The sequence below is a fragment of the Furipterus horrens genome, unplaced genomic scaffold (assembly GCF_987537825.1).
Source record: "Furipterus horrens unplaced genomic scaffold, mFurHor1.1.pri manual_scaffold_2, whole genome shotgun sequence".
Classification (NCBI taxonomy): domain Eukaryota; kingdom Metazoa; phylum Chordata; class Mammalia; order Chiroptera; family Furipteridae; genus Furipterus; species Furipterus horrens.
Window position 1 is genome coordinate 56,852,639 of NW_028327172.1, and position 251,406 is coordinate 57,104,044.

Here is a 251,406-nt window from a genome sequence, read left to right on the forward strand (position 1 = left end):
CCCAGACTTAATTACCAAAGGGCCCAGACTCAGGAAAGCATGGTAGAATGGGGAGAGTAGGAATCTTGAGAGAAGAACTGTCAAGATATTAAAGTTAACTCTCCATTTACTAAGTGACCTTCAGCATTTGCCTTAATCTCTTTGTAGTTTTGTTTATTATCTCATAAAGTGGGTAATACAAATCTCATGGGATGGCAGAGCCACTGCTACCTTTCAAGGAAGTTTTGTGTGAATTAGCAAAGGGCACCTACTCTGAGCTGATGTAGCTCCTCTAGCTAATAGGTTGGTAAAGAGGTGTAAAGAAAGGGGTATCTCTTCTTCCAAGTGGTCATAGTCAGGGTACAAATGCAGGAACCAAACTGCACAACCATTCATTATGGTCCTGGGGTTGAGGTAAAGATGAAATAAGACCATATATTAAAACATCAAGCTCTGCCTGAAACAGAGAAATAGAAATCTGTCACAAATGTTAATTCCCATTCCTAAAAGTCCCTTTTTCTTTTTGTCCACCCCCATGTCATTGTCAAGTAGGACTTCCTTGCCCTTAGAGGCAGAATTAGCTCAGCCCTTTGGCCCTGGATAATTGAGAGTTGTATGCCCTTCTCTCTCATGTAGGACCCCTTAAACCCATGTAATTATTCTTAAAGTGTATTTTCCTTTTACAGGGTATCCTAGGTAGATACTGAGGGGAACTGAGTTCAAGGAGCATAAAATGTCACTACCTTTCTGCATGTGCCGATGAAGCTGGTTAGTCTCAGCTCTAAAAAACAAAGAGGTAAAACCTGTTTTTTCCTTTCCCTTAAATTATGTCACTACCTGGCAGTTGTTTATGTTTAGAGTCAACAGAAGGCAGGCAAGGGTCCAGGGAACATGATGTGTTTAAAGGATGTGATTTACTACTCAGCAATGCGCCAGTGATGTGGCATGAATCAAAAACAAGAAGTCTTCCAGGAGAAAAGATTTCTTTAGAGATGTAATTAATTGGCCTGGCTTGGGTCTCTCCTTTTCCAAAGAAGTAGTTGTCAGTGAAGTGCTTCCAACACTGCCCTGGCAGTCATTGTTATTGAAGTTCATGCTGCACAGTCATCTTTACTTAAGAATTCCAGCATTCATCACCCCAAAATTCATAAGCTAGGCTTTTGTATTACCACATGCCTTGGGAGTTATCCTTGGAATTAGGAAGCAAATGTAGCCAGTAATTATTTTAAACATTTATTTTCAGGAATGAATTTTTCTCATATCTGTCAGACTTAGCTCAAGGTTCTTTTTTAATTTATCTTTGTTAGCAGCATGGAAAACTGTTAAGTTAAATGTTTAGGCATAAGCAAGTCATTACTCTATATCTGAACTCTACAGAGCCACTGGTTGTCATGGCAATGTGACTTTATGTGTGAGGTTAGCATTGGCAACCTCATATTTTCATTAAAATATCATGCACATTTGCATAAACTTCTGCCCAGAGGATTATTACCGGGTTTGATTCTCTCCCTCCCCACTCCCACTGTCCCATAATAGTGCCAAGGGATTTCATATTTCAGGGCCAAGCTTGTTAGAGTTCACTGCATTTATTATTGTTCTACCTCACATGGAATTTAGCTATATTCAAAACTCAACATATATGAATAGAAAGCTGACTATATGTTTATACTGTTAATGCTGCCAGTTACTCTTTCCCTGAACTCCATTTTTTTCCTAGTGAATAGATTTCATTTGTTTCTTTATCTTGCCTCCTCCTGTATTAGGATGTCCTCCTTCAAGTGTCTTCCCTTTGATTGGTAATGTTGCTATTACTCTTGAATATGTAGGTTTATTTTCTTTTCTGTTTCCCACCCCTCACACACATACCCCCCCACACACTTCCCATCTCCCCATGCCTTCTTCCCAGACATCATTTGGCTTAGGGCTATGCTTATACTAATTTATGCATTTGATCAATTTATTTATTTAATTGATAAATGTTTAGTATATGTTTACTATATAGTGGGCTACGTGTTGGGTCCCAGGTACACAAGGGCAACAATTAGTTGATAAGAGATAAAAGCTTTGGCTGCCTATCCTACTCTTGATCAAGTAGTTGTGTATTTCAAGGATGGCAGCTGTCTTCACAAAGGTTAGTAGCACAAAAATTTTTTACTGACTCCCACAGATTACCAAATAATACAAATTTACTTTTTGTTCCCATGTCATTGTTTAAACGTTCTTTTGTTACTCTACAGGCTTGTATAAAAACCAACCACTAGAAGTGCCAGAACAGGATCAATATATTAATATGCAGATCAACATGGCTACTAAGTGATAAATACATATCAATTCTCTCTCTCTCTACTTACACATCTGCATATAGACTAAGAAACAAGTCTTCTGACCAATAATTAGACTTTGATTTTGAAGAACCTTACACAAGTTCCATACGGTGCCTCATTGTACTTCTGTACATGCCTCTGTTCATCCTGATTCTTTTTTTAACTATTTTTATTGTTGACACTATTGCAGATAGCCCTGTTTTCCCACCCTTTGCCGACCTCCACCCAGGCCCTAACATCTCTTCTCTCTGACTATCACCACACTGTTGTCTGTGTCCATGGGTTATGCATGTATGTTCTTTGGCTGATCCCTTCATCAGTCCCACCCTCCCCACTCCCCTGTGACAGCTATCAGTCTGTTTCATGTATACATTCCTCTGTTTTTATTTTGTTTGTCAGTGTATTCTGTTCATTAGATTCCACATATAAGTGAGAGCATTTGGTATTTGTCATTTGGTATTTGTACTTAGCATAATAATTTCCAAGTCCATCTATGTTGTTGCAAAATGTAAGAGTTCCTTCTTTTTTATGGCCAAATAGCATTCCATTGTGTAAATGTACCACAGCTTTTTTTTATCCACTCATTTACTGATGGGCACTTGGGCTGTTTCCAGATCTTGGCTATTGTAAATAGCAATGCTGCAATGAACATAGTCGTGTTTATATTCTTTCAAATTTGTGTTTGAGGATTCTTAGGCTATATTCCCAAAAGTGAGATCACTGGGTAAAATACTTGGCATGTTTTTCCCACCTCAAGTGTCCACTGAAAACCTAGAGAGCACTTCATCTTTTAAAATTCCAATAAAGTATCACTTCCTCTTTGAAGTATTTCATAACAATAACAGAAAATAAAAGAATAACTGATAATATACACTAAAATTATTCTTTTAGAGTTCTAGAGGTAAATTCCAGCAGAAATAGCAAAAGAGGATGGAATTAATTACCTCTGGTGAAAGAGCCTCAGAGTAAGGAGGACTGAGACAGGAAATCATTGTTTCTCATTATAGACCTTAAGGTCTAGCCCATTTTAAAGTTTTAAAAATTATATATGTAATTTTGAATTTAAAAATATATAAATTTAAAATGTTCTACATGCTTACATAAAAAGCATATTAGTTATTATATAGTATTTCACATTAAATTATTTTATTTTATTTGGATTTTTTTTTTTTTACTAAATTTAAATGGACAGCAGAATCAGATAACAATAAACCATATAATTTGATTGTAGTGTCTTGAACAGTCACTTGAAAAATTCTGTCTTTTCTGCGTATGCACTTTCTAATTAAAATCTGAAGACATCAGATCCATTTTAAAAAATATAATTTTGTAAAACCCTTTCTACCTAATGCTAACTAAATGTTAAGGTCTACCATGTACTCTCAGTTTTCTGAAGAATATGAGTCATGGATTTAAAGAAGCATTTAATCCACTCTAATAATGGGATATTAAATTAAGTAATATATAGAAATTTCTTGCAGCTTTCTTCCAAGAATCTATATTCCTGTCTATATCTACATCTCTCCCCTTCTACATAAAAAAATATAGATATAGATATAAATGTCTAAAGACATGCTTTAAAAAATCTGGACAATCTTCTTTTAAAGAAACTTTTTAATTAATAGATTTTTACATTAAAAATATAAGAACATAAAGGAATCACCAGTAAAGAAGAACAATGAGAGGGAATAGAGCTATCAGATATTAAAGCATATTATGCAAAATAGTAATTTTTTAAATGCAATTAAATTATTAATAAACTAGACAACTTGCAAGGATAGAAAACTCACAAATACATATATGATGGTAGTTTATAAATGTAGAATTTCAAATCATGTTAAAAAATGTTAGTAGTATTTCTTATTTGGAAAATAAATTGAACATTTTTAAAGAAAACCTGGATTCATATTCATGACTTATAGTAAAATTAATTGTTCTTTATCTTTCTTTCTGCTGTTTCTCTTCAACTATCTCAATAAAGGTAGTTCTTTCATATTTTTTAAAGTACTAGTTGCTATAAGGACATATAAAAATTTAAAATGTGAGGCTTAAATATACCTGTTGAAAATAGGCAAGAGAACCCCAATCCCTTTATTTCCTTAGAGTCTTTATGTTAGAAAATGTCTCTTTGAAACATATATAAATCTTTTTGAAAACTAGATAAGGCCTTTTGTTAGCTTGATGAATAAGGAAAGTCTTACTCAAGGGGCTGAGGTCTTCTCATTTGAAGGTAAACATCCAAGGAGAGAACACCCTATCTCCAAGTTTCTGTGAAAAGGTAATAGTCAAATTTGCTTTTATTACAATTCCTTATATAGAACATATGTAAGGATGTTTATATGCATTGTGTAATACCAATTCAAGGGACGGATTTTTTCTCTGCAAATATGAGGGTTTTTTTTTAAATCCTCACCCAAGGATATGTTTATTAATTTTAGAGAGAGAGGAAGTGGGGGAGGAGAGAGAGAGAGAAGAGAGAAACATCTATCAGTTGCCTCCTGTTTATGCCCTAACCAGGAATTGAACCTGCAACCTAGATATGTGCCCTGACCTGTGATCAAACCTACAACCTCTTGGTTTACTGGATGATGTTCCAACCAACTGCCAACCAGTCACGGCTGACTATGCTTTTTAAATTAAAACTTGTTATATATTTTAATGATTAATATAAAAATTTAATAATATATTCAGTAGGTCATAATGTTTGCATAACATCATTTTAGAACATTACAAAAATAAAGCAGTTCCCAGTTTTGACTAAGGGTGTTGGCTGACATTTCACTTCCATCGTGTTACTTTCTGTCTTTATATTTTTAAACAGTGGCAAAAATTCAGAATATGAAGAGCCAAGCTGCTCTTGTTGGCTCTAGATGTGCCTTGCTTTTTTGGGTTCCAGTCAAATATTTGACACCAGTTCAGTTTACTTGCATATTGTTAATTTCGAAAGTGGGCATAATCCCCTTTATGTAGTTCAGATGTACATCTCTAAATTCTCCAAAACTATGTCATTGTTTTCAAAATGAAGATTCATCAACTACCCCTTTTTATTGGAAATAATTATGTTAAAAAATAAAAAACAAGGTTTTAAGTAAGATAGTTGGATTTGAGTTCTGGCTTCATAACTTTTAAATCGTAGGAAATTGAATGGAGCTGTCAATTGAATGAAGGCAACTGAGTGAAAAATGGATAGTAACACCATGCTATACTAGTCATAGGATGTAGTTAATCATAATCATAACCATAATCACAATCTTAACTAATGATGAAGAGGTAAAAAGTAGTAGCTGTTGTAAAAGGAGGAGTATTAATAGTAACAGTGCTGGTAAAACAAAAAGTAATTTTAATAGTATTTACAACATTTACTGAATTGCTTTTGATGTAGCATGTATTATTTGAAGTACTAGAATGTCTAAATAGATATAATTCTTGAAGCAACCCTACCATTCTAGGTCTTTAGGTACTGACGTGAGAGTGGGAAAAGGAGGAAAGGAAGAGATATATCACATATTAGTAGGAAACTGCAGAGATAGAAAAGGGTCAGATTAAAAATAGATTGCTGAGGTCATTGGACTTTATTGAGTGAGTAACAGGGTTCTGCAAAGGTGATTAAAAAGGAGAAAAACTGATTAGAAAGATAACTCCAGGTGCAGCTTGAAGGAAGGGTTTAGTAAAGTTTCCCAGATAAGAGAAAGTTTAGTTATGAACCAAGAGACTGTGAAGTATTCCTTCTCACTCAGTACTTCCATCTTTGGAAATTTGTCTTCCTTGATTGAATAAGTATGATCTTCTTTTGTCTATTTTTCAATGGTGTTTTTAGAAAAAAATCTGTAATGTATTATGACATAGTGTGGCTATAATTAATTTTTTATATCACTGCTATGTAGTTTATCAAATAATTTTGTTAAATTTGTTCATTTAGATTCATTTAAATACTGTACTCTTTAGTTGAGCATTTGTTTAAATTCTGTCTTAGTCATCCTATATCCTCACATGTTATTAGCACAATGCCTACTCCTAGAAGATGGCGGTGGGACGAGAGAGAGAGAGAGAGAGAGAGAGAGAGAGAGAGAGAGAGAGAGAGAAACAAGAAAGTGAAAAGTAGAAAGAAAAGGAAGAAAAATGCTGATTATGATAATAAATCACAATAAGGATCTGATGAAGCTTTGTGCCATAGCATCTGATGGGTCATTGTTATTCAAGTCCCATCAGGGAGGTAGAAAAGATTACCTTTCACTCCTTTAGTTGATAAACTAATGCTGTTTTTTAGACAATTAGGTATTACTGAAAAATCAGTAAGCTCTGTTTCGGATAACTCACTTATGTGTCTCTTGATTCAGCATTTAGGTGAGGGGCAGTTGAAAAGCAAATAGTCATCATTAAAATCCCAAGTGGGATAGGATAATTAGTTACAGTAACATTTAAGAAGAATATTATAATCATAAGTCTGTTTGTAACATCTTAATTCACAAAAAAATGGCTGGGTACAAATTGGTAGTTAGAGAATAGTCATGGGGATGTAAAGCATAGCATAGGGAATATAGTCAATATATTGTAATAACTGTGTGGTGCCAGATAGGTACTAGATTTATTGGGATGATCACTTTGTAAGTTATATAAATGTCTAACCACTGGGTGGTAGGCTCAAAACTAATGTAATATTGAACATCAAATGTAACTGAAAAATAAAAAATATTTAAAAAATTAGAGAATGGCTGGAAGACAATAGAAAAATGCTAACATTTCGTGTAACCTGCCAAGATTGAGTAATTCTTTTATTTGCTTCTTTTTTCCCCTGCAATGTGTTTACTAGTACTTTGATTTAGAATATGTAACAAGAAATGAAAATTCAAAAAAATTTTTATGGTGATGTCAGAAGAATAGTGGCATGAGAGGTTCCCCTGGTCTGTCCCCTTTAAGTTACAACAATTTGAAAAGCTATAATTGAACAAAGGATTCCCTACCCAACACACACACACAGGTCTGAGAAATTCAGGCATTGAAACATCTGAAGGTGGGTGAGTCAATGTGAGCTGGGGAGGAGGGAAGGGAAAAGAGTACAGATGGGTACCACAGATCCAGCCTGGAGTCACTGGGGGTCACGGAAAGGGTAGGACTCAGGTTGCCACCTGCATGCCCTGCAGCCTGGAAAAGCAGAGAGACATGGTAAATGTTCCTGCCAAGGTGGCTGGAATGTGCTGCAGCTGAACACAGTGACCTGGGCAGAAATGGAGCACAGAGGTGCTGCTCTAGATGTCAGGCAGCCACCACTGCCAGGCAGAAAAACCATGCCAGGAAGCAGGGCTCTTTCTCTCGCCCTCCCAGAGCTAGCAGCAGGGATCAGAAGAAGCTGTAGCAGTGAGTGTTAGGCTGCAGAGCACATTACCCACAGCCCTGAGAACTGGAGAGGCAGAAGAATTTTTCCCTGAGTGGGAGGTGCACTCTGTGGCTAATCACAGTGATAAGGGTAGAGATACAGAAGAGAGGCAGCTGAAGTCTAGCAGTGAGGAGAGCAAAGCCACAAACGCACCACCCAGCCTCTCTCAGTTCATCCCACCACCACCCATCATGGCTGCACCAGTTGCAGAGGAGAGCACTGGGATTTCATGAGCCTGAAATTCCATTGCCCATCATAGTCCCTGACAGGAGTGGTGCCCTGAGGCTGAAGTAACCTGGTCACAGAGGAGACGCCCCCCTCCCCAGGGAATAACGGGGCATTTTCTACCACACAGCAGAGATCTGAGAAGACATAGCAGTGCAAGAGTAACTGAAAATTTTGCACTTCGGTGCCATCTACTGCAAAACAAAAGAAAGAATGCACATCAACCTACTAGAGAAGTGCCACTCAAAAAAACCAGATTTTATTTTCATAGATGCCTAGGCAGAGAAAGAATCCACCACATACGATGAATAAACAAGGTAATGAGGCAGCTCAGAAAGAAACCTAAAGATCTTCAGAAGATAAACTTAAAGACAGGAAATACATGATTTAAATTACAGAAAATTTAATATTACAGTTCTGAAAGACCTCAGTGAGATACACAAAAACACTGATAGGCAGCTTAATAAACTCAGAAATGAAATTAATGAATGAAAGGCATACTTTACCAAAGAGATTGAAACTTAAAAGAAATTCTGGAGCTGAAGAACTCAATAAAAGAGATAAAGAATGAACTAGTGAGCTTAGGAAATAGAGCTGACAAGATGGAGGAAAGAATTAGTGATACTGAAGATAGAAATTTAAAAATAACAAAGATGGAAGAAAAGAGACTTGAGTAAAAATAATAAAAGAACTTTATGAGAAATTTCTGACTCCATTAGAAAGAGCAATATAAGAATAAGGGTAAACCAGAAAGAGAAGAGAAGGAAAAGGAAATAGAGAGCTTATTCAAACAAATAGTTGTCCATAACTTCCAAAACCTATGAAAAGAGCTAGTTTCTCAAATCCAAGAAACAAACAGAACACTTAATTATCTCAATTCAGAAAAGTCTTCTCCAAGGCACATTATATTAAAACTGTCAAAAATTAATGGCAAAGAAAGAACTCTCAAGGCAGCCAGAGAAAAGAAGATTAAACCGCATTAAATTATCATCGAATTTTTAAGCACAAATCTTGCAGGCAAGGAGATATTGGAATCAAATATTCAAACTATTGAAACAGAAAAATTACCAGCCAAGAATAATATGTCTTTAAAAAGTTATCTATTAAACATGAAAAATGAAAAAAGACTTCTTCAGACATACAAAAGCTGAGGGAATCTACCACCATGAGATCTCCATTCCAGGAAATACCCAAGGGGTTATTTTACATGAAACAAAAGACAAAAGGATACAAAACTATAAGTAACATGACTAACAGACAAACAGAAGCAAGGTATTGTAAACTTTTTTCAAAATAGAGTATTATTCACTTAAATAAAACATAAAGGTTAAAAAGGAGGTAAAAACGTTAAAGAGAGAGAAGAGCTACCACAATTCAGAAATAAACTCATACCAGAGATAGGAATACTTTATGACAAGAAAAACATAAAAGGGGAGGAAATAAGGCCTGAATTTGCAAAGAAAAATGGAGGTAAGATGCATTCAGAAGAGAAAGGACTACTGTATATACGAAACTTTCTTTTGCATAAACCTAAAGGTAACTACACAAAAGTCCATAACTGACACATATAACATACAAAAAGAAAAACATAGGAAAACCATAGAACACCACCAAACTAAACAGACAAAAACATGGCAGAAAAGAAACAGTAGAGACACAGAGCTACCAGAAAACAAAAATTTAAATGGCTGCAGGAAATCCTCATACATCAATAATCACCCTAAATATAAATGGACTGAACTCGAAAATGAAAAGACATAGAGTATCAAATTAGATCAAAAGAAAAACCCTAACCATATGCTGCCTTCACGAAACACATCTCAGCTGCAAGGAAAAATATAGACTTAAAGTGAAAGGGTGCAAAAATAATTCTCTGAGAAAATGCCATCCAGGGAAAAGCCACTGTAGTTGTACTTATATCAGACAAAATAGACTTTAAGATAAAAAGGATAATGAGACAAAAATGGTTACTTTATAATAATAAAGGAGACAATACATAAAAAAGACATAATATGTTGCCCTGACTGGTATAGTTCACTGGGTTGGGTGTCATTCCATAAACCAAAGTGTCACCAGTTTGATTCCCAGTAAGAGCACATGTCTGAGTTGTGGGCCAGGTCCCCAGTGGGGGAATGTGAGAGGCAACTGATTGATGTTTCTCTTGCACACCCATGTTTCTCTCCCTCTCTTTCTCCCTCCCCTCTTCTCTCTCTAAAGATAAATAAGTAAAATATGTAAAGCAAGAATATATATATATATATATATATATATATATATATATATATATGTATATGTATATGTGTGTGTGTGTGTATGTACACACACACACACACACATTCAATCAGGGAGCAGCTACTAACAGAGCTAAAGGGACAAACTGAAAAAACACAATTATAGTAGGGGGCCAAAATAGATCATCAAAATAGAAAATCAGTAAGAAAACATCTGTCTTGATGCATAAGAACAAATAGATGTAATTGACATACACAAAGACTTTTATCCCAGAACACCAGATTATATATTCTTCCTTAATGCAAATGGAACATTCTCAAGGATAGATCATACAATTGGACACAAAACTAGCTCCAAAAAAGCTAAGAAGATTGAAATAATACCAAGCATACTCTCAAACTATGATACTTTGAAATTGGAAATCAACTGGAAAAAGAAGGCAAAAAAGACCATATGGAGATTAAACAACATGAAACTAAAGAATGAATGGGTCAAAGTAGAAATAAAAGGAGAGATCAAAAGATACATAGAGACAAAATTAGAATGACAATGTGACATAACAAAACATTAGTAGTTCAAGAAAATGAGGTCTTAAGATGGTGGCCTAGGTAAACATGCATTGCCTCCTCATAAAACCACATCAAAATTACAGCTAAACTATAGGAAAATCATATTCAGAACTATCAGTAATCAAGCTGAATGGAAATCCAAAACTAATGAACTAAAGAAGAAACCACAACCATCTAGACTGGCGGGAGTGGCAGAGACACAGAGACACAGAGACTCGAAATGGGCTGGTCCCACACCCCCGTGTGGTGGATAAAAATTGGGAGAAATATCTTGGGAGCAAGAGGTCTCAGCCCCACACCAGGTCCCCTAGCCCAGGGTTCCAGTGCCAGGAGGATTAGCCTCCATAACTTCTGGCTGTAAAAACCAGCAGAGATTGAATCAGTGGAAGAAACTGCTGGATTCCAAAGTAGTTCCTCTTAAAGAGCTCATGCACACAATTACTCAGACTTACTACCTCTGAGCTCCAGCACTGGGGCATCAGCTCGAAAGGTATCAGTGGCATATAGGGAGGAACTGAAGTGTCTGGCTTTGGGTGAATGCTGTGGGACAGCTTTCTCCCAGACAGAAGTGCTGACAGAAGCCATTGTTTCTTTTCTGAGTCCTTACCTAAAGAGCCACAGAGCAGCAGGGACCATATCTAAGATGCCATTAACTTGGCTTGCACTATTTGCCCTGCCTTGGTATTCCCTGAAACTCCACCCCAACAAGATTACAGGAACAACCAAGTTGGTAACAGTGGCTTTTCCATATGAATGGCTTGTCTTGTCTCATGCTTTAGATCTTCCTAAATCCTCTCAAACAAGCAGCAGCTGTCCTCAGCAGGCCCCTGTACCTTTTTCTAAGTGGCTCCTAGCCTGGCACTAGCAGCAGCTGAGCTTGGTTCACAGACTGGCCACACTTTGGCACCCCCAGACACAGCACAAGTAGCAGCCATATGTAGTTTTATAGCTTAAGCCAAATGGCCCAAGATAAAACACAGACAGTGGCTTCCCTTGGCCTGCACCTGCCAGGAAACCTCAGGACCTGCACACCGAATGGATAGCTACAGACCATGTCAGAGCACCACCACCCAATCATCTTCACAAGTGACATGTCCAAGGGGCAGACATGGTGGGCACCATAGCCCTACTGAAGTAAGTCCTGCTCTGTGGAGTGGGCCCTGGCACAGCTGATCCTCCACAAAGGGTGGAGGCTGGTGGTAAGTGGTCACAGCCAGTCCTTGAAGCTGAATGACCCAGGTAAATCCCTCCCATTGATCTGCCAACAACAATCAAGTCTCAACTACAAGAGAAGGGTTAATTCAGCGCACAAGGGAGGCATACCTTTAGTCCCAGCTTGGATGATAGGGCAGGTTGTGCCACTGGACCCTACAGGACACCTACTACATTAGGCCACACTACCAAGACATGGAGTCAAAGCAGCTCTATCTAATACATAGAAACAAACACAGAGAGGCTGCCAAAACCAGGAGACAAAGAAACATGGTCCAAACGAAAGAACAGGCCAAAACTCCAGGAAAAGAGCTAAACAAAATAGAGATAAGCAATCTATCAGACACAGAGTTCAAAATACTGTTGATTCAGATACTCAAGGAACTTAGTAAAGACCTCAACAGTCAGAAATGAAGGATACACTATTGAAATAAAGAACAATTTACAGGGAAACAACAGCAGAGCGGATGAAACCGAGAATCAAATCAATGATTTGGAACATAGGAAGCAAACAACAACAACAACAACAAAAACAACCATTCAGAACAGCAAGAAGAAAAAATAATCCAAAAGAATGAAGATAGTGTAAGAAGCTTCTGGGACAACTTCTAGCAGGGGTGCACAAAGAAGAGAAAGAGCAAGAAATTGGAAACCTATTTGAAAAAATAATGAAGGAAAACTTTCCTAATTTGATGAAAGAAATAGACATGCAAGTCCAGGAAGCACAGAGAGAGCCAAACAAGATGGCCCAAAGAGGACCACACCAACACACATCATAATTAAAATGCCAAAAGTGAAGGATAAAGAGTGAATCCTAAAAGCAGCAAGAGAAAAGAGTTGCCTACAAAGGAGTTCTCATAAGACTGTCAGCTGATCTTTCAAAAAAAAAACTTTGCAGACAAGAAGGGACTGGCAAGAAGTATTCAGGGCGATGAAAAGCAAGAACCTACAACCAAGATTACTCTAGCCAGCAAAGCTATTATTTAGAATGGAAGGGCAGATAAAGTGCTTCCCAGACAAGGTAAAGCTGAAGGAGTTCATCACCACCAAACCCTTATTTTATTTTTTTTAAATAATTTATTTATTTGTTTGTCTGTTTATTTATTTATTTATTTTTAGAGAGAAAGGAAAGAAGAGAGAGAGAGAGAAACATCACTGTGTGTTTGCCTCTCACTCGCGCCCCCAACTGGGGACCTGACGTGCAACCTAGTTATGTGCCCTGACTGGGAATCGAACCAGTGACACTTGGTTCGCAGGCTGATGATCAGTCCACTGAGTCACACCAGCCAGGGTTTACCAAGCCCTTATTTTATGAAATGTTAAAGGGACCTAAGAGAAGGAAGAAGATCAAAACTATGAACAATTAAAATGACAAACTCACAACTATCAACAACTGAATCTAAAAAACAAAAACAAAACAAACTAAGCAAACAACCAGAAGAGGAACAGAATCATAGATATGGAGATTATCTACAAAAAGGCAACTAAAATTAATAAGTTTAGTAAGGTCGGAATATAAGGTCCATGTAGAAAAATCTATATCACTTCTATAAAATAACAACAACTGGAAAGCAAAAGAAAAAATAAAATTTACTTCGGTAGCATAAAAAACCTGAAATAGGAATAAATTTAATATAATATATGCAATATATATACAATAAAAACTACAAAACATTGCTGAAAGAAATTTAAGAAGACCTAAGTAAATGGAGAGATACACCATGTTTGGTTATTGGAAACTAGAGCCTTGTTAAAATATTTTTTCCCAAATTTATCTGAAGATTCAACTCAATCACAATCAAAATTTTAGCAAGCTTTTTTTGTAAGGACATTGACAAGCAGATTTTAAAATGTCCATTTTTGTAAGGACATTGACAAACAGATTTTAAATGATCCATATTATATTAGTTATTAAAGAATCTAAAAAAGGAAGATCAAAGATGAAGATTTATGCAACTTGATTTAGGTCTTATTGTTTAAAAAAAGACTTATTGTAAAACTAAATTAGGCAAGTCAATGCAATCCTAGCCTAAAGATCAGTGGAAGAGAATAAAGAGTATCTAAAATAGACTTATAAGTGGAAAATTTTGAACAAAGATGCCAATATAATTCAATGGGGAATATAACAGTCTCTTAAACAACTGGGGCTAAAATAACTGAATATTTAAGTGGGAAGAAATGAACATCAATCTTTACTACGTACCATACAGAAAAATTAAACTGAAATGGATTATACGCACGAATGTAAACTCCGAAATATAAGATGTGGCTTTTTTGCATTTCATCTTTCCTTCACTCTAGTCTCAGACAACTACTGATTTCTTAACACTGGACAAGCTTGTGTTTTCTAAATTTCTATGTCAATGAAATTACACTATATATATACACAGATGCCTAGTTTCTTTTGTCCAGTACAATGATTTTGAGATTCATCTATGGTTTTAGATGTAGTGGTAATTTTTTCCTTTTTTAGTCAATGAATAGGGTTTTCTTATATCAATATGTCATATTTTTTAAAAATATGCTTTATTGATTATTCTTACAGTTGTCCCAATTTCTTTTCCCTTTGTTTCCCTCCACCCAGTAACACCCCTCCCTGCAGTTGTCCCCCACCTTAGTCCATGCCCATTGGTTGTGCATATAGTTCTTCTCAACATCTTCCTGTCTACTCCATTCCCTCCTACTATACTTCTTAATTCCTGTACCATCTCCCTCCCTTTCCCCATTTCTCCCTCCTCATTGATCTCCCCCCATAATGTTCCCCATACCTATAATTCTTTTCCCACTCTTGTTGCCTACTTAGTTTGCCTTTGTTTCTACTGTTGTTGTAGCTTCTGTTGTTGGTTGTTGTGATACAGTTTTCATTTTAATGTTCATAGTTTTGATCCTCTTTCTCCCAAACAAGTACCTTTTACATCTCATATAACAGTGGTTTGGATCTGATGAACTCCTTTGGTTTTACTTTGTCCTGGAAGCACTTTCTCTGTCCTTCTATTCTGAATGACAGCTTCACTGGATAGAGTAATTGTGGTTGTAGGTTTTTGCTTTCCATTACTTTGAGTATTTCTTGCCAGTCCCTTCTTGCCTGCAGAGTTTCTTTTGAGAAATCAGCTGAGAGTCTTATTGGAACCCCTTTGTACATATTCTTGTCTTCTCTCTTGCTGCTTTTATTCTCTCTTTATCCTTAATTTTAGACATTTTGGTTCTAATGTGTCTTGGTGTGGTTCTCCCTGGGTCATTTTTTTTTAAACGCATGTGCTTCCTGGACCTGTAAGTCTATTTTCTTCCCCAAGTTAGGGAAGTTCTGCTTCATTATTTTTTCACATATTTTTTCCATTTCTAGTTCTTCTTCACCTTCTGGCAACCCTGTGATTTGGATGTTGGTCTGCTTATAGCTGTCCCATAGGTTTCTGAACCTCTCCTCATTTTCCTCACTTCTCATTTCCTCTTTCTGCACTGATTGACTGTTTGTTCCTTCCCTATGTTCCTATTTGTTGATTTGATCCTGGGTTTTCTTTTCCTCACCACTAGTTTCATATGTGTTTTCATTTATTTCAGCAGGACTAGCCTTCATTCATTCCCCATTTTGTTTAAGACCTGCTGTTAGGTCTGTAAGCATTTTTATAAGCAAAGCTCTGAACTGTGGCTCAGAAAGATTTCCTATCTGCTGCATTGTTAGATTAGATATTTGCTCTCTGGTCAGCTGCGTCACTGAGATCTCTATCATGATCCGTGCCATCCTGACAGTTTTGTGCTTACCCTTGCTTCCTGGGCGGGGCTGTCATACCTCCTACGCTATAGGGGGCGGAGTTCTGTACATTCCTCACAACAACCAGGTGACCCTTCTCACCACGCTGTGGCATTTTCTGTGGGGGTGGGGGTCCAAGATGGATTCCTGCCATTTACTCTCTGCTGAGAGACTGGGAGCCTCCTACTCCATCCCCACCCATTCCGGGCCTCACAGTCCAAGGCAATGGGGATCTGCCTTCCCTGGCATTGGAATCACAAGTTGATGGGTCTGGTCTGTAGCCGGGGATGCTCCCCAGGCACTTCTTGCCTCCCCTTAAATATGGGTGTCTGTGGTTACCACCATCCAGCTGCTGTCACCACTGCTGCAGCCTCCAGCACAGCTTGACCACTCTGCCCTGGCTTTGCCCCTCCTACCTGTCTGAATGAGCACCACTTCTTTATAACTTCATACGTTGGACTTCCATTCATTTTCTGGAACTTCTGGTTATTTCTGGCTTCGTGGTAGCTGTATTCCTTCTTAGTTGTGGATGGAGCTGGAGTGTGTCAGTCTAGGCCTTCATCTTGGCCCTCGATATGCCATATTTTGCTTACCCATTCACTCATTGATGCACACTGAGGTTGTTTCTAATTTGAAGTTATTGTGAATAAAGATGCTATAAACATTCATGTGCAAGTCTTTAGTGTGAACAGATGTTTTTATTTCTCTCAGCTAAGTATATAGAAGTGGATTATCTGATGAAAAGCCCTTTAATTTTAACTGCTATAGAGGGAAAAACAACAGAAAAAATTGCTCTAACAATGAACAGTTAAATAACGGAGCCTTCTTATGTATCCTTTATACAAATGAAATATTGTCACTCTGAGGGTATCTTTTAACTCATATGTTTGGGTGTCATTCTTTCACCTTCAGATTACCTTATCTTTTTATATTCTTATCTAGATCTCTCATTGTTTTGCCCTTCCTTATACTTATCATTAAACCTGACACTTGAGAGTTCACTTTCTCATCTATTGCATTTAATCTATTATTCCAGGAATTCATATAACTTAGTTAATCTTGTTGTCAGTGACATTAATGCAAAGACCTGAAGCCTCTCAAGATGAGGAGACAGAGAAGTATGGCCCAGAAGAAGGAACAGATCAAGGTTCCAGTAGGAGAACTAAGTGACGAGGAGATAGCCAACCTAACAGATGAGGAGATAGCCAACCTAACAGATGTAGAGTCAAAACACTGGTGAGAAAGATGCTTACAGGCTTGACAGATATGCTTGGGTACGGCAAATGCATAAGAGAAGAAATGAAGGCTATGCTAAGTGAAACAAAGGAAAATCCACATAAAACCAATGGTGAAGGGAGGGAAACTGGGGTTCAAATCAATGATTTGGAACATATTGAAGAAATAAACAGTCAACCAGTACAGAATTAGGAAACAAGCATTGATAAAAATGAGGAGAGGCTTAGGAACATCTGGGAAAACTTTAAACATGCAAACATCTGAATCATAGGGATGCCAGAAGGAAAAGAGGAAGAGCAAGAAATTGAAAACTTATGTGAAAAAATAATGAAAGAAAACTCCCCAAATTTGGCAAAGGAAATAGACATACAAGTCCAGGAAGCACAGAGAGTCCCAAACAAGCTAGACTCAAAAAGGACCACACCAAGACACATCATAATTAAAATACCAAAGGTTAAAGATAAAGAGAGAATCTTAAAATCAGCAAGAGAAAAGCAGAGAGTTACCTACAAAGGGGTGCCTATAAGACTCTCAGCTAATTTCTCAAGAGAAACTGCAGGCAGGAAGGAACTGGCAAGAAGTAGTCAATGTGATGAAAAGCAAGGTCCTACAACCAAGATTACTCTATCCAGCAAAGCTATCATTTAGAATGGAAGGGCAGATAAAGTGCTTCCCAGACAAAGTAAAGCTGAAGGAGTTCATCATCACCAAGCCATTACTATATGAAATGTCAAATGGACTTATTTAAGAAAAAGAAGATTAAAGCTATGAACATTAAAATGACAACAAACTCACAACTATCAACAACTGAATCTAAAAAAGAAAAAGAAAAACTAAGCAAATCAGAATAGGGACAGAATTATAGGTATGGGGACCATTTGGAGGGTTATCAGCTGGGAAAGGGAAGAGGGAGAAATGGAGAAATAGTGCAAGGATTAATTGTTTGGTACAAAACAGACGGGGGGAAGTTAAAAATAATATACAGAAGGGTGAAGCCAAAGAACTTATATGCACGACCCATGGACATGAACTAAGGGGGATGGGATTGCTGGGAGAAGGCGGGGTACTGTGCAGAGGGGAACAAATGGAAAAAAAATTGGGACTACTGTAACAACATAATTGATAAAATATACTTAAAAAAAGAAAAAGACCTGAAAGTATGATAAGGACTTCCTGTTACCAAATAGCACAAATTCTAGGATTATCTTGCTTAATATCTTGAAGGACTTTGTTTTCTTTCTTCATTCTGTATATTGTGGCTGCTGAGAAGTATCCTGTGGTAAATTGTGAATAAACTTCTACAAATTTATTCTATTCTCCTTATTAGATATCATTGTTATATTCTAGAAATTTTTAGTTTACTTTTAATTTGTTGAAACTCTTTTGCAAATCTTGAGTCAATGTCTTATGTATTTTAATAGACTATATTCAAAAGCTCTCATAACTGTCATCATTTTTTAGTATTTGTCAACATTTTCATCTCACATTGACTTCAAACTGACCTTTTACTTCCAAAGTGTGTGTTTGTGTTTGCTGATGGACTGAGGGATACATGTTTGGAAATACAGTTCCTAAATATTTTGTTTTGGTGGAGCTAAGTAATGAACTGTTATTGAAGGCTTGACATTTGCAGAATCATTAGGAATTTTCTTTTAAAGTCAATATATATTTATCAAGCTCTTACATGACATATGTACTTTCACATGTAACAAGGGGAAAAACACTTTAAGGTTGTTCATTTGTTTTGTTTTTTTACCATTTATTTCCTCAACTTCTCAGGACAACAATTGTAGTGTATAAGTCTTTTTGTCTATCCAGAATCTGCCTCCTATGAGGGAGCTACGTCTTCTCCAATTCTTCCCAGGTCTAAAGGGAGTGTTAGTCACAGGGCACTGTTCACTCTCTGACCACAATAGTACAGACTCAGGCCTGGCCAAGCGTCATTACCCATTTTGCACTTAACAATAACTGTTGTAAGTAATGTGCAAAGGAATGATGGAGTCCTTCATTATATCTGATATATAAATGTTAAGGGACAGAGAGATAAAGAAAGAGGACAATGATCTTGTATCTGCATTGCTAAGATTCAAAGATGTTGGCTTAGAGATGCCTGTAGCAGGAAAGAATTAAGTTACCACTCATAGAGGAGCAGAGATAATGAGAGTCAAGGAATAGGGAGAGCCTCAATGATATCATTTGTCTCTGAATATACAAGGGGGGAATAAAAAACCCCAGAATTTATTTATCAAAAATTGTGTATTTATTCGTACACGTTTAAACTTCAGTACCTTCAAAGTACTCTCCATTTGATGCAATACACTTATTGAGACATTTTTTCCACAGCTCAAAACAGTTTTTACACTTGTTAATGTTGATGTCTTTTAGTGCTTTAGTGCTTTTTTTCACATCTTCCACATTGACAAAATGTTTCCTTTTGAGAATTTTTTTCATCCAGGGAAACAAAAATAAAAGTTGCTTGGGGTGAGATAGGGTGAATAGGAAGGGTGAGGCAGGGGGGTCATGCCATTTTTGGTCAAAAACTGCTGAACACTCAGCACAGTGAGGGCAGGTGTGCTTGTAAATGACCCATCATGAAATGGGCAAATGTGTTGAAAGAGTCTTCAGAAATATTCACTGAAGCCAAATGCAGCCTCTCACAACAGTGCCAGCTGGTGTCCTGATACAGATGGGTTCCTAGAACACTCACCTAGCCACCTGGTGGGGAAGATTGTACTAAAAGGGGTCCGCCATCCAGAAGACAAGTCCAGTATTGGACTTCCCCCTCATAGATGTATCTGATACTTGAAAGGCACACCCTTGAACTCCCCATATATGTAAACCATGGTAGTCCTGTTCCCTAATGCAGAATTTGGTAAGTGACATTGTTGGCCACTTGGTAGCTCTAGAACGTTTGGCTTAACTAAATCTCTTCTTTCTGAAATGCATTCCCTTGTGCTTTGAATACCAGCTGATGTGCCACAGCTTCCTTAATGATGTCCTTGATTTCTTTAGTTGGAGAAAATTTCCACACTTTTAAAATGATAATAGATTATAAAGGTTAGTTTGTATGTCACTTTTCAGTTATTATTCAATACATCAGTTATCTGCATTTTCGTCGTCGGCAGCCGTCCGTCTCGAGAGACGATGGTGTAGCTTCTTAAGAGTCTATCTGCACTGCCGAGAATGGCTGTGCAGTCCGACTCGGGAGTGACATGGTATCTGTCTCCTCCCGTGTTGAATCGACATCTTGTGATGACGCTGAAGCTACAGAGCCTGGGCAGGGTAATATGGAGGGTCTGCTGTTGCCCATGCAGCAGACCCCCCCCTCTCTTCGCAGCTGAAGGGTCCAAGGGAAAGACGGAGTCGATACAGCTTGGGTTCAGGTGCGCCGCAGGAGTTGCCGGTGTTGACTACAACGTCAAACCGCCTTAGGGACTCCGGCTCCGGATTTTCTGTCGGGGTTTACTCCCTTAGCCTTTCCCCTGAAGAGGTATGCCGCAAGGCAGCGGAGGTTTTTTGGAGTCAGAGTTTTCCTTCTCTGATGTACCCTGACTGGAAGATCGAACCAGCGACACTTAGCTCGCAGGCCGACGCTCAATCCACTGAGCTAAACCAGCCAGGGCAATATCTGCATTTTATCTTCTGTTTAAAACCATTATTATGAATTACTAAGATAGAATCTCAAAATAAGTATATCATTTTAGTTTGAGTAGTTACTAGTTACAATTATGATTATGTTTTCCTGTGATTTTACCCTTTTCATCATAAGCAAGTAGCATTTTGTTTCCTCCCCTCTTCCATCCCACTGATTTTCTATAACTGGCCAGAAAATGAATGTGTAAGTTATATCATTTTAATGCTAATTTGCATTTCCCTGATTTTGAGTACTTTTTATCTGTTCATTGGCCATTTTCAATCCTCTTTTTAAGGTATCACTTCAACTATTTCGCCCATTTTTGTAGTAGGTTGTTTGTCTTACTCTTTTATAAGAGTTCTTCAGTATTATGGATAAAAATCTTCTCAGGGAGATGTTTTGTATTTTTCATTATGTGTATGTTACAGATTTGTGATTGTCCCACATGTCTTGATTATTATGTGCTATCTTTTTCATCTTTTTTCTCCTTGTGCTTCAGTTTTGGAAGTCTCCATTGACATTTCTTCAAGCTCACTGATTCTCTCTCTGACCATACCCAGTGTATTGATGAGCTCTTCAAAGGCATACTTTATTTTTCTATAGTGTTTTTGATTTCTAGCATTTCTTTTGATTCTTTCTATTTCTCTGCTTACACTGCCCATTTGTCCTTATACGCTGTGTACTTTATCCATTAAAGGCCTTATAATTTAATTATTATTATTTTAAAGACTTTATTTTTTTAGAGAGAAGGAAAGGGAGAAAGAGAAGGAGAGAAACATTGATGTGCAAGAGATAAGTTGATTGGTTGCCTCTTACAACCCCCAAATGAGGACCTGGCCCACAACGCAGGCATGTATCCTGACTAGGAATCAAACTGGCAACCCTTGGGTCTGCAGACTGGCACTCAATCCACTGGGCCACACCAGCCAGGGCTTAATTATAATTTTTTAAAATTTGTGATCTGATAATTCCAATTTTTCTGTCTTATCTGAGTGTGGTTTTGATAATTTCTCTGTCTCTTCAAGCTGTGTTTTTTGACTGTTAATATTCTTTGTAATTATTTTTTTTTAAGCCAGACATTATGCACTGGCTAAGAAAATGAATAACCTTTAACATGTGGTTTTATGCTCGTATGACAAAATATTCAACTGTATTTACTGTTTGATGCAACTGTAAGTGTCAGAGGCTAAAATTGTCTCAGGTGTCCTTATTACTGTCTCCCCATTGTCTTTGGTATTCCTGAGAAATAAAATCTGAGACAAACAACTCTTTCAATTTTATTTACCTGTTATTATAGAGGCTCTATTGATATCCTGGTACAGTACAGGAGAGAAGGTAAGCATTCTATAGCCTCTAGTTTGGTGTCATTCCTTTAGTGAGATTGTGTTCCTAAATTGTGACTTTCACAAGTGATTTTCAGTGCCCCTCTCCTTTGGTTGGCACAAGAAAGCTATAGAATATTATAGTTGTATATTCACCTTCCTCATGTGAAAGGGTAGAGTGGGTTGCTACTGGTGTTTCTCTTGCCCCAGTTTGGTTAAGCTCTAGTAAAATCTCAGTTTGTTAGGCTCTGATAAAATAGTGGGGTTTTTTTTTGTTTGTTTGTTTGTTTGTTTGTTTATTTTTTGAGGGCAGGCCTTAACAACAGAATCCTCTGGAAGTATTTTTAAAAGGCTGTATTTCCCATCCTCTGCTGGAAGCATGAGGGATTTCCCCTAGTTTTTACTGTGAGAACCTGGCAGGACTTCTGAAGGTAAAATTTATTAAAATGTAGTGGCTGATAATATGAATAGGCCTTCCTGGAATTTTTCACTCTCAAACTTGCCCACACTGAGTCTCTAGCAATTCATCAACTTCTACCCTGGTACTGCTTCCCAGAGAATTCAGTTCATTGGTTTTTGCTCCACTAAGTTGTAATTTCTCTGCATTTCCCTGTCTGTCTGTTCAGTTTTACAGGCAGTGGTTTACCCTGTGACCTCAATTCTCCAATGATTTCAAAGGAAGAGTTGTTGATTTTCAGTTTGTTCAAATTTTTCTTGTTATGTGAGAAGAAGTGATGACTTACAAACTCTTTACATGCCCGACTGGAATCTGGAAGTCCCACTCTAGGTGTATACCCCAAGAATCAAAAATTCCTGCAATATTTGATAAACAATCATTATTGTGTACATATTTCCCCACCTTCCTAGGAGAAGCATGCCCTGGCAAGAGGCTGCTTTTCCCAAAACTCACACCTCAAGAATTCCTCAAATTATTAGCATATCTATAGCAGGAGCTATTAGCCTGTAGGCCCTAGGAAGAATGCAGGGGAGGGTAGAGTCAATGACCAAGCATTTTATTTTGTTACAATACATGTATGTCCATAGCAGCATTACTGATAACAGTCAAATTATTTGATAGACTCGATGTTCATCAAATAATGAATGGGTAAATAAAGTGTGGTATATCTATAGAGTGGAATATTTGGCAGTGAAAAGGAATGAAGTGCTGATACAAAATGGATGAATTTGTATTTATGCTAAGTGAAAGAAACCGGTCCCAAAAGACTATATATTGTATAATTCTATTTGGATGAAAAATAAGAATAGGCAAAAAAAAAAACAAAAAAAAAAACAAAACAATAACTAGTTTTTGTTGAAACCTGGGGTTAGGGAAGCTAAGGGAAAAGAGTGGAGATGCTAATGGTTAAGGGGTTTTTTTTTGAAGTGACAAAAATGTCCTAGAATTAGAATATGGTGATTGTGGAACAACTCTGTGAGCATACTAAAGATTTGAATTGTATAGTTGAAATAGTTGAATCTTATTATGTGAATTATATTTAATAAAGATATAAAATTTTAAAATTAAAGAAAATAAAAACACCTTAATGATTTCCTGGAGTCAGGAGTAGAGGGAAGATTTACTGCAAATAGACATGAGGAAACTTATGAGGTGGCTGTAAGTGTCCTAAACTATTATCCTAGAAATACCTTAATTGTTGTGATGGTTCCATAAATGTATACATTTATCAAAACTCACTTAATTGTTCTATTAAAATGGATGGTTAATAGATTATATCCCAATAAGTTTAATTTTTAAAAAGTCATATGAGTAGTAGGAAAAAAAATTGAGTATGTTGAGTATGTTGACCGAGACATGGGTTTATATCACGGCATATATATTCAGTGGTTTGGGAAAGAATACGTTCTTCAAAATGAGGATAATAATATACACATCACATTTTTTCTGAAGAGTAAAGAAATAAAATTTTTAAAGTGACTTATTTATTTTATGTCAAATAGGCAGGACTTATAACATATTTTTGGTTTTTTCTAAGAAGATCAATTTTTATTTCAGAACAATTTGTCTTTAACCAGTGTCCAAATAATTATAAAAACTGAAATCTTTATTCAGAAGTTCTAAGTGAAAACGAACTGCTTTAATGACTGAAAACTCATGGAATTCCTGGCCTAATATCATAAACCTTGTATTCATATTTATTGAGGCCTTAAACATGACTTTATAGGGATAGCCTTACCAAGAAGTTTTTCTCTTTCCCATATGCAGTAATTAATTTCTCTTTATTTTTTTTTAAAGATTTTTTAAAATTCATTTTTAGAGAGAGGGAAAGGAAGAGAAAAAGAGAAGGAGAGAAATACCAATGTGTGAGAGAACCATAGATTGTTGCCTCTCCCAGGCTCCCACTGGGGACCTGGTCCACAAGTCAGGCATGTGCCCTGGCTGGGAATTGAACCAGTGATCCTTCAGTTCACAGGCCAGTGCTTGATCCACTGAGTCACACCAGCCAGGGCTGAATTTCTTAATGAAAACAATCATATTAAAACTTCACAGCCAAGTCTGAATAGCTCTAATATAAATTGTTATGTTAAGGGAATTACAAAGGTTCAGCTTCTTGGATAAGGAAAGCAATGAGAAGTGCCTATCTGGTGTCTTTACAGGTGATTAAATATATGGTACCACCTACACCTTATGTCTCACCAAGATACCAGCCTATACTTTATGAGGAGTAATGCAAAGTCCTAGGGTCTCTTGAATTAATGTTATGAAAACTGATCTATGAATAATCAACATTACCTAAGGGCAGTTAACATTACCTGCTACTATGATTCTTAGATTTTATTCTATAGAAGCAGTTCTTAACTTTTTTGAGTTAGAAACTGAGATAAGGAAGCTATGGGCTCAGAAACACTTGAAATGTTTTGCTTACAATTTCAGGAGGTTTATGGACTTCATGAAGCTAAACCATGCCCCACCAGGTTAAGAACTCCTGTTACAAAGAAATTTGAACACCATTTCTCCAAAGATAGCTCCTTTTTGGACAGTATTTCTACTCTGCATTTTTTAATATACTGGCACATTAATATGTGATCACCCTGAACCTAAACAGGGTTTTTGAATGTATAAAAAATATATATCTTTCTTCTGTAAACTATTTTTTTTATTCAGCTACTGCAGTGCAAAAATTGTTTTGCTTATGTTTGAAAAATTATATCGTAAACAGATTCTTTAGTTTCTGTGGCATGCCATTATAAAGCCTCACTAGCTAGAAAGTTCTTCATTCTTTTGAAATTTGTTCTGTGTGTTTCCAATGCAACTTAAAAGCAAGGTTTTCCACTAATTCAAAAGAATATATGCAACCCCTATATTCATTGTAGCATTATTTACAATAGACAATATTTGGAAGCAGACCAACTGTTCATCAGTAGGTGAGTGGATAAAAATCTGTGGGACATTTACACAATGAAATCCTACTCAGTCATAAAAAAGAAGGAAATCTTACCCTTTGTGACCATGTGGATGGACCTGGAGAACATTATGCTAAGTGAAATAGCCAGTCAGAGAAAGACCAGTACCATATGATTTCACTCATATGTGGAATCTAATGAACAAAATAAACTAACAAACAAAATAGAAACAGACTCTTAGATAGAGAACAGACCTACAGCTGTCAGAGGGGAGGGGTTTATGGGGCTGCATGAAAAAGGTAAAGGGATTAAGCTAAAAAACAAAACAAAACCCCATAGACACAGACAACAGTACAGTGATTACCAGAAGGAAAGGAGATGGGGGTGGGGGTAGATGGTGCTGGAAGTTACAAAATGAGAATGTCCTGCGGGTTGGGGGATGGGGAAAGGAAACAGCTTTTAAGATGCCTTCACATGCCTGTGGTTAGTGGCTAGTGTCTTTGTTACACAAATGGCTTTGATACTTCCAAGGCAGCAAGAAGATGGGAGGGGTTTTTGGACCATGGAATGGTACAGAAAGAGCACACAGAGCCTGCGCAAGGTTCTGTGAATGGTCAGAACTGGTTACTATGCCCACTGCATCACAAGACACAGTCAGGGATTTAAAAATAAGTGGCAGACATTTTAGGGGAAGTTCTCCATGCGGTTTTGAGAAGGGAGAATAACATGCGGCTTTGAAAGGGCAAAGGGAGAACCATGAGTGATCCAGTGCTACATGGCACATGTTTTCTCGGACTGTTATACGGAGGCTGATGACATTGTACTCCAGATCCTGAAGGAGACAGCTGACCGATAAGGGATGGGGAACTTCTAGGCATATTTTTGTCTTCTAGCCTTTTGGGGAGCAAGGGAAGTGCTGGGTCCCGTGGGAGAACAGGGCTCTGAGCTGAAGTGCTCACTCTCCTCCCCAGGTTGGAATACTGTAAATAAAGACCTGTTTTCCTCAACACTAGTTATTGGGTTTCACACCCAGGTGCCACGTGAAAGAACCCCCTTTCACTCTGTAACAGAAGGAGACGTGACTTGGAGTGGTGAACGTACAATACAATATATACACTACGATCCCTTTTATTTGAGTGAGAGAGATTTGAAAGTGAATTATGTAAATACTTCAATGCATCTGCTATTATTTTGTGGGGTTTATTAAACTACTTTAAAAAATTAAGAAACAAAAACAAACAAAAAACAATATATATGTTATGTATTATAGAATTGTACATCTGAGACCTATATAATTTTAATAATCTATGTTACTCCAATAAGTTCAATAAAAAAGTTAAAATAAATAAGTAAATAAAACAAGGTTTCCATGGGACCCAGTGAGTTAAGACAAAGCTCCACAGAAATTCTGTTCATGAGCATGTTAATATTATAAAAGACTGTCACAAAGATTTCTCCAAAGATTAAAAATTTAAAAATTTTTTCAACATATTTTTAATTCTTTGTGGGTGCTCTGCTAGACGCTGGTCATGCAGTGGTGCACAAGTCTGGACAGAACTCTGTTCTAATGGTACTGGCATGCTTTTCATGCTTATTTACATACCTACCATTAACTGCAAGTGTGATGAGTGGGAAGGAATCACAGGATGATTTAGAAGCACATGACAGGTGAGGAAAGTATTCACCAGTTAGGGGGTGTTTAACCTGAGATTAAGATAAATTTGGTTTAATCAAAAGGAAACAATACAATATATAAGCTAATCCTATAACATCAATTAAAACATTTTTTAAAGTGCTCTTTTGAGCTCAGGGTAAGCTCAGCAAGTAAAAACAACTACTAATTACAGTTATAATTTCTAAACAGAAAAGATTGGTATTCCTGGTAAGAAGGTGTTCTCTTCTTTCTTTCTTTATTTAATCTGTACTTGAATATTCATACCAATTTTATTTATGATTTTCTAAACTGAAAACAAAGTTGAATGTCCACCAAGTGAATGAATAACCAAATTATGAAAGATCTATACAATGAAACACTGCTCATCAACAAAAGAGAACAAGTTATTGATAAGCATAGTATGAGTACATTTCAGAATTATTTGCTGAGTAAGAGAAGCCAGACACAAAATTGTACATGCTGTATGATTTCATTTATATGAAATTCTAGGAAAGGCAAACTAACCCATAGAGGCAGAAAGGAGATCATTGTTGTGGGAGCAGGGGTGGTGGGAGAGACTGCATGGGGCCTTAGGACACTGGAAATATTCTGCAAATTTATTGTGGAAGTGCCTTATGCTGAAGCCCCACCCCCAATAGGGTGGCTTTTGGAGATGGCACTTTTGGGAGGTCTTTAGAATCAGATGAGGTCATGAGAGTAGAGCCCCCATGACAAGACTATGTCCTAATAAAAAGATATACCCGAGTTTGCTTGGACTCTCACTCTCCTCCATGTGAGATGACAAGGCAGCCATCTGCAAGTCCTCGCCAGAACTGACCATGCTGGCACTCCCATCTCAGACCTCCAGCCTCCAAAACCATGAGAAATAAATGTCTGTCATTCAAGCCACAGAGTCTATTGTATGTTGTTATGGTAGCCCAAGCTGACTAATATATCATTCATACTCAGTGAGATGCAAATCAAAATGACACTGAAGTAAAATATCATATCCATCAGATTAATAAATATTTAACATTTTCAAATAAAGACAGTAACAACACAAATTCCTAAACAGCAGTTTCACATATCTTCCAATGTTGAAGATTTTCATCCCCTGTGACTCAGAATTTTACTCTGTGATAAACTGTCTAAGAGAAACTTGTGCACACAGGCACAAGACTTATATATATATATTTGCTGCCACAATGTTTGGTATGACAAAATATTTGAAAGAACACAATAATTAATTATTCAAAAATAATGATTAAACAGTGGTATGTATATCCCATGAGATTTTATATAGCAATAAAATGAATAAACTCTTCAAATCCTTCCCCTCAGTGGTGAACTGTCTCCAGAGGCCAGTGATGACCACTTTCACTTATTGCTCATTTTTTCAAATTTATTCTCAGTGCTATATGTTTTTATAAAAGTGTGTGGGATTTTCACACTCAAAATCAAAGGAATTTCATCTTAATTATTGCTTGGTCTACCTATGAATTTCTTGGCTACCATCAATTTATTAAATTATTCTGTGTCCATGGCCTTCTAGTGACCATAACACTTTCTGTTATGTATAAATGAGGGAAAAAAAAATTGTGATACCTGCTCAGGTTTCATCATGGACAAGAGGAAGAATTATTTTCATTTAGTTTAGTGGGATAAAGAAAGAGAAAAATAAATTTGCTTTATTATTATAATGTTTCCCATTTGACCAAAGTCCTAATTACCCATATATTTTCTTTTCTTTTTTATATTTCACATTCATTTCTTTAAAAGAAATTTTCATTGTATTTTTTTCCCATTACCATTTAGTCCCCTTATAACCTCCACCCCCATACAATCACCGCACTGCTGCCCATGCCCATGAGTCTTTTTTCCTTTTTGTTCAATCCCTCCACCCCCTAACCACCTTCCCTTAGCTGTTGTCCTGCTCTCCAGCTATGAGTCCATCTATTTTGCTTGTTAGTTCAGTTTATTCATTAGATTCCACATATGACTGAAATCATATGGTATTTGTCTTTCTCTGACTGGCTTATTTCACTCAGCATAATGCTCTCCAGGTCCACCCATACTGTTGCAAAGAGTAAATTTATCTTCTTTTTTTGTGGCCAATTAGTATTCCATTATGTAAATGTCCTATAGTTGTTTTATCCACTCATCTACTGATGGATGCTTGGGCTGCTTCCATTCTTCGTGAATGTAAATAATGCTGCAATGAGCTTAGGGGTGCTTATGTTTTTTCAAATTAGTGTTTTGCATTCCTTTGGATATATTCCCAGAAGTGGTATCACTGGGTCAAGAGACATATCCACTTTTAATTTTTTGAGGTATCTCCATACTGCTTTCCACAGTGGCTGCACCAGTCTGCATTCCTACCAATAATGCAAAAAATGTTCCCCTTTCTCCACATCCTCACCAGAACTTGATATCTGTTGATTTATTGATGATGGCCATTCTGACAGGTGTGAGAAGGTATCTCACTGTGGTTTTAATTTGCTTTTCTCTGATGATTAGTGACATTGAGCATCTTTTCATATGTGTGTTGTCCATCAGTATGTCCTCTTTGGGGAAGTGTCCATTCAGATCCTTTGCCCATTTTTCCTTCTATTCACTTTGGGCTTTGTTTTTTGTTCTTTTTAAAGTTAGATTATTTACTGGTGCTTTTTCTTATTTTTTAAGATAGGCCTATAATGTTATGAATCTCCCTCTTAGGATTGCTTTCCCTGTGTCCCACAAATTTTGGATTGTTGTGTTCTCATTTTCATTTGTTTCAAGGTATCTTTTGATTTCTTCTTTGATGTTGTTGTTGATCCATTCATTGTTTAATAATATGTTTTTGGCTTCCATTTCCTTGTGTGCAGTGATAGTCGGGGATTTCACCACCCCCTGGACTTCAATGGGTAATATCTTTCAGACAAAAGAATCAACAAAGAGTCAGCAGCTTTAAATAACACATTAGATCAAATGGATTTAATGAATATCTTTAGAGCATTTCACCCCAAGGTAGCAGAATATACATACTTTTCCAATGCACATGAAACATTTTCCAGGACAGACCACATGTTAGGCCACAAAACAAGTCTCAATAAATTTAAGAGGATTGAAATCATATCAAGCATCTTCTCTGACCACAATGCTATGAAACTAGAAATCAATCACAAGAAGAACTGATAAATTTTCAATTCAAGTGTTATGAAAAGCACAAAGGTTTATATGTTATATGATATTATGTTTCTTTTACAAAAGATTTTACTTATTTATTTTTAGAGAGAGGGGAATGGAAAGAGAGAGAGAGAGAGACATCTATGTGAGATAGAAACATCAATTGGTTACCTCTTACACAACTCTAACTGGGGATCTGGCCCACAATCCAGGCATGTGCCATGACCAGGAATTGAACCGGTGATGTTGGACAACACCTTGCCCACTGAGCCACACCAGTCAGGGTTATATTATATTTCTTGTTAAAGTCCTATGAAGAAAGCTGAGCAAGTTCATTCCTTGTCCATTATGAAACTTGTGCATTAAAAGGCATGGGAACTCCAACAAAAGATCAATGGTAACATCACTGACGTAACACAAATATATTTCTAGAAAAAAATGATGCAATGTCAAATAATTTTAAAATGTTTATCTGGGACCTTTGAAGCAGTACCAACATAATTGTGTTAAAATTAAGAGACTTAATTTGCCCTTAGTACTGAAGAGAGTGGACTGCAAACCACAAAGGAGTCCATTGCTTTTTAATTTGCTTTAGGAATGAACAAAATTTAAATCCTGGAGTAGAATTTTCACAAATTAAGCATTTTCTGGATCTAAGCCAGTGTTTCTCAAGTAATAGGCATAAAAAGTCTATAAGGTAGATGTATCTTACTGCTAAAGTGAAAAAAATGATCCTTTAAAAAACTTTTATTGATATTTTAAGGTTACAGAAAATTTTTTCATTTTCTGTGACATTTTACTTAAACCATTGGTGTCTTCTATTATGTATCAACACTATACTCAAATATAAAATGGCATCTGATTCAGTACAAATTACATGGTTTACTAGTAGTTAAAATATAATCTTTTGTGTTGTTTTGCAAGAAGTACTGTGAGTTTGGGACACTCTCCCATGTGCCTTATTTTGAGAACTATTGATCTGGAGCTATAGTAGTCTCAGCCTGTGACACTCATTGTCAGGCAGAACAGGATCCCAGGGACATGCAACAACATGTGTGGACTGTATATTATAGCCTAGGGTGAGTTTGCCTACCTTCAACTTAGGCAGATAGAAGCTGTATCCTGGCACATTTTTATATCTCTAAACAGCAAACATAGGCCTCTTTGCTCTGCATGACTTATGAGGAATTTTATTTTCCTTCTTTCTAATAAGTATCTCAAGTTGTCAGTCTGTGTAAAATGTGGATGAGAAGGGTATCTCCTAGGGTGAGTCTGAGGGTGTGGTTACTTTGGCAAACCTGGCCATCTCTTTCCTGGCTGAAAGCCCAAGAGGCACATTGCACCGTAGCCTCTTCACGCTTTCTGATTATACCAACATCTGCTTTCCTGTGGCTCCTAGGAAGAAGGCAGGAAGAGTCTCTTTATTTACCACTTTGTGGGGTCTAATTTTCTCGGTTACAAGAGATTGTGCATATTTCTACTACCAACCACCCCCAGGTCATCTCTTTGACTTCTGAGGACTAGCAGTGTCTGGCATGAACGAGGAGGGCTGTTTGGGTCGACATTGTACATCTTCACACAGAGTGATGTCAGAGAATTGTAGCTGGTTATACTGACACACTCGTGGTTTAACTCTCCCTCCAACCCCTGAATAACTGTGGGCAGGTTACTAAATTTTGTCGGGTCTAAAATGATTCACTTCCTGTCAGAAGTGGTTCCTTTTTCTATGCTTTGAAAGTTGACTCCTACTGATATATTATTTAGATAAGTTGTAAAATTCAGTTTAAATTAAGTAACGAAGTTTTTGAGGCCATGGTGATTCCTTCCGGTAGTTTCGCACACTTCTTTCCCGAATCACTATGTATTTGTCTTACAACTGCTATATGTTTTCCTAGTTTGTAACTTCTCTGTGGTGCCCCACTTTTATCTTCATCTAGTGCAAATTGGGTCTCCTAGACAGGCAGACCCAGCAGTAGACAGAAGGATTTGTCTGCTTTGTAATTCCAGACAATCACTGCCCCTAGAAATACCATTAAAAATGGCAGTTGGGCCTGGGCAAGGCAGACAGCCCAGACAGGCCCTTGACAGTTTACAACATTGCCCTTTTGTCTCTATAAAGTCAGTTTTCATTCCAGCATGACACTATTTTCACTTAATTGTGCTCGTTAATGTTTAAAAGACACTATCAGTTATATTAGTAATCAAGATATATTGTGTCTTTTGTACTTCCATTATCTTCTGGGCTTGTAATTCTGTTGGAAGGAAAAAAATTATTAGTTTTGCTCAGAATGATTTATTCTTTATAAATATATTCTGCTATTGTTTCTGATTCTATTATTCCTTTGTTTGAGGAAAAGTATTATGACATTCATCATTTAAAAAATAAAAGCACTATAGAGATGTATTTTCATAAAGTCCTGAATGACATCATGATCTGAATTTGTATCTGAATTATGCTTCCTGAATAATAGGAAAACACTAATTTGTCCTCTGTGCTGGATCTGTCTGTCTGGAAACCCTATGCAGTCATACAACCGTGAGTTTAAAAAACAACTCTATTTCTTTGTTGCTTTGACAAGTGGCTTAACCTTTTATAGCCTCAGTTTTTCAGTCTGTAAAATGGGGTCAATGATAGCTACCTTTAAGAATGCTGTGAGCATTATATAATACAGGATCCATAATAGGTCTTCCAAGGTGCCTAACACATTGTTGTTATTAGTTTTCTTCTCTCTGGTCCTCTCTCTGAGACTTTACCTCCTAAATCTTCCCAAAGAAATGTCCCTATTTGTGCAATCTCTGATCAAGTCTGAGTGAAGGGGAATCTATGACATATTATTTCTTACATAATTATCTTATTTCAGCTGTTAGAATCTTGCCCAGTCCTGGGCACATTACAAACATCATACATATAGCTTTTAAATATATATATATATATAAAACTCTATTTTCTGAACATAAATAATTTTAGAAAATATAAAGAAAAAATGGTGCTCCTGATGAAAGTAACTATCAAGTGAATTGACAAGCTCTGAACAAAGAGTACACGTGTGACCTCTGCCCACATGCTAGCCTGAGAGCAGCACTTTCCAGACAGCTAGCATCACAGGACACATCACATCCACAGTTCAGCACACTAACTGTGGCATGTTGGGCAAGACCCTTTTGATTCTCAGTTTGTTCTTCTGCATAATGAAAGTTTGGATAAGGATTGCTCCTATAACTGCATACTATTAAGATTCTTAAATCTAACAGTATCCTGGGAGTTAGGAAAAGGTTAATTTGTATGCCAAGAGTCACTGCATTATACTATTTTTAAAAGCATGTTTATTTGATCTTCCTGGTTATATGTATTCTAAATGAATGTGTGCTTAGCATAAAAATAAATCTTCCTCTATGTAAACTATGAAGACAGATACAAGGTTTAAATTGGTTTAGCTGAGAAAGAATGCTTAACTATTTGAATTTGACTTCCAATTTGTTTAGGTTCTTTGACCTTTGAAGTAAGCTGTAATTTTTCTAAAACATCCTTTTTGTTTTAAAAGTCCTATGACTGTTATGCTTGGAGGGAAAATAATTTCCTCTGGAAGCTTACTTCTACTGAACTCAGCTATAAATTAGCTAATATTTACTGTGTCCAAAGTACTTAGTGGGACACTGCAAAAAATAAGAGAAGAGTAATATCGAATTGCAACATGGGATGAATTTGAGGATGACTTTTAATGGAAGGTCACTTATATACCTTCACATACACATCTTTAATCCTCTTAAGATATGTATATGTGTATGTATTATTATTATTATTATTGTATTATATATATTATATGTATACATATATACACAGATACATATATTTATTGAGGTATAGTTGATATAAAATGAACTCCACAAACTGCAGTTGTTTAAAGGGTACAATTTGATAAAATTTGACACATGGGGGCATCTGTGAAAATACCACCACAATGAGGATAATGACTATATCTATCACTGCCGAAGTGTCCCTCGATGACCTTTGTGATTCCTCCTTGGCACCCCCTCTTATCCCATTCTATCCCATCCAATGGAAATCACTAATCTACTTTCTAACAATATAGAAAATAGTTTGTATTTTTTGAGACATATGTAAAACTTAAATCATACAGTACATATTCTTTTATGTCCGCCTTCTTTCACTCAGAATATTTATTTGAGATTCATACATGTTATCATATATATCAAGAGTTCATTCCATTTTATTGGTGAATAATATTCTATTGGATGGGTATGCCACCAAATGTTTTCCAAAGTGGCTATACCATTTTGCATTCCCACCAGCAATGAATGAGAACTTTTGTTGCTCCACATTCTCACCGGTATTTAGTGTAGTCAGGGTTCCAGATTTTGGCTGTTTCAATAGATGTGTAGTGAGTGATATTTCATTGTTCTTTTAATTTGCACTTCCCTAATGACACATTGTGTGGAGCATCTTTTGATGTACTTATTTGGCATTTGCATATCTTCTGATGTCTTTGGCCTATATTTTAATGAAATCATTTGTTTCCTAACTGTTGAGTTTTAAGAGTTCTTCATGTATTTTGGATATTAATTCTTTAACAGATGTTTTTTGCAACTATTTTCTCCTTGTTTGTGGTTTCTATTTTTAATATTTTGATATTGTTTTTTGCAGAGAAATAGTTTGGAATTTTAATAATATTCAGTTTATCAATTATTACTTTCATGGATTATGGCTTTGGTGTTATATTTAAAAAGCCATTATCGTACCCAAGATCATCTAAGTTTTCTTGTGTGTTATCTTCTAAAATATTTATAGGTGTTTTACTTTGAAGTCTTGTGATCCAGTTTGAGTTAATTTTTGTGAAGGCTGTAAGATCTGTGTCTAGATTCATTTCTTTGCATGTAGCTGTCAAGTTAATCCAGTAACACTGAGATTAGTTTTGCTACATTGTATTGTCTTTGCTCCTTTGTCAAAGAGCAGTTGACTATAATATATGTTCTATTTCTAGGCTCTCCATTTTGTTCCATTAATCTATTTGTTTATTCTTTTACCAACACTGAATTGTCTTTATAGTAGCCTTATAGTAAGTCTTGAAGTCAGGTAGCATTGGTCCGCCAACTTTGTTCTTCTCCTTCAATATTGTTGGCCATTTTGAGTCTTTGGCCTTTCCATATAAACTTTAAAATCAGTTTGTAAATACCCACAAAATAATTTTCATGATCCATGTGTTTCCCTAACATTATACGTCCATAAGAAGTATTGTACAATATGCTCACTCTCTCTGCTTCCTCATTAGGTGTACTCCTGCCATATTAACACGCTAAACATCAGAGACCTCTTCCACACTGCCTCTCTTTCTGGAACATCCTTAACCTAAGTTTTTACCTAATTAACTTCACTCCTCTTGTTACAGAGCAAAAGGGGGTTCTTTCATGTGGTGCCTTAGTGTAAAATCCAACAACTAGTGTTGAGGAAAACAGGCCTTTATTTTCAATATTCCAACCTGGGGAGGACAGTGAGCACTTCAGCTCAGCACTTCAGTTCTCCCTTGGGACCCAGCACTTCCCTTGCTCCCCAAAAGGCTAGAAGCCAAAAACATGCCCAGAAGTTCCCCATCCCTTATCTGTCAGCTGTCTCCTTCAGGATCTGGGGTATGATGTCATCAGCCTCTGTATAACAGTCCAGGAAAACACATGCTGTGTTGCACTGGATCACGCATGGTTCTCCCTTTGCCTTTTTAAAGCCAAATGATGTTCTTCCTTCTCAAAACTGCATGGAGAACTTCCTTCTCAAAACCACATGGAGAACCCCCTTCTCAAAACCACACAGAGAACTTCCTTCTCAAAACCGCATGGAGAATCCCCTTCTCAAAACCGCAGGGAGAACCCAGCTAAAATGTCTGCCACTTATTTTTAAACCCCTAGAGTGGGTGTGGTAACCAGTCCTGACCATTCACAGAACCTTGCGCAGGCTCTGTGTGCTGCTCTTTCTGTACCATTCTATGGTCCAAAACCCTTCCCATCTTCTTGGGGCCTTGGAAGTATCAAAGCCATTTGCATAACAAAGACACTAGCCACTAGCCACAGGCATGTGAAGGCATCTTAAAAGCTGTTTCCTTTTCCCTATCTCTCAACCTGCAGGCTCTGGGGATTTTTGGAGACCCCCATTGTGTAACACTCTGAGTATCAGCTTATTTATCAGGTTCTCAAAAAGGCCTTTCCTGATCCTTGCTTTCCCATTATTTCCATGTTAAGTACTTTCTTTTTTACTATGATTTATGTCATTTTTAATTTTATATTTACTTGCTTGCTTTACTAATTTAACAATTATCTAGGTTACTCTAGTTTACTCTTTCTATAGCCAGTATTTAATTTGTCTGCCCCCCACCTTGTGGGCTTATTTATTATAATTTCTCTATGTCTAGTAGAGAAGGCAGACTTTAATAATGTCTAATTTTAAAAGTGCCTGAAGGAACAAAAAGAAGGTTATACAGGAGTGTATAAAGAGGGATTCTGATTTTTCTGTTTTAGGCTTTTCTGTGATTAAGGCAGCAGTTAATCTAACACCTAAAGAATGAATAACAGCTAGCAACCAGTGGTTGAGGAAAGAAAGAAGGAATTCCTATGCTTAGCTTGAGGAAAAGAGATTTGATGTGAAAACAAGGTGGAGCTAGAAAGGAAGGTAATAAGAGATACAGCCACTTTGATGTGCTTGAACTGTTCCCATGTCAAAAAAAAAAAAAAATCAATCATAATCTCTATTGCTTTTGAGTTTAGAAGTAAGAAGAGGAATTAAGGAGTTCATTAAAATCTGGGGATTTTGACACAGTATCAAGATCTTTCTAACACCTGAAACTGTCCAAAACCCAATTTTTATTAAATGGAGTAAATTTTCTGAAATTGGAGGCGCTCAAATAAAGATTGTCTGACCATTTATTCACTGACTATGTAATGAATATCCATCTTACACCAAATTATTGTTCCAAATACTAAATAAACAGGGGCATTTAATAGCCCTGGGCCCTATCCTTAAGCTTAAAATCTAGGAATTATCAGTCTAAATGTAGCAGCAAGGCTTCACATTAAATATTTCTCATTTGAGGACTGTTCTGGAACCTCTTTGTGTTCCTCAAGGTGGCTTGCAGTACTAAGTTTTCCTTGAACGATAGGAAGAGTTTATGAATGAATACTAGATATAAATATTTCTCACATGTTTGCTCTTTTGTCTGACTTTTTTTTATACCTCTTCCTTTAACCTTGCTAACTAGTACTTATCCCGTAAGACCCAGCTCTGGTGTCACCTCCCTTAGAAGGTATTCCCTGGGCAACTGTTGATACAGCTAGTATTTAGCGTTTCTTCCTTGGCCAGTGCTGGCCCAAGACAAACCGTCATTCTCGGAATCATGATCTGGCATCGTTTAAAAATAAACTCTTTACATTTTTGTTAACCTTTTATTTGAGAGTAGGAGAGACTGAGGCAAGAATAAAGACATATGACCCTTCTCGTGTCCAGTGACATTCTTCTTGCTTTCATTGCCAACAACCCCTATTTTGGCCACAAATTGGGCATTTGTACTACACAAAATTGCTCCAATATAAAAAGCTCTGATTTTGTAGTCACCTGACCACAACTTCCATTGGTTGGTAAATCAACTTTTGCGTCATTTACCTCTTGTTTGAATTAAACCTCTTCTGCCATCCAGAATTCTACAGCATCCAGTTATTGTGCTGTTTTCTCTTTATCCATTAGGATCCTGTTCTTCCCTTCTTGTATAGCTAGCATACATTCTATAGTCCACTGTTTCAAGCACTTTTCTAATCTCTACTCCCTTGCCCCTTTACCCAGCAAAACATCACTCTTGAGTAAATACAACTCTCTAACCGGGCTTCTGTCTCCATTCTGCTAAAATTCACTTAAGTAAAACTGCACAAGGCAGAGAACTTATTCTATGATTCATGGCTACCTGTTGTAAGTGTTTCTACAGAGCTTGGCAGTATTCCTGGGTTTCTCCAATTAGCTGTCTCCTACTTTCTAAAACTACTATTTTAAACCTTCCCCATTCTCTTTAAACTTCTGATCTCTTGACTCATTTCCAGTGATTTCATTACGTGAAAACTTTTCAGTTTGCAGAAAAAAGTAAAAGCCATCGTAATGGGATCATTTCAACTTTCTGTTTTTAAATTTATAAAATTTCCTGCATCTGCACCACCATTTTCTCCTTCCCTTCTGTTAAAGGGTATGTCCCTCCTCCAAATAAACACTCCCTATGTTATGAATCTCATTCGCGTCTATGCTTGTAGGCAAATTTCTTATCAGTTAGTTCATTTATATCTTCTTTTCTTCTTTTTGTTTTGTATTATTTAACTTTCTATTGGATCCTTTATATCAACATTTAAACACATTCTCCCATCATTAAAAAAAAAAAAAAAGAGTCCCTGGATTTTCTCAGTCCTGTCAAATGCTTTTCAAACTTTCTTCAACCCTTTATAGTGAAACATCTAAAAAATACCCAGTTTCATTTTTTTTATCCTCTGTTGATTTCTCAATTTACTCACTTCTGATTTCTACCACTCAGTGAAAACTACTTCTGCTAAGCTTTAGAGTGACCCTTGGGTCAATTATACCAGTAGATGTTTTCAATCTTCACTTTATTTGACTTTTCAGTTGCTCTCAATATAGTTGATGATATTTTATTTCTAGAGTACCACCTTACCTTGGCTTCTTGACACTAAGTGCTTCTGTGCCACTTCTAGTCCCACCAACACCTGCCACTTCTCTGATTACTCCTCAGTTTCCTTGTTTTTTCTTTCTCTTATATGATATAAGTTGAATATCTTTAGTGCTTTGTCCTGGGCTTTTTTCTGTTCCCTTCTCTCCCTTTTCTCTTTTCTTACTATAGTTTCTACCTTGACAACTTAAACCACTCTAGTCATTTTAATTTAATATGCATGTTAACAACTCCTAAATTTATAGTATCTGTAAGGTAATATATATTATATATCCAAAATATCTCTATTAAAGTTCAGACCTCTGTATCCAAATTTCATTCAACATTTTCCTAGGGTGCTGCATAGGAAACACAAACTCATTATTCTAAATTGAAATAATTATCCCCCATTCTCCAAAGTGATTACTCTTCTGGTATGATCCAGCTTAGTATATGTTATCTACATCTCCTAGTTACCAAAGCCTGAGAATATGGAGGGACCTTCTAAATCTCTTACTTCTTCAACACCAGTATCCAAATGAATCACAATTATGGTTGATCCTAGCTTCCAAATGTATAAAAAATATATCAATTTGTTTCCATTTTAACTGTTAACACCCTGTTAAAATCACTGTCATCTTTTATCTATTTGCTACAATCTTCTGATCCAGGTTCCCGATAGCTATCATTGCCACCAACAATATTCATTAATTTTAGGGTAAGGTTTTAAAAGCAAAACAGATCACTTACTTAAAACCCTATATCTCTTCTAATATACCTCTGAATAGAGTCCAAAGTTTATAATATATTTGTCTTTAAGGCTTTAAATGAACTGAACTTGCCTGCCTAGTCTCATTTTGCACCACTTTCTCACTCACTCTGTGTGCTCCAGAATCATTGGCTTGGTTTCAAGAACTTAATCTGGCCAAGAACTCTGTTCCATCAGAGGGAATTTGCTCATGCTTTTCCCTCTGTCTGGGCTTCCCCTCTGCTCCCACTCCTCTTTGCCTGGCTATGGTTCTTCAGGTCTCATACTAGAATAGGTTTGTTTATTTTATATCTTATATCATTGCCCACCTTTCTTGGGAGTGCTCCCCACAAATGTGATTAATTATTTAGTGTTATAATTATTAATGTAGTCTCTGTCTTTTCACTTAGCTGTAAGCTCCAGGAGGATAGGGATTTTGTCTGTCTTGGTCATTTGTCTTTAAATTTGATCTAACATGGTGCCTAACAGAAAATATATCACTCAGTTAATACATGTTGGATGATTTTTTTATGTTATAGGATGGGTTGGAGAATTTATAGAATCACAAGACTCTATAACCAGAAAATGCCTTTGTAATCATCTAGCCCATCCTGCTAATGCTATAAATTATGAATTTGATGCTTAGAATGGTTCAATTACTTGTCTAAAGTAAAAAATAAAATTTAGTTGCAGGGTCAGGATGCAGTGCAATCCAAGTCTTCTAACTCCATATTCATGCTCTGTCCAATAGATCAAACAGATTCCTGACACAGCATTTTCAGTTTTACAATCTGATTTTTCACTTACTGAGTAAAACAATACCATATCCAGTTCTAATGAGCTCAAAGGAAGAACTGCATTGGGATAATCAACAGGAAAATGCGTGACAGCCTTTCCTTCCATTGTGTTGAGTATTGTGGCCCAGTTATATTATTCCCATGTTCTCTACACATATTCTTTATTTACATTATGTTAATAACCATATCAATAAATATTGGCACTCAGATAATTATCAATAATAAAATTGGACATTTTTCTTGTTTAGATTAAGTTTCTGTGAAAAACATTTTTTGAGGATTTATTTCTGTGTGACCTCATAATATTTTAGAACACTGTACTGCAGTATGAAATTTGCCACTGAAAATTTGGCTATGGGTTGATAAAAATATAAAAAGGAAGTTTTAAGTCTTTTCCAAATAAACACATCCCCACCATCTCCACATTTGCCAAACAATCTATTTTGTTCTAGATTTGTTGTTAAAATAAATGATTAGAATTTTCTAAGACAAATAAATAGAGATCAAGGGCATTTTTTCATTCGGATAGGACAAATATGAGTAGTAATTCAACTCAAATCTTGATAAGAAAGCACAGGCCTAGATACTAAAGAAACAAATATAATTACTAGGTAATATAGGCTGAATTAACATTAATTTTAAAAGATATTCGAAGCATATATGCATTCTTACTTTGCTATTGTCATTATGTGAATTATTTGACAAATTTATAAAAGAAATAAACATTGATTATCATGTCAGGCAATAGGATAAATGTTAAAAATATAAAGATTAAGATACAGTCACTGATTTATTAATAACTTAAGATATAATAAGAACTTTTAGGATGTTAATGTGGCTGTGTTTCTTAATATCAAAAATATCCCTCCATTATCAATTCAAATTTTTATAATCCAATTATAATACTTAGGGTATAGATTAAGATACTGTAACATAAAAACTCCAAAAATTCATTAAGGTGATAGATTTTTTGCTCTTATACAGAAATTAATCCAATCTTGGCTAGCAGGGATTTCGTTACAGATCATTTAGGGACACAGTTACTCATATTATAATGCTCAACTATCCCCTAGAGTATGGTTCTAATTCTCCTGCTAAAAGACAGTTGATTGGTTCATCTTTGTCTCAGTTCAGTGAAGAGGAGAGAGAGAGAAAATGAAATATAAGCATTTTTCTTTTCAATGCATCTAACTATAGATGTCTGCTAACATCTATTGGTCTAGAACTCAGCCACTTCTCTCTTGCCTTAAAGGTAGGCCAGGAAATGTAGTGTTTTTCTGAGTAATTCTGTGCTTAGTTAAAACGCTGGGGCTTCTGTTAAGAAGTGGACTAGAAGTATCAATATACATGGACAATTAGCTGTCTTTATCACAGTTTTGCTTTCTAGCCATCTAGGTATCTATGCATCCTCATCTTTCTTAACAAATACACTCAAAACTTTTAAAAGGGAGCCCACCTAAAATCCTATCCAGTAATCCTATTCTATGTAGCTGAACATCTAGGACCAGAATGTAATACAGTAGTTTATATCAGGTCTAGAAATAGCTCCTATGATCTGGCAACCCATCAACTAAACACAAGTTATATGTCTTCCTCAGTGCTAATTTACAATGGTAGAGTACGAAAAGGATAACTGAATTTAAAACATCCCAGTTGTGATATCTTGAGAAAGATACAAAATTACCCGTGGAAGATTTCAGCCAAGAAAGATATGATGGAATATTATTAAGCCACAAAAGGAAGAAGATGTTGACATTATACTACAACATGGATGAATCTGAAAGACATTATGTAAGTGAAATAAGCCAGACTCAAAAGGATATATATTATATAATTTTACTTATATGAAGTACCTGGAATACTCAAACTCATAGAAAAAGGAGGTAGAATGATGGTTACCAGGGGCTAGGGAGAGGGGGAAATAGGGAATTATTGTTTAATAGGTTCAGAATTTCAGTTTGGGAAAATGAAAAAGTTCTGGGTAGATGGTGGGAAGGTTGTACAACAATGTGAATGTACTCAATGCTGCTGAATATATAGACTTAAAATGGTTAAAATGATAAATTTTAAGTTATGTATATTTTACCACAATATTTTTTAATTAAAAAAGAAGAAGAAAACACCCTTTTATGAATGTAAAGAATGGAAAGGTCAAAGTACATTTTAGTCCATAATAAATGTTAAATTCTTCTGGGCAGGAACTGAGAAAACTTCCTGCTGGTGGAGTAAGTTCCTTGGTAAATTCATCTGTTTAGCTCTGGCTTATCTTCCTTGTTCATGGTTTCCTATGGCTTTGGTTGTGTGTGTTTGGAAAGATTTTCCCCATAACAGAAGGGTCAAGAAAGAATGAATTCTTCTTGGGCTAACTTTAAGCGACTGAGTATTATGTTAAGAGATTTAAAAATCATAGCTTCTTGTATACCAGACTTGTGATTTCTTTGGTAATAAAATTCCTTCATTTAAAATGTTAGAAGCCTTTTGGTCTATTTGTTTCTAGTCTGTTGAATGTAGAATAGCCACACTCAAAGATCGCTTTTTGTCAAATTTCCTTAGAGCCTATGGACTCTCATCTTTAATTTATTGTCTTCTCTACTCTGTAAACCCCGACAGAAAATCCGGAGCCGGAGTCCCTAAGGCGGTTTGATGTTGTAGTCAACACTGGCAACTCCTGCGGCGCACCTGAACCCAAGCTGTATCGACTCCGTCTTTCCCTTGGACCCTTCAGCTGCGAAGAGAGGGGGGGTCTGCTGCATGGGCAACAGCAGACCCTCCATATTACCCTGCCCAGGCTCTGTAGCTTCAGCGTCATCGCAAGATGTCGATTCAACACGGGAGGAGACAGATACCATGTCACTCCCGAGTGGGACTGCACAGCCATTCTCGGCGGTGCAGATAGACTCTTAGGAAGCTACACCATCGTCTCTCGAGACGGACGGCTGCCGACGACGACTCTGTTCATCTCTCTTTCCCTTACCTTAATATCAGCTAACTTAATACCATGTAAAACTAAAGTACTGGGAACTCAGTTGGGAAGCCAATAATCTTAAATTGATCTTTGCCCCTGGGCTGGCTCTGATGACAATTTTATGTCATGGTCTTCAGGAAATATAAGGAGTTGACTTTCCAATCCTCAAAGGGCCCAAAATAATAGCATAGTCATCCATTGAACTGAATTTCACAGGCAGAGATTCTCCATTAGTAGAGCTATATTTCTGTTCATTTTTTTTGCAAAAGGGCCACTTCTTGTCTGACTTTATCTCATGTCTATAAAGCACTTTGGTAAAAATTTCAAGTAGCAGCCAACATACACCAAATTTGACTTTATTTACTTTCTTGTTTATTCATTTTGCCTATTCCCCTAGAGCTACAAGCTTGATAGTAGACTGGTCTACTTCCAAGTTAACATGTATTTTCAAGATCCATAACAAGGGTAAATATCTCTTTCTAGCCTGAGTATGATCCTGTCTACCTCCTTCACAACTTGCTAAACCAATGTTACATATTTTGATTTTTATGATGACTGTATTCTACTTGCAGGAGCCAATTTCTATGATAATACAGTACAAGCTAAGAACATGTCACCTAAATTATAATGCCTCAAATAAAGCTGAATTTTTATTTCTTTCTCTCACAACAGTCAACAAGTGAACTATATGGGGGGCGGGGTTAGCTATGATTTACTCACAAAATTATCCAGATTTCTTGGATCTTCTCTTTTTGTTATCATTCAAAGTATTGTCCTTCCTTTCATGTTTTAAGCATTTTTCCAGACTGTGGAAAGGGGTGAAAGCGAATATGGAGTGTAAGTAACTTCCTTTGTAATAAGGATGTACATGTCCCTTCTGTTTACCTGACATTTGTAGAAACATGGTCAATGCCTACTCCTGGCTACAGGAGAGGTTGGGACTTGTAATCACTAACTGGGCACCTATGATTCAGCAAAAATTTAGGATGGTTTATTACTAAAATGAAGAAGAGGAGAATAGTAAAAATTTTCAGACTCTCTCACTCCAAAGAAATTCTATTGATATGGAAACAATTATGTAGCAAATAATTGCATCACAGTGTAATATTTTGTCATATGTATAATAAAGTTGAACTAAGACCTACAAAAGATCATAGTGCTGGCTTCTGATTCAAAAGTGGCTTCAAAAATTAAAAATAATTGAATTTTTTTGAGAAAAAGCAGAGTAATTAAGATGCAAATTTTTCCTCTTAATCAAAAATTTTGTTTGTAAAACATATATATGGAACTGTAAGGTACAAGATCATTCTGTTTGTTAACATTTGATAACTCACAATATTTTTTTAAGTGTCTATTTTAAGTATATCTTATTGATTATGCTATTACAGTAGTCCCAATTTTTTTCCCTTTTGCCCCCTTATGCCCCGTACCCCCCTTCCCTTGAGCAATCTCCCACTCTTCAGTTCATGTCTGTGGGTCATGCATATAAGTTGTTTGGCTTCTCCATTTCCTTTACCGTTCTTAACACCCCCCTGTCGATTTTGTACCTATCAGTTATGTTTCTTGATCCCTGCACCATTTCCCCATTTCTCTCTTTCCCCTATCCCCACTGATAACCCTCATATGATCTCCATATCTATGATTCTGTTCCTGTTCTAGTTGTTTGCTTAGTTTATTTTAGTTTTTTTTGTAGATTCATTTGTTGATAGTTGTGAGTTGTCATTTTATGTTCATAGTTTTGATCTTATTCTTTTTCTTAAGTCCCTTTAACATTTCATATAAGATATTGCTTACTTCTAATCAGCTAGGCTGTACATAACTGTGAACGTACATGCAGACATTTAAGTTTCTATGTCACTATAAATGAGTCAATATGTGAGAATGAAAAGAAAAACAAAAAATACTTTGAAATGTCCAGTCTCAAATTCTTGGAAAGTAAGGAAGCAGTTTGTATGAATGTTAAATTGCATGGAAAATTGTTGAGGAGGAGGTAGACATACAAAAGTCAATTTCTTCTTCTTTTTTATATTCCTGAACTTGTTTTCTATTAAATCTAACCTAAAACCTTTGCTACACTCTGAGCAATTAGTGTAAGATTGGATGAGTGTTGATTTTTTATTTTGAAAATAATCTGAACTGTTATTGCATGCTAGACTTTCATTCATTCATTCATTCATTCATTCACTAAGTATATTTTGAGCACTAACTATGTGCCAGGATTTAGGTAATGAAGAAAAGTTTCCTGTCTTCAGAGTGCTCACAGTATGGCTGGAGAAACAATCTAGAAAATATATCACAACTGCAGCCTAATAACTGCTCTGAGAGAGGGCTGCACCATGGACATAGACTCTCAAGTAAGAGGCCCCTGATCAAACTGGGAAGACTTCATGTCAGTCTCTGAAAGAAAAGAATACTTGTCTTGAGTTTGGAAAGACTGAGTATCCTTAGGTAGAATGTGCCAGGAAGCAAGACTAGGATGCACACATGGATGAAGATGTGAAAAAACAGACTGGTACAGGATCTGATGCCACCAGGGGCAGATCCAGGAAGTGCAGATCATTCTAAGAAGCACCAACAAACAATAGGAGTCACAAAAATGGGGAGACAGAGAAACAACCCCCCATCAAAAGGAAAGGTAGAATCCCCAGAAAGAGTGCTAAATAAAACAGAGGGGAGCAAACTGTCAGATATGGAATTGAAAGCGTGGATTATGGGGAAGCTCAATGAGCTCAGAGAAAACTACAAGGAACTCCAGAAAAACTACAAGGAACTTACTGAGAATTACACCAGCATGAAAAAGGACATAGAAGCTATCAGTGAGAGCCAGGAGGAAATGAAGAATACGATTTCTGAATTGAAGAACACAGTAGAAGGAATTAAAAGCAGGCTAGAGGAAGCAGAAGATCGGATCAGCGAGCTGGAGAACAACTTAGACAAAAACTCCCAGACAGTGCAACAAAATGAAAAAAGACTGAACGAGACTAAAGAGGCTCTAAGACAGCTGCAGGACAACATGATACGTAATAATATCCATATCATAGGAATTCCAGAAGGAGAAGAAGAAGAGCAAGGGATAGAAAACCTCTTTGAAACACTAATGACAGAAAACTTCCCTAACATGAAGAGAGAAAGAGTCACGCAAGTCCAGGAAGCACAGAGGGTTCCAATGAAGATGAACCCCAACAGGCCCACTTCAAGACACATCATAATTAAAATGGCAACATTCAAAGACAAAGAGAGAATCCTAAAAGCAGCAAGAGAGAAACAACTAATAACATACAAGGGAGCTCCAATAAGGCTATCGTCAGATTTCTCAGCAGAAACACTACAAGCCAGAAGGGAATGGCAAAAAATATTCCAAGCAATGAAAAACAAAGGCCTACGACCAAGAATACTCTACCCAGCAAGGCTCTCATTCAAAATGGAAGGTGAAATAAGGAGTTTCCAAGACAAAAGAAGGCTAAAAGAATACATCTCCACCAAACCAGCATTGCAAGAGATACTAAAGGGTCTGCTTTAAGAAGATGAAGAAACAGAGAGAGACAGAGAGGAACACGAGTACAAAGGGGGAAAATGACAATGAATAAGTACTGAAAGAAAGAAGGAACTTCTACCATTTGCAACAACATGGTTGGAACTAGAGAGAATTATGCTTAACAAAATAAGCCAGGCAACGAAAGAAAAATGCCTTATGCTATCACCTATTACAGGAAACTAATGAACAACACAAACAAATGAGCAAAATTGAACCAGAGGTATGTAAACAAGGAATAAACTAACAGTAACAAAGGGGGAGATGGGAGGGAGAGAAGGGGGTAAGAAGGGGAAGGGTCTAGTCAAAGAACATGTATAAATGTCCCACGAACATGCACAACTGAGTGGGGACTAAATGTTGGAGAAGGAGGGGACAGGGTGCAGGGAAGCAAGAGGGGGAAAAAAGTGGGACAACTGTAATGGAAAAACAAACAAAAAACATTTTTAGTGGGGGGAAAAATAAAAATATAAAGAATGGAAATACAAGTTCAGTGAATATTGGAAGGACAAGTATTTTCCTTCACACTGTATATATTTTCTCCCTATCTGATCCCTCCAGAATTTGGCATTCTAAAGAAGTAAGTAATGACATAAGGTTCTTTGCATAAAACTAATAAGACCAGTTGTTAATAGAGGTTTTATTTTTTTAACTAAGACTTTGAATGGAATGTCATGCCTAAAGGAGACATGCTTGGGCTTTGGTTGTTACCAAAAAGCCCCGAGGAACTGGGATTGACTTTCAAAGGTAATAAAAGTCCACGAGATAAAAGGCCTGGTACCTTGGATGGATGCGTGGTCCATGGCAATGTTTCCAGGGAAGGAACGAAGGTTGGGTGGGGACTGAATGTGGGAGAAGGGAGGGACAGGGTGCAGAGAAGCAAGAGGGGGAAAAAAGTGAGACAACTGTAATGGAAAAACAAACAAACAGAAAAATTTTTAGTGGGGGGAAAAAATAAAAATATAAAGAATAGAAATGCAAGTTCAGTGAATATTAGAAGGACAAGGATTTTCCTTCACACTGTATATATTTTCTCCCTATCTGATCCCTCCAGAATTTGGCATTCTAAAGAAGTAAGTAATGACCTAATTTCTTTGCATAAAACTAATAAGACCAGTTGTTAATAACGATTTTTTGACTAAGACTTTGACTGGAATGTCATGATTGGGCTTTGGTTGTTACCAAAAAGCCCTGAGCAACTGGGACTGACTTTCAAAGGTAATAAAAGTCCATGAGATAAAAGGCCTGGTACCTTGAATGGATGAGCGGTCCATAGCAATCTTTCCAGGGAAGGAACGAAGGTTGTTTTCCTGAAAGATGGCTAGAAGGGACCTTAAGGCACAATGGAAAACCAGGAGGACCTGGAAAAGACAGGTGTTTACAGGCAAGGCTGAATGCCAGGTATGTGGCTCAACTTCTGTGCCCTGAAGGGCAGACTGAAGGTCACCCTAAATGTTCCTTGCATAAGTTCCAGCAAAACAGAACTAAAGATCATAAGTGATCATTTGCTGCTCTTGTTGTGTTTATGCAAATGAACAGGATAAATTAAAAATGAACTTAATGCAGTCCCTTTAATGACAAGGAGGGTAATCTTAGGGAGAAAAATCACGATTCAAGGAAGATCGCAATGCCCAGTGGTAGACTATAAAGTAGTGCAGCTAACCGTCTTTAAAGTTTCTTTTCATTTAAAATTTGTTTTCATTTGAAAGTTAAACTATGTCTGTGGCATTATCAAAGATGTTTAATTTACAGGCAAGAAGAATGTCAAATGCCTTGCAACTGGATGTCTTTCCGATAAGACAGTCCTACAGATTTAGAGACTTGTATGTGGATTATGTTACATAAATTAACATGTGTTTTCTGTTTTCAAAGGGCATAAGCCTACGATCTCATTACCTGAGTGATTGTCTGTATGTATAGGCCTCACTTAATCCTATCTGCATTGCTGTTTCCTGAGACTCAATGATTTGGCTGAACTAAGTGGCTGGGTTGGTGAAGAATGGGGTGGTCTGTGGGCTTCACTTTAAAACTGGTTTCTCTTTCCTCTCCTAAAGGCTTGGACAGAAAGAGCCCAGAGGCCTGAGAAAGGGGAAACCTAAAATATTTCCCTCAGCCCAAACTAAGTATAATGGGCAAAAGGGTTTTGGACAGGTGAGATGTACCTGGTACACTTTCCTCCAAAGAAGCCCTTCTTTTCCCTAATGTGGGAAATTGAAAAATTAATACCTGTCTTTTGTCATCTAGTGGTTATGGATTGAATGATGTCCTTTAACCCTGTTGCCAAATCTGTTGTCTCCAGAATACAACAAGGATGCCAGCCTGTTAAATCAAGCATGCCGTTGTCCGGGGACAGCCAACCAACCTAGAGTCTGCACGATCCTTCCCCATGTGGGAAGGCCACCCTCCCCTCCACATCCCCACTCTTATTAGGGATTTCTGGACCCAAGGGTAGGTAGGACAATGACCAAGTCCAGCTTGAAGCAGCTAGAGGAGCTCGAGACCTTCGCCCATTGTCCTTTATAAGATTATAAAGGTTCTTAAGTCTGAGAGGGAGGGATTGTTATTTTTTATTGTTAAAATAATTAATTAATTAATTAATTAATTAGAAAAAAGAAGAAGAAGAATATATGAAATGGTGAGGCAGGAGAGCTTGTATGTATGACCCATGGGCATGGACTTGGGGGGTATTGTTGGGTGAGGGGAGTGCTGGGTGGAGGGGAGCAAAGGGGAAAAAATTGGAACTATTGTAACAATATAATCAATAAAATATATTTAAAACATTTTTTTTGGAAATCTCAGCCATGGAAAACTGTAAAAAGAATCAAGGAAGTCAGAAAAGAGGATTTCTACACTGCTATCCAGATCAGCAGAACAAGTTTTCACAATCATTCATATAATTTGGTTCTCGTTGACATGCAAAGAAATTGACTTCTATACAAAAAAAAAAAAAGAAAAAAAAAAAAAAGATGTGAAAAAACAGGATATACTTGGAGAAGAAAAATAATTAGAGTAAAGAATACCATGTCAGTGTAGAGGAGGAAATAGCAGTGTGTAAATATTATTGGAATAGAAGTTGGGAAATCTTTTCTCTTCCTGGCTTTCATTACTTTAATTCAAAATAATTACTGAGCTCCTACTCATTTTCTAAGCCCTATACTTGTCTCTGGGGAAACAAAACTAAACAACTTCAGATATGTACTTTATGTTTGGGGAGTTCACATTTTATGACAATCAAATAAGCTCATGAATGAATATATAAATACAAGCTATTAGGCTGTGCAAAGGCCTAGTGGTATGCCATAGCGGGGAGCTTGGTAAAAAGAGGCTGAGAAAAGGATTCTAGCTTCCCCTCTCTCTAATAAATTTTCAAGCGAAAATTATAATGATCTCCAAAGCCTGTTTCTATTCTGATGTCTTAATGATTCTAAACATTATTATCATTTAACATAAATTTTAATAATCATGGCTTAAGACTTTTTTATGCTCAGAAAGTAAAGTGAAACTAAGGTAAAAGTCCAACCTTATTTCCTCAATATTTCAAAGCTGTTTGAGGATACAACCAGAAATATGGAAGCAGGTGTTATGCACACATGGGGGGGAGGGGTAAAGTAGGTTTACAGTTCTTTATATGAAAACTAATACAATAATTAATAATAATAAGACAGGAATAAAATCTGTGCTTTTTGTGTACTGACAACTGTAAAGATACTTTTGCCCTACCTTGTACTTCGGTCTTTCAGGATATTTCTATTTAAAATTTAATAACAATAAAATAAAACAAACATCCTGTAATTATTCTGTTAATGGAAATGCCATACAGTGAAAACAACAATAGTATTATCAACAATAGACCAGATAGTCTTTTGAGAATGTGCACTGTCTTGGCAGTACAAAAGTCCATTGGCAGATCCCTACACACTTTGGATGATTGGGGAAAGTAAAAAACCACAGCTCCATTTGAGGTCTAAAGAATTATAGCTCTGAACACATGAAAATCCTTGTTCAGAAATGGCTACATGGGCAGAGGAAGGAGCAGGAGTATTGGCTTCTGGGTATTTACTGCTCAATGCCTTGGTGACTAGGCAAGTTTGTTACTATCTTTGTGCCTCAGTTTCTTCATATATAAAATTAAGATAAATATAAAAATGACCCTTATATAAGAGATTTAAGAATTGAAAAGTAAAAAATAATCTGAGGAAAAATAGAGATGAGTTCCTATGGAAACTGAACGTAGCATTTCTTACATTTTTTGTATTTAATTTTTATAGTATTTTTTCATTACCACTTAGTTCCCTTATACCAGCAATCACCACACTGTTTTCCATGTCCATGAGTACTTTTCCCTTTTTGCTCAATCCCTCCACTCCCTAACTGACTCCCCAAGTTGTTGTCCTGTTATCTGTGAGTCTGTACATTTTATTTTTGTAGAAATGAATTTTCTATAATAAACATGCAATGCATGGTATTTGTGTTTTTTATTTTAAAAATTGTCTTTATTGCAGTAAAAATTTGGATAAGATAGTCTATGTTGGTATCTTTTTTTTTTTTTTAATTTTATTGGTCTATTAAATCCAGAAGTTTGGAAAAGTGTTCTATGCAAGAAAATTCTAAACAAAAGTTCATTATTATTTAGTTTTATTTAAGAAATTTTTTATCCAAAGTCCTTAGTCTGGCATTCTTAAATTGTCTTCACATTTTAAATGTTATTTCCAACAAAGTGTCTGATACTTGGGGGCATAGAACCTCTTCCACTTCTTCAGTGTTTCTCAAGGAGCTGATCTAACTGTGAGTACACAGTAGACATTTCTGAATGATTGAATCGGATGATAGTCTACACTCATTTTTGTATAGAAATGACAATGAGTCACTATATAAAACTTGCAGTTGGGGGACCAGCCTCTCTTCCATTCAAGGATCTCTGGGGATCTTGGTGTAGTCTCCTTTGCTCTTCAAGGTAGGTGTTACTCGACCTTTAGGATTCTCTGCCTCCTATTCCAGTTTGCTGCATATTGAGACAGAATCTTCCTACTTTTTTCTTTTCTGTTTGGAAGAAAAACATACAGATTATTTTCATTTTTTAAAATATATTTTACAGATTATGTTGTTACAGTGTCGCAATTTTTTCTCCTTTGCTCCCCTCTGCCCAGTACCCTACTTCCCTCCAGCAATCCCACCCCTCTTAGTTCATGTCCATTGGTCATGCATATAAGTTCTTTGGCTTCACCCTTTCCTATATTATTCTTAACATCCCCCTGTCTATTTTGTACCAACCAATTATACTTCTTAATCCCTGCATCATTTCCCCATTTCTCCCCTCTCCCCCCTCCCAGCTGATAACCCTCCAAATGATCCCCATACCTATGATTCTGTTCCTATTCTAGTTTGCTTAGTTGGATTCTGTTTTTAATTTTTAGATTCAGTTGTTGATAGTTAAGAGTTTGTTGTCATTTTAATAATCATAATTTTGATCCTCTTTTTCTTAAGTAAGTCCCTTTGACATTTCATATAATAATAGTTTGGTGATGATGAATTCCTTAAGCTTTATCTTGTCTGGGAAGCACTTTATCTGCCCTTCCACTCCAAATGATAGCTTTGCTGGATAGAGTAATCTTGGTTCTAAGTCCTTGTTTTTCATCACCTTGAATACTGTTGCCAGTCCCTTCTTGCCTGCAAAGTTTCTTTTGGGAAATCAGCTGAAAGTCTTATAGGCACCCCTTTGTTGGTAGCTCTCTGCTTTTCTCTTGCTGCTTTTAAGATTCTCTCTTTATCTTGAACCTTTGGCATTTTAATTATGATGTGTCTTGGTGTGGTCCTTTTGGGGTCTAGCTTGTTTGGAACTCTCTGTGCTTCCTGGACTTGTACGTCTATTTCCTTCACCAAATTTGGGGAGTTTTCCTTCATTACTTTCTCATATAAGTTTTCAATTTCTTGCTCTTCCTCTTTTCCTTCTGGCACCCCTATGGTTCGGGTATTGGCATGTTAAAAGTTGTCCCAGAGATTTCTAAGCTTCTCCTAATTTTCTTAAATTCTTGTTTCTTCATTCTGTACTGGTCGACTGGTTTTTTTCTTCCTTATGTTTCAAATCATTGGTTTGAACCCCTGTTTCCTTCCCTTCATCACTGGTTTTGTGTGGATGTTTCTTTGTTTCATTTAGCATAGCTTTCACTTCTTCTCTTATGCATTTGCCATACTTAAAAATATCTGTAAAGTCCATGAGCATCTTTATAACCAGTGTTTTGAACTCTTCATCTATTAGGTTGGCTATCTCCTCTTAGCTTAGTTCTCCCAACAGAATCTTGACCCATTCCCCCTTTTGAACCATACTATTCTCTCTTCTCAACTTGATAGGTTCCTGTGTTTGTTTGCCTCTGTGTATTAGGTTGAGCTGTCACTCCTGTTACATTGTAAGGGGCGGAACCTTAGGTATTCATCAGTACAGGGCAACCCATTTCATCACATTGTGGTGCTGTATGTGGGGTAGGAGTCTGAGAGGGAACAATGTCAGTTGCTCATCACTCACCCCTTTCCCAGGCACTTCTCCCACTTTCATATGGGACTGGCGACTGTCTAGCTGTTTCCCTGGTTGTTGTTCCCAGACTGGGTGGGTCTGCAGATGTTCTAGGACTGTGGGGGCCCTTTAAAAAAGCAGACTCTGCTGAGAGACTGGCAGTTTCTTCCTCCGCCCCAACTCCCACTGGTTTGCACAGTCAGAAGCAATGAGGTTTGATTTTCCCTGGTGCTGGGACCGTGAGCTGTGCAGTCTGGTCAGGAGCTGGAAACACTTTCCAGGTGTCCCTCCCAACTTTTAAAAATGTGTGACTGCACTTTACGCCGGCCTGCTGCTGCTGACACTGCTGCTGCCACCACACCACGTCCTTTGCACCTGGCTCTGCCCCTCCTACCTGTCTGGATGAGTATTTCTTCTTTATATCTTTGCTTGTTGGACTTCCATGTAGTTCAGTTTTCTGAAACTTCTGGTTGTCTCTAGTTTTGAGGTAGTTTTATTCCTTCTTAGTTGTGGAGGGAGACATAGCATGTCTGTCTACACCTCCATCTTGGCTGGAAGTCTCCTATTTTCATTTTGATTTAATACTAATCACTTCTGAGAATTAGATATGAGGTAACAAAGATAATAAACTCAATCAAGTCACAAAGGTTAAGAAATCTTAATGAGTTGTAGTAGGTATGGTTCCTGGTCTATACTTTTTGACTTCTTAATGGAAATGCTAACTAGAAGTTCTTTTATTTCTTTACTTCTTATTAAAGTACAGTCGAGGTACAATATTTTAACAGTTTCGGGTGTACAGCATAATGAGTCTACATGTTTACTATATTCCCTTTGCTGCATATTCCATTCTCATGATTTGTTTACTTTATAATTGAAAGTTATAAAATCTGTGTTGTTCCAAAAGGCAAGATTTCATTATTTTTTTATTTCCTCAAAAATTCTACTCTAAGCCTGGCATGTTTAATCAGGGAAAGAAAATTAACGCCAATTAAGTCAATTTAGATGCTGTCACAGGCTGGAAAAATCATCACCCAAATATATCAGTTCCTAATCCCAGGAACCTGTAAATGTTACTTGGAAGGGAAATGGGGCTTTGCAGATGTGATTAAGTTAAGGATCTTAACCTTGGGACATCATCTTGGATTATCTGGGTGGACCCTAAATATAATCACATGTGTCCTCATAAGAAAGGGGCAGATTGTGATTTGACATACATACAGATAGTAGAGAAGACATTATGACCATGAGGCAGATAATGGAATGATGCAGCCAGATGTCATGGTATACCAGTAACCACCATGATCGGGAAGAATCAAGACACAGATTCTCTCTTAAATCTTGGGGGAAATTGTAGCCCTGTCAAGACTTTGATTTTGACCTAGTCTTTCAGGCTTCTGACCTCTGAACTGTGGGAGAATACATTTCAGCTGTTTTAAGCCACTCTGTTTGTGATAACTAGGTGCCAGAGCCTCAGGAAACTAATAAAAGTGCCCACTTGTCTCACATGCATATCCTATGACCTGTGCTGTAGGTGACCTCATAGCAAGGGGTCCTTGCCCTATTTGTTCTTTTCTGCTATTTAATTATCAAGCTGAGCATAAACTTTTCTTTCATTACTGGAAAGTTACACTTGAAAAACTAGAGTTTGAGAGACACAGAAAGAAGGACAATATACTTAACTACTATTCATTTATTTAATAAGCTTCTGTAAGTTCTTGCTATGTATCAATCTTTGCTCTAAGTCTTGGATTAAAACTGAATAAGAAGGGATTCTTGTCTTTGAGGAGGTCAGCTGATGAGGGAAAGTAGATGCACATATACATACAATTAAATAATTATGTAGAAAATGAAATAATGATCATAACATTGAGGGAGGGTCCTTATGACTTTGATTAAATTTAGCTTTAAATCTTAGGTCTAGAAATCATCTCTCTATATATAAATATACATCTCAGAGACCTAGCCTTTCCCTGGATAATCAGCAACTCCCTCTCCCACTGCCCCCATCCCCAGCAGAAGACAATAGCCTGTACCTGACTAATGATCATGAGGTCCATTGACAGGCTAAAGATAACATCTTGACCTAAGTTATGTTTCAACTCCTGAGCTTTAATGGGGACTTGTTACTGGACAGGGGCCTGGCCCTGAGTGGATCTGCCTAGGGCCAGCTGTAATGTGTAGGTTCTTGACTTCATGTAGGAAAGATTTCACAACACAAGTTCAGGCAACTATGAGGATACATTTACTAAAGCTGGAGACAGTGAAACAAGGAAGGGCTTAGCATAGAAGAAACAACAGGAGAGCCTAGACTGGGCTGCCTTTGCTCACTGGGAAGTCAGAGAAAAGGGGGCCTTGGGGACAGGTTCAGGGTATTAGCCTGGGAGAAGACTGCCAGCTGCCCATTGCCTCAGATGTGCCTGTGGGGAAGGAAATGGGGGAAGGGATGGGAAATGGCACAGACTTTTCTCCAGAGGGAGGACATAGGCTGGGTCCTTTGTCTTTAGGCTTTCATCTCTCTCTTGCAGGCAGATATCTTAGGGGAGGTCTCAGGGGGAAGTTTCACTAGAATATTCATCAGTTTTCCAGGTGTGTCCTTTCAGGGTCATGGTCTCCATTGATTGGTCAGTGATAGTACACGGGGTCTTTAGTCATCGTAGTTGGTTCTGGCATGCCTACCTGGTTTTGCTGCTTTTCTGTAACTGGAGCTGAAGCACAACTGAGACCTAGATATTATCTCCAGGGAGGAAAGGCCAGTGGAATAAAAGTTACCCTGGGGGTGAGGCCCTTGTTTTCCCAGTTTTTCTCTCTGCCAGGCACTGGGGCCTTCTGCCCTGGTGACAATCTGAACCTGGCTATAAATTATTAGGTCATTGTGTTCAGCTGTCTCAGTTTCCCTCCTCCACTTGTCAAGGAATTTTCCTAGCTTCTTACTATCCTGTCTCAGAACAATCCCCTGGCTATTTTCTCGTGAGATGGGACAAAGGGCCTGGGGGAAAAAAACCTCAGAAATTTACTCAAGGCCTGAAGACGTGATTTTACCCTTACCTTATATCCTACTAATCAGCTCCCAGCATGACATCGAACCCCCTAACCCATGATATTTTGTGATTTTGCCCTATATAATCTGTAACTTACATGCCATTAACCCAGGAGTTTAGGCTGTGGAACATCTAGTTCTCCTGGATGGTACCATTTATAATAGGACAGCTAATATTTCACTACTGCAATTCTCTGTTTTCAGTTGTCAACATAAGAAACATTAAAGCTGCAGAAAATTTTGGTGCATTTATTTGAGTCAAACTGACAATTGTCGGGTAGCAAAATCTCAACAGATTGAAAAATGCTCCAGAGAATGGCAGTTTAACACCTTATTTTATACATTAAAATTTTTAAAAAGGAGGCATAAGGGGGTTATAAGAAGTTTATTGGTGATAGATTAGGCAGGCAGGAGAAAGCAAAGTGGTGAAAGGAAGACCTCTGGGGTCAGGTAAAAAGTAAAATGATAGACACTTTTACACCAGTGGGTATAGACAGTTAATAGTCAACAATTAACATGATAACAATACAATGAGGGGATTAGTAGTCTTCCCATGGGGTGGTGCCTGTGCTTTCAGGGGTCCAGAAAAAGGGAATTTGACATTTCAAAGGTATGTTATTGTAGATTAAAAAAAAAAAAAAACCTGACAGACTCCATTAAGGTAAGATTGACCTTTGCTAGAGAAAAATTCTGGCCTAGGACGTAACTACCCACCACGACCTGCTTTCAGTTAGAAAAATTTCAGTTTAGACCATCCTATGTTTTTACCTTAGGTCTCTGAGTTTGTAAGGCTGCCATGCAGGCCGCCTCTGAGAGTGTCAGGTTTTTCATGTGGCCCCTTTTCCCCCAGTATTTGGCTCTGCTACCTCCAGTAGGATGAGCTCTTTCTGGTCTATAACAATAATTGTATACTGTATTACAAGCACACTGAAGAACGCAGAGATGACAGAAAGAGTCTTTGTGAGAATGGAGGAGAGTGGGGTTAGGAAAAGCTTCATGAGATAGTCCTCTGAGTTGACAAATAAAGAAGCAGAGTAATAAAAGCAGGCAGAAGGGGCAAACATTTACCAATTTTTTCCCCATGGATTTCATATATGGAAGGACATTGTCTAACAAAAAGAGAAAACTTATTTGTTTATTAAGCAATAAACATTGGATCAAGAACATCTCTAACTGCCAAACAGCATAGGGTGATTACTACTCTCTTACACTTATTTCAACCAATAGCAAAGGTATGTTGTTTGATTTTTTTCTTTTGAAGTCTTCTCTTGACAAAAGTGTGATTCTTTTTCATTATGACTTTTGGAATACTGATAGAGCTACAGAACTCTCTATTCATTGCTTTCGAAGACAGCCCCTTCCCATCTTGGGAAAGACAGTTCTAACTACTTACACTAAATTATCTGGCCTAGAGAAAATTATATTGAAAAGAAACTCAATAATGAGAGTTTCTGCATAACAAGGCGATAGCTCTCTCTCCTGGGGATAACTTGTGGTATTGTTTCCTTGTAAGGTGACAGAAACAGTCAGATCCTGGTCCCCTTTTACAGAGCTCCTATAAGATAATAGTGATGACAAAATCAACATTTGTTTAGCATTCTGTCACTTTATAAGAGGTTTTCACAAAGGTATCTGATCATGGGTTGTTTGAGTCATAAACAAATACTGTTCTAACATTTCAGGCAAGTGTCTTTTCTCTTTTTATTTATTTTTGATCTTTACTGTGATATTCTTATTTTAGTTAATATAGTACTTTTCCAGCTTTATTGAGATATAATTGTCTTCATTCAATGCACATATATTGTGAAATGATTGCTATCCCTAGCTTTAGCTAACACCTCCATCACCTCACAAAGCTATCATTTCTTTTTTGTGGTGAGAATATTTAAGATCTACTCTCTTCCCAATTTTCAGGTATATAATACAGTATTATTAACTACAATCAACATGCTATACATTAGATTGCCTGAACTTACTCATTTTATAACTGGACATTTGTACCTTTTGACCAGCATCTCCCCATTTCCCCTACCCCCTCAAGAAGTTTTCTTAATCTCTTTTAGCTTCCATTTCCTTATTTTTAAAGTGGTGGTGTTACCGAGCAAACTGGGGCTCGTGAAAGTGGTGCCTTGGTGTATGACCAAACGATTAGTGTTGAGAGAAACAGGTTTTTATTTAGAGGGGTGAAACCTTGGTGGGGGGCGGGGCATTGGGAGCACTTCAGCTCAGAGCCCTGTTCCCCTACAAGACCCAGCACTACCCTTGGTCCCCACCAGGCTATGAGCCCCAAACAAGCCCAATAGTTCCCCATCCCCTTATCTGTACTTAAGCCAGCTGCACAAACAGTCCTCCAATCCCTCTGGAAGATACACTCGTGGATTTCTTTCTTTCTTTCTTCTTTTCTTTCTTTTCTTTTCTTTCTTTCTTTCTTTCTTTCTTTCTTTCTTTCTTTCTTTCTTTCTTTCTTTCTTTCTTTCTTTCTTTCTTCTTTCTTTCTTTCTTTCTTTCTTTCTTTCTTTCTTTCTTTCTTTCTTTCTTTCTTTCTTTCTTTCTTTCTTCTTTTTCCTTCCTTCCTTCCTTCCTTCCTTCCTTCCTTCCTTCCTTCCTTTCTTCCTTCCTTCCTTTCTTTCTTTTTCTCTCTTTCTTTTTCTTTTTTCCTTTTTCCTTTCAAGATTTTGTTTATTTTATTTTTAGACAGGGGGGAAGGGAGGGAGAAAGAGAGGGAGAGAAACATTAATGTGTGGTTGCCTCTCATGTGTCCCAACTGGAGATCTGGCCTGCAACCCAGGCGTGTGCCTTGACTGGGAATTGAACAGCAACACTTTGGTTCTCAGGCTGGCTCTCAATTCACTGAGTCATACCAGCCAGGGCAGAAGGTACACTTGTGGGTTTCAAAGTTGCTATCCTCTTGCAGCAGCACGCCCCTTCAGGATCTGGGGAACATTGTCCCTAGCCTCTGAATAACAGTCCAGAGACCCATGTGCCATATTACTCTGGATCATGGTGAAGTCCAGGAAAGGCATAAGTCCTAGAAGAGTGTCCTCTCCATATGTCCTGAGTTCCAAGAGTCCAGATGGAGTCCAGGTCTGCAAGGCAGAGTCCTTGGTGGCTTTGGAGTCAGGGAGTGGGCACGACTAAAGCAGCAGCATGCCCACTTTCTTAATAGCCCAGGCTGCATGGCTGAATCATCCCTATGAACTACATAACTGCTTGCTGCTTCCCACATGGATGCTACATCATGGCCCTATCTTCTAAATCCTGACTTGGAATTTCATTTGTGACCTCATCTCCAACTTCTTCCACAATGAGCTACATTTGCCAGTGTTTCTGCATTGTTTAAATTCTTTCGACTGTCATTTTTAGTCAGGGCAAGTGTGACTCAGTGATGGGGGGGTGAAGGGCGTGGGGTGGTGTCTGCTTTCCCAGGCTCTGCTGGAGTCTGGATAAATTCTGAAAGTCCTGTACACATCTTTTGCCCTGGGGCCCTAGCACAGCTATTATCTAGCTAGAGCTTGCCCTTTTGTTATGCAAAGTATTTTAACTGAAATATTATCTGCTGTCCCTTTCCCCATTCCCCAACCATGGGCTGCAGGGAATATTTCTGTTTTGGGGACCTTTTGCTCTGCACCCGTTTCAGTGGCACTGAGAGCCACATGGCTATTATGAAAATTAAATGAGATTTTGTATATGAAGTAACAAGGACAGTGCCTGACACTTATGTTCACAGTCAGAGCCCCTTTGTTCTGGAGGCGAGTCTGTTGTTGTGGCTGCTGTTCAGGATGTCCTGGGCTGGGAATTGAGAGGTGTCCGGTAGTAGACCAGCCTGCCCTGGGAATAGCTGAACTTTTAAAACATTGTGTTTTATTCTTCTATTCTTCAGTTGCTCTGCTCCTTTCAACTCATGACAGGAACCAAACCATTTTTCAGGCCCTCCCCACCTCCTACCTATTGAAATTATGGCTCTGGGATGGTTACTTAGGGATGTAATTTGAGGGGCACAAGTGTGTCCCAGAATTTGAACTTCCTCCAGTGGTGATAACTCTTTGGATTCTCTGCTCTTTTTCTGACCTTTTAGGTATCACATGGTTAATGAGAACAGGGTGTTTTTTTATACATAATATGTTCCCTTACTCCAGGAAGATTTAAAAAAAAAATTTGTTTATTTATTTATTTTTAGAGAGAGGGGAAAGGAGAAAGAGAGGGAGGGAGAGAAACATCACTATGTGGTTGCCTCTCACTCGGGCCCCCAACTAGGGACCTGATGTGCAACCTAGTCATGTGCCCTGACTGGGAATCGAACCAGCGACACTTGGCTCGCAGGCCGATGCTCAATCCACTGAGCCACAGCAGCCAGGGCTCAGGAAGATTTTTAGGTAGTTTTCGGGATTTGATTATGCATGAAACAGAAAAGTCATATATCAAAAAGAGATGACAGACTACTAGATAACTTGATGAAATATAACTGGGATTTGATATGGATCATTCAAGCTTTAAATTAAATCAGTCATTAATCAGTTCATGAAATTAATTGACATAACCTCATTGCATTTGGGAAGTATGATTTCATGAAATTTAAGTTTCAATTATATATTATGGGATGTGTTGTAAAATGTATTTTGTTAAAAAAAGAAAGCTTGAAAGCCATGAGATTAGGCTACTAATTGTTTCTTTTTCACACCACTTGTTAGTTGTCAATGTTGGAACGTTCCCGATTTAATAAACATTTACTGAACACTTAGTTTCCATCAGATATTCTTCTATCCCTAACACTGTGTAAGACAGGTACCTTGTCTCAATCCCATACTCTTCTCACCCTTCACCTGGCTCTGATACAAGTTTGAGAGGATTCCTGTTACTAAACAGACTCTGATACTAGGTAGTAAAATGCAAATTCCTAGAGTGAATCTGAGCTTTCCTAAAGCCCCTGAGAATTACTAAACTTTAACCCTTAATCCTCTGGGCTCATTTTATTCAGAATTTTCTGAAAATTTTTGCATCAATGTGGGTTGGAATAAGGATGTGGGGGACGGGGTTGGGGGGGACAGAGAAGAGGGAAGTGGAGGGAGGCTATAGGAATGAGTTGTGAAGGGGGCATTTGAGGGTGCGATGAGTTGAACCCCGGCGGGAGAAGGGGACGGTAGTATCCAAAAGGCTATTTCTGGCTTTAATTTCGTTACCAAGTCTCTGAGTTTAACTTTTTTTTTTTTTTGAGGCGGGAAGACCCGTCCAAAAGAACTAGGGGTGGTGTGTGTGTGTGTGTAAGAGAAGGGAGGCCAAGGTCCCCACTTTAAGTATGAATATGAGGATCGTTTTCCATATCTTTGTCTTTCGGAGCTGGGCACGCTGGGTTCCGGGGCGCCTCTCAATTCCCAGCCCAGGACATCCTGAACAGCGGCCGCCACAACAACAGCCTTACCTCCAGACAAAGGGGCCGGCGCTGCGCGGCAGCCTCGCGCAGCCTCACGCAGCCCTGGGTCGGGTGAGCTCGCCCTTCGCTGCTGAGTGGGCAGCGCAGTCCCGGCGCTGCCCGGAGCCGCTGCGCCCGGAAGACCCGGCTCCGGGGCGCAGACCCCGCCCGGCTGGCTCTGCGCCTGCCTCTGGGCTTCCCTTCAGTCTTTGACCGCCGCCCCCTCCCCCGTCCGGACCCGCCCCGCCCCCCAGGGCGCTGCTGTAACAGCTGCCTGGCTGCTGCCGCACCTTCTCGGCAGGGCAGGCGGACGGTGAGCGCAGCGCAGCGGGCCTGGCGGCATGGCTGTGTCCTGGAGGAGCTGGCTGGCCAACGAAGGGGTTAAACACCTCTGCCTGGTAGGACGGCGGGGAAAACTGTCTGGCGTTGGGTCTCTTGTGCAGGGATTTTGATTCATTCTCTGAGCGTGCGAGGGTGGGAAGCTGAAGTGGAAGTTTTGCCTCGAATTCGAACATTTTCAACTAATAAAACTTTCCCGCTGTTAATACCTGCAGACAGACAATAATGATCCCACCCTCCGTCCAAATGCTTGAGAACTTTCCTACACAGTGATGGGAGAGCGGATGTGGAGGAAGGGAGAAGGGATGACTTTAATGAACACTGCTTTTTCTTAACCCTTTAAACATCTTCCCTTTTTGCTCTTTTCCTAGATTACTTCTGCTTGAGGTTGTGTTTTAACAATAGACAACGCTTGGGACACGGTGATATCACTAATTTCTTAGTCTTGTTTTGCACTGCAGGGGATGTCTGCAGATCATTCAGGAGACCTGTTGACAACCCACTAGGTGCAGGGACTGAGTGAGGTCAGATTTGTTTTCCTTTGAGTGGTTTTCAGCTTGCTGGTTATTTGAGATTGCTTCCTTCAATTACTAATTGAGATTGAAAGTATTGTGTCCAAGGAATGTACTTAAGGTTTCCACTCATCAGGTAATGTTTATGTTTAATTTTTGTTTTCTCCTTTTGTATCATTTAGCTTATCTGGCTCTCCCTGAACGTTTTGCTTTTCTGGAAATCCTTCCTGCTGTATAGTCAAGGGCCAGAGTATCACTACCTCCACCAGATGTTGGGGGTAAGTGGGAGTTGGGTGACTTGGTGGAATGCATTTAATGTGGGCAGACATTGCTACAGTCCTTGGTCAGTTCTTCCATTCATTAAAGAAACGTAGGGGTGTGCACTATGAAATATTTGTTATTCTCTGAAGCGGTCAAGTTTTCCTGATTTGTCATTTATACTTGTCCTGGTTAAAATGATTGAGTGTTTAAGAACCAAAGATAATGTCTGCTAGAGTGAAGTGGATGAGACTGTCGGACCAGGCTAGTCCTGCTTGAGAAAATTTGCTACTTCTTGTCAGCTGCAAAGTGCCTGGAAGATCTGCTTTGCCAGGAGGACCAACTAATGACAAGCTTTTAGTTTTCACCAGTCAAGACTTCAGCTTGACCATAAGCATATCCAGAGGATTTCTGCAGTGTTTCCTCTTACTGCCAGTACTCACAATATATGTGTCTGATGCAGTATTTATTTATTGACATTGAGAAGCAGTTAATTCTTAGTAGTTGTCTGAAATATCTATTTTATGTTGTAAAACATCTATTTATTCAATGATTTATTTGAACTGATGACACACTGGGCACTTTACAAATATTTTGTTGAGGCCAGGAAACTCTTCTTCCAATTTTACCCTTGGGGAAATACAGACTAAGGAAGCTGAATGACATGCTCAAGTAGCATTTGGATGGTCAGTGTCAGAGCTGGATTTGAATGCAATGCTGTCTGGTCTTTTGTTTTTTCCTCATACTACACAGATTTTCTAAACCTTCTCTAGCCCATCTCAGGTACTTATGCCACTAGTTAATATTATTATTCTTTATTATTGGTGTCCAATAGAAATATAATGTGAGTCATAAGTAATTTAAAATTTCCCAGTAGTACATTTAAAAAGTAAGAAAAGGCTAGTGGCATTAACTTTAATAATACGTTTTATTGAAAATAATATATCCAAAGTATTATAATAGATTGAAGTATTCAACATATGGTTAATATTTTAAAATATTATTAATGAAATATTTTACATTGTTCTTTGCCTATTCTTTGAAATATAGCTTGTATTTTACACTTATGCACATCAAAATTCAGTCACTAAATTTTCATCAGAAATACTGGCCTATGTTTAGATTTTATAATTTTTTTAAAAAATATTTTTAAAATTTATTTTTAGATAGAAGAGAAAGGAGGGAAGAAAGAGGGAGAGAAACATCAATATGTGGTTGCCTCTTGAGCGCCCCCAACTGGGGACCTGGCTCGCAATGCACTAAAATTAAGGATTAAAAAAATTGTATAAGAATTGACAAGGAAAATAATATCTTAAACAATGAAAGATGAAATAATGTTGGGATTAATATGCCTTAGTGGAAGTTTTCATTATGATTGTTTATTCTAGACTGGTCTGATCCAGACTTGGAGGCAACATGGTCACGGCTGGTTTATGCCTGAGTTAATGTGCTAATCAGACTGTGTAGTTCCTAGAAGATGTTTAATTATGCCATGCTGTGAATATTGGAATCTTAAAATTATCCATGAGGAAAAAGAAGTCTTTGAGGAAAGCCAAAACAACATCCAAACAAACCAACCAAACTATAACTTCCTCCATCTTCCCATAACAACTATTTTAAAAATTAAGTTTATTGGGGTAACATTACTTTTTAGACAAAGGACTCCATTGATTACTTAAGATAAAATCTGTTTTTTTAATTTATGTATTTTCAAGGAATGGAAAATGTAGTTGCTTGTACCTTAATGGAAAGTACTAATGTATTGTGACCAACTCTGAGAAATTTAGTTTCTTAAATTTTTTGAAATGTCAGAGCAATTTAACTGAGAATATGATCTATAAAAACCTCCGTATTCATGTTTACTTATTTGAATTGTATTTCTGACATTTTAACAAAGAATATAATTTAATTGATTAAAATATTTTAATTTAAGAGGAGAATGAGTTTTATGGTACCAGATTCAATGTCTTGATTTTATATCTTTCCCCCAAAACTAACATATGTGTATGGGCTGTTCAGTTTTAACCTAGTTATTGTTATGATGAGATTTTTTATTTTGCTTTGTATTATAATTATTATTTTAGACCTGCTAAATGGTCATGAAGTTCTTAAAAAAAAATTCTTTTTGGGATACCTGTGGTAATTAGAAGACGTTGAGGTTTTTTTTTTTTTTTTTCTGATTTCACAGTGATGATCTTTCTTTGGTCAATCATTATCCTTTAAGTGATTTAGAAACATTAACTAATTTACCGTCTCAAGAGTCATGGGAGTTATACCATAATTAACATATTTCAGAGACAGAAATCTGATGTTATGTGAGTTTCTTAAGGTCAGAGATTGGCGTCTCTGGACAAATGGACCTAGAATTTTAAGTCAGTATTTTCACTGCTGGCCTAGGCAGCTTTAATTTTGCTGAGAAGGAATATATGCCTACTGTCAATTTCAGAAAAGGCTTGATCATTAACTTTTCCCTTTTATTGCACTGTGGTTTCAATTGGAGATATTTTTAACTAAGTGTATTCTTTTCCTTTTATTTTTAACATTCTGCTATTTGAAAACAATTTACTTCTTATTTATTAACAGGCAAAATGGGTTATATTACTTGGATGCAATCATTATATACTGAATCTGTTTATGATAGATAGAGGCTGTAGGATTTTAGATTTAGAAGAGAGCTTTGATATCTTTACTTAGACTTCATCTTCATTTTCCCAAATAGAAAAAAAGAGGTTGAAGTATATTTGGTCACTATCACCCAGTGAATTAGTGGGTTTGTTACCGTTTTGTTCTGTTGATCCTGTCAGTCCAGTATTTAGCCTGTTATAATGAACAACTCTATGAACTTATGCAAGAACATATTAAACTGTGTACTTGATAGACCTCTAGCTTTTCATCTTTTTTTTATTGGGGGGGGGACCCCCACTCTGTAACAATTCCCCCCTCTCAGACTTAAGACCCTTTATAATCTTGTAAAGGATAATGAGTGAAGGTCTCGTGCTCCTCTATCTGCTTCAAGCTGGACATGGTCATCGTCCTACCTACGCTTGGGTCCAGAAATCCCTAATAAGAGTGGGGTTATGGAGGGGACAGTGGCCTTCCCACATGGGGAAGGATCGTGCAGACTCCAGGTCAGTTGGCTGTCCCCAGGCAACAGCATGCTTGGTTTAACAAGCTGGCATTTTTGTTGTATTCTGGGGGTAACAGATTTGACAACAGGGTTAAAAGGCATCATTAAAACCATAACCATTAGATGAAAAAAGGCAGGGATTAATTTTTCAATGTCCCACATTAGGAAAAAAAAAGCTTCTTTGGAGGAAGGTGTGTAAGGTACATCACACCTGTCCAAAGCCCTTTTACCCATTATACTTAGTTTGGACTGAGGGGAATATTTTAGGTTTCCCCCTTCTCAGACCTCTGGGCTCTTTCTGTCCAAGCCATTAGGATAGAAAAGAGAAACCAGTTTTAAAGTGAAGCCCAGAGACCAGCCCATGCTTCACCAACCCAGCCACAGCCACTTAGTTCAGCCAAACCGTTGAGTCTCAGGAGGTCTACTTAATAGACCTCTAGCTTTTCATTTTATGTGAAATGATATTTAAAGATGTTCAGCAATTTAAGAAGTTAAGAAACATTATTGATTTATTCCTAAGTAACATATTTCCAGTTGTTGTAGACTTGTCTCAAATTGTTATGGAACCATGAGACACTTTTTATTTAAATAATTCCTGATTCCACAGTATTCTAGCACTTAATGTTTAACCTCTTTGTTTTATACATCTAAATGACACTGTTTAATTCTCTTTTATCAAAACAGCATAGGATTAGGTATTGGAATTTCAGAGATTTTTAAATGTATTTTCTTCATTTCATTAGTAATATCAATAGCAGATGACATTCATTGAGGACTAAGTATCAGGTGTTAAACTAAGAGTTTTGCATGGATTAATATATTTAATCTTCTCATTCACCCTACGGAGTAGGTATTTTAATTTTGCTGCCATGAAACTGAATTAGAGAAGTTCTGTAACTTGCTAGTGAGTGAGAGAGGTAGGACTCTAGCCTAAACATCCTGGTTCTAGAACTTATATTCTTAACCATTGTGCTTGCTGCTTTATGCAACATTAACATTGGACAAAGTCATGTGTAATTGCCATTTGAAAGAACAAGAATAATCAAGTATCAGCCATTTCATGTAGTTCAAACTAATAACAACTATTACAATTTATTAATCATATGCTCTGTCCTTTTATAATCTCACTTAATTTTTAGTTTTTTGAGTAACCTCTGTACTGTTTTCCATAGTGACCACACCAATTTGCAGTCCCACCAACAGTGCACAAGTGTTCTCTTTTCTTATTCTTAAGCTTGAGGCAGACTTGCACAGTTGGTAGGTATTCTGATACTTATTGCATTAATTTGCTCAGGCTTCCATAACAAAGTACTACAGACTGGGTGACTCAAATAACAGAAATTTATTTCTTCACAGATGTGGAGGCTCTATGTTGTATGCTTTCTCCTGGAAAACACCCATTGTAAGGGAGAGGAGCCTACTGAACTGTGGAGTGTTAGCAGGACCCTGGGGATTGTTCTAGTTTGTTATTCGAATTTGACAGATCATCTTGGTATAGTTAAACACCTTCTTTATAGACTCACTGGAAAGCTCAATGTGGATGGTAGGTCTTCTAACTTTAGTCAATATTTCTAGTTTATCATATAAAGCATCGCATTATCATAATTTTGATTTTTAAAGTGCCTAGGTAATTGTGGGGAGGAAAATCAAACAGCTCTAATCCCTTTTTTGACAAGATCATGGGTTTTGGAACTACATGGGAGTTTGAATCTTGGTTCAGGCGTTTATCTCCCTTATGATTGTGACAAGTTAACTTCTCTGAGCCTAAGTTTATATCATCTAACAATCAGGCTGAAACCTTTACCTTATGTTAGTTGTGAAGATTACATGAAAACATTCATGTGAAATGCTTAGCACCTGGTGCATGTGCACTTAGCAAAAGATAACTATTATTGTAAATTTTAAGTAGTATTATTTAGTTTTAATGGTGGTAATACTATTAATAGTACTAAACAGTAATATTATAAATGATTTATGTTCATAAGTAAAAATACTTAAAAACTTTAGAGAAATATAAAGGTGGAAGGAACTTACTTAGCATAGAGCAGATGGCATTAGGACAGGGAAGCATTCTTTCCTTTGGTTGATGTCTGGCCACCTCCTTTATCCTTCTGGACAAAGGAAGGCTAGCTGCTGATATTTGTAATCATCACAAAATTTATGGCAACTTGGTTACAATTGCTGAATGGAATTTCAGCATGAGGTAGAATGCATTTCATTCAAAAGAGCATTTATTAATCTTCACAAACCTTGAAGTGTTCAACAGATAAACAAGGGAAATAAAGCCTATCACACAAGATTATTTGCGAAACTTAAATAAAATTAAAAGAAATAATAATAATAGTTAGAGCCAACATTCATTGAAGTGTTCTCTGGAGCCAGACATTATGTCAAGATTTTTATACATTCAGTGTCAGTGTCTTATCTAATCTACAAGGTAGATTCTGTTACACAAGAGGAAACTAAAGTACAGAAATTATAACTTTCTAATGGATTAAAGTTCCTAACATTGAGCCCTTATATAATAGGAGTTCCAAAAATGCCAGCTTTTCTTTTTCCTTCCCTCTTCTCTCATCCTTTGTAGCCATATACAACAATTCACTTAAATGTTCTGTACCTCATAAAACATGATGAAACTATCCTTCTTATCTCAGAGTTCTGTGCTGAGGATTAGAGGATTCAAAGGATACAGAATTACTTTGAAGAACTGAAAGCATCTCAGATGTTTAAAAAAAAAAAACTGGTTGTAATCACATACCGTTTGTGTCTCCTGTTCATTCCTACCAGATTTTAGGGCCCCAGGCGTGGTACTGTATCAGAGATCTAGGAGTCATAAAGGACAGTTTGGACAAAGGAATGAGGAAATTTCGTCTTCATTACAGAAACATTTCATATAGCCACTAACATCCAATATGCTTTAAATTTACAGTGTTCTCTACTTAAGTGGGATCTTGAAGGCCTGTGACATGTAGTAATTAATAATTTTGCTAAAGCATGAACTAAGTGAGATCTTAGTATAAAGGTAAATTACCTGGTGGGAAGTGAGCTTACTTCTCCTCTTAGTTTCCCTGTCTTAATGCTGCTTTGTAATGTGATAAAAGTAAAAAAACGTGATAAAAACTTACGCTTGTGAAAAGCAGTTTTTGTTGAATTCTATTGTAGAAATGGGACTAAAGAAAACACAGATAGATTAAGAAGATGAACTTTTCGTGATCAATAGAATTTGTTTACATTTTTAGACAATGACTTATCTATGTATAATAAATCCAAAACATGTTCTACAGAGTAAAGAAATGAATACTTGAATGGTTTTCATGGATTTAGAAATTGTTAAAGGTCTCCAGACACATGAAGAATTTTAGAGGTCTGAAACAGTTGGAGGCAAGAAGAGATGAATGATGTATAAAATGTGGAAGCATTTTATATATGTGAGCTTTTTTTTTTTTAAGTGGGTGCTCTAACATTAAGATAAATTAATGAGGGGACTTCCGGCCAAGATGGAGGCTTAGACGGACACGCTAGGTCTCCCTCTACAACTATAGTGGAATACAACTACTTTAAAACAAAGGATAACTAGAAATTCCAGAAAATAAAGCTACACGGAAGCCCAACATATGAAGTTATAAACCAGCGGTGCCATTTGGGCAGGTAAGAGTTAAAGAAGGCAAAGCTGTTTGCGGAGCGGCGGGGTGGGGCGGCGAAAAATCCTGGAGGCAATCAAGCCCCTGGCGTGCGTGACTCCAATCAAGCCCCTGGCTTGCGCGACTCCGGGCGCTGGGGAGCAGCCGCAGCATCGCCTTGAACAGTGAGGCCCAGGGGGGCGGGAGGACGGATCCCGGTCTCCTAGCTGAATAACTGTGTGAATCCATCTTGGACCCCCGCCCCCACAGAAAGCACCACAGGGCGGCGAAATAGGTCGCGGACAGGCAGGCGCCGGCGGTCGCTGATTTGTGATGCGTACGCAGGCACTGCCCCCTGCCCCCGACAGCCGGCCCAGGAAAACAAAACGCATCTGTCAAAATGAGGCAGGCAACTATAGAGATCCCGGTAACACAACTCACCAGGCAGCAGATAGAGAACCTGACAGATGAACAGATAAGAAACCTGTCAGAGGCTCAGTTCTGGGCCATTGTTATCAGGTGGCTTACAGAATTCACAAAAGAGCAGGAAAAAGATATGAAAGAAGCGAAAAACTTTCATAACGAAAGGAACAAAACCACATACGAGACAGATGGTGAGGAATCCAGAGTCCATTTCAACAAACTGGAATATGGAGAAGGAACAAGCAGTCAACCAATGCAGCGAGAGGAAATGGCAAGCAACAATGAGAGGATCAGAAACCTCTGGGACAGCTATAAAAGGCCCAACATAAGAATCATTGGTTTGCCAGAGAATGAGGAAGATGAACTAGAACTTGAAAAATTGAGTGAAAATATAATAAAGGAGAACTTCCCAGACTTGGGGAAGGGAATAGACTTGCAGATCCAGGAAGCAAGGAGAGTTCCCAAGAGACTGGACCCAGGGAGAACCACTCCAAGACACATTATAATCAAAATGTCAAAAATTAAAGATAAAGAGAGAATCTTAAAAGCAGCAAGAGAGAAGAAAAGAATTATGTACAAAGGGGTCCCAATTAGACTATCAGCTGACTTCTCAAGGGAAACCCTACAGACAAGAAGGGACTGGCAAGAAATATTCAAAGTAATGAAAATCCAAAACCTACAACCACGAATACTCTATCCAGCGAAATTGTCATTCAGAATAGAAGGACAGAGAAAGTGTTTCCAGGACAAAATAAAACTGAAAGAGTTCATTAGATCCAAACCACTGTTATATGAGAAGTTAAAGGGACTGGTTTAAAAAACAGAAGCTAGGGAGATGAAACAAAGGCAAACGAAACAGGCAACGAGAGTGGAAAAGGAACTGTGGGTAAGGGAAACATAGTGGGGGGAGGCCAACAGGGAGGGGGAGTGGGGAGAGGGAGGGAGATGATATAGGAATTGGGGATCATGGTAGGAGGGAATGGAATAGACGGAGAGAGGTTGGGAGGAACTGTAAGCACAACTAATGGACATAATCTAAAAGGGGGGGACAACTGGAGGGAGGGGGCCACCGGGTGGAGGGGAGCAGAGGGAAGGGAAAGGGGCACAAATGTAATATTTTAATCAATAAAACACATTAAATCTGAAAAAAAAAAAAAAAAAAAGAAGGTACCAAATAAGGAAAAAAAAAAAAAAAAAAAAAAAAGATAAATTAATGAAATTTTGGTGAAAGCCTTTCTGACTATATTCCTTTTATCTATGATAAGATTTTCTAACAGATGATTCCAAATTGCAAGTAATTTTGTTTAATAAAATCTGGAAAACTCAGGTCCATTGGAAGGATCTGAAGTGGTAGTGATCCAAACAAGTTTTTTTTTCCCCTCATGCTATACTTTTGGTTTTCTTGGTTAACTTTCTTTTTCCCTAATGTACTCTCTTATTTATTTATTTATTTATTTATCTATTTATTACCCTTTTAAATAGTTTAGTTTTTTATTGTATTTTTTTCAATTACCATTTATCCTACTTATACCCTCTTCCACCTTCACCTACTCCCTCCCTGCCCCTTGCCCCCACAATCATCACACTATTGTTCTTGTTCATGGGTCCTTTTCCTTTTTGTTTGGTCCCCCGACCCCCACCCCACCTCCTACTCAGAGATGTCAGCCTGCTCTCTTTCTATGACTCTGTCTCTATTTTGCTTGTTAGTTCAGTTCATTAGATTTCACATATGAGTGAAATTGTATAGTATTTGTCTTTCTCTGACCAGCTTATTTCAGTTAGCCTTATGTTCTCCAGGTTCATCCATGCTGTTGCAAAGGATACAATTTTCTTTTTTTTTTTATGGCCAAGCAGTATTCCATTGTGTAAATGTCCCATAGATTTTTTATCCATTCATCTACTGATGGACACTTGGACTGCTTCCATATTGTGGCTATTGTAAATAATGCTGCAGTGAACATAGGGGTGTTTATGTTCTTTCAAATTAGTGTTTCAGGTTTTTTGAATAAATTCCAAAAAGTGGAATCTCTGGGTCCTAAGGCACTTCCATTTTAATTTGCATTTCTCTGATGGTTAGTGACAATGAATGTCTTTTCATATGTTTATTGGCCGTCTCTATGTCCTCTTTGGAAAAGTGTCTATTCAGGTCCTTTGCCCATTTTTTAATTGAATTGTTTGTTTTATTGGTGTTGAGTTTTATAAGTTCTTTATAAATTTTGGATAGTAACACATTATCAGATGTATTGGTGAATATGTTCTCCCATTTCATGGATTGTCTTTTCATTTTGTTGATGGTTTCCTTTGCTGTACAAAAAATTTTTAGTTTGTGTATTCCCATTTGTTTTTTGTTTTGTTTCCCTTGTCTGAGGGGATATATCAGAAAAAATATTGCTACAAGTAATGTTTGAGATTATACTGCTTATTTTTTTTTTCTATTTTTTATGGTTTTGAGTCAACATTTAACTCTTTAACACATTTTGAATTTATTCTTGAGTGTGACATAAGAAGGTGGTCTAGTTTAATTTTTCTGCACATATCTGTCCAATTTTGCCAGCACCATTTATTGAATAAACTATCTTTAACCCATTGTTTGTGCTTGCTTCCTCTATCAAATATTAATTGACTATAAAGGCATGGGTTTATTTCTGGGCAGTATGTTCTGTTTGTTGATTTATGTGTCTGTTTTTATGCTGGTACCCCGCTCTTTTGCTTACTGTGACCTTATAGTATAGTTTGATATAAGGTAGCATGATTCTTCCAATTTTGTTTTCCTTTCTCAAGATCACTGTTGCTATTTGGGCTCTGTTTGGTTTCATATAAATTTTTGTAATATTTGTCCTTGTTCTGTGAAATCTGTCATTTGTATCTTGATAGGAATTGCGTTGAATCTATAGATTGCTTTGGGTAGTATGGACATTTTACTGCTGTTAATTCTTTCCATCCATGAACATGGTATGTGCTTCTATTTATTTGTATCTTCTTCAATTTCTTTCTTCAGTGTCTTACAATTTTCCAAGTACAGGTCTTTTATATCTTTGCTTAAATTTATTGCTAGGTATTTTTTTTTTCTTTTTAAAGTAATTGTGAATGGGATTGTTTTCTTAATTTGCATTTTTGATAGTTCATTATTAGAATATAAAATGCAACTGATTTCTAGATATTAATTTTGTATGCCGCTAATTTACTGAATTCATTTATCAGTTTAGTAATTGCTTGGTAAAATTTTACGCATTCTCTATTTAGAGTGTCATGTCATCTGCAAATAAAGACAGTTTTACTTCTTCCTTTCCAATTCGGATGCCTTTTATTTCCTCTTTTTGTTTGATTGCTGTGGCTAAGACTTTCAATACAATGTTGAATAAGAAAAGTGAAAACGGACATTTCTATCTTGTTTCCACTTAAGGGGAATGCTTGTAGTTTTTTGCCCATTGAATGTGATATTGGCAGAAGGTTTGTTATATGTGGCCTTTATTATATTTAGGTTTTATTCCCTCTATTCCCACTTTGCTGAGAGTTTTTATCATAAATGGTTGCTGGATTTTATCAAATGCTTTTTTTTTTCATTTATTGATATGAACATGTTGTTTTTATCTTTCATATTATTTATGTGGTGTATCACATTGATTGGTTTGTAAATGTTGTACCAACCTTGCATCTCTAGAATAAATCCCACTTGATCATGGTGTATAATCTTTTTGATGTATTGCTGCATTCAGTTTGATAATATTTTGTTGAGGATTTTAGCATCTATGTTTATAAGGGATATTGGGCAATAATTTTGTTTTTTTGTAGTGTCTTTATCTGGTTTTGGAATTAAGATAATACTGGTCTTGTAAAATGATCTTGGGAGTCTTTTCGCCTCTTGAATTTTTTGGAATCTTTTGGGAAGGAGAGGTTTTACTTCTCAGAATGTTTGGTAGAATTCATCTCTGACGCCATCCAGTTCAGGGCTTTTCTTTGTTGGAATTTTGATTACTGCTTGTTTTAGTAGGTGTAATCTGTTTATTCAGATTCTCTGACTCTTCCTGGTTAAGATTTGGAAGATTGTATATTCTAGGAGTTTATCCATTTTGTTCAATTTATTGGCATATGGTCGCTTGTAATATTTTTTTACAATCTTTGTATTTCTTTGGTGTCAGTTGTTATTTCTCCTCTTTTGTTTCTGAATTTATTAATTTGGGTTCTCTCTATTTTGTCTGATGAGTCTGGTTAAAAGTTTGTCAATCTTGTTTATCTTTTTGAAGAACTAGCTCTTGGATTCATTGATTTTTTTGTATTAGTTTTTTAGACTTATTTATTTCTGCTCTGATCTTTTTTATTTTCTTCCTTCTCACTTTGGCCTTTGTTGTTCTTTTTCAAGTTCCTTTAAATGTAAATTTAGATTGTTTATTTTAGCTTTTTCTAGTTTCCTGATATAGTCCTGTATGGTATGAGTTTCGCTCTTAAGACTGCTTTTGCTTTGTCCTACCAATTTTTGGTAGTTATGTTCTCATTTTCATTTGTTTCAAGGTATCTTTTTATTTATTCCTTGTTCTCATGTTGACCGTTCAGTGTTTAATAACATTTTATTTAGCTTTCTTGTTTTTGTGTACTTTCCAGTTTTTTTTTCTTGTGTTTAATTTCTAGTTTCATATCATTGTGGTCAGATAAGATGCTTGATATGATTTCAATCTTCTTAAATTTATTGAGACTTATTTTGTGTCCTAAAATATTGTCTGTACTAGAAAATGTTTCATGTGCACTTGAAAAGAATTTATGTTCTGCTGCTTTGGGATGAAATGTTCTGAAAATATCAATTAAATCCATTTGATCGAGTATGTCATGTAAGGTTTCAATCTCCTTGTTGATTTTCTGTCTGGAACATCTATCCATTAGAGTCAATGGGGTGTTAAAATTTCCTACTATGACTTTGTTTCAGTCTCTCTCTTTATGTCCATCAAGATTTGCTTTGCATATTTATTGCTCCTATGTTGGGTACATTAATGTTTACTAGGGTTATATCATCTTGTTGGATTGTTCCCTTTATCATTATGTAGTTTCCTTCTTTGTCTCTTACTGTAGTGTTGGTTTTAAAGTCTATTTTGTCAGATATAAGTATTGCTATCCCAGCCTTTTTTATTTTTTCTGTTTGCATGAAATATATATTTTCCATCCTTCTAGTTTTAGTCTATGTATATCTTTCGTTCTGAGGTGGGCCTTTTGGAGACAGCATATATATGGGTCTTGTTTTCTTATTCATTCAGCTACCCTTTGTCTTTTGATTGGAACATTTAAGCCATTTACATTTAAGGCAATTATTGATAGATATGTATTTATTGCTATTTTATATTATAACTATTTTCCTCCATTTTTTTCTTCCTCCTCTCTGTTTCTTTTCCTTCTACTTTTCCTCCTTCTCCTTCTTCTTTCTTTCTTCTTTTCTTTAAGCAAACCCTTTAACATTTGTTGCAGTACTGGTTTTGTGTTAACAAACTCCTTTAGCTTTCTTGTATGGGGAACTTTGTATTTCTCCTTCAATTTTAAATGATAGCCTTGCTGGGTAAAGTATCCTTGGTTATAAGTCCTTGCTTTTCATCACCTTGAATATATCATGCTAATCCCTTCTCATATGAAATGTTTCTGTTGAGAAATCAGATGGCAGTTTTGTGGGAGTTCTGTTGTTGGTAACTAACTGCTTTTCTCTTGCACGTTTTAAGATTCTCTCATTGTCATTAAGCTTTGTTATTTTAATTATGTGTCTCGGTGTGGACCCCTTTGGGTCCATCTTTTTTGGGACTCTCTGCATTTCCTGGACTCGTGTGTCTTTTTCCTTCACCAGATTATGGAAATTTTTGGTCATTATTTCTTTTTCTTTTGCAGATTTTATTTATCTATTCTTTTACAGAGAGGGGAAGGGAGGGAGAAAGAGAGGGAGAGAAACATCACTGTGTGGTTGCCTCTCCTGCGCCCTCAACTGGGGACATGGTCTGCAACCCAGGCATGTACCCTGACTGGGAATCGAACCAGTAACCCCTTGGTTCACAGATTAGTGCTCAATCTATTGAGCCACACCAGCCAGGGCCAGTCATTATTTCTTTAAATAGGTTCTTGATCGCTTGCTCACTCTCTTCTCCTTTTGGTATAGTCATGATTCAGATTTGTTATAGTTCATGTCCCAATGGTCCCTTAAACTCTCTTCATGTTTTTAAATTCTTTTTTCTTGTTGCTGCTCTGCTTTGGTTTTTTCTACTTTGTCTTCCAAATCGCTCATTTGATTCTCTGTGTTATCTAACCTATTGTTTATTCCTTCCAGTGTCTTATTTATTCCAGATTTGCATTCTTTGTTTTTGACTGGTCTGTTTCCATGGTTTCTATGTCTTTTTTCATGCTGTTGAGTATCCTTATAATTGTTACTTTAAACTCTATATCTGATAAATTGCTTCTCTCATTTCATTTAGCTCTTCTGTATCTTTCTCGTGTTCTTTTGTTCAGAGTCTGTTTGTATTCTATTCTCATTTTGTCTGCCTCTTTATATTTGTTTCTTTATATTAAGTAGATCTTCAAATACTCTGGTAAAGGTAGACCTATGTCAGACACTGCCTCTGACTGACCCTGGGCAACCTGTTTGGTGGTATCAGTGATCCACAGCTTGTGGCTCCCTCTGCTGGGCCTGGGTGTATGATGAAAGGGTCAAGCTGGGCACCAGGGCTGGCTTTTACCAGCACTGGCCCTGGTTGGAGGGTCAGCTAAAGTCTCAGAGCTCCCAGTGATCTACCATCACCTGCAGGCTTTCTTTTAGGCTTAATCACAGAAAGTAACTCCAGGTGCACACCTCAGCAGTTGGATTTTAGCTCCACAGGGCCAGGCAAGAGGGATTCCTGTGGGTGGAGCTATTGCTCCACCTCAGGCTGATGCCACTTGGAGGGGACTGATCTGCCTGAGAAATATGGCTTCTGCAGTATGGGGAATGAGTGAGCACAGGGATCCTGGAAGGTGGCCAATCAACTCTTTCCCCAGAGCTACCAACCCCAGGCTCTCATGTGGCTCTAGCCTGCTCTGACCTCCCTCTTCCGGAGTCCATGGTAAGTGGCTGCAAGTGAAATTTTGTGTGTTATTCTTTCAAGGGTCTCTCTGTGTCTCTAGCTGTCTCTTCCTGGTGAATACAAACCCTGCTGCTTTTCACAGTTGGCTGTTATTTGAGTTCCTATGCTGGTTCTGATGCTGTGCTGGGGAGCCCAACTTGGGGTTTAAACCTCACATTTCTCCAGGAGAAGCCCCTTGATTGCTGAAATATCCCTCTAGACTAGAATTTCAACGTCCACCTGTGGGAGATCAGCCAGCCCTCTCATGCCTCCGCATTTCCTATCAGTCACGTTGTGATGATGTAGTTTCCTCTGTAAGTCCTTGGTTATAAGGCTTATCTCCAGTTGGTTATTCAGGATGTTTTTTGTATAATTTAGTTGTAATTCCAGATTGGTCTTGGGAAGAGGTTACTGTAGCTTTCACCTATTCTGTTGCCATCTTAGATCTTCTCCATCAATATACTTTCTTTTACATGCCTTCCAATTAGCATATTATCCTTAGTGAACTTCATGTCACCCCATCTCCAATGAGAACATGGATTTCAAGGGGAATGAGGTACCCTAGGAAGAGATAGTTCTGGAACAAGAAAATAAGAACCACCTATTGAGAACACAGATGAGATATGGTGTTTTTTCTTGGCTAAGTTACTTTTTATAGTTTACCTTGGGCCTTTAAGCATTGTTAATTTTCTTGAATTGAAAGTCTTGGGCTTTGTAAAGCACATTTATAAAGTGATTTTAGTTATGCAAACAAAGGTAAAAATACATTTTTTGTTTTTATTTTCATAGCTCAGAATATTGAAAGGGAATACCAAGCAAATATCAGCAGTGGTCTATACTAATGGATTCCAATTGGAAAACAATGACTCATGTTAAACCACAAGAATGTAGAACTTCAGTATAAAAGTTCTTCTGCTTGAGTAATTGCATTTGCAGTTTGGCATTGTCTGTATTACATTTGTTACCTACCGTGGAATTTTGGGGGTTTGGGCTTTGGCTTGTCCTATATAGAACCCATCATTGAACTTTTCAGCTATTTTGATCATGTACAGTTTTTAGAACATAAGACAGTGAAAGAATTAATTCAAATGGTATTCTTGGAAGAGTTTAGTTTTCTGCATCATGATGGATCTACAAGGCTTCCTTAGTTTTGGTTTGCCTAAAGAAAATATGTCTTGGATTTGTACTGGTTTTTAAAACTTGAGCATGTCATGCTTAAAGGAGAAAATGCATTTTGTTTAACACACAGATTAGATATATGAAATTTAATTTGATAAATTCTTGAATGACATTCATTCTTATTCTAGTTAAATTCAAGTGTCTGCTATTGCCTTTTCCTAACCATGGAACAACTATTACCTTAAATTTCAGATATAGTAACATCTGTAAAAACTCCAGCTTATCAATGGCATTTTTGACTTACAACAATGGCAATTATGCATAATTTCACCTAATTTCTATCTTATAGGATTTTTTTAAAGGAGAAGATTAAGTAAGACGAGGAAAAAAATAAATGTGAGAACCTCAAAAAGTGTTTTTAATTTTATTTTTTAATTATAGTTTACATTCAATATTATTTTGTATTAGTTTCAGAAGTACAGCATAATGCTTAGATTATAATGTACAAAGTATTCCCCCAATATTTCTAGTACCTACCTGACACCATGCATGGTTATTACAACATTATTTTATGTTGTACTTAACATCCCCATGACTATTTTGCAACTACCAATTTGTACGTCTAAACCTCTTCACCTTTTTCACCCAGTTCCCCAGCTCCACTCCCTTTAGCAATCATCAGTCTGTTCTCTGTGAGTCTGTTTCAGTTTTGTTTGTTCATTGATTTTGTTCTTCAGGTTGCACATTAAAAGTGAACTCTGTCTGATTTACTTCACTTAGCTTAATACCCTCTAGGTCCATCCACGTGGTCACAAATGGTAAATAAAATCTTTTTTATGACAGAGTAATACTCCATTTTATATATGCAGCACAACTTTTTATCCACTCGTCTATTGATGAGCACTTGGGTTACTTCCATAACTTGGCTATTGTGAATAACACTGCCATGACCAAAGGGGTGCATTTATTCTTTCAAATTCATGTTTTGGGTCCTTTTGGATATATACCCAGAAGTGGAATCACTGGTCATAAAGCAGTTCTATATTTAACTTTTTGAGGAACCTCCATCCTGTTTTCCATAGTGGCTCCATCAATCTGCGCCACAAAAACAGTTCACTAGGGTTCTCCACATCCTTGTCAAAACTTGTTTGTGGCTTTATAGATAACAGCCATTCTGACATGTCAAAGTGTTAATATCCAATTGATAACTCACACAGCTCAACACCAAACAAACAATTCAATTAAAAAACGAGCAGAGGACCTGAATAGATTCTTCTTCAAAGAGGACACACAGATGGCCAATGGACATATAGAGAGATGCTCAACATCAGTAATATCAGAGAAATGAAAATTAAAGAATGAGATAGCACTTCATACCTGTCAGAATGGATATCATTAATACTTTCCTTCTTTCTAATACTAAGTTGTAGTAAACAAATTTATGACAATGCTAGACATTTCTTTTAGGAAGCATTGTTGAAGTTAAGACTTTTTATGTTGAAATTTATTTGTTAATGTTTGCTAATGAAGTTTATTCCTAATTTTGAAGACTTGAAAATGATATTTTGCAAATGATACTATGTTTTTTTCTAATTATAATTTCAAAAATATTTAGGCTCACAATTAATTGTTTTTCACTTTACATTGGTTTTCAAATTTTAGCTCCAAATTTCTTAGCCTTTAAAAATACAACTGAGCTACATATAAGACTAATTTAATAGGACATTAGCAGTGAATCCTCTCTGTAAAAAAAAAAAAAGATTTAAAAAACTATATTTTTGATGTCACGTACAGAGTATTTAAACATATAACTTGAGTTCATAGCACATTATTTTCATGGGTCTGTGCCAAATCCTTCTTAGCTGTCTTCTCATTCATTCATTTGTTATTTCATTATTTATCACACCCCTTTCTCCAATCCCTTTTTTCTTTTGCCCTACATTAGCAACCTTTCTAATAATGTGCTGGTATGTATCCTTCTACTGGTGTTTTATTTACATGTTTCTTTTAATTCACAAAAATAGTATTGTGCATAGAACCCATACTGTTTCTTGTTTTTTTTTTTTTTTTTTTTTTTTTTTCCCACTTGGTATTGTTTTCAGTGTCTATCCATGTGACTGTGTGTTTCTTTGGTCCTTTGCTTCTTATGGATGTATCACATTCCATATTTTCTATCTGCCACATTTTATCCATTCTTTCAAAAATGGGCATTTGGATGATCTCAGATTTCCTGCTACTTTAAATGGCATCATGATGAACATAAAGTATACTGTTATAGTGTTAAGTATCATAAGCTAGTTTACTGGTTTTATAATGTAAAGACTTTGCCTATTGAATTTCCTTTTTAAATTAAAAAAATATTTTATTGTTTATGCTGTTACAGTTGTCTCAATTTTTCCCCCTTTGCCTCACTTCCTCCAGACCACCCCCCATTTCCTTAGTCATTCCCCACACCATTGTCCATATCCATAGATACTTCATATATGTTCTTTGACTAATCCCTTTATATATTTTCACCCAGTTCTCACCACCTACCTTCCCTCTTAAAGCTATCAGTCTATTCCATGATTCTATGCCTCTGTTTCTATTTTGCTCATTAGTTTATTTGGTTCATTAGATTCTACTTATAAGTGAGATCATACAGTATTTGTCTTTCACCAACTGGCTTATTTCACTTCTTTAAAAAAATTTTAAAGTTAATTTGTTGGGTGTGACAATGATTAATACAGTTGTATAGCTTTCAAGTGTACAGTTCTATGATGCACCATCTGTATATTGCATTGTGTCTTTGCCTCCCAAAGTGAAGTCTCCTTCTGACACCATATATTTGACTGCCTTTACCCTTGAACCTCTCCCTCCCTCCCTCCCTTTTTCCTCTGGTAACTACCATACTGTTGTATATCATGAGTTTTTGTTTGTATTGTTTGTTTATTTGTTCCTTTCAGTTTTATATCTCACATGAGTGTAATTATATGACTCTTGACTTTTTATGTCTGCCTTATTTCACTTACCATGATATTCCCAAGATCTATCCATGTTGTCGCAAATGGCAGTGTTTTATCTTACAGCTGAGGAGTGGTCCATTGAACATATGTATCACATCATCTTTAAGCCAGTCATCTATCGAAGGACACTGGTTGTTTCCATATTTTGGTGACCATGAATATTGCTGCAATGAATGTAGGGATATATACAAGGTCTGTCCAGAAAGTATTCATTCATGTAATATGAAAAATAGACATTTATTGAAGAAGACACAAGATATAAGAAACATTGTACATAGGACAATGACACCTCAGTCCTCTTCAAAGTAGGCACTTTGGGACCTCACAATAGTTCTTCCAGTTGTCATCAGCTGCCCCATCGTATTTTCCTGAATCTCATTGACAGTCTGAAATCTCTTCCTTTTCAAAGGTGATTTTAGTTTTGGGAAAAGCCAGAAGTTGCAGGGCACCGAGTCTGGGCTGTAGGGCAGCTGAGTCACCTGGGTGATTTGATGTTTCACCAAAAACCTCTGCATGGGGTGTGATGCATGAGCAGGTGTGTTGTTGTGATGAAACTGCCAGTCACCTGTTGCCCATAGCTGTGGCTTTCTGAATCATCTGAATAGTTTCTGTGAAGGGATGTTCAAGCTTCAATAAAATTTGATGCAGATTCGTTGCTCTATTTGCTCAGTGATTTTCAGTGTGACAGCCACACAGTACACGTGTTCATTGAACAGTGTCTACTGCCCCACTGACTAGTACAATGAAATTGTCATTCTTTATGCACACATATTTCAGTCCACTTTTCTTGGCTGCCAGGCTACATCAATGTTGTGCAAACCCTTCTCATATTAACATTGGCTGGACTTTTTCCAGATAGACCTTGTATATCATTATGAATAAATGTTTTCAAATTTTTTGGACAGATACACAGAAGAGGGGTCGCTGCATCATATGGTAAGCTTATACTTAAATTTTTGAGGAACCTTCATCCTATCTTCCATAGTGGCTATACCAGTTTACATCCCCACCAGCAGTGAATGAAGATCCCTTTTTTTCCTACATCCTCTCCAACACTTAACACTTGTCTTGTTAATAATAGCTGTTCTAATAAGTGTGAGGTATCGCATTGTAGTTTTGATTTGCCTTTCCCTAATAGCTAGTGAAGTTGACCATCTTCTCGTGTATCAGTTAGGCATTTGTATGTCTTCTTGGGAGAAGTAACTGTTCTGGTACTTTGCCAATTTTTAAAACTGGATTGTTAATTTGGTGTTGAGTTGTATGAGTTCTTTATATATTATGGACATTAACACTTTATCGGAGGTATTATTTGGAAATATCTTCTCCCATTTTGTTAGCTTCCTTTTTGTTTTGTTGGTGGCTTCTTTTGTTGTGCAGAAGCTTTTTAGATTGATGTATTAGTTCCATTCATTTATTTTCGCTTTTACTGCCTTTGCCTCTGAGGTCAAATTTATAAAGTGCTCTCTAAGACCAAGGTTCATGAGTTTAGTACCAATGTTTTCTTCTATGTAATTTAGTTTCAAGTCTGTATTTAGGCCTTTGATCCATATTGAATTAGTTTTTGTGTATAGTGAAAAATAGTCTAGTTTCACTCATTTGCATGTGGCTTTCCAGTTTTCTCAGCACCCTTTTTTGAAGAGGCTTTCTTTTCGCTCTCGTATGTTATTGGCTCCTTTGTTGAAAACTATTTGCCTATGTACGAGGGTGGATCCAAAAAACCTGGAATTATCTTTCGGTGGGTGTACCGCTTGTAGAATAGGCTTACCCCACTAGGTGAGTGGTCATTGTACGAGCTGGTGTTGTTGTGAGAGGCTGAGTTAGGCTTCATCAAAAAAATTTTTAAGACTCTTTCCATGAGTTTTCCATTTTATGACGGGTGATTTGTGAGCACACCTGCCAACACTGCACTGAGTGTTCAGCAGTTTTTGACCAAAAGTGGCATGACTACAATGCCCCACCCTCCCTATTCACCTGATCTCACCCTGAGAGATCTTTTTTTGTTGTTTCCCAGAATGAAAAAAGTTCTCAAAGGTAAACGTTTTGCCAGTTTGGAAGAGGTGAAACAAAAATGGCAGAAGCACTAAAAGGCATAAAAATTGGTGAATACAAGAACTGTTTTGAGCTGTGGAAAAAATGCCTCGATAGATGTATTGCATCAAATAGAAAGTATTTTGAAGGTGGCTGAAGTTTTTAAACATAAGAATAAACACACAATATTTTATAAATTCCAGTTTTTTTGCCCTCCCCCACATGTTTGTTTATTTCTGGGCTCTTAGTTCTGTTTAATTTGTCTCTGTGTCTGTTTTTCTGTCAATATCATGCTGTTTGAATTACTGTCTTTTTCGTTTAATTTGAAGTCAGGAAGTGAATTACCTTTGGCTTTGTTTCATTTCCTTCTCCTCCCCACCCCTCAGGACTGCTTTGGCTATTAAGAGTCTTTTATGGTTCCATACAAATCTTTTAAAAATGCCATGGGGATTTTTATGGGGATTGTATTAAATCTATATATTGCTTTGGGTAATATGACCACTTTAACTATGTTGATTTTTCCAATCCATGAACATGGAATATTTTTCCATTTCTTTTTGTTTTTTTCAATTTCTTTTAATAACATCTTGTAGTTTTCAGTGTGTAGGTCCTTCACAACCTTTGTTAAATGTATCTATAGCTATTCTTCTTGTTGCAGTTGCAAAAGGAATTTTTTATTTCCTCTTTAAAAATTTCGTTGTTAGTGTATAGGAACACAATGGATTTTTGTGCATTAGTTTTGTAACCTACAACTTTACTGTGTTTATTGTTTCTAAGTGTGTGTGCGTGTGTGTGTGAGGTCTTTAGGGTTTTCTATGTAAAGATTCATGTCATCTGCAAAAAGCGACAACTTCTTTATTCCCAGTTAGGATGCCCTTTCTTTCTTTCACTTGCCTGATTGCTCTTGCTAGGAATTCCAGTACTGTGTTCAATAAAGTGGTTGAATGGGCACCTTGGTGTTGTTGCTGATCTTAGAGAAGAACTTTTCAGTTTTTCACCCTTGAGTATAGTATTAGCTTAGTGTTTGTCATATATGGACTTTATTATGTTGAGGTACTTTACTTGTATACACATTTTATTGAGTGTTTAGTCATAAATGGAAGTTCTATCTTGTCAAATGATCTGCATTTATTGATATGGTCATATAATTTTTATCTTTTATTTTTTAATGTGGTGTACCATGTTGACTGATTTGCATATATTGAACCATCCTTGTGCCTCTGGAAGGAACCCTGTGTGGCCATGATGTAGTAATGTAGCATCTCTTTAATGTATTGTATTCAATTTGATAGTATTTAAATTTTTTTCATTTGTATTTATCAGAGATATTGGTCTATAATTTGTTGTTGTGTGTGTGTGTGTGTGTGTGATCTTTGTCAGGTTTTGGTATCAGTGTAATGTTGGCTTCATAAATCATGTTAGAAAGCTGCCTCTTCTTCAGTTTTTTGAAAGACTTTGCGAAAAATAGGTATTACAACTTCAAATGTTTGTTAGAAATTATTAGTGAAGCCATCTGGCCCTGGATTTCTACTTTTCTGGATATTTTTGATGGTTGTTTCAATTTCCTCACTGTAGATTTGGTCTATTTACATTTTCCGACTCTTCATGATTCAGTGTAGGAAGGTTATATATTTCAAAGAGCTTGTCCATTTTTTCTGGGTTATTGAATTTGCTGGCAAATAGTCTTATATGATCCTTTGTATTTCTGTGGTATCCATTATAACTTCTCTTTTATTTCTGGTTTATATATTGGAGTAATTTTTTTTCTTAATGAGTCTACAACATAGTGATTAGGCATTTATATAATTTGCAAAGTGATCACACTAATAAGTCTAATACTCACCTGGCATCATACATAGTTATTATAATCTTATTGACTATATTCTGTATGCTGTAATTTACATTCCCATGACTAGTTTGTAAATGCTAATTTGTACTTTTTAACCCCTTCATCTCCCCGCCCCCCCATCTGTCACTCAACTTTTCTGTACCTATTAGTTTATTTCTGTTTTGTTTGTTTGCTTTTTAGATTACACATATATATAAAATCTTATGGTATTTGTCTTTCTCTGACTTACTTAACTTAGCATAATTCCTTCCACTTGGAAAACTATAAGATGTTGATGAAAGTAGTTGAAGAAGATACAAATATATGGAAGGATATACTGTATTCATGGATAGTAAGAATTAACATCATTAAAATGCTCATACTACCTAAAGCAATCTATAAATTTAATGTAATCCCTATCAAAATACCAATGCATCAGGTATTTTATGTAGTAATTTCTATATTTATATGGCTCTTTTTTATGTATTGCCCATAATATTAATCATTTAAACAAAAACAGTCAACAAACAGTTAAATAAAAGCAACAGATAACAAGTATAGTACCAAACTTGGAGATACTATGAAATGGAATGAATATAGGTGAGAATATTAAAAATCTAGGTGGATACAACAGAATGTATTATAAAAAATGAGAGATTGTGACAGCCATGATTCATCCAATCTTTCTGAACCGTAAAGTATAATAGATAGCCTGGACCAAGCCAAAATACTAAGCAAGGTTAGGACAGTTGTGCGATAGCATGTGAATGCAGGGTTTATTCTTAGCTTGTTTTAGTTATTTTTTAATTTTTCACATGGCAGAATATTGTTTTCCTTTATTAATTAATATTTTAATATATGTTGAAATGTTCCTCCCCTATTTTTTTCCGAATATGTTTGTCAAGTTCTTAACAGCACATAAGCTAACCTTGATGTAAGAAATATGGTATGATACCTATCACAAAGGACCCATAGATAGTTTGAATGATATTTAATGTTTGGGCCCCATTTAAGTTGCAATAGTGTTAAAGAATTAGTAACTTGTCTCTGTGCCTTCCTGTGACTCCAATAGTTCTTCTGCACATCGCTTGGAATCCCTTTTTTTCTTTATAGCTATGGTACCACTCATTATAACTTCCACTCTTTTATGTTTGTTTCCATACTTATTTCATCTTATCCTATCTTACTGATCCTGTGCCTTAAGTGGATATCTTTTCAATTATCAAAAGGCTTGAGGAGTCCAGCAGTTTATGTTCTTCTTATGAAAGCTTTCTCCTTAAGCTATGAATATATTTTCAAGATAATTTCATAAAGTTTTTCATGTATTTTCCAGCATGAAATAATGCATACAATGAAGGGGATAAAATGGAAAAAGCACAAAAGTGGAAATAAAAGCAAATTTGCCACTCATGTTTTCATTATTTAAAGATAATATTACCCTTTAAATTGTACTTTTAAGACTTTTCCCACTTTTTTTTAGAAAATAATTTTTCTTATGGCTTATATTTGTTCAATTTTTTTCCATGTTTGTTAGAGAGAATGAGGGGAAAATGCCAAAAAAATCATTTATGTCTCAGCACCAACACATAACCACTGTTGACATTTTGGTTTTACCCCTAATACAAGTTGTTCTTTTTTAAAAAATATGATCATTTGGAATAGTTTTGTAATTTTTTTAAAATATAGAGTTAAATATTAAATTATATTTATTGCTATTATTACACACTCATTTCTAAACACATTATTTATTTTTAATATTTTGTTGAATAAATAAAAACATACCTAACTTAAACATCCTTACATTTTTTGGCCATTCAGTTGGCTTCTGTTACTTCATTTACCTAAAAATATTGTGAATCACATCATTGTGCTGAATATCCCTTGTTTTTACAATTATGTCTTCTGAGAATATTATTTGAATTTCAAAGTATTTAACCCATTGATTGCATTTATTTTGTGTTTTTATTGTTATTAGTCCAGTTCTTTATGCTTAATTGTTAAAATATATTACATTTAAAAAAACATGCCTTCGTATGTGCTGAATACTGATGATACTGTAGAAAAAATTAGAAAATCCCCTTTATTCTAAGAAGTAACCATCTGTAGCTATAAAATTTATGTCAATGTCTACATCTATATCTATGCCTGTACATATAGATACACATGTATACATACATATTATTAACTCAGTAATATTTCACACATATTGTTATTTAACTTTTCTTATACAAATTTAACTTATTTTTAAAGGCTACATAGCACCCCATAATGTGTAGCATTATTTGTTTTACATTTCTCTACTGTTGGCCATTTTAGTCCTATTCTTTTTTGTTTTTATATTACAGTTCACTGTAGTGATTATCCTTGTAGAAATTTACGTGTACACTTGAATAAGTATTTATGTATGTTATTTTATTTTAAAATGAGAGACCAAAGTGTGATATTTTGGTCTTATTCAATGTTAGTTTTTTAGGAAAAAAAATTTGATTTACATTTCCTCTATTATACCAATATGTCACCTTACATTTGATTTACTGTATTGTTTTATTAGGAGATGAACTAATGTGACCCACTGTATGCTGACCAATTAAACTCTGTTAAAGAGTTTGTCAGAAGAGTCTAATGCTTAAATACAGTAACTTCTCTCTCCTTACTCACAATTTTGCTTTCCATGGTTTCAGTTAACTGTGGTCAACTGAGGTCTGAAAATATTAAATGGAATATTCCAGAAATAATTTATAAGGTTTAAATTGTATGTCCTTCTGAGTAGCACGATAAAATCTCCGTTCTACTTTCTCTTGCTTAGAGTGCGAATCATCCCTTTGGCCATTCTATCCACATTATTTATGCTCCCTGTCTGTTAGGCCCTCTAGGTTATCAGATCAGTTGTGTCATCACAGTGCTTGTGGTCAAGTAACCCTTATCTTACTTAATAATGCCACATTCACATAATTTTTATTGCTGTATATTGTTATAATTTATATTATTATTAGTTATTTTTGTTAATCTCTTACTATACCTAATTTATAAATTAAACTTTATCATAAGTGTGTACATACAGTTGTCCCATAGTATCTGTGGGGGTTTAGATACAGGACCACCAAATATACCAATATCTGTGGATTCTCAAGTCCCTTGGTTATCCCTGTGGATGTAGAATCCACAGATCCAGAGGCCAGCTATATGGGAAGAAACATAATGTACATAGGGTTCGATACTATCTGCTGTTTTAGACACCCACCAAGGGTCTTGGGACGTATCTCCTGTGAATAATGGGGGACTACTCTCTGTGTGAATTGCAAAGTTTAGATAAGTAATCCATACCAAGTGATCAATTCATTCAGTCTGTCCTTACTGAATATTTACTCTTAGGCATTTTGGCCATTTTAATGCATCAAGAATTCTTTCTCTTAGAATCAGTAGGTTCTTGGAGACAGTTTTTTTTCTTTTCCCAAAGAAAGACTGGAAGAAAGTCAGCTTGAGTCAAAGTTGAAACTTATAGTTAAAAGGCATGCTGAAATAGCTAAGATTGCTAGTATTTTGATGACAAAGATAAGATTTAATGACAATTTTATAGATTCAAATAAAACAAGTTATTAAATAGTATTGAATTCAAGAGGAGTCAACAAATAGATATGTTTAAGTAGAGTATGCTTGACAGACATGAGAAAAAAATCTTTATATTCAATATCTTATATTTAATATATGAGTTTTAATATATATCATTATGAATAGTTTGAATAAAATTCTAACTAAGTGAGAGGGTGCCATTGCTATGAGTATTGTTTCCTCTCAAAAAGTACTTCATATGTTCAGGCTTCTAGTATGACTGCTTTTGTCTTCTAAATTGTAGGAAGGATGTTGAGAAATTAAAAATGGTTTAAAGATGAGGAAGAATGATTCAAGGATTTGGAATGATTGTTTGTGATGAAGAGTAGCTGAGAGGTGACTAAATACTCAGTAATTGTGATCAGATGTGCTGGACCTGTGATGAAGGAGAAATGAAGCCTGCCTTAGCTTTCTAGATGCCATGCTCTGCAAAGTCCATTCTCTTCCTTGATGCTCTTCCCTGTGCAGGGATCATTTCTGTAGGAGAAGGGAAATATAACAATGAGACTAAACCAGATGCTCTGTAGATCTTGAGACTCCTGTTGGGCCTTAGAAAGGAGGAAAAGCATAAGTGATAGGCATGAATATCCACAGTAATTTAATGTGTATTAAAATAAATTCCATTTTAATAATGTTTATCACCTAGGAAGGTCAAACCATTTTCACTTTATATAATGTTTTAGAATAGTCCTCTGAGGAAAAGTGGAGGAAGTTTTTATTATTGTTATGTTAAATTCTTCAATTCTAGGTTTTGGAGATAAGTGACGTTGGTAGAGGTCACAGTGTTTGTTGTGATAAAAATCTCCTACCTTTCAATCTGGTGACCTGTTCACTAGACAACATTGCCTTTAAAACCCATGAAGGTGTTTATATGTATTCTGAATCCTACTTATGTTGAATTTTAACTTTTCAAAACAGGCACACATTCTAGAAATGAATCTTCTTTTGTCTCTTGGCTTTTAGCACAGGAAAGACAAGGTAGACAAAATGAGGGCAGAAATATGTTATAATCTTGATTTCTTCTTCCTCTGTAATAGCTATATTTTCTTCTGACTCATAATTGACTTCTAAGGAAAGATCGCATTTCTATTGAAAATGGAAGAATGGTCATTTCTGGATAGGGTAGAATGAAAGATGATTACGTATAAAAGGAAAGATTTTGAGTTGAGCATAAGGAAATCTGGATATAAAACCAGGGTGAACACTATACTTTTGGTGTTCGCTTCAGTTGTATGAAAAAAAATTTTCCTCTAGCTTCTTTCTTTAGAATTGATAGCTTCTTTTAGAGACAGTGGCAAAAAAATAAATAAATAAAAGAAGCAGTTTATAGATGGGAGTAGAGGTCAACTTGAGTCAAAATTTCATCATAGTTAAAAGTCCCTGAGGCCGTTAGTTGACAGAAACCAGCTAGCGTCATTTGGAATGAATTACAGTTTATTAAGTCATGAAGGGACTTTCATGAGCTTTTGGATATACCCCAAGGGCTGAATTGGTAGTTTATTTGGGGATTTTTAAAAAAGAAAGTTACTCCAGTCATTATTAACTGCTTTCTGGTTGCTCATGACATGTTATTCATTATTGCTTTTACATAAAATCTTATCAAAATATTTAGGTAATCCACCTTTGAAGTAGCCCTTCATTGAAACATCATTTTTAAATTCTTGTACTTTCATTCTTTATATTTTCATTTTTCCCCCCACTAAAAATTTTGTTTGTTTGTTTTCCCATTACAGTTGTCTCACTTTTTTCCCCCTTTTGCTTCTCTGCACCCTGTCCCTCCCTTCTCCCACATTCAGTCCCCACCCAGTTGTCCATGTCCATGGGTCATTTATACATGTTCTTTCACTAGGCCCTTCCCCTTCTTACCCCCTTCTCTCCCTCCCATCTCCCCCTTTGTTACTGTTAGTTTATTCCTCGTTTACATACCTCTGGTTCAATTTTGCTCATTTGTTTGTGTTCATTAGTTTCCTGTAATAGGTGATACCATAAGGCATTTTTCTTTCGTTGCCTGGATTATTTTGTTAAGCATAATTCTCTCTAGTTCCAACCATGTTGTTGCAAATGGTAGAAGTTCCTTCTTTCTTTCAGTACTTATTCATTGTCATTTTCCCCCTTTGTACTCGTGTTCCTCTCTGTCTCTCTCTGTTTCTTCATCTTCTTAAAGCAGACCCTTTAGCATTTTTTGCATTGCTGGTTTGGTGGAGATGTATTCTTTTAGCCTTCTTTTGTCTTGGAAACTCCTTATTTCACCTTCCATTTTGAATGAGAGCCTTGCTGGGTAGAGTATTCTTGGTCGTAGGCCTTTGTTTTTCATTGCTTGGAATATTTTTTGCCATTCCCTTCTGGCTTGTAGTGTTTCTGCTGAGAAATCTGACGATAGCCTTATTGGAGCTCCCTTGTATGTTATTAGTTGTTTCTCTATTGCTGCTTTTAGGATTCTCTCTTTGTCTTGAATGTTGCCATTTTAATTATGATGTGTCTTGAAGTGGGCCTGTTGGGGTTCATCTTCATTGGGACCCTCTGTGCTTCCTGGGCTTGCGTGACTCTTTCTCTCTTCATGTTAGGGAAGTTTTCTGTCATTAGTGTTTCAAAGAGGTTTTCTATCCCTTGCTCTTCTTCTCCTTCTGGAATTCCTATGATATGGATATTATTATGTTTCATGTTGTCCTGCAGCTGTCTTAGAGCCTCTTCAGTCTTGTTCAGTCTTTTTTCATTTTGTTGCACTGTCTGGGAGTTTTTGTCTACATTGTCTTCCAGCTTGCTGATCCGATCTTCTGCTTCCTCTAGCCTGCTTTTAATTCCTTCTACTGTGTTCTTCAATTCAGAGATCGTATTTTTCATTTCCTCCTGGCTCTTATTGATAGCTTCTATGTCCTTTTTCATGCTGGTGTAATTCTCAGTAAGTTCCTTGTAGTTTTTCTGGAGTTCCTTGTAGTTTCCGCTGAGCTCATTGAGCTTCTCCATAACCCATGTTTTGAATTCCATATCTGATAGTTTGCTCCCCTCTGTTTTATTTAGCACTCTTTCTGGGGATTCTACCTTTCCATTCAATGGGGGGTTGTTTCTCTGTCTCCCCATTTTTGTGACTCCTATTGTTTGTTGGTGCTTCTTAGAATGATGTGCACTTCCTCCATTTTTAAATTTTTAAGTGCAATCTTGCTCTTATGGAATGTCCATCATATTCTAAATTATAATATTATAATATGTTATATGTTTTTGTATAATATAATTATATGTTATATAATATACTACATATCATATATTATGATATACTAATGGTACAAACTAAATATTTAAGTTAGAACCACAGGTTGGATTTGTAAGTATATAGGAAAATAAACTTTATTTTCTGCCATAGACCCTTTTGGATACTGTTAAGACATTAAAAATGAGTACCCTTGCTTTTGGAAATCATATAGACTACTGTATGAGGTTGTGTCTTTTTATTCACAAATCTGTCTCATGACTACTTTTCTTTTGGCTTTCATTCCTAAAAGTATATTTTCTCCAAGGAATATGTTTTGAAATAATTTTCTTTCTTAATGACCATGGATTTTTGAGGCCCCCAAAGACAAGAGGCAGTTTGGGCTTTGCTACTTTCCTGTGCTGCCACTGCTAGTTTTGTGGGGGAGAAAAGGAGCTATGTAGGTAAAACATTACACCATAATGAGTCAAATGCTCAAAGAGGGGTATGGAGAAAGGCAAAAATGAAGCATTGCAAAAGGTGCTCTAAATTTTTCAGAATATTTGAAGAAAGGGGAAATTTGGAGGTGTAAAAGAGAGCATAGGTAGGAATGTCAGTCCTCACAAAGCCTGAGAAAATGTCTCTTGGGCTGTGACTTGAAGAATAATGGAGTTCATCTGGTAGTTAGCATGGAGGCAGAGGAGGGAGGGAGTGCCAACACAAATGGGAGGAATGGCAACAACATGAGCTATTGATGGGGCACTAAAATATGCAGTAAAAACTTGGAATAGCTAATCTAGGTAATGCATCCAGGAGCTGCACTGAGCCATACAGCATAAAAGTATAGCTGAGTGGCCTTATGGTATTATGAATATGGCTTATTCTAATATAACTTGAATCAAAACGAAGGTTGGACTAGATGACCTATGGAGTCTCATGAAAGAGCTACAATGGCCCTGAGGTTTTTTTAAAACTGGGTGTTGCTCAGTTCCATAGAGAAAATCCCAGCCTCCAGGATGGTGGGAGTTAGGGAAGTGGAGATAGAGTTCCTGTCCTGGGCAATATGGTATGATGGAAAGAATAGGTTCTGAGTTATGACCATAGATATGAGCTAGATAGATCTCTAGATGGTAATCACTTTTGGTTCCGATTCTTTTTTTCTTAATTTTCAAAATGAGGACATCAAAGGATCACCTCATAGACTCATTCATTCATATATCTACTATATATTTATTGAACACTACTAGTTACTAGAACTTTCTTTGAATTCTTTAGATACAGTTGGGTGGAATAAAGCTCAGCTTCCATAGTGTCAACTATGATATCACCCTTAAAGCCGAGGATGGACACAGTCCTGGAAGGAGTGATTGCAGAAAGCCGTGCCATAAGAGCCTTTAATCCGAAACTAGGTCTGGCTTGTAGATGGCGAGGGATCAGGATGAAGATAATAGCTTCTTTTGATTTCTTACTGTATGCCAGGCATGGCACTAGGTACTATATAAGCTCATTTAATATAATAACCCTTTTGAGTAGTTATAGTGTCATTTTTCAAAATTTTTATAAATGCAAGAGATGATAGAGAGGGTAAGAATATCATCTAAGACCACATAGCTAACAAATGGGTTTCAAATTCAAGTTTGTATGACTTCAAAGTATATTCCAAAGCAGTGATTTTCAAGCCCGGTTGTACCTCTTAAGGGCTTTGCTCCATATCTCAGGAATCAGAATTTCAGGAAGTACAGCAGACATATATTTATATTTTAATTATTTATTTTTTATTAAAATTTTTATTTGTTTTAATAGAAAAGGGACGGGAGGAGGGAGAAAGAGAGGGAAAGAAACATCAGTGTGTGAGAGAATCATTGATCGGTTGCCTCTCGAAACTGGGGACCTGGCCTGCCACCCAGGCATGTGCCCTGATTGGGAATTGAACCCACAACTTTTCGGTTTGCAAGATAATGTCCAACCCACTGAGCCACACCAGTCAGAACCATATGTTTATTTTTAAATAGTCTGTCAAGTGATTTCAATGTGCAATCAGATTAGGGAAATCCTGGGTAAAGATTTACTCAAAATGACAAGGAAAGCTGCCGGTTGGATACAAGTATAAAAATTGAAAGAGTAAGAGGGTTATGGTTTAGAAAGAACCCTAGACAAGGTGCCCGAATTCTCATGTCTGTTCTGGGGAATGAAGGGCTGTTAGGGAAATGACAGAGAGCATGGAGGGAGACCTGGATTCTAGTCCTTGCTTCTTTATGAACTGTGGTGTAAGTTGAGGCAAAAAGAAGTTGATGAACTGGTGACTTATAAGGCTTCATGAAAGAGCTACAGTTCTGTGATTATAAATCTTGTAAGAATTAGGTATTGTGTAGGCTTCATTTGGTTTGATTAAACATTTTCTTGGAAAAGAATCTAAAAAATTGACCTTAATGAGTACAAATTTATGTAATTTTAGACAAACACAAAATACCAAATCAGAATATAAAAAAATATTTTATAAACCTTTATGGTAATTTTTATTCTTGTTTTTCCCTAGAAATGACTTAATTGTTGACTCACTAAGAAGTAGCTAGAAAAATGTCCAATTATTAAAGCATACTATTAATACTAATGTGGCCTTTTAAAATCTCTTTGAACAATAGTTATATATAGATTCTTACATATAGAATGTTATTATATTTCCCCAAAATTGTTGAGAAAATTCTCAGTTGAAAGAAAAATGTTTATTTAAAAGTTAATTTACCAGAAAAGGTAGTTTGTGAATTCTCTCTAGAGTAAACTATTTCAACAGGATTTTGTTACATTTTAATAGCTTTGTCAAGAACTTGGATAAAGATGTAGAAAACGTGAATGTAAAATTTTCAGCAGAGGCAAATTAATAAGGGAAAACATCAGAATACAGGATTCACACTTGATATAATATAATGGGCTAAAGCCAGTAAGTTCTTGAGTTTGTGTACCTGCTCTCTCACACCTCCATTTTTTTTCCTAAAGGATCAAGGGGATTATAGCACAATAGCATTTCATATGAGAAAATCTATATGTTGTAAACCCAGGATGAGCCACTATGTGACATAATTACCCCACAATGTAACACAGATGGAAGAAGCAGGTCATGGCTTAGTGAGAGAAATGATGATCTTCAGAAAGGGTAGAATGAAGGATGGCTGCTCTCTACAATTAGTCTATACAGAACATGTGGTGAATTCTGGTGAATTGGGAAAGGTCGCTGAGATGACATGAAAATTATATCAGGAATTTTATAGGCACCTAATTGTGTTTAGCATGAAGGAAACAAAATTGGTAGCAAATCATTCTACTTTTATATTCAGTAGTTGAATGTCTGCCTTAGGAATATCCAGAGTAGCCTAGTGGGTGAAACTTATAGAGACACAGATTTCATCTAAATGTAAGAAAGTAAAATGGAAGTTTTGACAGTGGAATAAGCTACTGTCTCTGGGAAAATTCAATCTATGGTCAGGGTTGTGGGTAGACCAGGTGAATGGGGGGATATGGAGCTGTTTTTATTTTCCAGTTTTACAAGTATGTTTTAGTGAATTATTTAGCAAAATAAATTTAGCAATATATTTACTCAAAATTGAATCCTTTTTTTTTTTATAAAGGACTCAGATATAATTACCATAAAATGTAGTCCTTGTCTCAAACAAAACTTCACTTTTGTGATGATTAACTACACAAAGTAACATAATTGCCAAAATTACTTTCAGTTTATTCTTCACACTTGATTCAGAGTAATCATTACCAGATACTAATGTCCTCATTCCACTTCCCTGCTTAAAACACAATCACTCTGCATTCATTTTAGGATAAAGGCACACATTCTTAATATGACCTACAAAGTCCAACCTGCTTCTCTCCAATTTTCTGTTGTTATCACCCTCCATTTCCAATCCAACCACATTGGGTTACTAGTAATTTCTTATACATTACACCATGCTCCCATTTGCCGCACATCAGTACTCATGGTGTGTTATTTTTTTGTTTTTTGTTTTTACTGTTTCTTGCCTATACCTAATTCAATGGCATAAGTAATTCACATTTTTAAAGTATATTTTATTGATTAGGTTGTTACAGTAGTTCCAATTTTTTTCCCCTTTTCTCCCCTCTGCCCAGTACTTGCTTCCCTCCAGCAATCCCACCCCCCATAGTTCATGTGCATGGGTTGTGCATATAAGTTCTTTGCCTTCACCCTTTCCTATATTATTCTTAACTTCCCTCTGTCTATTTTGTACCAACCCATTATGCTTCTTAATCCCTGCACCATATCCGCATTTCTCCCCCGCCCCCCCTCTCAGCTGATAACCCTCCAAATGATCCCCATACCTGATTCTGTTCCTATTCTGGTTTACTTAGTTAGATTTTGTTTTTATTTTTTAGATTCAGTTGTTGATAGTTGTGAGTTTGTTGTCATTTTAGTGTTCATAATTTTGATCTTCTTTTTCTTATGTCCCTTTGACATATCATATAATAATGGCTTGGTGATGATAAACTTCTTTAGCTTTACCTTGTCTGGGAAGCACTTCATCTGCCCTTCCATTCCAAATGATAGCTTTGCTGGATAGAGTAATCCGGTTGCAGGTTGCCTTTGATTACATTGAATACTGCTTGCCAGTCCCTTCCTGCCTGCAAAGTATCCTCTGAAAAATTAACTGATAGTCCTATAGGCACCCCCCTGTAGGCAACTCTCCACTTCTCTCTTGCTGCCCCCAGGACTCTGTTTTTATCTTCCACCTTTGGCATCTCAATCATGATGCATCCTAGTGTGGTCCCCTCTGGGTCCAGCTTGCCTGGGACTCTCTGTGCTTCCCGGACGTGTATGCCCATCTCCTTCAAAAAATTTGGGAAAATTTTTAAATTCTTGCTTCCTTATTCTGCACTGATTGACTGTTTTTTTCTTCCTTATGTTCAAGTCATTGATTTGAACCCCGGTTTCCTTCCCTTCACCATTTGTTTTGTGTGGATTTTCCTTCATTTCCTTCATTTCACTTAGCATAGCCTTCACTTGTTTTATGTGTTTGCCATACTTAAGCATATCTGTCAAGCCTGTAAGCATCTTTATCACCAGTGTTTTGATTTCTGCATCTGTTAGGTTGTCTATCTCCTCATCTGTTAGGTTGGCTATCTCCTTGTCTCTTAGTTCTCCCACTGAAACTTTGATCTGTTCCCCCTTTTGGGCCATATTTCTCTGTCTCCTCATTCTGACAGGCTCCTGTGTTTGTTTGCTTCTATGTCTCAGGTAAAGCTGTTGCTCCTGTTACATTGTATGGGGCGGAGCCTTAGGAATTTGTCAGTATAGGGCGACCTGTGGCGCTGTATGTGGGGGAGGGGTCCGAGAGGGAACAATGCCGCTTGCTCAGCACTCACCCCTTTTTCAGGTGCCTCTTCCACTTCTGCACCAGACTGGCGCCCCTCTAGCTGTTGCCCTGGCCGTTGTTCCCAGAGTGGGTGGGTCTGCGGATGTTCTAGGACCATGGGGCCCCTTTAAACAAGTGGACTCTGCTGAGACTGGCAATTCCTGCCTCCACCCCAATGCCCACTGGTCTGCAAAGTCGGAAGCAATGAGGCTTGATTTTCCCTGGAGCTGGGACTGTGAGCTGCTAGGTCTGGTGAGGAGCTTGGAATGCTCCCCAGTTGTCCCTCCTGACTTTTTAAAACATGCGGCTGTGCTTTCTGCTGGCCTGCTGCAGCTGCTGCTGCCACCACCATACCGCATCCTCTCCACCCCAGCCCTGCCCCTCCTACCTGTCTGGATGAGTGTTTCTTCTTTATATCTTTGTTTGCTGGACTTCCATGCAGTTTGATTTTCTGGGACTTCTGGTTGTTTCTAGTTTTGAGGCAGTTGTATTCCTTCTTAGTTGTGGAGGGTGATGCAGCATGTCTGTCTATGCCTTCATCTTGGTCAGAAGTTGTCCTTTTTACAAGTATCTCACTTTTATTATTTCAATCAATCTTTTTTTAAATTGCATTTATTTGTGTTACATTCAGGTGTACAATTCTATAACACATCATCTTTGTACTGTATTGTGTGTTCACTACCCCAAGTCAAGTGTCTTCCATCACCATTTATCTGGCTATATTATCTACTATCTTCCCCCAACAGCCTTTCCCTCTAGTAATCACTATACTGTTGTCTGGATCTCTTTTCTTTTTTTCGCACATGGATGGCCTTCTCATTCCTAGATAATGCCTGCTGTCACTTCTCAGGCCTCAGTTCACTTTTAATGTAAGCAAGGAAGTGTTTCAAAGCTTCCTATTGAGATCTCATGCCATGTTACATATGCTCATACTCTAAATCTTGTTCACAGCATTGATCACCATTACAATTTACATTTGATTATGTAACTATTTGATTCAACATCTGCTTCCCCTACTGAAATATAAGCATCCTAAAGCAAAAGTCATTTTCTGTTTTTAGTTAACTGTTGAACTCCTGGTGCCTTGCAATATGTGCATATCACAATAAGTGTGTTGAATGTGTAATGTAAGTGGAACACTTATTGTGAAGCACAGAAGAGAACATTTAGAGAAGGGACCCTAAGTGACCCTAAGGCTGTAAGTCAATTTTATGTATTGCTTGCATTTTTAAAGACTGGTTTTTCACAAAAGTCCTAAGAGCTAAATATATTAATATTACAGATAAGGACATTTTATCCTTCTCAACTGTAAAGATGAGGATGGTTAACAAGATCAAGATTCATAGTTATGAAGTGACAGATTCGAAATAAGTCACCATGTGTTTGAGATTTTTGGAAATTAACCATCTACTTGATATACCTAGATAGTATGTTCTTTTATAATTTGCTTCAAGTGGCATATTTTCTCATTATTTTCTATAGGTCTCTCTTGGTTTGGGCTGCTGTATAGCAGAATAGCACAGACTGACTGGCTTACACAACAAACAATTTTTCATGGTTCTAGAGATTGGGAAATTCAAAATTTGGGTGAGGGCCCTTTTCCTGGTTTGCAGTCAGCCCTCTCCTTGCTGTATTCTCACATGGAGAAAAGGCAGAGCTCTGTTTCTTCTTCCTCTTATAAGGGGCTCAAATCATAACATGCTCATCACCTCCCAAAGCCTCTACTTCCAAATACCATCATGTTAGGTTTCAACGTATGAATTTGAAGGGGACATTCTGTCTATAGCAAGGACTAAGCTATGTTTTATTAATATCTGCCTAAAATATATTTACAGTTTAAAAAATTGCATATGGAAGTCTCAATTACGTTTTAGAAACCTTGACAAGTGGGATTTTAAGCATGAAAGTAGCACTGCCATCTAGTGACAACAAACCTGAATGAAATTCAAAAACTGGACTAGCAGGTGAAGGTCCCTAGAGATCGTGAAACAAGTTATTCACACAGAGTGGCCAGGGCACATAACTTAAGGCAGTCATTTCTTTTTAGTGAATGTTTGAGGCAGCTTATTCTTAAGGAGGCCATGAATGAATAGTGACCAAATAAAGCAAATGCTCTTGTCTGTAGAGTGTTACCCATGTAAGTAAGTAGAAGATTGTGCCTCTTTACTGTCTCCATTTTCCTCACTTTCTCCAGGATTTCTGAATGAGGGAATTTGTACTCTGAAAATCTAATAAAAAGTTTTCATCCTAGTTTAAAGAACTAAGTATTTTTCAGAACAAACATACATGTGGAAATGAGTTCTTGGTAAAATTTCCGGTGACACTTTGCAGCATCTAAAGGAAGAAGTGGAATGCCAAAATAAACCCCATCTCTCCCAAGGGGACACTTAAAGCCACTTTGAATTAAATTACTGTGTGGTTTAATGTAAACACAACAATGAAACACTTCCAAACACATAAAAATAGTTATAAAATGAAGTATGAGAATTTTCTTTAAACATCAAACCACAAAGGAAATTTGGGTAACTTACTTGTATCTCTTAAGTCCTAAATTTAAATAAGATACATTTTAGCTGATATATTTTAAATGAATTATAATCTTGATGCATTAAAATTGCAGGTAAAAATAACATCTAAAATCCTTTGAGCCAAAATTTTCTTATATACAGATGCCAGATAAAGAGAGAAAAATTATTTTATTTTTCTGAAAGTCTAAACAACAAAAACCTGTCACTGTCAAAGGATAATAATTTTGCTGATTGAGGTGAGAGAATTATAGTTAACATTTTTTAAGTAGTTCAGAGAGGATTATTCTATTTGTCCAGTTACTGGTATATGCAATGAACTGTCTCCCTAAGGTATTGAACTGATAGTGTAGACATGGCCTAAAACTGGAAATATTAATTACTTTTTAGACAAGTCAACAGAAATTATTGCTTTCCTGACATGACTTATTACCTTGTGTCCCCTTCAGGGACAATATTTCATATGTTGACAATAAATAATGTGTAACAGAGTTGCTATTTTGCCAAAAGTTAAGTTGGAAATCTCAGGGGCATGAACCATTTTCTGATAAGTAAAGCATCTGACTTACACATATTTCTTAGCCAATATCCTTAAAATAGTAGTTTTATGTTTATTTCAGGAAAAGTATATAAACATGACCCGTCTCTTGTTTTCATGTGATAACTATTCATATAAAGTATGTGGGTAGTGCCAGACAACAGCAGATGACAATCTAGCAAGGGTTCGATTAAAATTAATTGCCAAAAAGTATTGCATCATTGTCAAAGGGGGCTGTTTTTTTTTGAAAAATACGTTGTACAATGTGGTTTTGATTAACTTTGTATGAGGCAGAGCTGATCTGGGACCTCTTCTAATTTTGGGTCAGGTTCAAACTCTATATAGAGTTGTGTTTAAGCCTGAGAAATGGGTAGAGTTAGTAAGGGGAAGAGCTTAAAGGCAGGTGCTGGTGTGGAAGGGGGCTGTGTGGAGGCTCAGAATTTTCTAGAGAGAGAATGTCAACTGTAATTAAATTTTTTAAAAAATTAAATAGAATATAAATAAAAAGTTTTGTTTGAAATTCTCAGTGCCTTATTGACAAACAAAGGACTCAACACTGCACCAGTGTGGATGTGAAGAATAATATACTGAGGCTCTCTAGGGCTCTTGATACCCAGAACAGCGTGGTGGGACAGAACAAGAAATTGACCTTGTGCTGGAAGGATGTTCTCAGGTTATTGTAACAGCAGTAGAAATGAGAGGCGACTGGCTTTTATGACAGTGCAGAAGAGAAAGAGACCAATTTCTTTTAAATGTTTTTGGTGAGAGGAAAGTGGAAGGGTATTCAGGACTCTTGAAGGAGTTGGCATTTACCACGATCCTTAACGGAGGATCAGTTTGAGGTCTGCAGCATGTTTGCAGCTTACTTTTGTCTGTTTCTGTGTTTTGACCCTTGCCTTATTTGTTCAGCTAGGATTGTGTCTAAGCAGAGCCTCTGCATCTGTTCTTAACCTCAACTGCAGCCTTATCCTTTTACCCATGTGCCGGACACTCCTGGCTTACCTTCGAGGATCCCGGACGGTAAGAAAAATAAAATTCTAGTCACAGATTGCAGCATAGAAATCAAGTGTAACTGGCATGTTAGTTCTATATTGTTTTCATTGCCTGACTTTCTGCTGGAGTGATTGCTGCAAAGATGACAGTAAAGACCATGTCACCTTTCAAGATGATCACTGAGCTATTTTAGATAACATTAGAGGCAGAGGATAATAGAAAAAGCTATTAATAGTGGTATCAAGCACTGTGCTAAGCACTTCACATATGTAATTGTGAATCTTCAGTGATTCTGCAGTCAGGTATTGCAGATGAAGAACCTGAGGCCTAGAGAGTTAAGTAAGTTGAGGAACTAGTGAATGTTAGAGCTAAGGTCAGTCCCAGCTCTGGACTCTCTTCACTGTACCATGTGTCATTTAATTAAATCCAGGTGAGCAAACTCAAGCCCTGTGGCTACTGAGCAATACATAGATTGAGTGCTAGTGTTGGTGGCAATTTATCTCTTAAAGCACATAACCTGTTTTGAGCCAGGTAGGCTTAGAAAAGATGTCTTGATTAAGTAGTGATGGCATGTGTGGTTACTTAGTGTTGTAAAATGAAGGATTTAGGATAACAAAAGCACTTTGAAAGTTAAAATTCAACTGAAATTCTTTTGTCTTCAAATATCTGTGTGTGTGTGTGTGTGTGTGTGTGTGTGAAGTATGCGTGTGGTTATTCCTTTCTTCACTAAGATAGTAAGACATTATTCAATAGATGCTGATATTTTAAAAGGAGTCGTTAATGTGAGGTCACTTTGATGTCCTGTGAAGTTTATATGACTGGAATTACTACAGTGAAACTTCTCAGCCTTTTCATGTAATTATATTTGGAAACTCTTTACCTTTAATGCAGTAATTTGTAGAAATAATTTTTGGTTGCCTACCATTTTAAAATGCTAGGTTTTGATCCCAGTGGCTGGCCATTGGCTTGATGTGAAGAAAGAAAAGATAAATGGCAGGAAAAGAAAAGTGCCCATTTAAGTCTCCCACTATTTAATAAGTCTTAAAGGATTTTCCCCTCGTGTGAAACATAAGTATTCAAAAATGCTTGACATTTTATTTTTCTTAAGATCAAGCAGGCATTTAAAACCATAAATGAAATTGCTTTATTAGAAAATACCTTATTCTTCTGACTACAAAAATAAACCATATATATATATATATATATATATATATAGTGAAATTCAAACATACCAGAAATATGTGAAGTAATTAGTGAAAGTTTCCTCTAATATTACTCTTTCAGAGCAACTGCTAATTACAATTTGGGATAAATGCCTATGGATATGTTAACATATAATTTAAACAGTATAGGTTTTGTTTTATAACTTTTTTGCCTAACTATATATCTTGCACATTTTTCCATATCAATAAGTCTTCTCACATTCTGTATAATGGTTTGAGTGTACCATTGCTTAGATATAATTCATCTCATTAATTTTTAATTGATAGGCTTCTGCCATATTTCTAAAACATTAATATTATAAACAATGCTGTAGGGAAAACTTTGTACATATATCTTATTTACTGTATCATTTTTACAATATTAAGTGATTTTTATTTAGGTTTCAAGCAGGAGAACCAGAAGATTGTTGGATAAAAGCAGAACATTCCATATAACCTGTGGTGTTACCATCTGTATTTTCTCAGGTGAGAAAACCAAAAGATGCGAAGTAGTATGTTATAATAACACATTTTATAAATGGTATTTTTATCATTCTGTAAATTATTTATTGCCACCAACTTGTGATTTTCTTATATAGCTTAATCTCTTCTTTCATGTTTTTTAAAGAGTTGTCCAGTGGTGCTACAGAAAATAGATGTCTTATAAAACATTGGTTTCCATGCTGGTAATGGTATTTCTTAAAAGTAAATAATTTCATTTAAAAAATTGGAAGAAACAGACTAAAAGTTTTTAATCTCTAAAAGTAATAATACGATAAGAATTTAAATGCATTAAAATTAGAATGCAAAATGTAGATTTACTGAATATGATACCACTTGAAATTTTATTTGATAAATGTTTCTTTGATAATAACATTGAATACTTGGCTAGAGGAGGACATATTTCAGAAATTTGTGGAAATTTATCCTGCTCAATTCCAAGTTAAAATATAAAGTGAGAATATTTCGGTTTTTAAGAATTATATTGCGCACAATGCAATATACAGATCATGTATCATAGAATTGTACACTTGAAACCTATATGATTTTATTAAGTAATGTCACCCCAATAAATTTAATAAAAAAGAAATAGAGTTTAAAATAAATTTTTGTCCTATTTATATAATACTTAAAAAAATTTAGAACAAAGTAATAAATATATTGATTAAGTATATGGACTCTGGAGGTGGATTGTGAAGGCTTTATCCCCATTCACCCTTCTGCCTTACTGTGTGACATGCATATGAAGTTCTTAGGGTAGAATTTGTTATTATAATTTGCAGTCTCAGATTAATTATCTCAGTGGCATAGCCCCAGACATTTTTATCTGATTATTTGTAGGGCATTTGGTCTGGATATTTATATAAGGCCATTATGAATCATGCGTGTTTTAATACAGCTACTACAAAGAAATCATTAAACCTTCAGCTTTTTAGAAATTGTCAAGTATTTCTTTACTGTTTTATTCCTGAGCATCTCTCTTCCCATTGGTAGTTCCCACCGATGGAGGTGAGAGATGGAGAGAGGCTCAGGGATAGGACTAGAACTCTGCTGCAGCTCGAGTCTGGGGATGAGGAAGAGTCCAGGAAGAGACAAGGGCCAAGAGTTAGGATGGATTAGAGCTAGGAAAGGTGAAAGGTCAGAAATGGAGGAGGATCATGAAATGTTGGCATTCATAACTTGAGTTGTTCTAAGCTGTATTTGCATCCAAATATTGTAGTTCAGGTGGAGAACAGCCAAGAGACTAACAGTGTTAGGGTACTGCCATGAGTGAGCATGTTTTTTAGAGGTCTGCACTCTGCTATTGGCTAGTGGTCTGACCTTAGCTAAGTTACCTTTCTAACCTTAGTTTTCTTATCTATAAAATAGGTATGAGTTTACCTACCTCATTATTTTATTGTGAGAATTAAATGAGAAAATTGATACAAAGGGTCTGCCTGGCAAAGCTTTCTCCCTGATGACTAAAATTAGAATCCCTGGATTCTTTTGACCTTAAAAGATTTTTAAAGAAGGTGAATGTACCCCTTAAGCATGCATCTAGGACTTTTATTCAGGAGAATTCAGAAAGAATGGCAATTCCACTAAGGAAACCTTTACACTTTGAGCCATAAAGTATGTAGTTAATATATAAACTTTAATTTTAAATAAACATTTTTTTCTATTGATTTCTGAAGTGACGAAGCTAGAGGACACAGTTTTGCTTAAATAATGTTTTATACCTGTGCCAAAGCTGAGTCTCCTAAATATCCTGTTTTATTTCTTTGAAACCTAGTTTCCTGTTTACTTTTTATGAGAGTCTTTTCCTTCCTCTAACTTGATCACTGGCAGGAACTTATGAACCCTTTAAATGATTTTTAGGTTATTTAGAATTCTAGTTCTGTCTCACTTTGATTTGTCTTTGTGAGTAATTCAGAACTCTTGGCCTGTCTGTATCTCATATGCTAGCTTTGAGGGGATTGTAGAGTTTTCTAGTTTCTAAGCCATGTCTTCTTTTGAATCACTACCTCCATGTATTTGTGCAAATTAATGATTTGCTAAGCATTTTGGTTCACTTATCTCATTAGGTTTCTTATTTTTGTCATTTTATAGAGAAATAACTTGAGGTGTTGTTGACAGGCAAGCGATACAAGGCAAGAAAACAGGTTCCCAACTAATTATCTACTGTTCTTTCAAGTACATTATAATATGCTGTTGATTCAAACCACATTTCACCTACAAGGAAAGGCTGGAAAAGGAGGAGGACATTATAGTTCAATTACAAGGTCATTTGCTCCTTCCTTCTCCAACCTCAAGATAATTTTCTTTTTTCCCTGACATGCCAAAATGAATTTGTCTTCAATTCTTTAGTACTTTTCTAATACTTTTACATTTTGTATGAACTCTGAATCAGTTGAGCAGTAGATAGATAATTAAATGGCATTTATTATTTTTTTGAATGTTGGTCACATGAAGTGGTTACCAACACTTTTGCTATTGGGTTCGGACATTATGATTTAGGTTTGTAGACTGTGAAAAGTTTTCTCTAGTTAAAAGCCTTTCAGTGAGCCTATATTTTAGGTTGAGTGGCAGTGAAGTATACAAGATATGTAACAGGTTTGGAGTTATGGGAGAGGCGAAAGGTATGGAACATCTAAAATATCCAGGAGCTACTTTAATAAATAAGTAAATGCCCATATTATTATATTATTTGCTTTTGTAAGTGCATGTGTGTGCACACATGTGTATTTTTTTTCTAATCTTGACTTATTAGGGTTATTTTATTCCAGCCTTTGAAAATTCAGTTTCTTTACATGACTTTAAATACTTCGACCATCTATAATCGAGACAGTTTGTATCTTTAAAACTCCCCTTTTAAATTTAATATTTTATTGCCCATGTAGCTGTCAACCCTGTGTTTACTTAGAGAGAGGAACTGACCCCTCTTCATAGAACATATCTGAAAACCCCACTGACTTGCACTTTGTGTGATTCTGTAGGTGTGCACGTGGCTGCGCATCTGGTGAACGCCCTCAATTTCTCAGTGAACTACAGAGAGGATTTCATTGAACTGAATGCAGCATCATACCGAGATGAGGTGGGTGGTCTCTGTCTCCTCATTTTTCTTTCACTAGTTGTGAGATGACTAATGAGGGTCTGTGCTTTTCACAGAAAATTTGTACCTTGCTGCCTCTTTTGAGTGCTCTTAAGTGCGGTTGTCAAGTTGAGTTTTATTCCTTTTCAATTGGAAATATAGGTAATTACTATTTCAGTCTCTCCTGCTGAAAACAGGAGTTTGGAGAGTGTCTACTTTTTATATTCTGCTGTGTTCAGAAGGGTGCCACTCAGACTTGCCTTCTGCCTCCCAACAGCTTTTGTCTAATTCCATCCATACAGTGGAGCCTGTCAACGGTACCATTCCAGGGTCAAAATCCAGGAATAACTCAGATACTGTGTTTGGGGGAAACAGGGCAGAAGTGCAGGTTGACAATTGAGGACCCTGGATAATCATTTTATTTGACTTAAAAAATATTGTTGAGTTTTAATAGTTCATTCATTTTTTTTTTTAAATCCTCAGAATAGGTGAACTTGAGCTGAATTTTGTAGCAGACAATATCTGACTTAAGGGTGGTCTTCTCCATGTAGCTGCCCATGAAATGCAATCATGTGTGTGAGGTGCCGGGCCAGAGCCCAGGGAACAGCATACGCACAAACCTGGTTAGGTCTCTGTCGCTCAATGCTTTCATCCTGTCCTCAAGCTGCCCTTGCTTCATGACAAGACTGCATTAAAACCCAATTGCTCTGTTTGCCATTTGATCAGAACCTTACCCTGTTCTGCTAAGTCTGGTAGTTACTTAATAAGACTATTTCTCATCTTCTCTCACTCCATTTTCTCCTCCACACATCACCACTCTTATCTAGATTAATACTGCTTATGCGTTTTTCCTCCCCCCTGAAAAACAAAAAAGTAACAACAGACAGAAACAAATTACAAAACCCAAATAGCAAGCAACATTGGATAAATCCTTTGACTATACTAGTGTTTTTATTTTTTATTTATTATTTTTAAATTTAATTTTAATTTTTAAACATTTTTGCTTAATTTTTGTATTGTATTTTTTTCCATTACCATTTATCCCTCTTAGACCCTCTTCCACTTCCACCCACCCACCCCTCTACTCCCGACAATCACCACACTGTTGTACGCGCCCATGAGTCCTTCTTAAAATGTTTTTGCTCAATTCTTCCACCCCCAACACTCTCCGCCCACAGCTGTCAGCCTGCTCTCTCTCTCTGAGTGTACCTCTATTTTGCTAGCTAGTTCAGTTTGTTCAGTACATTCCACATATGAGTGACATCACAGGGTATTTGTCTTTCTCTGACTGGCTTGTTTCACTTAGCATAATGTTCTGAATACTAGTATTTTTTAAAACACCGATATGATTTAATTGATTTGGATTAGGGTCAGGCCTGTTGTTCTTAAAGCGCTCACCAGGTGACTGTAGCACGTACCCAGCGTTAGGAAGCCCTGGCCAGCCCAGCATCTTCGCTTGCCCAGAGCCACCACTGCCCCACTTACTGCTACTTGTACCCAGGCCTTCATCCTCATCTGCAGTTTCCTTTTTTAAATTTTCCCTTCTTTACTTCTGTCTTTTGTTTTATAGTTCATGTCTTCAGTAACTAAAGTGCTTATATTATTTTAATGTAATATGCTTTTGCTTAATATTTCAATACTATTAGTCATTAAATTTATTTTCAGAGGGATAGATGCTCAGTATAAAATAGTTTAAAACTCCCAAGTATGTGAAAAGTCAAAGCTTTTCCTCCAAAAATAGTCAGTTAATAATTTTGTTTCCTCTTGAGATATTTTAAGTGCTATTTAATGATAATGATTTCTTATTTACTTGTTTCCATAAATATAGGTATTGTGGTTTGCTGTATCAGAAAGTATAAATAAATCTTATTCCAATTATATTAATAGGCTATAATTTATTTTTAGCCTTTTCCTTATTCACAGATATATAGGTTAATTTCTAGTATTGTTATGACCCATACACCAATAAATGAATTTTTTTGTATACTACTGCTAGACAAATTCATAGCAGTAGAATTTTGGTTTCAATGTTATGCTCATTTTTAGTTTTAATGGACTTTGTTAAATTTCCTTTCTAAAAGGTTTCACCAATTGACACACTTCTGTTAAGTTTATCAGAATGCTTATTTCTCTGTCTCAGTTTAAAAAATATCAATCTGATGAGTGAAAAAGGTAACTAATTATTTTATTTCCCCCTTTCTTTATTTTCTTTCTTCCTTTCTCTTTTTGTTTTTTCTCCCTCTCTGGCAATGTGCTAAATAAAGATGAAAAACTAGACACACATTGTGGGCATAATAGATATAGTCTTCTGTGAATTGTCTTTGAATAAGATGGGTTTGTGCCATTCACCTTATTATTCCTTTGTGCTTTTAGTCTGTCTCCTCCAGATCTTCAATGACCCATCTTCCAACTTGTGATGGTGGCACTTTCTTGATGGCCTAGTTGAATCTGTCTTATCTTGTCATCTGTGAAACAGTCTTTTACTCATACATTCTATCTTTGTTCCATGACAGTAATAATTGTTACACCTTTGAGTTTCCATAGTTATTTATTCCACTTTGTTCAGCTTGTCTTTTATTTTTAGTGGTTGTTTATATGCAAGGTTATTATTCTACATTATCCTTTAGCCAGATATAGCAGTCATTTGACCTATACCAGATGAAGAGCTATTCCTAAGCAAGTGGTTCTTATGCAAGGCCCCTGAAATTGTATCATATAAGTGACTTTTTACTTTGTATATATCTGGCCTGATCTCAAACTCAATGGAGGTATAAGGAAAGAAATTAAAAAGTTGAGCATTGTTAAGCACCATTAGGATGAAAAATAAATGCACAGATTTACTGGGGGTAAATTTAAGTTTCCAGAAGGTAGAGAATCATTTGACTAAGGTCAATCACACCACGAGAGATACAGTTTAAATAAAACACTAACAATATTAATATTTTATATTTCTGAGTAATAGGAACCTCTATTTATCATCGCTATTTTTCACAATATTTGAAACATAGGTTCTCAATTAGTATTCTTTGCACTGAATTTGCAGCGTATGGCTCCTCCTATGTATTTTATCACTTTTGATTCCCACTGCCTTGACACATTGTAGGTGCAATTTGGTAATTGTGGTATTAATGTTTCTACATTATAGCCAAAAATACCTGAGTTTCAATTTGGTCAAAGGGTGGGCTTCAAGCCACTGACACTAGCTTTTAATTAGCCATTACACCCTCTGACTTTACATATAGTGCTCTTCTTTTCTTACATGGATAGACTTCTCTGAGTTGGATTTGTACTTGTTATAATCTCTTTTAGCCTCATGAAATCATTATGAAACTTGAATCTTATTTCAATTGGCAGAATACATAGATCTTATGCCCAACCAATTTCTTGTAGAATTTTATATCATCAATGTTATATCTTTTAGTCAATTTTTTTTCCCCTTTTTCTCAGGATCCTAGAATACTTCTCTTCACAAGTGGTAAGTTGTTATTCATTGCTTTTTTCTTAAGATTCAGGAAAATCTTTGAAAATAAACATCATGAAATTTTATAGCCATTAGATGTATGTTAAAATATAACATGGATATTTGCATATCAGAACAAATATTAGGAGTTCAAGTATAAAGTTGCAATGAAAACAGAAAGACAATATAAACAGTTGGGGTTCGAATGAAGAGTAAAAGTAAGTAAGTACATTTTTCTTTTATATATTCTCCCAGTGAAAGTGATACAATGCCATTTGCTTATTGAGGGCCTGCTTTGGCATGCTGCTGTGCAGGTGCTACTGGAGATAATACCTGTGGGATAGGTTCCTGCTCTCCAGTTGCTGGAAAGAAGCACCAAGCACTCCGAGCACTAATGTAGCTCTTATAATTCAGTAATTTAGTAGGGTATTTTCTAATTTTACGACCTACATAAAAGAGATGAAACAATCATTAAAATCATTTATTTTTCTTGAAATATGTCCCCATTTCTGTTTGTAGTTTTTTTTTCCTTCTCAAGCGTATTGTCTATGAAATCTCTGTCTAGACTGCTTTTTGTTATGCCAAGCACCTTTGAACATCCCCAAATTTTTCCCTGATGTTAGTATAACTTGTACCAAAATTCTTCTCTTTTCAACCTTTTACTGATGAAAGGAGAAAACTGTATTTTGGAAAAACTGTATTTCAGGGATTAGGATGAGTGGGCAGTTGAGATGGTCTGTTATAAAGGCTTGGCTATGGGGATCGGAATTGCATGTGGGACTGAGGCATGGCCCTGTCAAATGCATTGTTATTCTTTTCAGTCAAGTTTATGATGAAAAGTAACAAGAAATGAGATGTCTTCCCCATCCATGTCACAACTACATGTTTAGATTTATGAAATATATAGTTTCTGTCTTATGATATTTGCCACTTGCAAAGCATTTCACAGTTTTCTTTTTAGGAATGTAATTTCATTTTGTTTACAGTTTTGCTCATTGAAAACATGGTTTTATTTAAGGCTTACAAATTGGATGAGAAATAGGAGGGAGAAAAAGCAGAAAAATAAAACCTTATGTATAAAGCAATTAATTTTTTTGGTACATATGAATTAATTTAAGAAAAATAAATAAGAACTTTGTTCTGATATTATTTTCTACAGAACACAGTATTGTTGAAGCCATGGAACATTTGAAATGTTTTAAACAGTTTAGTTTACAAAGATATAAAAAATTTCTTATATGATAAAGATATAACATTAAGAAACAGTATAATTAGTACTTCTATATAAACAGGTGATCTCTCCACCTAAGCATGAACCCCATCATCTTTTCTCTTTCTCAGAGATTGCCATGACTGATGTTGGACTAAGCAGAGATGACACTTAAAAACACAAATGCCCTGGCTCCATCCTAGAGGGTCTTGTGATGGGAACTGGCAATGTGCTTTATTAGCCTTCCCCTTTACCTTGGCAGCTTTTGTTTTACCTGTACGGAGCATCTCACCATACCCTTGAGCATAATTTCTCACTGCTCACTGCCACCTATATTTTGCCTGTTCTCTTGGCTTACTGTCTTTTTATCACCTGGTCAACTCTTGCTCAACCTTTAATCCTCAACTGACTTGCACAAATTCCCCCCTAATTTCTCTTGGCAGAACTTGCCTCTCCTTCGTCTGGGTTCCTAATGATACATACTAAAAATACTGTGTTGTCAAGTAATTTATTTCATCACATACTGTGTTTTCCACTTGAATATGAGTTTTTCCAAGATGGGTCAGGGTTTCCCCTAGGGCGTTCCAGGCCCCAGGCAAATACTTTTGGGGAGTTTCCGTCAGTACAAAACCACTTGCATCACCCAAAGCCAGCATGTCAACATCATCTTGGTGGCCCGATATACATCATTTTATGAAAGTAAGGCCATCTGCTTCCCAGGCCTTCAGCTTGGAATACAGGTGGAAACCCCTAAGTATGAGTCTAGAGCTCTCCGGGCATCTGATTGACCCCACTGTATAAGTAGCAGGTGAGAGAACCAGGCAGAATCTAGGGATGGTAATGGGATGAGTGACATTGTTTTCTACAAAGACTTAATCTAGCTTTGCTTTACTAATACATCTCTGGCTAAAAGTTTTATAACTATCATTGAATGTTATCAGATATAGCACCTAGGAAAAATTAAGTTCCCGATGAAGGGATGCAGGATGCATGCATGCTTCCAGATGTTCTAGTGATAAAGAATATGTTTTAGTAGTTGACATGATTCTTGGATTTTAGTTCGTTTAATGTTGTAGTTTTCTCTCTTTCTGTTTTTAACATTTTTTCAATGTAACCTAGGTCTGAGAAATTAATGGTCTTATAGAAAATAAAGCTTGTGGCAGTACAAGTGACATAAACATGGTAGTTAGACTCACTAAATAAGAAATGTTAAAAACATTCCAATTAAGTATTTAGAAAATAAAATAAGTTTAAAAGATTGTATTATTCAAACATTCATTTAAAAATATTTACTATGTATCACCAAATTTTGTAGTACCTTGTATGATGAGAATAAAGTGCACAATATCACCCTGGCTGGTGTTGCTCAGTGGATTGAGTACTGGCCTGCGAACCAAAGGTTTACAGATTCGATTCTGGGTTGTGGGCCAGGTCTCCAGTTGGGGGCATGCAAGAGGCAACCACACATTGATGTTTCTCTCCCTCTTTTCTTCCTCCCTTCCCTCTAAATGAATAAATAAATAAATAAATAAATAAATAAATAAATAAATAAAATCTTAAAGATAAAACATAGTATCTAATTTCTATTGGAAAAACCCTCATAAACATATACATTTATGTTTCCAGTTATGTTAGGAAAAAACAGGATAATGAATACAAGATGGTATATTTCTGACCATATCTGGGTATGGAGGTAAATGATCTCTCAGTTTCATCTAGAAATGGCAATTTAGTGAAATCATTCATTTTAAAGCCTACTAATTAATGAATCTAATATGCATAGATAAAAAGCAATAAGAATAAACATTCAAAAATATCTTTTCCTAAGGAAACAAGTATAGGTTTTGCTTCATAACTTGAAGGATTCAAAGAGTTCACAGTGTACTTCACTTTGGCAAGTAACTTTGCCCACTGAGGCTAGACTAGCCCAATACTTTTTAACCTATGCTTCCTGACTGTTGGAATATGTGTAGGACTGGAGGCTAATATACTGGGATTTAGCTAAGCTGTCATTTCAGACTAGGTTAGGGTGCCCTTTGATATATTTCCAAAAACACTTAATACTCAGCTCTCTTTAGCAAATGCTCTATGTTGCAATAACCTGTGTATCTTATCTCCCAGACCAGAATAGACCCTCTTGTAGAACAGGATTCATTTTTCCCTGGTACTTAACATTACACTGTTGATGCCCAGAAAATATTATCTAAACAGGTAAAAGCCACTTGTTTAACCATACTTCTTGATGCACAGACCTTCTTTACAACATCCTAGATAACTTGTTGGCCAGGCTCTATTGGTTTAATTCCAGGGACAAAATAATCACTTCTAAAGGTATCACCCCACCCCTTTTTTTGGACCAGTCTAATTGCAATATTTTTTTAAATTGCTAATTATAATTAAGTTTTTTTACTTCACTGACCTGAAGTCTATTACTTTGTGAATTATAAACTCTGGTCTTTTTATATTTCTGGGAGATGGAAGAGAAAAAGTAAGTTCTTTATATAAAAAAGATAACTTTATAAATCTGTAAGAACATTAAAAAGCATTGAATTGATTCTCCTTAGTTTACAGATGAGATTCAGTGAGGTCACAGTTTGGCCTAAGGGACAGTAACAGGATCATAATGCCACAGTAAACATACCACTGGTCAAGTTGCCTGGGATTTCTACTTCATCTTCAAATGACGGAAGTCAACAATTTACCCCCAGTCCCTCACCCTCCAAGTTCTTCTAATATTTCTTTCTTGTTTTTCTCTAAAAGGAGTTCTCTAGTTAAATATTTGAGGAACTATCTCTTTAAATTTAAACTGCTTTATTGACTTTAGGACTTCTCAGAGACTTTAATACAGTAATGTGCCCTGTAAGTTCTCAAGGAATGGCTACAACATCTTAGAGTAATAGAAGTGAATATCCCAAAGAATTAATGTTCAAGTAATACACTTTGGAAAGTGTGCCTCTGTTATAAACACACTCTGTTTTTTCAGGTGTCCTCTTGATGAAGTGATTTGCAAACATTCCATAACTAATCTTGGCATGTTTAGAACCACATAGAAAGCTTGTATGTAGACACAGGAGACATTACTGAAGTTCTGGTAAAATTATAGAAACTACAAATTTTACATTATGGAGCCATCTGGGATTCTATAATTTATTTATTCATTTGGTCAAATAAGAATCCTTTTTTTTAAAAAAATTATGTGATGCTTGAGAGACCTCTTCTTTTTTTTCTTCAAATTTATTGAGTTATAATTGAAGAACATTAAATTACACATATGTAAATCATGCTACTTTATTGGTTTTTACATATGTTTACAATATAAAACTATGACCAAAAATCAAGATAACAAATATATTCATCATTCTAAAAGATTTTTGTACCCCGTTATAATGTATCCTACCCTCTGCCCCTCCTAGCAGCTAAGCTTCTTTCTATCGTTGAAGAGTGGTTTGAATTTTTTAGAATGTTATATAAAAGTAATCATAGAGCTTATACTCATTGGGTTTTGTCTTAGGGGGTCTGGCTTTTTTTGCTCAGCCTAATTAATAGTTTTGAGATTTATCTATGTTGTTCCATATATAACAAAGTTCATGATTTGTTTGTTTGTTTGTTTTACCACTGATTACTTTTCCAGGTACACATAATAGTACCACAATTGTTTATTGATTAATCTGTTGATAGAGATTTGAGTTGTTTACAGGCATTAACTTTTAAAATATAAAGTGGCTATGAACATTTTTGAACATGTCTGTGTGAATATATGTTTCTTTTTCTTGGGTAAATATCTGGGGAATGGGAAGGCTGGGTCATTTCGTAGGCATGCAATTCTTTTTAAGTAGTAGTTTTCTGTACTATTACTCTTGTAGAGTGGACTAGTGTAGTTAACATGCCCTTCTCTTACCCCTAAGAAGTACTCACATGAGGCAATGGCAAAGATGATGGGAAAGGGTGTACCCTGGGAAGCAAGTGGAGAGAAGAGATGGTTTGAATTAGGGACATCAGGGAAGTCAAGTGTTGTTAGGCTTCCAAATCTATGTATTGGAAAGAGTGAGAAGGAAAGAGTACTCTATCAAGTACCCAAAGATTAATTTCTTTATTTCTTGTGTGGCCCTTTACACATACAGACTTGTTTCTAGTGTACTGAGATTTCTTTCTAATGTTACATTGTTTATGCTATTACAGTTGTCCCAATTTTCCCCCCTTTGTCCCCCCCAGCCCGCCCCCCAACTCCCACAGTCACTCCCCACTCTGTTGTCTATGTCCATGGGTCATGAATAAATGTTCTTTGACTAATCCCGACCTCTTCTTTCAACCAGTCCCTTCCCCCCCACCCCCTCCTTACAGCTGTCAGTCTTATCCAAGTTTATATGCCTCTCATATACTGATGGGCACTTAGGCTGTTTCCAAATCTGGGCTATTATAAATAATGCTTCTATGAAAATAGAGGTGCATATATTCTTTTGTTTTGGTGTTTCGAGATTCTTAGTATATATTCCCAAAAGTGGAATCACTGGGTCAAAAGGCAGTTTCATTTTTAATTTTTTAAGGAAACTTTACAGTTTTCCACAGTGACTGCACCTGTTTGTGTTCCCACCACCAGTGCACTATGGTTCCCTTTTCTCCACATCCTCGCCAGCACCTGTTTGTTGATTTATTGATAACTATTTTGGCAGGTGTGTGGTGATATCTCATTGTGATTTTAATTTGCATCTCTCTGTGGCCAGTGATATTGAGCATTTTTTCTTATGTCTATGGTCCATCTCTATGTCCTCCTTGGAGAAGTGTCTGTTCAGGTCTTTGCCCATGTAAAAAATTGGGTTGTTTGTTTTCCTGGTTTTGAGTCATGCATTCTTTATATATTTTGGAGATCAAAATATGATTATGGTTTCATTAGCTGTGCATAAACTTTTTAATTTGATGTAGTCCCATTTGTTTATTTTTTTCTTTGTTTCCCTTGCCCTAGGAGGTATATTGGCAAAAATATTGCTACACAAGAGATCTGAAATTTTACTGCCTGTGGTTTCTTATAAGATTTTTATGGTAACTTATATTTAAGTCTTTTATCCATTTTGAATTTATTCTGTTGTATGGTTTAAGTTGGTGGTCTGGATTCTTTCTTTTTTTCTTTTCTTTTCTTTTTTGCATGTTATACCAGTCTAGCTCTCCCAACACCATTTATTGAAGAGACTGTCTTTACTCCATTGTATGCTTTTGCCTCCTTTGTCAAATATTAATTGACCATAATGATGTGGGTTTATATCTGAAGCCATCTGGTTCAGGACTTTTGTTTACTGGGAGTTTTTTGATTACTGCTTCAATCTCACTAGTTGTTATCAGTCTATGCAGGTTTTCTGCTTCCTCCTCATTCAGTTTTGGAAGATTTTATGTTTCTCGAAATTTATACATTTCACGCAGGTTGTCCAATTTCTTGGCATAGAGTTGTCCATAGTATTTTTCTATAATTTTTTGTGTTTCTGTGGTATCAGTTGTTCCTTGTGTGGGTTATATGGGCTCTCCTCTTGTATTTATATGTTGATTGTTGTTGGCCCTTTTTCTGGTGGAATGTCCTCTCTTGCTGGTTGACTGAGAGGCTCATCCCCAGCATATCTTGTATGCTGTTGTACAGGTGCTGACAGAATAAAACAAAAAAGCACAAAACAAAAAAAACAAAACAAGCAAAAAACCCCCCAACAGTAGCAGCAAAATCAATGACAAAAGAGCAAAGAATAATAAAAGCAAAAGAAAAATAGAAAAGTAAAAGAAAAAAAAGTGTGAGAAGATCAAAGGAAAGAAAAATGATTATGCAAAGAGAGAAGGAAGAGAAACAATGAGAATAAGAAATAGAAAGGAAAATGGCAAAAAAGAACAAAGAAAAAGAAAATAAAAATAAGAAATGGAAAGAAGGAAAAGTGGAGTATGAAAAGGAAAGAGTAAAATAAGATATATGAAAAAAAGAATAGAAAAAAAGAAAAAGAGAAAGAAAAGAAAAATATAAAAAGAATTTGAAAAATAATGAGAAAAAACAAAGGGAATTTGTCTCAGTAGAGATAGTGCCTGCCGGCTGGGTTCTCTTCTTGGCTATGGCTCTGATTTCTGATGCTGGTGTAAGCCAATGTCAGATGCTGTCCATGTGTAGCCCTCGGCAGTCTGTTTGAAGCTACAAGTGATCCACAGTTTGTGGCTGTCTACTCCAGGTTTGGCTGTGCACAGGATGGGCTACGTTGCTCTTCAAGACTGGCTTTTAACAGCAGAAGGCCCAGGGGTGGATCAGAAAATGTTCCAAGCCACTGCATCATCCACCTCCATCTGCCTCTGCCTTCTGTCCTTTTGTCAGTCTTAATGCGATCGCTGACCTGTTTCTGAGAGGGCTTCTGGTGGAGTTGGGAGGATGGGTTCCCTTGGAGGTGCCGTTCAGACTTCAGGGAAGATGGTGTGTTCCTCTGCCCCTGAGCAACATGTCAGAGTCTGTCCCATATTATTTCCCTGAACTGGGTAGGTTGGAGCCCCTAGCAGGAAAGTGGGTGGGACCTCCGGAGCCCAGACTTTGGGTCTTCCAGAAACCAGGAGGGTGTTTCTATGGTTCTTCCATGAGCGAGATTCACCAGTCTGGTTCTCAGGAAAGTGTATGGGATGGCCATGCCCTGAAGCCATTCTGCATTTGTTGCTGTTTCCTCAGTGGGGGTTAAGATGCCCTGTGGGACATAAAAAAGATGCAGGGTGGTTTGAGCAGGATTCCCGAGGGTGGGGCAAGCATTATCCCATAGGGTGGCATAGTTGCTTTTCCCTTGGGAGGGGCTTGCTTCTCTCAAGAAAAATGGCTGCTGTTGTATCAAGGTATGTCCCAGCACAGGAATCCCAGCAGCTACTTCCCCACATTTCTCCCCAGTGCTTCCCACTCCAAATTTTCCTCTGGCAATTCTAAGCGACGCCACTCTCCCTTTATCGTAGCCCAAGGTCAGTGGCTGTGAACAAAAACTGTGCTTTCACTGTGGTTTCAAAGTGGGTTTCTGCCTGTCCTTGGTTAGAAGTTGCTTCTTGTAATCTTTGGTTTATTTCAGCTGACTGTTCCCCTCACTCTTTTAATTTCCTACTTGGTCTTTGTGAGAAAGACCCTCCTGCTCTGCTGCTATTTTGCAACCAGCTGTACTGAGATTTCTGATTATATTTCAATGATTCTAAACTCTCTGGAATCCTAATAATGAAAACCTGTATTGCTCTCATATTGTACCCAGCTTGCCTGCTTCTGCTAGTGGTTTACAGTCCATGATGGCCCTTCTGTTTCATAGCTGGATCCTTGGCAAGAAGAGAAATGCGGAGATACCTATACTTCGGAAACATAGTTGTTTCATTAGGTTTTCTGTGAGGTTTTAAGATGGATTCTCTCAGCTAGGACATTTGGGTGTTACTGTTGCTTGTATGATCTTAAGAGTAATGAAAGCAACTTACAGACAGGATATTTTATTTGGTAGTAAAAAGATAATATAAAATGAGACTCATGATTTTAGTGCTTTTTGATATGATATATGAGCTACTCATTTTAGACATGCTGTACAAGCTAACACCAGATTTGTAGCAATCTATCATGTCAGTGTTAGTTTTAAAAACTAACAAGGTTGCACATTTTACTTTTTAAAACTAAATGTTATGTCTTATCAGAGGGACTGATTTCAGCATGTCTTTCTTACCGCTGGAAATGTCTGCAAGTGTTCTGAAAACATCCGCACTCTAATTTTTTTTCTTGAAGTTAACTATTTTTTGTTCTACATTTGAAGTTGTGGTTTTCAGGAAGTTTTAGGTTTTGTTTATTTTTTAAAATAAATTATTATTAATAATTTAGCTCATTAGAAATTATTTGAAATTAAAATGGAAAGAGCTACTAGTTCCATAAAAGGAGGGGTGGGGAGCAAGGGAGTTTAGAACCATGGTGGGAAAAGCCAAACCCATAAGGGTGTGGAACATCAATCCTGTCCTGTGTATTAATTACTGACATTTGGTATAATATATACCTGTAGAAATATGTACATATTCACCATTCTGAATGGAATATTTGCAAATACAAAAGCAAACTCTTCTGGTAAAGGTAGAGAAGACTGCTTTGTCTAAAATACCTTGTATTTGTGCTAAGTTAAAAAAACCCAGCTTTCTTTGAGAGACAACATACAAGGAGATATGTGATTTGAAGTAGATTTTTCACAGAGTAAAATACTTTGGATATGAAGGCAATAACTTTTGTACTTTTTTCTCAGTATGACTTATGTTACAATGTACTTGTGTACATTCTTATAGTTCCTGGCCTGACAGGGGTGTGCATGGTACTGGTGCTCTTCCTGATGATTACAGCGTCTACATATGCAATACGGTGAGTGTCAGAGTCATGATTTCAATATCTAGTGGTCAGATTGTCTAGATTTTCCTCAGATTATCTTCATTTTCACGTGTAGAAAATCTCTTGCTTAAACAGAATGCTTAGCCAATGCAGTATTCTGGTGAGTAGAATATTCTGGGTAACTAAGAGTGAAGTACAGACATTTCTGTAGATATCATTTCCTGTTTTTGAAAAAAAAAATCTCTTTGTTTTACTCAGATATTCTAGGTTGGTAAGAAATTGTGTATGGAGACTTTTTAAACTAAGGCAATTTGAGTTATTCAGGGGCATTCTTCTGGAAGATCATAAATCTCTATGCGGCATGGGATTTAATTCAATTTGTATGCACAGATACATACCACTTAAATTATTTTGTAACTCATTTCCTGATATGAGTTTGCTGTACTTTAATGTAGTATTCTAAATAAAGCTTTGGAAACATGGTTTGTTGACATCTGCTAAAATAATAAAAAATATCTGCATTCACATTGTTCTTCTAGTTAAAGGATTTTGAGTGATTTCAGATACACATTTTTATGAACACACAATCTTTCTGGATACATCTGTTTTTCACAATATTTTACAGTATTTTATGTTACTGGTCAAACTTCTTCGTTAAGAAAGCAAAAAGAAGAAACTATGTAATCTTCATAAATAGACATTCTATTTGTTGAGATGTAAAATATAATGGAAACACACACACACACACTTTGAAAATAATTGCTCTATATCATGCTGAAGGGAGTCTATCCTTGTACTTCTGAACACATCCATGCACGCAAACACAAATCTCAAAAATCTCACAAGTAAACTCACCACTTGGATATTAATGCTATAAACTTCTTGGTGTTAGGTTTATACACTTCCTTCTTGGTTTTGCTCACTCATTCTCCATGTCTTAACCAAAATCACTCTCTTTCTCTTCCTTTTGCACTCCTGATCTCTGTCTCTTAGTATGTATGTATGTATTTTACCGAAACTGGACCATATTATATGGACTATTTTTAATCAGCTTTTTACGTAAATCCTGGTATAAATATTTTACTTTCTTGATGGCACAACATATTACCATGCAGACAAACTTGTACATTGCTCTCCCAGTCTCCTATTGTTGGGTGCTTTAGGTTGATTGCATTTTTTCAGTATTTCAATTGTGAAACACCTTGTCTATGCATACTACCTAGGCGGAGAATGGCTGGGTCAGATGGTAAGCCAATTTTTACAACTTTTCATAAGAATTAAAAATCACCTTACAGAAAGGCAAATCTCTTAACATTAGTGCATCAGGGTGCCATTTTTGTGGGAGAGATTTTATTTTAGTTAGGTCAATAATTCATTAAAAATTTTTACTTTTTAAGTTTTAGGAGTTCTTGAAGAAAAGTTAGGGCATCTGACATTTATTTTCAAGATTGAAGACTAAATGTTCTATATCTAGAAAAAAGAATCCTTAATTGAGCGATAGTATTGTAAAATGGAATATTAAGTCAGCTTTTCTTTTCAACTGAGATATTACATAAATAATTTGGTGACTGTGTCTTAATTGTTAGTTTTTTCATTTGTTTAAAAGAGACTATAAAACTAACTGCTTTTCTCCAAGCTTCATTGCGAGAATCATGAAATTCTTAAATGAGCCATGGAGATAATTTTCTTCTATGTTTTCTCTTCACTAGTAAGGAAATAAAACATTAGAGAAATCAGGTGAATAAATGTGACTTCAATATTTGATTTCTGGCATTGGATGTTGCCTAGTAATTCACCAATGGTTCACTATGCACCAATTATTAAAATAAGTAACATATTCTACTAGCCAATGACAATAATACTAACATATTTTCTCATCTCAATAGACTTTTAATTGGCAGTTGTTAAATCAACTCTAATTCTGAATTAAAATCAGTTAACTAAAAATCAATTTCCTTTATAGAATTAAAAATATAAAAACCAGAACTGAAATCATACTTTCCAATAAAACAGATACATTCCTAAGAAAATCATGAAAAAGTCAAAGTGATATTTTAATTCCACTAAAGCATGCAATTATTTACATATGGTAAGAAATTAAACATTTAGAATTTTTAAAAAGAATGTAGCAACAAATTATCATTACTTCCAGAAAGGTAGATGTAATTGTCTAGCCAGAAGATCCAAGAAAGTTAATGGGAAAAATAGTGTTATATTAAATGAAATAGTTGAAATAGGTAAATGAGTATAAAACAAATACTAAAAATTGCTCTTTTATATAATAGCTATTATCAGTTTGAAAGTTGAATAAAATAAAAAGCTTCCACTAATCATTGCAACAAAAATATAAAATATCAATGAATAAACTTATGAAAAACTTAAGTGAAAGCCATATAGAAAAACACTTCATTGAGAGAAAAGAGTAGAGATTTGAAAAAAGCTGTATAATGAAAAAAGGAAGTTCTTCCTCAATTATTTAATGTTTATTGCAATTCCAATAAAAATCCAAGATAGGTTATTTTGTTTGTTTGCTTATTGCATTTAGCAAAGGGATCCTTAAGTTCTCCTGAGGCAACATCTAAGTACATGTCCAAAAAGAGGAGTGAAAGGCGGCATGTGGCTTTACTAAACATTAAAATGATTAAGCTTCCATAACTGAAAGCAGATAGAACTTGCAAAAATGAACAAGGCATTGAACCAATGACAGAGTTGGTAGAAAGCCTTGTAAGGGACTTCATTATATAAAAGACCCTGCTAAATAATAAAGGTCTATTACAAACTTATAATGAAACTGAAGCTCAAGTGAATGAAATTCATGATAATTTACTGAGTTAACTGTAACTTTAAGTGCATATTTGTCAACTCTCATAATGGACAAAGAAAAATATAGGAAAATGAAAACATATTCATTATAAAATTGAAATGTAAACATGCTATTTGACAAATTTTTATTACACTTATGTGGAACTAGTACATTCTTTATTTGAATAGTTTACTCATAAAAATTAAAGAACATTCCCTATAGAAATATGAATAGTTAAGTAATAAGAGAATTAAAAAATGTATAACACACAACTGAACTAATACCTGGTTTCACTTATACAAAATAGTGAAGAGTTACAAAGTGGAGCCCCGGTTTGGGGGAAAAGGCCCTCCTATTCTAAAGCTGGATTTGTAATTGATAAACATGTTCCCAGAGAGCAATGGGCAGTGTGTATCAAAAGCATTGAAAATGTGTGCCTTTTGATTTGGCAATTCCACTTCTAGGAATTTAGATTAAAAAAAGAGTTAGATATGTGCAGAAAGGCATATATTACAAGTTTGTTAATGATTTTGTTTATGATAGCAAAAACTGAATGAAGTAAATGTGAATCAGTTGGCCGCTGCTTAAATCAGTGGTTCTTACAGGATTTAGGGGTTGTATCTGAATTTTCTCAAATACCTGTCCCCCACCTCCAAGATTCTAATATATTTATATCCACCCAGACATGTAAAATAACTGTTAATTTTACTTCTCTCAAACATTCTATAGGTTGTATTTATCATACTCCTGCATTTTCAGACTCTTTGTTCTGCAGGACAGTAACACCAACGTGTTGTTTTTAAGTTATACACTCTCCAGGAAACGAATATAAAGCTTTAATAAGCATTTGTTTAATTTCTTTCAATTTGAGTTTTCTTTAAACTACTCTCAAAATATTTACTGGAATAGGGACATTAGTTGTTTTAGAAGTCATTTGAAAATTGAGACTTTTGATAAAAAGGACAGCAAAAGTACATATGAGCAGACACTATAACTGCTTCTGAGCCCCTCATCATAATAACTTTAAAATAAACGTATTTTAACTATTTCCATGTGTCTTTATTTCAGATACAAAAAGGCCTTCAAAATGATAGGGTTATTTATAATTTTTGTCAGTTCTTTCTGCATGGTATGTAAATACTTTGATATAATAGATAGATCTCAATGGAACCCATATTTGAACTTTCTGCAGTTGTGATGTGTTTGAAATGCACAGTCTTCTTAGTGAAATGGAATGTAGAGTGGCACTGAAACTGTTATTTGTTTTTCCAGTGTTTCTCAGTATGACATCTTCTGGTACACTCATAGTCTCTTCTTTGTCTTCTACATGCTGCTGATGTTGCATGTTTCAGGGTAAGTTATAAACAAATATTTTTTTAAATGTGTGCTTAAAAATGGGGTAATGAAAGATACAACTGCAGGAATTTTCGTACAGACTGGTAAAATTATTTGGTTACTTGGAATTGAGGGTAGTGTCAAGAATGGGGAAATAATTTTATTTTTATTATAGCATGTTTAATGGAACTAGTATAAAAGTATTTTAAAATTGAAAGAGTTACTTCTTCATTTATGTTAACCCTAAATGTTCCCAGGGAAAGTGTTTGGAGAATGGTTCAGGCCTTCTGTTAATCCTTTCTTCAGAATGTTTTCTAATGTACTTTATCAGTACATTAGGTCATATACATAATTATATATTATTATCAGGGTGCATGGTTCCAATTTTCGTCCCCTGATTTTGGAGACCACTGGTTTAGAAAGCCGTATTATATGGATCTCTATCTCATAGACCCTGGTTTGATTTGTTCTGTACCGTAGTCCTAGACCATATAGTTGTAGTGCCTCAGAAACATGGTCAAACATCATAATCTCGACTTCCAGATAATGATTCCTATCACACAGGAAAGGCCATGGTCGATGGACACTCTGGGTTCCATTCTTTTCCCGTTTTAAGGATAACACATTCTGTGGAGCATTGGCACACCAAGGAAGCTCGTGGTAGAGAAAATATGCTTTACGTTCTGTTCGTTAAATATTTGTTTGCCTGCCCAGAGCTATTAGCATAAATGGACTATGAGTAAGCAGATGCTACTAACGATGACAGTCATTTAGAACAATTACATAATACTACATGCCAAATAGAAATTCAAAATTACTTAGATGCTCTATTTCATTAAAGGATAATAATTTCATAAGGATACATAATAATGTAAAACACCCTTCACAGGTGGGAAAATTGAGGTTTAGAGAGAGTAAGAAACTTGCTAAAGTTTACTTCATGATGCATCCTGGATTCAAATCCAGACATTCTGACTTTAAAACTCATGTTTCTTACTACTAGAAGAGCTCTGTACTTCTGAGAATTTGGTCTTAAGATTTCTCTAAAAGGGTTAATATCTTGATTTATCTAAGGTTGTGATCTCTCTCTCATCTATAACAGATGAGATAAAAATGCAATTATTTGTTTATATAATTAATTATGGTTCTTTGGCCTTTATGTTATACTAAGTTAAGACTGAAAAAATCTGTTTCTTTGCAATTCAAAAGTCATTTTTTTAAGGTTCAGAAGTTCAAATAGACTTACATTTAAAAGGATTATATTGAGATATCTTTCCCCATTTTTTGGAAGTTAAGGCATAGTAAATTTTTTATTTTATTTTCTGTACAACAAGGAAGTGACTTTATAGAAAAAAATAACAAAAGGAATCTACAGGCTGAATTATATATGATCAATCTATTATTCCAATTGAAGTAATTGTTCTTTACTTATTATTGGTAGAAATGAAAAAAATTATCCTAATACTAAGATAAGTGTTATGCAACAAAAACACAATACTATAAGCATTCTAAAGTGCACATTTTAAAATGAAGTTTAATTTTATTTTAAAGTATAACTGACTAATAAAATTGTATTATTTAAAGTATGCAATCTAATGATACACATATACATTGTGAAATTATTACAAGAAAAATTAACATATTCATCACATCACATAACTTTTTTTTTTTCCTGGTGAGAACACTTAATACCTACTCTATTAGCAAATTTCAAGTATACAATATGGTATCATTATATGGTCACCATGCTGTACATTAGATCCTCAGAACCTATTTCATCTTATAACTAAAAGTTTATAATCCTATAAAGCTTAATTTTGAATAAAGCTACATTGATTATAATTTTGGTGTGGGAAAAATTACTACTGATAAATCTTGCAGCTTTCTCAAAATGAAACATTTCTCCAGATGTTGTTTTTAATTGCCAAAGAATCTGTCTATAAGTAGATCTATAGAAATTATTATCCTTTGTGCCAATGTTGGAGACTTAGACATAGATTCACCTATGCAGTGCCTTGATAACTTCATTCTCTAGATTTGGGTTACATGAGTAAAGTGCACTTACTCAAAACAAGTTTCTTGGATTTAATTGAGATTCTTGTTAAACACCATTCTTTAAGTTTTTATTTTCAATAATTCTAGTAATTTAGAGAATTGAAGGATAATATGGGCTAGAAATTTTTGAAGATTTTAGGCTTTAAGGATGAAGTGATTAGAAATTACTGACTTCTTTGCATAAGCAGACATTTGCAACTGCTTCTTATGATGTTCTAAGGTCACTTTAATTTCCATAGAATCTCAAGTTTTGAAAAGCTTAAAGGATATCTTGACGAAGACTCTATAAGTGCCCTCTACAATATGTCTAAGTAAATATTTAATTCGAGAGAGCCCATTCTGTTTTTGGGAAGCTATCATTTCCACAAAGTTCTTTATCTTGAAAACTGGAATTTATTTTACATTAATTTCTGGATAGATTTAAAAATCTATGACTGTAGAGGCCATGGAAACTGAGTTACTCTCCTCTAAATTCTGTTCATTTGTTCTTAAATGATAACATTTCAAATCTCACCATTATTATAAACTTCCTCCTTTGAATATATTAATAGTTAAAATTCATTCAATACTTATTAGGTATCTTACTGATATTTGATCTCATTAAATCCTCCCAACAACCCTGGTAAAATCTGCTGCTGCTGCTGCTGTTATTCCTATAAGAGAACAGGAGCAGTGAGAGGTGAAGTAACTTGATAAAAGTCATAGTGATTAAGAAGACCTTGGGTTTGAGCGTAGGTATCAGATTCCTGAGCCCATATTTCTAACCACTACCTTATACTGGCTGCCATTTGGCATGGTTTCCCTGTATTGCTTTAAAAGCTGCAAACCAAACTAAATGCAGGCTCTTGTGGTATGTGATCTGATGTTGGCAAAGTGGTCTTACCTTCTATATTGCAATCAATGTATTTTGAGATGCAGTTGTGCCCTTAGGTTCACCTAGTTTGCATTCCTGTAACCAATGTTTTAGATTTTTTCATTATTTATAAGCAACTTATTGCATGACACCCTAAAAAACACACTGCATTTGCACTAAACTCAAATGTTTCTTTTCAGGGTTCAAATGGATCTCTAAAATTTAATTTTCCTTTCCAAGAGATCAGTGTAGCAGGGCCATTAAACAACTACAATACTTTAAAGCTGTATGACCTTGCCAGATAATTTGTTCTTTCTTTTTCTTACTACTGTATGGGATTAATAAAATCATCATATGGTTATCTCAGGTTTATGTAAGTAAAGGTATTTAATACTATTGTAGGCAGAATATGCACAAACTTAATAAATACTAGTAGGCAAAAATTATGTTTGTACCAATGCCAATAGCTGTATAAGGAAGAAACTCTGCAGTTAACTGAAAAGACAGTACTTTAAAAAATCTTTTTAAATTCAATTTATTGGGGTGACATTGTGTAATAAAATTATCATATCCACTAGGACATTGGAAGTTGCCAAGCATCCCTTTGGCCTCTGAAAACTTCCACAGCAGGGACACTCCATCAAGAGTGATGCATTTTACATCAGTGCATTTTGTAAATGAGGACAGGTCATCAAATGAAAATTGTCATCACTCCAACTTGCCACTTTCCCTGATATCTGAAACCAGAGCACCCCAACATGGGCTGTGATACCTCCTTACCAAAGCTGAATAACTTCCATCTTCTGCAGAAATATGTATAAGAGAGGAAAACACAAAGCCCTGTGCTGTACATTTGCCAAAAAAGGTGTACAATTCTATAGCACATCATCTGCATAGTGCATCGTGCGCTCCCCACCAAAAGTCTGGTCTCTTTATGACCGCTTATCCCCCCTTTGCCCTCTTCTACATTTCACCAGCTCCATTCCCTCTGGCAATTACCATACTGTTCTCTGTGTATGTTTTTTTTCTCAATGCTTCACTTTTGCTCAGCCCCCTCAATCCCCACCCCTTTGACAGCTGTCAGTCTGTTCTCTGTATCTATGAGTCTGTTTCTATTTTGCTTGTTAGTTTATTTTGTTTATTAGATTCCACATATGATTGAAATCATATGGTATTTGTCTTTCTCTGACAAGCTTATTTCACTTAGTGTAATACCCTCCAGGTCCATTCATGCTGTCACAAAGATTAAGATTTCCTTCTTTTTAAAGGCCGAGTCATATTTTATTGTTTAAATGTACCACAGCTGTTAATCTACTCATCTACTGATGGACACTTGGGCTGCTTCCTAATCTTGGCTATTGTAAATAACACTGCAATGAACATAGGGATGCTTATATACTTTCGAATTAGTGTTTTGGGTTTCTTCGCATATATTCCCAGAAGTGCAATCACTGGGTCATAAGGCAGTTCCACTTTAAATTTTTTGTGGAAATTATATTCTACTTTCCATAACAACTGTACCAGTCTGCATTCCCAGCAACGGTGCCTGTCACCAGCACTTGTTGTTTGTTGATTTATTGACAATAGTCATTCTGACAGGTGGGAGGTGATATCTCAATGTGGTTTTAATTTGCATTTCTCTGATAGTTAGTGATGTTGAGCATTTTTTCATAAGTGTATTGGCCATCTGTATGTCCTCCTTAATGAAGTGTCTATTCCAGTCATTTGCACAGTTTTTAATTGCATTGTTTGTTTTCTTAATGTTTAGTTATATAAGTTCTTTGTACATTTTGGAAATCAACTCCTTATCAGATGTATCATTGGCAAATATGTTCTCTCATTTAGTGGATTGTCTTTTCATTTTGTTGATTGTTTTCTTTGATTTGCAAAAGCTTTTTAATTTGACTTAGTCCCATTTGTATATTTTTTTCCTTGCCCGAGGCGATATATTGGCAAAAATATTGCTATGAGAAATATCTGATTTTTACTGCCTGTGTTTTATTTTAGGATTTTTATGTTTCATGACTTATATTTAAGTCTTTAATTCATTTTGACTTTATTCTTGTGTGTGGTGTAAGAAGGTGGTCTAGTTTTATTTTTTGCATATATCTGTCCAATTTTCCAAACACCATTTATTGAATAGACTATCTTTACCCCATTGTATGTTTTTGCCTCCTTTATCAAATGTTGTTAATTGACCAAAAAGGTATGAATTTATTTTTGGGCTCTATTCTATTCCATTGATCTATATGCTTGTTTTTTTATGCCAGTACCATGCTGTTTTGATTACTATGGCCTTATGGTATAGTTTGATATTGAGTAGCATGATACCTCCAAGTTTGTTGTTCTTTCTCAATATTGCTGAAGCTATTTAAGGTCTTCTGTGGTTCTATATAAATTTTGGAATATTTTTTCTAGTTCTGTAAGATATGCCTTTGGTATCTTAACAGGAACTGTGTATAATCTATAGTTTGCTTTAGGTAGTATAGACATTTTAAAGATGTTACTTCTTCCTATTCATGGACATAGCGTATTCTTCCATTTATTTGTGTATTCCTCAATTTTTTTCTTCCATATTCTATACAGCATTCCCTCACTTATCACGGGTATTACATTCTAGACCCCCCTGCGATAGGTGAAAATCCACGAAGTAGGAACTTTACATTTATTTTAGTATTTATATATATTTTGAGGCTTTATAAACCCTTACCACACACTTATAAACCATTCCCAGTCCCTTATTAACCTTTCCCTCTCCCTTAATAACCTTTTCTACACTTTTATAAACACTACTTATGTTCTTAAACATATTCTACACTCTTAAACCTACATAACTTTAACAACGTATGTATACAGTACTGCAAAATCCCGTGATATAGTGAAAAATCCGCGATAAATAATTAAATATAATATTTTTTAAAATCCCACAATACAGTGAGGCCGCGATAAGTGAACTGCGATATAGAGAGGGACTATTGTACATTCATGAAGATATGGAAGCAGCCCAAGCATCCATTAGTAGATGAGTATATTTGTTGATAAATCAGCTGACAGCCTTATTGGAGCTCTGTTGTTGGTTACTTACTGCTTTTCTCTTGCTGTTGTAAAGACTCTATCTTTAACCTTTGTCACTTTAATAATGATGTATCTTGGTGTTCATCTCTTTGGGTCCATCTTGTTTGGGATTCTCTGTCTTTTCTGAAGTTGTGTGCCTTTTTCCTTTTCCAGGTTAGGGACGTTTTCAGCCATTATTTCTTCAAATAGTTATTAATTCCTTATTTACTCTCTTCTCCTCTGGTACCCCTATGATGCAGATTTGTCTCAGAGGTCCCTTTAACTTTCCTCATTTTTTGAAATACTTCTTGTTTTGTTGCTTTGCTTGGATGTTTTCTGTTATCTTGTCCTCCGTAAACTGCTGAGTCAATCCTCTGTTTCATCTAACCTCCTGTTGATTCCTTATAATGTATTCCTCATTTTAAATATTGTATTATTCATTTCTAACTTTTTAATGGTTTCTGTGTTTTTTTTAATGCTTACTATCTTTTATGTTCTCACTGAGACCATCCATTCTTCCCCTAAGACCCTTGAGCATCCTTATATCCATTGTTTTAAACTCTGCATTTGACATCTTGGTTGTTTCCATTTCATTTAATTCTTTATCTTGGGATTTTTTTTTTTGTTCTTTCATCTGGGGCATCTTTCCTTGTCTCCCCATTTTGTCTGCCTTTTGTGTTTGTCTCTGTGTATTAGGTGGATCTGTTATGACTCCCAAACTGTTATGATGGCTTTATGGTAACGGTGTTTTGTGAGGCTCAGTGGAGCCATCTTCCAGTTCACCTGAGCTAAGTATTCCAGGTTGTGTGATACGTGTACCCTTCTATTGGAGTTGAGTCTTGAATGCTGTTGGTCTGTTAATGGATGGAGTTAATTCTAAGACTGGCAGTAACTATAAGGATAAACCTTGATCACCATATACGAGTCACTGCTCAGGGGCTGCTCCCTGGGGTGGCATTGTTACCAGCAGCGTCTGGTGCCTGCCAGATTCCCCATTTAGTTGTGCCATTTGTGTGGCTAGTCGGGATGAGCTCTGGTGTGGTGTGAAGCCCACCACTGGTCGTGTTGGTTCCACTCATGTGGAATCTAATGAACAAAATAGAAGCAGACTCAGAGAATAGATGGACAGCTGTCAGAAAGGAGGGAAGGTTGCAAGGCTGGGTGAAAAAGGTGAAGGGATTTACAAAAACCCTCTCATAGACACAGGCAACTGTATGGTAATTAGTAGAGGGAAAGGGTTGTGGGAGGTAGAAGAGGGTATAGGGTGGATAAATGGTGATGGATGGAGACTTGACTTGGAGTGGTAAACACAATACAATATACAGATGATGTACTATAGAATTGTACCCCTGAACCTATGTAATGTTATTAACCAATGTCACTCCAATATATTCAACTTAAAAAACAGTAAAAGAATATTCATTGAAAGAGCAACAATTTTTATAACATTGTCAGGTCTCAAATTCAGTTGATTTTAACAAAGAAGGTTTACCTTGGGACTTGCAAGACAGCCTTCTCCCTAGGAATTTTTTCTTCTAATTTTTAATACATCTTTCTAGGAGGTTGCTATTTGTATGCTGTTTTAAAGCTATATCAATTCATAGGACATTTGGGCCAGAGAGGAATCTTAATTGTTTCCTCTTTCCAGGGATGAATGTAACTGAATGTTTCTTTCTTCATTTTCATTTGAAAATCTAATCAGGAGGAGTTATATAGCTATTCTCACTTACTGATACAAAAGATATTGGAAAGAAAAGCAATTAGGAATGTCACAGAACCTCAGCGTACGGCCTCACCCTACTCCTTTCAAAGACATGTGGAGGGAATACATTGTAAATGAGATCTGGCACCCTTACCTCTCAATCCTACCATAGTCACCACTCCCACTGGCTTTAGCTCTGGATGTTGTGTGGGTAGTAATTGTGTTTTATTTTTGTATGTTCATGAGGGAGGAATTATAATATGATCATTTTGATAAAGAGAAAAGGAAGGTTCTTTTCAAATGTATGAATGGCAATAAGAGCCAATTAATAGTGTAAATAATTTCTTGTGCCAACTCTGCTGGGCTTCTCAAACCATATTTTATTATATAAATGATGACTTAGATTATTCTTTTAAACAGAACTCTCTGTCGTTTGGGACTACTTGCTAGCAAGAGTTTATTTTAGAGCATGATTTATATTCTACTTGAGTCATTTTGTCTGGAGAATTTTAAAGGAACAGTTTTATGTTCAGGTTTCTAAAAACTTATTCATAAAGCTGGAAGAACACAGTGGACAGCCTTTTTCAACATTTATGAACCACTGTCAGCTTCATAGGAGTTGAGCCTCAAGAGTTAACCAGGGTTAGATCAATATTTATGAGTGTAGGCTTATTGTACTGGCTTATCCTCCTCTACTTTGCCCCTAGGAGGAGGAAGTTAAGAATATAGTATTGAAGGATGGTGGTGTATATGCAATATAATTGTCAGAAGTTGCTGATTCTTAAGTATCTTCTCTTTTAGAAGCCATTTGCACTGAGGGCTCTTCTTACCCACACTGACATGGCAGGAGAGGCTTGTGTGATCTTCCTACTGGGGAGAGGCACCTGCTCTCCTTAGAATGTCAAATGGAAACTTGGTGAATGAATCCCAGGTAAAGGAAGGCCCAGAGGTTGTATGTTAAGCAAATTCTATTCTAGTACTGAGGGAGAAAAATTTATTTTCCTATATTTTTTTTTCAGTTTTTTCCTTGCCTCTTGATTTGAAGTGACTATATAATTTGTTGTGCAAAGCAGACACTTCTGAAAATGAAGTGGGATACCATTAATAATTAATCTGTGAATGTGGGTAAACCTTTATATATGATTCTTCTACCTATTCCCATGCACAGAGGCAAGTCCTAGGGAGGCTGATGGACTGCTTTTAAGTAGGCCTAGAGCCAGATTCACAAAAGGAGACCTTACCTCAAATATCCTGCATGGCTATTTGGGAGCCCAGAACCTTAAAATAATGAACACAGTAGACTGGCCTGGCTTTATCTTTAGGGATTGTAAATGGTCATCCTCTAACATGGTGGACAGAAGGTTGAGGATTTGCGTGCCCATGATTATGGCTAAATCTTTTCTATATTATCCATTACTTAGAGGTGATCTGTTATGAATACTTTCTAGATGCTTTATTTCTGATGGGTCTGATATAAATATTATAAACGTGATGCCCATTAGTTCTACCACAAAATCCCACTTCTTCAATAGAGTAAGTATTTTCAATTTGGATTCATAATCTCTAGGAATAATTGGATGGATACAAGGAATCCATGGATTTCTGAAATACAAATATGTATATATGAATTATATGAATGGCCAGGATATATAGTCTTGATTCCCAAAGCTGTATATGGCCCGAAAGAAGTTAAAAATAACTGAATGAAGCCTCTTAAAGCTATATTTTTTTACTAGACAGATAAAATGTTACATTTACATATATTTTATCTCCTGCTTAAGTTTTATACAGAATTAGAAACAATGGATTTGTGGGAAAAATAAGAGTTACTGAGTCAACTTTATCCTCACATGAAGACAACTGTAAGGAGAACTTAGTGGACGAATATGGATATGGACTTGTAAATCTCACTGAACCATCATTTTAGAGTAATTTCCAAACTTTAGATAATATTTAATGTGTCACAGGTACTGTTCTTGGCACTTTATGTATATACCCGTACATATGTATACACATATTTTTTAAATTAAATACAGCACTATGAAGTAAGTACTGTTATTGTCCTCATTTTACAGATGAGAAAATGAGGCACAGAAGGTTAAATTAGATACAGAAAACAGATTGACAGCTCTCAGAAGGGAGGGGGTTTCAGAGGCTGAGTGAAAAAGGTGAACTGATTAAGCAGTACAAATCAGTAGTCACAGAACGACCGCAGAGATGTGGTTGGTAGCATAGGGAGTATAGTCAATAATAGCAAGACAAAGATGTGTGACGCCAGGTGGGTGCTCGAGACAGTATGGGGACCACTCTGTGAAGTGCATGGAAACTTGGCTGTACATCTGAACTGACACAGAATGGTATTAAATGTGAACTGTGATAGAAAAACTAAAAAAAAAATTTTTTTTTTAATGATTTCCCAAGGCCTCCCAGTTAGTACCTGGTGGGGCTTGGGATTGAACCCACAGTCTGACCTCAGATCTAAGCATTTAATTCCTACTCTTTTCTTCAATTATTAAATGATTCATGGTTCAGAAAGTACCCTTGTTTACAAATGAAATATATTCAAGTCATATGAAGATCTAGGACATCATTCCAATTTATATAAGTTGGTGAGTGTGTATATGTGTATGCTTTTATGTTTTGAATAAGTAATTCACTTTTAATAAAAGTTATATAGATTCCGTGATTTTGAAGGTAAAGTTCTGTTCTCCAAGAAAATAAAGTGAGAAGTAAAATACTCTCTTTTGGCACTGTTTTATAACTGTTTCTTAAAATGTACATCATTATAGCACATAATAAATATCTTTATAATAATCAACAAGTTATAAAGAGTTGTTAATAAACCTAGTAGTAAAGTTATATTTATATGGTATTTTTGATTTCCAAAATTCTTCCACATAATTTGGGAATAACAATTAAAAAGCTAGATTCTAGACTAGACCCAATAACAGTGCAGTGGAAGAGATACTCTTATCACTATTCTTTATTACCATGCTCTGTCTTTGTAGCTCTTCATTCAGAGAACAGATTTCCACACATTTTAAAGTCTGTTGCTAAGCCTCAGAGTGGTGCTTGCCATTGCTACCAGCATAAAATAAGGATAAGAATAGGAATTGCATAGAAAAAAAGAAAGCAAAGAAAGAAACTACATACAAACTCCTTGAGAAATGTCCAAGAGGAAGATAAATTCACATCATATATACAGAAGTACAGCATATTATACACTATATAAAACCTTAGGTAAAAAGGAAAAAGTCAGCTTATAGCTGAAGTTGTAGTTGAATCATGGAAAATTCCAGTGTCCTTTTCTGCCTACCCCCATTATGTGTCTTTGAGTTCCAACATGAAAGAGAAGATACAGCAGAGTGATATATTCTAGCTGAACTAAAGTGTTTTTAAAGTTAGGAATGTTTTTACCTGTCTTCATTAATGGAATCCCTTTCACAAATTATCACTCAGAATTTTCTGGATTAAATGGAATGTGTTAATTGGCTTTTAGCTGGATATGTGTTCTCCTTTTGGGCCCTTCCAATTTTCCTCCAATTTTTATTGCAAAGAGTAATAAAAATAATTTGTATATTTGTTTAAATGTAACTTGGATTCTTGTTTTGCGACTGTCACTTATATTTAGTGTTATCTAGGTAATAAGTTATTATGCAACCTGGTATAATAACCCCAGTGCTAGAGGAATTAGCTATTAAGTCTTGACTATTTTGGTTGTATTACAGATTGGCACATTTTTGTTGGGGATTTTTCTGTACTTATGTGGGTAAAATTTCTTTGGAACACAGAAGGAAAAATATTCATTTCTCTTCATTTGGTTTCTTTCACTTTTGGGTTTAAAATTTTTTTCACTTAAATATATAAAGTGAATAAAATTCCTGAGGGATTATCTTTCTTATAAAAAATCCAAATCCCTTCACATAGTAGTATTTACATATTTCCCATATGTTAGTAAATATAATGTTCTGAAACTAGGACCTACAAGACACATGTGAGTGTTTCCCTCTTATAATTTCTCATTCGTATGATTAATTTTTATTTTTATATAAAAATGATTTATTTATAGTTTATTCTGAAAGCTAAGTGGAAGTGGAAATTGAGTTTATATGGCATTTTCTCCCTTATGGATACAGTATGTATAGAGATATACAGAGCATTTTCATGTACATAAATTCTTTTATACTGTAAGCTACATTTTCCAATGAATTTTAATCTTCTGAGCTACGAATGTACTTTCTTCCCATTTTAGGATGGAAATAGTGAGCTTCAGACCGAATGTTTTTTAACGTAATTTTAACCTCAGTTTTTCTCTTGGGACTTTATTTATAATAACAAGTGGTTCTGGCTGGAAGCACAGGATAAGAAAGTTGGAAAGGAAGGAGAAGGAACAGGGGCTACATTTATTTTAAGAAATGTTTTTAGTACATTAGTGTTTTATCTCTCACTGCCATTTGTATTAAGGCCTGAAAGCAGAGGAAATGCTAAGAAATATTGGATGCTTACTTATTTTTTTCTTTTAGAGAGAACAAAACCCTTTTATATAACAGTAAAGTAGAGGGTGACAGGTATTAAATCTCTTTCAGCTGAGGGAACTTAGTAAAATGATTTTAATTCACACATTTTGGGAGTGTTCTCATGTCTTGATCGACTGCTCATACACTCCAAGGTGTAGTTTTGCTGACTGTGTGGTGTCTCTGGCAGGCTACTTAATTTGCAGGGGTCAGTGCCAAATGAAAATATGGGATCCTTTGATCAAAAATTATTAAGTATTTTAAGAGAGTGAAAACAGAGTATTGAACCAATCATAGGGCCTTTCTAAAAGCAGGGTCTCATGAGATTGTTCAGGTCACACACCCATGTTGCTGGCCGGTCTATGTTGCCCAGTCTCATTCCTTGGGCAGAGCCAGCAGTGAGAGCTACACACGGTACATGCTCAAATCGCTGCAGGATGCAGGTACACTCCGGTGTCAGTAGCAAGAGCCCAGGAAAGAATGCAGCAGCAAGAACCTGGCTACACTGGCAAAGTGGAGGTGAGAGTAAAGGCTTTGGTTTTATTGGTACCCAGATGATTGGGGTTTTTTTTCGAGGCACATTAGATTCCTAGCTTAGAGTGGCACTCTACTTCTAGTTGCTGCTGATAGGAAGGATTGACTCTCTTGAAAACTTGTCTGCTTAAGTTAGAATTGGCTCAGAGTCAAGGTCAGGGCTAAGATCTCAGATTGGATTTGATAGTATTGGAAGGTGAAGAGGGATGTTGTTAGTTGCAGTCTGATTTAATGCTGTTTTGTACAATGGTGGATGTATGTACATATTTATTTTTCTAAATACCATTTTCAAAATCTAGACATCTTGTCTGAAGTTAGAATATGATTTAAACTCACTTCTGTGTTTCTTAAAACCAGAGACTCCTCAATCATGTGTTTCATCAACAACCACAACAAAAGTTGTCTATACACTTCTAGTCATTTACTAATTCACTTAATGAATATTCACCAAACCATTTCTACAGATTATAGGCACAGTTCTGGGCACCAGAAAAATAGCAGAGGCACAGGAAATATTTTTGAACATAAGCAGTGTACATTCTAGTGGAATACAGAACCCAGTGAATTCTATTGGGTTTTGAAATATCGAATTTGAGTGTATATTCTTTTTTTTAAAAGTATATTTTATTGATTAGGTTGTTACAGTAGTTCCATTTTTTTCCCTTTGCTCCCCTCTGCCCAGTAACCCCTTCCCCTCCAGCAATCCCACCCCACCTAGTTCATGTCCATGGGTCATGCATATAAGTTCTTTGGCTCCACCCTTTCCTATATTATTCTTAACATCCCCCTGTCTATTTTGTACCAACTGATTATGCTTCTTAGTCCCTGCACCATTTCCCCATTTATCCCCTTTCCTCCTCCCAGCTGATAACCCTCCAAATGATCCCCATACCTATGATTCTGTTCCCATTCTGATTTGCTTAGTTGGATTTTGTTTTTATTTTTTAGATTCAGTTGTTGATAGTTGTGAGTTTGTTGTCATTTTAGTGTTCATAGTTTTGGTCTTCTTTTTCTTAAGTAAGTCCCTTTGACATTTCATATAATAATGGCTTGGTGATGATGAACTCCTTTAGCTTCACCCTGTCTGGGAAGCACTTCATCTACCCTTCCATTCCAAATGATAACTTTGCTGGATAGAGTAATCTTGGTTTTAGGTTGCTTTTCATCACATTGAATACTGCTTGCCAGTCCCTTCCTGCCTGCAAACTGTCCTCTGAGAAATCAGCTGATAGTCCTATAGGCAACCCCCTGTAGGCAACTCTCTGCCTCTCTCTTGCTGCCCCCAGGACTCTGTCTTTATCTTTCACCTTTGGCATCTCAGTCATGATGCATCCTTGTGTGGTCCCCTCTGGATCCAGCTCGCCCGGGAACCTTGGTGCTTCCTGGACCTGTATGTCCATCTCCTTCACAAAATTTGGGAAGTTTTCCTCATTTTTTAAAATTCTTGCTTCCTCATTCTGCACTGGTTGACTGTTTTTTTCTTCCTTATGTTCCAAATCATTGATTTGAACCTCAGTTTCCTTCCCTTCAACATTGGTTTTGTGTGGATTTTCCTTTGTTTCACTTAGCATGGCCTTCACTTCTTCTCTTATGCATTTGTGGCACTCAAGCATATCTGTCAAGCCTGTGAGCATCTTTGTCACCAGTGTTTTGAGTTTTGCATCTGTTAGGTTGTCTATCTCCTCATCTGTTAGTTTGGCTATCTCCTCGTCGCGTAGTTCTCCCACTGGAAACTTGATCTGTTCCCCCTTTTGGGCCATACTTCTCTGTCTTCTCATTCTGACAGGCTCCTGTGTTTGTTTGTCTCTGTGTCTCAGGTAGAGCTGTTGCTCCTGTTATGTTGTAAGGGGTGGAGCCTTGGGGATTCATCAGTACAGGGTGACCCATTTCACCACGTTGTGGCACTGTATGTGGGAGAGGGGTCCGAGAGGGAACAATGTCGCCTGCCCAGCACTCACCCCTTTTCCAGGCACCTCTTCCACTTCCACACCGAATTGGCGCCCCACTAGCTATTGCCCTGGCCATCGTTCCAAGAGTTGGTGGGTTTGTGGATGTTCTAGGATCGTGGGGGCCCTTTAAACAAGTGGACTCTGCTGAGACTGGCAGTTTCTACCACTACCCCAAAGCATTGGTCTGCACAGTCAGAAGCAATGAGGCTTGATTTTCCCCGGTGCTGGGACCATGAGCTGCGAGGTCTGGTAAGGAGCTGGGAACGCTCCTCAGGTGTCCCTCCTGACTTTTTAAAATGTATGACTGCACTTTCTGCCAGCTTTCCGCTGCCACTACTGCTGCTACAGCTGCTGCCTCCACCACATGCATCCTCTCTGCCCCAGCTCTGCCCCTCCTACCTGTCTGGATGAGTATTTCTTCCTTATATCTTTGTTTGTTGGACTTCCATGCAGCTCGATTTTCTGGAACTTCTGATTGTCTCTAGTTTTGAGGTAGTTGTATTCCTTCTTAGTTGTGGAGGGAGATGCAGCATATCTGTCTATGCCTCCATCTTGGCCAGAAGTCTCTACAACCTTATATTTTGATACACCATAGAATCTTTGGTTTCTCCTGTTAGAACACTAGGCATTCCAAAAAGACTTCCACATCTCTCCTTTAGAACATAATACACTGTAACCAAAAACATTAATAATAAGCATTACTATGCTCACATGCTCTGTGAGCCTCCTTTCCCTGTCCCCAACTGTATCACCACCTTTACTTAGTAAGACGCTGTTCACCATTCAGTAACATCTTTTTATTTTCTTGGTTTTTGCTTTCAAATTATATATCATTTAATTTGAAAAGATACAATACACACATACAAAAATATTCCCTCCATTTTAACTATTAGCTATACTGCTATATTCAAACAAATTACATGGTGGTTATTTGTTTTTAAAGACTATTCACTACAAATGCATTGAAGGTTTCCTATGCACAAGAAACTTGCTGGAGAGCTGCTAGTGAGATTCGGCAGTGAGTATGGACATGTTGGGTTTATGTAAATGAATAAGACATGATTCGTTCTACTTTGGGAATAAACCTCGTGCCCTTGTTCATCCTGCTCCCTCATTTTGCAGTGCCGTTCTCCTATTCTCTAACCATTGGAACCTGTACATCCTTCATTACTTCCTTCATGAAGCCCTTTACAGAATGTCATAATCAAAGCTCATCATCTTATTTACCCTCAAGAGGTCACTGTATATCTGTATAGCATTACTCACTTTGCTTTTTGTTATTGTTGCTTTCATGTCTGATTATACCCATTTATAGCTAAGCTGAGGCTATTCATTTTATTATTTATTTTTTTAATTTTTGTTATTTTTATTGTATATTTTTACATTACCTTTTAGTCCCCTTTTACCCTCCTCCCCCAATAATCACCATGTCCATGAGTCCTCTTTCCTTTAAGTTGATGGGCGGTGGTAAGGGGGAATGATTGAGCAAAAGAAAAAAAAGGTGATTCAATTTAAATTATTTGAAGTGAACTAATATGAAAAATTCAGTTTTTTTGCCTGCACTAGCCACATTTCAGTTGCTCAGTACCCACATGTAGCTCATGGTTTCCCTGTTGGACAGCACAGATTTAGACCATTTCCACACCACAGAAGTTCTCTTGGAAAGCATTGTGGTGAAAATGGACAATGAAGACGGGATTGATTATGAGCTAGAGGGGTGGGCTGTGTGGAGGGGGTTAAAAAGGGAAAAAATTGGGACAACTGTAATAGAATAAACAATTAAAACAAAGAAAAAAGAAAATATGTCTAAAAAAACTGTAAGCTTCTTGAAGGCAAGGGCTCTAAAAATTTTCATTCATTCAAAGATGGAGCCACTGATCTTTACCACACAAATTTGTGGTGAAGTTTATGCAAATAGGCATTGAAGCATCAAACACATGTTTCACATGCCCAGTGCCTGTTTTCAATTTGGAGTTCAAAATTTGCCCGTGTTCTTCCTTGTGACCCATCCTCACTTAGCTAGATAACCTGAGATACCATAGTTGAGTTATCTTTTTCATGAATGGAATTTTTGTTTGATGTTATTGTCTGTTTATATACCTTTTCTCTTCTACATGTTTCTTTGATGGCAACAATTACAAATTAAAAGAAAAGAAAGAACACTTGAATGGGGTTTTAAGACAGAGGTAGCATATGTAATTTGCCTTAAGAGTAGCTTAAAATAACATAAATCTCTTAACATTAAAAGGGATTCTAGAACATTATATGCCACATTCTTTACCAAGAACAGCAACATTGTTTATCTGACTGAGCTGACCTAAAGATCTGTAGTGCATAGTGACAACATTCATCATTCTAAGAACTATTAGCATATGGGGGTGTGTTCACCTGAATACTGCTATAACTTTGGAGAAGGAATAAATAACATTCTTTTGCCTGATGTTAATTAGCCCCTTCCCAATACACATGTGCACACACACACACACTATCTGACCTTATTTCCAGGGTTTTGTTCATCTGAATCCCTTTTTTGATTTTTAACACTTTAACCAATGGATTTGCTTTGAATTACATAGGTTTTTGGAATGAGGGACATGAACTTTCAGAATCCCATGTTTGACTGCTACTTCATTCATCTCTTAACCCAAACAAAACCTTTGGTATCTCATCTGTGTAATGGGAATAAAAACATCAATCTTGTATGATTTTATTTTGAAGTTTAAGTAAGAAATAGATGTTTAAGAAATTCCTGACATGTTTCTTAATACATATTAATATTTCCATTCTTTACCTTTTTATTAGGCATATTATTGGAATCTAATGAACTAACATGCTGTATAATGAAAAGTGAAGAACATAGAATTTCAGTCAGACCTTTGTTCAAATCTTGGGTCTGCCACTTAGCAGCTGTGTGACCCTGGGGTACTACTTAAACTATTAAAATGGTATCTTAATTCGTAAAGTGGGAATAATGATTCCTACTTAATGCAGTTGTTGTGGGGATAATGTAAAATGGATATAACCTGCTCTGTATTAGACCTACTGTCTACCATACATTCATAAGCAATTACTAAAACACTCTATTCCAATTAATACTGTGGTCTAATTTATGTTCAGTTTCTCCCAAGATATCTTCCACTAGATCATACATTTATGGAGAGTTAGGAGCCAGATTTGACTCCCTTTTGAACTTTGTAGAACCACCTAGAATAGTGCCAAGAACATTATGCCAATGTTTGTTCAACTTCTGGCCAGTAGAAGAAATTCCAGAGATTTTTGGCCTGCCTACCTGTCAGCCACCACCGTCAGGGTGGCCAATAGGAGCAACAGATTTGGGTAAATTATTACTTATAATGGAAGATGAATCAAATTAATGGGTTCCAAGTATAATGCCACAACAATTATATGACTGGAACTCTATGAAAGATTATGTACTTGGCTCACATTTATATAATAATATTAATTTATTCTGTACCTAGGCCATGTCTACAAAAATGTGTGTGTGGCTTACGATGAGTATTATGAAATACATCCCACTATGTAGATGTTCCTGACATGTACTATTTGTGAATGACTTAATCATGATTAGTTATAAGGAAAGAAGTAAAATAAAAAGAAGAGAGAAAGGGAATTGAACATAAGTAAAAAGGAGAAGAAGGAGAATAATCAGGTTGAATAGATAGTACATTTGAACATGGCTCTCTTGGCCTTGCTTTTCTGACTTTCATATGTGGATCTGTTTAGTATCATTATTCATGTTACAGCTTTTGTTGTTTTAAAATATTATCTTCATAAAATCATTATGACTGTGTATTTAAAATATACTTTTATTAAAGTACTAAAATTAATTACTTAGGAGCAGGAAGGGTAATTTAAAAACATACTCTTCCAACCAGGAACAATAACTTTAGAAAAAAAATTTTAATATCTATAAAATAAAAATAAAACACTAAAAAATTGTCATTGCTTTTCAAAATCTTACTTTTTTCTTCATATGCAGAAAAGTGATGATTTGTAAATTCTACCATTTGAGGCACTATCTCCATGAGATAGATCTTACTTTACTCCTTATTGATAAGCACTACAGAATACAGAAAGTTGAATGGCTTATCTTAAAATGTCACATAATATGAAACAATCAAAATGGTATTTTAGGGTTTTAGCCTCTCCTGCCTGCTATATTATTCTGAGCCTTTTATGTGATCTTGTCTATGGAGAAATTGAAAAGCAAACAGTTTTATGGTCTGATTGCTTTGTATTAATTGTTATCAGACCATAAGAGATGGAAGCTTCCAGTCCCTGTTATAATGTTTATTTAAAATTTCTCTGTAAACCATCAAGGCCTGTTTTATTCAGTTTTAGCTAAGTCAAATATGATTCCTGTATTTTTCATCTTTGTTTGAAGATATAGCAAAAGTATTGATCATTATAGTGTTTATTGAAGTGAAAACTGTTATGTATATGATTGTATGAATGCCTAATAGGTTTGAAATAAAGGCTGTCAAATTAAAAATACTTGGAAAGATTGTATACCGTTTTTCGTTTCATGCATTTTTGGGGGGCAGGGTGTGAGTTCAATTTTTGGTTTAGTCAAATAGTAAAGAATTTATTAAAGAGTGTAAAATTACTCAATTGCTCTTTTTTTTTACTTTATTTTTATTGTTTACACTATTACAGATGTCTATACCATCCCCCTTTGCCTACCTTCCCCTGGCCCCCCACTTCCCTCTGGGCATGCCTACACTGTTATCTGTGTCAATGGGTTATGCATATATATTACTTGGCTAATCTTTTCACCTTCTTTTATCCACTGCCCCCTTCTCCCACCTCTCTGACAGCTGTCAGTCTGTTCCATGTATCTATGCCTCTGTTTATATTTTGTTCATCAGTTTATTTTGTTCATTAGATTCCACATATAAGTGAGATCAATTGCTTTTAGGTAAAATATATGAGAAACACTTTTTGGATGAATACTATGTAAATTTAACAAAAAAAAGAGGTTATATTTTTATTCTGTGTCCCCTGATTTCAACCTTTCTTTCACCTTCCTGTTTCTATTTTTTTCTTAATTTAATTTTAGAGGGTTGCTGAAGTATCAAACTAATTTAGATACACACCCTCCTGGCTGCATCAATCTTAATAGAACCCGCAATCGGAATATTCACTTACATCTCTCAGAACATTTTCATGAATCTTTTCCTGGAGGATTTTCAACACCAGATGAGGTTACCCGGAACACATCTGTGAAGATTTGTATAGAAGAGCCGAGGTTCCAAGCTAATTTTCCACAGGTCAGATAATTTTATATGTTTGATGGTCTCTGCAAAATTGATATTCCCATAACAATTAACCAATGTTGCATTTAAACATGTTTTTGAAGGTAATAAACAAATATTCTTACAGAATAGAACATTTCAGGATGTTTCAATAGCAAGTTACTACCTAATGTTCCATTATAGGCAGCTGACAGTTCAAGGAGAATGACCTATGACATTATAGAATATAACTGACCATATCATCTTTGCATACTATGGCACTGGTTTTGCCACAAGAGAGGTAACAAAGATATTCTCCTTATCCATTGAGAAAAATAGGTTGAATAATAAAAACAATAGTGAAAGAGCTAATAATATTTATCATAGTATAGTATAATTATAGTACAATATTATAGTATTATAAAAATAAATTGTAAAGTTAATTTATTCACTGCTTAATATCTGCTAGGTGATGTGCTGAAATGCAATGTATGCATAATTTTTTTTAGTAATGAAGCAATTACTATCCTCAGTTTTCTGATGAGGAAATTGTTGCTTGAGTACATAAAATATCTTGAGCAAACACTACAAAACTAATATGTGGCAGAAGTGGATTGCAAAACTAGGTGTTTGAATAAAATGCTTGGTCTTGGAAAATTTCCCCAAAATACACAGTAAGTAGTTTGATAAGACAGAGAAGGAAAACTCTGACTCCAAAAAACCTCCGCTGCCTTGCGGCATACCTCTTCAGGGGAAAGGCTAAGGGAGTAAACCCCGACAGAAAATCCGGAGCCGGAGTCCCTAAGGCGGTTTGACGTTGTAGTCAACACCGGCAACTCCTGCGGCGCACCTGAAGCCAAGCTGTATTGACTCCGTCTTTCCCTTGGATCCTTCAGCTGTGAAGAGAGGGGGGGTCTGCTGCATGGGCAACAGCAGACCCTCCATATCACCCTGCCCAGGCTCTGTAGCTTCAGCTTCACTGGAGAGGACACTCCAGCGTCATCACAAGATGTCGATTCAACACGGGAGGAGACAGATACCGTGTCACTCCCGAGTCGGACTGCACAGCCATTCTCGGTGGTGCAGATAGACTCTTAAGAAGCTACACCATCGTCTCTCGAGATGGACTGCTGCTGACGGAGTTTGATAAGAGCTGTAATCTCTCCTTGTGGCTGTGGGAGCTGCCCATGTGGAATTATACCCTGTAGTCTTAGTACCGACTGCAAGTAGGAGAAATAGTGGTGTAGAGCGTCTGTTTTAAGAAGAAGAAGGAGTAAATTAGTAAAAGCAGTCAAATACAGGTGATAAAGGACACTAGACTTCAGGTGGTAAGCACATAATAGAGTATGCAGATGTTGTGTTATAGAGTTGCACACCTGAAATTTACATAATGTTATAAACCAGTGTTGCCCCAATACATTCATTTTAAAAAGGAAGAAGAAAGAGGAGTTGAAAGGTAGGGTGATTTGTTGATGACTTAGGAATGAGTATGATAGTCTTGTGTTTATTATTAATAATAACCCTCTAGATTTCTATTAAGCTTTACAATTTTCCAAACTTTTCTGCTGTATGTTAGGCAGGGCAGGTACTGTGACTCCCATTTTACCTACATGCAACCCGATGCTCAAAGGTTAAGGGACTGTTCCAAAGTTGCAAGACCACTGTCCCGTTGCAGAGCCTGTCCTGTGATTCTTACACACAGTGTCAAACTAAATGTCAGGAAGAGGCATAATTTGTCTGCAGGGGAGGAGAAAAGTCTGCAATAACTGTGTAAGTAGGGTTTTAAAAAGTGACCATTAAATAAGTTTGGGTTGGAGGCGTCCAAGTGCTGAGGGAGATACAGTGCGCAGCGGTAGGAGAGAGGCGGGCCACACAGGCTTCCGCCCTCCCAGAGCATGCAGCTAGCCTGGGGGCAGGCCCGTCCCACCAGAACACGTGCACAATTGTCATGCTTTCCAAATTCTAAAGATTATATTATTATGTATTTATGTTAGATTTATTGTGTAAAAGTAAGTTGTGAACAACATGCCTAGTCTATACCGTATTTAAAAATATGGATGTGCACATGTTCTACATTTTGTGTATGTACCTTATGCATGAAAACATCTAGGGTATTTTTTTTTAACAAACATTGGGCTGGTACATGGTTTCTAAAATCATCTTCAGATTTATTTGCACTTTTAGCTTTCATTTTATCTCTCCTTAGAGAAAACTATTGTGTAAATGCATTATATATGGGTTGTGTGAACAAAAGGATACACGATGAAACAGTGTATATGGGTCAATTCTTAATGGTAGTTACACCCTGGGCAATGGTTTGAGAGTAGGGTCTCGACATTACTATACCTTTAATTTTATACTTGACAGTTATGTGAATAAGTTGCATGAAAATATGTTATTTTTCTTTACATTTTATTATTTAGAATCCAGATAACAATAGTTTTACTGTAATGTGTCAAATAAACAATTGGAAAGGATATAAAGAGTCCTACAATACAAGTATTTCTTAAAGTGCATTTTAAAAATTCTCTGTTAGACTTGGCTTTGGATTTCTGGACCTTTGTGCCTGTATTGTGCTGAAAGACTTTACAGGTGCATCCGGAGTAATAAGCCAGTCACCATCATCTCAGTCATAAGTCATCCCTCAGATGTCTTGGAAATTCGAATGGTCAAAGAAAATTTTAAAGCAAGACCTGGCCAGGTAAGTCATTGTTCAGCAACTTTTAAAATACCCTTTATTCTTATGTAATTTTTGAAAATTAGCAAATTAGTGCTATCTTTGGAATACTTGAACTTCTTTCTTGTCATTCAACAATTGTTTGTTGCTTTTTAGTATATTATTCTACATTGTCCCAGTGTGTCTGCATTAGAAAACCATCCATTTACCCTCACAATGGTAAGAAACTTGTTTTTTAGATTTTTTAGAATGAAATACGTATCTTTCTTTGTTGTGTGTATACTCCACCTCATTCTAAAAGCCACTCAAAGCTGTCACAACATCCTTAATGTTTAAGCAAGCCATCTTTTTTACTAGGCAATATAATTATCTGTACAGAAAACTTGTAACTGTTATTTATTATTTTCTACCATTTTAAGATTCAAAGAGTAATATTTTTAAAATTTATTAAATCTTGTTGATTCAAAGTGCAGAAAATTTCCTTGACATTTGCATTTTTCCTTTTATGAACTATGCACCAAAATATAACAGGTGCATGGTTTTCTTTAATTAGATACCCGAAGGTTGGAGTTTTAACTACTTAGGGTGTGTAAGCATTTTTACACTTGACATTGATTTTCCATCACAGGGACAACATGGTAATTTGGTGGGTTTAACTAGGAAGTTTTGATTGTTTTCTGCTATTGTACCTGCATTCTCCTAGGGCAGAACCAGCAGGCACATGTTTGCTGACAAGACTGAGGGACATAGGAGGGAGTTTTGGGATCCTATATAATATGGGTTGGAGGTCTAGATCTCCCACTTGCTAGTACTATATCCTTGGACAAGATAATTAACATATATATGGTTTCCTTCTTTATAAAACATGGATAATAATAGTAACTTCTTTATAGGGTCACTGTTAATATGAATTAAAATGACATAATTAAGTGCTAGTCATGGTGCATGGCATACAGTAAATTTTCAGTAGGTTAGAAGTTGTTATCCACCATCTCATCCACATTTCACCTTTCAAAACTTGTTGACACCTCTCTCTCCATTGTTGTTATCACTCCCCCTATTACCTTAGCTGTTGTGTTTTCTAATTTTATTTGTTATAGTTGTGGTGTCAGATAATGAGTATAGAACCAAGACAGGATTAAACTGAATATTTTTGCCTCATTCTGCAGCATATGGTAACTGCCTATGCTCTGGCCATAGACTTGTTTAGAACAGTCATTTGGGGGACAGATGATTTATTTGCCTTTTGTGGTTTACTAGCTATTAGAATGAATGATGGACCTTTATTGGCTGAAAACCTGGATAGAATTTTACATGCTGTTCTTCAGCTATGTAGTGGATATTTAAAAGTGTTTTCCAGCTATGCTCTGTAATTACCAAAGTTTGGATTTTTCTACCAAAATAAGTCTTCCATTAAAGTATGCCCTCATCTAATTTAGATGTATAAATCAGATATGACTTTAAAAAGCCAGACTTATGAAAGCATGAAACCTACTTCTTATTACAAACTATAGCTTTACTTAGTATTTAACTGAGGTAGACATTAATTATGCTCATTAATATTTTTCATGGGTTCTCACTTAAGGAAATAATGTAGAATCTACTTTTTAAATGGTTGTAATTGACTGAAATTTACACAAACATCTGTATATCCTTCCCTTATTATTTTAATTCAGAAGCACACACATGTGCTTTCCTTTACATCTGTGTTCTGAGTTGAGTGATTCATTATTTTTAAGCTCGGATAACCTAATTTCACATATTTTTCCATGAGTCAGAGGCAAATCTAGCTGTTAGTTTGTTATTGTCTGTACTTTTACATAGCATGCCTTCATTTCCCATCATTTTTCTGCTTTGTGTTTTTAATCTCTCAACCAGTCACTTTGGGAATAGTCTTTCCAGTTTTCAATGAAAACCAGACAAGTATGGCCATGAATCTCTTAAAGATTAGAAACATTTTTGTTGTTATTTATTTAACTTCATGGGTTTAAATATAAGCAGGAAATATGCATCAGTGGTTTGGATCTTGGGTCTTACCCTAATCTATCTAATTCTTGAAAATTGCTTTTCTCTAGGGTTTCACAAATCTTTTGCTTAGACAGCTTAGAAACTCAGCTGGGAGAGATGACAGATTAGTACGGCAATAAATGTCTTAACTATAGACCAGGCACAGTGCTGGAAATTGACACAGAAGGTCACTAATGTTCATGAAATATAACGGGACATCTGAATTCTGTGAAAGTTAAACATCATCTAATTGCTCTAGTTTGGCTTTTTTTTCAGGAAAAAAATAAAATATTTCATCAGTGCATTATGAGAACCTGCATGATAAATATGAAACACTGATTAGTCAGTGTTTTCAGAGTGAACCTGCTGTTTACTATTAAACTTGATTTATTCAATTGGTATTTTTGGATGTTTCCTTTTCACTGGGATATCAAAGAGAAAATGATAGATGGAAGCCCTTTCTTGACTCACATCTCCTTCCAGCCTCTCCCTCATTTTTTAGTTCTTTAGTTTGTTTTCTTTCATTCTTTCTTAAATCCACTACCTTTTGTCCACTGCACTCTACTAAAGCATTCCCAAGGTCAACATGACCGTGTTATTGCTAAGTCCGATGGTCATTTCTCAGTCCCCAATGGGTTTGATATCTCAGCAGCATTTGGTACAGCTGATCACTTGCTTTATTAACATGTGTTGTTCATTTTGCTTCCAGGTCTTCCACTCACCTCGTTTTTCTCCTGATTTTCTGGCTCTTTTAAAAATTGTTTTGCTGTTCCTTGTCATCCCCATAACCTCTAAGTACCAGAACACCCCAGTGTCTGTCTCTTGAAACCCCTTTTTTCTCTGGCTAACCTCATTTCTCTGGTGAGCCTATTCAGTCTTATTGATGCATCTGTGTGCTATCATCTCCCAAATTTATATTTCCAGCTCAGGCCCCAACTCTAAAATTCAAGGTCGTATAGACTATTATCTGTCAGAAACTTCCACTTGGATGTCTAAAACAAATTGTAAGTTAATATGACTAAAATTGAGCTCTTAATCTTCAGCCTTCCAAACCTATTCCACCCAGAGTCTTCCCCCTCTCAAGGTAGTGCCAACTCCATTGTCCAAGTTGCTCAGGTTGAAAAACCTGGACATCAAACTTGATTTTTATCCTTAAAAAAATTCAGTCAAGAATCTGTCCACAAATTATCTTGGCCTTCCATTCAAAATATGTCCAAAATTTTCACAGCACCCACCCTAGTACAGTGCAATACCATGTAGATAGCCCCTTAATTGGTCTGCCTCTGTCTGCCTTTACTCACCTATCAGTTTATCTCAAGAAGTCAGCAGAATGATTATTTTAAGATGCGAATCAGATCACATCATTTCTCTGTTTAAAAACCTGGCACTTTCCACCCTTACTGATACTTGATATACCTTGATTTGTATCTGTGTGAGCATATGTGTGTAAGGAAGAGGGGATGTCAGAGGTCAGTGTAATTGGAATACACTAAAAAACAAGGGATGATAGGAGGTAATATCAGAGAAGTTCTGAGGAGTCAGATTATGGGGCATTTACAGGATATTGACAAGGCTTTGGCTTTTACTTTGAGTGAGGAGGGAGCCGTTCGAGGCTCCTGGGTAGAGGAATGACATGTCTGGCTTGCTTTTTAACAGGATTGCTCTAGCTGCTATGTTAATATTAGAGGAAGGAAAGTAGAGAGACCAGTTAGAAGGCTCATCCAGTTGAGGTATGATAATGGCTTAGCCCAGAGTGCAGCTGGTGAGAAGTGTCAGATTCTTAACATATTTTAAAGTTAGAGTTAACAAGATTTCTTGATAGACTAGGTATGGAATGTGAAAGAAATGAAAGGGTCAAGCTTATCATCAAAGTTTTTGGTCTAAGCAACTGGAGCCACATTAAGCAAGATTGAGAAGGCTGAGGGGAGAGCAGGTTCTCTCTTTTTTTAAAAAACTGTTTTATTGTTCTATTATATTTGTCCCAATTTTTCCCCCTTTGCTCTTCTCCACCCATCCCACCCCTGGCTCCCACAGGTCATTCATACATGTTCCTTGATAAGTCCATTCTCTTTCTTTCCACCCTTACCTCCCTCCCTCCTCCCCTTTGGTCATTGCCAGTCTGTTCCCTGTTTACATGCCTCTGGTTCTATTTTGCTCATTTGTTTGTTTTGTTCATTAGGTTCCTATCATAGGTGAGATCATATGGTATTTGTCTCTCGGTGCCTTGCTTATTTCACTAAGTATAATATTCTCCAATTCCATCCATGTTGTTGCAAGTGATAGGAGTTCCTTCTTTCTTTCTGCTGCATAGCATTCCATTGTGTAATTGGACCATAGTTTTTTTTTTTTTTTTTTTTTTTTCAGATTTAATGTGTTTTATTGATTAAAATATTACATTTGTGCCAATTTCCCTTCCCTCTGCTCCCCTCCACCCGGTGGCCCCCCTCCCTCCAGTTGTCCCCCCCCTTTTAGATTATGTCCATTAGTTGTGCATACAGTTCCTCCCAACCTCTCTCCGTCTATTCCATTCCCTCCTACCTTGATCCCCAATTCCTATATCATCTCCCTCCCTTTCCCCATTCCCCGTCCCTGTTGACCTCCCCCCAATATGCTTCCCGTACCCACAGTTCCTTTTCCACTCTCGTTGCCTATTTAGTTTGTCTTTGTTTCATCTCCCTAGCTTCTGTTTTTTTAAACCAGTCCCTTTAACATCTCATATAACAGTGGTTTGGATCTAATGAACTCTTTCAGTTTTATTTTGTCCTGGAAACACTTTCTCTGTCCTTCTATTCTGAATGACAATTTCGCTGGATAGAGTATTCGTGGTTGTAGGTTTTGGATTTTCATTACTTTGAATATTTCTTGCCAGTCCCTTCTTGCCTGTAGGGTCTCCCTTGAGAAGCCAGCTGATAGTCTAATTGGGACCCCTTTGTACATAATTCTTTTCTTCTCTCTTGCTGCTTTTAAGATTCTCTCTTTATCTTTAATTTTTGACATTTTGATTATAATGTGTCTTGGAGTGGTTCTCCCTGGGTCCAGTCTCTTGGGAACTCTCCTTGCTTCCTGGACCTGCAAGTCTATTCCCTTCCCCAAGTCTGGGAAGTTCTCCTTTATTATATTTTCACTCAATTTTTCAAGTTCTAGTTCATCTTCCTCATTCTCTGGCAAACCAATGATTCTTATGTTGGGCCTTTTATAGCTGTCCCAGAGGTTTCTGATCCTCTCATTGTTGCTTGCCATTTCCTCTCGCTGCATTGGTTGATTGCTTGTTCCTTCTCCATATTCCAGTTTGTTGAAATGAACTCTGGATTTTTTCTCACCTTCTATCTCGTATGCAGTTTTGTTCCTTTCGTTATGAAATTTTTTCGCTTCTTTCTTATCTTTTTCCTGCTCTTTTGTGAATTCTGTAAGCCACCTGATAACAATGGCCCAGAACTGAGCCTCTGACAGGTTTCTTATCTGTTCATCTGTCAGGTTCTCCATCTGCTGCCTGGTGAGCTGTGCCACCGGGATTTCTATAGTTGTCTGCCTCATTTTGACAGATGCGTTTTGTTTTCTTGGGCCGGCTGTCGGGGGCAGTGCCTGCGTACGCGTCACAAATCAGCGACCGGCGCCTGCCTGTCCGCGACCTATTTCGCAGCCCTGTGGTGCTTTCTTTGGGGGCGGGGGTCCAAGATGGATTCACACAGTTATTCAGCTAGGAGACCGGGATCCGTCCTCCCGCCCCCCTGGGCCTCACTGTTCAAGGCGATGCGGCGGCCGCTCTCCCCAGCGCCGGAGTCGCGCACTGCCAGGGGCTTGGCCGCCGGGATTCCTCGGCGGGGTCACGCACCGCCAGGGGCTTGACCGCAGCCCGGATTCCTCGCTGCCCGCCGCTGTCCAGGTGCGACCGCAAACAGCACTGCCCTCTTTAACTCTTACCTGCCCAAATGGCACCGCTGGTTTATAACTTCATATGTTGGACTTCCGTGTAGTTTTATTTTCTGGAATTTCTAGTTATCCTTTGTTTTGAAGTAGTTGTATTCCTCTCTAGTTGTAGAGGGAGACCTAGCGTGTCCGTCTAAGCCTCCATCTTGGCCGGATGTGGACCATAGTTTTTTGATCCACTCATTTACTGATGAGCATTTAGGCTGTTTCCAGTACTTGGCTATTGTAAATAGCACTGCTTTGAACATAGGAATGCATAGGTTCTTTTGAATTGGTGTTTCAGGATTCTTAGGGTATAATCCCAGCAGTGGAATAGCTGGATCAAAAGGCAGGTCCATTTTTAGTTTTTGAGGAAATTCCATACTGTTTTCCACAGTGGCTGTGCACCAGTCTGCATTCCCACCAACAGTGCACTAGAGTTCCCTTTTCTCCCTATCCTCTCCAGCATTTGATAAAGTACAGCACCCATTTATGATAAAAAACATTCAGTAAACTGGTAGTAGAGGGAGCATACCTCAACATCATAAAGGCCATGTATAAGAAACTTACAGCCAACATCATACTCAACAGGCATAAAGTAAAAGCTTTCCCCTTAAGATCAGGAACAAGACAAGGATGTCCACTTTCACCACTTTTATTCAACATAGTATTGGAAGTTCTAGCCACAACAATCAGACAAGAAAAAGAAATAAAAGGCATCCAAATTGGAAAGGAATAAAGCTGTACTTGTTTGCAAATGACATGATAGTGTGCATAGAAAACCCTATAGTCTCCCCCAAAAAACTACTCAACCTAAAAGGTGAATTTGGCAAAATAGGGGGATACAAAGTCAATATTCAGAAATCAAAGGCATTATTGTACACCAACAATAAAATATCAGAAACCGAAAATAGGAAAAAAAATCCTATTTACTATAGCAACAAGCAAAATAAAGTACCTAGTAATAAACTTAAGTAAGGAGAGCAGGTTCTGATGAGAGTATTTAGAGCTCATTTTTTGGTAGGTAAATTTGAGATGGCACTTAGTTCATTTTAAATATATTTGCTGAGCTAACTAATGGCATCTGGGCTCTTTGTTCCACTGTGTTGGTTATTCTCTGCATCTAGAGGCCTTTTTGTCTCACCTCTGCTTATCTTTGGATTTGTGGAGGAGTAATTGCCAGGCTTGTGCTCAGAGTGAGGTTAATGTGGGGGTCAAATTATTCCATATACAGACACAAGCATTGCTTCTTTTTAAATCACAAACCCAAACCCAGCTTCTTTCTTTTATCTCCTAGACCTAACATTTCTCATTGTTGTGAGGGAAGGATGGGCTTGCTTCTCAAGGTGATCCTCTTTTAAAGGTAGACTAGTAAGTAGGGAAGTGAAGGACCAGAATGATTTATAGCTGATCCGTGTTGGTGTAGGTGGATTATTAGAGTGAGTCAAGGAGAAACATGGAATATAAAGTTGGAAAGAATTTGGAACAGTTGGGTTGGCCATAGACTATAGGAAAGAAAGTATGTGGGTGTTTTTCTGCAGGGGAACACAAAAGGTTGATTAATAGGAGATTACTGTGATCAGATACTTTTTGATAAGATTATTTGAAAGGACTTGAAAATTGATTGAATCCTGGCAGAAAGAGAAATACTGATATTACTCTGAGATTTGAACCTCTGTTCTGATAAGGATATACAGTTTCCATGTCCAGACACAGGAGAAGGAGGAGAACATAACTTGGGAAGTAAGACAATGGCAATTTTAGGTATGCTATATTTAGAGTGAATTTCTGGTGGAAATGTCTAGCTGGAATAGAAAAAGTGAAACTAGATCTTTGGAAGAAAAAGCTAAAAATAAAGTCCTTACAATAATGATTAAAGAACATTATGTTCTTTGATCATTTTCTCTAGTTCAAGAAATTTAAAAACAAACACATTGTGGCTTTTAAATTTCTTTTCCATGTTGAGTAAATCCTTGTGCACTGACATCATTTTCACATTTAGTTCCCAAATGTAAGATAATTACATAATATCTGTTTGTATTTTTATGGGACTGTTACAAAATCATTAGTATTTTGAGTCCTTTTAGATCTCAACACCATACTGAACAAATAATTTGAAGGAAAAGTTATATTTTCCCCAGGATGGCAAAGTACAGATTCCCTCAGCTTTGTTTCTACAAATTCTGTCACTTTATTTTTTATCCTTAAACAAGGTGTTGTGTATTCTGGTACTTATATTAAGGTCAGCATGGGCCAAACTCCATTCTCTTCATGTAGGAAACTTATGTGAACTAGAGAAAGACTCAGCAGTGTTTTAATGTTTGCTTTTAAATTTAACATTTAAAATATTTAAAAGATAAGCATTACAAAAGCTAATAATATTAAAAAATAGATATGTATAAAATGATCTTTCACTTTCTGTCTTTGTTTTTCTTTTTCCTGGAATTTGTTAGAATATGAAGTATGCAATAGTATATGGAGAAAAACAGACACTGAAATTATTAGCCTACATGTCTGTTTTTTAGTTAAAATCTTTGGCTTCTTAAATATTTGAACTCAAAAGATATTTAAGCAAAATTTGTAGTTAGATATAACATACCAGAAGTTTTAGACTGAATCATATTGTTTTATATAAATACCTAGGAGTTTTTAGAGAAATGTGTATTGTCATATCGACTAGTTGACATTGCTTTTTTTCTCCTACTCATGAGAATCTATATAAAGTTTTAGTCCCATGCTTTCTATTTTATATTTGAGGGATTTACCATGAGAATAAAAATTGTAATTCATTAATACTTGGTTATACATAGTTATTATTCAGAATTGATTCTAGTATTTATTTTTTAGTGTCCTACTGAAACCAAAGCAACATTTGGGATCCACCTTAAAATTGTAGGAGACTGGACAGGTATGTAGAACATAGAACTTAAAGATTCATGCTTTGAAAATAATGGATCATACAATAATGTGTTTAAGTAGTGGAATTTCCAGCATGTAGAGAAATGTGTATATATGTTCTCAAATGGTTGTTTATTTCCTTTCTTTACTTGTACAGTTTTGACATTAATGTTTTCTTCTTATAAGATGCATTTTAGAATTGGAATATCTTGTACATTAGTAATTTTTTTTTCAAATATTTACAGCACCTTTATTTGTAATAGCCAAAAACTGGATACATTCCAAATATCCACTAACAACTGAGTGGATAAAAAACAATTGTGGTATACTCATACAATGAAATAATGCCCAATAATACAAACCAACTATTGATATATGTAACAAAAGAATTAATCTCAAAATAGGCATGGTAAATGAAAAAAGCCAGAGTCCCACTCTCCAGAAAGTATATTACATAAAATTCTAAAAAGTCTAGTAATTTTTAACCATGTATTATTCACTGTGTTTGCAAATCATAGATTTCCACCTTCTTGTCAGATATATTGGCAATAGTGGGAACACTGAACTATTTTGTTTTAGACTACATGATTTGAAAATTAATGGTTGGTTTTACTCTCAAATAATTGACACTTGGGATTGATACCAAGCAAATCTTCCAGTTCTTGCATGACCTTTCCTTTGATATTTACCCACTCCACTACATCTCTAGAATAGAGGTCATTTTTAATAGCTGGTTTTTGGTGATGATGTTTTACTCAATTATTCAATAAATATTTTTTATTTTCTGAGAGGTTATATTAAGAGTTCTGGAGTAAATAAAAGAAACATTATTCATTTTTCTATTCCCTTGGCAGTTTAGGTTGATCACTCAAAGGATGCAGGCATAAGCATGAATGCAGATGTAAATAAAGATACTTTGTAATTGAGTGCTAAACTAGGAGTTGGTTTGTTAAAGCTACAGGGAATAAGAAAATCTAGTCTGGAGCTATGAGAGAAGCTTCACGGGGAAGATAGGAGTTGAGCTGAACCTTGAAAATCAGAGAAATGAGGGAAGAAGTAGGTCATTTAAGTGAAATCCACAGCATTGTTAAAAATCAGGGGAGGTAATGATTAAACCGTACTTAAAAAGGGTAAGTCAACCAGCCTTGCAGAAGCAAAGAAACCATTAGAGTCAGCTTGATGAAAATCTTCAATGCCTAGACAAGATATTAGAATAACTTAGAAATGCTAAGAATTTGGAGCGTCATAATGAAAATAGCATTGATAACTTGCCAACTGGATAAATTAGAAAGAAGGGAAGACCTGGTTCTGGAAGACAGAGGAGAGTCATTGGAGGAGATGGGATGGAAACTGGGGAGTAGGAGGAATGGATTTGTAAGCACAGGTTGTAAAGTTAGCATTGAAAAGGAGGAATTTTTTTTGTAAAAATAGGAAAAGGCAAGATATTGTATAATAAGAAAAAATATTTTAGGAAGAACAGTTGAAAACTTATACAATTAAATAATAGTATAAAATTCTTTGTTTATAGAAAGGGCAGCTGGCTTGGAATTGGAAATTGGAAATTGAAGAAAATGGAGAAAATAGGCAACATAGGATTATATGGGCAAACAATGAAATTAATCAGAAGATCTTTGAACAGTAATGACCTATTTGGACTCATGAAAAACCAGGCTTAAATGGATATTGTTCATGTAATAGCATTCAAAAGAGCTCATGGTAGTCCGCTGTTAGAAAAACACTGGTGAAATATGGAAACAGTAATTCTCATGACAACTACTTGATTTAATCACAATTGTTTTGTACCCTTTGACATGTAAAGAGTGAGTGAAGTTCTTCTCTGGTTCATGTTTCAATATAGTAAGGATTAACTTTAGTAATAAATGATCATTGGTCAACTTCTACATCTGAAGGGAAACAAGCACAATTAAGATACAATTTAAATCATCAGTGTGAGCAGAAACTTCATGATGGTTTATTACTATTGTTAGTTTCTTCATATTTATTTTCTGTTTTCAGTAGCTCCTTAAAATAAATTCTCATCATTTATTTTATTTTAATCTCTATTAGGATTACTTAATAATTTAAATTTTATGTACTGTGCCACCAAGGGAGAAACAAGATCATTCTATTCAGAGTTCAGTTTCAGTCAGATGCTTTTCAGTTAACAGAGAACTTCTTGGTTGTTAACTTTAAATATTTGTTGATTTGGAAAAAATATCAAGCAGTCATGCAAAGAACTCCTAAATAATTGTGACACTTTCTTGTAGTTTAGTTCAGAAAAAAAAGAAAGAGGACCCAAATAAATACAATCAGAAATAAAAGAGGAGAAGTAACAATAGATACCACAGAAATACAAAGGATTGTAAGAAATTACTGAACCACTATATGCTAAGAAATTGGACAACCTGGACGAAATGGATGAATTTCTATTAACATACAATTTTCCAAAACTGAGTCAGGAAGAAGCAGAAAACCTGAGTAGACCAATAACAACTAATGAAATTGAAACAGTAATAAAAAACTCCTGGCACACAAAAGCCTTGGGCCAGATGGCTTCATAACAGAATTTTACCAATCATTAAAAGAAGAACTCACACCCATCCTACTCAAAATATTCCCAAAAGTTCAAGCAGAGTGAAGACTTCCAGACTCTCTTCATGAGATCAATATTATCCTAATTCTGAAACAAGGTGAAGACATGACAAAGAAAGAAAATTACAGGCCAATATCTCTGATGAACATAGATACTAAAATCTTCAACAAAATGTTAGCAATCTAGATCCAGCAACACATTAAAAAGATCATAGGTCAAGTGGGATTTGTTCAAAGGATGCAAGGATGGAACAATAAATGCAAATAAATAAACATGACACATCTCATAAACAAAATGAAGGATAAAAATCATATTATCATATCAATATATGCAGAAAAAAGCATTTGATAAAATTCAGCACCCATTTATGGTAAAAACATTCAGCAAAGTGGGAATAGAGGGAGCATACCTCAACATAGTAAAGGCCATATATGAAAAACCTACTGCCAGCCTCATTCTCAATGTGCAAAAACTAAGAATGTTTCTCTTAACATCAGGACAATATGGGTGTTTGCTTTCACCACTCTTACTCAGCATAGTAGTGGAAGTCCTAGCCACAGCAATCAGATAAGAAGAAGAACTAGAAGACATCTAAATTGGAGAAGAGGGAGTAAAACTGTCATTTGCAGATGACATGATATTGTACATAGAAAACCCTATAGATTCCACCAAAAAAGTACTCAGCCTAATAAATGAATTCAGCAAAGTAGCAGGATACAAAGTCAATGCTCAGAAATCAATGGCATTTTTCTACACCAATAATGAACTATCAGAGTAACGATAAGAAAACAATCCCATTTATATTGCAATAACAACAAAAGAAAGTATCTAGGAATAAATTTAACAAAAGAACATATCTAGGAATAAATTTAACCAAGGACGTAAAGACCTGTACGCAGAAAATTATAGAAAAATGAAGAAAGAAATTGAGGAAGGTACAAAAAAATTGTTTAGCTGTCTTAAAACAATGGAATTACCAGTGTGGAGGGAAAAAATGGGAACATTACCCCTGAGGTCGAGGATGACTGGTTTTTATTCTGAAAGAATTGATTAAAACTCAGTATCAAGAGCAGTAGTTATAGCAAATAACTAAGAGGTACTTAAGAATATGACTATCAGAGTTTTACCTTTTAAAACTGTCTTTAAGATATTTAACAGTGACTTTTTCTTCCCTGAAATATGTTCTGCCTGGGCAGGTTTAATGAATAAGTTTAAGGCCAGCATGTGCATGATTTTTCTTAGACTATAATCAACTGCATCCAGCTGTAGAGTGTTCATGAAGCACATGAAGCAGCTATATATCACAGCATCAAAGTTTCTTATTTGTCTAGCTTTTCTTTTCTTTTTTTTAAGTATGTTTTATTGATTATATTGTTACAACAGTCCCAATTTTTTCCCCTGTTGTCTAGTTTTTATTTCACCCAGGCCTCTAATGGCATCTCTTAAGTATGTGAAAGATTTATTAAGATTAGAAGACTCTTCAAACCTCTTAAATGTGGAGTCCAAAACCCCTGGCCCATCGACCCAGGGAAGTGGCTTCAAATGCAGATTATCATTAGAAGAGAGGTTTGACTGCCCAGACAGAGACCATAATAAATCACTTGCTTGCAGACTCATATCAAAACCCTTACCAGTGAGTGGCACATGGCAGGCAATATAGTGGCATATGAGTTGATGTACTTCAGTTGCATAGCTGCACCTGGTGGCAGGCGTTAAGTCAGAACTGACTTATTTTAGCCTGCGTGTGGCCCTCCCATTATTTATTTGCCACTCTGTCTGCGGCCCTCTCGCACACTGGGCACTTGCCTCGGTCACGGTTTTGGTAAGCCTGTGTGCTAGCCCCAGCCACGATGCGTAAAACACTAACAGTGCTGGAGACCTTTGAAAGGGGGAAGACCCAGTGATGAGACAGCAGGAGACTCTAAGGCTGCCAACAAAAAGAAAGCTTCATTTAAAAGAAAGTACCAAGAGACCTGCTTAAATTATGGGTTCATTGCAGCAGGTGATTCACACTCTCCAAGCCTGCTTTGTGTGGTAAGTGGAAACCGGCTATCCAATGAAGCCATGAAAACTTCAGAACTGCTTTGCCACATGGAGACCAAGCACCCTGCATTAAAAGACAAGCCTTTGGAGTTTTTCAAAAGAAAAAAATGTGAACATGAAGAACAGAAGCAATTACTGCAGGCCACCACTCCGTCAGATGTGTCTGCACCAAGAGCATCACTCTTAGTGGCTAACAGCAGTGCTAAAGCTAAGAAGCCCTTTACTATTGGTGAAGAATTGGTCTTGCCTGCTGCTAAGGACGTTTGTGGTGAACTTTTAGGAGAGGCTGCAGTTCAAAATGTGGCACGTGTTCTTCTTTTGGCTAGCACCATAACTAGAAGAATTGATGAAATAGCAGAGGATATTGAGGCACAATTATTAGGATTAATGAATCATCACAATCCAGGTTGATGAGTTTACCATGTCGACAAGGCAAAAATACTTGTTTTTGTGTGATATATTTTTCAGGAGGATGTGCATGAGAATATGCTATGTGCCCTTTTGTTACCAACCAATACTGCAGCTGAAGAACTATTCAAGTCTTTGAATGATTGCATATAAGGAAAACTGAATTGGTCATTCTGTGTCACTATTTGCACGAACAGAGCAGCTGCTATGACTGGGCAGCTTTCTGGTTTCACCACTCGGGTCAAAGAGGTCACTTCTGAATGTGAGTCTACACACTGTGTCATCCCTAGAGAAATGCTGGCTAGCTGAAAAATATCACCAAAACTTAACAACGTTTTGCAGGACGTGATTAAAATTATCAATCACATTAAAGTACATGCCCTTAACTTACATCTGTTCACACAGCTCTGTGAGGAGCTTATTTTAAGCACAGAAGAAAGATGGCTTTATAAAGGTAGATCACTGGCCAGAGTTTTTGAGTTATGAGAGCCACTCCAGAGATTTCTTTTAGAAAAACAGTCAGCACTGGCAGCACATTTCAGTGACACAGAATGGGTCACAAAACTTGCTTACTTGTGTGCATATTCAGCCTGCTCAACGAACTCAGTTTGCCACTTCTGGGGAGAATGACAACTGTGTTAAAATCAGCAGATAAAGTGGCTGCATTCAAAGCCAAACTGGAATTATGGGGGTGACGAGTAAACAATGGGATTTTTGATATGTTTCAGACATTAGCAGAGATTTTGAAAGAGACTGAGCCAGGGCCTTCTTTCTCCCAGCTGGTGCATGATCACCTAAACTCAGATTTCAAAAGAGTTTCAGCATTACTTCCCAACCACCACCACCGACCCCACCCCCCCAAACAGGAAGAAATGGATCTGCGACCCCTTTGTGAGCCAGGTGAATTGACTTTGTCCATGCTAGAAAAGGATCAACTGCTTGAGACTGCAGATGACAGTGGCCTTGAAAGTATGTTTGAGACAACTTCAAATCTGGATTAAAGTCAAGGCGGAATACCTGAGATTACCACAAGCACAGGGGAGCCTGCTTCCATTTCCCACACCCCATCTTTGTGAAGCAGGGTTTTCTGCAATGACAACAACCAAAATGAAATTACAGAGTAGGCTGGACATAAGCAACATTCTTTGGGTGCCACTGTCCCCCATCACCCCAGATTGGACTGTCTAGTTGCAGGAAAACAAGCTCAGGACTTCCACTGATTCTGCATTATGGTGAGTTGTATAATTACTTCATTACATATTACAATGTAATAATAATAGAAATAAAGTGCACAATAAATATAATGTACATCCTGGAACCATCCTCCATCCTCACCCCCACCCCCACCCTGGTCCATGGGAAAATTGTCTTTCACGAAACCAGTCCCTGGTGCCATAAAGGTTGGGGACCGATGTTTTAAATAATTCAGGTTTTTCATTGAAATAATGACCATAGAGGGTGTGGAGTGAATTACTCAAGTAGATTTCTCTTTGAATCGAATTAATATTTTATTGTTCTTCTATAATCAGTCACACTTTCCAATTTTCAATATATGTTCACAGATTGCCTGTTGGCTTGATCTAACTGTTCATAATATCTTGTTATTTTCTTTATTAGATATCATTTTTGAATAATGTCTGAAATAATGTTGTACCATTGATTATTTTAGTGGTCTAAATATCAGCTTCCTCTGGAGAGGTTGGAGTTATAATATAAAAGCATTATATACCTAATAGCCACTTGTAATTAATTGAAAGTTTTTGTCATTTATTCATTCAATAGTTAGTATATTGTCAATAAATGGATAAACATGCAACAAAGGGCTTATGACAGCTTTATCTTGAATCTTGGGTATCAATTTCCATAATGTCTCTTGGAAAATCTTGCTACAATCAGAAGATATGGTTAACTTTGAGAATTCAAAGTGGGAAAACAGGGCCATATAATATCATGGATTTGCCCTGATCACATAATACATTGATATTTACAGAAAAAGGAATTTTAGATACAACATTAATTAAAAATTAGGCAAAAGAAGAGGTGATAACTTTTTATATCTCTATTTCATTCAGTTTCAGTCTATGAGCCAGTCATGTCTCATTATTTTTTCTAGCTAATTGTTCATGGAAAGATTAAAACAATATGTGCTGTATTTAAAGTGGGGCTTTCCCTATTTTTGGGAACTCCTTGTAAGTCAGATGGTGACCACACTATATAATAATAATGTCATTATTTTATAACAACAACATATTTTGGAGCAGTTATGGCATTCACTTTACACTGTGTATGTCTATGACTGAATGGATTTTCGTTTCTGCAAAAAAAATAAAAGTACTCCTATTAAATACTGAGCTCTTTTTTCTTTTCAAGTACATGCCAAAAGAGGAGATCCAGACTAAGTTTGAGCATACTGACTTCTCTGAAGAACACAAATTGTGTTTGGATATATGAAACATCATGGGTTTTAAATAATTCATGTTCACACAGTATACCTTTAGTTTAAACCCATAATAAATACTAATTATCAATTGCTACATCTACAGAAAGTGACTAGAAATACTGTTTTCCTTGTTTTTTTCCCCACCTATGATTAGCAAAGCATAATGGTTAGACAATTGTGGAGGTAACATTTAAACTATTTTTTATTTTGCCTAATAATCAAATATTTAATATACCTACTGTGTGCCAGATTCTGCACTATGTTCTGGAGATTGACTAAAACCAAAAAGATCTCTGCTCTCAAAGAGACTGTGTTTTAGTCAGTAGAGACCTCCAATAAACAAAAGAACAGATCAATAAATAGAATGTTAGATAGCGATAAGTACTATAAAGAACAATAAAGAAAAGTAAGGGAGTAAGAGTGATGAAGGGTGGTAGTGCTATTTTAGATGGGGTGTTTAGTTACAGACTTTTTAGAGCAGATGTAAGTGAGGAGATAAATCAGGTGGATTTCAGAAAGAAGGATGTTCAGGCTAAGGAAATAGTAAGTGCAAAGTTCCAAACATTTTTTTAAAACTTTTATTTAATATCAAAATATTTTTAGTTATAACATGTTTTAGTTTTAATTTCACTTTTTTACTTTTTAGTATTACTTTGGATATTCCAGGGACAGCAAGGAGGCCAGTTGGGCTGAAATACAGACATTGAGGAAGAGAGTAGTAGGAAATGAGACTGGAGGGGCAAGTAGGTTATCAGATGCTAGAGAAGACTTGGATTTTAATCTAATTAATGCAAAAGGCATGGTATTGAAGTCTACATCTGAATGATTACTCATTTTGTTTTAATATGTACTACCTGGTGGCTGGCAGTTGAGTTTTTTTTGCTGTTGTTATTGTTTTTTGGTTTTTGTTTTAAGTCTGAGTGTAGGAAGAAGGTGGAAAAGGTGAGAAATCTGAACATTGTAGAAAATAGGTCAAACTTTTTTGGTTAGGTGGGTGAGAGAGATGTACCATCATTTTGGAGATGCATCAGTGGTGGTTCTGTTAATGGGTTCTGGTAGCCTCACCTCTACCTTATGTCCTACCCATCCCTGTGGAGGGCAGTAGCTTCTTACTATTCTCTGGATTTCTTTATCACCATCTTTTCAGTTGGCTTCTCAGTTCTTCCCTCGCTTGAGTCAATAGTTTCCTGTATTAAATTCCTTCCATTTAAAATGTGTAGAGTCATTTCTGGTTTGGCTGGATTCAGACTATTACAAGAGGTCAGCAGCGCCTGTCTGAACTGAGCACTGAATTCAGAGCAACCAATGGGAAAAATAAAGGGAAGTATAAAAACCCAGAAGCAGCCAAATGTTTGTGGTCAAGGACTAATAGTAAAACCAATAAGAACTGAGTAAGTGGAAAAGTTGTAGGGAAATTCCATGGACCAGATATGGTAGGTACTTGCAGACTTCCATTTTGTTATAAACGTTATTAAAAACCATTGGAGGATTTTGATTAGGGTCTTAATCACATTTGATTTAGGTCTGGCTACTATGTAGAGAATATGATGGGAGTGGGCCAGAGTAATAATTAAGAGATGAGTTAAGAGAGAATCTCTTGCTGATGTCTAGACAAGAGAAAATTCTGGTTATACAAAGGATGATAATCATTGGGTTAAGAGAAGTGAAAAGATTTTAAAGGCATATCTTACAGGTTTTTTTGACACATTGGAAGTTGGAAATAAGAAAATGTAGAAATCAAAGATAACTCAAAGAATTGTAGCTTTGATAAGTAAGTGGACAGTTCTGCTGCTTATTGGGATAAGAAACAGTGTGACATATTGTGGGGGGGGGGCAAGAATGGACATTCAAAGTTCAGTCTTGTACCCACTGAATTTGAGATGCTTCTTAGACTCTCAAGAAGTGGAGCTGAATGCGTATTTGCATATGTGAGTCCGGAGGTCAGGGAGAGGTCTGTATTAGAGATCTAAACCTGGAATCTTTAGTATATTCATGGAATTAAAGCCTTGAAGCTGGATAGGATCATTGAGGGCGGTAATTCTCAACCATGAAGATGCAACACCTTGCTTCATAACATTTTATATGTTTACTTTACATTCTTAAAATATAGTTTACAGATATTATATACACAAATATGTTATAAAAATAAATATATTATGGTAACCTTATTATATAGGAGCTATTAAAATAATTTATAGTAAATGATTTACATTCAATATTTAAATTTTCATGTATGACTACATTAGAAGTCATAATGAAATATGTGACGTGTACTCATACAGAATGATCATGAATAATATAGTTCTAAATACAGGCTCCCAATATAATTGAAACACTATGAGCACTATGAGCACTGTATTCTATGATGTGACTTTCCTAAATGGTGAACATCCTTTGGTTAAGTTCCAGACACAGTAGGGTACAATATTACTACAGTTTACAGAGTTGTTGCAATCCTGGAAATTTCAGTACATGTTTAAAGCATGCCCAAACTTCCAATTTTTATAATTATTTTTATTTAATGTCTAGCAAGTCATTTGAAAAGAATGCAAGAAATGAGACTAGTCCTGTCATCCAGTATTCTCCACAACATTGTAAGATATATAGTGTCTTTGACTCCTACTGTCTAAACTTTAGTAACTCCTGATTATCATTGCGAGAACCAAATTTTCTCCACAAGTTCTCATAACTGGCCCTAAGAAGTGGGACTGACTCCCAAAGAGCAACCAATTTAAGAAATGTGTAGAGAAAGAGAAGAAATAAAATAGAGGACTGAGCCCTGAGACATTTTGACATGGAGAGTTCAGCAAAGGTGACTTGCAAGGAGTAGTCACTGAGGTAAGAGGAGAACCAGGAAAGTCTGAGTCCTGGACAGCATAGGATTGTGTTTCAAAAAAGGGGATTGATCTGTTGAAACAAAGACTACTGAGAAGTGGAGTAAAATGAAGGCTGAATTAATGACCTTAGGAGTTGTATTTTTAATGGAGTATGAAAACAAAGCTTGACTGAAGTAGCTTCGAGAGATAATAGTAATAGTAAGAGAAGTGGAGGTGGCAAGTATAGACAAATCCAGCTCCTATGAGCTTATTGGGTCATTGCAGGCTTCTCTTCCAACTCCATGTCCAGTGAAGTCAAGTTGACAGCTTTAAATCATTCCTAATGTGAGCATTTATCCCACAGAAATTGATAAACACCATAAAATAGAGGTTAACTTTTTTTGAAGACCTATTAAATATTTGCCAAAAAACCAATGACAGATTCTAAGGAGCTTCTGTGTAAAATTACATAAAGAAATAGGGCAGTTGCTGAAGGGAGGAGGATATAGGGATAAGCCAGGTACAAGCTAAGACCACATATAACATATATGTATGCATAGGTATTTTTATATGTATTATATCCACATATATATTTAATGTGAGCTATTATAATATGTTTATATGCTTCTGGGAATAAAATGAATATTAGAATGAAGTAGAAAGGGGAACATTGACACTGTTCAAGAGGTAAAGGGTATAATTACAGGAGCAAAGTCCACCAGTGCCTCCTAATAGGTTCCATGAGGACTGGCTTCCAATGTACAATTGGAAGGCTTGACTTTAGATAAGGCAGCCGGGCAGTCCATGCTGTGTAAGAGGAGGGAAGGCGGAGAAGGTGCATACAGAGCATGGCTAGACTGGTTGGCAAACTTTGAGCAAGAGGAATGGGGTTTCTCTTCTCCTCTCTTGTGTTTTCTGGGTGATATAAACAGTAATTTTATCACTGAGATTGAAGGTGGGGGAAGGTATGTTGAATTTTGAGGAGAAAGAAGAAGGTATAATATATGATTTGAAATAGTAAATTGATGAGTGAAGCTTGGTGACCCTTCTGAGTTGTGCTGAGAGGTCTACTAAGATATATGGTTCAACATTTAGAGTGAGACAAGCCAAAATAATTGTGATTATTTTCCCCCCAGGCATGGTCTACTTCTTCAGATTAGCAATTAAGCACGTGGGGAGTTGGATGTAGTCAGTATTGGTCTACTGCTGATTAAATTCACTATAGTTGTCATCTCCAATCCATTCTCTGCACTGTAGCCATAGAAACTTCAAAGCATGAATCAAATGAAATCTTTTGTTTTTTGCTTCTAACACTTTAATAGCTTCCCATTTCTTGTAGAATAAAGACAAAAACAATCCTTATGATAGCCTGGGAGGGCCTCCCTGCTTTTGCTCTGTCCAACTTCTTACCTTGATTCAGTTTGTTTCTTGTCTGCACAACAGCAATGCTGGCCTTTTGATTCCTTTTGTTTTGCTTGCTTCCTCCCACCCTGTAAATATCCTGATCCATGTGTTCATATTACTCTCCATCACCCCTGTCCACCCCACCCACATAAATACCTAGTATCTTTAAATGACAGCTCAGCAGTTGCTTCATCTGAGAACCTGTCAGACATCTGTTGTTGGTGGTGTTTCTTATATATCCTGCCATCACTATACTTCTTCCCTTCAGAGCAGTTATCTCCATTGGTAGTTATAATTCAAAGTGTGAATATTTGTGTGACAGATTTCCTCAATAGACTAGACACATCATCATGGTAGGGACCTGTATCTCTTTTTGCTTACCATTGTACGCAAGAGCCTATTAGAAGGATTGTTCATAGTAAATGTAAATATTTATTAAGGAAAGGAATAAAGCAGGGGAGAGAGGGAGTAAGGAGGAAGGAAATCAGGATGAGGAGTGGAGAGAGAGAGGGAGAAAAAGGGAGAGAGAAAGAGAAAGCAGGCATATCTTCTGCTTCATGAAAACTCACAAGCTAATAGGGTAGTGGTCAGACACATAAAGAAATGTAATACTGTGACTACCAAAGTGGAGGATGCTGTTGCTTCTGCGAGGGAGGTTTGGGAGGCTTTCTAGGCCAAACTATGTTTTAGTGATGAATAAGACTTGTTCATAGTGGGAGGTTATCCCAGGGAGAATGGCTCAGAGGGTAAACTGTCATGAAATGTCAGGAAAGTGTCATGGTGTTGGAAAGCCAGGCTGGGGTGGTATCCAGAGGTCATGTCATGGAGGAGCTTGTAGGAATTGCTAAGATTCTTGGTCTTTTCTCCTAAAGATACTGGTGAAAAATGGAAGTGTTTTAAACCAAAAATGAAATCAAATTTGTATTTTACAGGAATGGGCCAAAGTAGGTTTATAGTTGTTCCTGTGGAAAAAGACACGCAGGTCATCACAATAGCTTTATTAACTCAAAGATTGTCACAATGCACTTACGAGATTGTGCCTAAGTTCACTGTGCCATTGTGACATTCATATGAACAACTATAAACCACTCTGGCCCACCCTGTATTTGAGGCCCCCCAATGGTATTATGCAGATTGGAAAGGAAAAAGACCAGGTTAGAAGCTAAGATGCCAAATTAAAGATTTGTCATAGTGTCAAGGAAGCTGAGAAGAAAAATGTTCTATGAAGGGAATGGTGTCCGATGGAATAAGACCACACAATAATTTTGTGAGGGGGATTACTGCTAACCTTATAAAGACCCTCTTATTGGGAAGATGTAGGGGAGAAGTTTGGGATAGTATAGACTGCTGTGAATTACTGAATAAATTGGAGACCAGTAAGTAGAGAGAATTAATAATAAAAAGAAGCACATGGCAAATAGGCCTATTTCTAAAGCCATCCTGTTTCTAAATTCTCCCAGAACTCTGAGAGTGATTGAATTTATACTGATCTGGCCTGTAATTAGCAGTGGTAGATGAGTTAACAAATATATAGACAATTACTTGTGTATCCATCTAGGTAGATCTGGGTCAAAATGAGGATTAACGTATTGTCTTCAAGTATATATTATTTATATAATGAAACACTATATATAATTCTAGCCTTTTGTGAATGTGGAATTCATTACCGACAATTAATTAGTTAACTTGATGAAATTAACATAACTTATTATCAATAAATCATTCAATAAATATGCACTGGTATTAAAGTCCATATTTTATAGCCTCAGAAATCAAGGAAATTTTTCTGTTAGGGAAATTAGAAATTTATCTTACAATTTAAATGCTCATCTGTTCTCAGGAAAGAGAATAAATTGTTTTCTCCTTCTTTTCTCAGTTAATGAACATGAAATCTATGCTATCATTTTTTTAGTAAATGACAGCTCACTTAAAATGCCACTGAAAATATAGAGACTGCTAAGTAGATTATTGGAATTAACTATTCATAAAGTTTTATTTTAGGTCAATCATTTTACAGATCCCAAAATAAGGAAAAATACAAAAGTTTTGTTTTCTGGCCAATTAAAAATGGTTACTTTTTATTTTTGAAAATAAGCAGATTATATAATTTATGGACCTGGAAGTAGGGTCATTATAGCAAAGTGGTTTGTTTGCATGGATTATTGTTTTTATTAAGATTTGTTCTGTTCCTAAGAGAAGTTTGGATTCTGTTATCTGTTATTTTCTGTTTTATTTTATTGTATAATATGAAAAAAACTAAGACTAGTGAGGAATATTCTTGGTAACATAATTTTTTAGGCAGTGTCGTAAATATGACAGTAATAAAGTATGTGGATAAGATGGTATACATCATTTTGCCAAGTCATTCTAGTGGTAATGGACTGAATGATTTCAAAGGAGGCAGGAAGGCAGGGGTTCTGTGCTCTTATCGTTATCACGAGGAACGTTTTTAAGTACTCATTTGTTTGATACACTTGCTAAGCACTTTTTAAAGGAAGCTAAATTAATGTAGTCCTTGCTTTCTAAATAAAATTTTAAAGCAAACTTGTGACTTGGTAGATTATAATGGAGCAGAAAGGGTTCTTTAATGTCATCCAAGTGAAATTAAAATTTTAAAGCAAAATTGTGACTTGGTAGATTATAATGAAGTAGAAAGGGTTCTTTAATGTCATCCAAATGAACACACAAGAGACATTACATATCTTAATACCAGAGGAATATACTTATCTTCTGTGGATTCTGAGGCAATTGAGTAAGGGAACTTTGGGAATAGATCTAGCAAAAATGCTACCGCTCTTATTAATGATTTTTGAACTTTAACAAAGGAGGAGGGTGGGATTTTATAAACATATATAACTAGAATGGGAAAACTAAACTCTTCTATAAAATGAGATTTTGAGAAAATTTGGAGATAGCAATAAAATAATGGACATGGAATGCTAGGGAATCCCAAGAAATATACCTAGATTGAATAGTAGAATAGTTAGTGAAGTTAGTGAAGAAAAGTTAAATGGGTTGTTGCAGTGTGAGGGAGAACTTGAACATAGAAGGTGTTTTGTTGTTGTTGGTACTGTATTAGGAAACTAGTTAAATGTTGGGGTGCAACTATTCATGTAATTATGAGGGAAGAAAAAGGAGAGAAAATCCACATAGAAAACTTTGCATACCCCATTGTTTTCAGTGACAATACTTAACAGAAAGCTGTGCCTCCAGTTGTAGCAAATAAGAAAATATGTTTTGAATGTAGGAAAGTCCTTCAGAAATAGTCAAGTGATTTGTCATCCTTTCTTCCCCCTCTTTTCAGTTGTGACATAGTCCTCTGACTTTCCACTTTCACAATAACAGAGCAAATATGGTGTTGATGTTGGAATGGTGGACTGTTCAGTGGCAGTTTTGAGTATTGTGTTTTCCCTGGTTGAGATACAATAATATTCAACCATAGGCTTTCAAAGTTGGCAGTGAGCATAGTGGAAAAGACAACCAGGGCCAAGATCCAAACCCAGTGGAAATGGGAATTTCCCTTTTTTCTCTGTTTTTGAGGTTTGAGAATGCATATGTATGAATAAATATTCCTATTCCTGCAGTTTAGAGTGACGTCTTTGTTTCTAGATTTAATGTCTGAATATGGTAAAACTAAATTCTTCCAAAAATGAATTATAGGCTTAATATAATTTTAATCAAAATCAAACTCCAAATACAAAATATTATGCTTATTTGAAAAACAAAAAACAGAAGAAAATAATTAAAAATAAATAAGAAAATCTAGAAAATCTTGAATAACAAGATAGGACTGGCCCTATTAAAATATGTTATAAAGTAAAATAAAATTTACAAACAAGCTAAGAATTTACAAGGCTAAATAATGTGCTAAGTAAGAAACATGAAGATAATAAGTGAATGAATTGAGATTTGAATTCAGGCTCATCTTATGCTAAAGCATGTGCTAATTTACTACACTGCTTCTATAAACTACAAATAGTTTAAATGCTGTGGTACTAGAGCAAAAATGACAAGAATATATTAACAAAGGAAATAGATAGTCTAGAAATAGACCTTTAATATATGAAAATATATATCATATGATAAAGTAAGTTCCATAAATCAATATGAACTATTAATTTGTAAATAGCTAAAGCAATTGACACTTAACTATTAAAAATTAAATCTCTAAATAACAAAAATTATTTCCAAATGGGTTAAATAATTTAACATAAAAAAGTTAATAGGTAAAGAAATCTGGAGAAAATGGAAATTAATAGTCACCAATCTGGAGAAGTAAAAGGCCATTCTATTTTGGAAGAATTCACAGAGAAAGTAAGTACATTTAAATAAATAAACATTTTAAAACAATGCCAAAAATAAAAAGGGGATTGAACAAAATCAAATATATAGAAATTATCTATTAATAACTTCAATATATAAAGAGTTACTTCAATTCAAAGAGAAATAAGCTGAGAAAAGACATGAGTAAACCATGTGGACAAAGTGAATTGTACTAGTATTCAAATACATGTCAATCAGAATAACTATATACTATATTCCACCTATTAGTTAACAGAGATTTCTATGTTGATAATATTCATTGCTGCTGAGGATGCAAAATATTGACATTTTCCTCTCAAGGATATATGATCAGGATTCTTTAAGAAGATGCAACTTATTCTGCCATACAAAATCAGAAAATTTATGTAAGCATTGTAAGGTTTGCTTGAGCTGGAAAACAGGTTAAAGTAGGAGCTTTCTAGGTCAGAAAGGATGCTGGAGGAAGAAAGAACACTGATTGCAATAAAAAGCATGATGTCATTAGGAAACAATCTGAGGTTAATGCAACTGAGCTTCAAGTTCACAGTGAGAAGTGTTGGGAGACAGGCTGCAGAGATAGGAAGGAGCCAGATTTTTAAAGAATGTTGAACATCAAGCTAAATAAATTAGACTTTATTCTATATTCTACAAGAAATTAAGAATCCCTATTCCAGTATCTAACCCTACTATGCTGAAAATAAAAAATGAAAAATGCTTTTTATGAGTAGGCATAGTTGGTAAAGGCCTCTTCAAGGAATAGGAATCTTGGACAGGTTTCGGTTCAAGGAAGGAGTACTGGCATTGGGAATGCCTATACAAAAAACCAGAGGGGTCAAAGAAAACCCAATTTTGTCCAACGAAACAATTTAACAATAGAAGTGAATTCATATATTTGCTTGTTGCTCTTCCCTAATCCACCATTTCATGGGTTTCGTCTTTGACCAAGAGGTCCTGTATTTAAGAACAGGTTTTAATAGGCTTCGAAGGACCATACCTCACATGCTGTTAATTTTGTTTGCCCAAGGTTTTAGGTTAGAACTTTATACAAATGTAAAAGAAGACCTTCCGTTTCTTTGGATCTCGGATAAAATTGCCTGTTCCTTCTTGAATATATATGCACCCAGGGGGTAGTCAGAGTTTATGTAGAAAGCAGAAACTGAATTAGAATCAAGCTGAGTCTTGATCACTTAGAGGTGTTTCTTTTGTTGAATGCCTACATTGTTAAAATGTGCATTTGCTATGACAAATGAAAATATAATATTTTCCTTAAAAGGTGGATGTGGAAAGCTTAGTAGCAATAATGTGTCTATCCAAAAATGCCTGTTATTTGCTTTCATTTTCCTTGAACCTCTGTTCTTTTCTTTCCCACTTGTCAATTTTTGTTGTAGTTTAGCCTCAGTGGCAACAGCAGAGAATTTATATTTTTATAAGAAAGCTAGTGGTAGACATTAATTCACCAATGCGTCTAAAGCCAAGAAATCTGTTTGCAGTTCTTTCAAAAGCTGCTTTTGATTTTTTAAAAAATAGTATGTTTAACAAGTAGGAACCAGAATAATGAGTATTAAAGGAACAGACTTTTATCAATGCACTTTCTCTGAAAATAAAAGGATCCATTAAATAATTTTCCTTTGTGTTTTACTGTATTGCCTACCTTCTGACCTTACAATATTAACAGTGCCTATTGTGGAGGCCTGCAGATTGTATATGACCATGCTGTGTTTTTCTGCTATTATGTAATCCTTAGGTCAGAAGAGAGTAGGAGGGAGGCAGGGAGGAAATGGAGTATGGTTTTTTCTCTTCCAAGGAGACAGTGTGATGCAGTGGAAGGAACACTGGACTGTGAGTTTTTTAGGATTTGTTTTTGTTTTAATCTTTTTGCTTCTTGCTAGCCATGTGACCTTGGGCCAGTCAGCCAGTCTGTCTGGCTTTTAGTTTCTTCACCTCTAATATATTGCATTGAGGGAGTTGTTTGCTCCTTTCTCAACTCATTGGTGATGTAAAATGTATAATGCTTTTCAGAGAAATAAATTCTAGAGTGTGCATATTTTAATTCCACATACAGTAGGAATCATAATAGATTAAGTTTGGTAAAGTTGAGAGAACCTCACAGGGATTATGGTGGAGGTATATGCCAACTATAGGATTTTTAGGATTTTTCTATATCCTATTAAGGCCCTTATTCATTTATTAGCTCTGGTATACATACATTGTGCTCATCAGGTTCTCCTCTTCTGAGTTGCAAGTGTGGGCTTGTTTTGGTTTTGTTTTTTCTTGTATACGGCAAGTATGAGATTCTGTATTTTATATCCTTTAACACTGACTTCAGTATTAGTGGAGAAAGTAGTTTTATATAGCCAGAGCATGCAACAGATTGTTTTTATCTCCTAGAATTGCAGTCCATTTCCATTTTAATTTTATCAGCAAAAGATTTGTCTATAGCTTTAAGGGGAAATGTTCTTTGCAACTAGATTTTCTGATTTGTCGAAAATAGTGTTAATTTGAATACCTTTGATGTTGCTTTGAAAGCAATATTTTAAATAGCACCTATTTTTATTCAATAGTGAATTGCCATGGTAATATAGAACATTCACTCAATTTAAACTTTTCAGAAAAAGAAAATTTATACTCTATCTTTTTAGTTGGTTTAGATGTACTACCTAAAGTCTGCCCTTTAATTCTTTCCTTTTCATTTTTTGAAGTAATTTGTTTTTCTAAGATTAGTGTGCATATTTCTTTTCCTAAGGAAAATAAAACATCACATTTTGACAAACCATTAATTTCTTTGAATCCCTAGGAGAAGCTTTTCTTTCCCTTCTTAAGTAATTTTGTAATTACAACCTAAATTATTTTTCAAGTAGCTGTAATGGCATTGCTATTTTTTTTCTGTCCTCACATTTTTTTTTTTGTGATAAATCGGGCTGCCCTTGAGAATATGTATGAGGCAAATAATAGGTACTTAAGAAAAAGTTGTTGAAGAAGTGGATAAATGAAGTATGATTTAATCGATAAAATTTTCTTCTGCTCAAAACTTTAGTTTTACCATTAATTTTAAATGCTCTGACATTATATATTAATATTTAGAGAACAGCAAAAATGTTAGCAAAATTATTCACGTCGTCTAGCACCATGGATCAGAACTTCTTTTTTGTTTCTTTCACTTTTTAAAATATAACTTTGCTGATTCTTTTGCTTTTTATTACCAACATATCCAGGCAAAGTTGGTTATTCTGTTCTTCTGGATTCTTGTAGTATGCACTTAGCACTTATTTATTTTTAGTGTATATATCTTTTGATAACAAATATGTGTTCTTTACTTTTGGCATATTGAGGACATCACTTGGTACTTGATAAATATTTTGGCAAGTATCAATAAATATTTGCTGAAAAAGTAAGTTTGATATGTGCATTTCTGTTTAAATATTTAAATAATATTTACTGAATGTTATGAAGAAAATTAATCTGTACCATCTCGAGACTTGAGAAGGGACTTCGGGCCAAGATGGAGGCATAAACAGGCATGCTGCATCTCCCTCCACAACTAAGAAGGAATACAACTACCTCAAAACTAGAAACAACCAGAAGTTCCAGAAAATCAAACTTCATGGAAGTCCAGCAAACAAAGATCTAAAGAAGAAATACTCATCCAGACAAGTAGGAAGGGTGGAGCTGGGGTGGAGAGGATGCAGTGTGGTCGTGACAGAAACAGCGGTAGTGGCAGGCTGGCAGAAAGCGCAGTCACCCATTTAAAAACGTCAGGAGGGACACCTGAGTAGCATTCCCAGCTCCTTACCAGATTGCACAGCTCATGTCCCAGAACTGGGGAAAATCTAGCCTCATTGCTTCTGCCTATGCAAACCAGTGGGGATTGGGGTGGAGGCAGAAACTGCCGGTCTCTCAGCAGAGTCTGCTTGTTTAAAAGGCCCTCACAGTCCTAGAACATCAGCAGACCCATCCACTCTGAGAACAACAGCCAGGGAAATAGCTAGAGAGGCACCAATCCTATATGGAAGTGGGAGAAGTGCCTGGAAAAGGGGCAAGTGCTGGACAAGCAGCATTGTTCCCTCTCGGACCCCTCCCCCACATACAGCGCCACAACGTAATGAAATGAGTCGACCTGTACTGATGAATCCCTAAATCTCCACCCTTTACAATGTAACAGGAGCGACAGCTCTACCTAAGACAGAGGGGCAAACAAACACAGGATCCTGTCAAGATGAGGAGACAGAGAAGTATGGCCCCAAAGAGGAAACAGATCAAGGTTCCAGTGGGAGACCTAAGTGATGAGGAGATAGCCAACCTAACAGACAAGGAATTGACTAACCTAAGAGACACAGAGTTCAAAACACTGGTGATAAAGATGCTCACAGGCTTGACAGATATGCTTGAGTACAGCAAATGCATAAGAGAAGAAATGAAGTCTATGCTAAATAAAATGAAAGAAAATCCACACAAAACCAATGGTGAAGGGAAGAAAACTGGAGTTCAAATCAATGATTTGGAACATAAGGAAGGAAAAAAACAAGGAAGTCAACCAGTACAGAATGAGGAAACAAGAATTGAAAAAAATGAGGCGAGGCTTGGGAACCTCTGGAACAACTTTAAGCATGCCAACACTGGAATCATGGGGGTGCCAGAAAGAGGAGAGGAAGAGCAAGAAATTGAAAACTTATATGAAAAAATAATGGAGGAAAACTTCCCAAATTTGGCAAAGGAAATAGACATATGAGTCCAGGAAGCATGGAGAGTCCTGGGAGAGCTGGACCCAGAGGGGACTGCGCCAAGACATGTCATGATTAAAATGCCAAAGGTGATAGATAGAGAATTCTAAAAGCAGCAATAGAGAAGCAGAGAGTTGCCTACAAAGGGCACCTATAAGACTATTAGCTGATTTCTCAAAAGACACTTTACAGGCAGGAAGGGACTGGCAAGCAGTATTTAATGTGATGAAAGCAAGGACTTACAACCAAGATTACTCTATCCAGCAAAGCTCTCATTTAGAATGGAAGGGCAGATAAAATGCTTCCCAGACAAGGTAAAGCTAAGGAGTTCATCATCACCAAACCATTATTATATGAAATGTCAAAGGGATTTACTTAAGAAAAAGAAGATCAAAACTATGAACACTAAAATGACAGACTCACAACTGTCAACAACTGAATCTAAAAAATAAAAACAAAAAATCCAACTAAGCAAACCAGAATAGGAACAGAATCATAGGTATGGGGATCATTTGGAGGGTATCAGCCAGGAGCGTGGAGGGGGAGAAATGGGGTTCAGGGATTAAGAAGCATAATTGTTTGGTACAAAATAGGGAGAAGTTAAGAATAATATAGGAAAGGGTGAAGCCAAAGAACTTATATGCATGACCCATGAACATGAACTAAGGGGGGTGGGATTGCTGGAGGGAAGCGGGGTTGGGCAGAAGGGAGCAAAGGGGAAAAAAATTGGAACCCTGTAACAACATAATCAATAAAATATATCTTTACCTTCTCTTTTCAGCAGTGTGTGTGTGTATGTGTGTGTGTATGTCTCTGTGTGTGCCTTTCTGCATCAGTGTTGTGTCTTCCTCAGCAGGTGGAGAGCAGTGTTACAAAAGCTGTAATGTAGAGACTGTACCCTTGAAGGTCTTAATGTCTAATACCCTTGAAGGTATTTTTATGTTTGCAATAGTATACACATCTTTTTAAAAATAATTATCCTTAGATAAGTACTACTAAAAATACTAACAAGATATCAATAAAAAAAAATTAAATGCCTTTTTTCCTTTCTGCATCTGAAATGCTTAGACATATTCATTCTTTACTTTTTGTTGTCTTAGATAATTATAGATGAAGTTATCCAATACCTTATAGAGATTGGAATGCTGGAGAAAATTTATTATGTATGATGGCTTATCCACCCCTTAGCTAAACTCTCTTGACTGATTCTTTCATTACAACTTTGATAAATATATTTATGTCATATTTCTAGAACCCTCGAAAAGCTATGTGGTGACTGATTGCAGGCTGAGAATGACAAGTGAAAGAGGCCATGATTGTAGGGGGCTCCTCGATCTCAGTGAAGATAATGAGGTTTCTGATAGGCTTGGGCTAAAAGGCAGTACTTAACTGATAGAGTCGAAATGGGTGTCATTACCATAATGGGCACCATGGCTGGAACAGTACTCAGAGTGGATTGACCTGTAGAGATCTTTGGTGTTAGTTAACTAACTGACTATGGTGTCCTTAGGACTCAAATAGGTGGATGACCTAATAAATGCTAACTTGATTTGTACAAATGAAAAGAAAACTCTAGGGTTGGCAAATAGAGGCATGACCTGAATCATCTCACTAGGGAGTCACAGCCCTTCATCCATTTCCTATACTTGAGTCAGTTCATAGATCTGAATCCTTTTAATAAAGGGATGGTCACATCCCTTTGAGAAAGGACTCTTGTATATTTCAAGAATTAAACTGTAAAATAATCTTCTTACCCTGCAGCCATTGGTAGAGTGACTCTGCATTGGTGAAAGGAAAATAATTCAACTTTTGAGGAACTAAGCATTGACTCTAAAGAAACACTATTTTTGAGGAACCAGGACATTATTGTAGTAGACCTAGAACAGTGAGGGCTGAATGTTTTGGCTTCAGTCTGTGTGCCATAGGCCCAGTGGTTCGCTGAATGCACCCCAATCTAGACTGCATAATTGGAACAAACATACCTAGCCACTGTCAGGATCCTCTTATCCATAGGATCTCCTTTTTTTTCCCTCTTCCATATTAATTCGTTTCTTAATTTACTTTTGTGGGTTTGTACTTTTAGGTGAAAGGAACATTTTGCATGCTTTATTTTTAGTCTTATATCGATTTCTTCGTCTATGCCATTGTTCCTTCTTTAACTCCAATAGTTACACCCTATTCTTTTGTATTTATATAAAAATTATTAAAGTGTATGTGTTCAGAGACATGACCCACTGGCTTGTACCTCACTAATCAGAACATGGTCTTTACCAGCTTACTTTCTTCCCTGAAATTAACTTTATTGAAGAAAAAAAAAGTCTTTTGGAACTGTGTTGTGATACAATCATGGATAGATAGGAAATGACTAATGAGAGAAGTGAGAAAGAGAAATTTTCATTGGAAGGAACTTGGTTTAATTTAACAAAGAATGAAAAAAGAAATGGAGGAAGGAAGGAAGGAAAGAAAAGAAAGAACATGGAATCGACTTAGGAAAGAGAAAAAGAGAAATAAAACAAATACTCTACCTGTTCTTCCTAACATGAGAATACAAGCTAGAGACCCTGGGCGAGTAAAAGCTGCCTTTCCATAGAGAATGTTGAGATACACAATTAGTGGAAAAAGTGTAAGAGTTTAAGATGTTTGTGAACATTTAGAAAATACTAATTCCTCACTCCTACCCACCCTTCCATGCACTGATGATTTGTTTTTGAGCAATGCTATAAAATTAGAATTGCTTTATTATTTTGTTATCTTTTGACAAATAGCCAGTCTTCAACTTAATTGACACTATCTACAAAGACCAGCCACCTGGATTCCAGTTATTGTCAAGATACTTCTTTTATTCATGACATTGATCACCTGTTACATCTTTTAAATATTTATGTGTTGAATTGCCATTATTGGACATAGTTTTAATAAGATAATGGGGAACTTTTGAAGTAGGTGCTAATCCAACATCAACAGGTTTGTATATTTTCATGTGTTCAGTGAAATCATTATGGCCTCCAGAGTGGATGGCAAATATTGACAAACATTTTATTTGAGTTACTTACTTATCACCAACTTTCTTGAAAGAGAAAAATAATTGGAATGTTTACTTTTTTATTAATCATTACTTTTTAGCCTACTGTTGAAATGATTTATTATACTTTATTTAAAAGGACAAAAGCATTATAATAATGTTATAGAACCCCAGCTTATGCTGTGGAGTCCAATTGCCTGCCACCAAGAAGCATGACTGACTCTCAATACAAAAGTTTGGTGAAAAAGGAAAGGGGGTTTGTATAAAAATTTTACAGATTCAGAATAATGGCCAGTTTCTACCGTTATGTCCCACTCCCTTTAAAACACCCCCAAAACATATAGTACTGCCTCCTCCTGCCAAACCAGGCCAGTTTTAGAATGCGCCAGTCAGAGCTACCATCTTTCAGAAAAGTAGAAGACCATGGCTCAGTATTTCTGGTGACAGTTCAGCATTTCAGGCATCTCCCACTAATCCATGCTTGGTTGGGCAGGTCCCCACAATTCCAGCCTCATCAGCTGTGCGGCCGTGTTCTCCAGGCAGGTTTCCCAGTAGGTCTCCTCTTTTTCACTCCAGTTCTTAATTCAAAACCGCATGGCACCTTCTTTCACACCAGACCTCATGGCGGATGCGGGGGAGGGGCCCTTCTGCATCCTTTCAAACTGCACAACCCCTCTTTCATGGCTTCCCCTAATTTTAAATGCTGACCTGGAGAACCATACTTCATTCTTATGAAGAGTATCTTAAGCTATATTATCCACCCTTTAACCTGAGGCAGCAGCACAGCTATTATCTAGCTATCAGCTTGCCAAATATATGCAAAGTACCTTAAAAGCTGTATTATCTCCTTCCCCTATTTCCAAAACCATGGCCTTTGAGGACTTTGGAGACCCCTCCCCTGCACTGTTAAAATAAGAGTATTCAGGCTACTCTATATTCATTAGGGTGAAGTGTTTGACCTCTATTTGCTATGCATTTGTCATATCAACCTAAATAACAATTTTCCACATTCTCCACTGACACTCTCACCTAAAGGCATATGGCTTTGTGCATCACAAGGCATGACACAGCTGGCTAGTATACCATGGACCTGCAGTGACACTTGCTTATTTCTACAGCCTGCTCCACATTGGCCCATGTGAGATGTTCCTTGTCCAAAGAAATGTGTGTCTGAGAGTATTTCATTTTAACAGTAAGCACCAGTATTTTCAATGAAGGTGTTAGTTACATTATCTCTGGAAAGGGGTAGAAAAAAATTATTTATTCTGACATAACCACATGCACATAAATCGGACCCAGCAGTAGCTGAGAACGTGATAGAAGCTCCATGTACAAGTGGAGGTCTATCAAGCCCACCCCTTGCAGCCTGGGTTCCTCAAAACCTGACTCTGAGAAGTAATTCACTGATAAGTGAATGTAAAATGCTTATTAGGGATTGTCACCCATGAATGGAAAAGAAAGGAAGTGGGATTGGGTGGAGGAATGAGTTGAACAGCCAGGCAGGCTCTACAAAGTCTTGGCCAAACTGGTAGGAAGCTCTGGAGCAAGTATTGCCCATCAAGTTGCCTGCATAGAGCTAAAATATCCCTGCCTTGTTCAGTCACCGGATATCAGCTTTTCTTGGAAAGGCATTTCCCCTGCACCTGAGGCAGACCCTGACATAGCTGACAGCTCAAGTTTACCTACTTACCATGCTGGACAAGTACTTCACTGAAGCAAATTGGGGGCGGGGGTGTCCTCTATATCAATCACAGCACACCCAGTATATTTTATTAGTAATATTTAATAAAAATAAAATTGAGATGAATACTAAATTAAGCAAATTGCTAAAAAGCATAAACCAGAAATGTCCCAGGGAAACCAAAACATAACACCACCCTCCTTATCAGTGACTTTGGCAAGGTTCCCTTCCTGTCCTTAAGCATATGTTCTTTAAGTGATTCAGAGTTGAAGATGACTTAAAAATCACTGAACTCATCTGACTCATTTTTCAATTAAAGAAAAGAATTAAGAACAGAGACAAAAGTTGGTAGAGGACTCACTTTATGACCACCAATTTGATATCTTTTTTTATAACCTATTGCTCTAAGTACTGCAGTGAGTAAAGAAAGGTTTGTCCTTTCGTATCTATACCCTTTCTCATGTGTAGTTGCTTATAGCACTGCCTGTATTATGAGATAATTCTGTGTTTCTTGTGAAATCATGTGAATATTATGGGATAATCATTTATTAATCTTGTTTTAATTTTAAGTTTGAATATGAAAATGTTTCTTTGTGACATTAATTCTGTAGCTCCCTATATTATATAGCATTGTACTGGCTATTTTAAAAACTAAAGTTAAGACTTAATGGGTCTGCTTCAGATCCCTTAAGGATTTTGTTTCATTGCTTTGCGGAAAAAATTTAAAACTTGCAAATTGAGTATAATATGAGCACTAAGAGAAAGAAAAGAAAGTTTGTATCTATTAATAAAAATGCCAAGAGCTTCTTTTCAGGTTTTTTAAAGTAACATTGTCACTCTTTAGAGATGTTTTATCTGATTTTTTTCTTTGTCCATTATAATCTAGTATTTAAGAAATTAAAATACTCACTTCCATTTTGGGGGCTGTGGAGAGCCAGAAGGATTTACCTTGGAGGAAACAATGATTTGGAATTGATAAAACCTTGACAGCATCCCTCCAGCAATCAATTTCTTAGGTTCTTGTTAAAAGCGTGAATTAGGTGGCTGTGATCACATCTCTAGGTATAAAAGACTTTTAAATTTCAAAAGAATAACATACAGTATTCCCTCACTTATAGCAGGTAATACATTCTAGACCCCCCCATGATAGGTGAAAATCCGCGAAGTAGGACCTTACATTTATTTTAGTATTTATATATATTTTAGGGCTTTATAAACTCTTCCCACACACTTATAAACCATTCCCAGTCCCTTATTAACCTTTCCCACTCCCTTATTAACCTTTTCCACACTTTAATAAACACTATTTATGTTCTTAAACATATTCTACACTCTTAAACCTATGTAACTTTAACAACATACGTATACAGTACTGCAAAATCCCGCGATATAGCAAAAAATCCATGATAAATAATTAAATGTAATATTTTTTAAAATCCCGCGGTACAATGAGGTTGCGATAAGTGATCCGCCATATAGAGAGGGACTACTGTAATTAGCATCACCTTTATAGTTCTATTCTGTCTTTAATTTTTCTTTCTTCCCCTTTTTTATAGAGGTAGGGAGATTTTATTTTATTCTCATTCCAGGAATATATTTGCATACTTTTTAATTGTATTATGCAAATTCTTATCCCACTTGTTACATTCTGAATATTGAGGGGGATTACAGATTGTCCATTTTCCACAAAGGGGAAAATAAATAACTTAAGTAGAATTTGAATTGGAAAATATTTTATTTTTCTTGCCTTTGTTTTTCAATAATTAAATGTATTTTCTCACAATTGATTGCCCAGCAAATCCAAATTAATGTAGTTGTGTGCAATATGTTAAACAGGTCTGGTAGCCTCAGAATATTATTTTTTGTTGATTAAATCAGAGAACGTAAGAGTGGGTGAAAATCTTCAAAAGCTTTTGTTAATTAAGATATATCCCCTACTGGTAGAAAATCATGTTCAGACATTATCACATTATTAGTCACCTCATCACTTGGCAGAAAATTTTAATTCTTTTCAGTGGCTTTGACGTAATTGTTTCAAGAAGCCCTGTGAATGAACTGAGCCCTGGTATTTGGATAACTACTATTTTTTTAAGAAGTAGACTTTGGGCCTACTAAGAAAGCAAATTACCTGGTGTGACATTTTGCTGCAAGAGAACAGTATTATTTTTAAATTTTTACTATTTGACCAAAAGAAGAAAAATTAAAGGATATACTTTTAAGGTACTGTTTATATTTTATGTTGTATATATGTGATCTATTTTATGAAAGTTATGATAGCTACTCAAATATCTTCATGTTCTCTTGGTATTCCTTGCTTTTATAATATTCAGATTAAAGGATGCTGCAAATGCAGGAATATTAATTATAGAGCTCATAGTTTGGGTAACTTTATAAGTGGACTCTTATATACTACTTTTATTCTCTGTGTATATTGGAAGAGTTTTTGTTTTTGTTTTTGTCTTGTTTTGTATTAGCCCTATCAATAAAATGTAATCTTAAGAGATTTTCTTCCAGATTTTTTTAATAAAATGTACTTTGTGATTATATAATTAGGGAAAAACCTATAGCTGTATTATATTATAGTTGTTTGCATTAAGAGTTCTGATTTTTCTTTGCATTTAAATCAGTAATACTTTATGTTTATTTTTAGCACCCAAGGATATAATATATTCAATATAGCAGTTTGGTTGAACAGTTTATTACTTATGGGTAAAGTTCATCATGTTTTTGTTGGGTCTTAGGCTTTATATTTCAAGACTTTTTAAGAAAGGGATAAATGGAGGTGTTGGGAAGAAAAAGGAGAAATATTTCAAATAACTCATTCGGTGATTTGCTACGTAAATGGGAAAGTAGACTGAAAACCATGAGTTGTATCATCAGAAGAATTATTAAGCATTTCACTGAAATGCACTTTAAGTTTATTGATTAAAAATTGCAGCATATCAGTCAATAATATAACTTAATTTTTTAAAAATATGAACTCAAATGAAAGAGTAAGTATACTTAAAAGAGAATAAATTGTTCTTTCATGTGGACTGCAGAATACAACCACCTGTGTTTGGATCCTTTTAGTTCTTCTCTAAATTATTGTAAGAACTGTTAGAGTGATGAAAACACAAAGAAGAACAGAAATCAGTTAAATATCTGATTCAATATGTTTTAATAAATTTGAATATAAAAGTCCACATCCTGCTTCTCAGCCATACTCTGTAGCCTCAGTGCTCATGAATGTTTAACATCTAACTATTCAGTAACTGGGAAATGGTGAATGTCATCAAGTGTAGATTTTTTGTATTTTGTGGAAATTGCTCACCTTCAGTTAGTGACAGATTTACTGAAGCCTGGAGTTTCAGCTTTATGCTGTCTCACCTGATGGTGTGACTTTATCAAAGCTGAAGTATGGGTCCTGTTGCTTCCTGTGGCTGATAGCATCTGGGGTCTCCTAAAGGCATTGTCATTAACCTTGACAAACAGTTTTCTGTATTCAGCAAAACTGGAAATTGGAAATATTCTCTCAGCTAATACTTATCTAGCACCTTCATATGTATGCATCAGGTAATGTTCCATATTCTAGTGACACTATACCCATCTACCAGAAAATATATTTACCATATAACAATAAAAATGTAGTGTGATAAATTCTGTGAGAATGTAAGCACAGAGTATACTAGATGTACAGAGTAGGGCCAGCTATTTCAGATTTGTAAGAAGAGGGAAAGAAAGCAGGGATCAGGGGAACCTTCCATTAGGAGTGGACTATAGGGGTAATGAGTACCTAGTCCTAGAAATATGGGATCCATATTAGAGTGATGGATCATGCAATGCAGAGAGCTGTACAGTATAGCAATATCTAAGGTAGAACTGAGGATTCTTCTTGCCTCTGCTTTTCCTTCTTTTGTTTTACCATTTCCTTTTTCCCTCCCTCCCTCCTTATCTCACTTCTTCCCTCTCTTCTTTCCTCCCTCGTGCCTTTTTCTCTCCCTCCCTCTCTTCTTACTCCTCCCCTCCTTCCTTCATAACCAACTGCATAAGGATAGAATTTTATTAATTAAATTCTTGGTTCATGGGCTAATATTATCATTAGACAGTTCCTCATCCTAATGTAACCATTTATTCACTCATTTATGATGCTACAATTGTATAATACATGTGTAATAGTACCAATTAGTTCCATCTACATTTATGTTTTTTTATTTAATCCCCTTATTCCTCCTAAAAGATACCTATTATTCTGCATTGTATATATCATTCTTTATATATATATATATATATGTTATACCTAGACAGTACCTTGCTTAGCTTTCTTTATTTTTAACTCAACAATAAAATGGTATTCTTCTATATGTAATCTGGTTGATATTTTTTTCTACTCAACATCATACTAATATGATTCACTATGTTTATATTTTGTAACGATTTATAATATTTAGTTTTATTTCAATTAAGATTTCATTGTGTGAATATACCACAAATTTTACATCCTCCTGTTGTTGAGCAGTTGAGTTCTTTACAATGTGTTGTTATGAACAATGCTGCTATGAACTTTTTTTTACTTGCTCCCTGAGACATATGTAAAGGTTTCTTCAGAGTATATATCTGGGAATGGAAATATTGGCTCGTAGGGTTAAACTTCAAAGATAATTCCAAATTGCTTTCATTCCCACAAAAAATATAGAAAAATTACATTGGTCTTGTGAAATTAATTTCTGTCAATTGCTTGCCATGCAGTATGAATGCTGTATAATGGTGTGTGAGTTTGGTGTGAATTTCCCAGGTTACTAATGAGATTGTCCATTTCTTGGTATATTTATTGGTCATATGTGTTTCCTCTAATCTTTCAGTTATAAGACTTTATTAGTCTATACTAGTAAATACTTGCTATTTTTGCATTTGTGGTTGTTGTGAATTCCTAATCATAAAAAGATATTAGTCATTAAAGTGAAATAGGTATATTTTAGTAGTATAGAAAGTGGTAGGTAAATTTCTAATGAAGAATGCACAGTCAGATTGTTAAGAAATTTAAAAGAATAGGAAATAATTCTATTTCAAAATTATTTTCATGAATTCTCTACAGCTTTATTTTTCTTTTGACAGAACGAGTTCGAGATCTACTACTTCCTTCATCTCATCAAGACTCTGAGATTCTGCCCTTTGTTCAGACTAGAAAATATCCCAAGTAAGCAATAGGAGTTCACTGGGTATTGAAAAGGGGGTGGGCAAGTAAGTAATGGGAGAGATTTAGGAGGATAAAGTCAAATCTTTCTTAAGATTTCTGAAAAAAGCCAGGATAACCTAACCTAATTAATTTGGGAATCTCTTGTAATATAATGTCTCAGGCTCTGCACAGCTGGGTCAGAGAAAAAAAATTTGCTTCAAGTGCAACCAGCTATGGCTGGGAACTGTTGCAAAGTGCAAACAAACCATAGCTGTCTGTATCAGTGTCTGGTTGTGTATTTCTTTTCGCTCGATGCAGTATCAACAGGGACAGATGTGTGTTTCTTTTGCTTGATGTTGTAACAACAGGGACAGATACTTTGGGGTGATCCCTCATCTGGTTTCCTGTTTCTATTCTTTAAATGAAAGAATTCATTCACATTGCAGCTTTCCAATAACCCATGCAAGATAAGATTTTAACAATTTCTGTGTATACCTTTTTGTCTTTATTGTCTTTATGAGAAGTGATATCTCCTGACCCTTTCTAAATGGGGCGTATTTTTACTCTCTTACATGCCACAAATATACTTATTAGTTGAAGGAATATACTTTCATTTTTCCAGAGAATAAGTAATTACCAAGGGTTTGTTTATTTGTTTGTCTGTTCTAAAGGCTGCTGGATGCTGGTACCTTGATCCTTCCTGTGAAAGCTTGGAGCATCCACTACTCTATGAATGTCTGATTCTCTTTACTAGCTAGTATGTAAGAGGCTAAAGAATTAATGAACTAATATCTTAAATAAAAAAGGAAGGTCACCAAATTAAAGAATTAAAGCTTGATTTACACATTTTTCATCAAAACTATTTACTATGCTAAATGATTTGTTCTTTGATTGGTTTGGCAATTTGTTCAGGCATTTGCTGAACTTCTAGTTCTAGTATAGTTTCCCCCCTAATAGTTAGCTTTAGTAATATCTACTTAACTCTCTTGCCCTGGCCAGTGTGGCTCTGTGGGTTTGAGCGTTGTCTGGTAACTGAAAGGTTGCAGGTTTAATTCCCGGTCAGGTCACATACGTAGGCTGTAGGTTTGATTCCCATTCCCGGCATGTATGATCACTGGTCCGGGCATGTATGGAAGGCAACCAGTCAATGCTTATCTCTTCTATTGGTGTTTTTTTCTCTTCCTTCTTCTCTCCCTTTCTCTCTCTAAAAGCAATTAAAAAAAATGTCCTCAGGTGAAGATTAAAAATTTTTTTAAATCATATTTACTTAACTCTCAAAACAAAAATAAATACAGAATCCAAATTATTTGTTCATTTTTTTAGATATTAATTCCAATGTAATCTCTAGCAATAATCTTCCATTGCCCTCACAACACACACAGGGACACACATGTGCCTGGACAGCCTGGCATGCATACATTACTCTTGCATGTACCTATTGACTGGGAAGATGGAGGTGCCTGAAGTGAATGATGCATGTCTCAGTACCTTTTTTCCCCTACAGCTGCTATTTTCAGAAGTCAGTGATGCCAGCTTTTCTGCCTCGTAGGCTATTGTCTACCTGACACCTTTGCTTAAAGAGGGGGAATCACAGTGATTTTTCAGCTGATAATCTGTTTGTAGCTATTTCCCTAGGTTTTCTTAGCTATGTAGTCTTATATGTGTTCTTTGTGTTCTTAGGTTAATTTTCTGATAGTGATGTGATCCATTCTGATATTTAAGTGAGACACTATGTGACAATCTTTTGTCAATGTCTGATCCTTGGGGGTAGATATTCCTTTTGGTGTCTGTGGATTTAAAGAATAAAAAGCATCCACTGATGCCACACACACCGTATTATGATGGTTAAGAGTGTGGACTCTGAAGCAGATTGCCTCCCCAGCTGATTTTGTGACCTGGGACAACTTAATCGTCTGCTTCTCAGTTCCACTGGTCTGAAAGGGGGAGCTAATAATACTTACACTCAGTGATGTTTTGAAGATTAAATAAATTAAACAAAAAATATTTAGAACTCAGCATAACATATAGGAACACTCCATTATAACTGAAAGTTTTATTATTATCTATTTAAAATTGCATATAGAATTAACAATATTTGCCTACTTCCAAAACCTTAGGGAAATAGATTATTGATCTATCTTGGAGGATAGTGTTTATATCAGCATAACTTTGTTGAACTTGCCCTTATTAATGCTTAGGGAAGTATACTTATTCACTATTTCTAAATTATTGCTAGATGCTAATGTGAGACACTGCTTTGGTGACCACTTAACATTTTTATGAGGTTTAGTTTTCTAAACTATCAAATGAAAGTGTGTTAATTAAAGGTTCCTGGGTCTGAATTATATTTTTATAAAAACCCCAAGTTAAATATAATTTGCCTATTGAAGTTACAGAATGTTAAGCATTTGCATCTTCCCATTGCCCATTTAATGTCTGGTTTGGCAGTAGAATTTTAGGACGTGTTAGTGGAACGTGGTGGTGGGTTTATGCTGTGCTTAAGGAGTCTTGAATTGATCCAGGAAAGGGCATAGGAGTTAAAACTCTGAGCACGTACAATGCCCATGTGAAAATTGTTGGGTAGGAGAAGAGAGAGTTGTGGTAAGGGCCAATTAGTAAATATAAGTGGGCAGGGATTTGTGTATGTCTAGAACTAATTTAAACAAAATTAAGATTATTTGTTGTTTTAAATAGTCTCCTTTATTCTTTCATTTATATTCACTCTCAAATATTCTCTCTTATTCACTACTGAAGATAACTAAAAGTCAAAGAATTTTAACTTTTGTGACACAAAAATTTCTGGAAAGCTGAAAATTTAATCAAACCATTGTTACTTGTTGCTTTTATTCATGACACAGTATACTTATTTACATTGAGACCTTTACCCTCACTTTTCTGGTTGTTTTACTGACTCATTGAAAATAGACTTAATTAGTGAGAGATGTTTTAAGAGCTAAAACATGGGTAAAGAGCAACTTATTTGCCCTATATTATGTAGCATCATAGAGTGATATTTACTGAGCATAAGGTAGCCGACCTTCGGTGAGACTCACTCTATACTGGTTAATGTAGTCTGGTTAATGGACTGCGGTAATTAGGATTGGGAGTGGGTTCTCTAGTCCACATAGTGTCTCTATAATCTTAAGCATCTTGTTATCAAGAGAAACCTCATAGGTGGTGACACATGGTAAAAGGTAAAAGGTATTCTTTATTTAAAAAGTGACAAATTCACGAAGAACTTGAAATGTGTGTTTGTGTGCACATGCACGTTTTAAGGGAAAACCATTTTAAAAAATGTTACTTGCAATGGTGCTGGGAAACCCTGTTATACAACATATTAATGGTCATTAATCACATTCTTACATCAGTGAACTCACACCTGACCCATTGCCAAAGCCGGGCACACTCCATTCTAATCAGAACATAACTGAAGATGTGCCATAAAGATTCCTGGAGCATGCATAGGTGTGCCTATTCATGAAAGACAGAAAGAGGCAGATGAGTGAAAAGAAGAAAATAAATTATACTTAATACAAGTAAACATTGATTCATAAACTAAAGGGAAGAAATGGAAACTTAAGTTTTGTTGTTGATTCCTTAGTTGGTGTCATTGTTATTATCTATGAAGAATTTAGGAGTAAAATGTATTTAGACTAGAGGGTGGCTATAAATAATCCTATCCTTGTAAACGCAGCTTGGAGATATAAAATGATTTAAGGTGCTTGGCATAATTGTACTTACAAATGACTTGCAACTGTTTTTGCAGTTAGGCCAGCAAAACATGATTCAGTCACTTTGGAAAGCTTAACCATAATGTGTATAAAAATATTGTGAAAATACAGGAATAAAATGTTGCATATCTCAGTTTGGTTCTCATAAAGATCAGTTGTCTGTATGCTTAATGAAAGAACTGTTTAGAGAGAGGAATATTATTTAAGACAAATTCAGAGCTGTTCCTGTTTAGATTGGGTTGGCACCAAAGAATAACCTTGATTGTTTGGGCAATAAATGCAATGTCTCAACTCAATGTCATTTCCAATGGGTTGCTTAAAATAGGCTTCAAACAGTGATATTGGGCAATATACTTAAACTGCAAAGCCTCAGATGACCTTTCCAGATTTCATCTATTCTCCAGCTTATCTTTTTTTTTCTTCTCAATGAAAGTTTAAGACCAGCCACCTGGCTCCCCGTGCTAGCCATCGATGTCTGGAGTTATTACAACATGGCAGACATTGACAACAGTGAACAGTTTGACCTTGACAACAATGAACAGTTTGACCTTGGTCAAGATTTGGATGATGTTGAGAAAGTGAAAGAAGAAGAAACTGATGAAAAAACAAAAATCCAAATTTGTCAGTTGCCTGACTGTTCAGATGATACAAAACTGTCAGATTCTTGCAGACTTCCAAAAACGACTTGATGGTCTGGTACAAACACTGCCTCTGGTAGTTAAAAGACAAGTGAGTGCTCTCAAAAATCTTCAGGTTCACTGTGCACAGATAGAACCCAAGTTCTATGAGGAAGTTCATGATCTTGAAAGAAAGTATGCTGTTCTCTATCAGCCTTTATTTGATAAGCTATTCAAGATCATTAATCTAATTTATGAACCTATGGGAGAAAATTTGAATGCAAACTAGATGAAGAAGATGAAATTTTGGAGGAGTTGAAGATATTGAAGGTGAGAAAAGGGATGAAGAAAAATAAGGCCCCAAGGGAATTCCTGAAGTGTGGTTGACTTTTTTCTAAGAATGTTAACTTGCTCAGTGATATGTTCGGAACAAGATTAATCTATTCTGAATCACTCTAAAGATATTAATGTGGAGTTCTCAGATGCTGGCCAGCCTATGAGTTTTGTTTTAGAGTTTCACTTTGAACCCAATGAATATTTCACAGATGAAGCGTTGACAAAGAAATATAAGATGAGGTCAGAACCAGATGATTCTGATCACTTTTCTTTTGATGGACCAGAACTTATGGGTTGTACAGGGTCCCAGATAGATTGGAAAAAGAGGAAGCATGTCACTTTGAAAATAATTAAAAAGAAGCAGAAACACAAGGGATGTGAGACAGTTTGTTCTGTGACCAAAAGTGTTTGCAGTGATTCTTCTAAAAAAATTTTTTTTGCCCTGCTCCCCCAAAGTTCATCAGAGGGTAGATCTGGATGGTGCTGCTGACTGAAGCTCTCCATGCTGCCAACTTTGAAACTGGTCACTGTTTATGCGAGCGTATAATCCCAAGATCAGTGTCGTGCTTTACTGGAGAAGCTATTGAAGAAGATGATGATGATTATGATGAAGAAGGTTAAGAAGTGGATGAGGAAGGGGAAGAAGAAAATGAGGAATATGATCTAGACTATCACTTAAAGAAGGCTCAAAACCCAGCGGAGTGCGAGCAGCAGTGAAGCAGGATGTGTGTCACTTGAGGTTAACCTGCACTGTAATAGCCTAAACATAACTCTTATTTTCTTGTGGCCTTATGTTTTTCTGTTTTCATGGTAGACTCAGTAATTTTTTTTAAGGAAAGGAATTAATATTTTAAAGACAATTTTGTTCTACATAGCACTTTAACTTTAGTTTTTCTGCCAGATACGCTGAATGCAGAAATTCTCTCACACATTTTTGTTCTTTGCTCCATAATTTGGTTCTTCTGGGGTATTTCTTTGTCATGTAATTATTAGATTACAGCTATGAAAATAAACAACTGTTAAATTAAAAAAAAAAAAAAAGAATTGCAAAGGCAAGCTGAACCATCAAAGAAAAGAAAAGAAAACCCCTCAAAACAGAGGCACTGCTGAAATTGTGAGGACTCTGCCTCAAACATATGATAAGTGAAGAAACTCTTTTAGTGCAAGGCTAATGGGCATGCAATAAAGATGCCTCGGTGCTAAGTGACGGAATAACTCATTGTGGACTCAGATGAGAACTGGTTTAAGGATAAAGCCAAGATGGGCCTTGTAGCAAGGTCAGGGGGCTGAGGAAACACTTTTAGGAGATAAGTTAAGCACATGTGTTGTTCCATCTAGTGCCCTAGAGAACTATTTACTTTCCCGGTTCTCTCTTGCCTGCATTTTCAGCTGTCATACATTTTCTCAGACATCAGTTGTTTCTAGATTTTTGGTTTTATTGTTTGTCTGTTTGTTTTTGATTCAGAGATCATTTATAACTTGAGAGAAAAAGTGGCCTAAAGTTTTTCCTTTGTTAAAAATCATAAAATCCCATTTGAATGTTCTTGGATAGAAACTGCCTCCATTTTGCATGAAGCGATTTACAGCTCCTCAACAATATTCTTAGCTCTAGAAGAATAGGTGCTATCAGAGTTAAACCATAATTTCAGAAACAGTTTATGAATTCTATAGCTTAAGTGCATACTGAAATAGCAGTTAAAAACCAATCTTATATGAAATTTATCAATTTATAATGGTCACTATAACATAATTTTGATAATATGCCTATTCCTCACCAAAGAGTTTTTCTCCCTGCAGAGCTTAAATTAAGTAATGGCTTCTGTTTGTAAGACCTTGACTGAATGATTCAGAATTCCAAGAAACAAGTATCAATTAACGTGGTTTCTCAAACAATATTGCTTTTATTTATGCATGAGATTGCATAATCACATACACATTAATTACAGAGATTTCTTAGCCCTCTGCTGGTGAAGTTTCTTTTCTTAAGTTGTTCCTAAAGTCCAAATAATGTGGACTCCCACTCCTATCTCCCACCAAGTCTTAACTCAAATATTAAAGGCTTATCTTGATCACCATATTTAAAATCACCACCTCTACCAGCTCCCTCCCTATCCTCCTTACCTGCTCTGTCAAAAACCTCTGTCACATGGGGTATTTTTAGAAATGCAGATTCTCAGACTCACCCCAGACTGTCAGAAAATCTAGGGTTGGGGTCCAGCACTCTGTTTTAAGAAGCCTTCCAGGGAATTCTGATGCATACTAACATTTGAGGACCATTAGTGAAGGAGAGGAAAAGTTTTAAGACTGCCTCAGATTTTTTAACTCCCCTCTTTCTTGTTGTGTTTACTGATGATCTTCTGGGAATGGAATAGTTTAAAAAAACTGAATGCTGTCTTATCTGGTGGAATAGTTAAGTATGTTCATCTTTTCCCAAGAGGAGGAAAGAATTGTTGTGGAGGATGGTCTTGAACCCTTCGAGCCTTCAAAGCAGAATTTTCTAGGAGTTTCTTGACACAATGTATCCTTCTCAGATTTTTTTTGGGGGGGTCTAGTTATGTTATTTCTAACCAAAATAACATGTAATTGACCGTAGTGATTAATATGTAATCATTAAGGACATGAGCTTTAGAGTCAAATGTACCAGAAATTTAATGATAGTCTTTCTCCGTAATAGAAGGGTGGTTTTGAGAAAATTACTTAACCTGTTTGAAATTTAGTTCCCACTTCAGTTGCACTGATGTTTCTCCCTTCCTTGTTCCCTTCCTCTCTCGCTAAAAGCAATGAAAAAATGTCTGTGATTGAATTAATGCACACACAAAAGAAATTAGAACTTTTTAAAAGTCAAAGCTAATCAGATAAAGATAAAGGCATGTAATTTTTGCAAAAATGTACATTTACATCAGTATTAAATGGATGTAAATTGCAACACTTTATTGTTAATAACAATATCAAATTTTATCAAATGCTTACTGTGTCTAGGTACATGTTAAAAGCTTATCAAGTGTATTAGCACTCATGTACATAAAACAAATGTAGCTAAAAATGAAGAGGCTTATTTTTCTCCTGTTACAAAAGGTATCTAAATAAATGGCACTGGTATTGGTACAGTGTCAGGATGTTACATCTGCAGGGTCTGCAGGTCTCTTCTTTACCTCTCATGATCTCCAGATGACACCTTCAGTTTCACCATCATGTCCTTATTCTGGGCAGAAAGAAGAAAAGCAGAAGGCATAAAAAAAGGCGAGCTGAGTCTGCCTCCCTTTCCAGAAACTTTTCAGGATCCCAACCCAAACATCTACTTACATCTAATTAGTCTAAGTTGTGTCTTATTTTGGACATTCTTTTAACAGCTTTTATTTTTTTCTGTTGGTATTTAGTGATCATTTTTCTGTAATAGGTAGTCTTTATCTCCTAGTAATGCATAGATTATATGTGATTTTATTTGCAGTTTTTGTTGGTCATACAATATGGGGGAAGATTCATATTCAGCTAGCAGACATTATTCTCCAGCTCTTGAAATCACTAAATCATTACTTTTTTATAAAGTCTCAACAAAAATAATATCACAGAATACAAAAGAAAAATAGAGAGAAAATCTCATTTTATTGTTGACAGTAGCGGCATTATCTGGAAAGATTCACAAGAGCACAGTTTCTCAGAGTTTAGTGTGCATATGACTCCCTTGGAGATCTTAATAAAACACAGACTCTGATTCAGTAAGTCTGATGTTGGACCTGTAATTCTGACTTTCTAGCATCTTCTCATGTAAAATTGATTTTGTTGATCCAAGAACCACACTTTGAATAAGACATACCACATCATATCAGTCAAAGCCTAACAAAGGGCTTTTTATTCCCTTGAAGGTCAAATTTTACCATATCTGTCACCAGGGAAGAGAGAAGTACTAGGCATCCTAAGCAGAAAACAAGAGAGTAGAAAAAAGAAGTCTCTCTTTTCATAGTCACCTGTGTTTGATTACAAAGGAAAATCTGAAAGCACACCTTTCCTTTACACTGAAAATTTTAGTTTATTTACATTAAGGTACATTCTACAACATCATTTTGTGCTGTTTATTTGTTCCATTCTACTTTTTCTGTTTCTTCTTCTTCTCTTTCTCTCTTTTTGTCTGTGAATATAAGATGTGTAATAGAAGCCATGGTCTGTTTCTTAATTAAGTTGAACCCTCTATGCTAATGGGAAAAACTAGCAAAAACAAAATATAGTGCAAAGAAGTTTGAAAGTTTGTGCATGCTAAGACTAGCCAGCAATGAAGATAAATACTTGCTATACACCTTGCTTTCAGAAGGAGGGTAAGTTGCCATGTAAAAAAAAGGAGAAGAACTAGGAAAAATATGGAATGACTTGTCTGAGGAAAATAAAGTATAAAATATTTGAGCCTTAAAGGCACATAATAAGTCACAGAAAATAAAGGATTAATTACCATCTAAATAAACAACATTTCAAATTAAATACAATTTATAAAATAGCACTCTTGTTGGAAGGGCTGATTGTAGTGCACATGTGTATAGATCTAAATTTGATCTTAAAGTGTGCTTAACTGAATACTATATGCCCTCTACCAGCTTTCAGAGATAGTTATTTTAATAAGGGTTGCAGCTGTGTTTAAATGTATCCAATGTTGGAGTAGAGTGTGAAACTTGGCTAGATATTACACTTAAAAATTCACTAGGTTTGGTCAGTTTATAATTCATATTTCCAGTTGACTACCTAGTGTTGCAAGAGTTTGAAGAGTTTGGTAGCTTTTCTTTTATATTATTTGAAATAGTGCCTATTAATAAAAGTTTCAAGTTTCATGTTAGCAGATCAAGCCTACATTAGCCAGCACAAGAAACAAAGGCAAAAAACATGTTTCTTTAAAATTTTTTATAGGATCTAAGTACAATACTGGATGTCCGTCTACAATATATGTATGTGTGTTTTAGAGTGAAAAATCAACATAATATAGTACACTATGTGCTCAATAATAATGTTGCTGGTATAGAAAATCTAAGTGTTCCCCTATACACACATTAATAATTTTAAAAATTTAAATTATTTAATTATATTTGACATTCGATATTATATTACTCCCAGGGGTACAGCATAGTGGTTAGACATTTATATAACTTACCAAGTGATCCTCCCAATAAGTCTAGTGTCTGTCTGGCAGCATACATACATGGTTATTACAATATTATTGGCTATATTCTTTATGCTATACTTTACCTCCCATGAATATTTTGTAACTGCCAAGTAGTTCTTAATTCCTTGACCTTTTTCATCTAGATACTCATTCCCCTTTCATCTGGCAACCAATAAACAGAACAAAAACAAACGCACATTTATAATTTTTAATGCATGTTTGAAATGTTAGGTAGGACATGAAGGAAATTGCTTGGAGTCATAAAGTATAAGAAAGTTCCTTCCTAGATGAGTAAAGGAAGTGCGTGTTTGAGTACATATTTGCTCTTAACAGCATATCTAGTATTCCCCTGAATGTTAAGGCTGGTTTTAATGGTTCACACCTGTGGTTGCAGAGATAAGTCCTGGACTCTGAGGACACCTGGAGAGCAGATAAGAGACCCCTGCCAGTTGCCTAAACTCCTTAAGTGAAACATTATCACCAGATAAAGTAGAGACTAAATAGTCTGCTCTGCAGAATGAGATAGTGGGGATAATTGACTTATTTTGTCCTTGGCTCTGTGAAAAATTGTTTTAAAAAATCTCCCCTGATATTTAGTAACCAGAAGCTCAATCTCACTTGGTTTGGAACAGTGAATCCATAATATTTATGTAGCCCAATAAACCCAGAGACTAAAATTTAATTTAAAGTGATTTCAGATTTATGGTGTTTTCCTGTTGCCCAGAAGATGAAGATGAAAATCCTCTTTGGGGGAATACATTTTAATTTTCAAAGGATTCCTATACATAAAGCACCAAGGAACATAAACTCATATTTTTTTAAAAACGTGGAAACAAAACACCATGAGCACATGTTAGCAGAAATCATATATTCAAAACTTATAAAACAGATATTTAATATGTCTAAAGAAACAAAAGCATTAAAATGATGATTAAGACACATGGGACATTCACATTTCTCAAAGCACTTTTGACAAAGAACCAATGAAGCTTCTAGAAATGAAAGATACAATATCATAAATTTAGCAGATTAACACAGCCATAGAGAGAATGAATGAATTGTTGATAGAACTGAAATAATTATCCAGAATGCAGCACAGAGAGACAAAGATATAGAAAATATGAAAGAAAGGCTGAGAGATATGGTAGATAGAGTGAGAAGTTCCTGCAGTTCTTTATAGTAAAGATCCAAAAGGGAGGGAAAGAGAGGGAGAAAGTGTATGTAGGAGATGTCATATTTGAAGAAATAAGAGTTCAAATTCAGGGTGACAAATAAATCCCAAGCAACATAATAAAAATAAAGTCACCATAGGAAACACCATAATTTACTTACAGAACACTAACAGCAGAAACAACACTTAAAAGTAGTCAAGAAAAGAATGGGGTGGGTAAGAAATAAGAAAAAGTGGAACAAACAGTACAAGATAATATTTTGGTAAGTAATTCAACATAATTGAACTAAGTTCTATAGTGCAAAGAAGGTTTTCAGACTGGAATGAGAAAATAAAAGAGCAATAAGCTGTTTTCAAGAGTCACATAAAACAGAGAGATATAGAAAGGCAGAAAGTTGAAGAAGGTAAAGAATATAGCAGAGAGAATCTAGCTTAAGACTAATTGTTCCAGTAAAATAAACTTTAGGGTAAAGATATTTGTAAGCATAAAGAGAGTTATTAATCACTGATGCAAGCTTCAATTGATTATTTTTCTGAATGAAAGAACTAAAACTCCTGTTTGGGGAAGACAGTTTTGGTGTGTTTTGTTATAAACAAAAATGGAGTTCATTCTAATGGCAGACATAAACCACTTAGATGTGTGGCCTTGAGCAAATATTTAAACTTCTAGAACCTCAGCTTCTTAATAAGTAGAATAGCACCATCTAACTCTCAATTATAAATAATTCATCTAAAGCATGCAGCACTGTGCCATCACATAGCTCTGCTGTTGTAAGGGTAGGTAAGGAAAAGGCTGATGGTCTTACATTGTAGTAGCGTTCCAGAAACAAAAAGATGAGTCCTATAAATTTATTTTGGTCAGAAAAACAATCCTTGGTTTATCTAGTTTTTAATTCAAAGATATCTATTCCCTATAGAAACTTCACTTCTTCCGAGACTTGTTATGATTTAAAACTTCATTAAAAGTAACATCTCCTTTGACATCAACCCACGTAGAATGAGAGGAAAACCCATTTTTGCCTTATTTTGCTGATATAGGTTTGAGATCAAATCAGAAATTTATACAGATGTTTTTTAATCTTTAAAATACCCTAAATCGTTCAGTTGTTATTCACCTAACGGCTATTAAGAAAAAAAATTATGGTCTACTTTTTATACTGTGCTCTCATAACCTACTCTTTCAGTGGATATGGCTAATAATCACAAGATCTTTATCTTTTGTGTCTTAGACTAGCACATTTATTATTTCTTAAAGTATGTTTATTGAGTAAAATCTATTCTTTTATACTGTGAAACATTAATTTCTGAGAAACTTTCATTCATCAAAGTCTATAATTAAATGATATTTTTATGGTCACAGAGAAGTTGGAGATAGAGAATTTCAGAGCTCTAGTAACAAAGCTACCTCCCTAGCCCTGCCCTTGCTGGATTCTCTATAATAAAAGTGTTATTTAAAAAGTTGTTGGTTCATGGCTATAGCACCTAGACACCTCTGAACAATTCCAACATTTGATCCCATCTGGTGTGCAAGCAGTTACGTTCTGGTAGTTCCCAACATCTGTCAGGAAAGCACATCTTATTCTATCAAGGAGGGGCAGAGCTTCAGACTCGTCATGGCACTGCATGTGACATCAGGTTCCTAATTTCTTAAATGGAGATAATCATATATGCCCACTTTATAAAGTGTTGAGATTATGACAGATGTGAAAAGTACAAAGCATTGTGTGTATGTAATATGGATATATAACACACAAGTTATTTCTCAAATTGCCCCCAATTTATACTGTGTGTTTTTATCCTTGCCACTGTCTTCTTTTTTTTTCTTTCTTTCTTTTAACCTTTACTATTTTCTTTATTAAGTAACCTTTTTAATTGACAAGCACATGGATGGGCTGCAGGGATATAGAGATTAGTAAGAAACAATCCTTTTCTCCTTGAAAAGTTTATAGTTCAGGGTTAAAATATAAATTTTTGAGATGACTTAAAGTATATTATTTATTACTTTTCCTCTTTTTTATTAAATTTATTGGGGTGCCTGGTTAATAAAATTATATAGGTTTCAAGTGTACAGTTCTGTGATGCGTCATCTATGCATTGTGTGTTTTCTCCCCAGAGTCGAATCTCCTTCCGTCACCATACATTTGACCCCATTTACCCTTTACCCCCGACCCCCAACCCCTCTTTCCATCTGATCTGGTAACCACCGTATGTTGTCTGTGTCCCTGAGTTTTTTGTTTGTCTCTTTGTCTTGTTTGTTCATTTGTTGCTTTCAGTTTTACATCCTGCTTATGAGTGGAATCATAAGGTTCTTGATTTTATCGGACTTATTTGCTTGGCATAATTTTCTCAAGATTTGTGACAATACAGATGGATCTTGAAAATATCATACTAAGCAACTTTCATTTTTATAACCTACTTGAGTACAACAGACATTGCAATTATTCATGTTTTTTTTTTTTTTTTTTTTTTTTTTTTTGCTGCAGCAGGTGGTAGTGGGCTTTAACCACAGTGAACCTTCTACTGTTATGTATATGTTAATTCCCTCCACTTACTTAATCTTTAAAATAACTTTTGCAATGTCTATTGTAGCTGAAGTTATCCCTTGTGAAATCTCACAAAGGAAATAGTCTTCTAAAGAGTAATACCTTTTCCTTTTCTTGATTCTAGGTCTCCATTTCCTAAATTGTTCTCTATTCTCTATAATCTTAACAGAAAGTTGGTGGAGAAAAGAAATTTATGATGAAATATGTTTACAAATTTATGATGAAATATCCCTTGCTTGGATATTATGAAGACATTTTGGCATGTTAAAGATTTAGAGAAGTTTTGAATTAAAGCTATTTTTAAAAAAGTAACAAATAAAATAAATCTTTTCTTAACACATTTTCCAAGTTCATTTGACCATGAAATACTCTGTCTTCCCTTTATATTATTGTTCTTTGAAACCCCTTTTGGGAAATACTAATAAAATTAATGTATTTTATAAGTTAAAATGTTTTTCTTAAAAAATTATGATTTCTGACTAGTTCTCGACTCAGATTGTCTAAATAAGTTCTATTTTAATTTATTAACGATATCAGTGTGTTTTGGGGAATGTGATAGGAAGTATTGGGAAATAAGATTTCAGGAAGTATTGGTTGTACTTCTGTCTTTTAATATAGTGGAATTATTTTCTAGCTGATATATTTTTTCCACTGAGAAAAGATCTGATATAGCTTATATCAGCTGATCAATGTTACTCATCAAATCAATGAATTCCATTAACATTAAATGGAGTCTACTTTCAAGGGAAAAACATCAGTATTTCAAAAATGTTTATATATTTCTGAAAGGGCCATGGAAGAGGATTCCTCCTTTTCTTAGAATTCTCTTAGATTCACAATCTTCAGAAAGAAACTTTTCATTATGGCCAAGCAGTACTCCATTGTGTCAATGTTCCATACCTGTTTTACCCACTCATCTACTGATGGACACCTGGGCTGCCCCATATCTTAGAGATTGTAAATCACACTGCAATAAACCTAGGGGAGTATATATTCTTTTGAATTAGTGTTTTGCATTTCTTCAGATAAATTCCTGCAAGTGAAATTGCTGTGTCATAAGGCAGTACATCTTTAATTTTTTGAGGTACCTCCATACTGCTTTCCACAGTGGCTGCACCAGTCTGCATTCCCACCAACAGTGCACAAGGGTTCCCTTTTCTCCACATACTCGCCTGTACTTGTTTATTGATTTAGTGATGATAGACATTCTGACAGGTGTGAGATGATAGCCCACTGTGGTTTTAATTTACATTTCTCTGATTATTAGGACGTTGAGCATATTTTCATATGTCTATTGGCCATCTGTATGTCCTCTGGAGAAGTATTTATTTAGGTCCTTTGCCCATTTTTAATTGGATTGTTTGGTTGTTTTGGTTTTTTTAGAGATGAAGGAAATCAGATTTATAGAGGGCAAGTAACATGCTAATAATCCTAACCCCAGTAAATGACTAGACCCCTGAGTATTTATCTTCTTTTCCAAAGTTAATTCTGAAACACCAAAGAGTAGATGTATGGGATATCAGGAGGGTGAGTGTGTGGGCATGTGGGCTGGAAAACAGACTCATGGGAAAGGCAATTGCTAATGACTCCTCTCCCTTATCCTTTGCTAGTCAAATACAATGTCCTTCTGTCAGTGTTTCCTTTTGGGAAACAGTCATGAGTAGAAAAGCGGGCAGCACCAAAATTGCTGAGGGCAAGAGCTGTACTTTTCTATCTCCAGAATTTTGTATATAGAAGATACTTGATAGGTATATGCAAATGGAGGATGTGTTAGATAATCACATCAAAGAGAAGTTCTCTACAAGGACAAGGATTTTTGGCTCTTGTTCACTGCTATAATCTCTAGCACCTGAAAAAATGCCTTTTACAGGATAAGTGCTAAAATATTTGTTAGTGTACAGGAACTTGCATGGAATGGTCCAAAGAGCATCAGTCCTTACAAAGAAAAATTCATAAGCACAGTTATCAAGAGACCGGACAGAAACGGAGTTGCAAGTTCCTGAGAAGAGTTTAGTTTGTGTACATATATACTTAAGCCAAGAATGTTTTGTTGATTTGTACTTCCTGTTACTTTCCTCAGATGTGTTTATATCTCTCTGGGAAGATTCTTCTCCCAGATGCTTTTCTATACAGCTCCTTCTCTTTACTTAGATCACTGTTCAAGTGGCACATTCACAGAGAGGTCTTCTCTGACTCTCCCTTTAAAATGCCTATGCAAAATTTCAAGCGTATTCAAAAGTCGTCGGCAGCCGTCCATCTCGAGAGACGATGGTGTAGCTTCTTAAGAGTCTATCTGCACCACCGAGAATGGTTGTGCAGTCCGACTTGGGAGTGACACGGTATCTGTCTCCTCCCGTGTTAAATCGACATCTTGCGATGACGCTGGAGTGTCCTCTCCAGTGAAGCTGAAGCTACAGAGCCTGGGCAGGGTGATATGGAGGGTCTGCTGTTGCCCATGCAGCAGACCCCCCCTCTCTTCGCAGCTGAAGGGTCCAAGGGAAAGACAGAGTCAATACAGCTTGGCTTCAGGTGCGCCGCAGGAGTTGCCGGTGTTGACTACAACGTCAAACCGCCTTAGGGACTCCGGCTCCGGATTTTCTGTCGGGGTTTACTCCCTTAGCCTTTCCCCTGAAGAGGTATGCCGCAAGGCAGCGGAGGTTTTTTGGAGTCAGAGTTTTCCTTCTCTGATGTGCCCTGACTGGAAGATCGAACCAGCGACACTTAGCTCACAGGCCGACGCTCAATCCACTGAGCCAAACCAGCCAGGGGTGTATTCAAAAGTAAAGAGAATAGTATAATAAGCTTTTATGTACGAAATCATCCAGCTTCCATAATTCTTGTTTTACCTCTTTTAAAAAGCATTTGTCAGTATGTGGCATTATATCATATATCCTTTTATATCTATTAAAGGGCTAGTCCCTTTCCCGTTAAAATCAAAGAACCATGAGGTCAGGGACTTTTCCTACCTTGTTCACTTCTATATCCCAGATACTTTGAACAGTGTCAGATACATTGCAAGTACCGAAAACCATTTGTTGAATGAAGGAATGAGTGATTAATTGAGAGAAGATTGCACTAAGTCTAGTGGATTCAAAAACGTTATAGAGATTTACAATAATCTTATTTTTGCAATTGGAAGCACTTATTTTAAATCTGGATTTTGTTGCTTAGTGTTTATGTTGTAAATTTGCTTACATGGTGAAAAGTGGTAGAATCTATTTACATTGTTGTTTTTAAGCCACTGATATTGTGAGATTTCTATCAAGAATCCAACATACTGTGTCATTAACTTCTGAAAATATTTTTTGTTTGTTGAGTAAATAAGCTTTAAAGTGTGAGTGAAATAGATGTAATAAGAATCAATCACATTGTGAGTATTTGATCTATCAGTTTTTTCTGAATTTATATGCTTAGAACACACTACCTTAAGCATTTAAACTTCGATTATTTTTTCTTGAGGTGCAAAAAGTAGCTTTTTAAATAGATATCATATTTTTTTAGAGCACTAGTCTTGCAAGTTTCCATGATTTAAGTATGTACTGAACATATAGTAGTCATGAGTGTAAGTTCTGCTGAAATAACTGGTTAACCTTGAAATACCCCTAAAATATGATGAAACATTTATCTCTTGCTCAAGGAGTGTCTTCTGTGAGCCCAGTCATACTCTAGGACAGCTTCCTTCAAGTTTAAGTAAAGGATTTATTTAGGTGGCTTCATCTTCTGCTTCAGCTCATGGCTTTAGTTCCCATGGGAGGGAAAGAGTTTTCTTTGACTGATTCCAGTAGTAATAGGTATTGCATCCACTTACAGCTCAGTGATCAGAATTAGACATAAGGTTCAATATAACTACAAAAAAGCCCAGGAAGTGTAATGGACTGAGTACCCAGGAGGAAAGGAAACCAGATTTTGGCAATGATTATTAGTATATAACACAGATTACATGCCATAGAACTCAGAGGTCAAAAGACTATTCACTAATTCATTTAGCAAACATTTACCAAACAATCAACTGGTAAGACCACAGAAGCCTAATCTTAAGTGATCTGTTGCCGTCACTTGATAATAGAAGACATGTATATCATAAGACTGACAACATAAGTTTACTTTTTAGGACTGTTACTATTTTTTAGAAAAGTTATTTTTTTTATCCTTAACTGAGGACATGCTTATTGATTTTAGAGGGGGAGAGAAACATTGATGAGAGAGAAACATTGATCAAGTGATACGTGCCCTGACTGGGACCTAATCCAAAACCTAGGCATGTGCCCTGACTGGGAATCAAACCCATAACCTTTCAGTTTATAGGACAACAACCAACTGAGCACACTGAACAGAGCGGCAAAGTTATTTTTTAACAATAGAAAAAAACCTTTTAAATTCCAGTACCTTATATACATGTGTTTATTTTTTTAACATAAAAGTATCTAAAAGTAGTTAGCCATAGAGGATATGTTAATTCTATAATGATAAAAAAGTATTTAGACCATCACATCAATGTTTTAAGCATAAGCATAAAGGAAAGGAAGGGAGAGGCATAAAGAGATGCGACTTGCAACTGAGACAGCTTCTTTCAAGGAGCCTTCCAGTTTTTCCAATTGCACTTATATTTATACCACGTTAACCAAAACATAGTCAAACAGCCAAATAGATAAGGGAGTTTGGGAAATGTAGTGTTTTGTCTGGGTACTTGATTTCCCTAAATGGAATAAATGTTTTGTCACTAGGAAAGAATGGGAGGATGGGTATTGAGTGAACAGTTACACACACACACACACACACACACACAGTTGAACGTATAATCACAAGTAGAATAATTAAAGATTCCTTTAAATTGTTCATCATCTGTTTCTATACTGATAAAATCTAACTGGGGCAAGAGGAGAAACCTTTCTTTCTAGAACTTTTCTGTTCACATAGTAAATGTTTTGGTAACTATTTTTGCTACTGACTTTGCCATGAAAAAGAATATTATTTATTGAATATAGGCACAGCAAAGCAGTTGGTATTTTAGTTTAATCAAATATAGTAATATAAAATTATCAGAGCTTTAACTTGTCAGCTGTCACGGTTCTATATACATTTTCCTATATGTTTAATTAATGTTTCCCTCAAAAAAGGCATGCTTAAAAACAGTTGTATTGTTTTAATATTGACTGTTCATAAAAAATATTTCTTGGGGTTTTTTTTTTAGGCTTGTCACTATGAGAAACAGTAAAGTAAGACCTGAACCATCACAAAGCCTAGTAATTGGATTCAGTATATCTGCTATGTATTAGAGAAAATCAGTTTAACTTCTTCTTTTCTTTCCCATCTTTGTCTTCCTCTCCACAGGCTATATGTTGACGGTCCATTTGGCAGTCCATTTGAGGAATCATTGAACTATGAGGTTAGCCTCTGCGTGGCCGGAGGCATTGGAGTAACTCCATTTGCATCAATACTCAACACCCTGCTGTATGTCATTTTGATCCATTTTAGTAGTCCAAATAAAGAACTGTCAATTTTTTAGACATCTCTCTTTGAGTATGAAGTAATTCCTTACAAAATCCTTCTACTTGCTATTGAAGGAACTTCACTGACTGATTGCTGAAGGGAATAATTCAGTGATTCTCAATATGTGGTCTTTGGCTTTCAGCATGCTCTCTTGTAAAATATGTCAGTATCACAATTATGCTTTCCTATGTCTTTATCCTCTGTTAAAGTTATTCTGCCAGCCTTCATTTCTCTACTTCCTTGTCAGTGTTAAGTGCTCTGCTTATCCATCAGTCAACAAATACTTTTGAGCAACTATGAGCCTATCTATCTTATAGGTAAATACTGATAATCCAGCAATGAATGAAACTGAGCCCCTGCCCTTAAAAAATTTTTGTTAAAATGAGGGAGGTAAAAATAAACCAGTGAGAAATTCTTAAGTAGCATTACTTGAGAAAATATTAGAATTATGATGAGAAAAGGTACTCATGGGATATAGAAATAAAGGGCCAGGGCTTTTGTAAAAGTAAGGTCAGGGAGAGCTTTTCTGAGGGGATGACAAAATGAGCCTCTCATACCTTGGTCTATTACTCAGCAAATTTATAACAGAAGAAGAGTTAAGCAGAAAAATAGATGGCTTAACCAGGAAATACTTCTTCCATTATTTTTGTCCTAGGATTTTAAACAAAAATTAACTGATTAATATTAATTGTCATGAAAACATAAACAAAATGACAGTAGGAAATTATTCTCAAATTTATTACATTTACTTTTCAAGACACAATTTGCATTAAAAGGCTGATTTATGGAGAACCAAAATAGAAATCATAATTTGAAGTGGTGTGTTTGAATGATATTTTATTTCAGTTTTAAATACTTGACATAGACTTGGGCCTTTTTGTAAGTTCTTAGAAAAATAACCATATTGCATGCCAGAAATCATGTTTCTGAGAACATATTACAAGTTCTTTGGACACCTAAAGTTAAAAAAGGAAAGAATATTTTCTTAACCTCAAGCTTACTTCCTAATTATAAATAGAAATCCTACTTGGAATCATGATTGACTGGAATGCATTGCATAGTAGATGGTTGTGAAATCTCCCTCTTTAATGATATTAAGAAGGGGATAAACAACCAATTTCTGGAATGGTTTTGGCTTACTCTGCCTAGAACCCAGGGCAAGAGTGATGGTGACTGGAGCCCTGCCCAGTGATAGAATTCACTGAAAAATAGAGAGCTTTTTCTGAGATGCAGGGCTGGGATTATTCTGATCCAAGAGTTTAGTTTATTGCTTTCAACTGGAAATGGGTGATATGCATATAATATTTGCAAGTATGAACACTGAATTCATGGAGAGTATTATGTTTTAAATTCATGGGAGTTATAGCAAGTACTGTGTCACACGCTTAAGTGTAAATAACTGTTTTTTTTTTAATTGGTTCCTTACTAATAAAAAGCAAATTTTCAAAGACACAGGGATTCTTAACATTTTCTGCCACCCTAATCACTATTATGTTATTTTAATTTTAAAGGGATGACTGGAAACCTTACAAGCTTAGAAGACTATACTTTATTTGGGTATGCAGAGACATCCAATCCTTCCGTTGGTTTGCAGACTTACTCTGTGTGTTGCATAATAAGGTAAAGTTAGGTTTGTCTTTACTCTTGCAATTTTTAAATTTAAAAACAGAGTCATAGTCTTTCAAATTACTAAAGTAGTAAATGCTTGCTATAGAAAAAAAGTCAAAAAATATGCAGATCAATAGTAAGGAGGAAAAATCCTTTAAACTTCAAAAAGCAAAGATAACATTTGTTAATTGGCACACATCTTTTTAGATACTGATATCTGTGAATATGTGTATATGTGTACGATATGCTTTAACATGGAAATACTGATTTATATATTCTAATGGTAGAAAATTTTAACATAGAAATGCATGCATATGCTAGTGATGTGTGCATATACATGTATATGAGGTTTGCAAATGTGTGCATATGGGGTGGTGAGGGAAGGCAAATAAAGGGAAACATCAGCAGACAGTTGCTACTACACTTTCCAACTTTTGTTCTAATAGCTCTTACATCTTATTTCCACCTTTAATATTCCAAATGGACCATCACAAGACCTTTGGCACATTATGCAGAATTTCAAAGAGCCCAAATTCTGTTTTATTTTTTTCCAAAGATAAAAGCAGGTATTCTTCATCTGTCCTACATGTAACCTTTTATTTATCTGACTCCAAAAAACCTCCGCTGCCTTGCGGCATACCTCTTCAGGGGAAAGGCTAAGGGAGTAAACCCCGACAGAAAATCCGGAGCCGGAGTCCCTAAGGCGGTTTGACGTTGTAGTCAACACCAGCAACTCCTGCGGCGCACCTGAACCCAAGCTGTATCGACTCCGTCTTTCCCTTGGACCCTTCAGCTGCGAAGAGAGGGGGGGTCTGCTGCATGGGCAACAGCAGACCCTCCATATTACCCTGCCCAGGCTCTGTAGCTTCAGCGTCATCGCATGATGTCGATTCAACACGGGAGGAGACAGATACCATGTCACTCCCGAGTCGGACTGCACAGCCATTCTCGGCAGTGCAGATAGACTCTTAAGAAGCTACACCATCGTCTCTCGAGACGGACGGCTGCCGACGACGAATATATCTATCTTTATTTTTTAAGTTGTACAAGTAATACACATCTTTTTTTCATCTTTGGTGCAAAATTTTAAAGTAATTTAGATAAAGCAAGATCTTCCCTTCTACTTTTACCACCCAATCTATGTAACAATAGGTTTCTATAGATTCGAACATACTTTTTGTATTGTTCTGAAAGTTGCTTTCTTAAAATTATGACGTCTTGAACATTGTTAGTAATGGTACGTATAGAGTTACCTCATTCTTTTTACTGCTATAGAGTATTTCATAGTGTGAATGTATCTAGTTTATTGAACCATTCCTTCACGATGGATATTTACATTTTTATTACAAAGAACACTGCAGTGAATATCATACATGCCATTTTGTGTCATTCAGTCAGTCATTCTGTCACTCATCAAATATTTACTAACTGCCTACTATGAATTAGAAACTGTTCTAGGACATAGAGCTAAACTGGAGATAAAAATAAAAACAATTTTTTGATTTCATGTGACTTACATTCCAGGTAGAGAAGATAGACAATAAACCAATGAATATATGGCATGTCTAATTCTGATTAAGATAAAGAGAAATGGAAAATGGGTACAGCAGCAAAGAGTAAATGATAGAGGACATATTAATGTATATTGTGTATTCAGAAATACCCACCAAAAAAATGATGTTTTTGCAGAGACCCCAGTAAAGTCAATGAACAGACAAGACAAATATCTTGGGGGGAAATTTTTAAGGCAGAGGGACCCAACTTTCCAAGCAAGTGCTCTAATGTATTAGGGTGGAGGATGATGAAAAAGAGCTGTGTGAGCAAAACAGTAAGCAAGGGGAAAAGCAGAGAGGTTGTGTGTGTATGTGTTTTTTATTTGTTGTTGGTGGGGGGGGGGGGTGGGGAGATTACATAAGGCCTTTGGATTTTTATGCAAAAAGAGATGAGTTCTGGAAATATACCCATAATAATTGAAAGCAGTGACTTGAACAGATGTTTGTACTCCAGTGGTCATAGCAGCATTTTTAACAATAGCCAAAATATGGAAACAATCCAAATGTCTATCAATGGATGAATGGATAAAGAAAATGTGGCATAGACATATAATGGAATATTATTCAACCTTAAAAAGATTGAAATTCTGAGGCATGTTACAACACGGATGAACCTTGAAAACATTATGCTGAGTGAGTTAGTCCAGACACAAGACAATTATTACCTGATTTTACGTAATATGAGATCCCTAGAGTAGTCAATTTCATAGAATGCTGGTTGCCAGGGTCTGAGAGGGAGAGCAAATGGGGACTTACTGGTTAATGGATACAGACTTTCAGTTTGAGAAGATGAAAAGTTCTGGACCTGGATGGTGATAATGGTTGCCCACCAATATAAATATTTAATGCCACTGAATTGTATACTAAAAAGTGGTAAAAATGGTAAGTTTATGTTAGGTATATTTTACCACAATAAAAAAAGTACAGTTTCCTGGGACCCTCCCGGGACCTGCTGAATCAGGAGGGGAAACAAAGGGAGGGATGAGTAGCTGCTGAAAGGATGTGAGCAAGACTGATCTGACTGTGGATTATCTTGGGAGTGTGTGTGGAAACACCAAGCCCTGGGATACTGCAGTTCCTAGAGGAGCGAAAGGTGAGTGATGGTTAATAAAGGAGACAGGTCAGAGTGACGAGTGAGGCAGTAGCAAAACGAAAAGGGAGTTCTGTCTTTGAGGCTAAGGGAGGAAAAATTGTCAGGAAGAGCAAAATCACCACTCTCTTAATTTGTGAGTACTTTTTTCTGGGCCAATGCCAGAGAGTAGACTTCCTGAGTTGGAGGTTGTGAATAAATTTAAAATTTAAAATTATACTGACAAAACTCCCAGAAGAGACTAAAACAATTTATTTTTGCATCAAAGAATGTGAGAAAAATGTATTCCATAAGTCTGATCTCTGTGTCTAGGAGTCTGTTTCTGTTTTGTTTGTTCATTTATTTAGTTCTTTAGATTCCACATATAAATGAAATCATATGTTATTTGTCTTTCTCTGACTTACTTATTTCACTTAGCATAATACCCTCTAGATTATTCCCATTGCATATATGTACCACATCTTTTTTTATCCAGTCATCTATTGATGAGCACTTAAGTTGCTTCTGTATCTTGGCTATTGGCAATTGTGTTGAAATTAACCTGGACATGCATATATTTTTAAATTAGTGTCTAACCACCATACTGTAAACCTGAAATAGATATAAAATAATACTGAATGCCAATTGTAATTGAAAAATAAAAAATTTAGTATTTTGAATAAACTAATCTACACTGAATTGTTAATCCAGATACCTTTAAGACATATTAGATGACATTCTGTATTTTGCTTATGTCATTAATTTCTAAATATAATTGCAATATCATTGTTTAAAGTTTTTATTCTCAGTTATTTGGAAGAGTATTTTTAACTTGAACATTACAATAGATATTTTAATCTAAAAATAAGAAAATATAGTCTTTTAATCTTTTTCCAAAAGTGAGTTCTTTCACATCACTCTAGAATGCATACCTGGAACGTGACTCTAGCTGCCCCAGCCATTTAGTCTTGGTGTCAGACAATCTGAAATGATCACAAAAGCTGCACCTCAGGTGGCCCTGCTTGGCCAGATTGTCCAATCTGGTGAGTTAAGAAAAGAGTGCGGGGCTAGATGTCAGGTGACCTAGTACCAGCTCTGCCAATAATTAACTCTATGACTTACTTCAAGTCACTTCACCTTTATAGGTCACATTCAGAAAATCAAAATGAGGAACCAGGGCTACATCAGGCATTTGGAGTCTGTACCTCACACTGACTCTAAAACCTTGGCTAAACCACTTCACTTTTATAAACCCTATTTACACTTCCAGGTTATAACAGCACTTAAAGCCTAATGTGAGATTTAGCATTAACGTATCTAAGACATCTGTGATCTTGGAAGTACAGAATAAATGATTGCTATCATTTCTATTAGTGATTTGTAAAATTCCTTTCAAGAGTTACATTCTGTTATTTTTTATTTGTGAGGAAAATAAGAAAGAATGACAGGCAGGAGAAATAAAAATGAAAAACATAATCTTTGTGCATGACACTATAGCCCTAATCTATTTGCAAGAAAGACTGTGTTGATTCATGTATTTGCTCCCTGGACTTGAAGAAAATGTTCTTTAGTATGTACTATTACTTATCTTCTGTGAGAGATAAATTGAAATGGAGACATTGAAATCATTAAGAACATTATTTAAATTGTTATAGTTCTTTTAGTTATTGAGGCAGGACACACAAAACAGCATCCTGGAAGACTTTTAAGACAAGAATCTACACAAACCATGTATTCTATGAGATGCTACCCATTACTGGACCTGGAAATCCCTCAGTTTCTTCCCAATTAAAATCCATGAATCCTGATTCAGTTTAGAAAGGGCCATAAAATTAAATTAGCATTTGGATATAACTTGAGGCATCTATTGGATGGGATATGATTAATAATGTTATTTTAAGAATATTATGGGTGCTGATAATCATCTCATCACTTTTAAGGTGAAATGTGTTTTCATTAGGATTTTATAATTCAGAGTCTCCACCTGTCAGAAAATGCATAATTTTAGATCTGGAAGAGACATGTAAGATAATGTCCTTCAACCATATCATTGTCTTGATGAAGAAGCTGAAGCCAAGAAAAGTTCAGTAACTTGCTAGAAATCTCTGGGCCAGGCAATCATAGCAATAAACAGAAGTCTCTCAGTTATTTCCCAGGTGCCCTTACCATAGTGAACGGTGCTAGAGGGGCAACGAAGCACTACTTAATCACTCCTTACCTGCAGAATGACTTCTTTTGCATTCTCAAAACATCTACTTGAGTCCTAATATATCAACTTCTAAAAAATCACTACTTTTACACTACACATACATATATGTATATAAATATATATACACATTTCCTTGTAGATATTAACTGATTAGACAAGATACATCTTAACAAATTCTAGAATCACATGTGTTAGAATAGGAGGAAGTCTGTGTTTACAGAAATGACTTTAATATCTGTTTACTTTTATGTCCTCAGTTTTGGCAAGAGAACAGACCTGATTATGTCAACATCCAGCTGTACCTCAGTCAAACAGATGGGATTCAGGTATGTGGCTGCATGTTACTGTGAATTAAACAAGCCTCTTGATAATAGTAGATTTACTGTAAGGTCTGTGCTGGAGAAAAATTTCCACAGGTGGTTTGAAGAGGTTTCCCACAGGAAGGCCTCTTGGAATGTGTCCAGAAAACTCATGGCTTGTCCTTGAACTCGACCGTATTATGCCTTATTTTTCCTCCTCACAGGGACCTGGAGCAGACTTGAGTTCATCTCTCTCCTCTTCACTGTTTCCTCAAGTTCTTTACCTATAGAGATCAGACAATAAGTGAATGGTCTTGTGACTGTGTCCACTGAGTGGAGGTTTTATGTGGAAAGAAGTAAGGTCATCCACAATAGAGCTTATTTCTCTTCAAGAGAAACAAACAAACAAAAAATAATAGCTATCATGCATTAGTTATTCACTGTGCTAAACACTGTCCTAAGCAATCATCAATTTCAGGATTTTCCTATCCCCAAATTATAGAGGAAGAAACTGATGTTGTAGACAACTTCAACTGATGTTGAAGAACTGCGTAAGTGCATAAATCTGGGCATAAATATTTTTACAAGTTTTATTTTAGTATTTTCTACCATCATTTTCTGTAATAACTTTGAATACAAAATATGAGTGCTTGTCAGTTACTTCAAAACTAATCTAACTATTTTTTCTAGTCAGGGTTCTTCCCTACTTGGTATGTAAATATATTTTATTTTATTACTCTTATGAAGCAAGTCAGTATCATTATTCTTCATGGTATTGCTGTAATTAAGGTACAGAGCATAAATTGCATTTGGTTCTCAGTTTGTCTGCCTGAGACTCAGACACTTTCTCCTCTTTTCTCACTTCATTCTGATTATCTTCAGATCTCATATTCTGTTCATTGCAAACACCAGTTCTTTAAAGTTATTTGTTGATAGACCCAAGACTTGGAGCTCTTCTGTCTTGGGCTTTCTTGTCCAAGATCATTTCCCCAAATTTATGATTACAATTTGTAGTAATTTATCCATATAATGTGCCGAATAGGACAACTGTACTTGCAGTGCAAAACAATTGAATGAAGTTTATGTGCTGAGACCTTTTTGAGAGTAGGTAATTAAAATGAATTCTTCAACATTACAGTTGTTAAAAAATGAAGCAAATCAGCCATTTGTAGTAATGGCATTCAAGAAGAGAATGGACTTTAGAGGAAAAGAGGAAGGAAATGATGGGCTAACTGTACTGAATAGGCTGTCATTTGATACTTATATTCTTTATATCACAGCAATTTTGTTAGGAAGCCACAGTACCAGCAGAAATGATGTTAGAGAAATGGGTAATTTGCCAGCTCCATGTCATATAAAATATAATGCTTTCTTTGTGGCAGAAAATAATTGGAGAAAAGTATCAAGCACTGAATTCAAGACTTTATATTGGACGTCCTCAGTGGAAACTTCTGTTTGATGAAATAGCAAAATGTAACAGAGGGTAAGTGCCATTCCTCAGAAAATTTGGCATGTGGCTAATGATCAAATTAAAGTATTCTCAAGTCATTAAAGATGAATTAGTAGTGGGTTTACAAATTAGAAGGCCACTTAAACACTCAATTATCACTATCAAAGGAGGAAGCCAGTGAGGGATCACCTTACTGATGTGTAATGCCAAGTAATTAGAATTTGGCTTGGAAATAGTATATAAATTATTTATGAACTAGACTTTTAAATTTGCATAGACCCATATTAAAATGAGTATTCATTCCCACAGCATGTATTGAGTGATCCTAGGAAAGTTTTCAAAATCATATTGGCAAACAAAGGAGCTGTACAAATAATTCTAATATACATGTACTTAAAAATCAGTTTTTGTACCTTTTTTACCAGAGTGAATACAATTTTTGAAACTTGTAGTTAGTATTTGCTGTCTCTACTCAGAAATATTTTTAAATATTTTTTTTCTTGGAAGCTATAATTCTAAAGCAATTTAACATTATGGACTATGTATCTATGATCTGAAGAGTTTACTACTGAAATAAAGCATTTACTTTAGGGCATAGAGTAGGCAACCCATTTGCCTTCTATAAACTTATTATGCTGCAAGGCAATAGTCTACAAAAATGTGAAAGCATTTTGAAAACCATATACCTACACTCACATTTTAAAGTTGGCATTGAAGTACTTTCATCATAAGGTTAAATAATTGCAAAGACTATAATTGCTAACATTATTGCAGATGTTGGCATTTTAAAATTTATGTAACTATTTTAAGCATACCTACTGTAATCTAAATATGAGCCTCTTGATATCAACCCCATATATTGTAAATACACAAACAAGCTTTCATTAGCAATTGGAAATTATAAACAATTCTTTTTTTCTACTTGAATTTGCATTTCTATCCTGATTAATCTACAAAATTTAATCAGAATTAAATATATTTTTATATTTGAACTAAGTATATTTTTGTTTCTGACCTAAATATTTTTGCAACAAGAATGTACATAAATTGATTATTTAATTTTTAAAATTTCCTGTGACCCTAAGGCACTACTGTTAATTTTTCTTCTGGGTTATCATAATTATTAGTATATAGTTGATTAATTCATAACTTACAAAATTTACAAACTATATATATATATTTTTTTAATTGTTTATTGATATTAGAGAGAGAGAGGAAGAAAGAATCAGAAACATTAGTTTGTTGTGACACTTATTTATGCATTCGTTGATTGATTCCCGTATGTGCCCTGCCCAGGGATCAAACCTGTAACCTTGGCATATCAGGACAATGCTCTAACCAACCGAGCTACCTGGCCAGGGCTACAAACTATATTTTGATCAATATAAAAATGATATTTGATTGTAAATGAATGAGACAGCTTATGAGATGAAGAGATTTTTTTTTTTTTTTTAAATCTCAGTTCATGAATTCATGGATCAAGATGTCTTGAAAGTATCATTGATTCTTCATGACCCTTGGCTCTACCTTCAGAAGTTTTATTTTAGGAAGTATGGTGTGGAGCCCCAGAAACAAAATATAAAAAGGAACATATACTCATGTAATTCAGATTTCAGCCATGTTTGAGACAACTTCTGTATTCCCTTCCCTTGAAGAAGTAGTTTGCAGTTGAAGAGGGAAGCATTATTTAGAAAGTGGAAGTCCTTTGTAATATGCAGGGCCTCAGTTAAAAGTGACCTACAGAATAAAATAAAAGTCAACTTCGTTTGGTTATTTTCTTTCCCATCTTTTCCCAATATCACCCACCTTATGTGTGATTATCTTGTCATACTCACCTGGGTCTTGCATACAACTCATTCCTCATTAATGACATTTAACTGACCTCTGACAAGCATTCTTTTGTTAGTTTTTGTGGTATACTGTTGAAAACTTTGATAGTTTTGGTTTCTAGTTTCTTCCTCCCTCCCTTCCTCCATCCCTTCCTCCTTTTCTCTCCTTCTCTTTCTACCTTTCTTTCTTTCTTTCTTTCTTCCTCCCTCTCCCTCTTTCTTTCTTTCCTTTCTTTCTTTCTTCATTCTGAAAGCAAGCTCCCAAACAGTAGAGAATCAATTACAAGGAAATTAGACTGGAATTATTGGTTTCTTTGATTATTTATTAAGAATTCTCATTTGTTATACTGTTCATATTTAGAGGGATTTTGTTTATTTGGTTTTTCATTTTTTTTCAGACAGCAAGCTGATTTAAGATAAGCAAATTTGCACCACCTACTGTTCACATTGTGTACAACACTATTATTTTCTATATTTGCTCTGGTCTGGCACCTAAAATACATTATTTTAAAATGATTTTTTATGTAGCATAATTTGACAAAGAATAAATCAGTATCATTTCTTATTTGTTTCTGAGTGTTTATTTTTTTCCATTACCATTTACTCCCTTTATACCCCCCCCCCCCCACACACACACCCAATCACCACTGTTATCTATGTACATGAGTCCTTTTTCCTTTTGGCTCAGTCCCTCCACCATGTAACCTCCCCCTTCCCCTAACTGTCAGCTGCTCTCTATTTATGAGTCTGTCTCTTTTTTGCTTGTTAGTTCAGTTTGTTCATTAGATTCCACATATAAGTGAAATCATGTTCTCCAGGTCCATTCACACTGTTGCAAAGGGTAAAATTTTCTTAGTTTTATAGCCAAGTAGTATTTCATTGCGTAAATGTCCCATATTGTTTTATCCACTCAACTACTGATGGACACTTGGGCTGCTTCCAAATCTTGACAATTGTAAATAACGTTGCTATGAACATGGGGGTGCATAAATTCTTTTGAATTGGAGTTTTGGCTTTCTTCAGATAGATTCCCAGAAGTGGGATCAATGGGTCAAAAGGCAGATCCATTTTTAAGTTTTGATGTATCTCCATACTGCTTTTCACAGTGGCTGCATGAGTCTGCATTCCCACCAACAGTGCACAAGGGTTCCCCTTTCTTCGCCTCCTCATCAACACTTGCTGTTTGTTGATTTATTGTTGATGGTCATTCTGACAGGTGTGAGATGATATTGCATTATAGTTTTAGTTTGCATTTCTCTGATGAGTAGTGATGTTGAGAGCCTTTTAATATGTCCATTGGTCATCTGTATGTCGTCTTTGGAGAAGTGTCTATTCAGGTCCTTTGGCCATTATTTTAACTGGCTTGTTTGTTTTTTGGTGTTGAGTTTTGTAAGTTCTTGATAAATTTTGGATATTAACTCCTTATCAGGTGTATCAGCAATATTGTTCTCTTATTGTGTGGTTGTATTTTTATTTTGTTGATATTTTCCTTTGCTGTGTAAAAACTTTTTAGTTTGATGGAATCCCATTTGTTTATTTTTTCTTTTGTTTCCCTTGCCTGGAGAGATATATCTGATAAAATTCTACTATGAGAAATGTCTGAGATTTCCTGTCTATGTTTTTTTCTAGAATTTTTATGGTATTGGATCTAATTTTGTCTTTAATTCATTTTGAATTTATTCTTGTCTGTGATGTAAGAAGGTGGTCTAATTTCATATTTAGGCCTCGTTAACTAGAAAAAGGTGCTATTTAAATAGAAGGGTTCATTTTAGATGTATAATTTTGGTTAAGCTCTTGTATGTAAATACACAGTGTGATGACTGACAGAGGGGAGTGGGTAGAAGAGGGTGTAGGGAGAATAAAGGACAATTGAAGAAATACAATAAAAAAATGAACTATTAGAAAAGAATACATAGAGATAGAAATAGAAAAGAAAGACATAAATTAAAACATTTTTATTTTTTAAGTTTTTATTGTTATTCTAATACAGTTGTCCCAATTTTTCCCCCTTTGTCCTCCTCCATCCATCCAACCCCCCCCCCGCCCCCACTCCCATAGTCAGTTCCCACACTGCTGTCTATGTCCATAGGTCATTCGTGTATGTTCTTTGTCTAGTCCTTTCACCTTCTTTCCACCATTATCCCCCTCCCCACTTCCCTCTGGTCACTGTCAGTCTGTTCCATGTTTCCATGCCTGTCATTCTAGTTTGTTCAATAGTTTATTTTGTTCATTAGATTCCTCTTATAGGTGAGATCATATGGTATGTGCCTTTCACCGACTGACTTGTTTCACTTAACATAATATTCTCCAGCTCCATCCATGCTGTTGCAAAAGGTAGGAATTCCTTCTTTCTTTCTGTTGCATAGTATTCCATTGTGTAAGTGTACCACAGTTTTTTGATCCACTCATTTACTGATGGGCACTTGGGCTATTTTCAGCACTTGGCTTATGTAAATACCACTGCTATGAACATAGGGGTGCATAAGTTTTTTGAATCAGTGATTAGGGATTCTTAGGGTATATTCCCAGCAGCGAAATCGCTAGGTCAAAAGGCATTTCCATATTTAATTTCTTGGGGAAAATCCATACTTTTCCCAGTATGCACTAGTCTGCATTCCCCAAAACAGTGCACTAGGGTTCCTTTTCACCACATCCTCTCCAAAACATGTTGTTTGTAGATTTATTAATGATGGCCATTCTTGCCAGTGTGAGGTGATATCTCATTATAGTTTTAATCTGCATCTCTCTGATGGCTAGTGATGTTGAGCATTCTTTCATTGCCTATGGACCCTCTGTATGTCCTCCTTGGAGAAGTGTCTGTTCAGGTCCTTTGCGAATCATCTAATTGGATTGTTCATCTTCCTGCTGATGAGTTGTATGAGTTCTTTATATATTTTGGAGACCAAAGCCTTGTTCAATGTGTCATTTGCAAATATGTTCTCCCATATACTTGGTTCCCTTTTCATTTTGATAATGGTTTCTTTAGCCATGCAGAAGCTTTATAATTTGATGTAGTCCTATTTATTTATTCTTTCCTTTATATCCCTTGCCCTAGGAAATATGTGGGCAGAAATATTGCTATGTGTGATATCTGAAATTTTACTGCCCATGTTTTCCTCTAGGATTTTTATGGTATCATGAGTTATATTTAAATTTTATATAATTCATTTTGAGTTTATCTTGCTGTGTGGTGTAAGTTGGTGGTCTAGTTTCATTGTTTTTTTGCATGTTCCAGTCCAGTTCTCCCAATACTATTTATTGAAGAGGCTATTTTTACTCCATTGTATGCTCATGCCCCCTTTGTCAAATATTAATTGACCATAGAGACCAAGATTTATTTCTGGGCTCTCTGTCCTGTTCCATTTATCTATATGTCTATTCTTATGCTAGTACCAGACTGTTTTGTTTACAGAGTTCTTGTAGTATTATGGTTTGATATCAGGTATTGTGATCCCTCTTTTTTCTTCTTTCTCAAGATTGTTGAAGCTATTTGGGGTCTTTTTGGTTTTATGTAAGTTTTTGGAATATTTGTTCCAGATCTGTGAAATATGCCATTGGTATTTTAATAGGAATTGCGTTGAATCTATACATTGCTTTGGGTAGTACAGACATTTTAATGAAATTAATTCTTCTAATCCATGAACATGGTATATGCTTCCATGTATTGTATCTTTCTTAATTTCTTTCTTCAGTGTTCCATAGTTTTTGAGACAGTTATTTTATCTCCTTGGTTAAGTTTATTCTTAATATTTTCTTGTTGCCAAAGTAAATGGGATTTTTTTCCTAGTTTCTCTTTCTGATATTTCATCGTTGGTGTACAAGAATGCCATCAATTTGGCAAAATCACTTATTAGGTCGAGTAGTTTTTTGGTGGAGACTATGGGTTTTCTATGTATATTATCATGTTGTCTGTGAATAATTTGGATGCCTTTTATTTCTTTTTCTTGTCTTATTTCTGTGGCTAGAACTTCCAGTACTATATTGAATAAGAGTGGTGAAAGGGGGCACCCTTGTCTTGTTCCTGATCTTAAGGGGAGAGCTTCTTTTTAGTTTTTGTCCTTTGAATATAATGTTGGCTGGAGGGTTTTTGTATATGGCCTTTATTATGTTGATATATGCTCCCTCTATTCCCACTTTGATGAATATTTTTATAATAAATGAATGCTGGATTTTATCAAATGCTTTTTCTGTATCTTTTGATATAACCATGTGATTTTGTCTTTCATTTTGTTTGTGTGGCATATTACGTTTATTGATTTGCAAGTATTAAAACATCCTTGCATCCATGGGATGAATCTCACTTGATTATGGTGTATGATCTTTTTAATGTATTGCTGAAATTGGATTGCCAATATTTTGTTGAGGATTTTGGCATCTATGTTCATCAGTGATATTGGCCTGTAGTTTTCTTTCTTTGTTGTGTCTTGACCTGGTTTTGGAATTAGAATTATACTAGCCTTTTCAAAAGAGTTTGGGAGTCTTCCCTCTTCTTGAAAATTTTGGAATAGTTTGAGAAGAACTTCTGTTCTTCTTTAGTTCTCTAAATGGACTGTGAAGACATCCAGTCCACAGCTTTTGTGTGCCTGGAGGTTTTGTTTTTGTTTTGTTTTGTTTTAATTTTTTTTATTTTATTCATTAAAAAAAATAATTTGTTTGTTTATTTATTTATTTGTAGAGAGAGGGGAAAGGAGAAAGAGAGGGAGAGAAACATCACTGTGTGGTTGCCTCTCACTCGCACCCCCAACTGGGGACCTGACATGCAACCTAGTCATGTGACCTGAGTGGGAATCAAACCAGCCACACTTGGCTCACAGGCCAACGCTCAATCCACTGAGCTACAGCAGCCAGGTGCCTGGAGGTTTTTGATTACTGCTTCAATTTCACTAGTTGTTATTGGTTTATTCAGGCTTTCTGCTTCTTTCTTGATTAAGTTTTGGAAGAGTGTATGTTTCTAGAAATTTGTCAGTTACACCTAGGCTGTCCAATTTCTTGGCATAAAGTTGTTCATAGTAATGACTTACAATCCTTTGTATTTCAGTGGTATTAGTTGTAACTTTTCCTCTTTCATTTCTGCTCTTATTTATTTGGGTCCTCTCTCTTTTTTTCTTGCTGAGTCTGGTTAAACTTTTGTCAATTTTGTTTATCTTTTCAAAGAACCAGCTCCTGGATTTATCGATCCTTTGAATTGTATTTTTAGTCTCTATGTCATTTAATTCTGCTGTGATCTTGATTATTTTCTTCCTTCTACTCTGGGCTCTGTCTGTTATTTTACTGTCTTCTTAAAGTGAAATTTTAGGCAATTAATTTCAGACTCCCCTTCCTTTTTTTTTCTATTAAAAGTGTTTAAAACTATAAATTTCCACAATGTATAATGTAACGATTTATGTATGTTTTACAAAATCACAACTACAATAAGAATAGTTAATGCATCTATTACCTCACATATTACAGGGTTTTTTTTTTGTTTTGTTTTGTTTTTTCTAGTGAGAACTTTTGAGACCTAATCTGTTAAAAAACAAAATTCAACTGAGTAAATTTGAAGATCTAATTGGCTTCATTCAATGATAAATGAATTGGGCAGCATCCCATGTAGCAAACAGAAAGTAGATCCAAGAAGCTATACAAAATGGAAGGCTTTTACAGGCAGAAAGGGACAGTTAAAAAAAAAGTGTTGAACAAAGAGTGTATTATTTCAGGCAAGGCCAACTTTCTTTGCGGAAGGTCAGCTATCTGTTAGGCAGATTACCTAACTAATGCTGACCCAGTAATTTCAGATTAAAGGTTAAAGATCACATTCCTGATTGAGGTTCAAACTGCCATTAAGTCTTGGTTCACTGATGTGGGACTTAGCACATGTGATCTATTGTCCGCCTGTTCTTTCTTTTTTAATAACTCTTATAGCATCTTTAAAATATACATTACAGTAGTGATTTTCAACTGGTGTGCTGTGAGAATTTTTAAAGCATGCAATACCTGACTGTTTAGTCAGTGGCACTGACCTCTTTTCCCTTAGTTGTCAAATTTAAAAAATGACAACAGCCAACACAACAAGAGCTGTCTGGTATGAATGAATCAAAATTATACCTATTTTTGTTAGATCAGCAAAAATTAGTGAATATTTTTTTGGTATGCCACAGAATTTGAGTAATTAGTTTATATGTGCCATGAGATGAAGAAGGTTGAAAATCACTGCAATAGTGAATTGTCAACTATAGCCACCATGCTGTACATTACATCTCCAGAACTCATTCCTATTGTAACTCCAAGTTTGTGATCCTTTGTCTACCTTTCCCCTTTTCCTATCTCCTAAACCTGTTCCTGGCAACTACTGTTCTGCCCTTCGTATCTGAGTTTGTATTTTTTAGATTCTACATATAAATAAGATCTTACAGTATTGGTCTTTCTCTGTCTGACGTATTTCACTTAGAATAATGTCCTCAAGGTTCATACATGTTGTTGCAAATGGCAGAGGTTTTTTCTTTTTTGTGGCTAAATAGTATTTAAGTGTGTGCTTGTATTTATATATAGATATGTATTACATCATTTTTAATGGTATTCATTCATTTTAAAAATCTGTTAATTCATCACTGGACACAGAGGTTTGTTTCTGTGTCTTGGCTATTATTGTAAATAATGCTGCAGTAAACATGGGGGTACAGGTATTGCTTCATGATAAGGATTTCAGCCTTGGCTGGGTGGCTCGGTCAGTTGGAGTATCATCCCATACACCAACATGTTGGGGATTCGATCCCCCAGATCCCCAGTCAGGCCACATATGTGCATTGTGAGTTTGATACCCAGTTGGGGTGCTTAAAGGAGGCAGCTGATCAATGTTTCTCTCTCCCTTCCTCTTTCTCTAAACTCAATGACATACTCAAGTGAGGATTAAAAATTAAAAAAATAAAAATAAAGGTATTGATTTCATTTCCTTTTGTTAAGTACCCAGAAAAGGGATTGCTCTATTTTTAATTTTTTGAGGAACATCCATACTGTTTTCCATAAAGACTGGAACAATTTACATTTCCACCAATAGTGTACAAGGGTGCCCTTTCTCTGCATCCTTGTCAACAATGATCTCATATTTTTTATTTGTTTTGTTTTTGCAAATTCTTTTTATCAGTTTTAGTGAGAAATAATTGACATACCCCACTGTATAGGTTTAAAGTGTATAGCTTTATTGTTTGATTTACATATATTGTAAAATAATTACCACAAAAGGTTTATCATCCCATATAGTTAGAATAAAAGAAAAGGAAATTTTTTTCCTCAGTTAGAATAAAAGAAAATAAAGTTTTGTCTCCTTGTGATAAGAACTTTTAGGATCTACACTCTTAACAACTTTCTTACATCATACTGCAAGCAGCGCTAGCTGTAGTCATCGTGTTGTGCATTACACCCCAGTACTTATTGATCTCTCAACTGGAGGTTTGTACCTTTTGAGCACCTTCCTCCAGTTTCCCTCCCACAACCACCCTACCACATAACCACAGATCTGGTCTCTTTTTCTATGAGTTTAGTAGCGTTTGGGGTTTGGAATTCCACTTATAAGTGATATTATACAGTTTTGTCTTTCTCTGTCTGACTTATTTCGCTTAGCGTAATATGCTTATGATTCATCCGTGTTGTCCATATAGTAAAATTTCCTTGTTTTTTTGGGTGAATAACATTCCATTGTTTGTGTGTGTGTGTTTGTGCACACTTAGGTTCCATGTCTTGGCTATTATGAACATGGGAGTACAGATACCTTTTTGAGTTAGTGTTTTAATTTCCTTTGCAAATATTCCCAGAAGTGGAATTGCGGGATAATAAAAGGTTGTTGTATTTTTAATTTTTGAGGAACCTCCCTACTGTTTTCCACAGTGGCTTTATCAATTTACATTTCCACTAACTACACAAGGGTTTCCTTTTCTCCCCATTCTTTCCAACAGTTGTTATCTCTTATCTTTTTGATGACAGCCATTCTAACAGCTGTGAGGTGATATCTTCTCATTGTGGTTTTGATTTGCATTTCCCTGATGATTAGTGATGTTGAGTACTTTTTCATGTACCTCTTGGCCATTGGAATATCTTTTATTTATTTTTTTTTGAAAAAATGTCTGTTCAGGTCCTTTGCTTATTTTTTAATTGGATTTTTGTTTTTGCAGTTGAGTTGTATGATTTCTTTATATATTTTGAATATTAACCTCTTATCAGATATATAGTTTGCAAATATTGTCTCCCATTTCAAAGGTCACCTTTTCATTGTGTTTATCATTTCTTTTTGTTGTGTAGTAGTTTTTTAATTTGAAGTAGTCCTTGTTCATTTTTGTTTTTGTTGTTTATCCTTTATTTTGGTGTCAAACCCATGACATTGCTTAAACCAATGTCAAGGAGCTATTTCTGTAGATTTCCTTCTATGCATTTGATGGTTTTGTGTTTATATTTACGCCTTGAATTCTTTTCAAGTTAATTTTGTAAGTTGTATAAGATAGGAGTCCAGCTTCATTTTTTTGCATGTAAATATTCAGTTTTCCCAACACCATTTATTAAAGAGACTACCTTCTCCTCAATGAGTATTTTGACTCCCTTTGGTTGGGTTTAAATCTAGCAATTTACTGTTGCTTTCTATATTTCATTTGTTCTTTCTTTTCTATTTTTTCTTCCCTTTTTCTACCTTCTTTACACTGAATATTTTTTATGATTCTGTTTTATCCTCCTATATTGACATCTTAGCCATATCTGTGTTTTTGTTTGCTTTTAGTGATTTCTCTAAGGCATTGTTTCCAAACTGCATTCCTTGGGTCAACATCACCTGGGAATTGTTAGAAAGGCAAATTCTTGAGCTCTATCCAAGATCTGTTGAATCTAAAGCTCTAGGGATGGGGCTCAGCTATTTGTGGTCTGTGAAGTTTCTCAGGTGATTCTGATAAAGCTGAAATTGGAGAAATGCAGTTTTAGCTTTCTGGTGTACAGCAGTATTCTTCAAATAATGTTATACCACCTCATGTACTTTTAGTATCCCTGCATCTTTTTGGCTTTTAGTCTTACTCATCTTACTTCCAGATATGCTAGAAACTTCCTGATATATTGTTATTGCTTTTGTTTTAGACATAAATTATATTTTAAAGAGATAAAAATGAGAAAAAATATACATCATATTTATTCACAAATTCACCATTTTGATCCTTTTAATTCTTTTGGGGTAGATTCAGATTTCCCCTTGATTTCATTCTCCTTCCTGAAGAATTTCTCCTTTAATATATCTGATAGTGCTGGTTTGCTGGCAGTGCGTTCTCTCACCTTTTGTTCAAAAAGTTTGTATTCCATCTTCACTTTGGAAAGTTATTTTTGTTTGATGTAGAATTTTCTTGGTATAGAGCCATTTGAGGTGTCTGGGGTGGCGGCAGTTTGAGGAGCTGCTGTGCCTCAGAGCCAAGTACCCCCTTTGGGTCCGTTTTTGGGCACCATGGGCTCCACAGTGTGATCAAAGGAACAACATGATGGCAGAGTTAGCGCTTAAAGAACATCCCAATTAATTTGTGAAGTTAGAAGCTGGCGGACTTTCTGAAGTATCTGAAAGATATGAAATTGGTTCTGTTATCACCTTCCTGTTTTTCAAGAATTCTCAAAAAATTGACCATTTAGATGGTGCACATGTCCCAGAGTTGACCAAGAAAAGTTCAGCATCTATGGGCTCCTTCCCAATCAGTGGTAATGAGCATCCCAAAGAAGACCTCAAACTTCACCTAACGAAATTAGGTCATGCTGTCCCTGCATAATGTTTACTTAGGAAAGGGACTCAGCAGGAGGCTTGCTGTAGTTTCAGCAAGCAGGTGGCAGAAATTTTCAGCAAACACAATTTTCAGTTTAGCGGTTTTGATATCTTCTGCGATGAAGAAGCTTGTCAGGGCCCCAAAACCTATCCCAATGGCCTGCCTATGCCCAGCTCTATGTTTTTGGCAGCTCGTAGGGGGACTTGACACAGTGAAGGAGCTGGAAGCATCTGAAGAACTAGATACAATTTGCCCCAAAGCTCCCAAATTAGAGGGAAGTCTCAAAGTCCTGGCAAATAAAGCTTCTGTGATGCTCTTTATGAAAGGAAACAAACAGTAAGCTAAATTCGGATTCAGCAAACAAATTCTGGAAATACTGAGTAGTACTGGTATTGAAAATGAGACATTTGATATATTGGAGGATGAAAAAGTTTGGCAAGGATTAAAAATGTGCTCCAATTGCCAGGCAAAATTACCCTCAGCTGTATGGGAAAGAGGAGCTTGTTGAATGGTTGGACATTGTTAAGGGTCTGAAAAAAAGGGGAGAACACCGAAAGGAGAAAATCAATAAATGTTAAATGTGGTACCCAGCTAATGCAGGAGATAATTACAGTGGAGTAGCTTATGAGTCAGCCCTCAGACATGGACAGGGAGGAGGAAAGTCTTCTTCCTCAGTTTCATTCATGGTACTCCATAAGGTTGTGCTAAATAAATGTATGTTATGCTTTTTGTCCACCAAAAATAGAATGCAAACATCTTCAAATTCAATTTTTTTTTTAAAGAATTTGCTTGGTATAAAATAGGTGACATTTCTTTTGTCCTTCAGCACTTTGAAGATACCATTTTATTGCCTTCTGAGTTGCATAATTTGTGACAAGATGTCCATCTTTCATCTCCTGCTAAAATTTCCCCCTCTGGCTGCTTTTATGTCCTTCTCTATGTCACTGGCTTTCAGAGTTTTACTATTAGTTGCCTTATATGCTTTTCTTTGTGTATATTTTCCTTGGGGTTCAATACTTGAATATACTTGGGGTATATTCTTGGGTATATGTGTTTATTTTAATTAAATTTGGAAAAAATTGTCAATTGTTTCTTAAATGTTTTTTTTTCTTTTTATCTTCTGTCACCTGTCATTATTGGGATTACCATTCCATATATTTTAGACTAGTTGATATTTCCCATAGGTCAGTGGGGCTTTGTTTTTTTGTTTTGTTGTTATTGTTGTTTTAATAATTTATTTGTTTGTTTGTTTGTTTTTAGAGAGAGGGGGAAAGGAGAAAGAGAGGGAGAGAAACATGACTGTGTGGTTGCCTCTCACTCGCACCCCCACCTGGGGACCTTACGTGCAACCTAGTCATGAGCCCTGACTGGGAATCGAACCAGCGACACTTGTTTCGCAGGCCAACGCTCAATCCACTGAGCCACAGCAGCCAGGGCCTTGTTGTTTTTTTATAATATTTCTTTCTGTGTACTTTCATTTTGATAGATTCTAGTGCTGTTGTCACATTTATTTACTTACATTTTCTTCTTCAGTGCCTGTTCTTCTGTTAATCCACAGTATATTTATCATTTTAAACATTGCATTTAATCATTAGAATTTCTATTTAGGTCTTTGAAAATCTTCCATTTCTCTTCTCTTTGTGTTGATGCTTATCTTGGAACATATGAAGCAGGTTTCTCATCATTCTTTCAATGAACATGTCTGATAATTCTATCATTTCTGTCATGGGCCTTTTTCTGTTGACTAACCGTTCTCCTTGCATTAGTTTGCTAGGACTTCCATAACAACAGCCCACAGACTGAGCGGATTAAATAGTAGAAATGTATTTTCTTACAGCTCTGGAGGCTGACAGTCTAAGGTCAAGATGCCAGCAGGGTTGATTTCCTCTGAGACCTCCCTCCTCAGCTTACAGATGACCACCCTCTTATTGCCTCTTTAAATCATCTTTTTTTCTGTGCTTTTGTGCCTCTTATGTCTATTTGTATATCCATATTTCCTCTTCTTATAAAGACTCTAGTCAGTTTGGAGCAGCCTTGTTTTAACTTAATCCCATGTGTATAGGTGCTGTTTCCAAATACAACTACATTCTGAGGTACCGGGGGTTAAATCAGCCCATCACACATAGTTATAATTCATAATTTCTTGCTTTATACATTCCTTCAATTTTTTATTGAAGGTTGTACATTATGAAGTTTAGATGTAAAATGCCAAATTTTGATTAATTCTTTTCAATCTTGTATTTTTTTCTGGCATAATGTTTTGTTACTTGGGTTTAGTTCAATTTTTTTCAAGGCTTGCTTTTAAGCTTTGTTAGTATATATCTAGAGCAGCCTTCAATCTCAGGCTAATTTTACTGACATCCACTCTTCCTTTTGCAAATAAGGTGGTACCTTTTTAGAACACTACCCATTGCCCATATATTACATATAAATCTTATCATTCTGACTTGTGGGAATATGAATTATTCACAACCTTGTATAAACTCTGCATTTGTTTGACTTATTGCTCCCTGATAGATAGTTTTTTACTGAGATTCCTGTGATTTTTTTTCTCACATGAGCAAATCAATACTCCTCCCAAAACTTAAGGATACGCCTCTATAGCTCTCCAGAGCTTCTTTCTGTAGATGTCTCTTCCCTACCATATTTTTCTCTAGAAATTCTAGCTACTTTGGCCTTCACAAATTTTGTTCTTTGTCTCCCCAAGTCAGTGAGACCACTAATCAGTGCTGCAGCCAGTAGCTTGTCTCCAGGCAATGAGCAGAGACGGTTGCTGACTCACCTTGGTTTTTCTCTTTCTCGGAGATCAGTGTTCTCTTCTGCCTATTGTCCAGGATCTGAAAATAGTTGTTTTATGTATATTTTTCTAGTTTTTTAATGCCAGAAGGTAAATCTAGTCCTTATTACTCAATCATGACTGCAAATGAAAGTTTTATTTTCATGGTTCTTTGATTTATTTTTCCAGATGAAAAGTTTTAATAAAACCATTTTTCAGAATTTGTTATAAATTTTTGGTACCTATTTAAATAGATTCAGCCTTTTTTTTCAGCACCAATTATTTTCAGGAAGACAAAACTGTAATTTGTCTAAGATATATGAATTGTTAATCATTTCGATATCCTACGAAGAATTCCAACAAGTCAACAAATTTGGAGGAAGATTATTATAAAATATTAGTCATTTCCTGGGATTTACTTAGTCTATTTGTTAGAGATATGTATAATTTACCTACTAAAATTTTATGTTAGCAAATAATAAAACCTGCTTGGCATTGGTTACAATTATTGCAGTGCATAAAAGAAAAAGAAAATGGATCCAGATTAATATGCTTTTTATTTCAATGTGGATGTAAATTAGTCACTTAAAATTATCCTTTCAAATTGGTAATAGCTTTTCTTTCTCTTCTCATACTCATCACTGCCATGCAAACTCATGGAATCTTCAGGAAAAACTATAAGAGAATATTGACATGACCTAGTGTGGATGACTATCTATCAACTGCTGCTCTTGATTTAGTTTCTGTTGTCACTAATGTCATGTAATGAAAAGGCTAAATAGACTGCTCACTCAGTCTGATAATAAGCAAATATGTGCTCATAGTTGCATTCTTTGAATTACCCTGAATTTTAGTATGAAAAGCATGGGGTAAATAAAATATCTTCTGGGTGATCATTTGCTTTTGGAAATAATTGAAAAAATATTTTTAAAAGGCCAAATATTATTTTTAATTATTTTAATAACAAGAAATTAACTTTCTGAGTACCTTATACATGCTCATAAAAGCGTAGTTCTTGTCGTGTTCTGCCAAAATTTCCACCTGATTTTCCATTTTCTTCCTCTCCCTTCCCAGGAAAACAGTTGGTGTTTTTTGCTGTGGACCCAGTTCAATTTCTAAGACTCTTCATAAACTGAGTAACCAAAACAACTCATATGGGACAAGATTTGAATACAATAAAGAATCTTTCATCTGAGAATCTTTGCTATAAACCAGGACTCTAAAGAAGGAATGTGTGCAATTTCTAAGACTTTAAAATTCAAACAGCTATGTCATTCCAAAGAGTAGCAAGGCTTTCTTATTTATGATTATTTAAAATAGAAATGCAAAGAATGTAGCCAGATGACAGGTCACATTACATGTTTAATCTGGAAACCAAAGAGTCTCTTTGATGTTATGATTCACTTTTCAATGCTAGAATTAAAACTATTAGATGTGCACTGTTGATTTTTATGGCAGATTCAAGAACTCCCCAGTGAGGAGCTACCCTTGCTCACTGTGAGGCTGATAGCCTTGGTCGTCTCTAAATTGTTTTTGGTTGAACAAATGCAAGATGGAACAAAATTATAAATTTATTGAAACTGAGATTACATTTTCTACATAAGTATAAACAGAGTTGATTTAGAAAAGCTCCAGGCAAATATATTAGATGTTGGACGATACAGCACAAGACTATTGATACGGGTACTTTGTGTCAATATCTAATCCTGCTCACTACTGATGCTAATACCTCTACTTGATGTCTGTAGATTTTATGTTGAATGAATCTTTTACAGATGTTGACATAGTATCTATTTTTATATATTTCTCTCTTTCTTTCCCTTCTGTCTAGGGAAATCTTTGCTCCCTTGCAATGCATTAAGCACAATGATTTAATCAGTCATTTTCACCCTCAATTTATTTAATCAGTTACTGTTGCATAGTAATGAGGAAATATTATTACTATAAATTATACAAGGGATAAATAGACTAATAATTTTTTTTCCGTTTTCAGCATTGTGATCTCTATTATTTTTATTTACTTTTTTCCCCCGGCATAGTTTGTCTTAATTTTTAGCTTCCAAAGGTACTTAGTTTAATTTGCACTTTGAGATCAAAGGGCATTGTGTGTCCTTGGTCACTGAGAAAGATAAAAGATCTCTCTTTTGTCATACATTGGCTATGTTGGGGACATTTGTCACGTCTCTAACAGAAAATCTGTATTTTACTTCCTACACAAGATGGAATAATTCATTAGTTATTCACATTTACATTCAAAATCAAGCATATTATTGCTGCACCATCTGGCATTCTGGGTCTCAATAGGAAAGTATTGAGTTTAAAGTCATTGTTGGCATTACTCTGTGTGATCCTATCAGTTCATTCCCCTGGCCATTAAATTCTTGGATCAGAGGAAAAATTAATTCACTTTACTACCTTAAGAATCGGAGCATTTTTTAGTATAGTGATTTCGTTTTGTAAACATCTATCAGTTGCTATGAAATATAGCTCATTGCTGAAATCAACAGCATGATTTGTGTCACTTTTATTAAAATTTTGCATGATACAATGTAAGTTTGTAGATGCTACTGTCTTTTTTTTTTTTTTTTTTTGCTGGGGTTCACCAATAGCAATCAAGCTTGTTAAACCATCCAGCATTGAATGCCCATAAATGTATTACTTACAGATATTTCTTTCTCTCTTTGCAATTCTTTCTTCTGCCTACTTAGGAAGGCTAGTCAGAAAAAGACATGGGAAATGTGCAATGTTCCTGAAGATTTAGCTCTAAGGACATATTTAATAAACAGTACATTTTGGCAACACTTTCTAAATTAAAAATAATTTTTATATAAACACATAACAGAAACAACTAGTAAAAAGAAATTTAGCATGGCTTAATGTGCAATACTGACTCTTTACTGATCATAATTTGTTTTAGTGATTATATTAATACACCTAATTTCAGTGAACTAGGTGAAAGATATTTCAAAAGAAGAGTAATATTTCCAAGTAAGTAGGCCTACTATTCTAGATGAGCCATTTTGCCTATTTTAAATTCCAGTTGATGTGCAAACATTGTGTTAACATAGGTAATTTTTGCTTCTGTAGATATGTCTTCATCATGCATGTATATGAGAGCTTTTTTTGAGAGATTCTTTCTCTGTAGCTAATTCTTGTCACATAGATCTTAAAACACTAATTTTAGTGGCAATAAATGTTAAAATGGAAATGCTATCCTCTAAATCTCTATAAGTTTACCTTCATAAAAAATAAAGCAGGCAGAGTTTCTTTACTAGATAATGCAAGCTGCAGACACATCATGTATTTCAGTGTGTACTGGGATGAACAGCCTTAGGGATTTGTATTCTGGGGCTTTCGATGCCACTGGTTACAGATGTGACTGGCAAATTTCTCCTCACTCTGGGATTTCTCATTTGGACTAGATCAGTACTCAATTAGTCTTTTTTAGGAAATGTATCTTTTTGAGGACATGATTAAAAAGAAATATTATGGCATATATACAAAATATACAGACAATCTTGGGGGCCCACAAACAACCTCCAAAAGCCAGGACCCCTGTTGAAGAACCTCTGAACAAAATTATCATCATTATAGGTATTTTTTAAACTCTTTCTTTTCTTTGATTTTTGGAGTAAACTATTAATGTTTATAGATTATACTAAGAAATTAACTCAGTGGACAAAGAAAAGGAAATTCTTTTTGTATCCCCCAAAACAAAGAATCCAATAGACTCTTTCATCGGTTTTTAGTTGTCTTGGGTCTCCTGCTTTATGCAAAGCAAGGCTGTGATTTTATATACCAGTAATAATAAAAAAAACAGATTCATACACACACACACACCCCACACACACATAAATCTGGGCCTTAGTTTTGTGTGTGTGTTTATTGTTTTGTTTTGTTTTTTTTGGTTTAAAAATGAAATGATGGATAGTTTTTCACGTGCTGACTTTAAATTCCATTTGGCTGATTTTGATAGTACAGGCTCTTAAAATAAATAAAAGCAATGTAGACAAAAAGCATACTCTGAATTGATACACTCCGTATATCCATGTTATTTATAACACCCCCTCCAAATCAGTGTTTACTTGGAGTATTCACAGCAGGTAATTGATTTAAATTATAAGGCATTGTTATAGAGGCCAGCTAGAGGCAAAACGCAGCCATTGTCATGAATAGATAATGCTGGTGCTAAAGGATGTTCATTATATTAGAGAGAAAAAAAATTAGGTAATTTTTTCCCCCTTAGGGACGATTAACTCAGCTGAGCATTTTTTTTTCCTAACCAAACCAATAAGACACATTTTCACTTGACAAACACTTCCCTTTTCTTATGCTATCTAGAACACTTTCTTATCCCGTTATATTATAGAAACATAAAATGCTTAAGTTAGGAGTACTGTTAATTTGCAGCTGAAGAAACCAAGGTCCAATGGAAGATGGTAACTTGCCTCAAGTCACCCACTGAGTTTGTCCCAGTTGAAACAAGCTCAGCTTTCCTAAGCTCCGCTACTGAAGGGCTCTTTCCACTTCTTTGTGAAAGATACATCTAGGAAGACACATCCAGTACTGTTTGTTTGAACCTCCATATAAACTCTCGTGCTCTATGAAAAATAGGTACTGAATGTTAATTCTAGATTCAAAGCAGGAAATCACATTCTTCCCTATACGTCTGTCTTCTGAGTATAAATTTGTTAGTTGTTTATTTTCCCTACTAAAATCTATTTTCCTGTATCCGTTTTAAAACATGACAATTATGCTAAAAACATTTTGTGCTCTAGAACTCTGCATTAGAAATCTGTGATAGCATATAGTTTCTAGGAAATGCTAATATTGTAATTTTAAATTTAGGTTCATAGACAAAAGTCATAACTTCATCAGCTGTCTAACCACTGAGGGATCTGTTGAAATTTAAACAAATGACTATTGTTTTCTACTTTCAAGACCATAACATGCTTCTTGTTCAGGAGAAGAGTCATCTTGTAAACTAGTGAGACAGGAAATAAATGAAATCAAGCATAATGAGATCTGCATTTACTTCATTCACTCTAGACAATGAGAACTCACTGTTTCCTTCTTTCTAAATCTACCCTCCATTACCCCAGCTTTGCCATTCCATTCTGCAGTTCCCAAAGGACAGTGTTGCAAAAGCTAGATAGATCAAGTTTTCCAAAGAAAAGAAGTAATAGACTTCTGATACTTGGCAAAGAAGGGTCCATTAAGAGAGAAGAGAAAAAAAGGCCATGTGAATGATATGAAATCAGCAGCGAATTAAGTAATGTTGCTTTAGAATAGAGGCTGGTAATTTTTTAACATAAATATACAGAATTTTTATTTTTCCTTATAAAAAATTTTATATTTTTGTTTCTAGAATCTAAAAATGGATTTCTCCTTTTATTTTACATCATAGCAAAATCACTATTAACCCTAATGCAGAGAGTTAAACTACAACTTAAGAATTTGTAAGGGCAACAAATGCCTCATGGGAGCAAAGCTAGGAGAAAAAAAAGGGAGTCAAAAAAAGAAAAATAATACATCAGGATATGATAATGCTTTTCTTTTCATAACTTAATAGATGCTCAAAGGTGTGAGAAAACTGGCTATTACTCTGATTTGGGGAAATGTAAAACAATGTGGTGTTTGGTTTGCTTTTAGAGAGCCTCTCATATTTTCTTTGCCACTAGAATTATAGCAGAAACTTTGATCAGAATTATAATCTTCTTTGAGAATTAGAGCTTTGATGAGCTACTGGTTGACCTAGAGACAACCCGACCTTTAGATGAGAACCAGCACTACATAAATGCTCTAATATATGTAGCAATAAAGAAAGGGAAGCTTCCGTGCACTGATTCAGCTGCACACACCACACATCAACATTTTGTCATTGCAAGGTCGTATTTTTCAGCTCTTATCCTTCCACTCAGGGAATGAAACCGTAACCATGCAGACACTGAGAAACAGACACTCTCTGTTGTATCATAACAGGGTATGATACACCTGTTCACCTGTATGAGCACATTCATTTGAGCCTAGTTATCAGTTTAGGACGACTGTATATTTTATTTTAGTGGTGAGAAATCTCTGCAATGCATCAAATTGGAGCTTTGCTTGCCTACTAAAAAATATATGGCAGCCAACACATTGGTGAGGGAGAAAGCAGTTAAATCTTCCAGGTTTTTGTCTCCAGCAGAGCCCTAAATGAATGTAAAATACCTTATCACACGTATGCTGGATCGTGACCCGGGTTGCTCTCCTCAGACGTACTCACAGTTTATTCTGCTCCCAGGGACTCTCTGGTTCAGGAAAATAGCTCTTGAGTCAGTGTGGCACCTTTAACCACATAACTGGGTGCCTACCAGGTGTAATTACATCTTTCTTTAAAAGTGACAATTTTCTGCTTACCAAATGGCTATAGCAGGGAACTATATTTTCTTCTCAGTTCCACAAAATGTGATTAAAATTCAGAGTTGGGAAAAATAGAAATCACTGCGAGCAGTGTGACAGTTGGTGGCAGTTGTGCCAGTGTCATCATTTTGTCCAGCTGCCTCCAGTGAGGAGTGGACAGGATCCTGGGTTAGAAATCAGAAGGATTGCAGCCTGCATCCCTGGAAAGCATTAGACATGTACATAAAAATGGAAATGTTATCAGCCTCTGCTTCACTGACGTGACTGTAGTGGGGCAAGACTGTGATGGGAAGAGGAGAAAAGAGTGCTGAAGAAAAATTTCCTGAGTAAGTATTCTTACGTAGGTTTTTTGAAACACAGTAAAAACAAAACATTTCTGAAAAAGTAAAAACAAAGGCAGTTATGAGTCACCATCCATTGTAACCAAAAGAGTTAGTATTTAGTTGTGTTTTCTGGGCAGGTAGAGAAGTACGCACAAACAAATCAACACCACTAATCAGTTCTGAGATTCTGATAAACAACGTTGCCTGTTATGTCCCATGTAACTGCCTTCTGAATGCCTCTTAAACTAATTTTGGTCAGGCCGAAGGTGGCTAGAGATAGCTGTATTGATCTATAACAATTGAGCTAGGAATTGCTGGAAGACAATATAACTTATCCTGCTTATTTAGCTTTGACGAGTGAAAAGCAGCTGTTTATGAGACATTCTACTGAGTTAAAAACTAAGGCCTATATTGTAGAACTAGAAATAATTCTAGAAAAGACAAAAGCACTGTATCATAGCTATTTTTTTTTCTAAATGGAAAAAAATAAATATTTTTTATGGCTCTTGTCAAAAATACTTTACATTATGTATTTTCATCAAAACTCACATTACTTCATAGATATTTATATTTAAATTATGTATGTATGTGTAGAACAAGAGAGAGAGACAGGAAGGAAGTGTGTTTATGGTGGGCTGGAAGAAAAATTGCCTGAATGAAAAAGACAGTTTGCCATAATGTGTAGTGACACTTTCCAACTTTCATAATAAGCATTCAACTGTGGCAGCTTTCCCATTGGAAGAAGTGTAGTCCTCCATCAAAATATGAGACACTCAGCCATCCAGATGTGGTGTTTGATTCTTGATTGGCTAAACGGAATCGTGAGTGTATACAGTGCTGAAGAAGAAGTACTGACTCAGATCCAATGCTTGTAGAGAATTGGAAAAAGTACATTTATTTTTGTATGTAATTTTATTGTAGTGCAGTCATAGTATGTTTGTAGAAAATGATTATTTTTGGAATATGCATAGTGTTTAAACACTAAGCAAATAAAGGTTGGACAAATATACTTAAAATTTCTTTTACTGTAAACTAATTGTGCAACTTTGGCAGTAATAACCAAGAATTTTTTCCCAGGATTTGGAGAATGAATTTGTGTTGTTTTTATTCTAATGAAAGATCAAATGATCACACTAGTCTTTCATGTGATGAGTTTAAAGAAGTAATATTTTTTTAAATGTTACTTTGAAAACTTTGAAAGTGGTCTAATTCCAAGCATGTCAACATTCTTGTAACTTTCATTTCAACAAGATTTATAATTAAAATTACAAAATTTTAATCTCCAAATTTAATATGATGAGTTTTGGATTTTGGTTTTATTTTTGCTTTTGTTGGGGGGTGTATTTTCAAATATCATAATTGTATCCATTAAAACATTGAAATGTTTATAAATTGTAAGATGTCAAATTATACATATTTTATGCACATAAAATTAATAAAATGCAATATTTTCATTATGAAGTCTAAGTTGTGTTTTTATACTTAATCATTGAAGGTTTCAATTTTACCAAAATATTCAACATATTATCAATATTTACATGCCTGTCAGGGCAGCCTTGCTCTGAGAAATCACCCGGAGACCACTGTGGGATCAGGCAACAGGTTTATTGAGGGAAAAGGAGGGGAAGGGGGGAAGGGGAGAGGCAGCTCCTGGACCAACTCAAGGACCCATAGGAGCAAGGGGAATAGGGAGCAAGGAAACAGGGAATGGGGAACGGGGAATGAGGAATGGGGAATGAGGAATGGGGAACCGGAAACGGGGAACAGGGAATGGGGACTCCTGGTCCTCCTTGTGGGCCCGTAGGAGTCCCACCTGCACTTTTGCAGGCACCTTTTTTATACTTGTCAACCACACATTTTGGTGAGGGTCAGTTTGCCTATCAATATATTCAGTAGGTCATTTACATCTGATTGCTTGCCCCCCCCCCACACACACACACCAGGTTAGTTAACATATCAGGCTAGGTCTATTAATTACCATTTCCCCTGGGAATAGTTTCAGTCCATCAACACATCTTTTGGGAACTGCTAAGTCCATCAGCATATCTTTGGGAATGGCTAAGTCCAGGGTCAGGTTGATCAGCATATACCAAAGTCCAAGTGTGCATTCTAGCTGCCTCCATGTTCTGACAATGCCTATAGTACTACTCCTGCTTAAAGGAATATGTTTATATTTTTCAATATATCCCTATCTCCCTTTTTTAAAATCTATGAATTGTGCAAGATAAAGAATAATAGTACTGTAATTCACACTGTTGTCTGATATTTACATAGATGGGATATGAGCAGTTTGTCATATATTATCTTAGAGACCTGGGTTTCAGCACCACCTGTAAACTACCTTTATGATTTTCCATCAGAAAAACATAGACCAGCTTTTCCTCTAAAATTATATTATTCTGTGTTTATGGGTTGGCTGGGAACCTATAATTTGATAGTGGACAGGATGAGGAAAAATGCTTCAATGTCCATGACTGTGGTAACTTAGGTGCTACTATAGACCTGGTAAGGTATGTGAAATTGAAAAAAAAAAAGCCGCCTTGCATCAGCAGGATGAAAAGGTAGTTGCTTCAGAGTGAAAGACATCGTACTACTGTATTTCTAAATTTATGTTCTTCATATATTGTTTATTTATTTAATCTAAAAATCATTTATGGGTCAAATCAGATGCCACTGTGCTCTAATTACAGAACTTTTAGAAGTAGCGACTTGTTTTTAGGGTTTAAGAAGTTACTTCCCTATGTGGTTCTACATTGTTTTCAGTCAATTCCTACCACATTGCAGTCCTTCAAGTGATTTATTGTCAAAGAATCTGCTTTCCTGAGATGATGCCTTGCCTCCTGTATTTTGCAAAGCTGTCAGGCATTCTGTAATGAGCATTTTAATAGGTCAAGTTCAAATGAATTTAAAAGGCAAGATTAGCAATTACGTGCTTGCTTGCATTTATTTCCTTATGTGCATTCTTTGTGTCACATTGGGGTCATCAGGGCATGCTTTGATAGCATTACTGTTGTAAAAATACTCATCAACAATAGCCAGTGAGGGAAGACCACAAAAGATAATTGGGGGGAAAATGTTTGGATGTGGGGGTCTCACAAATCAAGGACATGTTGATGCAAATCTCAATCTGAAGACTCAAAGTTCCGCCTAATGCCTTCCCTTACTCATATTGATTACCCTGCTGTCAAGAATGTGTTTGCCGCAGCTCAAATATATGAAAATATGTGACAGTAAAAGTTTCTCATCAGACTTTTTATTAGGCAATAAAATCTACAAGAAATCTTTGTAAGTAGCTGTGTGTTACAGAGGCCCTCTTTGGAACTTGCTGATAATTGTGTCAAAACTGGAAGATGTAAACCAGCATCCAAAACTTGGTTTTGCATTTCAAATATAGACCCAGGGTATTGTGTGATAAATACTCTTTGACTTGGAGTAACTGTTAATTGTGACAGATTTTTCAAAGTCATCTTACATGCATTTTGACAAGGTGATTTCTGAAATTCAATTTCAGGTTTGTTTTGATAAAAGATTTAGTTGAGCAGTTTTGATTAGTAAACAAATTCAGATTTTAAGTTTTTAAAATAACTGTCTGTCTTGTTTCTTTTATGGTGGTGGTGAGAAGTAGTTAATTATATATGTTAAATCTCCAATGGGATACTTCCAGGGGAAAACACATTTTGGTTTTATGGTGTAGGCTTTTTTTGGAGTTGTTGCCCCTATGCTTTGACTCCTATTTGTTTGTAACTGGAAGAGTGCTTCAAACTGGATCAGCAGGCAGCAGGGAGCCAAGGTCATTCTCTGAAGGCATACTGTGTAACCTGGAGACTTTATCAGGACTCTCAGGCATGGTTTTGTTTTGCTATTTTCCTCTTGTTTTCTAGCCCAGCTATAAACCGAAGAACACCCAGGCCCTACGCTACATTTAGCATAGCCTATTTCTGGGTTTTTTTGGATTAACAGAGGCTCTGCTTCTGCTTCCCATTCAGACCCTGACTTAACCTATTATCTTTGGTTCTGAGTTTTCCTTTGTCTTCTGGCTTAGGGGAGTCATCCAGGCCCCAACCCTGCTCACTTACAGGAAACTGTAGCTGTCCATCACACATACTGGTTGAGCCCCCCCCCCCCCCAGTAGTTTTGTTCTAGGAAGATGCCACACACACACTGTGTTAGTAAATACAGAGCCGTTGCTCTCAATCAGGTTCTCGTGAGGAGCCCCTGATCTATTTTCCTTTGAAGCTCATCTAACGGGTGTATGTTCTCTATAAGGCAAATCGTAGCCTTCTTATACTGGGGGGGAATTTAAAACAGTGAAACCACCAACAAAAAGCACAAACATGCAAAAAAGGTATATAGATTGGCACTATGTAGACCAAAAAAAGAGTATTTGAGTATAGTATAACTGTTGAAACAGTAAGGCAGAGTTCCTCCTTTTTTGACATCAACTGGGAATGTGGGCCTCAAGCAATATCAGTTTTTCATTGCTTTTCACACATTTGCACATGACTCTGAACATTCAGCAAGTATTGTTTGGGGATTACAAAAATATTAGTAGGTGATTTGTAAATAAGGAGTCTGAATTACAGGCCTTGACTGTATTTTTCCTAGGTGTGGTGACTGGAAGGGAAGATTCTATGCCTTTGTGTGCGTGTGTGTGTGTGTGCGTGTGTGTGTGTGTGTGTGTGTGTGGTTTTAGTCTTTATTCCTCACTTATTACTGGTCTCAGACTAACTTGGAGTAGGTTTACTATAGGGGAGAAGGATATTTATTGTGTATACCTCTCATAGGATGCCTGGTACACAAATAGTAAGGGGTACTGGGCACAAAACAGAGGTAATTGGCAGGGCAGGATTCAAGCATGCTTTGATGTCTTTTGTTAAATGTAATTTAAAAAAACAAAAGAAAATCAAGCTATTAATACTCCTCATTATTTCTCTCTTTTTCCTGCTCGTTCTGGTCTTCAACTTGTCTGTTCTCATATTCTCCTTAAGTGGATTATGGTGAATATGGTCTGTTTGGGTAGGATTAGCTATTGTGAGATATTCCTTTTTCTCCTTGTTATCTTTCCTGCGTTCTCCAGACCATCTCTTTTAATCAGATCTCATAATTTCAACTGTAACCTACAGAACAGATTATATTCCCAGGAAAAACAATCTTTATTCCATAGCAATTCTTTATTACACTTTTGAAAACTACCAGTACCCAGTTTTCCCACCAATATTTAGCTTATTTCAATACAGACGAATCACTATACCTGAAACAGCAGTTTTAGAGTCAATACATGATATGATGCTGATTTAATTATCAGATATCATATTTTCAGTATCATACTTTATCAAGAAGTCTTTAAGTTTCTGTCAGGATGAAGGCTGATGATGTAGCTGACTTCATAAATTGGTGTCTCTCTGGACCTACAGAATTCCAGAATTGGTCATGTAATGTAATAGTGACAATTCCTTTTGAGACAAACTCCCTAAGTCAAAATCCTGTCTCCACGAATGTGAGCTCTGTTATCTTGGGCAATTAAAAAATATTTTTCCCAGCTTTAGTTTTCTTATATATGAATGAGGGTTACATGGGTTAATAAGTGTGAAGTTTGTAGAGACACTAAGTAAGTACTCAATGCTATTAATAACTGATAATTTTAATAAATAGAGAAAGGTGAGTATCAAAGTCTGTAAGCAGTATGGGATGTATAGGAACAGGTATGAATTAAAAGTCCTGGTCCTACACTTTACTAGTTTTGTATCTTTTGGGCAGGTTTCTGTTTTTCTAATTTCTTCCTTAATAAAATAAGATAAAAATGCACTTTCAAGTTTTATATGAGGACTAGCAATTATGTAACAATAGTGCTTTGAATTATGTCTAACATGAGTAGATAAAAGGGTAATTATTATAATTATTGTGGAAGAAATTAGGCTAACCTAAATAAATCAGGTAGTAGACTATGAATAATTCATTACTTTTTCTATATTATGAGCTTATTTATGAAATTATGTTTAAAATATTGCCCTAAGGTGATTATATTTCCAGTACAATTTCATAGTTATTTGTTTGCCTATCACTTCCACTTTGCCCTGGCTGGTTTAGCTCAGTGGATTGAGCGTCGGCCTGCGAGCTAAGTGTCGCTGGTTCGATCTTCCAGTCAGGGTACATCAGAGAAGGAAAACTCTGACACCAAAAAACCTCCGCTGCCTTGCGGCATACCTCTTCAGGGGAAAGGCTAAGGGAGTAAACCCCGACAGAAAATCCGGAGCTGGAGTCCCTAAGGCGGTTTGATGTTGTAGTCAACACCGGCAACTCCTGCGGCGCACCTGAACCCAAGCTGTATCGACTCCGTCTTTCCCTTGGACCCTTCAGCTGCGAAGAGAGGGGGGGTCTGCTGCATGGACAACAGCAGACCCTCCGTATTACCCTGCCCAGGCTCTGTAGCTTCAGCTTCACGGGAGAGGACACTCCAGCGTCATCGCAAGATGTCGATTCAACACGGGAGGAGACAGATACCGTGTCACTCCCGAGTCAGACTGCACAGCCATTCTCGGAGGTGCAGATAGACTCTTAAGAAGCTACACCATCGTCTCTCGAGACGAACGGCTGCCGACGATCACTTCCACTAGTTGTTCATTTCTTCAGTGAAGTGCGTGTTAGGGTCTTAATAATCTTTATATTTCAGTTCCTAGCAAGATATCTAATTCTCAACAGGTGTCAGTAACTGCTAAGTTAAATCTAATTTGCATCGTGTTGATACAACTAAGGAGCAAAACTAATTGGAAATATTGAGTATTGTTAGAAGCACACCTTACAAGCATAGAGAAAATATCAAAATACTTGTCCACAAGACAAAAAAATTATCATGAAGATAAGCAAAAAGGAATCAGTTAATAATTTCTGTGATCAACAGATAATTTTCAGCACTTACACATTAATTATTTGCCTAGTTAAGGAAAATATAGTATCAGACTTTAAAACTTGAATATTAATTTTGATTCTTCCTCTCTGTCACTTATGCCACTGAGTCCTCTTAATTTTTTTTGAAGTTTCTTGCATCTTATCCTTTCTCTTCCTGTGGTCACCATCCCAGTTGTAGATACAACATCAACACCAATTTGTTAATTTATTGGCCAAAATGTAGAGTAGCATTGAATTCAAGACTATTCACATTACATAATAGAAATTTTTTTTCACATGTATTTGAACTTTTTAAGAAAAAATCTATATCCATAGTTCTTAGCCTTCTTTTTTACTTAATATCAATGACTACACTTAAAATTCTTTTAGGTATCAACTAAGGTTGCATCTCAATGAAGACTTTCATGGAATACTCACCCCAGTAACCTAAAGCCATTGAAGGAGCAGGGGAGCAGGTTTTTTTTTTTTTTTTTTTTTTTTTTTGCTTTTGGGGAAAAGCTCTTCTTTGTTTTTAATTGAAATAATAATTAATTTTTATTTTAGAATTTCTTTTTTAAAGTATATTTTATTGATTATGTTGTTACAGTAGTTCCAATTTTTTCCCCTTTACGTCCCTCTGCCCAGTATCCCCCTTCCCTCCAGCAATCCCACCCCCCTTAGTTCATGTCCATAGTCTCCATATAAGTTATTTGGCTTCACCCTTTCCTATATTATTCTTAACTTCTCCCTGTATATTTTGTACCAATCAATTATGCTTCTTAATCCCTGCACCATTTCCCTGTTTCTCCCCCTTTTCCCCACGAGCTGATAACCCTCCAGATGATCCCCATACCTATGATTCTGTTCCTATTCTGGTTTGTTTAGTTGGATTTTGTTTTTATTTTTTAGATTCAGTTGTTGATAGTTGTGAGTTTGTTGTCATTTTAGTGTTCATAATTTTGATCTTCTTTTTCTTAAGTAAGTCCGTTTGACATTTCATATAATAATGGCTTGGTGATGATGAACTACTTTAGTTTCACCTTGTCTGGGAGCACTTCATCTGCCCTTCTGTTCCAAATGATAGCTTAGCTGAATAGAGTAATCTTGGTGATAGGTTGCTTTTCATCGCACTGAGTACTGCTTGCCAGTTCCTTCCTGCCTGCAAAGTGTCCTCTGAGAAATCAGCTGATAGTCCTATAGACAACCCCCTGTAGGCAACTCCCTGCCTCTCTCTTGCTGCCTCCAGGACTCTGTCTTTATCTTTCACCTTTGGCATCTCAGTCATGATGTGTCATAGTGTGGTTCTCTCTGGGTCCAGCTCACATGGGACCCTCCGTGCTTCCTGGGCCTGTATGTCCATTTCCTTTGCAAAATTTGGGAAGTTTTTCTCATTTTTTTTTCAATTCTTGCTTCCTCATTCTGCACTAGTTGACTGTTTTTTTCTTCTTTATGTTCAAATTGGTTTTGTGTGGATTTTTCTTCATTTTACTTAGCATAGCCTTCACTTGTTTTATGTGTTTGCCATACTTAAGCATATCTGTCAAGCCTGTGAGCATCTTTATCACCAGTGTTTTGAATTCTGTGCCTGTTAGGTTGTCTATCTCCTCATCTGTTAGGTTGTCTATCTCCTTGTCTCTTAGTTCTCCCACTGAAACTTTGATCTGTTCCCCCTTTTAGGCCATACTTCTCTGTCTCCTCATTCTGCCAGGCTCCTGTGTTTGTTTGCCTCTGCATCCCAGGTAGAGCTGTTGTTCCTGTTATGTTGTAAGGGGCAGAGCCTTAGGGATTTGTCAGTACAGGGCAACCTGTTTCATCACATGGTGGCGCTGTATGTGGGGGAGGGGCCTGAGAGGGAACAATGCTGCCTGCCTAGCACTCGCTCCTCCTCCAGGCACCTCTCCCAACTCCGCACCAGACTGGCGCCCCTCTAGCTGCTGCTCCACCTGTCTTTCCCAGAGTGGATGTTTCTGTGGACGTTCTAGGACCATGGGAGCCCTTTAAACAAACAGACTCTGCTGAGACCGGCAGTTTCTGCCTCCACCCCAACCCTCACTGGTCTGCACAGTCAGAGGCAATGAAGCTTGATTTTCCCCAGTGCTGTGACTGTGGGCTTCGAGGTCCAGTGAGGAGCTGGGAACACTCCCCAGGTGTCCTTCCTGACTTTTTATAATGTGTGCATTCTGCCAGCCTTCCACTGCTGCGGCCGCCACCACACCACATTCTCCTCACCCCGGCTCCACCCTTCTTACTTGTCTGGATGAGTATTTCTTCTTTATATCTTTCTTTGCTGGACTTCCATGCAGTTTGATTTTCTGGAACTTCTGGTTGTTTCTAGTTTTGAGGTAGTTGTATTCCTTCTTAGTTGTGGAGGGAGATGCAGCATGTCTGTCTATGCCTCCATCTTGGATGGAAGTCTCGGGAAAAGCTCTTTATTATCAAAGAAAACAAACTTGAAATTCTCAGACACTACCTTTTCTGTCTTGCCTTCAAACGTTGATTGAAGACATACAGGTCATCTGAATAACCAGAAAGATTAGCTTAAATGTCATTTTTTTCACCGAACTTTTCTTGTTGCTACCACCAGTTGCAGACACATATACACACAACCTGTAACCACATATATATGGCAATAAGCTACACCAATACGGTATATTAGAAAATCCATGAGCTATGGACTTAGATGTAGGTTTGGATCCAAATTCCATATTTGTAGCATGACCTTGGGCATGCTACTTAACCTCTTTGCATTCTAGTTTCCTTATCTTTTAAGTGAGGATGATACTAAACTCAAATAATCTTGAGATAATGAAATACAATCAAATGTGAAAAATGCCCAGATCCTGACATGATATATAATAAAATCCTCCCTAAATATTAAATCTATCAAACCTCTCAACTTCTATAATTCTTCTCCAAAGACCCTAAGCCAAATCTCTTATATTTTTAATCATTGTGTATGCAAGTATTTCTTGTATTTCTCCCTGTCTCTATGCATCTTAGGGGAAGAAATTCTGTTTATTCACTTCTGTATCCCTGAAAATCAGAGCCTGGATATGCCTAATTCTAGCTTATGATTTTATCCTATGTTTTCTACAAAAATTGTTCTGAATAAAATTATTTTATAAATTATTCCAGTATAGTGTGTCATGAATGGACTTTTTGCCATGATTTATCACACTATGCAAGCTCTAATGGGGATGTTAACCATCTGCATGTAAAAACACTGTTTCTAGAGTCACTGGCAGATATAGGTAACCCCCATATAACACGGTTGTTAAGTTCCTAGCAAATGCCGTGTGATGCGAATCCGTGTTATACGAAACAAAGAACAAGTACGAAAAGGGGAGTTAGGTTCCAGAAATTTAAAAAACCTACTATTTTTATAGTTGAGAGAAATATCTTTATTCAAGCAATTTTCATCAAAGTATTACATATTAATATGAATTAAATGATGTTTTCTTTGTCATCACTATTAAGCTCCATTAACTGAATGCGTTTTCTTTTTGACAAGATATCCTCATCCTCTTAACTTTCTTCAGCATTATCCTGATTTCTATGCTCTACTTTTTTGCAAAAAAAATCTGTTATTTTAGATTGTTTGCTTTCAACTGAGAGGTATTTATAAATTTTGTTATATGGTGCTAAAGCACTTTTGAAGTTCTCTCTTAAACTTTGTGCTCCTTTCCGTGCAAGGATCTTCATTTAAGAAATATGACTCTAACTGTTTGGCTAAGTCTAGGCCTTTCTTTACTCTTTTTAGAGTAAACTGTTTAACTTCTTCATTTTCATCAGTGCTATCATCCCCTAAGTTATCTTGGCACATTCCAAATGTCATTTCCACCACAGTTTCTTCATCAGTTTCTTCTTCTACCAGCAATTCTTGGATATCTTCTATAGGCATACCATGTTAGAGTAAAACTGTGTTATAGAAGTACTGTGTTATATGGGTGGTTTCCCCAATTCTCTAACAATGTTAGAGCAAAACCGTGTTATAGAAGTGCCCTGTTATATGGGGGGTACCTGTAAATCACATCTTGTACTTTCAATTCCTGCTGAGAATCTTTCTGTGAGCACTGAGGGTCACTGTTTTCACCAGTTTTAGCTCTCCAGCATAGAGTGGGTGTCCTATAAATACTTGTTCCTTAAATTAATAAAACAGTTAAAGGTTAACCATTACTCTCCAACTCAAAGAGAAGTTTTACCTGGTAAGGACAGTTGTCTCGGGATGTTCATTAGTTTAAAGCCCAGTGTCACATTGTTGAAGGCAGTTTAATAGCTACCTTCTGTTTATGAACTGTAAGTCTATTACTGGCATAATTAAGATTTCTTTGTCCCAAATATTTCTCTGTCTTAAAGTTACACACTTATATTTATCATATTATTTAATTAAATAGGTAATATTAATATTCAATATTATGGAAAATGATTTAGCAGAAACAAAATATGTGCATATATTTTCATCTTCCTCTATTTTTAACTTATGGTAACTTAATCTGTTGTATGAAAATTTATTAATTCACACTTACTGAGTACTAATGTAAATGCTTTGCATTTATTTAGACTATGTTGAGAAAAGTACTGGTTTTATTTATATTTAAAATATGAGAAAACCAAGGAACATAGAGGTTAAAAAATTTATACAGTCATGCAGTAAATGCGAGACTGAGTCAGGAATCAAATTCATAAAGTCTGATTTTAGATCTCACATATGTTAAAGGTTTTTTCATATCTTTAACATACTTAATATCAGTCTGTGCCATGTTAACCTCAAATTAAGAGTAATTTAGCATGTGGACAACTTCCTTGTTAGTTTTTAAGTCTGTATAATAGCAGAATAAGCCCTCCGCACCTCCCTCCCCAAAATGTCCCTGTCCAAATCCCCAGGACCTGTGAATATATTTCCTTACATGGCAAAGGAGTTTTTCAGATGTGATTAAAGGCAAAGACTTTGGGATGGAGCCTTCAGGAGTACCAGGTAAGCCCAAACTAATCACATGAATAAGTAAAAGCTGATAATTTTCTTGACTATAGTCACAGAGAGATGTTGCCAGAAAGGAATGATCGGAGCAATAAACACCCGACTTTGAAGATGGAGAGAAGCCACAAGAGGAATGCACATCAAATCCTCATTTAATATCTTCAATAGAGTCTTGGAAACCGCCACTAAGAGAAATATCTATATGGAAACCAATTTAAGCCTAGGCTAATTGAAATAAACAAGAGTTAAGTTTCTATGGGATATTTCTGGTCACAAAAACATTACCAAATTTTAAAATAAAGACCTAAATTAATCATTGAAATAAACGTGAGCTATACATACCTTCAAGAAAGATTTATAAAAACAAAATAACTACTTTCCAACCCGCCTAGTCCGCTTCCGGGTCGCACGGGTGGCCGGAACGTCTCCGCACAGCTCAGGGGGCCAGGCAGGAACCCACCGTGGACAGGACGCCCTTCCATCTCAGGGCCACTCACGCGGCCGTGACAGCGACTCAGACGGGATAGTGTGGACACGCTGACTCACCTCGCCCTCGCATGCACAGCTTTGGGAAACCAGAAGGCACGAAGAAAACCCATGCCGAGGGGAGGACGTGCGAGCTTCACACAGACAGTGACCTGGCTGGGAGTCGGTTATTATTCCTCATCAACGTTATAATGAAATGAGATGGAGTGAAATGATTTTATTCTGGGACCTGCTGTGTACGTGGCTTCTAGAAACTAGAAAAGGTAAGGAAATTAATTCTTCCCTCGCATCTCTGCACAAAAACCACTGTGATTTTAGCCCATTGAGACCTGTCTTGGGCTTCTCATTTATTGAATTACAAGATAAATCCCTGTTGTTTATGCCACTGTGTTTGTCGTAATTTACTGCAGTAGCAATAAAAAGTAATACAATCAGCAACAAAGTTCTCTTTGATATTGAAGAAAGGTGAAAACATTTTAGTCTTTCTGTATTTTCTGTCCATACACACATACACACTCACACAAACACATCCATTCTTTACAATTGCTCTGGCAAGAGTGTTTCAACATGACATGATCCTGGAAGGAAGACTGACCGAATCCCAGGCAGCTTGTAGTATTTGCTCAAAGAGCAATAGAAAGAAAGTGCTCAGACTTGTCTTGGGCTTCATTTTCAGGGCGCTCGCAGCCTTCCAGACCTGTTACGGGATCACTTGTACATCCCAGCAGCTGAACCTGACTCGGCTTTGATTCAGACTGTTTTGATGCTCTGTGCTTATTCTTTCAAGGGTGCATTTCTGGTTTTGCTGTTTTTTATTCCTGTCTTACTCTTGAGACACACTCACCTCTCCACCTAGCCAAGATACACACATTTCTGAAAATAACATTTTGGGACCAACTTACTTTCACGTTATTCCTTATCTCTCTCTAAGATGGCTTCAGTCTGAATTTTCTTCCAGTTTTAGTGAGGGAAAAGTACCCATTAAATAGATGTTATAATTTGAAAAAGATATATTTATGAAAGGAAGCAGTATTTCAAATGCCAGTCATGGTCTCCAGCTTCTTTCAAAGAGAATTGCAACTCTTCTCCATCTTTTCATTTTCTTTTTTATTCCTTTTGATCTCTTATTTTTAGACTCCTCTTTGCATTTTTAAATCTATGCAACCCTTTTCAAAAGCACTGTGGCAATTCATTAGAAAAACCATAAAATTATTTATATGCTTTGATCCAGAGATCATTCATACTACTCGACAATAATTTAAGAGAAATCAGATGCCAGATGTACCAAGATATTCCTTATAGCACTAAGCATAATTTAAAACCTAGATAAAACCTAAATATCTAATAGCAAGAATCTGGTAAGTTATGACACATCAGCATAATTGAATACAAACAACAATGAAATTTATAATTATGATTCATCTAGGAGGAACTGGATTTGAATCCCACCTAAATTACCAAAATAACTGAACAGACATATAAACCTCAGTAAGGTACGTGTCCTATGGAAGCCACAGTCTCCTTTTTGAATACACAAATAATATTCTCATATCAATAATATGAAGATTGAATAAGTTTATATATATATATATATATATATATATATATAAAGTACCTAGTACAGTTCTTGGAACATCATAACTACTCACTATAATATGACATCTTTGTTATTTATTTTTAAATACAAAATTAGAAATCTGTATGATTATGATTGTGAGAAATGCAAGAACTTGTAGATTAACATGAAAGTGTAAGAAAATTTCTTACATTACTATTAAGAAAGAAACTAGATAAAACAATTAGATAAACATGAATTATACAGAGTTTTAATATGCTTTTTATTTAAAAGAAGATACTTCAACTATTCCTATTTCAATTTGAAATAATTGAAAGATTTGGAAGTCTTTAAGGCCTCTAGTGGATGCTGTAGGCAATCTTCTTTATGTTGTACAAACTAGCAAATGCTTTTGAAAATAACCAACATGAATTTGGAAAAGAACACCTCTTTTCCCTTGCATTTCAGCAGCTTTCAGGGGAGTCTAATCATAAGGGGTGTGGAACTTTGTTCTACTGACATGCCCTGCAAAATAGCACAGTTCACAGTAGGTGGCCCCAATGAGGCCCTTTTGATGGTGACAAAGAAAACTGTTCCTGCAGATCAAAACCCATATAAACAAGGAAAAGGCTATTTTAAAGTACTCACAATCAATGCCAGTTGTCAGCATTAGAGACACTGGCTGAGATGACTGGTACCCATCACATATTTATTTCTACAGATGGAAATTATATATTTGACTTGTCAGAAAGGTTGGGCACTAAAAATACTCTTTTTTTAAAATGTAAAACAGAAAGAGGAACAAAAAAATGTGGCAGCTGCTTATTTCCTTCTTTGTGACAAAATAATGTAGCGGTGGAAAAGAGCAGAGCTGAAAAATGAATCGATTTATAAAAGCTATACTATAAAACAATGCCACAGAATATAATGTTAATTACAATTTAATAAAAATGCCAGGTGTCTTGAAATATCAGTCATGTGATTTTGTTACCTTATTGAGAAAACCATGGAATCAATGTGGTGATAGTTTTATCACAGATGTTGCTGCTACACAAGTAGTTACTTTGCTCCTCTAGAGAAATGTAACAATATTCTCTGTTGAAGTGCAGTGATAAAGGAGGGAATTGCCTTGTGATAAAGAGAAGAATGATTTTATGCAAATTCCTGTCAGTGACAGTAAAAATCCCTTCAGTGGATTTTATTTAAGATATTTGTAAAAGAAAAGAAGAAGAATACCACTGGGACTAAAATTTCGCCTTCACATCACATCTACCTCAGTAGTTGTGTTCTGAGAGCAGATTGAAGGCAACCACACTCAAGGTAACTGCTTCTACAGAATCTTCTGCAGACTGTGAGGCAGATTTCTTTTCCCATTCCTTGTTCTTGGTTCAATTTTTTTTCCAATTTCTAACTGAATTGAATCCACTCCTCAGATGCCATTGCTAATTTATTTCAATTTTTTTTTCTGATTATGCACCAAGTTGAGGATATAACTCCCAGTAAAGCCTTCTAATCCCACAGATTCCCATCGGTGTCAATAAGTATGCTGCCCTTGTCCCTGTCTGACTTTCCTCCACTAGGAATCAGAAATGAGACAAGATAGCAAATGATAAGGTTGACGACTCATGAGAGTTAGAAAAAGCCTATTGCTCTTTAACTGAATTTATTAACTATTAGTAATTCCCAAGTCAGTAACAGTACTCTAATAATATTTATAAATTTCTATTTATTCTAGATGAAAATTAGCCAAAATCATATGTGTATAATAGGAAGATTTGTGGTTTTCTTTGAAATCCGAACTGGGACTAAGTGAAATGTAACCATTTAAAATTACACCATCTTTATTTTAGGCCAGTATTTTTTAGATAAAGGCATTTCAAAAGCTCACTTTTTTTCAGTAAATTCCTTTTTAAATGCATTTATAAATAATCCAAGCACTATGCTTCAGACTTTACAGGAATTGTAGAAAACTTTAGTTGAAAGGTACCATACAGGTCTATGTGTTTCCTCTTAAAGATGTAGAGGTTCAGGTGCCAGACCTAGGCAGGTTTCTGGGAGCTTGGATTAGATAATTCTATCTTTAAAGCATGGCATTGAGAGTGAAAAGACATTGTTCAGAGGTGATGCTGTAAAGCAAGTTGAGTAGTCAAACTGAAGGGAAAAAAGAAAGAAAGAAAGAAGATGCTGAGCAGACAAATACAAACTAGGTATAAGGGAACTTAAGAGACGGAGGATGGCAAGACAGAGTAAATGAGTTTGATGAGAGGGTGGAATTTGGGACCTCATGAAAGCAGTCTGAAATACTGAGGCAGAATCACAGGGACTTCTTACAGAGCATGCTTGGCCTTGCTCCTAAATGGGAAGTTAAGAATCTTGAGCCAATTTAAATGTATCCTAGAATTGTACACTTGAAACCTATATAATTTTATTATCCAATGTCACCCAATAAATTTAATAAAAAAGTAAAAACAAAAAATAAGTATTACTATAGACTCAATACTTAAATTCTCTTTATAGAATTCAAGTTGAGTTAGCCATCCAAACTATATGTGAAAAATTACAGTGGCAATACTTACTATTTTCCAAGGATGTTGGTTTTGGTTTTGGAAAGCTCTGAGTATTGTATAGTTTTTCCTTCTGTTGGACCCCTGTAGCCTCTACCCACTGGTTCTAGTCTTTTATGCTATTATATAGCTATAATATGAGTGTAATATCAATTGGTCTATTTTTAGAAATTCAACTGGATCCAGTTGAATTCAAGTAGCAAGATTATCAAGACATCTTAATGTAGAATCTTAATAGCTAAGAAAAACAGAAATGTAATTTAACTAAAACTGAAGACAGGCTTGTATTCACAGAATTGTTCTCAACTTTCAAATGTTTTGTGGCATTTTAAACATTTTCTAATAAAATAAAATTCTTCCTAAGAGGTTAAAAAAATGTTCTTAATAGGATTATTATTGTTGTTATTAGTGGCAAAACAGCACCAGAATGTTACCACACCTCGGTTCAGCAACCTCAGTACTTGAGTTCTAGCTAAGAACAATTCAGAGCCAAGACTCAAATACAAGCGAAAGTTTATTTAGAAAGTCACAGAAGTAGAAGAAGTGAGCCAGCTGGGCTCTGTGGGTTCAGGGAAGAAGTTACAAAGGCCAAAGAAACTTGGAGCTTAGAAGAAAGAGAGTAAAGGTAAGCCCCTGAAAGAAGGGAGAAGAGTGCAGACATGAGACGAGAGAGAGAGAGAGAGAGAGAGAGAGAGAGAGAGAGAGAGAGAGAGAGAGAGAGAGAGAGAGAGAGAGAGAGAAACGCCTGGGAAAGAAGAGGGTGTGGGAAGGTTTGGGAGTGTTCAAGAGAAAGCAAGAGCACTAACTGGGTCCTCCTCCTGAGGGTTTCTATTTTCTCTCTAAAGGCAGGGATCTTAAGGGAGGTCCCAGGGGAGGATCTCAGTGGCATATTCATCAGCTTTTCAGGTCTGTCCTTTCAGGGTCATGATCTCTACTGATTGGTCAGTGCTAGGCAAGGAGGGTCATTAGTCATCACAGCTGGTGCTGACATCAGCTATAGCATCATTCTGTCTGGTTTTACTGCTTTTCTGGGCCTGGAGCTGAAACACATGATATCTCTAGTTTGTCCAAAACTCTGTTTCTGTGGTCAGCAGACCAAGGCTTTGTTTCTAAGATTATTTGATGTGGGTCAGAACCTCCGTGTCCTGAGGGCTTATTACTTAAGGGTGTGGTTCTGAAAGGGCTTTTATGGGAGTTATATGAGGCTATCCTTCAGCCCCCTTGTTCCATCTAGGGGAGTCTAACATATGACTAGCAACATGCTAGTGGAGGAAAGGTCAGGCGAGAGTCCAAACTGCATGACCGGCAATATGAAAGGTCAGGAGGTCTAAACTGCATGACCAATGACATGCCAGGAGAAGAAAGGTCACCCCAGAAGTGAGGTCCTTGTTTCCTCAGTTTTGCCCATTGCTAGCTAGGTACCTGGGGTTTTCTGCCCTGGTGAACTTCTGTACCTGGCCTATCGTTCCTCCT

General features: G+C 36.1%; 1 protein-coding gene and 2 pseudogenes across 1 annotated transcript; all 3 read left to right on the forward strand.

The window, feature by feature from the left end:
• The first annotated feature begins 62,026 nt into the window (after nt 1–62,026).
• NOX4 (NADPH oxidase 4) lies at nt 62,027–228,693 on the forward strand. The gene is made up of 18 exons (XM_090267800.1): nt 62,027–62,128; nt 62,764–62,859; nt 101,191–101,301; nt 102,878–102,962; nt 105,953–106,050; nt 109,495–109,522; nt 119,001–119,073; nt 123,116–123,196; nt 142,920–143,130; nt 145,631–145,795; nt 145,928–145,990; nt 154,532–154,592; nt 185,104–185,185; nt 204,037–204,156; nt 205,707–205,815; nt 210,892–210,960; nt 212,316–212,416; nt 227,815–228,693. The coding sequence occupies exons 1-18, from the start codon at nt 62,072–62,074 to the stop codon at nt 227,933–227,935; spliced, it is 1,731 nt and encodes a 576-aa protein (XP_090123926.1). The 5' UTR covers nt 62,027–62,071; the 3' UTR covers nt 227,936–228,693.
• Nucleotides 189,369–190,565, forward strand: LOC150018616 (nucleosome assembly protein 1-like 1 pseudogene; annotated as a pseudogene).
• LOC150018617 (glutaredoxin-3 pseudogene) lies at nt 220,860–224,542 on the forward strand (annotated as a pseudogene).
• Nucleotides 228,694–251,406: the final 22,713 nt, after the last annotated feature.

Coding starts and splice junctions, on each gene's coding strand:
- NOX4 (XM_090267800.1), top strand. CDS start 62,072: ATGGCTGTGTCCTGGAGGAGCTGGCTGGCCAACGAAGGGGTTAAACAC. Junction 145,991..154,531: donor ATCCATTTACCCTCACAATG/GTAAGAAACTTG, acceptor TTTATTTTTTAG/TGTCCTACTGAAACCAAAGC. Junction 205,816..210,891: donor TCTGTGTGTTGCATAATAAG/GTAAAGTTAGGT, acceptor TTATGTCCTCAG/TTTTGGCAAGAGAACAGACC.